Raw genomic sequence first — 288,358 nt, 5'->3', positions numbered from 1 at the left:
GACCACCTGCAGGGGTATTGTACACATATTCATTATGTAAGACTGAAGAAGTCAGAAATTAAAAAGTAAAAATTTTCTTATATTATTGTGCTAAAAATCATAAGTGAATAAATGCGTTTGTAACAATAAAAATATTAAATACTTTTGCTAAAACGGTTACAATTTCCATGGCAAATCTTTAGATCTTGAGATTATTCTTACACATTTTGTAACATTGGCCGCTATGATGCTTTTTGCCTGCAGTAATGAGTAGGAAAGAGGATGCCAAGGGTGCCTTATTTTATATAACAATGGATCTGTGGGTGATCTGTCTCTCATCTTTCTCCCTTCAAGCCTTATCTTGTTTTGTTTTTTCATCCAAAAAAAAATATGTTTATTAAAGAAAAAGCATCTTACATTGCCAGCTTTATCTTGGCCAAACACAAAGAAAATAGATTCACCAATGACTTCACAACATAATGATCAAGTAGATATAAGAACACTTGCAAATAACACCTTGTCCATCATTAAGCTCAAGTAGTCTATCCATAATCAGATCTACTGGGGCAACCCCCGGGACATCGAACCACGGTGCCCATAATCGCTCATATTTAAGCATACTGCCTCTATGTTGGTAAATAAGCTTCTCCATTTTTTCCACCTCGCCAACATTTTTGTTTGTTTTCAAAAAAGTTTATTAAAGCAATAAACAGAAAACGGTATCAGCAACAGGATAAGATGACATCTATATGGTAAAGAATTGGATTGCAAGATTGTAATAAACTGGTAGACAGACTATATAACTTCAAGGACCATACAGTGATAGCTAACATTGATACAGTTCTTACATCAGTCCAAAGTTGGTGAGAAAAAAAAAAAATGATGTCATGACATTCATTTATGTAGTAAGTAAGAAGAAAGGAACCAAGAAAGAAAAGGGGAAAATAAAATCAAATAACAAAAGACATGAGGTGTGGTCATTTTTGTAGTCTGAATAGAAACCAGGGATTCCACTTTAGGTCATATGTATGAGTTGTGTCATGCAGGGTATGAAAAATCTTTTCAGTTAGCATCACATGATCTGTGCGTGAGAGAACCTGAGATAATAGGACCGACGGGGACTTCCAGTGTAGTGCTATCGTCCAGAGCATAGATACACAGATGGAGTGAACCAGCCTCACCAGGGGCTTAGGGGTGTCCAGTGGGGTTTGGAAGATAAGGCAGTGTTGATAAGTTAGGGATAATGCACGGCCAGCTAGCCTGTCTGATATTTTCAACACCTCCTGCCAGGCTGGACGAATCAGCTCACATTCCCAAAAGATGTGGGTAAATGTGCCCGGATGATTGCAGCCTCTAAAACAGTTAGGGGACATATGAGCATAAATTTTGTGTAAATGTACTGGGGTGTAATACCATCTGGTCGTTACTTTAATGGCCGTTTCTCTAATTGTTAAGGATCTGGTGCATTTACACATATTATTCCAACCTTCCTCCCAATCTATAACGTCAGTTCCCAATTCTAGTTCTCGTTCCCATTGTGATCTGTATTTCAGTGCGTGGGAGTCTGTTAATCCTTCAAGGGCTTTGTAGATCAGGGAAATCAGCCCTTTTTGGCGTGGGTAGTTGAAGCATAAGTCCTCAAAGAGGGTAATCTGGTCTGGGGACCGAACTCTGTAGTGGGAAAGGAAGAAGTGACGGATTTGCAGGTATCTGTAAGATTCTGCATCAGGGAGTTGGTGCTGGGACTGTAATACCGAGAAAGGGATAAAACCAGAACCCGTCACAAAATCCCTTAACTGGGTAAGCTTGCATTGAACCCATATTTGGAACGTCTCAGGGTGAAAATACGCTGGGGGGAATCTAGGGTCGCCCAAGTAAGAGGCGCCCATAGAACTCTCAGAAGTAAGATTGTATTTGCTTTTGTAGCGGTGCCATAACTGCAGACTATCCGCTACTATGTCATTCATTGTGCGTAGTGCAGTGTGTGGTTGGTCAGTTGACCACATAAGACCAGGGAGATAAAAGAGTGTTATTGAGTCACTTTCAAATCGTACCCAGGGTACTCTTGGATTGAGGATCGACCACTGTGCTTGATGTGTGAATCTACACGCCAGATAATACAACCAGATTTGGGGGACACCTAGACCTCCACATCTCATAGAGCGGTGTAAGACTACCTTAGCAAATCTGAGAGACTTATCGTTCCAAATAAATTTAATAAAATGGGATTGGAGGTTGTGTATAAAGGATTTAGAGAGTTTGACTGGTAGGGAGCGAAACAAATATAACAGCCTGGGAAGAATGACCATTTTGAGGGCCGTGATTCTACTGATAAAGGGAATATGTAAAGGAAGCCAGTTCTTAAGCGTACTTTTCAATTTCGTAATCAGTGGAGGATAGTTGACACTAAAGAGTTCGCGAAAGTCTCTGGGCAGGTTCACTCCTAGATAGGACAGGTGTGAAGTAGCCCATGTAAAGGAGTAGTTACGTTTAATAAGGGCTAGGTCAATGGGAGAATAACCCACAGGGAGGGCAACAGATTTGGAGACATTGATAGAAAGACCAGAGACCTTCGCAAAACTCGACAGCGTCCCAAAAAGGTTGGGGAGCGAAACATGGGGATTAGTCAAGAACATCAAGACGTCATCTGCATACATGCAAAATTTGTACATTGCAGCACCTTTAGTGTATCCAGTGACGTCAGGATTTCTCAAAAGGGCAATCGCGAGGGGCTCAAGGGCTAAGGAAAAAATTTAGGCGGAGAGGGGGCACCCCTGTCTTGTGCCTCTACCTATTGGAAAAAACTCAGAGCAACAACCAGGGAGTTTAATACGGGTCTTAGGGTTACAATAAAGAGCCTGGAAACCTACTAGGAACTCTCCATGAAAGCCCATACGCGGTAGAAGAGCGTTAATATAGTCCCATGAGATGCTATCAAACGCCTTCTGTATGTCTAGGCTTAGCAAAAGGAGTTTGCGGGAAAGTAGGTTAGCATCCTGAATAATATCAGTCACTAAGCGTATATTGTCAGTTATTAAGCGATGTGGAATGAACCCTGACTGGAAGGGGGATATCAAGGAGGGGATGAACTTGGCCAGTCTGTCTGTTAAAATTCTACTAAAGATTTTTATATCGTTATTCATGACCGAAATGGGCCTATAGTTTTGGGGCAAATTGTGATTCTTATTCGGTTTTGGGATTAGTGACATGTTGGCCAATAACATTTCCTCAGGGAAGTGATTGTCTAATAGGACTGAATTAAAAAGGTGGGCCATTCTTGAGCCATTCTTGGGGCCAGGAGCATGGAGTATTTTTTGTAATACAAGGCCGAGAAGCCATCAGGGCCTGGGGCAGAACCTGTTTTTAGGGATTTAATTACCCCTAAAATTTCAGGAATTGTGATAGGGGCATTAAGTTCCTCAATTTGTGAGGTGGAGAGGGCTGGGATTGGGATGTTTTGGAGCCATGTTAAATCTTCTGGGGAGGGGGAAGTGTGAGGAGATTTAGTGTAAAATTGTTCAAAAATTTTAAGTACCTCTTTGGGGTGTGAGGACACTAATCCGTCTTTGTTAGACAGTCCATATAGATGAGGAGGACGAATCGAATTTGACAGCCGTCTGGCAAAGATTGTCGAGGCTGAGTTGTTAAATAATAAGTAGCGGGCCTTAGTCCAACGGAGTGCCTTTTCCACCTTAGCCGATAAGAGGGAATCAAGTTCCAAACGCTTTTGTTCAATAGTATGCCTTGTGGAATCTAAATGTAACAGAGGTGTATTTTTATATAAACTGTCAAGATCTTTGGTTAACTCCACTATTCTAAGTCTGTTGTTCCTGTTACGGGCGGCAGATATACTTATGATTTTACCTCTAATGACGGCTTTATGCGCCGTCCAGAGAATTGAAGGCTGCATAACTGGTTGGGCATTAAGGATAAAATATTCTTCTCCTCGTCAACATTTTTAACCCATTCCCCTATCTTTGGGGGATCCTCAGATTTCCAATGAACCATAATCAATTTCCGTGTCTGGAATAGAACTCTATGTATAGCCTCCTTAGTGTGAGTCTTCCAGTCGTATTCCTCCAAGACACCCAACAGGCATGCTTTCAGATCCAATGGAATAGATTATTTAAATACTGAGTTGACTTTAGCCACCACTCCTGACCCATATGAGTGTCGTTTTGGGCATCTCCATAATAGATGAATAAGGCTACCGTGATCACGCTTACAGCATGTACACGTAGACTCTGATTGCAAATTCATCAATTGGAGTCTATGAGGAGTGTAACATAACCTCAATAGTATGTACAGTTGAGTCAATCTCTTCCCATTGCTCCCCCTCCAGGTGCCCAACATCTCGCTCCCACCTCTCCCTCACTCTCAGGGGATGCTGCCTCAAAATAGACTGTAAAAGCATGGCGTAACTTTGTGATATAAAGCCCTTAGATGAGTCAGCATCCCTAATAAGACTGCCCCAGACAGTCCCAGACATCTGTCATTCTGAGGAATTACTTTTTTTGCTTTAACAGCATAGTTATATAGTTATATAGTTAGTCAGGTTGAAAAAAAGACTCAAGTCCATCTAGTTCAACCAAAAAAAAAAATAATAATGCAATCCCATACACAAACCTATACCCACAGTTGATCAAGAGGAAAGCAAAAAACCCCAGCAAAGCATGAACCAATTTTCTACTGCAGGGGAAAAAAAATCCTTCCTGAAACCCAGAGAGGCAATCGGATTTTCCCTGGATCAACTTTACTTATAAATCTTAGTACCCAGTTATATTTTGTACATTTAGGAAAGAATGCAGGCTTTTTTTTAAAGCAATTTACTGAGCTTCCCAGAACCACCTCTGGAGGGAGTCTATTCCACATTTTCACAGCTCTTACTGTGAAGAAACCTTTCCGTATTTGGAGATCAAATCTTTTTTGCTCTAGACGTTAAGAGTGCCCCCTTGTCCTCTGTGATGAACTTCAAGTGAATAACTCAACACCAAGTTCACTATATGGACCACTTATGTATTTGTACATGTTGATCATATCCCCCTTAATCTTCTCTTCTCAAGAGAGAATAGATGCAGTTGCTCTTTCCTCATAGCTGAGCTCTTCCATGCCTCTTATTAGTTTGGTTGCCCTTTTCTGCACTTTCTCCAGTTCCCAGATATCCTTTTTGAGAACCGTTACCCAAAACTGAACTGCATGTTCCAGATGAGGTCTTACTAATGATTTTTACAGAGGCAAAATTATCTCTCTCTCTCTCTCTCTCTGGAGTCCATACCTCTCCTAATATAAGAAAGAACATTGCTTGCTTTGGAAACTTCAGCTTGGCATTGCATGCTATTATTAAGCTTATGATCTACCAAAACCCCCAGATCCTTCTTCATCATTGATTCCCCCAGTTGTACTCCCCCTAGTATGTATGACGCATGCATATTCTTAGCCCCCAAGTGCATACCTTTGCATTTATCAACATTAAACCTCATTGCCACTTAGTTGCCCAATTAGACAGCGCTTTGAGTTCGGCTTGTAAATTGGAGACATCCTGTAAGGGCGTTATTCCATTGCATAGCTTAGTGTCAGCTGCAAACACAGAAATGTTACTTTAATCCCAGACCCTATATAATTTATGAAGCTATTAAAAAGTAGGGGTCACAGCACTGAACCTTGGGGTACACCACTGATAATCTTAGACCATTCAGTGTAATGCCGGATCGTACATTCTGACAACGAAATCCTGGATGTTTGGTCAAACTTGTCTTGCATACCCATGCTCGCACAAATGTCATCAAGAACGCGCTGACGTACAACATGTACGACAGCACTATAAAAGGGAAGTTCAATAGCCAGTGCGTCACCCTTTGGGCTCCTTCTGCTAAGCTTGTGTTTATCTCGTGTTAGTTGAAGTTTGGTGAGAGATGATTCACGCTTTTCAGCCTTGTGCTTTTCAGATCGTTACTGCTCTTCAGTTTGCACTTGTTGGTTCGTATCTGGTTTTCATTGTGTGTAGTCAATTCGCATCTGGTTTTCAGTGCATTCTTTTATAGAACGTATTTGATTTTAAGTGTGTTCTTGTCCTCTCGTTTCTGATTTTTAGGTCGCTCTTTACAGGCCTTTCTAATTTTCAGTGCATTCTGTTAGTTCATTCTGAGCAGCCGACCATTTTGAAGACATGTTGTGGGTAAGTACTCATCGTAGAGTTCGTGCAGTGCAGGGGCTTGGTGTTGGGGTTCTTACTTTGACCCAAGCCCAGTCCATGAACAGTTATAACAACATAATTATGATGATTTCAGGAATTATCTCCTTATGACTGACCCCATTTTTCACCATTTGTTGGTGAAACAGCCACAGGAAGGATCTGATCGCCTCCGTCGCTGCCGACGGCTCCGGCAAACGGAGGACACCAGATCACAATGGAAGGGGGCCCTCTCCTGCAACCGATAAAAGTGATCTTACGGCGAATCCACTGCAGAGACCACATTTATCTTGTACCAGACTGCCGGCCAAACACGGGGATACTGGGGTTATGGCAGCTAGCTGCTGCCATAACAACGATATCCGTCCTCAAAGTAGGGATGTACATTGGCGTGCAGTGGTCCAGAAGTGGTTAACCACTTAAAGATGAGGCCTCTTTTTCAGACTCTGTGTTTACAAGTTAAAAACAAGCTTTTTTTTGCTAGAAAATTACTTAGAACCCCCGAACATTATACATTTTTTTTTAACACCCTAGAGAATAAAATGGGGGTTGTTGCAATACTTTCTGTCACACCGTATTTGCAAGGTTTTTTGAAAAAATACACTTTTTTGAATTAAAAAATAAGACAACAGCAAAGTTAGCCCCTATATTTTCTTTATATTGTGAAAGATAATGTTACGCCGAGTAAATTGATACCCAACATGTCACACTTCAAAATTGCCCCCGCTTGTGGAATGGCGACACATTTTTATCCATAAAAATCTCCATGGGCGACATTTAATAAAGTTGAATGTTTTGCGTTACAGAGGAGGTCTAGGGCTATAATTATTGCTCTCGCTCTACTGATTGTGCCGATACCTCACATGTGTAGTTTGAACACCGTTTTCATATGCGGGCGCTACTCACACATGCGTTTGATTCTGCACGCAAGCTCAGCGGGACAGGGTGCGTTTAAATTTTTTTTTCTTTTTCTTATTTATTTTACCTGTTATTTTTTATTTTTACACTGTTTTAAAAAAAAGTTGTGTCACTTTTATTCCTATTACAAGGAATGTAAACATCCCTTGTAATAGAAAATAGCGTGACAGGACCTCTTAAATATGAGATCTGGGGTCAAAAAGACCTCAGATCTCAAATTTGAACTTAAATGCAAAAAAAAAAAAAAAAAACTGTTATTTTGAAAAAATGACATAAAAAAGTGCTTTTAAGAAGTATGGGCAGAAGTGACCTTTTGCCGTTGCTTCCACCCTGCGATGTTATGGAGATGGATGAGGGCCATCTTCCCCTCAATCGTCTCCATACCTAGCAAGGAGACAGACGAGATCACCTCTGCCACTGCAGATGGCTCCGGTAAGCGGTGGGAGGGGGGAGGCCCTCTCCCGCCACCGATATAAGTGATCTCGCTGCAAATCTGCTGCAGAGACCACTTTTATCTTGTAGCCGACCGCTGGCCTGAACACAGGGATGCCAGGCTTATGACAAGATCCTTGTACCCCAAAATTCCTATGCAGACTTTTCACAACTTTAGTCATGATCTTGGCCTTTCTCACATTTCGGTTTGGGTAAGGTCCATGCTTCCCATCATAGTCGGCCCTCTTCAAGATGTCCACCATCTCTACAAAGGACATATTTGAGGGCTTAAATCTCTTCTGGGATCGGGACGTTCGTGGCTCTGGGCTTTCGTCATTGCTGCTGCTGTCTGTCTGCATGCACTTGCCATATGCTCTCCAACTGCACCGAAAGAGAAGGGGTGGGGAATATACTAGAAAGAAGGTCAGGGGCGGGTGGAGTTTAACACATGCGCAGTGTATATAAAGTGGAACACGCATGCGTCGTACGTAAGATCTGTCACGTGACTTCATCAGGGCCTTTCCCTGATGAAGTCACGTGACAGTGACGAACACACGTCGGAAAGAGAGAGAGAGAGACACCGGAAGTGACGTCCGAATCTGCCGTCCGTCGTTTGTTTATACTTGATGCCTAATTTTATCTTACCAAATGTGAGTAACCTGACAGCTTTATTAAATAAAAATTGAAATATAAAAATTACTACACTATTTGGTACCATCTCTTGCACTTTATGAGGTATACCTGCCTTAAGACATCGGGTACAAGAAGTGAGGAAACCCCCATTGTGACCAATATATGTTGCTATACGCTGTCACCTTACAGCGGTAAGGTAAGGGGACACCCATCCATTTATCCCACGGAGGGGAAAGAAGGAGTGTGGCACTGAATTGCCTGCATGATCTGCACAGCACATTATGTTGGAATGTCTTTTGTCTGAACGCTACGTCAGCAACAGTTGCACTTATCCCACCATTTAGACTGTTTTTACTATTTGATTAATTGCTTGGATTTATTGGCACAAAGCACTTTATTTTTACGGATCTGATTTTGAGTTTTAATTATTTGGTTTGAATATTCTACATATATGGTGTGTGCACCAGTCACTTTATTTGCTCATCTTTTTGCACTATTAAGCTTTAGCACTTGGCGCTTTATTTTATAGTGAAATTATATATTTAGCACAATTGCACTTTGATCTATATATGACCAGTCATATTGTTATTATTTGATTATTTACAACTTTGGTTTTTTGTTACCATTATAATTGAAAATAGCAGGGTATACATAGCGGACTAATACCAGTTATAATTCACTGTGTAGCACTTTATTTATTTGCTATTTATTGGTAATAAACGCTACATGGTTTGAGATTACCAAGTCCAGCAGAGCATCATTCCTAGTCGGGGGCCTCAAACTGGGCCACAAAATTGTCTTGTAATAGGTTTATAAATATTTGCCCTTTAACTGTCCCAGCAGTGTCATTATTACTCCAGTCAATTTCCAGGTAGTTTAAAGCCCCCATTATTATCACTGTCCCAGTCTTTGCAGTCCTTTCCATCTGTGCAAGGAGCTGAGTCTCCACCTCCCCACTAACAATGGGAGATCAATAACAAACTCCAATGATAACCTTTGTAGGACGCACACCCATGTACAGTTCTACCCATAATGCTTCAGACTCATCACAATCTCCATCAACTAGGTCCTCTTTCACACTCGCTTCGAGATCACTTCCCACATAGAGACAGACACCACCCCCATTCCATTTTACCCTGTTTTTCCGAAAGAGAGCATAGCCTTGAATTTTAATGGCCCAGTCATGAGAAGAATGAAGCCAAGATTCAGCAATACCAATTAGATCAGCAGTCTCAAACTGGCAGCCCTCCAGCTGTTGCAAAACTACAAGTTCCATCATGCCTCTGTCGGTGAGAGTCATGCTTGTAACTGTCAACCTTGCAATGCCTCATGTGACTTGTAGTTTCGCAACAGCTCGAGGGCCGCCAGTTTGAGACCCCTGAATTAGATCATAATTCTTCTCGTGCGCCAGAGCTGCCAACTCACCTATTTTGCTTGCCAGACTTTTGGCATTGGTGAACAAACACTTTAATTCATTGTCATATTTTTCAAATGTATTTTGCATATTTTTATTTTAGTACAAATAATACCATTTCCAATGGTTGATTGTAACATAGAAACCTTCATATCATCTGCCATAGCCCTCCCCAGATCTTTCCCCATTCCACCCACCAATAAGGGCTGGCCCCTGTCTGACCTGTCTGCACCATTAAAAATCGAATTGACCCTCCCCCCCACAATCCTAGTTTAAATACTCCTCCAGCCTTCCCATAGACCTCTCCCCCATCACAGTAGACCTCCTTCCATTTAAGTGCAAACCATCTTTAGCATATAGGTTGCACCACAATGAAAAGTCAGCCCAATGCTCTAAAAACCCAAATCCCTCCCTCTTACACCAGGTCTTTAGCCATGCATTCAGCTCTCTGATCTCCCCCTGGCTTTCCTGTGCATGGAAAGGCAATATTTCAGAGAATATCACCTTGGCAGTCCTTCCCTTCAACTTGCAGCCTAGTTCTTTAAATTCTTCTTAACCAGTTCCCGACCAGCGCACGTCATTGTACGTCAGCAGAATGGCACGGGCAGGCATATTGGCGTAACAGCTACGTCCAATCTTTAATGCCACCCTGCCGTGCTGGTCGGGACCCCTGTGAATCCAGTCGGGGGTCCTACGGACTCGATCGCCGTGGGCATACCCGCGATTGCCTCACGGGGCGGCTGAACGGAGAGATGCCGTTGTAAACAGCATCTCCCCGTTCTGCCTAGCAACAAGTGATACTGATCTCTGCTCCATGTGATTGGAGCAGAGATCAGTGTTCACTAAAAGAAAGTCCAGCCCCCAACAGTTAGTAACACGCCCCTAGGAACACTTAACCCCTACATTGCCACCCACTGGTTAACCCCTTCACTGCCAGTGTCATTTACACAGGAATCACTGCATTTGTATAGCAGTGATTGCTGTATAAATGACAATGGTCCCAAAAATGTGTCAAAAATGTCCGATGTGTCCGCCATAATGTCGCAGTCACAATAAAAATCGCTGATCGCCGCCATTACTAGTAAAAAAAAAATACTAATAAAATGCCATAAAACTATCCCTTATTTTTTAAACGCTATAACTTTTGCGTAAACCAATCAATAATCGCTTATTGCGATTTTTTTTTTACCAAAAATATGTACAAAGAGTATGTATCGGCCTAAACTGAGGGAAAAAAATGTTTAATATATTTTTGGGGGATATTTATTATACCAAAAAGTAAAAAATAATGTGTTTTTTTCAAAATTGTCGCTCTATTTTTGTTTATAGCACAAAAAATAAAAACCGCAGAGGTGATAAAATACCACCAAAAGAAATCTCTATTTGTGGGAAAAAAAGGACGTAAATTTTGTTTGGGAGCCAGTTCGCATGACCGCGCAATTGTCAGTTAAAGCGACGCAGTGCCAAATCTCAAAAATGGGTCTGGTCTTTGGCCAGCAAAATGGTCCGGGGCTGAAGTGGTTAAAGTCTTCTTTAAATTCTTTAAATTGGTTCTTAAGGAGCCTCCACCTTCCATATATTCTGTCATTGGTTCCAACATGGGTGTCAGGTCACCTGAGACCAGGTGACAGATGCACTCCGTAGGAGTCGGAAGTGCATCACTAGGTAGTGGACCTTAGGACTGACTGCTGCGGATTGTACCCAGGTTCAGGGTCACAGGCAGACAGGGATGGTCGGGGACATGCCAAAAGAATCATCTAAAATGAATGGCCGTATACTTATTTAGCATGAAGCTGGCTTGATCGGAATGCACAATGGATGTGATAACCCCATTCAGTCAGATTGCTAACACCTTTGCCAGGACCTTCATATCACACTGCAGCAACAAGATTGGCCGATAAGATCCCAGATCGACTGGGTCTTTACCTGGTTTTAGGAGCTGAATGAGTTTTGCTTTAGACATAGAAGGCATAACTTCCTGCTCCCATGACACATTGAAAACCCTTAGCAGGTGTGGAAGCAATATCTCAGAGTATTGCTTGCATGTTTTCATAGGGATCCCATCTTTCTGAGGTGCCTTACAGTTAGGAAAGAAGCCAACTTCCTCCTGGAGTTCCTCTAAGGTAATTGGAGCATCCAACCCATGTCTCTGGGCCACCCTGACCTCAGGGAAGGGTATACTTTGTAGGTAAGCTTCAAGTTCCTCAGCGGTATAGGAGGTACCAGAGAGATAGAGGGTCTCTTGTCAAATTTGTTTATTGAATAAGTATATATGGAGGTAGCAAAAGAAAAGATCACATATATGGTAATAATACTGAGTTATATATAAACTAAAAGTAGTTTAACGAAAACTATTTTAGCATCTACTCAAAATATTGTGTCATACATTGTACAAGAGAGGATAAAACCAACTTAGACCAGGTTAATATAAGTTTACCTCAGATAAAAAAAAGTCTTAATTATTATCAAAAGTATCATTTTTAAATAAAAATAAAATTAAATAAAATAAAATAAAATAAAAATAAAAAATAAAGAAATAATTTATTATATAATCTATAATCGTATACTACATATTGGAACTATGTACAATTGGTATAATGATAACCAAGGAAATAAGTTCTGCTACAAGAACTATATAAAGAGTAAAGTGAAAGAGGAGGGAGAAATTAGGGGGAAAAAGTAGAAGAAAGAAAAAGTAATCTTAGGTAGGAGAAAAAATAGATAGGGAAGAAAGAAATGAGAGGTAGTAGGGGTTCCCGGGGTAGTACATGTTAATAAACACATACCATGAATGCAGAGAATGGAAGTATAAATTACCAAGGTCTTATAAGGGAAGCATGAAAATTGGAAGACAAAAGGTGAGCCACCCAGGGATTCCATATATTCTCAAAGTTGGATATTTTATCTTGAGTTATAGCCTCTCTTTGGCATGGATCATTGCTTGATTGACTCTATTTTTAGTTTCAGTAATTATTAAGGACGGGGATTTCCAAGCTTTGGCAAATGATTGTTTCGCGGCTGTAGTGATCTGTAATAGGAGTTTGAATTGGCGGTAGGAGAGAGTGGCCGTTTTAAGTTTTAAAGTGCTATTGTAGGATCAGGATTGATAGGGATTTCAAACAGTGTTGAAATCAAAAGAAATATATCTTTCCGGATTTTCTTTGCTACCGGGCAATCCCACCAAGTATGAAGATGTAATCCAAGATCACCACAGCCACGAAAACAAAATAGGGAATAATTTGGAGCATATTTCGCAATTCTGACAGGAACCAAATACCACCGTGTGAGTACTTTGTAATTTGTCTCTAAGGCAGCTATGTTTTTTGAGGATGACTTAGTTGTGATCTAAATCTTATCCCAATTGGCTGCTTCCAATGAAAACCCAAGATCCATCTCCCACTTAGCCACATATGATGGTAGGTCTGAGTTGGGTTTAGTAATAAGATGAGTGTAAAGAGTTGAAATAAGTCCTCTAGTGTGTAGGTCACTTTTACATATATTTTCAAAGCACGTTAATTTATCTAAATAAATTCTTCCTTGTATATAGGACATAAAAAATGTTTTTAATCTGAAGATGTTGAAAAAGCTCTGAATTAGGAAGTTTGTGACTTTCACATAAGTCAGGGAACGTTTTTAATGAAGTAGAATGCTAGTTCACAGAGTTGAATTAATTAGTGGAGGTCCATGCTTTAAAAGATTTATGGGAAGATGAAGCAGGATAGAACAGTGGATTTTTAAGAAATGATAAGAGGTATATGGGGATATTGTAGTACATTTACTAATTTAAGTGTATCCCAAATGGCTAGTGTATGTTTAGTTATAGAATTATTGAGTTTTTTACAGTCGGAGGAATTAGACCATACGAGGTTGGTTATTGAAAGTGGTTCGCAATCTATTGATTCCAGCGCATATCCCTAAATATCACGTTTTGCGTGATATTTAGGAATATGAGCTAATTGAGCTACATGGTAATAGGTGATAAAATTAGGAAACCCTAGTCCCCCTTTGGAAGGTAAAGAGTGTGTTTTGGAAGACGCAGGGTTTAAGGAGCCCCAAACAAAAGTTAATGCCTTACCTGGTAGTATTCTGAAAAAGTATGCTGGAACAGGGATAGGTAAAACTTGAAAAACATAAAGAATTTTGGGCAGTATAGCCATCTTTATTACGTTAATTTTTTTCTATCCAAGATAATGGTAGAGAGGACAATTGTGTCAGAAGATTAGATCTTTGACGTAAAAATTGGAGGATAATTGGCAGTGAAAATGTCAGAAAAGATTGGGTGTGAGAGTTATCCCTAGGTAAAGAAGGTGTTAAGTGGACCATGAGAAAAGAAGAAAAGAAAAGAAGGGATGTTTGCGCTTGTTTTAAAATATGAGAAGGTAAAGATATATTTAAGGCTATACATTTTTGAGAGTTAATAATTAGACCAGATACTTAGGCAAAGTGATCAAGTTTACTTATAAGATAAGGAGCAGAAATATCAGGGGATGACATAAAGATTAAGATATCATCAGCAAATAGGCAAAGTGTATGTTGGCGACCAACTAAATCTAGACCTTTAATAGAGGGTCAATACAAATTGGTTGAGCAAGGGGTTCAATAAGTAGGGCAAATAAGAGATAAGAGTGGGTGAGTTGTCAGCGAGTAATGACATGGGTGATGAGGGAGAAAGGAGGTGCGTGACCTAACACATGAATCAAGTTGATAAATAAAGTTTATTCTAAACAAATAAATGAATACAACAAAAATTACTATGTGTTCATAAAAAACAGGTTATAATATTTTCATTTGATAAAATAGTGGAAATGATTAGAAAAAGGCTGGAGACCATCACAGGGTCAGATTCAGCATACTACAGCACTCTGACAGGAAGATCAGTGAGCTGACAGGAGGATCGCAGGGTCAGCCAGCGATCGATCCAGACCCATAGTAATTTTATAGAAGCTGCTACTCCTTCGCCAGCCGGTGTACAGGTCCAGATGACCAACATTAACAACTAATGAACTACAAATACCGTACATACCATATGGAACTGAGACTGTTGTGATGTGGATGGGAACACCACTAGGACAGAGAAGAATCCACCATCTGTCATGTGACACATCTCCTACACAATCATCACTCTCTATATAAATCCACCACATGATATAGACCATTTTCTGTCTTCCAAGGCTCTGAGGAAAAGGAATCCCCTCGAAAAGCGTTAGTCATTGATCCAGCCATTGATTCAGCCTATACCCTTGCATGGGTTTTCTAATCATTTCTACTATTTTATCAAATAAGAATATTGTAACCTGTTTTTATGAACATGTAGTAATTTTCATTGTATTAATTTATTTGTTCAGAATAAACTTTATTTATCAACTTGATTCATGCGCCTCCTTTCTCCCTCATACCCAGGTTTTCCAGACTTCCCCCAGTCAGTTCAGGCAGCGGGACACGCATATTCTCTTCACATAATATATTATATCATTTGAAAATACTACCATTTTGTACTAAAACCGCCAGCATGAGCACAGGAGAATATCTTTTCTGTCTACACCTATATGAGTAATGATATGAGTCTATAGTTAGAACAAGATATATTGTCTGACTGAGGTTTGAGGATCATTGAAATTATAGCCATCAATGTTTCTGGGTTTGGGATTGATAGTTAAGGAGAGAATTAAATGTGCCTGTTAACATTGGAGCAAGGATATAAGAGATATAAGAGAATGTCTTATAGTATAGGGCAGAGAAGCCATCTGGGCCTGGACGTTTATGTGGTTTAAGAGAGTTAATTGCTAATTTTATTTAGATAGCTGTAATGGGTGATTCAAGACAATCACATTGGGATAAAGGAATAGTAGTAAGTTTGATTTGTAAAAAAAAAAAATATTCTGCTAAAGTTTGATCAAAAGATCCTTCCTTTTTATATGAGGAGGTAAGATGTTTTTAAAAGGTGTGGAGGATCTTTACTGGATTTCTAAGAAAATGTATAAATGTATAATGAGATCATTTCAGTCAAATCGGTTTAAAGGGGCAATTTAATTTTTTAAGTGCTAAAAGAGTGTCAGGTTTATTCGCTTTAAGATAAAATTTAGGTTTAGACTTACATTACAACAGTTTATCTACAGATTCTGATGAAAAAAGGTCAAGGTTTAAACGTGCTTTAGCAAGCTGTAATTTAGTCACAGGGATATAATTGGATTGAACGATTGTGCGGCATGTATTATAATTCTGCTTCAAATTTTTGTTTTGGTTGTCGTTTTTCTCTTTTAAGAAATGTGGCTTGGCATATACAAACCCCACGGAGAACAGGCTTATGAGCTTACCATAGGGTCAGTGGGGGTATATCAGGGGCCTCATTATTGGCCAGGTACACTTTTATGGTTATTTCTAGAACAGAGGAGTGTGATGGATGAGATAGGATTGAGTTATTAATATGACATGTAGAATCTTACATTTTAGGTATTAGAGAAGTGAAAGTTGAAAGTACAGTGCTCTGCAAAAGTATTCACCCCCCTTGGCATTTTTGGTGTTTTTTGCCTCACAACCTGGAATTAACATGGATTGTTTGAGGATTTGCATCATTTAATTTACAGAACATGCCCACAACTTTGAAGATTTTTTTTATTGTGAAGCAAACAATGAATAGGATAAAATAACAGAAAAAGTCAATGTGCATAACTACTCATCCCCCTAAAGTCAATACTTTGTAGTATACCTTTTGCGGCTATGACAGCTCCAAGTCACTTTGGATAAGTCTCTATGAGCTTGCCACATCTTACCACTGAGATTTTTGCCCATTCCTCCTTGCAAAACTGCTCCAGCTACTTCAAGTTGGATGGTTTGCACTTGTGAATAGCAAGTCTGACCACACATTTTCTATTGGATTGAGGTCTGGGCTTTGACTAGGCCATTCCAACACATTTACATGTTTTTCCCTTAAACCACTCAAGTTTGGCTTTAGCAGTGTGTTTGGGGTCATTGTCCTGCTGGAAGGTGAACCTCTGTCCTAGACTCAAATCACACACAGAGTAGTACAGGTTTTGCTCAAGAATATCCCTGCATTTAGCACCATCCATCTTTCCCTCAACTCTGACCAGTTTCCCAGTCCCGACTGCTGAAAAACATGGTGTTCTTTCCATTTGGTTATGATAGATTTGATGGTGCTCCCAGGGATCATCAAAGATTTGGAGATTTTTTTATAACCTAAACCTGACTTGTACTTCTTAACAACATTGTCCCTCACTTGAAATCAAAAAAGGTTGCACTCCTAAATAATAATAGATTAATAAATGAATGAGTAAAATACAATTAAATTCAATAAATGTAATGAATAAATGAAAAATAGAATCAATTGAACAAATTAATGTCTTACTATAAACCAAAAAGTTTCTCATAGGTTCCAATACCAGTGAAAAATAATTGTGAAAAAAAAAATTCATACACAAATTCATCTAAATAAAAAATGTCCTGTGAGAAGGATAATATAGTCCACGAATCAAGAATATTCAAGTCCCAACTTGTGAAGATATCCACAGTATTTTGACTTGTGCTGAATGAATCCCATCACCGAGTTAAATGCACGCTTACCAGCTGTAAAGATTTAAACACATGTGGCCATTGCCCGGCCGGGGGCCTTTTCCTCAGAGGATTTTCACCGGACAACCCGCTCTCCCAACGATCTGATCGGCACCTTTCTATAATGGTCTCCCAGCCTCAGCAGTATTGCTTTAACTCTCCACAAATGACAGGTGGTACGATGAAGGATAAATGTATGTTTGCTCAAAAAATAAAGCAAGATGGAGCAATCATAGATAAACCTGTAGGGTATTTTATTCAAAAACAAGCGCAAAAACACACCGCAGCGTATAAATAGAATGACACTAATATTAAAAATCTGCATAAAAAAAGTGTGGCCAGCCAGCTACAGAACACAGGCCCATGCTTACAAACAGACGGACATAGCGCGCGTTGATGTCCACCCGTCGCTCCTCCCAACACGTTTCGTCACAGGTTTGAGGTCATCATGGGGCACCTTACTTGTTTGGAGAGTTCATTGGTCTTTATGGCAGCGTTTGGTTAGTGGTGCCTCTTGTTTAGGTGTTGCAGCCTCTGGGGCCTTTCAAAAAGGTGTGTATATGTAATGACAGATCATGTGACACTTGGATTGCACTAATTTCACTAATTATTTGACGTCTGAAGGTAATTGGTTGCACCAGAGCTTTTTATGGGCTTCATAACAAAAGGGGTGAATACATACACAGATGCCAATTATCAATTTTTTATTTCTGAAAAATAGTTTTATGCATATACTTTTCTAATTTTACTTCACCAACTTAGGCTATTGTGTTCTGATCCATCACATATAATTCAGATTAAAAAAAATGAACTAAAGGCTGTAATGTAACAAAATAAGTAAAAAGCCAAGGGGGTGAATACGTTTGCAAGGCACTGTACAGCACAGTGGTCAGTCCATGTAAAAGGGATAATAGATAAAGAAAGGAGTTCAGGAGTCATGCCTATTGGGATCAAAATGTGATCAATACGGGAAAATGATTTATGGGGATGAGAATAAAAAGTAAATTGGTGGCTAGCAGGATTGATTTTACACCAAGAATCTAATAAAGAGAGTTGTTGAAGAAGAGATTGAGAACTAGATGCAATAGGAGTTGGGGATTTATCTAAAAAAGGATAAAGGACTTGATTCGTATCTCCACAGATTAAAAGTGTGCCCGTTTCATGAGCATTAATTACCTGTAATAAATGGGAGAGGAATGAGGATGGAGTTTTGTCAGGAGCATAGTAGGATACCACTGTGATTAGAGACTCAAATAGATATTCCATTAGTATAAGATAACAGTCTTCTGGGTCTTTGATCTCTGTCAGAAGGGAAAAGGGTGTAGTACGATGAAACGCTATTATCACCCCTCGTTTCATTTTAGCAGAGGCTGTGAAAACTTGGGGATAAACTGAACCAAAATATTTAGAGGTCACCTTATCTGCGAAATGGGTTTCTTGGAGGCATACAACATGTGCTTTTGAGGAAGCTAAGGAGCGAAAAACTTTAGTTCGCTTTTGTGGGACATTTAGACCTTGTACATTTAACGTAAGGACATTTAAGGGGGACATCGGTAAATCTTTCTACAATTACACCTTGGGGGGGGGGGGGGGGTGGAGAACCAAGAGGGGAGTAGAGACTGAATAAAGAGGAAGAAAGAGGGAGTAAGAGTCATAGTCAAATAATAGTAAGTAAATGTGCAAATAAGAAAAGTAAAAAGGCGGCGTACTGAGTGCGTAAAAAAACACTAACTCAGAGGCCTAGTATCTATCTGAGGAAGTCCACCAATAATAGGTCAGAATGGAGGTTTATCATAGGAAAGAAAGATAGGGGTCGCAGTGACAATCTCTCAAGACCCCAACGGCCTAGATCTATATACAGAAAAAGAGAAATACTTGGACACCCAAGTTTGGTCGTTGAGAAAAAAAAAATGAGCAAGAGTAAAAAAAAAAAAAAAGGTTAATTAGCTATTAACAAATATACCGTAAGGTGAGTATATATACCTACAGGTAGCCCTAGGGAAAAAATACATTAAAGTAACAAACTGTATAGTTTGCATAGCAATATTACATATCATAGGATTGCCAATAGTGAAGAAGGAAAATAGTGATATTGATCAACAGGAACATTAAATATAAAACAATAGAAGTACTTCAATTTAAAAAATAACTAGATTTTCCTCACAAGATAAATATAAGTAAATAAGGTTATAATTGGTTATAATTGAGACAATAGGTATCTCATTGGCTTGGGGGGGGGGGGGGGGAGGGGGTAAATATGTTTATATGAGGTTGTGGGGGTTAAAAGGGGAAAGTACAAAACTTAATAGACAAGTATTATTTTAAATAAGTTTAGTCAGATTATACCGAAGGTGGTAAATTACTTAGTGACCAAAGAAAGGCAAAGCCTTAAGACTGAATACGCTTCAAGATGAGGAGTGAAAGTCATTCAGTCCATTGTGTCTACAGGATCTATATCAGGAGAATTGAATCGACTTCTTAAGCCCCATACACACTATCAGTTTTTCTGCTGAGTTTTTCCTTCAGATTTACCAAAACCCTTATTATATGAGGTCAGACCTTAGGAGTTTCAATTCATATGCAATTAGGTAGGCCCTTGCACTACATGGTTTTGGTAAACCTGAAGGAAAAACTTAGCAGAAAAACTGATAGTGTGTATGGGGCTTAAGAGGAATTTTGTTGGCCTCTATCTTTTTCAGATTTGGAGGATTCTTGAGGGGAGCTGGATGTAGTGTGTCGACAAGGGCTACTTGTCAGGGCTGGCTTATCCCTTCCTTCTCTGGGCTGGCTGCTCAGCTGTTGGCTAATTGCCAGCTCTAACCTCCCTCCACAGTTACTCAGCTGTTCCTGATCCTGCTCGTCTGATCTGCCTACTTAAGGCTGTCCAGCTCACTTCATCTCTGCCTTCGCCTTGGTCACATCACAAGAAACCATCTCCTGCATTCCTGTTTAAAGACTGGCTTTCTGACATCCCTTCTGGCTCCTTATCCTGCTTGCTGTTCCTCCACTTGGATCCCTGACTTCTGGCCTGGCTGATTACCCGATCTGGTTATTGAAATCTGGCCTAGCTGACTACTCTATCCGGTTACTGGACTCTGGCTATACTTTGACTATGCTTACTCTATTTACAAGTGCGATTTAATTCTACTTCTGTCTTGGTCTGGTTCACAGTTTCTGACAGTAGGCGAAAGCCATGAATTCAGGAGATACAGTCAATCCACTTGTCGGTAATATTTTTTCCAGATTGGATGAGCAAGATCACCATTCCCAGTTTGCCATAGCGTTACAAATGCTCCTGAGTCACACGGCTCACCTGGAATCCCCCACTGAGGCTGCTCCGGTACAACCTGAGTTGCAGGCTGTCGCTGCTGCTGCACCAATCTCTGTGCAGACACCCGCCTCTAGTATTACCTCTATAAGAGGTATGTCTGGTTCCGCAATGCTTCCCCAGCGATTTGGGGCAATCCAGTTCAATGCAGAGGGTTTCTCAACCAGGTTGAAATTTACTTTGAGATGCTGCCCCAGCCGTTTCCCATGGACAGAAGCAAAGTAGGTTTCATTATATCTTTGCTTTCTGAGAGAGCCTTAGCCTGGGCTAAACCTCTATGGGAGATGCAAAAACCTGTTGTCTTGAGTTACCCTGACTTTGTGGCCTCCTTTAAAAGGGTATTTGACGTTCCCGCACGCTCCACTTCTGCTGCCAAGTGCCTCATGTCCATCAGAGTACGAGAACTGTTGCCGACTACGCCATTGAATTCCATAGTCTGGCAGCAGGGGTTGCTCCACACCGGTCTTATGATTGCTCAATTGACCTTTAACCTGGTGCCATATCCCCTCGTGGTCAGGTTTACCCTTTATCGGTCTTGGAGGATAAGGTCATGGAGGAGTATGTTGCAGACGCACTTTCTCAAGGTTAAATCTGCAAATCCTTGTCTCCTGCTGGTGCTGGTTTCTTCTTTATGAAGAAGAATAGCGGTGAATTGAGACCTTCTATTGGTCTCAATCGTGTCACTATTAAGAATGCCTACCCGATTCGATTGATTACATAGTTATTTGACCACCTCAAGGGAGCAACGGTTTTCACGAAGCTTGATTTGAGAGGGGCATACAATCTCGTGCAGATTAAGGAGGGCGACGAGTGGAAAACTGAGTTTAATACCAGAACATGCCATTATGAGTACCTGGTAATGCCTTTTGGCCTTTGTAACACCCCGGCAGTTTTCCAGGAATTTATTAACGATGTCCTCCGAGATTTGTTGCAGTTATGTGTGGTGGTTTATCTCGATGATATCCTCATATTTTTCAAGTTGCTGGAGAGCCACCACACAGATGTCTGCAGTGTGCTTCAGAAACTAAGTGAGAACAATCTCTATTATAAACTGGAGAAGTGCGAGTTCCGGCGTGAACAGGTTATATTCCTGGGCTATGTCATTTCCACTGCTGGTTTTTCGATGAACAAAGAGAAACTTTTGGCAGTCCTACAGTGGCCTTCGACCCGTGGGTTTACATTCTCTGCAGTGTTTGCTGGGCTTTGCCAACTACTATTGGAAGTTTATGCGTAAGTTTTCGTCTCTGATCAAGCCCCTGACTGATATGACCAGAAAGGACGGTAACCCACAGAGTTGGTCTCCGGAGTCCATTAAGGCATTTGAGACTCTCAAGGGTGCCTTTGTTTCTGCTCCTGTGTTGGCACATTCTGATCCTACGCTGCCTTTTATTCTAGAAGTTGATGCTCAATGTCCTAACTCTGAGAGCGCTATGCATGTGTGTGGCTACTTTTCCAAGAAATTGTCATCTGCTGAGTGCAATTACCAGATTGGTGACAGAGAGCTATTGGTGATCATTTTAGCCCTGAAAGAATGAAGACATCTCCTTGAAGGTACCACTGTGCCGGTTCTCATTCTTACTGACCATAAGAATTTTGCATTCTTGTCTGAGGCTAAGCACCTCTCTCCCAGAAGGGTGCGATGGGCTCTTTTCTTGTCAAGTTTTAATTGCATTGTCTCATTCTTACCCAGTACTAAAAATGTAAGGGCTGATGTCTTGTCACGACAATTTTCGTCCACTTCCAGAGTCGGTTCTGGTTCCTGTGATTCCTCCTGATCGTATCTTAGCTACAGTTTGCACCAGTCTTACTTTGTAACCACTGCTTTGTCCCAGAGAGCACATACTGTCATGCTCCAGACTTACCATTCTCCCAAGGCAGCTGGCCATTCTGGGAAGAATAAACTCATTTGGGCCTTTTCCCAACAATTCTGGTGGCCTAGTCTACACACTGATGTAAATGTTTTCATAGCTGCCTGTTCCCTGTGTGCTCAGAGTAAGACTCCACTGCACCTTCCAGTGGGCCTCCTACAACCCATACCCAATGGAGAGAGGCCCTGGACCCACCCGTCAATGGATTTCATTGTGGAGTTGCCCAATTCCCAAGGCAACACTGTTATCCTTATGGTGGTTGACCGGTTGTCTAAGATGTGTTATTGTATTTCACTTAAAAAGTTGCCTACTTCTAAGGAGCAAGCTTCCATTTTTGCTTGGGAGATCTTTCATTTACATGGGCTACCCAAGGTGATTGTCTCGGACAGGGGCAGTCAGTTTGTCTCCTGGTTCTGGCGAGCCTTTTGTACATAGTTGAAAATTCAGCTTGCTTTCTCTTTTGCGTATCACCCTCAGTCTAATGGGGCCACAGAGCGAGCCAATCAGTCCCTGGAGAAATTCCTACGTATATTTCTGACCACCATAACAACTGGTCAGACCTATTACCATGGGCAGAGTTTGCTTACATAACAAGTGCCTTGAATTCTGTCTCCCGATTGTCTCCATTTATAGCAAATTATGGTTTCCAACCTTCCATGTTGCCTGACTCATTTGTTCCACAGAGTATTCCTGCATTAGAGGAGCATCTCAGTGGTCTTAGTTCCACTTGGGTACAAGTCCAGGAGGCTTTGTGTCATGCTAATGATAGGTACAGACTCCATGCTGACCGCAGACGCTTGCCTGCGCCTTCCTACCAGGTTGGGGACAGGATCTGGCTGTCATATCGCAACCTCCGACTTCGTGTTCCCTCACTGAAGTTTGAACCTCGGTTTATTGGGCCTTTCCGTATCTTCCGTAGGATTAACCCAGTGGCTTACGCTTTGGACCTTCCTCCTAGTATGTGCATCTCAAATGTGTTTCATGTCTCCTTACTGAAACCGTTGGTCTGCAACCGATTTACCACCTCAATGCCGTGTCCTCATCCTATACTGGTTGAGAACCATGAAGAGTATGACGTACAATCCATTGTTGACTCCTGTAGGTTCCCTGGGTGCAAACAGTACCTTGTGCATTGGAAGGGGTATGGTCCGGAGGAACGCTCCTGGGTTTCATTCTCGGATGTATATGCCCCTGTCCTCCTCCGCAATTTCCATAGATGTTTTCCTCTCAAGCCCGGTGGCCCTCTGAGGGAGAGGAGTCATTGAGGAGGGGGTACTGTCAGGGCTGGCCTATGCCGCGTACACACGACCGGACTTTTCAACATCAAAAGTCAGATGGAATGATTCCGGCAGACCATTCGATCGTGTGTGGGCTGCAGCGGACTTTTGATTTGCAAAAGTCTGACAGACTTTAGAAATGGAACATGTTTCAAATTTTTCCGCCAGAACTTCGCCGGACCCAGTTCCTACCGAGAAATCCGCTCGTGTGTATGCTAGTCCGACGGACAAAAACCGACGCTAGGGCAGCTATTGGCTACTGGCTATGAACTTCCTTATTCTAGTCCAGTCGTACGTCATCACTTTCAAATCCGTTGGACTTTGGTGTGATTGTGTGTGGCCAAGTCCGTTCATTCGGAAAGTCCGTCAGATTTCTGTCAGAACTCCGTCAGAACTCCATCGAAAGTCTGTCAGACCTAGTCCCTCGAAAAGTCCGGTCGTGTGTACGTGGCATTAGCCCTTCCTTCTGTGGGCTGGCTGCTCAGCTGCCAGCTATTTGCCATCTCTCATCTCCCTCCACAGCTACCCAGCTGTTCCTGATCCTGCTTATCTGACCTGCCTACTTTAGGCTGTCCAGCTCACTTCATCTCTGCCTTTGCCTTGGTCACATCACAAGAAACCATCTCATGCGTTCTTGTTTAAAAACTGACTTGTTGACATCCCTTCTGGCTCCTTATCCTGCTTGTTGTTCCTCCACTTGGATCCCTGACTTCTGGCCTGGCTGATTACCGGATCTGGTTATTGAACTCTGGCCTGGCTGACTACTCGATCCGGTTACTGGACTCAGGGTATGCTTTGACTATGCTTACTCTATTTACCTTTTTATTAATAAACAAGTGTGATTTAATTGTACTTCTGTCTCAGTCTGGTTCATGCTTTCTGATACTAGTCAAGGGCCTTTCGATAAGATGTGGTTCTTGTATAGTGTTTTGTAGTTCATCTGAGGATCTACAGGAATGTTTGACACCTTGATAGGTAAATCGGATAGAAAATGGGGGTTCCCTCTAATTCCTTCTTTATTGAATTGTATTGTAACTCCACTGTCTGCCCTCATGTTGTAAAGCGCTTCTGAAACTGTTGACGCTATATAAATCCTGTATAATATAATAATATTATGTTCACGCGCTCACCCGGGGTCTTTGAGTTGACGCAGTATTTTATTTTATTCTCTACATGGATTCCCCTCCTTTTTACAGTTGATATTCATGCTTTTGCACTGACCCCCGAAGGAGCTGCTGAATTTGTTTGGGCCTGTACTCTGCTAGTGAACCCCCACCGACTTGGGCCAGTCCCCTTGACACAGCTGTGGTGAAATTTTGGTGTGAAGCTAATGGTATAGGATAACCCCACAATATGCAATATAATAACAGTATACCTTTGTTATTACCTGGGTATCCGATGTTCCACCTGCAGTAAAACGAACAACACTCCACACCAATTGTACTTAACCAAAAATGTATATTTACTGAGCTTAGTGTAAAGTACTAATTACAGCAATTGCACTGTCACATAAACATAATGTAACAGTACAGTAGGTATACACAGCAGATTGTATCTGTACAGTTGTCTTAGGTGACCTCTGAGTATGTGACTCCAATTTGAACTAGTGCTCAGAGTGACTAATCCTTACTCTGGGCACCTTCCCACGTCCAGCACACTCTGGTGAATACAGAAATGGGAATGATAAATATGGTACAACACAATTACAAGGGAGCTCCCCCTACTTTAATAGGATGCAAGGCCTTGCAGTAAAGGATGCAGTCTTTTATCTTATTTTTTCTGCTAGCTATAGTTGTTGTAACAATTGTAATCCAACAGTAATCAGACAGTGGAAAAACAAGGGTTAATGTGAGCTGAATATTAGAACTGTTCCTGTAGTGTTATATACCTGTAATTGCCTTTGATATAACACAGTGTTAATAGTGAAGTGAAGGATAGGTGTGAGGCCTGCTTAAACTCAGTCTATTAGATTCTCCTCCGTGGGACTACAGGTCCCAGCACACTGTGTTAAAGTCTAGGTGTATGCAAGTGCGTAAGAAACTGTGGGCAACAGCCCTCTCACCAAACTGGGTTTGAAGAATACAACAGCTCCACTCCTCTGGTCTCAGTCTGTTTGATGCGCCCACGCCGTCACGCTGTTCCACTTCACAAGGTCACCAGGAGTCCTCAGTTACCTTCATCAGGGTGCCTCTGGATCCTTCCTGATCCGACCACACTGCTGTCCCAAGAGCTGTCACATATGATGCGGAGCTGTTCTGTGCACTCACAGCTGACACTATAGTGTCTGGTACAGATATGTCAAGGAGTGAGATGGGGTTGTCCCTTACTGAATCAGCAGTAAAGGAACCAGGCACTTCAGAGTTTCTTCTTGCGGTAACTCTGATTCCCCCAGCACATCACCAGTTGGTCTCTTGAATCCGGAAATAACTCTTCATTTCCTCTGTGTCACTGACTCAGACAGGGTAGGCTCACTAGCCTTCTCTTTCCGTGCAACTTCTTCTACCTCTTGCAGGTTGGTTTCTTCCACTTCTGTTTTGGATACTTCTCCATTCAATGTGGGAAAAGGGGCACTTCCGACCCTTCTTCTGGCAATAAGGGTAGAGAGTCACATCTGGGGACAACAGGGCCTAACAGCCACTTCATCAGATCTGTGTTGGCCCCAGTGATCAACGAACTTCTTGAGGATCCTGGCAGCTAGGGGCAAGCGATGGCCAGGGTTTCAAAGTTCTGGGGCTCCCCAGCCCTCAACGGATCACACGACAATTTGACCCGCAGATATCCATCACAAGGGTAGTCCTCTGCTTGAATGCCCTGGATCTCTATGTCTTCCAATTGCTTCAATGACAGGTACCTCTGGTAAAATTCTCTTGTCAGCAGGGTAACTTGGGCACCTGAATCAAGGATGGCTCTGATGTAGATCCCTTCAACCAGAACAGGTGCTATAGGCAGAGAACCTAATAACTGGGTAGGAGGCCTGTTGGAAACACCTGAAACAGTAGGTTTGTGTGACTGGACTCGTGTTTCCTTCTGTTTTTCGTCATTGAGAATGCTGTTTCTGGCGCCGTTTTGGAGGCTGATAAGCACTTCTCACCGAGACAGCATAAACTGTCGGATTTCCCCATTGCCCTCTTGCAGGTCCATATCTTCTCCCCATCCTTAGGTAATTTCTCTGGGATCCATGCTCTCTTCTGCCTTTCTGCTTCTGTTTGTGGGCTAGGACATACTCTCTGGTAGTGACCTACACCTCCACAGTTTCGACAGACGTCTTAATTCTTGTGCTTCTGGCCAGACAACCCAATACCTTCTGACAGTAATTTGTTCATCATCTCCATCACTTCAGACATCTGAGCCTTCAGAACCTCAAGCTCTGCATCTCTATCAGCTGTGCTGACCACTCTGACTCCAGCAACTGGTTCTGGCTGTACGACGCAAGCTGAGGCACCAGGTTTTGGTCCTTTGGTAAGCTCAGGCGCTAGGTCCTTAGCTGTGTTGAAGGCCTCCTCTTCCCTGATGATCTTGATTAATTTAGAGTAAGTGTGGATGTCCCTCGAGCCCTGGGCCTGAAATGGTAGCACAATGGGATCCAGTGGATGTGATCCTCTGATCATTTGTGATACTAGGCTCTTGGTTGCTCCTTTGCCTTCTATTCCTCCCTGCATTAGGATTTGGTGTAGAATCTGATCTAGTCACTTGACATAGTCCGATAGCTTCTCCCCCTTCTTTTGATAGGTATGAGAGAAAAGATAGAGTAACTCTGAGCAATCTTCAGTTCCCCCATTGTTCTCTCGAAGTGCTTCCAAACACTCAGAGGCAGTACAGCTGGGCTTGTCTCTTTTCAAATTCTGAATTACATCAGAAGCTGGGGCTCTTAGGCTTTCGATCAATCTCTGTCTTTTTACTGTATCAGCTACTTCCCATTCTTCAACTGCCTGGACAGCCTGATTGAACCAAGTGTCAAAATTATCCTTGCCTGAGGGGATGGGGACACTTCCCGAGAAGAATCATACCTTCCGACAGTCAGCCTCAGAACAGACTGAATTGCCCTTCTGGCATTTAGATACAAAGTCCCCCATAGCTGCAAGGAACTCTGGCCCAATCATGGCCAAAGGTGCCGTGCATTGGAACTTCTTCCTTCGTGGCCTTAACTCGGCTGGTACTTACCTGACACCTGTCTGGTGTCTGGATTAAACAAAACTCAGTCTGGTCGGCCAACCGCACACTGGATCCTTGGAAATGGTCAGGAATCTCCTTCTTTCATTCCAGTAGCACATGGGTGCATGAGGCCTCACAATCAGGTCTGACATCGATAGCCCATGTTTTCTTGCCGAAGAACAATGTCGGAATTATCTGACCGACCTGCTCATCAGTCCAGGTCTCCCCAGGGAGCTCAATCACTGAGCTTGACTCTGGGTTGGTGCCTTCTTCCTCGCACCAGCGAATCGCAGCATTGGGGTCCATACTGGTGTCAAGAGGGTGGGCTTGCTTGCAGAGTGACAAGATCCCGGACAAGCCCCCATGTGTAGCACTGACCCCTGAAGGAGTTGCTGAATTTTTTTGTACTCTGCTATTGCTGTTATAATTCTAGTGCTATAAAAGAAGGAAAATAATTGAAGTACATTTCCAGTTTTGGCCGATAGATGGCGCCAAATACTTGGCTATAACATTGCTATAGATTAACATTGTCTTACATTAGCAGGCAAAAATACCAGTGCTACATATATTTATTATATTATATAATATAGTATCCCAGCATGTATTGTGTGTATTTGGCTATTTATATAGACATGTAGTCCCTAAACGAAGACACAGGTCACTGAAATCTGCCAAGTGTATGCTGTTACTTCCTGCCCGTGGGTTTATGAAATTCTTTTCCAAAAAATTGCATGCTGACCAGATGCCGGAGGGGGGGGGTGGTCATAGAAGTTGAAGACAGGGGCAGAAATGATTTTGATACCTGGAGTTGGGCTTTAGGAATACCTCAGAAACAGTTAAAATAATTAAACACATTTTATATCAAGTTACAGAGGATATGAAAACATTGATATCAAAACTAGCAATCTTTTATTGTGCTATTAAAACAGTGAACAGCAAGTTTAGGCTTTTAAAATGATGTTTAGGTAAAAGTATTATTAGTGCCTGCAGGGTGCATTAGAGGACGATTAAAGCTCCTCCACAGTGGAGGAAGTAGGAAAGCTTCTTACAGATACTGTATGTGCTATTTTTTTTTTTTACTAGGAGCTTTGCTGTAATGAAACTCTTATCTCAAATCTCTGACAGATTTCTGCAAGGCATGACAAACTTTTTCATTCTGAAAAACTGCCATATTCAAACTTTAAATCATTCTTAACCACTTCAGCTCCGGAAGGTTTACACCCTTCCTGACCATTTTTTGCTATACAGCACTGTCTTTCTTCAACTGACAATTGTGCAGTCGTGCTACTCTGTACCCAAATAAAATTGTTGTCTTTTTTTACTACAAATAGAGCTCTGCAGTTTTTATTTTTTGCGCTATAAACAAGAAAAGACAGACAATTTTGTAAAAAATCGAATTTCTTCATCAATTTAAGCCAATATGTGTTCTTCTACATATTTTTGGTAAAAAAATCCCAATAAGCATATACTGATTGGTTTGCGCAAAAGTTATACAGTCTACAAAGTATGGGATATTTTAATTCATTTTTACTATTAATGGCTATGATCAGCTACTTAGAAAGATTGTGATATTGAAGCGGACAAATCGGATACCTAACTCACACTTTTGACACTTTTTGGGGACAAGTGACACTAATACAGTATCAGTGCCAAAAAATGCACTGTCACTGTACTAATGACACTGGCAGGGAAGGGGTTAACTTCAGGGGTCGATCAAAGGGTTAAATGTATGCCTAAGTTGTACTTAATGGGGGAGGTGCTTTGGTTAGGGGAAGGCAAAGATCCATGTTCCTGCTTAGTAGAAACACAGGATCAATACCTTCCCCTCTGACAGAACAATAATCTGCCTTGTTTATTCAGGCAACCAGAAGTTATACCCTTAGATATGCCCACTTACGGTTTGCCCCAGAAGTCTGTCATCACAGCACGCCATCCAAACAAAGTGTGTCTCATTGACACGATGTACCTCAATTGTGCCGAAGCCGATGACACATACGGTAATTAGCATTTTTCTGATGTACCCTATAAATCTACCCTGCCATAGTCGCTTGGCTCATTCTTCCAGATGAAGCCACGTGAGAGGTGGCGTAACTAGTAGAGGTGGAGCCTGGTGGTGGAACCTTGTCGCAATAAGTGAGACCATTCTGATGAATTTTGTACCAATGCTTTTACATTTTTTTAATAAATGTGAGTTGAATATTAGTTGGGGTGGTAAGGTTCAGTTCTTAATCACTTGGATACTGCACAATTGGAGGCACTTTTTGTTTTTTATATGTATCTGTGGAATTACCGGCAGCCAACGTGGATTCAAGTTTTAAGCAACATAGCGAAAGGAATCTACATCTGCTGTAGATTGTTACCTGTCCTTTGAGAGTCTAAGCCCCTGTACACATGGTCGGAGATTCTGCCAACCAAATCCGTCGAATTTTGTCCGTCGGATTTAGTCCGACGGATTGTGTCCGAAACTGTTGCATACACACGGTCGGACCAAGTTGTCTGATTTAGCGGTTGCCAAGAACACGGTGACGTAAGCCGTTTTCGGCGGGACTAGAAAAAGGAAGTTCAGCACCACGTCCGCCACCCTTTGGGCTCCTTCTGCTGATCTCGTGTTTTAGTAGAAGTTTGGTGAGAGACGATTCGCGCTTTTCAGATTAGTGATTCAGATCGCTACCGCTCTTCAGTTTGTGCTTGTCTTTGCGTATCTGATAATCAGTGCGTGCAGTCATTAAGTATTTGCTTCTCATTGTGTACTATATCTTGGTATAGTACGCTTTGAAAGGCATTTTTTATTGTCTGCTTGCTTCTGCTATTCAGGTCGTCCTTTCAGGCCTTGCTGTTTATCGGTGCTTTCTGGTGTCTCTTCTGACCAGCCGACCGTTTTCCAAACATGTTTCGTCTACGTACTCATCGTACAGTTTGTGCCGTGCAGGGGCTTCGTGTTGGGGTTCTTACTTTGACACAAGCCCGGTCCATGAACAGGGAAGGGAGGCATTTGTGGACCAAGAATTGGTTGCGCCAGCGTCACCAGTTCTCCCACATGCCTTTGCTCCGTGAGATCCGCGAGAATAATCCTGATCATTTCAGGATTTTTCTCAGGATGACGGACCCCGTTTTTCACCGTCTGCTGGCTTTGCTGACCCCTTATATCACCAGGCAGGATACCTGCATGTGGCAAGCCATCACTCCGGAGCAGAGGCTCATCGCCACGTTGCGCTACTTGGCGACAGGGAGAAGTCTTCTGGACCTCAAGTTCTCTACAGGCATCTCCCCCCAGGCTCTGGGGATCATTATTCCAGAGATCTGTTCTGCCATCATTCAGCTCCTGCAGAAGGACTATATTATGCTAAGTTTTATCCTTAAACATCACATTCTATGTATTTCATGATTGCTAATGTCTTGCATTTCTTTCCTCATTCCCTAATTACCATCATTGCAATATGCTCTAATTCATATGCTCTGCCCCTTTGTCCTCATGCATATTTGCCTCACTAACTTCCCCACCATGCTCTTCTTGACCCCTAAAACTAGAGTCTAGTCACTTAACAATGTCTTTTGGCAGCTCCATAGTATTGCTTTCCCCTAAACACCCCCTAAAATGTCTACAAATGTGATGTGTGTGCTTCAATTCATGCAAAATGACCTTTTTTTGATTTTTGGAGTTGTGCCAAACTCATTAGTAACCCCCCTCTCCCCAACTGCTAGCTCAGCTGACAGCAATCCTCTATCTGATGACTTGACCCAACCCAATACACACTCTAAATACCTTTTTCATGATCACATTTATGGACAAATTCACCAAAGCATGTAGTGTAAGGGCCTGCCTCAATACTTTCAAATGCTATTTTTATTTTTTTAACACATTAATTTTCTTGCTATTTATTTTGTTATTCCATTTTGTTATTATGACACTTCTTACCTGTCCGGTGGGCTGCCAATAGTGTAACTAAGGAGGGGCTTCCCAAAGTATCACACATTATTTAGGCATTCAGCTCTCAATCAAGTGGAGAGGGTTACCTGTCCTAAACATCCCCCCTCATTTTTTAGCAAGGGCCCATCAGATGGGGGGGGTATGGGGGGGTTATGACTCTCATAAGGGGACCTTATACTTTAGGCTTTAAATACTCAGTTAAAAAAATGTTATACTAATTTTGTCAAAAAATGTGGGTGTCTAATCTGCATGCAATGTTGATTTGTCAAATTACTAGTTTTTGTTCTTGTGTCACTACACAGTGTCCTTCAACGCCACAGGAATGGCAGACTGTGGCCTCCCACTTTGCCAGTTTTATTAAAGTTGTGCCTTTTTCACCAACAGTGCAAACCCAAGTTCAGAGCGAGATGAGGGGACAGTCTCTTCTTCAGATAATCTTATTATGTTGTGGGTCTGCTACACACACACCTTCTTTTTGTTAACTAATGTATGTAGTGCATTACTGATCAAAATTGTGCTCATTTTCAGCACCATGGCAGGAAAATGGCATGATTATCCAAATTTACACCTCACTGTGGGTGCTTTTTACTAAAGGCACATCCACTATGCACTACAAGTGCACTGCAAAAGTACACCTGAGTGCATAGTGGAGTTGCCTTTAGTAAATCGCACTCCTTCTCAGCACAAACTCAAATTTGACTACAAATACATTTTATGCCCAATGAAAAAGGAAGCCACACATTGTTGAGAATTCAACTTTTTAATACAAGCACATTCATATGTGCGTTTATTAAAGGTTTTTACAACAAACCAAGAGATTTTGTGTATCCAAAACAGAGTTTAATCATATTTTTTTTTCCTTGTTTTTTTTGTGTACCGTATATACTCGAGTATAGGCCGACCCGAGTATAAGCCGAGGCCCCCAATTTACCCCCAAAAAACTGGGAAACCTATTGACTCGTGTATAAGCCGAGGGTGAGATATGCCTGTCCATCCCTGTGTGTGTGTCCATCCATCCATCCATCCCTGTGTGTGTGTCCATCCATCCATCCATCCCTGTGTGTGTGTGTGTCCATCCATCCATCCATCCCTGTGTGTGTGTGTGTGTGTGTCCATCCATCCATCCATCCCTGTGTGTGTGTCCGTCCATCCATCCATCCATCCCTGTGTGTGTGTCCGTCCATCCATCCATCCATCCATCCATCCCTGTGTGTGTGTCCGTCCATCCATCCATCCATCCATCCCTGTGTGTGTGTCCATCCCTGTGTGTGTGTCCATCCATGTGTGTGTGTGTGTGTGTGTGTGTGTGTGTGTGTGTGTGTGTGTGTGTGTGTGTGTGTGTGTGTGTGTGTGTGTGTGTGTGTGTGTGTGTGAGGCCTTGTGTGTCCAGCCTACCTGTGTCCCCAGCCTCCGTCCGGTCCCGAGCCTCCGTCCGGTCCCGTCCTGTCCCGAGCCGAGCCTCCGTCCGGTCCGGTCCCGTCCCGTCCCGAGACTCCGTCCGGTCCCGTCCCGTCCCGAGCCGAGCCGAGCCGAGCCTCCGTCCGGTCCCGTCCCAGGATCACCGCTCTTCGTCGGCGCCCATTTTCCTGTTCAAATGCCGCGCCTCCCTGTCTGTGATAGGCGGAACACAATTTCCCAGCAGTCTGTGTTCCGCCTATCACGGCCATCCTTTCATCCTCGTCCGTAGTACGAGGATGAGCGGATGTCCGTGATAGGCGGAACACAGGCTGCTGGGAAATTCAGTGTTCCGCCTATCACAGGCGAAGGCGGAGCCGGAGGCGCGGCTTTTGAATTAGAATAGAATGGCCGCTGTCTGTCTGCTCGACACGCTGATCGAGCGGGCAGACAGCGATGACTCGAGTATAAGCCGAGGGGGGCACTTTCAGCCTCAAAAAAGAGGCTGAAAATCTCGGCTTATACTCGAGTATATACGGTAAACAGGCATGTATCAAACCGTAAAATACAGAACACAAGAACTTACAAAGTTCAACTTTGAAAAGTGAAGACAATACCAGACATCAGTATGTACAAACTGGGCTGATATTGCCTTCATCACATGGGGTGTAACCCCTGAAAAAAACACATTTGGAAGATGCACACAGTGTGTCAACATTTGCTATCTCCCATCATGGGGGATCAATGTACATGCTTTGGGGCTGCAACCCCTTCATCTCAGACACTTTACACAAAACATGTACATTGATCCTCCATGATGGGAGATAGCGCATGTTTACACACTCTGTGCATCTTCCAAATTTTTTATTTTGCAAAATACAACATTTTTTTGTTAAAAAGCAAAAATAAAACCCTATCTAGTTTTTTAGTTTTCACACTCTCCCCAAAACATCAATGATGTTCTTCATTTTTTTTTTAACATCATTGATGTTTTGTTGTACAAATTCCAAATCCCAATTGCATCCCATTATCTCCCCGATCAAGATCTGGGCACTTTCACTGGTAAAACGGGAATCTTCTTCCACATCACCTACAAAACAAAGCAAACAAACACACCATGTAATCCAAATATGGTGATATACATTGATGAGCTTACCGGAAGCTGTGTTCTCCGACACTCACCTGTTGTGGTGACAATTTGTCCAACCTCCACAATCTCTCCTTCCTCCTCCTCCTCCTGCTCCTGCTCCTCTGTTTCTGCTTTTGGAAGTTGCCCTTCTTTGTGAGGGGTGTGGTCCCTGGTGTCCTCATACTTGCCGAGTCTTCTCTCCCCTATGAGAATGTAAACAAAGATTAATTAGCACACAGAGGGCAGAAATAGGAATATGAAACATTGCTTGGAAGTGTTGTACAATTGTGTTTTTGGGCCGAGTTCCAAGGTGAGAACATTATTGGGGACACTTTGTTAAGCTGGAATACTTAACTGCAGAACGATGTTTCATATGAACGAACGAAACCATGACCTTGAAAGTGGCCATTTTAAAATGCACAACATGAAATCAAAGCACATGGAGCATGTATGCAAGCAAGAATAATCATATGAACACACGAAAACTACTTACTTTTTTAAGAACACGATTGATCCTTAGGTACTGCTCGTGCTCCCTCAGTTTCAGGTCTGACCAGCGTTTTCTCAGTTGATCCTTGGATCGGTGTACCCCAAAATTCTTCAGAAGACTCTTCACAACTTTATTCATGATCTTGGCCTTTCTGATATTTGAGTTTGGGTAAGGTCCATACTTCCCATCATAGTCGGTCCTGTTCAATATGTCCACCATCTCCAACATCTCTACAAAAGACATATTTGAGGCCTTAAATCTTGTCTTCCTGGATCGGGACGTTTCAGGCTCCGGGCTTTCCTCACTCTCCTCCTCGTTAGTGGAACTATTAGTGCGCACCTGCGTTCTCTCCGCCATGTGCTCTCCCCGAAGGGGCGGGGAATAGTCTGGAAAAAACGTCAGGGGCGGGTGGAGTTTCACGCATGCGCACTGTATATAAAACGCAACACGTGTGTATCGTCCGTACGATCTGGGAGGAGAGTGTGAGGCACGGACGCGACGAACGTGGAAACGAAGGTAACATATTTAACTTGGTGCTTCACTAGACTAGTCTGCTTCTATCTAGGCCGATGTTGGGACAAGATTAGGAGGGATTTTAATTGCATTATTAGTATTTGAGGGTTTGTCTTGTGTTGTATCTTGCAGACAATATGGATCCATTCACAAATGCCAACTTTATGGGGCTATTCATAGCACTGTACATGGAGATGCCCTGCCTGTGGCAGTTCCACAACAAGTTTTATACTGGCAGATCAAAGAGGAACGCAGCACTGGAGAAACTGCTTGCTTTGTTGTGGATTAGTGATGGCCGAACAGTTCGCCCGGCGGACGTCTCGCGGCGAATTTCGGCTGTTTGCGATTCGCCGATCGGCGGACTATTGCCGCCGTTCGCCCGGCGGACTTCCGTGTTTTCTGTGAAAAAGAACTTTGACCTATGATGACACATCCATCATGGGGTACAGGACAGCCAATTGAGACATTACAGCACATGGACACTTGGACATTCCCCCTAAATTATAAATACACCCGATCCGGTGGCCATTTTACATTCTTTCTTCTGTCACTATAGGGAGAGGTTGCTGTGTGGAGCAGGGAGAGATTGCAGTGACCCAAATTGCTAGCTATTTGGTACACAAAAGTTCTTTTCAGGACTGGTATAGGTGTTAGGTGTATATAGGTTTGCTGTGCTACTGATTGTTGCAGCAGCCTGAGTGTCTTTTGTCAGTTTAGAGAAAGGGACAGGACGGTGTGTGCTGCAGGGAGAGTCAGTTTAATCATTAGCTGTTACTATCAGGTCCACAAAAGTGCTATTCCAGTAACCAGTTATTGTTCCAGCAGCCTCTGTTTTGTCAGTTTATATAGGGACAGGCAGGAAGCAGTGTGTGAGGCAGTGAGGGTCAGTTTAATCAGTAGCTGTTACTATCAGGTCCACAAAAGTGCTATTCCAGTAACCAGTTATTGTTCCAGCAGCCTCTGTTTTGTCAGTTTATATAGGGACAGGCAGGAAGCAGTGTGTGAGGCAGTGAGGGTCAGTTTAATCAGTAGCTGTTACTATCAGGTCCACAAAAGTGCTATTCCAGTAACCAGTTATTGTTCCAGCAGCCTCTGTTTTGTCAGTTTATATAGGGACAGGCAGAAAGCAGTGTGTGAGGCAGTGAGGGTCAGTTTAATCAGTAGCTTTTACTATATTAGGTCCACAAAGGTTCTTTTCAGGACTGGTATCAGTGGTATGGTAATAGGCTTGTACACGTATAATATTCTTTCTTCCAAATATAGAAAGAATATTATACTTGACTGCTGCCCTTCTGCTGCACTCTGGTAATCAGTCACAACCTACTTGTTCCACAAAGGTCCTTATAAGGACTGGTAAGGTCTAGGGTGCTACAGTACATAGGGTTGAGTGAGGTACAGTCTGCTATTCTATAAGGACTGTTATAGGTCCACAATACATAGGGTTGAGGTGCACTACTGCTGACCGCTGCCCTATACTGCAGCAGTCCTTTATCAGTATAGGGACTGACGTACAGTCTGCTAATCAGTCACAACCTACTTGTTCCACAAAGGTCCTTATAAGGACTGGTAAGGTATAGGGTACTACAGTACATAGGGTTGAGTGAGGTACAGTCTGCTATTCTATAAGGACTGGTATAGGTCCACAATACATAGGGTTGAGGTGCACTACTGCTGACCGCTGCCCTATACTGCAGCAGTCCTTCATCAGTATAGGGACTGAGAGTTTTGTCACACGGTCATTTAAAAAATGACAGGCAGAGGAAGAGGCGGGCCCTTCCGCAGGGGTGGTAGGGGTAGGGCAGGAGCAACAGGCTTGAGCCAAAGTGGGAAGTTGCAGAAGGTGCGTTCAATTACTTTAAAGGACGCACCAGACTTGGTTGAGTGGCTTACTCAGCCTTACTCTTCTGCACCCTCCTCATCCTCTCGATCTGCACCCTCTTCTTCACTCTCTGCTATGTGCACCCCCAAAGACACTACCACCAACAACACCACCACCACCACATACCTTCCATTTCTGATGCGCAGCCACTCTTGGTATTGGATCAGGAAGAGGAGGTAGAAACAACCGCTACTCAGCAGTCTGACGACAGTACCCAGATCAGCCCAAGGAGGAGGTTGGTCCCCGGTGTTGCTGCCTACTCCGAGATCTCTACTTATAGCGGTGGGGAAGGTGACGTTGATGATGACGTGTCTAGTGATGTCACGTGGGTGCCCACAAGAGAGGAAGAGGAGGGCAGTTCAGAGGGAGATATGGACCAGCAGATAGGGAGGAGAAGCAGGAATAACTTACATTGCACAGAAGGGACAAAGCAGACTGCAAATGTATCAGGAGCGAGTCATCGACCATGTACTGTCACATCTGGCACTCCCAGGACACCGGCACATGACTCCGCAGTGTGGGCTTTTTTTAACGTGTCCGCTGCTGACAATAGCGTTGCCATCTGCAATCTTTGCAGTCAACGCATTAGTCGCGGTAAGCCCAACACTCACCTAGGGACGACTGCCTTAAGAAGGCACATGAGCAGCCATCACCGAGCCCAGTGGGAGCAACGGAACACACAAAGCCACACTCCAGGCTCTCACCATCCAGCCTTGTCTTCTACTTCTCCTTCTCCTCTCTCCTCACAATTGTCCTCCACTCCACCTTCCATCACGCCAAGCTCACGTTTTTCTGCAAAAAGGCAGGCTTCCGTGGGCCTAATGTTCGAGCGCAAAAAAATTATGACGCCGGATAACCCTCTTGCCCAACGGTTGACGGCTGGTTTGTCAGAACTCATAGCCCGCCAACTACTGCCATATAAACTGGTGGACTCGGAGGCCTTTCGTAAATTTGTGGCCATTGGAACACCACAATGGAAGGTCCCAGGAAGGAAGTATTTCTCACAGAAGGGCATCCCAGAGCTATATGGCCATGTTTAGCGGCAAGTGAATGTATCTCTGGCGCACAGTGTCGGTGCCAAGATACATCTGACCACAGACACGTGGTCTAGCAAACACGGGCAGGGAAGGTATATCACTTTTACTGCCCACTGGGTGAACCTTCTGACGGCCGTCAAGCATGTAACCCGTGGCACCCGTGTAGATTTGGTTTTACCGCCACGGATTGCATGCAGGCCTGGCTCTTCTTCTCCTCCTCCTCCTCCTACTCCATCCTCCTCCCTCTCCTCCTCGGCTGACTCCTCCTTTTCCGTTGCTAGCGTCTCTTCCGCTGCGCCGCCCAAGCTCCCCAGAACCTATTCGACATGCCAGGTGAGACGTTGCCATGCCGTGCTGCGTCTGTTGTGCCTGGAAGCCAAGAGCCACACTGGCCCGGCACTCCTTTCAGCTTTGCGTTCACAGGCAGATCAGTGGCTAACACCGCTCAATTTGACAGTTGGTAAAGTGGTGTGTGACAACGGTGCCAATCTGCTTAGCGCATTGAAACAGGGCAAAATCACGCACGTGCCATGCATGGCACACGTCTTAAAATTGGTCATGCAGCGATTCCTTGTCAAATACCCTGGGGTCCAGGACATCTTGCGGCAGGCAAGGAAAATTTCAGAAGATCTTACACGGCCATGGCTCGCCTTGCTGACATTCAGCGGCGACACAATCTGCCGGTCAGACGTCTTATTTGCGATGGTCCGACGCGATGGAACTCAACCTTCTATATGCTTGATAGGCTGCTCCAGCAGAAACGTGCAGTTAACGTATACCTGTATGAACTCTGCGGCAGAACAGGTTCTGGGGAGCTGGGTTTTTTTTCACCGCGCCAGTGGCTGCTTATGCGCGACGCATGCAGACTTCTGTGGCCATTTGAGGAGATCACCAAACTGGTCAGTCGCAGCCATGGCGCCATCAGTGACATGGTACCTTATGCCTTCTTTATGGAGCGTGCATTGCGTCGTGTCATTGATCAAGCTGTGGAGGAGCAGGAGCAGGAAGATGAGGAAGTCGCAATGCTGGATGAATTCCCGGGGGGGGGCTACTCTATCTGAGACAAGTCAACAACAGGAGTCTGAAGAGGAGTCAGAGAAGGATGGTGCCGGGGCAGATGAGGAGCAGCAAGAAGAGCATGCCTTAAACCTTTCTGGGACCCCTGTTGTTGTGCGTGGATGGGGAGAGGAGAATGAAGAGGACGACATTATCCTGGATGATGAGCAGGAGCCAGGCCACCACACCACTTCCAGTTTAGTGCAAAAGGGGGCCTTCATGCTCCAGTGTTTTAATAGGGACCCCCGTATAAAAAGCATAAGGGTCAAGGACCAGTACTGGCAACATACTTAGACCCCCGGTATAAACACAAAATGGCGGAAATGCTACCGCCGTCACAGAGGGCTGTCAGAATGCAGCACTTCCAGACCTTGCTTCGAGAAATGCTGCATTCTGCTTTTGCGTGCGCTGGCAGAGGAGCAATTCCCACTCCCAGAGAAGGAGTTGCGGGTACCAATCCAACAGCGCCTGCAAGAAGAGGCCGGTTTGAAGATGTGTTGGTGACTTCGGATATGAGGTCATTCTTTCAGCCGACCCATCGACAGGTGTCATCCGGATCCAGCATCAGGGAACGCCTAGACCATCAGGTGTCCGACTACATCGGGTTAACGGCCGATGTGGACGCTCTGAGGAGTGATGAACCCCTTGACTACTGAGTGGGCAGGCTTGACCTCTGGCCAGAGCTTGCCCAATTTGCAATCGAACTATTGGCTTGCCCCTCGCCCAGTGTCCTGTCCGAAAGGACGTTCAGCGCAGCAGGGGTGACCGATAAGCGTACTCGCCTAGCTCACGACAGTGTTAACTACCTCACATTTCTAAAAATGAATGAGGCATGGATCTCGGAGGAATTCAACACATGTGACCAGTAGACCATGTATATGTCTATAAACAATTTTTTTAATCGAGCACACAGACCTTCTTTCTTCATTTGGCTCACTTCCTTGTCCAAAAAAAGCACACCGTACTATATGCCCGTACCCTCCTCTTTGAAGAGGTTGAGCGGTGTCATATTTCTACTGGGGCTGCTTATTATGCGGGGCTCCCACCATCCCTGTGCTGTGCTGACTTTCTCCTGGGGCTGCTTATTATGAGGGGCTCCCACCATCCCTGTGCTATGCTTATTATGAGGGGCTCCCACCATCCCTGTGCTGTGCTTACTTCCTCCTGGAGCTGCTTATTATGAGGGCCTCCCGCCATCCCTGTGCTATGCTAACATCCTCCTGGGGCTGCTTATTATGAGGGGCTCCCACCATCCCTGTGCTATGCTGACATCCTCCTGGGGCTGCTTATTATGAGGGGCTCCCACCATCCCTGTGATGTGCTGACTTCCTCCTGGGGCTGTACCTCTGCTGTGCATATTATGAGGGGCTCTCACCATCCCTGTGCTATGCTCATTATGAGGGGCTCCCACCATCCCTGTGCTATGCTCATTATGAGGGGCTCCCACCATCTATGTGCTATGCTCATTATGAGGGGCTCCCACCATCCCTGTGCTATGCTGACTTCCTCCTGGGGCTGCTTACGGTGCAGGTGTCAGTGCTGTATATCACGGTGCTGATGTCAGTACTCTCTATCACGGTGCTGCTGTCAGTGCTGTATATCACGGTGCTGGTGTTAGTGCTTTATGTCACGCTGCTGATGTCAGTGCTCTCTATCACGGTGCTGGTGTCAGATCACTCTATCACGGTGCAGGTCTCATTGCTGTATGTCACGCTGCTGATGTCAGTGCTCTCTATTACGGTGCTGCTGTCAGTGCTGTATATCACGGTGCTGGTGTTAGTGCTTTATGTCACGCTGCTGATGTCAGTGCTCTCTATCACAGTGCTGGTGTCAGATGACTCTATCACGGTGCAGGTGTCATTGCTGTATGTCACGCTGCTGATGTCAGTGCTCTCTATCACGGTGCTGCTGTCAGTGCTGTATATCACGGTGCTGGTGTTAGTGCTTTATGTCACGCTGCTGATGTCAGTGCTCTCTATCACGGTGCTGATGTCAGATCACTCTATCACGGTGCAGGTGTCATTGCTGTATGTCACGCTGCTGATGTCAGTGCTCTCTATCATGGTGCTGGTGTCAGATGACTCTATCACGGTGCAGGTGTCATTGCTGTATGTGACGCTGCTGGTGATCATCTCCTGCACCCTCTTCTTTGCTTACCCTGGTCCCTGACCTTCCCTCTCCTCCATTGCCTTCATGCGCTCCACAGTCCTGAATTGTCACAACAATTTCCCATATAAAAAAAGAATGCTTGTAGTTGTCGATCCCAGATTCACCTCATACATGTGTTATGTCATTGGCCATGTGGTGGGACTATGTTTGCACAGCTATTAATTATTTTGTGGCTGCAAATTTGACCTGTAGGTTTGCAAAGTTCACCTCCCATTGAAGTCAATGGGGCCCGCCGCGAACGTTCCGGTTCGCGAACTATCGCCCGCGTTGGCAGTCCGCGTTCGCGAAACGTCCCGTCGGAAGTTCGTCCATCACTATTGCGGATCATGGTCCCCACGGCAGACATGACCTATCTGAATTGCAAAATTGTGGCCATGAAGATGACATATCTCAGGGAGAAAAAGAAGCACCTGGAGTCCTTGAGAGCAGGAGATACAGATGCTGTTTATTACCCCAGGATGGTGCACTTTGACAGGCTGCATTTTCTGGTAGACCAAGGGGTACCCAGGCCACCACTCAGGCCACCATTCTCCAGGCTTCCTCCAAGGCATCCTTCACCCCCAGCTGAGGCTTCTGATGTCCAACCTGGGCCTTCCAGGCAGCACCATGTGGTGGGGCCCAGCTTGAGACAGGTATTGCATTGTTGAACATATTTCTTGTGTTACATTTAATGATGTTAACTAGATGTTCTTATTGATCAGTAAGTTGTGATTTCTCAAAGTGGTTTACATCTCAAAAGACAGTAGTGACCAAAAATGATTAGGGTGGGAAAGAAAAATGCTGGTGTCAGAATGATAGTCTGTTCTATTTGGTAACATTCAATTAGCAAAAGCCAGGAGCACAAAATGGTGTGATTGATGATCAAAAAACTAAAACTATGTCCCCTTTTCATACACAGGATGACCTCAGTCGGGGGGAGGCTGTGGCAAGTGGCAGCCAGGAGGTTGACCAACGCCCTCCTTCTACTGCCCCAGCTACAGGAGCCCAGCCACAGCCTGAAAGGATGCCTGGTGGGAAGTCCCGAAGGAAGACCAGAGAGTGATGGCCTGGGTTGAGTCTGGTGTGCCAGAAGATGCAGCCTCTTGAAGATCCACATCCTGGGGACAGAAATGGCATCTGAATTTCCTGCTCTCTAGGACTTCGGGACCAGACTTCTCTCCCTGAGATATCTACTCCTCAGGCCACCGATTTTTTAATATATAATTTAGTCATGTCTGCCCTGGGGGCCAAAGGCTGCACCAAAGTTTAGAAGTTTCTCCAGTGCTGCGTTCCTATTTTTAGTTTCTAGCGAACAAAATAATTTTTTTTTTGTTTGATGAAATACTTGTGTAATGTGTTTTCCTTCAAAAAGTACAGTTTATTTGTGAGCAGGCAGGTACATTTCAAAAATACAAAGTGAACTAAATAACAAGGGGTAACAACACTAAACAACCTCCTGTAGATTAAAAAAGAAAAAGAAAATATAAAAAATACAATAATGTTATTGTAAGTTTACACACAAAAAAAATAAAAAAAATAAGGAGAAATGAGCAAACTGTATTTAAAGGAAGTTTTTAGGGAATCCCCCCACAAAAACATCCAAAAAAGAATAAACCTAATCTAAAATTGTGTAGATGTGACGCAAACTAAAATTGTATTGCTGAAATGGTTAAAAAAGAGTAATGAAATCCGTTCGGGAGAAGTGTGTGTGACTATGAGCATCAAAAGAAGTTTGTTCTTGCAGCATTGTAAAGAACAAGAGAATGCGCTTGATGAAAGAATTTTTAACATTGCAGCATGACGAATGTGCTATATCGCTTACGAGCAGTAGTTTTACCTGAACGAGCACTTCCGTGTTGGAATTTGAATGTGAGCATGCGTGGCACTTGGTCCGATCAAAATTCTCTACACATGATCGGATTAGGTCCGTCCGGCCCAGTTGGTCAGGAAATATTTCCAACATGTTGGAAAATTGGGTCGGATGGATATTCGGACAGAATCAGTCCGATGCATACCACACACAGTCGGATTATCAGACGACACGGTCCGATAGGACACATTCAGACGGATTCTCCAACCGTGTGTACAAGGGCTAACAGAGATTGCTAAGGACCAGTGAGGATTATTCCTGAAGGGAGAGTTCTACTGTGTGCAAGGATGTTTATACCCCTTGCAGGGTCTTTCAACGAGGTGAGCGAGCATTGCATGTGGTGGCAGAAGCACAATGGATATGGAGGTTGTTTGAAGCAAGGAAAAACTTCACATCTTTCTGCATGCCAATGGAAGAAATGTCACTTATGAATTATTATTGGACTTTTTTTAGAGCACTTATATTGTACACAATTTTCTGCTTTATTTTAATGTTTTATTATTCTGTTTTATTATTTATGCAGCGCTGTCTCATTTATATCCTTTACAACATGGGTATCAACTGTTATCTAAACCTGCAAAAAAATCTCATTGTACTGCAACCCCTCCTCCAGACTGGGAAAAAAATAGGTCTGGGCATTTTACACTGAGCAGTCCATTTTTTTTGTTTATACCTGTAGCACTCCCCGAAGGAGCTTCTGATTTAATTGGGCTTACCGTTACCTTCTTTTCCTCAATTTGTGTCTAGGGGTTCCCGTGGTAGATGGCCCAGTAACTTTAGAGACTGACAACGGATCAGCGTAAAGGGATTTTTATTTGCAAAAATGTAGACAACGAACAGTCTCTTAAAATAGGATCAGTGGGTTAAGAAGGAAGTTCAGGTACTCTTAGCCCTTGTAAACACGGTCGGACATTCCGACAACCAAATCCGTCGGATTTTGTCCGATGGATTTTGTCCAAAACTGTTGCATACACACAGTCGGACAAAGTTGTCAGAAAATCCGATCGTACTTAACGTGATGACGTTATTTCGTTAGGATGGGACTACGTTCAGGCTAGTAGCCAATAGCTTTGGTCTAGGAATTTGATCTGAGCATGCGTGGCACTTTGTCCGATCGGAATTCTCTACACATGATCGGATAAAGTCCGATCGGATCATGTTGTCGGAAAATTTTATAGCCCAGCTGGAAAACTTGGTCCATCGGATACTCCGATGGAAACAGTCCGATGGAGCCCACACACTGTCGGATTATCTGACAACACGGTCCTATCGGACATTGTCCATCGGAATGCCCGACCGTGTGTACAAGGGCTAAGTGTCAAAGTCAATGAGGAAGGACTTTCTTACTTTGACTAAATCCAGAGAATAGCCATTCACAACTGGATGTTCACTCAAATTGGATAGTCCCTCTCTCATAAGGCCTAGCAGCCAACAAGGTGCTTTACTCAGGAACCAGCCTCTGCCACAGACGTTGTTGTAGAACATACAGAAATATGTCTCTGCCACAGATGGTGTTGTAGAACATTCAGGAAGCTAAAACTTGTGGAACACTCGTGTGATACCTGGATCTTTCAGCCTTTTTCAGCCAGCTTGGCGATACCCACGAGACTGGATTCACTTAGGTACTTCAGCCCCTCCAGCCCCTCCCTTACGTGGCCTTCTTCTGAAGAGTCCTCCCCTGGATAGCTACGAAGTTACTGGGCCTCTCCAACTACCGGAGACGGCACTGGACCACCTTGGAATCCTTTTTTAGTTTCCTTGCCTCGGGTTAGCTATCCCAGAGACAACAAGTCAGGTGGATCCGCACCCCAGGCCATAGCCTTCCTGGGGGCTGGTCAGGAGGACCAGGACCATGGAGTCAGAATGTACTTCTGGACCGGAACCCCGACCCAAGTGACAACCACATCTTAAGTACCCTCTCCCAGAAAGCACATCAAAAGTGACACTCCCACTGGGCAGGCTCAGAGAAAGAGTAACCTTAAAGCACCCAACCGGACTGTGGTTTCATGCCTGCCAGAAGAGACAGTGCCCCTTGTGGCCAGGCTGAACATCCTATAATCCAGTCAGACTGATGCTGAGGTCCAAATTTAGAACAATTGTACCCAAACCAAACTGCAGTTCAGGTGTAACCTTAACTTTCAAAAACATAGCGTGTGCTCTTCAGGAGCCGACGCTACATACCAAATTACAAATAATGACAGCTACTGGTTTACTGCACACCTTAAATCAATAGTAAACTCAATGAATAAAAAAGAAAATTCCTCCTGCAAGGCAATGTTATGGTGTGCTATCATGCATCACACACTAGCACATTATGTGAAACTTACCTTAAAATGAAGCCCTCCAGCGGCGCGCTGTCATCACTGACAGGGCTTCCATCTTTACCCGGTCTTCCTTCCGTGTTGGCGGGCTCCGGTCCTTTGGTTAGACGAGCCACAATGACATCACTCCAACGCATTCAATGGCAAAGGGCTCTAAATGAACGGCACAGGCATGCCGTTCCTTCAGAACACATGCACTGGTGACATCACAGGTGGCTTCACAAGTAATTATCTATTAAACGGTGCATGTTTAGGAGACATTTACTGAACCTATAGGTAAGCCTTATTATAGGCTTACCTATAGGTAAAAATCAACGAAGGGAGTTTATTCTCACTTTAATAATATAACTTACTAAAAATATAACTTACTAAAAAAAAAAAATTATTGTGATTGGTTGGCAGAGGTTACAGCTATCATTACTGCTCACTAATTGGTTGCTATAGGTTACAGCACATCAATACTGCGTACTGATTGGTTGCTAGAGGTTACTGCAAATCCTTACCTCTCACTGATTGGTTGCTAGAGGTTTTTGCACATCCTTAGTGCTCACTGTTTGGCTGCTAGAGGTTACCACACATTATCACTGCTCACTGATTGTTTGCAAGAGGTTGCTGCACATCCTTACCTCTCACTAATTGGTTGCTAGAGGTTACTGTACATCATTCGATTACTGCACATCATTACCGCTCACCCATTACTTAGCTCCATAACCCCAACAAACTCTCCATTGCCCTGCCCATTATCCCAGTGGAAGCTTAATAGCCCCACCCACAACCCCTCCTGTTCTCTTCAAAGCCCCACCCCAATGCCTTTCTCTACTCTCAAAAGCCCTGTATCTTTCCATAACCCCACCTCCAAATTACACTCGCCTCTTCATAGCTCCTCCCACAAATCCCACTCTACTCTCCATTACTCCACCCCAAATGCCACTCACCTCTCCATAGGGATACCACTCAAAGTCCTCTAATTCCAATAGCTCAGCCTTCAGCCCCCCCCCCCCCTCGATCATCAGATCCCTTCTGGCCACTCTCTGTGCCCAGTGGAGCCCCATAGAAGAGTCTTGAAGTGCGGGCATTCCCTGCTAATTCTCTTTCCCCCTCGCCCCATACCAGCCACTGTCACTGATTACTCAAGCTTCTGACAGGGTTAGGCACAGTCATGGGCAGTGGGGAGAAGGACCTGCCTGCTCCTGGCCAGCCAAACTCACTGTCCGCGGGCTCTCCATGCTGCTGGTTGCTGCTCCCAAACCAATCTCAGTTCCTGCCCAGCAGCCTCCTTAGCCCATGTTTACAGGCTGCATGGCATGGGGCGGGGTCAGAGAGTCAGTGGAGCTCCCAGCCCCATCTGCTCCTTGATTGCTGGGCAATAATACAGCGCACACCGCTACCTGTCTTACTGCACACAGCAGTACCAGTTGCTCTGCTTGTTAGTTGGTAGCCAGTCCGGGCCTGCACTTCCTCTATATAATCTAGTGAAAATTTCCTGGCCAGGTCTGGAAGATGTAACTAGAATGCTTACAAGCAATGATATCTATGGAGTACTGGGTATAAAGGATATACCACTGGCTGGTGGTGGCCCAAAATGAATGTGAGGCAATAGCCAGCCCTGCTGCACATTTAAGGTAAAGAAGGCAGGGTGGGGGGGGGACTTTTGATAAAACGAATAAGACTTGGATCACAGTGGGCTATCAAACATCCACTGTAGATGTTGCTAATAAAATAAATGCATGTATTTAATATGCTTTCAACTGGTTATATTGGGATATGGCAGGTTTTGTGGTTTTGTGTGTGCATGTGTAGTGTTTTGGGTGCACAGTGTTTTTACAGTTAGGTGCTGCAAAAAAAAAGCAACTCTTAAACAGACAGATTTTTGGCTGTACAGATCTGTATGCCACCTTGTGGATTTCTTTCTTTTACATACAATTTACAGTTTTACTAGGCATTGAGAGTATAGCTACTGCTATATCCCCAGCATGCTGACAGGAGAGCTGCTTTGTGCCTTACTGTCCCTCCTTTTCTCTGTTCGTTTACAGATGGCTTTGTATTTTCTGAATAGGTTCATATAATACCCTGTACAAGCATTCCCTCGACATTATGGCTGCTGCATAGGAGACCTGAAGATCCAGTGTCACAGCATCAGAAAACTATAAGTTGTTAAAAAAGGAAGAGAAAGGAAGATTTAAATCAATGTAGGCCAGCACATTTAAAAAAAAAATAACAAACATGTTATACTTACTGCCTCTGTACAGTTGGTTTTGCACACAGCAGCCTGGATCACACTTACGAGAAAGGCACTTCCAATAAGTGTCAACATACGAGTGCTCGTACATAAAAACACTAATGCCGCGTACACACGATCAAACAATCGGGTGGAAAAGTCCAGCAAACTCAAGTCCGCCGGACAATCCCCCCGTGTGTAGCCTCCGGCATACTTTTTTGACCCGAAAGTACGGCGGACTTAGAAAGTAGTTTTGTACTCCAATCTTACCGCCGGACTCGCATTTCGGCGGACAATCCGGCTGTGTGTGTGCCAGTCCGCCGTACTTTTGAAATGAACGGACTTTTCCCGCCCAGAGAAAAGTCCGCTCATTCGAGCGGGTCTCCAGGTAGGCGGGGCCCGCGAAGGAGACGTCGCTGGCCCCGCCACCTGGTATAGACTTAAAGGGGAACCCCAACGCCGGAAAAAAATTGGCGTGGGGGTCCCCCCAGGTCCACATCAGACCCTTGTCCGAGCACGCTACCCAGCCGGCCAGGAAAGGGGGGGGCGAGCGAGCGCCCCCCCCTGAGCCTTACCAGGCCCTCAACATGGGGGTGCCTTGGGGAAGGGGGGGCACGCGGCCCCCCCACCCCAAAGCACCTTGTCCCCATGTTGATGAGGACAAGGGCCTCTTCCCGACAACCCTGGCCATTGGTTGTCGGGGTCTGCGGGCGGGGGCCTTTCGGAATTCTGGAGCCCCCTTTAATAAGGGGGCCCCCAGATACCGGCCCCCCACCCTATGTGAATGAGTATGGGGTACAATGTACCCCTACCCATTCACCTGTAAAATAAAGTAAAAAAAAACACAACACACAAGATAAAATAGTTTATTGCACAGCTCCGGGGGTCTTCCGTCTTCGGGGGTCTTCTCACCGGACTCCTCCGCTATCTTCTTCTAGCTCTTTTGCTAGCGGAGGAGCCCGGCTTTCTTCCTCGCCGCGGCCTCTTCTTCCAACTTCGGGGGTCTTGTCCCCCTCTTCGGTTCTTCTGCCAGGCCACCGCGCCTTCTTATAGCTCTTTTACAGGCGGTGGCCTGGTCTTCTGTCGCCGCCGCTGCCGCCGCCTTCCGTTCTTCTTCTTCTACTTCTTCTCCTGGAGATGTTGACTCGACGCTCTCTCCGGCCGCAATGCCAGGGACGCGCTTTGCGGCGACTTATATAGGGACAAGGGGTGGGGTCATCGGTTGATGTCACATGGGTTGATGTCACATGGTGACCCCTCCCCCTTACGATGTCACAGTCCCGGAGGATGCTGGGACTGTCGCCATGTGACATCAACCCATGTGACATCAACCGATGACCCCGCCCCTTGTCCCTATATAAGTCGCCGCGGTACGCGGCATTAGGAGACAGCCACAGATGACGTCGCGTAGCTCCTTTCCATCCGCTGATGAAGCCCCACCCCCTGCGTATAGAAAGCAGCTATGTGACGTCACCTGTGGCCATCTCCTGTGTGTTTTTATGTATGAACCTGCGTATGCTGGCACTAATTGGAAGTGTCTTTCTTGTAAGTGTGACTCTTGAATTATTCAGTTAAATGCTTGTTAGCAGAGAACACTAGATGTCTTTTGTTCCAATATCTCGGAATATTGGTGATCATCTGCATCCTAACCAATCTGATGGGATTTCCGAGTATGAGTCTGTCTGACATTTCCACATGGTCTACACCAGGAAGACTGCTGTGACCATGCACTTGGATATTAGCCCTTTATGGGAAAGCATTTGTGACCCTTTTTAACACAGGGGTCCTGGAGTTGAGATGAGCGGCATAGAGTATCTAAGGTGAAGGCTATACACTTCTGACACAGAGTCCATTGTTTTTTTTTCAAGACACATTGTCACTTTACTTGGAGTTCTGTGTGCTTTTTTATATGAACTCTTTTCTTTATGAACTTAATTAACGCTGCACTATTTCTATGCTATTTATATCTAGGGTGTTATAAATTTACCTGGAGTGTTCAGCTGCTGTCCATTTGTGATTACGGTAATATCTTTTTTTGCGCTGATATATTATTTTATAGTGAATGTGGACAGGCTTATAAAAAGTCTGCTAGACATCAGAAGCATTAAAATGTAACAAATGAAGAAAAATGTATTAACTCTTCCCTTCCTTTACCCCCAAGTTCTATATGATACACAGAATTTTACTCCCCACAGGACATGCAGTAAGGCTTTACATCTATAGCAGGTGTAGGCAACCTTAAAGTGATGGAAATCCACCTGAAAAACACAGGAAAAGTCAAAGATCACTGGGCAGAGTGTAGCCCAGTGTCACCTCCTCACACCTGATTTAAACCTCTAATTGCTGTATAACCATGTCGCAAACTCATGCATTGCATGTCAATCATGGTTTTAACATATCGCCTCCTCATCACCTGTGAACACACACTTGGATCACTTTTCAGTGGAGCAGCAGTGCTTGCTGCACTTGTGAATGAGCCCTTAGTTGCATTCACACATAAAGCTTGGTAATTAAACAGAAGGATATAATAGAAGTCTATTGGCTAAGAGCAGTAAACCCACAGAAAAGTTGCAGGTACACTGCACTGCATCCACATTGTGTGTAAACCACAGCACATCAGTGTGAAAGCAGCCCTATACTATTTTGCCCAGTGTACTGCTTCACACTGACCTGAAGATCTCATCTTTCCTGCTGCTTGCACCACTCTGGAGACCGCTAGCCAGGATAAGAGGTGGAGTGCAGTTGGTATCACTCCACTTGGGACAGGAGCCAGCACTACAGAGGAGGCATTGGCTTATGCAGCTCTTGCTCCCTACTATACCTCAAACTTTACAAGTAGTCCCTCTGCATTGCACTCTGTTTGATGCTCTGGAATGGGGGATCAACAAGCCCAGACCGCAAACTACCAGTCCCCTGTCCGCGATCTACAGGTTGCTGACCCCTGATCTACAGAGATCCCCTGCTGAGCAGACAGATGAGGACTATGGAGAATGCCCGTGTGAAACTAACCTTAGCTCTTAAATGTATGTGATGTATTTACTACTGTGTAAAGGTTTTAGGCAGGTGTGAAAAATGCTGCCAATTAAGAATGCTTTTAAAAACAAAAGTGTTAATAGTTTATTTTTTATAAATTAACAAAATGGAAAGTAAATGAACAGAAGAGAAATCCAAATAAAATCAATATTTGGTGTGACCATCATTTGCCTTCAAAACAACATCAATTCTTCTAGGTACACTTGCATGCCGTTTTTTTAAAGAACTCAGCAGGTAGGTTGTTCCAAACATCTTGGAGAAACCAACCACAGATCTTCTCTGGATGTAGCCTGCCTTTCTGTCTCTTCATTTAAACTCAGTCAGACTCAATGGTATTGAGATCAGAGCTCTGTGGGTACCAAACAATCACTTCCAATACTCCTTGTTGTTCTTTATGCTGAAGATGGTTATAAAGGCTTGAGTTTTTTTCCCTTTATGCATTCTATGCATGAAAGTAAAAAACCTTCTCTGTGCAGCAGCCCCACTACAACTTACCTGAGCCCCACTGCGATTCAGCGATGTGCATGAAAGTATTCGCTCTATGGGAACTGTCCCTCTTCATTGGTTATGGCAGGAGCCATTGGTTAATCACAGCCAGTGAGCCAATGAAGAGAGAGAGGGGGTGGGACCAAACCGCAGCTCTGTGTGTGAATAAACACACAGAGCTGTGGCTTCGGAGCAAGCCTGCTTGGATGCCCCTATAGCAAGCTGCTTGCTCTGGGGGCACTGGTCAGGAGGGAGGGACCAGGAGCACCACAGAGGTGGATTGGGGCTGTTCTGTGCAAAACCACTGCACAGAGCAGATAAGTATTACATATTTGTTATTTTAAAAAAAAGCCTTTAATATCACTTTAATGACATTAGCTGTATTTTTATTGTCGTTGTCCTGTTACAGAACACATTTGGGGCCAATCACACACTACCCTGATGGTATGGCATTATGGATAAGCATCTGCCTTTATTTCTTAGGATTGAGGTCATCATTGCTCCTGACCAAGCCTCCATTTGCGGAAGGGCATCCCCAAACGTCCACATTGCTTCACTGTTGCCTGCAAACACTCATTATCGTACAGCTCTCAAGTTCTTCTGTGAACAAACTGCCTTGTGCTAGAGCCAGATATTTAAAATTTTGACTCATCAGTCGAGAGCACCTGCTGCAAATTTCTACACCCCACTTTCAATGCTTTTGTGCATAGTTGAGGCACCTAACCTGGTTTCCACATCTGAGGTATGGCTTTTTTGCAGCAATTCTTCCACAAAGAATACTTCTGGCCAGAATTCTTTGGACAGTAGATGGGTGTACCTGGGTCCCACTGGTTTCCAACAGTTCTGTGCTGATGGCACTGCTGAACATGTTTCAATGTAGAAGGGAAGTAAGCATGATATATCTTTCATCTGCTGCATTAAGTTTCCTTGGCCAACCATTGCATCTACAGTACTTCTTTGTGCTTCTTCAAAAGAGCTTGAACAGCACATCGTGAAACCCCAGTCTGCTTTGAAATCTTTGCCTGGCAAATACTTTCTGATGCAGTATAACTACCTTGTTTCGTGTTGCTGTGCTCAGTCTTGCCATGGTGTATGACCTGTGACATGAAACTGTCTTCCAGAACCTTACCTTAGTAGCAGAGTTTGACTTTTCATTACCCAGTTTTAAGCCTCCTCCATGTCTGTTTCTGTTTCATATGATGACTGTGTTTCAACCTACATATGAAATGATGATCATTAGCACCTGCTTGGTTTATTTGGTAAGCATATACCTGACTCTAATGCTGCAAAATCCTTGACTTTAATCAAGTGTAGAAAGTGTGCCAGTGTAAGTCTGGCCATACATCAAACAATTCTCTTATTACATTTTCTGTTAGATTTACCACAACCATATAATAAAAGGTCAAACCTAAACACTTTCAATTTGCATGCAATCGGGCAGGCAATCACACTACATAGTTTAAGGTAAATCTAAAGGAAATTGAATAAGAAATTGTATAATGTATGGCCCTCTTTAGAATTATGTTGGTTTGAAGCCAAAGAGTTATTATGCCAGATTTTGATTGGTTTTAGATTTTTCTTTTGCTCGTTCATTTAGCAGTTTGTAAATTAATACAAATAAGCAGTTAAAATATAATGTATAGCTTTAAAAGCATTTTTACTTTACAGCATTTCTTCACACCTGCCTAAAACGTTTGCACAGTAATTATATATATATATATATATATATATATATATATATATATATATATATATACACACACACACACACACACTGTATGTTTACTCATATGGGAGCTTTTATTGGCATCTAGGTGTCAACTCTTCTTTCTTGGAACTGGCTCTGTCATTTTCAAATGCTAATGAAAGAACATATGTTTATGACTGATACTAAACACTATGTCTTTAATAACCCAAAATTAAGCCTACATCTATAATTATACTACTTATACAGATCACAGCACATCTTGCTAAGGTAAAACCATGCTACCCTTACATTTATGTTACACCTTCCACCGCTGAAAGATGGCTTCTCCTCCACTTCCTCCTGCAGGCATTCAGCGGCTACAGGAGAAAAATCAGGGGATCAATTCCTCTATATGCCACCCCCATGCCCTTCCTATTCAAGTCCTGCTGCCTCCGGGCCCCAGGATCGGTGGGAAGGGCTCTGGCCAGGTGTCAGAGGGCCTTTCATGGTTTCTTGCATCGGGGCCCTGAAGGTTCTAGTTACACCTCTGCTTTGGGTCATTGGGCTTGATTTACTAAAGGCAAAACCACTCTGCACTACAAGTGCACTTGGAAATGCAGTTACTTTAGATTTGAGGGGAAGATCTGAAATTGGGTGAAGCTCTGCTGATTTGATTTTACAACCAAGTATGTGCAAGCAATTATGCTGTTTTTTTATTTTCCCTTTCAAATTTGCACCGACTGCACTTCCAAGTGCAATTCCAAGTGCACTTGCAGTGTAAAGTGTATTTGCCTTTAGTAAATAACTCCCATTGCCATGTTGCAAGGTAAACCTTCTTCCCATTGACAACTTTCTGGCAAAGGGCAGTAGATTGTCCTAAAAAAAAGTGATAGTATTTTGCCCCATCCATTTTTCTTCTATCCTGACAAGTGCTCCAGTCCCTAAAGCATACATCACCCTTGTATGTGTCGAGCCAATTTCAAGTATAGAAATTATTCAGAATGTTGAGAAACTGAAAGGAAGCTTCAGCTAGGCCTCAACAAAAATAAAACCCTTTGAATTCTATAATAATAATGAAGGGCAAGCAGAAAGATTTGGTTCAGAATTGTGTGCCTGGTCAGCAAAGCAAATGTTTTACTATTTCTCCAAACTCTAGATAATGACGGAGAGGTAATACATATTTACCCAGAGTACGTAAATTACATTTGCAAACTTTGGAGATTACAAAGCAGTAGTCTAAAGTGTTTGAAAACAACATAGTAGACTGAATACCCCTTTAATTACGGTACATTGCAGTGTTCATCCTTCATGTTAAACCAGAAATGCTGTATTAATATGAGTCTTTCTATTACAGGCCTGAGCCATATTGCAAATGTATAAAAGCACCCTTATAAAGACATAAGAACAAAAGGCTATTCTATCTGCAAGTGAAATGCACACCAGCTGTGCTTTTATGTGAGCTAATTGGGTGGTGTTCTGGTGTCTCAGTTGAAGTTAATGTAATCACATGAGAGCGTTATTTATGAAGGTATCACAATTTAATATTAATTAAAGTTTGACCTACCTATGTAATGTGCACCTGCTTTGAATCTAAATTGGTTGCCAGTTTACAATGGAGAACAATTGATGCGGTAGATAGTGGATACAATTCAGTAAAAAAAAATTTGAATAAAAATGCCAAAAATATGGACCCACTAAGTTTTGAGGACAAACTTACAAAGTCATCCTCAGGTAGATTTCAGTAAATTTTTTGTACGTTCATCTGATTTCTCAGCTCTGCCCTCCTGCCACAGCTATATGAAAAAGGTCTCACTGTCCTTTTTAGAATATCCACGTGTTTTTAATTTCAGAAGAATACAATATAATCAATAAATTTCCGCATGGAAAATCCGAAAAAAATCAATTGGCTTATTCAATCCAGAGGCAACCATTCATAACTGAGGTGTCAGTTTTAGGTTGACATAGGGTCCCATTTATAAAGTAGTGGTATGATCTTACTGCACCCTAACCTTGGTTTAAAAAATATCAGCACGCTTTGAGAGCCCAGCCCTGTGCTTTACAAATGTACATTAAATAAGAATTCCAGGTATGGCATTTTTTTACATAGTTGCATTGGTCCAGCTTGGACCAATGGAATTGTGCATATACCATACATGTGAAATCCCTCTAGTAGCTGGAAATCGCTGGAAATTAGTGATTCCCCATTAGCTTCCAGGTCCCATGCTGAGCAGAAGCCCTGCTGGAGAGATGGGGCGGTGACGTCACACACTCCACAATGTATTAACAGAAAATACTTTGCATTCACTGAGAAAATGTAAAGCATTCTCTGAATGGCACTGACCTGCTGTGTTCACAAAGTAGCAGGGCAGATGCTCATCATAGACCCATAAGCTAGTGGGGATTATTGGAGTAGTCGTGCATACTACAGTAATTTCCACTTTGTGAAGAGATCCCATAGGTATGGTGTAAGCATAGTTACATTGGTCCAACTTGGGGCTTGCATTATTAGATTAACTCATAAAATGGAGTCAATACACATGCTATAATGGCACCATCGCTCAATATTTATAATTCTGTTGTGATTTTATCTTCATTAAAGTAGTTATAAACCCTCTAAAAAAAAAACTGCAAGACAAAGGCATAATGAGCTAGTATGCATAGCATACTTGCTCATTATTAAATACTTACCTTAGATCTAAGCCCCCGCAGCATTCCTGGCACACCGATGTGGCCGGCGACATGTCTCCCTGAGTTATCTCTGGGTATCATGGGCTTCGGCACTGTGATTGGCCAGAGCTGCGATGACATCACTCCTGTGCATGCATGTGAAAGCTGCCGGCAACGGCTCAGCAGCTGAAGAAGAGGCACAAGTGAGCTGTTTCTTCAGTCCGCATGTGCCGATGACATCGGCACATGCTGATACAGTGAATATCTCCTAAACGGTGCAAGTTTAGGAGATATTCTCACTACCTACAGGTAAGCCTTATTTTAAGCTTACCTGTAGGTAAAAGTGGTGTGTAGGGGTTTACAGCCACTTTAAGAACCTCCACATAAGTTATAACTTTCCCTGCCACACTAATAAAGTAGAGGCTCCAGGTAAGTGTTAATGTTAGCAAAATCAAGCTCACCCCCATGCTTAACTACTTAAGGACCAGGCCTCTTTTTCAGACTCAGTTTTTACAGGTTTAAAACTGTTTTTTTTTTTGCTAGAAAATTACTTAGAACCTCCAAACATTATATATTGTTTTTTTTTTTCCCTAACACCCTAGAGAATAAAATGGCACTCTTACAAGCACACTTTTTTTAAAAAATATTCACTTTTTTAATAAAAAAATAAGACAACAGTAAAATTATCCCTAATTATTTTTTTTATATTGTGAAGGATAATGTTACGCCGAGTAAATTGATACCCAACATGTCATGCTTCAAAATTGCGCCCGCTCATGGAATGGCGTCAAACTTTTACCCTCAATAATCTCCATAAGCGACATTTAAAAAATTCTACAGGTTGCATGTTTTGCGTTACAGAAGAAGTCTATGGCTAGAATAATTGTTCTCGCTCTACCAATCACGGAAATACCTAACATGTGTGGTTTGACCACCGTTTTCATATGCGGGCGCTACTCACATATGCGTTTGCTTCTGAGGGCGAGCTTGTCGGGACGGGGTGTTTTAAAAAAAAAAAAATTATTATTTATTTTACTTGATTTTATTTATTTTTACACTGTTTTATAAAAAAAATTGATCACTTTTATTCCTATTACAAGGAATGTAAACATCCCTTGTAATAGAAAAAAGCATGACAGGTCCTCTTAAATATGAGATCTGGGGTCAAAAAGTCCTCACATCTCATATTTGGACTTAAATGCAATAAAAAACAAAACAAAAAAATGTCATTTGAAAAAATGACATTGAAAAAATGTTCCTTTAAGAGGTATGGACAGAAGTGATGTTTTGACGTAGCTTCCGCCATCCTATGGTATAGAGACGAGTGGGGGCCATCTTAGCCTCACTCGCCTCCATACCCAGCAGTGTGAAGGACCGGATTGCCTCCGCTGCTACCGACAGCTCCGGTAAGCGGCGGAGGGCATGGGAGAGGAGTGGGTGGCACCTCTCCCGTCGCCGATAACAGTGACCTCGTGGTGAACCCGCTGCGGAGACCATTATCGTAAACAGGACCGCCTCCTGTAAAGATGGATATCTCGGTTGTGGAAGCAGCTGCTGCCGTTAACGAGATATCCCACTTCAAAGTACCAATGTATATAAACAGGAGGCGGTCTTAAGTAGTTAAAGAAATGCAAATGCGTGCAGAACTGTGCACAGAATCAGGACCATGCGCGCATCTACGCGTGCACATGCATACACATTTAAAAGCCATGTAGGACTCAGGGTCATTGCTGTGGTCATCAGCTCCATCTGCCTGTGACCTGATCCAGACGTGTACGCAGCAGTATAGAAAAGGAGGTGTAGGACATACATAACAGGGTGCAAGTAGCTTACGGAGGGGAACAAGTTAATAATAGAAGGGGTTGTAGAAAAGAACTGGTCTTACTGGATTGGAGGATCGGAGGAGGTGGGAGGAGTGTGATATTCAGTGCAGGAGTTGGGTGGAGCAGAAGCAGCAGTCTGGGTATAGCAAGTGAGGAGGAATGTTGCCCTGCAAAGAAGAAGTGAAAAAATGAGTGGGCTAGAACAGCTTTGGGCACAACTTAGGGATGCAGCAGAGGTGCATGGCATGGACTGGCTGCAGAGCCAGATCGCCTCCACTTTACAGGAGGTAAGGCAGGGCCCCTCTACAGCAAGGCCCGCTTCGGCACGGGCTCGGAGGTCCAGGACTCCGGAGTGCTTAAGCCCGGATAACACCCCAGGACTCAACCCTGGCTTGGGAGTCCCAGTTGGGACGAATCCTCATCCATGGCAAAGTCCTAGAGGGGGGGATGCACACCAGGCCTCCAAGCCGTTCCCCTCCAGGCTCGTCCAGGCCCAGATACATGGGCACTGACCTTGTGCCTGATGCGGTCGGCGGCTAGCCACATGGTGGTGCCATCTTGCCCTTCCACACACAGTGTGTCAGTCAGGAGGCCCCACCTCCAGGTCCAGGTTGTGGCCTGAGAGGGCTGGCCGGAGCAGTGCCTGTGTGCTGGCCGTGTCTGTGGCGCAGCATGATGACGTCACTGTTCAGGAACACAGTGATGGCGGACAGAGCTCTCAGAGGGATGTCAGCCCCCCTCGGTCAACACAGCTGCAGTGCCCAGACACACAGGAAGGCCAGAAGAGGGACGGCGGTCACAGGGGCAGGCAGAGAGATCATACAGAAGCAGCGAGGAGGGAGAGCTGAGTGAAGATCCCCAGGAGGCGGCGGGCGTGTCGAGACAGATGGCTGGTGGGCCTTCTCGCCCAAGGCAGCCTGGTAAGCAAAACTTATCTTCTTCTCCTACCGTTACAACTGTATTGTCTCCAGTTCCTATGGTTGAGGGAGGGAGTATTGTACAAGGTACGCTGGGGGGGAGGTGGCCTGTGGGAGTCATTGAGGGAACTTCTGCGCTGCTTGGAGAGCGGGGCTCCACAGTCCTCGGCCCCAGTTAGTCCTTGGGTATCACCCCCCACAAGTGTTAGGGAGCCCCCAGTCACAGTGGATTCTCCCCAAAAGGCTCCAGCGTCAGTGGTTGCAGAGACGCAGACAGAAAAAGATGTTGTGGGAAGGACAAGGATGCAGAAAAAGTGAGCTTAGCAGATGCAGCGCAGTGCAAGGTGTATGTGTGCTTCGAGGGAGCACTAGGGGCACGTTTGAAGAAGGAAGGAAGATGAGTTTGTGGAAATATTTTCACTGCTCCCATTAGAGAAGTTTAACTTAGCTCGGGTAAAGCTAGATGAGAGTTAGAAGGAGGAGGAAGAAAAGAGGAGGTATAGGCTTATGCCACGCACGTTTGTGAACTGGTTGCAAGCGTTTACAATATTTGCGAGCGTGATTGAGGAAAAAGCACCCAAGAATTGCTCGGCTCTGTTCTGCTACCTGGAAGAAATTAGTGAGGCGCACAGGGTGTACGGGGGCTTAGCATGGCTTCAGTATGATGAGCAATTTCATCAGCAGAAGGCCATTCGCCCCTCCATTAGATGGGACCACAAAGACATTAGTCTCTGGATGAAATTGATGATTGTTTTTTCCAGGAGGGGTTTGCGGCGCCTCCTTTTCAGGATCACCGGCCCCTAAAAAGAAAGGGGTATGCTGGAAGTTCAACGAGGGAACATGCCGGTTTGGCAACTCGTTTCGCTACAAACAAATGCTCCGGGTGCAGTGAGGCACACCTCTTCATGCATTGTTTCAGGCAAGGAAAAGTTTGGGCGGGGGACGTCGCTGGAAAAAGGGATGACGCTGGTGAGACTGGAAAGGATGGTGCCTTTCCTAAGTAGGTATCCTGATTGGACGGCAGCAAGTTTGTTAGAAGCAGGGTTTAGGGAGGGTTTTTGAATTCCGAGCAAGGTGTGGGAGGTCCTGCCTGTATCGGACAATATGAGGTCAGCACTGCTCCCTCACAAGGTGGTGTCGGCTAAGCTGTTTAAGGAGGTGGCGCTGGGCCGGATGGCTGGCCCATTTCCTGCCCCACCGTTGCCCGGGTTGGTAGTTTCCCCATTGGGAGTTGTTCCGAAGAAGGAGCCGGGCCAATACAGGATGATACATCATCTGTCTTACCCAAAGGAGCGGCTCGGTGAATGATGGTATTGACCCGCAAGTCTGTGCTTTTATCTATACATCCTTCGACACGGCCGTCTGGTGGGTTAGAAAATATGGCAAGGGCTCCCTCATGGCAAAAAATTATGTGGAATCAGTGTTCAGATTATTGCCAGTACACCCCCAAAGTGTTCACTTGTTAGGGTGTTGTTGGCAGGGGTCTTACTTTGTAGATCATTGACTTCTTATGGGCTGTTAAATTTTTTGTGCCCTGTTTGAGCCTTTTAGTTTTTTGAATGGGCTGTTAGGAAGGTTGCTGGGGTTATTTCAGTCATCCATTATTTGGATGATTTCTTGTGCGTGGGCCCACAAGACTCCCGCTGTTGCGAGATCCCCTTGGCGACCGACAAGACAAAGGGCCCAACCTCAGAGCTGGTTTTTCTGGGTATCACCATTGATTCATTAGCCATGGAATGTAGATTGCTGGAGGACAGATTGGGGGCCCTGCGAAGGGAGGCAAGTATGGCAAGTGGTAAGCGCAAGCTTCGTTTGAGGGAATTTCAATACTTATTGGAGAAATTGAATTTTGCTTGCTGGATCATTCCCATGGGTCGCATATTCTGTTGGTGACTGGCGGCTGCCACAGCCAGAGTATGGGTATCCAATAATTTTATACGACTGACTAGAGAGCTGCAGGAGGATTTGAGGATTCGGGATGCCTCTTTGGAATCCTTCAACAGGCACTCAATGTGGCAGGTGGAGCCGGTCAGCAACGTTGATTTGGTCTTGTTCACGGACGTGGGGGGATCAGTGGCATATGGTGTGTATTGTCAGGGGAGGTGGAGAGCGGAGCCATGGTGTGAGAGTTGGAGGGAGGCAGGTTTCCTCCGGAACTTGGTTCTGCTGGAACTTTTTCCCATTGTTCTGTCAGTGGAGCTATGGGGTGAGGAGTTGTGTAACAAAAAAGTTTGGTTGGTTGGGGCGATTAACAACATCTCGGCTTCTTCCCCCCCTGTGGTCAGACTGTTGTGGCAACTGATGCTCAGTTGTTTGCAGATAAATGCATTTGTTTGTGCAGTTCATATCCTTGGGGTCGACAAGTTAGCGGATGCCAGTGGGAAGAATTTCGCAAGCTGACACCGGAGGCGGACCGTGTTGGGGAGCCATGCCCTCCAGAATTACGGAGAATTGCCCTGGAGTCGCCTCTGGATTGATACGGCAGTCCCTCAGCGCTGGAACGTGGAAGGCCTATTGCAAAGTGTGGCAGGAATGGTTGGCTCTGCTGGAGGAGGTAGGAGGGTCGGAGGACCCGGTAGAGATGCAAGCATGGGTGTTGTGTTTTATCTGCAGTAATTATTCTAGGGGTGTTTCTGGGTCCACGGTGGGAAAAAGGATGGCGGCCTTAGCCTTTTTGTTTCAATTGGAGGGGCGCAGGGATTTCACTAAATCTTTTATGGTTCACAGGGCGTTAAGGGATTATCGAAAAGGATCTTACAAAAAGGATTCCAGACGACCAGTTTCGTTTGAGGTGTTGGAGACAATTTTTTTATGTTTGGGGAAGGTGTGTTCAGCATACTTTGAACAGGTACTTTTCCGGGCGGCTTTTGTGGTGGCCTTTTTTGGGGCGTTCAGAATCAGCAAGCTGGTTTTGCCTTCCAAAGGGGAAGTGGGAGGTTTGTGGTTAGAAGATGTACAATACTTGGAAATTTCGGTCCAAATTTGGATCAGGAGCTCAAAAATGGACCAGCAAGGACAAAGGGTCAGAGTAGAATTGTTCAGGGGACTTGACATCCAGTTCTGTGCAGTGACAGCCATGTTTATGGCCATTTGCCCACTGGGAGAGGGTGCGTTGTTCATCCACCGGGATGGATCATGCCTATCCAGATTTCAGTTTACAGCAGTCCTATGTAAGTGTTTAAAAGCGGGTGGGTTCCCTCCGGGGGAGTATGCAGCTCACTCTTTTTGCACTGGGGTGGCCACGGAGGCAGCTCGATGGGGACTTCCTACAGAAGTGATAAAGAAGATTGGCAGATGGGAGTCAACCAGATATCAATTGTATGTTCTTTCCCATTTGCTGTGATTCTCCTTTTTTCCTGTAAGTAGCTCTTTCCGGCTTGTTAGTTAGGTCTGTTGCTGGGTATGATTTTTGTTATGTCTTTTCAAATTCCACATGATGTCTCATCTGGATACTGGGACATTTGTATGTTTTTTGGGGGGCAAGAATGGCAGGTTTTAGGCCACATGGTAGGCAGCTAAGGCTTACAAGAGAGGAAGGCAGGATCAGGTGGATTGGGGTACCGGGCATGATGTAGCACAAGGTGGTACCCAAGGTACATCGTTTCTCTTGGCTGAACCGGTCTCCAGACATCTTGGTCCTACACTTGGGTGTCAATGACTTGGGAATTTGACCCATGAGGCAAGTCACAAAGGACATTTAATGGGACTTTCTCAGGCTCAGGACATCCTTTCCGGACATGACTGTGGTGTGGTCAGATATCGTGGCCCGCATTTCCTGGAGGGGGGCCTATTCATGGGAAAAGCTGAACAAGACACGGATTATGGTTAATAAAGAAGTTGGAAGCTTTATTTCCCATAATGGTGGAGTGGTGATCCGGCATTGGGAGTTGGAGGTAGACATCTGGAGGTACTTGAGAATGGATGGGGTTGGAGGATGGTATCCGGAGAGTGTTGCTGGTGTGGCTGCAGGCTTAAGTGTAAGGTTTCACGTTTGTGCCATGGGGGCGGTTCGGTCCTTGATGACAGCTATTTATATATATATATATATATATATATATATATATATATATAAACATGAGGTATTGGGAAATGTTGGGACCCATCCCAGGTATGGTGTCCTTCCGGTTGGTCTGGTGTCAGTCCGGACTAACGGGTAATAAGTTGTGGGGGTCTGTGGTCAGTTAGTTAATCCTCAAGGTGAGTTGGCGGCTGGGGACAGATGCTAACTAAAAGGGATTACAGGCTCAAAAAGTAAAAGAGGGGTCATCAGGGACCAGCAACCAATTACTTGGATTTGAGCAGGAATATGTTGAATATTTGAAATTGTTTAAATATTTGAAATAAAGGTTACAGTTTATTGGTTTTGTTAATAAAGGCCGAAAAGGCAATTTACATCCAAGAAGGTGTCTGTGTCATTATTCAGTAGCAGTGATAAGGCATTATACATGTGTTGGTGGGGTAGTAAGTTATCTGGCTGCCCTAGTCATGTGCTTATGTCTGTATCCTAAACATTCCCGATGAACCCTCTGCACACTGCAACCCACCCTCTTTAGCAAACATTGCAATGAAAACTGAGGATTTTTAGTTCACATACATTGCAATACATGTTTAATCTGGCCAACTGCATAAAAGTAATTCCTCTTTGACCTGTGCTATTCTGTTCTGAATAATGCAAATGCTACATTGGATACAGGGCCAATATGAGGCAGATAGACACAAGTTGTAGGAGAGCTACAAGTCCCAGGTCTGGTCAGTGACCTGCAAAGCAACAGAAGAAAGATATACCTATGCTCAAATCCCAATCCATTTTTATTGTACACTTTGCTAAAGAGGGTGTGTTGCAGTGTGCAGAGGGTTCATCCAGAATTTTTAGTGTTACCATGTGTTCACGCCCCTTTAACATCTGTTAGATTATATACATGTAGATGCTATTGGAATTTTAGCATAGGAAAACCTTTCTTCTATGTCTGTATCCTGACCCTGCTTGTTGACTCTGCTTCTTGCACCCCTGTTGCTGACTTTGGCTTGTGACCTAACCTTGCCTCCTGCCGGCTGTTCTGGTACCTGCTCTGCTCACCCAATACTGACCTTGGTCTGGCCCTGACTCTGCTCATGGTTCCTGATTCTGTACCTCTGCCACCTGGCTGTTGCTAACTTCTGCTGCCTGGCTACACAGCTGAGATCCTATGTTTACCAGCTGCCACCTTGTCTGCTGCACTGTCTTCAGAGCCACATCTGCTTTAAGATCTCCTGACCTGGATCTCCTACAGGCATGAGTGCCACTCTGTGCTCTGTTATACCCTATCATCAACCCCAGGGGAAGCAGGACAAGAGGTATAGTGGAAGCCCTCACGAAGAAAACGAATGCAGAAACCACAAATAATGATTGGTAAGCAGCAAAATATTATGTAGCGCTGACTCCTGACGAGCAGGCGCTATGGTTTTTGAAAAGTTAATTTGCCTGAAGCCACAGTTGGGTTTCGGGACTATTTATCAAAATTTCTGGTTTCAGTACCCGTCCAGCTGGGTTGCACTGGGTTCTCCTTGACCTCAGGTGTCGCTGTCACCGCCGGCAAGAGTAGAAACGCAGTCTAGCTGGGTGCATTGAATGTCACTATTCTCTTGGAACCAGCCCAGTGGGAGTGTTTTCCTGCTGTGCATTCTGGGGGGTGGTATTTAAGGTACTGACGCCACGTTGGCAGGCTTCTTGTGTGATTATTTTCTGTCTGTTCAGTTCTGGTGGTCCTCATGACCCAGTCCCCATGGCCCTCCTAGCCTGGGGTGCGGAACCATGCATTCTAAGTCTTGGGGCTGGGTGGCCCGAGGCGACGTAACTGAGGGGACAGGCCTGAGTGGATTTTGGGGCCTACTGATCCAAGAGTGGTCCAGTGCCGTCTCATCTGAAGGGAGAGGCCCAGCAACTGAAGAACCCCAGGGGAGGACTCATTCAGGGCTAGCTTCTCTGAAGGAGCCTGGAGGCTTAGTTGAAGGATGCAACCTGGATCATATGGCATCGCCGGATCGGCTGAGAGAACCTGGTACTGTATGTTAGTTCTTTAAATTTGTCCACATCCCTCAGTAACACTTAAGTGTATCTCACAAGTCTGTGGCAGAGACCTTGTCGAGCACCCCATCGGCTGCTAGGCCTAGTGAGAGAGGTCTAGCTGGGGGTTGTTAAATCCAGTTGTATCTTTATTCTCTGGATTGTCTCTAAAGACTTCCATTTTTGCAATCCAAGTACCTGAACTCACTCCTAACCCTTTACCCTTTATTGAAAGACTCTGTTTCTGTTCTAAATAAATAACCCAAAAGAAGATTCAGTGTCAGATTCCACATTCTTTGGGCCATCTACCACAGGAACCCCAAGACGGAGAAGCAAACAAGGAGGTAACGGTAAGCCCTAATAAAACCAACAGCTCCTTCAGGGGTCAGTGCTACAATTAAATTTTTGGTTTTGGGTTTAATACCACTTTAAGTACTCACAGGATCTGAATGCCAAACTGCCATTTTTTAAACAATAGCTATAAAAGCCCAGCTTGACATCTTTTCTCCCTAGCATCTGAAGTAGGTGTCTTACAGTTAATCCCTCAAAAATCTATCTTTAAATGCATTAATATCTTTACAAATGTTCATTTTTATTCCAAACACTTTATACGCTTAAGACACAATTTGAAATCTCATATTTTTTCTAAAACGTTCATGTTTGTAGCACATTTTGGAATGTTACACGACTTATGTCACATACCTTCTTGTCATGTACAGAAATGATAAAACCCCTACTGTTCTCTAAGATTATCTAATAAAACTAAAATTGTATTCATACCAGTATTATTCTTTCTTAGGAATTTTGCCTGTGGGCTAAAGGCCTGATTATCTCTGAGAATAAACTAAAATAATATTAATTTATTTTGATGTCGTATCTATGGGATTAATGGGATAGTTTAAAAGTTATTTTTGCACCAGCAGATGTGTCTTAATTATTGCCTGGTGGCATAGTTTTATTTAAAACCATACATTTACATACCATGCTATGTTTCTTTCATTTCAGCTTGTGCTCCCCTACCTATAGAAAGCTGATCTCCATGTTAATGAAGGAGCACACAATGATACCACAAACTTGATTATACTTGATTATATAACAGTTCCTACCAATAATAGTTCTTCTACCCTAATTTTAATCCGATGGGGTCAACTCACAAATCCAAGTCACCTGGATGGCTTAACTGATGTTGATGGGAAGCATAGATGGCCATACCTGACAGAACTAATGATTTGTACTATTACAGTCTATGAATGCCACTGTTTAATGTATTTTGGGCTCCTTACTGCCAACATACACTTGTTTGGCTCCCTCAAAAAACTGCTGCCTGAGGCTTGGCCTTTTTGGCCTTTTTGGCCTTTTTGGCCTTTTTGGCAAAGGAGAGCATGAAGTATGGGAAACACTGGTGGTTTAAGACCAATGTAAAGTAAAGGGATCACCAGTGAGGCCATAAGATAACAGAAACAGGCAACAAAATAAAGTCCACTTGTCCTCATCATAATAACTTAAACAGTATCTTACTCACTCAAGGCTATTACCTGCCGGATGGGTATTACAGCCCCAGAGACACAGATCTCAGCAGTGCTCAGAAATGAATTAGCTCAAGGCGCTTCCTCATACTCATACATTTACCCTTACTGCCCTTTAGAGGAACCAAAACCTAAATAAGGGAAGTGAAGGTACAAGTGGCAAGTAAAAGTATGTGAACCCCTTGTCATTAACTGGTATCCTGCAGTAGTTTGCCATAAAGTGTGATCTGATCACAACTATAGACAAACATAATGTGCTTAAGCTGATAATCCACAAACATTTCTAATTTCTCCTGTCTTTATTGAACATGCCTATTAAACATGCACAGTGTTGGAGTAAAACTTAAGTAGCTGGTGGAACCTCCTTTGGTAGCAATAACTTCAATCAAGCACTTTCGGTAGCTCTAGATCAGACCTACACAATGTTCGTGAGGATTTTTTGGCCATTCTTCTGTACACAACTTCTTCAGCTCAGATACATTTGTAGAATGTCTGGTGTAAATGACTTTCTTGCTGCCATTTCACAGCATTTCCATGGGGTTAAGGTCTGGGCTCCACTCCAAATGTTCATTTTCTTTTTCTTAAGCCAGTCTGTGGTGGATTAACTTTGGTACCTAGAGTCATTGTCCTGCTGATCACCCAACTTCTAATAAGCTTCAGCTACCTATGGGATATATTGGTAAACTTGGGGATTTATTTTACCCTTGATGATGGCAAGTAATCCAGGCCCTGAGGCAGTGAAGCAAGCCCAAATAATTATGTTCCCTTCATTATACTTCACTGCTGGGATGACGTTTTGATGTTGATAAGCTGTGCCCTTTTTGCGCCATCCACAGTGCTGTGTATTCTTCCCAAACAACTTTTGTTTCATTAATCCACATAACATTTTCTCAGTAGCATTTGTCAAGGTGCTGTTTAGAAAACAGAAAACTTCAGGGATGCAGCAATGTTTTATCTTTTGAGAGCAGCAGCTTCCTCCATGGTGTCCTGCCTTAGGTCTCAGCGTATATACAGGGATGTTTGCTAGTTCCAGTGATGTCATCAAGCCTTTATCTGTAACTTGTGGGTTGTTCCTCCTTCCTCTTGTAGGAATCCGCATTGTGCCTTGAGAGTCTTCTTGGCTTGGTGCCCACTTCTAGGAGGAGTAGCCACAGTACTGTCTCCATTTATAGGCAATTTATCTGTCAACAGATGAGATTGCTTTGTATTCCTTTTCAGACTTATGCAGATAAATTAAACTTGATCATATGTCCTCAGGGAGCTCCTTTTTGTGAGGCATGGTTCATATCAGCTGATGCTTCTTATGAACGACAATCCTGATTGACTATATTTTTCTTATCAGTCAAGTAGCTTTAAACCACACCTCCAAACTAATTTCATTAATTGGAGTTCAGCTGTACACACTACAGACTCCAATCAGCTTGTGTTAAAGGAATTAGTCTATGGGTTCACTTACTTTTGCCCCAGCACTGTGGATGTTTAATGGATGTGTTCAATAAAGACAATTAGAATTGTTTGTATGTTATCAGCTTAACTGCTTACCGCCCGCCCACCTCCAAATGACGGAGGGACGATGCGGCTCTTGTGCTGGGAGGATGACAATGCCCCAGAATGCCCACTATCGTGCCTGTGGGGGTGCACAGCATGGCAATGGTTGCCACGCCATATTGCTAGGACACGCCATGACCCCGATCTCTGTAAAGAGCCGTGGCTCTTTAACCATGTGATTAGCTCTATCCAATCACAGCCGGTCACATGTAAATACGGAAGTGTAGTGAATCTGCTCTCCTCGCCCTACACTGACATAGTGTAGGGCGAGAAGAGACGATAATCAGCATCTCCTCGCAGGGCAGGTAATCAGGGCACTGATCATCCATGCCCTGATTACAAGAAAGCCCCAGCAGTGCCATCAATCACTGCCCATCAGTGATGCCAGTCAGTGCTTCCCATCAGTGCTTCCCACCAGTTCCCATTAGTGCCTCCCACCAGTGCCCATCAGTGCCGCCTATCAGTGCCCCCCAGTGCCCACCAGTGCCGCCTATCAGTTCCCACCAGTGCCAACTATCAGTCCCCACCAGTGCCAACTATCAGTCCCCACCAGTGCCGCATATCAGTGCCACCTGTCAGTGCCCATCAGTGTGGCATATTAGTGCCTCCTCATCAGTGCCACCTAATCAGTGACCATAAGTGCTGCCTCATCATTACTCATAAGTGCCACCTCATCACTGCCCATTAGTTCAGCATATCAGTGCCCATCAGTGCAGCCTCATCGGTGCACATCATTGAAGGACAAAAATGACTTATTTACAAAATTTACTTACAGAAACTTAGAGAATTTTTTTTTTAAAAAACCCCTTCGATCCTTTTTCATTATTTTTTTTTTTTGTAAAAAAAAATCCCAGCAGTGATTAAATACCACCAAAAGAAAGCTCTATTTGTGTGAAGAAAAAGATAAAAAAAAATTATTTGGGTACAGTGTTGTCATTCAAAGTGCGACAAAGCTGAAAGCTAAAAAATGGCCTGGGCAGGAAGGGGTGAAAGTGCCCTGTGTTGAGGTGGTTAGGTACATTGTGTTTGTTATATATAAAAAGAGTGCAGCGCTAAAAATAAAAATATATATATATAACAGTGCATTCGTGTGAATGCAAACAAATATACTAATATGAGGGCAATCAATTATATTTAAAAAAATTATAGCTGTGAATAAAGTCTGAAGACACATGCAAAATTACATTACATGTGAATATAGTGCAATAGTGCAAACAACAAATTCATATAGAGCTGGATTCCATCAAATAAATTGCCATCGGAGAAAAGAGAATTTGGAAATGATGATCATACACCTGACAGCGTGACAACCATCACCATATTCAAAAATGGAGGTTTACTGGAAAGCCAGTGACCCCTCTTAGCCCTTGTACACACGGTCGGACATTCCGACAACAAAATCCGTCTGATTTTTTCAGACGGATTTTGTCCGAAACTGGTGTTGCATACACACGGTCGGACAAAGTTGTCGGAAAATCCAATCGTTCAGAACGTGATGATGTTCGTTCATTATGGCAGGACTACGTTCAGGCTAGTAGCCAATAGCTTTGGTCTCGTAATTTCATCTGAGCATGCGTGGCACTTTGTCCGATCGGAACTCTCCACAAACGATCGGACAAAGTCCGATCAGATCATGTTGTCGGAAAATTTTATATCCAGCTCTCAAACTTTGTTGGTCGGACATTCTGACAGAAAAAGTCAGATGGAGCCCACACACAGTCGGATTATCAGACAACATGGTCCGATCGGACATTTTCCGTTGGAATTTCCGACTGTGTGTACAAGGGCTTACTTAGAGAGGTCACACAGCACTTGGTTGAATCTCTGATCCATTGAGAAGGAAATCTGGACGTTCCTCTCCTATGGCCGTGGATGGTATACACCAGGAGGTTCACAGCAACTCAGGATACAGGATGCAGTATTAACCACTTACGGACCGCCGCACACCGATATACATCCTCACTAGCTGCCATAACCCCTGTATCCCCGTGTGCAGCCGGCGGTCGGATACAAGATAAAAGTAGTCTCTTCGGCGGTACTACCCTTCGTCGCTTACTGGAGCCGTCAGCAGCGGCAGAGGCGATCCGGTCCTCTCACTGGCTGTGCATGGAGACGAGTGAGGGGAAGATGGCCCACACCTGTCTCCAAGACACTGCAGGGCGGAAGCGACGTCGAAAGGTCACTTCTGCCCCATAGCTCTTAATTGGCCATTTTGGTAAAATAATTTTTTTAAATGATATTTTTTTTTTTTTTTTTTGCATTTTAGTGTACATATGATGAGGTCCTGTTTTTTTTTCTATTACAAGGGATGTTTACATTCTTTGTAATAGGAATAAAAGTGACACAATTATTATTTTTATTTTTTTTAAAACAGTGTAAAAAGGCAAAATAAGAATTTTTTTTTTTAAACGTGCCCCGTCCTGCCGAGCTTGCGTGCAGAAGCGAACGCATATGTGAGTAGCCCCCACATATGAAAACGGTGTTCAAACCACAAATCTCAGGTATCGCCGCGATCGGTAGAGCGAGAGAAATAATTCTAGCCATAAACCTCCTCTGTAACTCAAACATGCAACCTGTACAATTTTTTAAACTGAGATTATTAAGGGTAAAAGTTTATCACCATTCCACGAGCGGGCACAATTTTGAAGCGTGACATGTTGGGTATCAATTTACTCGGCTTAACATTATCTTTCATAATATTAAAAAAATTGGCTAAATGTACTGTTTTCTTATTTTTTTATTAAAAAAAGTGTATTTTTTCCAAAAAAAGACCGCTACACAAATACGGTGTGACAGAAAGTATTGCAATGACTGCCATTTTATTCTCTTGGGTGTTAGAAAAAACATGTATCATGTTTGGGGGTTCTAAGTAATTTTCTAGCAAAAAAAATGTTTTTAACTTGTAAGCAACATATCTTGATAGCAGAATGTTAGGAGACAAAAATACTCCACATAGTGTGATACTGTGTCAAAATCTGGTTTATTAAACAGCACACTTAGATAAAAGTCCAAGCTATGATCATGTTACAATCCGCAGATCAAACAGATATATTCCTTGTGAGTTTCAAGCAGCAATTGTGCAGAGGCAGCAGCAAGCATGTGTATGTGACTATCCCATTGTGTTTGTTTACTGTGACTTTTCTTTTCTTTTTCTTTTTTTTTTACTGTGACTTAGATGAGGACCAGATCACATTTTATGGCAAGTTACTGCAGAAAACCAGTTAATTCCAAGGGGTTCTCATACTTTTTCTTGCCACTGTATTTAGCAGGTCCAGGACCCATTCCTAGTGTCCTATACACCAGTCATGTAATTTAGAGTATATGTATCCCAAATGAATGCTGAGCTGATGTCAGAGTATTATTGTGGTCTGAAAGAAGATACGGCTGCTCACATTAATATCCACAAACAGATATTAAGAACATACATATACCCCTAGATGAAAGCAATATCCCTTTAAATAAATGTGTCCTACCAGTGCATACTTACAAAATTTCAAACAAATACTATATATATTTTTTTTTTTTTATTTAAAGTATTCTTTATTCATTTTCTTCATAAATACAATCTTTATATCATATTATATCAAAATTTTAAACATATATATAAAAAAAAAAGGAAACCATTAGATCGTCAAGGGTACAGTCATTCCTTCATAATTTTAACAATTATCTGACTTCACAGCATTATTTCCCTTCAGGCAAAAGCAAAAAACAAAACAAAACAAAACAAAACAAAACAAAAAAAAAAAAAAAAAAAAAAAAGAAAAAAAAGAAACTAACCAAAATGTTCCCTCCCTCCGTCCCCCTCTCTCTCCACCTCCCTCCCCCTACATTGAATATCCTATCCTGTCCATCCAAGGCTTCCATATTTTTTCAAATTCCTTCAAGTTTCCTCTTTTTATATACACTGTCCTCTCCTTCCATATTGTTTCTGTTATTATCCTTGTCCAATCTCTTGCCAAAGGGGGGGCTCTCTGCCTGCCACCTCTGTGCTATAAGCTTTCTTGCCTGAAACATACACCTCAGTATTGCTTTAGTTGTACAGGATGAGCCCCCTATTCCCTCGGCCAATCCCAGCACACATAGTCTGGGATCTCTCCCTACTCCCACTCCAAACGTTTCATTCAGAGTGTGGATAATTTCTGACCAGTATCGAAATAGTCTGGGACATCTCCAGAACATGTGTGCTAGGTCCCCAGTATCTTGACATCTTGGACACTTATCATCCTCTCTTTTCCCGAAGCCAAACAGTCTCTTGGGGGTATAGTATGATCTATGCAACAGCATCAAGTGAGAAACCTTCTGTGCAGGCGAGATTGAGATAGAGTGTCCTGCCTCTAATAACTTCCTCCATTGCTCATCTGAAAATACCCCAAATTCCTCCTCCCATTTCCCTCTACATTTAAGTTTCTCTGGGTTTTCTATATTCCCTTCAGTTATATAGAAAGGCCAGTATGGTGGCCTGAAATTATGGGAGGAGCCCGGTGGAGTATATAACCAGCCCGTTCGCCTGTCTTCCTCGTCGGTTCCGGTGCGCGATACCTGATACGTCAGGTATCAAGGGCCGACTATCCAGACCAGACGCAGTGAGCCTGTTCGTCAGTTCCCGCATTTTTCGTCCCCGTCTTGACAACTCGTCTTCTCGTTCATCAGCGTCCGTCGGTTTCGCCGTCGGAGTGTCGTCGTACCCATCGAATTTATCGTCACACGTCGGGCTGGCTGTCGCAGGTAGGGCTTCGGCACCCCCTTTTTCAATTCATGTATTTCGATGTACCGTCAACATTCCCTGTGCTCACGAGCCGCTCGCTGCTTTCAAATCGAATGTTTTCTGTGGCCCTCGTACGCATGTCACTGTTTTCTACTTTCGATGTAGTCGTTATCACCTTTCGACACGTTCGATTACGCCACGTCAGGCGATTCATTCGCAGGTACGGCATTCGAAACCGTTCGACTGCCCGAGCATTTCTATTAGTATCGGTCGAATCGTTCGACTCACAGCCGTCTGCTTGTTACGACAAGGCAAGCAGTCCGCACGTTTCGCTTGGTCTGCTTCAATTCGAATATATCTCTTCATTCATGCAGTTATGTTATGTATTTTATTTCATCTCATTCTAAGTCATTTCAGTCCCAGTCATTTCTTCAGTTTCGAATCATTTCTGTCACTAGTCGCGCTCCGGCGCGAATCCCGTCGCACCTCTGGTGCACCGATTCGCTTTGAAGTGCCCCAGGGTTTGGCCTCATTTCTGTACATGCTCCAGAGACTGAATCACTCGCAGGTTCACGCACGATCCCTGATTCTTGTCTTTGTCATGGCATATCATTTCTGTCACTTATTACGCTCCAATTCGAATCCTGTCGCATTCTTCTATGCACCGATTCGTCTTGGTGTGCCCAGCTGCTACGCCTCATTTCGGTACATGCTCCAGAGACGGATTCTTTGTAACCTACAGTCCAGTCGTTGAATCCTGTCTCTGTCATGGGATATCATTTCTGTCACTTATTACACTCCAATTCGAATCCTGTCGCATTCTTTTATGCACCGATTCGTTCTGGTGTGCCCAGCTGCTACGCCTCATTTCAGTACATGCTCCAGAGACGGATTCTTTATTGTTACCATCAGTCCAGTCGTTGAATCTTGTCTCTGTCATGGGATATCATTTCTGTCACTTATTACGCTCCAATTCGAATCCTGTCGCATTCTTTTATGCACCGATTTGTTCTGGTGTGCCCAGCTGCTACGCCTCATTTCAGTACATGCTCCAGAGTCGGATTCTTTGTTGTAACCATCAGTCCAGTCGTTGAATCTTATCTCTGTCATGGCATATCATTTCGGTCACTTATTACGCTCCGATTCGAATCCTGTTGCATTTATTTATGCACCGATTCGTTCCGGTGCGCCCAGCTGTTACGCCTCATTTCAGTACATGCTCCAAGGACAGGATTCATCTGTTTGGTTCAAGGGCTCGTCCTCTGATTCTTGTCTTTGTCATGGGTTTCATTTCTTTTCACCTATCACGTTCCGGTACGAATAGTCACATCTGTGTACCAAATTCACCCCGGCGTGCCCCAGGAATGGCCTCATTTCAGTACATGCTCCAAGGACAGGATTCATCCGTTTGGTTCAAGGGCTCGTCCTCTGATTCTTGTCTTTGTCATGGGTTTTCATTTCATTTCACCTATCACGTTCCGGTACGAATAGTCACATCGGTGTACCAAATTTGTCTCGGCGTGCCCCAGGAATGGCCTCATTTCAGTACATGCTCCAGAATCCGTTTCGTGCTCAGTCGCAAGTTGTGGCATGGCGATCCGGATCTCTGTCATGGCAGGTTCTCTCATCTCACTGTCACATGCCGCTCCCCGGTTTGGGTCCAGTTGATTTTTCAAGGTTTGGATGCCTACCAGGGGGGCCTTGCTCCTCGGCCTCATTTCATTATAAAGTTGCCTCAAAAGGGAAGAACACAGCTTCGTTTAGGCGTGTTTCGTTGTGTCTCTCCACATACAAGCGTAGACTTCGTGCAATCATCGTAAATACACATCCAAGCGTAGACTTCTTGCAATCGTTGCAAGCACGCATCCAGAGATAGACTAATCGCAATCATTGTAGACCTCTCGCACTCATTGCAAGCACGCATTCGAGCGTAGTCCTCTTGCAGTCGTTGCAAGCATGCATTCGAGCCTAGACCTCTTGCACTCGTTACAAGCACGCATTCGAGCATAGACCTCTTGCACTCATTACAAGCACGCGTTCGAGCATAGACCTCTTGCAGTCGTTGCAAGCACGCATTCGAGCATAAACCTCTTGCAATCATTGCAAGCACGCATTCGAGCATAGACCTCTTTCAATCGTTGCAAGCACGCATTCGAGCCTAGACCTCTAGCGATCATTGCAAGCACGCATTCGAGCGTAGACCTCTTGCAATCATGGCAAGCACGCATTCAAGCATAGGCCTCTTGCAATCATTGCAAGCTGATGTCCAGGCACAACTTATGGCAATCATTGCTGGCAGGCACTTCTGGCTGCTCAATAGGTTGCTTTGGGGAAAGCCTGGATACCTTCCTAAATGTTCGTTGTATTACAGGGTACTTATACTTATAGGCATAGTTGATCCAGGGAAAATCCGATTGCCTCTCGAGGGGTCAGGAAGGAATTTTTTCCCCTACTGTAGCAAATTGGGCTATGCTCTGTTGGGGTTTTTTGCCTTCCTCTGGATCAGCTGCGGGCGTAGAATTGGGGTGTCGGGTGGTGTGATACCTTATTATTTTGATTTGTGGTTGGACCAGGATGGACTTCTGTCTTTTCCGGCCTGGCTACCCATGAAGCCTACTGTAAATCCTTGCAATCGTTGCAGGCACGCGTCCTAGCATAACATCTTGTAATCATGGCAAGCACGCATCCTGGGTAACATCTTGCAACCATCGCAAGCACGCATCCAAACATACATGCAAGCACAACTCCCGCAGTCTTCGCAGTGCACATGCGGTAACACGAATTGCTCACAGTCACCACGTACACGTCTCCTGTGACAAACTCTCGGGCAATTGTCGCAAGCACACGTTCAAACACAACCTTTAGTCATGCCAAGGCTCGCGACTTAGCATAACTTCTTGCAATCATTTGTTGCAAGCACGTTCTCAGTGACACGCTAACTGGCTACACGTCATTTTCAGCAGCTCTTAATTGGCCACTCGTCTCCTGTGGCTTTTCTTACAAGCCACTCACTGTTGCCTGTCTGTCCGTCTCTTCCTTGGGACAGTTGAGTTCAACTTCCGTCCGCACCAGGATCATGTTGACACACGCAACTGGCTTCTTCCTGTAGCACGCCCAGGCTATTTCTAGCCAGCGTTCAACATTTCTTATCCTTACAATTCTCGGAGAGCCATCTGTTGTTACGGCCCATACAGCAAGATCCCCACTACGAGGCGTCCAGAGGCATCAGCCCATAGCCATCGGCCAATGCTCGCCCATTACAACTGCCATCTTTACGGACATATAATATCCTCGCATATTCCCCAGTTTAGTCATCCAAAAGACACCTACAGTCCCTTCACGGCATGTCGAGCGTCGCTATGCACATCATCCCTCAAGGGTCGCGCCTTTGTGTCACGCCTATTGGTCTTACTGTCCCTCTCACAGGATCCAGAGCAAGTCCTCAGCCGGGTTCCCGCGGCAATAGCAGTCCTTGCTATGCGGGAGGAATTCCTATCGTCTGGGAATGACGTCTCCCTGTTCATTCCCTCCGTGTCTTCCCTTTCTCCCCAGGTGATGACCGACGCAGCGGCCTCCACGGGCTTGCGGCTGTTTTTTGGCCACCTCTGGCTCGCAGCTCCCTGGCCTCCCCAGTTACTGGCAATTCCTGGCTGCGCCAAGGCGCCCTCTCTGTTGGTTATGTCCTTCCTACGTCGACTGGTCCAGCTCTTGTTGTTGTTTCAGTTCAACATCCATTCTTCCTTTATCCCCGGTAAAGTCAATCAGGCAGCGGACGCCCTCTCCCGCTTTTAACCTTGTCTCGTTTTCGTTCAGGTACCCGGAGCCGGACTAACATCAGCAGCTATCCCGGACTGGTCTCAACTGACCCTGGATTAGCCCCTCACCTCCTAGTGGCTACCCAACTCATTTGATCACTCCCTTTCCCGCAATACCCTCAAAGCCTATCAATCAGCCTGGAGGGCCTTTAACCAACTTCATCACGTATCACAGTACAGAGACGTCCCGTGTCAAGCAAGTCATAGCCTTCATTGCCTACTGCCACTCGCAGTTGGCGTTATCCTTTAATACGATCCGGCTATACCTGACCGGTGTACAACATTTCACGTCCCTCCAGGACCCTACCGTACCCTTCCTATTTTACCACGCCGTTCGGGCTGTTATGCGCGGTATCCAGAAAGCGCCAGCCGATGGCCGGCACCAAAACGACTGCCTGTCACAGGAGACGTTTAGAAATATGTCAGATTTCCTGGCCACTTCACCTTTTCGGTCTCCACATTAGTGTCATCTACAAGCAGCCATACACCTGGCCTTCTACGGCTTCTTACGGCCAAGCGAGTTTTACTTGTTGTAGCCTCACAGCACGCATGCTGTGCGAGCACCACCTGGTCCGATACGGAGACCATCTCGTCTTACACTTAGCAGTCTCCAAGACGCAGCAGCTTGGCTCGGGTTCGGACATACACCTCTATAAGTCCAACAACCGCTGGTACCCGGTCGCCATTCTCACGCGCCTGTCGGCCCTTTTTGGCTGATCAACCAGGAGTTAGTCCTCTTCTGCCATTTCTCACTAAACCTCTGAACGCTGCCCGGTGGAACGTGTCAGGATACTCCCGGGTATCCTTCACCTCTGTCCTACTCACATTATCAAGAAGTTGGGCAGATGGAGGTCCACCTGTTTCGCCCGCTACATACCGAATCCGCAAGCGGAGATGACCCAGGCCTTTGTCGAGCTCACCCAGTAACAAACTTGGATCAATAAAATGCAACCCCTACCTGAATGTTTTTGCCCCCTTATTTTGGTATACCGTACGTCAGACCAGGGCACACTTTCAGGTCCATTTCAAGTAAGCGAGTTTATGTTAACCTTGTTTGTCATCCTTAACCGTATCGGTCAGAGGGCTCCACACCATAAATAGAAAGGCCAGTATGGTGGCCTGAAATTATGGGAGGAGCCCGGTGGAGTATATAACCAGCCCGTTCGCCTGTCTTCCTCGTCGGTTCCGGTGCGCGATACCCACCCACCCATCCCCTTTTTCAGGGCATTTCTCAAGCATCATACTCCTCATGAGAGTACTCATTTCACTCCATTCATATTCATTTCATTTATCACCCACTTTCTATCTAAGGTATGCCCCCTTATTTTGGTATACCGTACGTCAGACCAGGGCACACTTTCAGGTCCATTTCAAGTAAGCGAGTTTATGTTAACCTTGTTTGTCATCCTTAACCGTATCGGTCAGAGGGCTCCACACCATAAATATGGGTATATTTCTGCTATAGTTCCCCCTGCCTTTTCTTGCGCGTTCAATCTGTCATAAAAAGGGGAGTTATTCCACACTGGGCCTTGTTTATTAAATTGTTTATCCAGCGCATGTCGGATCTGAAAATATTTATAGAATGAATGCTTTGGTATATCAAACTCCGCCCTCAATGCATTAAATGTTTTCAATATACTTCCTTCATATAATTGGGCCAGTTTATCAATCCCCTTTATCTCCCATGGTCTATATCTACCAATCAATTCCATTTCTGGCAAATTTAAATTGTTCCATAATGGGGTATGTTTAGTCAGGCCTCCCAGGCCTTTTATTGTCTTAACTGCCTTCCAGACTTTTAAAACCATTTTTATCGTCGGTATCCTATATTGAAATGAGTTTGCCTCCAGAGCTTCCATAATTGTATTGTGAGGGGACTCTGCTATCATCAATGCCTTATTTGTTCCTCCGATCCTACCTTTACTTATCCCCAGATGCTGTAATTGAGCTGCTAAAAAATAGCTCCGTGGATGAGGTACTGCCATTCCTCCTTTCCTAGTTGGTAACTGTAAGGTCTGGAGGCTAATCCTTGACACTCGACCTTTCCATATGAGTTCTCTAAATAATTCTTCTATTTTTTTAAACCACTTTTTATCAACCCATACCGGGGAGTTATGCAGTAGATACAGCATCTGGGGCAGCCACACCATTTTGATCAGATTACATCTTCCCGCAACTGATAGTGGGAGCTTCTTCCATATTTCAATCTTAGTTCTAAATTTAGTTATTAGTGGGAGTATATTATCACCAATATATTTTTCAGGGTCTCTTTTAATAAGTATCCCTAAGTATTTTATTTGATCGACCACTTCTATCTGCGGGGCTGCCAGCATGTTTCGATTCACTATTGAATCTACTGGCATTAGGGCTGACTTTTCCCAATTTATAACCAATCCAGTAAGATTACCAAAATCGGCCAGTATAGTCATCCCCTGTCTAAGGGTCTGTTCCGTGTCCCCCAAGAAGAGGAGGATATCGTCTGCGTACAGAGCTATTTTCTCCTCCCTCCTCTTTCTCTGGAAGCCTGCCATATTTATATTTGATCGTATTGCGATGGCTAATGGCTCCATAGCAAGAGCAAAAATCAGGGGTGACAACGGGCACCCCTGTCTTGTTCCCCTCTCCAAAGAAAACCTATCTGAGTACTCATCATTAATCCTTATTCGCGCACTAGGACCACTATATAGGGTTTGTACCCAAGCAATAAACTTGGGGCCAAACCCAAATGTGCCCAGTGTTCGCCATATATATCCCCATTCTAGGCTATCGAAGGCTTTACCCACATCTAGTGCCATAATTGCTCTTTTACCCTCATTTTCCGTTGGTAGCTGTAGATTTAGGTAAAGCCTCCTAACATTCATGCTAGTGGACCTACCGGGGATAAATCCCGTTTGATCGGGATGCACGAGTCTCGAGATAATTTTATTCAGTCTGAGTGCCAACACTTTAGCTAATATTTTAGCATCAGAACAAAGGAGGGATATAGGTCGATAAGATTTCGTATCCAATGGATCTTTCCCCTCCTTATGCAAAACAACTATCGTTGCTTCGGTCATTGATTTTGGAAGCTTCCCTTCTTCTTTTGCCCAGTTAAAAACTTTAAGAAGCTCTGGGAGCATTACTTTCCCATAATGTTTGTATATTTCTACTGGTAAACCGTCTGGACCTGGGGATTTCTGGTTAGCCATTTCTGCCACCGCTGATTGAATTTCCTCTAATGTTAATTGGGCTTCCATTACCCCCCTCTCCTCCTCAGTGAGGAACGGAGTTTTAATACTATCAAAGAATATATCCATTTCCCTGTCCTTCGCAGCCCCCCGAGACCTGTACAGTTTCTCATAGTATGTTCTGAAAGTATCTATGATCTCTACGCCCTGTGTTATAATTTCTCCTTCTTCTGTCCTGATCGCAGGGACAGAGGAGGACAGGGAATTGGTGTTTACCAAGTGCGCCAACATTCTCCCAACTCTTTCCCCCTCCCCATAAGCAATCTGGCTCTGAAATAGCCTTTTATTCTCCATTTTCCTCATAATCACCATTTTATATTCCTGTTGTTTTTCTAACCATATATTTTGTTTCTCTGGGGTAGGACTTTCCACATATGCTCTTTCGGCTTCCGTTACCTCCTCTCTTACAAATACTATATATGTAATAGTATCACCTAAAGTGCAAAAGTAATATAACAGCACTTAAAATTGTTACAACATACTGTATAATCTTAAAATATTCTTAGGGTAGAATTAGATATGTGTCTAAATTTCCCTTGTCTCAAAAGTCCAATCCCTGTTCAGATCATGCTCCAGGGGCTACTAAAAGGCGGTTGGGAAGAGATGTAACACTTCCTCATCACCAGTTTGAACCCCATTGATGTGAAAATGTAGCGCTCGTCTGGCTTGCTGCATGCCAACTTTGCCATGGGTGCAAAGCAAAGTTGACCTGCAAAGCAAAGTTAACTTTTCTACAGACCTTTTCTAAAATGTTTAAGCATCAGCCCCACAATCTTTTATTAATCACAATAGAAGTCTCTAGGGTGAAGACTATAGCTAATCATTTTAGTAATTTGTTTAAAGTGCATGCCTTGCACAACTGAAAAGCCTAGTAATTGCCATACATAAATGAATAAAGCTCACGGTACATAACATAACGCTTATACAGCAAACCATATTATACTTAAAAATATTATTCATATTTCCCTAACAATAATTAAACAATTAAAGCAAAGCCCTATCTTTTCTTTCTAAAAATATTTACAGCTGCATCCAAGAATCTCAGACATTGTCCTAATAAACATTTTGGTGTAGTGTTTATGCTAATAAATAATACAGTGGAGAATATAGACTCTTCCCTCCAGTATGACTTAATGGAGACATTTTTCCTTATATGAAGAAGGATTTAAAACTCTTTAAAGTGAGACCTATCTAGAGCAATGCTTGGCATAAATCACAAATTCACCTGTGACTATCAAGCCCAGTCTTAAAAGCTAATTAGAAAAGTGAAAGATAATTACCATCAATGTCAACATGTGCAATATTTTCTCATCAAATTAGGCTTGAAATCAAAGGTGCTTCAGTGACGTTGGTTTCTCTAACTCCATAAGATACAAAATGGTGAATAAACCTAAAAGCTTTATGGTGATTTTCTGTTAAAATAATAGTAATGCAACATTTCAACATTTTCTTTTTCAAAGAAGTAGTCACTTTCAACAAGAAATGTGTGAATTTTGTTACTGTTGTTGTGTTGCAATCACTGTTTTGCTTAGATTCCCAAGGTTTATCTGTATGGTCCACCCTCAGCTGATGAATGCAATAGTTGCAACTAGGGTTACAACTTGACTGGTATTTTACCACAGTGGAATTTTTTGCCAATTTTATTGTAATGCTTTTTATACTGTATAAGATAGCTATGGACCACTAAGATAGGAAAAAGGGTCACATTGTGGACCCCAAGTTCACTTACATAGCTGGGATGCACTATACACATCCTTCTTTCTGAATTGTTAAATAAAAATGGGCTTTATAATCTGTAATATTTATTTTTTTAGGATGCAGAATTGTGGATACCCAGATACCCCAACTGCAATTTGTCTCAGACACCAGGCTGATTACTCCTCTTCAAAGGCACATACTTTCCCTGTGTAGCAATAGTCTAGGTTGGCTAATAGTAACGAATAGATAGCTGGTGTTTCAGAGATCAAACTTCTAGTGGTATCTTGATAGCAGATTCTAAAATAGGAGAGCTGAGAATTTTCTTCTGTAAACTTCTTGCAGCAACTAAAAACATTTTTGTAAGTGGAGGCAGCTGCATGTGATTCCAGGCCAAAGTACTTTCTATCTTTCAATATGCCAGTACCTTTCATTAGCCTCCCAGTAAGGATGATTTTCCCAGGCCTGTGCCTATGGGACACAAAACTCAGCACACCACCCCCATGGGCAGGAGTCCAGAAAACCAAGAGCCTTCTGGGGGGGTTGTATCAAACATTTATCACCTACCCAACTCACATCACTAGGAAAAGCTCCTAAAGTCTAGTTGGAAAAAAAACTCACAATGTTAGTATAGTGATCTCCTCTGCTGTGCTAATGTGTTCTTCTACTGCCCGCCCCCATAACACTCCGGTCAGCACTCATGATCCTGTGAGAGTAGCCGACATACACACAGGCCGAATGGTGGCCGGTTTCTATTGAACTGGCTGATGTAGCCCCTGTGTACTAGGCTTAAGTGATTGCTAAGGCTGATTACTATTCATAACTTAGAACATCTAACTCAAAACTGCTGAAACATGCTCAACAGCATCAGGCAGAAGAATGTACAACTAAAAGTGGTTAGTCCTTCGTCCTGTTTAAAAAAGGCATCAGCTACAAATACTGTAGTTGCTGACTTTTAATAAAAGGACACTTACCTATTTGGGGTCCAGTGCTGTCCTCACCTGAACTGATTCTTCACTGGTCTTCAGGTCCCCGGCTCTAGCATGTTTACTGTCTGCAGCTGGCTGTGATTCCTTGTGGCTTCACAGTCATCTGCCCACTGCGCATACACTAACCATGTTGTGTTTTGTGAATGGTCCCACATACTTCTGGGACCCGTGACATGTTCCACAAGGTTGAGGGTGAGGGAGAGAAGAATTAACCACTTTCTGCAGATCATAAAAAGTATAAAACACAATTACAGGTCCCTTTATTATTAATAAAGAAGAGCTAATAAGGCTAGTATTTTAAGGGTGGAATCTGTACAGTGTTAAAGAGCCAAGTACGTCAGGAGTCTCATATATAAAGTTTAATGCAAAAAAAAAACACAAAAAAAACATATACTGTATAATCAATTGACAAGTAGGCACAGTGATCAAAAGGCTAAATATTACTATTCAAATCGAGATTTACAAAACCAGAGCCTAAAGCCTAAATACATAAAGTGATTTCAAAAACAATACAAACACCTCTCCAAATTGATAACATAATAAGTGAAAATATATGAGGCATAAAAACAAGATAGGTTTTTCCTACTGTAAAGGGAAAGCTGTTCCAATACAGAAGTAATGTTATATCAACTGACTTCTATGGGTGTCAGTTGTCATCATAATGTTTTAATATATGAGTGTTAGCTTCCCAGGCTACACAGCACTGTTATTTATTACGAATCTACTAAAATGCACATCTCCTGCACATCATTATATAAAAGAATGCTATATTAGTTTCCATTTGGATATATTTTCTGTATTGATTTTTTTTTCTGTATTATTGACACTGCCATTTTCCTTTTACACAATTTAAAATTGCATAGTCTTTTTTTCCAGCTAGTTGTAAACATCCTTTGGAAATGTATCATTTATGGTGAGAAAAGGGTACATTTATATATGTCTTATGGAAGTTTTTCTGATATGTATCTCTGTATGCCACCAGACCCTCCCACCTGTGCTGCCCACAGTCATTCTCTTTACATGAGATTATGAAATGCATTTACCTACCTGCTTGTTCATAAAGATGTAGATGATGGGGTTGTAAACAGTGCTGCTTTTTGCCAGAACAGAAGGTATAATGCTAGCAGAAGGGGTAATCAGGCCGGGTCTCCCAAAAGTAGCAATCAGGGCCATTATTCCATATGGTAGCCAGCAGAGAAGAAAGCAGATGACCATCACAATGACCATAATGAGGACTCTCTGCTCCCGAGTTCGGGCTGTGACTTTTGTGACACCGCTAATCTGCAGAAGACACAAGACAGCGTATTATCCAGCAGTTTTTTTTTCTATCTGCTCCTTGAATATCAAAACAGCTCATAAACCAGGTATGATCATAGGAGAAAAGATTTTGGTGCTATAAACAGTTATCAAAGAAAAACATGAATGTAAAGCCAAATATAAGGCAGATCTATAATATGTGGCACAAACTGATGCAGCTCTGTATTTAATAATTCATAATTAAGCATATTTTGTAATGCATTTTTTAATCTCCTATATAGTAGAGCTCAGACTGGAAGAATGAGTCAATTGTGCTGTGGTGCTCATGTGCTTACCAAAGGCACGCTGATAGAGTGAGAGCGCTGAGTGATGAGCTAGCCAATTTTTGCTTTCCCTGTCCAGTCACAGGCTGTAAGATCTGTAAGTGTTACTGGACTGCAGGAGACAAAAAGCATCCTGCCTTGCCAGACAGGGCTGTAATGTATTTACCAGCCAAAGAACTTGTACTTCTGGTCATCCAGTCCTGAGATTGGCACAGTTCTGTAGCACAGCAGAGCCAGGTGGAAAATACCACTTACATTTAGGAAATATAATGGTGTCCTCTTATCATTGTCAGCCTGCTGATTGGCTTCAGCAGATGGTTGCATGCAAATGTGCCCCTAGTCAACACTATTGCATACAGCACACCTGACTGGCACCTAGTCATACCTCTCCTTCTTAAAATCTTCTTCTATATAGAGGATTTCAAGAGGCTGACACCAAGTCAAATTTAGGTAAACTGGTTATTTTTTTAAAATATATATTTAATAATTAGTTAACGACATAAAACTGTGATAATTTGTCATCTGGCATAATTTCAAATGTAACGGTCAGTCAGTAGTCAGCAGTGTTTTTAGAGCCATACTCATTGTGCATGTCATCATTTTCATTACATCGTTGTTTGTATAACAGCGCCACTTGTGATTTGTTCATATACAAATAACTAGCAGCAACATGTCCCTTGAAATTATATTAAAAAGTTGACATCTATGATTACAAGCAATATTATAATGTTGTTAGATGGTTGCAAGATTAAAATTAGGTCTGATTTTTAGTAATCTAATCAAGGTGGATTGGCTTGTTCAGCTTTAAACAAGTGTAACCTAATCATTTAAATATAAAGATGATAAAGGTGTCCTGTAGAAAAGGAGACATCAAAGAGTCATACATAAGTTGTACCAATATGAAGTGAAGCTGTCTTTTTTATATAGTACTCTTCAGTTACAAATATCATAGGCAGTTTCTAGGCAATTTTCATTTAGTCAAATATCACATCCAAAATTGCAGTTGAGTGTTAATTTTTACAGTCAGTCTTTTAAAAGTGTGTTCTTCTAGCTTCTTTGTTATGGATAAAGTGTCATATATATTGCTGCAGTTGTCCTGTGATCATTTGTGGTTGACTTTGCACAACTCCAGCACTATGTAGCCAGTATTCATACTAGTTTATGGGGTTACATGATAAAGCTCAATGTTTTTACCTCAATGCAGTCTATACATTAAAGTATATCTAAAAGAAAAACCTTTTTTTCTTAGTTTTAGATAGAGTGGAGTGCCACCAGTTTGTATTGCTGCCTGTGCCCCGATAGGGAGATTTCCCCCTCTCTATTTGTCTTTGTTACCATTATCATTGAAAGTGAGCATAAAAGAAAATCCCACATTTTGGGTTGTCCCCAGAAAAGTAATAGATTTGAAATTTTCCAATGGGGACACTAGTTCTGGTGACCTGGGGGTCCCCAAGGAATTGCCTTAATTTTCTGAGATTTCCTCTCACTTCCTGTTTGGCCATGGGACAGGAAGTGAAGGTAAAACTCCCCAATTGGACACAGGTGGCGAAAAAACAATATAACAGGGGTTATAACCCTCTCTTACTCTATTAAAAACAGACAAACAAGTTTTGCCTATAGTTCTACTTTAAGTTAAAAAAAAAAAAACTTCTGGGTGTAGCCCCCCCCCCAGCCCCCTTATACTTATCTGAGCCCCATTTCAATCCAGCATTGTCCATGGTAGCAGCTGCTCTCTCAAGTCTCTCTCTCCTCATTGGCTCACACAACAGAGGAAACCATTGGCTCCTGCTGCTATCAATCACAGACAGCGAGCTAATGAGGAGACAGTGAGGCTAAATCACGATCTGTGTGTGCATGGACATGCAGAGCGTGGCTCAGGAGCAATCCTGTCCCCATAGCAAGAAACTTGGCAGAGGGGACACTCAGCAAGGGAAGGAGCCAGGACCAACGGGGGGGGGGGGGGGGGCAATAAGAAGAAGATTGGGGCTGTTATGTGCAAAACCATTCCACAGAGTAGATAAGTATGACACATTTGTTATTTTTGTTTTTAAAATCTTTCCTTTATAATCGCGATAAAGTAGAGTTGGGACTTTTGAGATCCACTTTTGCAATCAAATTTGAGAAAACCCTATTATATATTTATTATGTGCTCCCATTCACATAGCATACCAAAAGCCATAACATTTTCAAGACATATTACACTTACATTTTCATTGTTTCTTTGGAGCAGACATTTGGGCCGACTGCAAGATGCTCTGAACAGTTAAAGTGGAGTGGAAAATTGGGGACAGACTGAATTTTTAGCTCATTACAAGGCAGAGTTCTAGTTAAGATCTTCAAGGCCCAACTCTGGTTAAAGGAACATTCCTCCTTTGCAAAAGGGATGCACCCAAACTGCAAGGTTTAAATGCCTGTGTAGGTCCAGGGGCTGCAAAAAGCTACTTTTTAATAAACTGGTCATCCACTCCCCCAACAGCCAGCACTCTTCTTTGCTCACCTACACTTCAGCAATGGACTGTCCCTTTGAGTCCCCATGTCCAGTGCAGGGCTTTGGGCTCTTCATTGATCTTAAAGCGGGAGTCCACCGGGACTCCGCGTTTCTTTTTTTTTTTAAAAGCCAGCAGCTACAAATACTGCAGCTGCTGACTTTTAAAATAGTGACACTTACCTGTCCAGCACGCCCGCGATGTCGGCACCCGAAGCCGATCTCTAGATCGACACTCGAGTGCTGCCGCCGCCATCTTGGGTATGGGAATCAGGAAATGGAGCCTTTCGGCTTCATTTCCCGGTTCCCTACTGCGCATGCGCGAGCCGCGCTGCGCAATGAGGACGGTCCCCGCTGCCTCTGCGATCTGTGTGTTTCCCAGCAGGCAGCGGGGCACTTGCGGGAAGGGGTGGGCACTTGCGGAAAGGGGCGTAAGTTACGCCCCTTTCCGCAGAGAGCTATCCCGGAAGTGGGTGCAGTTACCTGGATTATCCAGGTAACTGCACCCCCCTCCCCCCTGAAAGGTGCCGATTGTGGCACCGGAGGGGGGGAGGGTTCCGATGAGCGGAAGGTCCACTTTAGGGTGGACCTCCGCTTTAATTATGTCAAAAGACCTGTGCACACTGGAGCATTTGTAAAACAAAGAGACTGGTCTTACAGCATTTTCGTTTGCCTGAAGTTCAGCCTATTTCTTATATAAGCCTATTCCTATTCCTTGTAGTAAGACAGTGTATAATTCTAGTTTACAACTGATAATGAAATCTTCCAGCACAATATAGACAGAATTAATTACATCAAATATAGCCCCCATACTCTTTCCTAACATTACTTAGCATTGGGAGACTTTCGTTTTTGAGTTTTCAGTTAAAAGGAAGTAAAAACATAAGCAGCAATTTTTTTTTTTTAAGTTATTCTATGTGAATGAGAACCTGTACCAAATATAAAATACATATTATTCCAAATTGGCTGCAAAAGTCGAAAAACACTTAAAAGTGTCTGAACATACAATAATTCCACCTTGATAACACATGTGGACTTATCAAAACTGCAATTAATCTTGATCATACAGGCTTGGTTGTGTTCACTATTGGAAATTTTGTGTCTGCAGAAAAACTAGTATTCATACTGTCTACATGAGCTCATTCATCTGCCTGCAAATGAACTGAAATAAATATTATAGCTACCGGTAATTAATTTAATATATGCTGTACAGCCAGTGGCATATCATCCATGTGTGCAGGGTGTGTGGTGCACGTGAGCCCCAAGGACAGGGCTCACTGTGCTCTGTCACACTCTGCCCACATGGATTAAGAACTCATCCAAAGATAAAATGCACATTTCTGGGTCCCAAGTGGTGTTAACACGCTGGTAGCTTTGGGACTTGTTTTTAATTTGACAAACACAAGTGGAGGCAGCGCCCGCATTTGCCGATCCCTAGTCTATAGATCCGGCTGCTGACTCCCACAGCCACTGAAATGAATGCTTGGTGGAGTAATATGTCTGACAAGCTTGCTGTGCTGTGCCACACTCTATACATTCTAAGGGTTGGAGGGCGGGGCTGTGCAAAGTGCAAGAGAGGTGCTGCTTGTGAGGAAGCTGCTGGAGTGTGGATGTCAGGTGGCAGAAACAAAGCTCTTGCTGAGGCTGAGTGGCTGTGTGACACCCCATGGGCCCCCAGAGTAAGCTAGCAAGCCATGCAGCTCTCCTGTCATATTAGTGTGCTGCATTCCTGCCACAAAATTGTGGAGTACAGCTCTAAACAGTCTTTACTACCACAGACGAGCTCTGTACGCACTAGGCAGCATTAGTGGTTGGTTGCTAAAGGCATCTGGTGTCTAGCAACCAACCACATGGTTGGCCAGCCCCCAGCATTGAGTTGAAGGAGAAAGTCTTTCTCCTTTGGACCTGGCAGCTGTCTGTGCCCTGCCTCCTCCCCCTTCTTCTTTCAGACTCAGACTGCACAAAAAACACTGATACCGAGCCCATTGGGACCTGCCCACTAAGCTCTGCCCATTGATTGCCGGCTCCCATCCAGCCCTCTGTCAGGGCAACACTGACAGAGGGACCTCTAATGAGTGGGACACTCCCCCATCAGGAATCTCTGATGGGGAGATGATGGTAGAGGATGGAAAGGAGGATAGAGATGTTGGTAGAGGATAGAAAAGAGGATGGAGATGATGGTAGAGAATGGAGAGGATGATGGTAGAGGATGGAGATGATGGAAGAGAATGGAAAGGAGGATAGAGATGATGGTAGAGGATATAGATGATGGAAGAGGAAGGACAGGGATGATGGTAGAGGATGGCGATGATGGTATAGGATGTAAATGATGGTAGAGGATGGAGGGGATGATGGTTGAGGATAGAGATGATGGTAAAATATGGAGATGATGGTAGAGGATAGAATTGATGGTAGAGGATGGAGATGATGGTAGCATACAGAGAATGGTGATGATGGAATATGCTGTACTGTATGAGGACAGGTTGGATGTTTTGAGGTATTTTACTCATTTTGTCTCCTTCTGTAATCTTTGATGGAGGGGAAACGGGCAAAGAGAAGGAAGGGCAGTGAATGTCCATGGAGGGGGAGAGCGATCCCCCACTGACGGGAAGGTGCCTCCAGACTAGTGAGCGTTGGAATAGGTGAAGGGTAGGTACAGAGGTGAGTCGTAGAATAGGGGCCAGAAGTGAGTGATGTAATGGGGGTAACGCTCACCACCCACCCTGGCCGGGACTGTGTCACTCACTGGAGGACTGGACATGGACTCTAGAGGAGGGCTGAGAGAAGAGGACATAGATGGTGTCAGAAACCACAAAATCAGACCGAGACAGAAGTACAGTAAAATCTCACTTGTTTAATTATAAAAGTAAAAAGAACAAACATAGTCAAAGCATAGTCAAAGTTCAGTAACTGGAAAGGATAGTCAGCCAAGCCAGAAGTCAGGGATTAACATACTGTAGAACAGCAAGCAGGATCTGGAGCCAAAAGGGATGTCAGCAAAGCAATTCTTTAAATAGGAACGCAAGAGATAGGCTCTGTGATGTTGACCAAGGCGAAGGCAGAGATCTTTTGGGCTGGTCGGCTTAAGTAGTCAGACCTGACGAGCAGGATATCATCAACAGCTGAGTAACTGTGGAGAGAAGGGAGTTGGCAATTAGCCAACAGGTGAGCGGCCAGCTCTGAGAAGGAAGAGCTGAGCTCAGTCCTGACAGATGATATGAGAGAAGCCGTCTGGAGAACTGTGCCTGACTGCCCTGCACGCGAGCCAGCAATGGAGGAGGTCAGTGACAGGCAGCTCCAACCTCTGGTGGCCACAAAAAGTCTGCAGGAGGTCACTGATGTAAGGGAGGGTAAATAAACTAAGATAAGGGGAGACACTGATGAATATTCCTCCTTATATTAGTAACTCTCCCTTACCTTAGTGTATTTACTCTGCGAAAGGTGGTCTGTTCCCAGCATTCCCCTTTACATCAGAGTCTGCAGGATTTCCCTTACAGTGCATGGAGGAACTTTGTGGACTCTGATGTTAAGGGGAGCTCTATTAACTCTTATGTAATGGGGGCCAGCACTGGTGACTGCACTCCTCTCCTGCACATACTTCCCATTGCCATACAGGCCGCACTCCTCACGTGCACATACTACCCACCTCCATACACTCCACACTTCTCTCCTGCACATACTACCCACCTCCACACACTCCGCACTCCTATCCTGCACATACTACCCACCTCCATACACTCCACACTTCTCTCCTGCACATACTACCCACCTCCATACACTCCTCTCTCCTCTCCTGTACATACTACCCACCTCCATACACTCTGCACACCTCTCCTGCACATACTACCCACCTCCATACACTCCACACTCCTCTTCTGCACATACTACCCACCACCATAAACTCTATACTTGTCTCCTGCACATAATACCAACCTCTATACACTCTGTACTCCTCGTCTGCACATGCTACCCCCAACCATACACTCAGCACTGTACATTCCCTATTTAACATTACCACATTCTGTAAGAAATCTCAGACTATATTAAACCACACCCCTTTAAGCCAAGCCCCAATATTTTGTGGCGCGCTTAGTGCATTTTATTTTTTAAACTGCCTAGGGCGGCTTTTTATTTTGCAAACAGGCCCGCTGATTTCATGATATGCCCCTGTGTACAGCTGAGGGCACTGATGGTTTTGTTTAAAAAATAATAATTCTTTAAATTTCCAGAAGGGAGAATCAGTCCAGCTTATGAAGTGAAACTTTGTTCTAAATTTAAATTCCAATATTGTACCACTCGAGGGGCAGAGTTATATATAGAGAAAACCAAGCTTTTCAGAAAGACAAGATCATGAGTGAAAGAATAAAGGCACAGTAATGTCACAAACGCCGCTATAGTAAGAGACACATCATGATTCAAATCAGAAGAATAAGACACTGGAAGTAAACAAAAACAGAAATGTATATACTGGAATTTAAAGAAATTGTTCATGCATTTAATACCTGTTTTATAATTCAAAAAATGTGTATTTAATATTGTGCCTACAAGCAACAATTTTTGTTTTGCGAGATTTTGCTGAAATACATTGTGACTTAACTAGAGCATATAAACTGTAAGAACACTGGCAGGAAAAAGATACTTGAATGCATTCTGCTTCATTGCCTCTATAATATACCATACATTCCTGAGTTATTAACATCACAAGCTCGCTCAACAGGCTGTTGGATGGTCCTCCAGGAAAATCTAACTTTGATTTACAGAAAGAAAGCATATTGCAATGTGAGCGTTTGATATGCACATGCATCCTGGTTTAACATGAAGCACATGCACATTTACTACAATACAATTGAATGCCCCACTCGCTGTGCGTCCAGTCTTCCCAAACCTCTTCTCTCCAGCACTCTGGATAGCTGTCGTATTCTGATGTTATCACCTACATTGAGTCCTGCATTGTAAGTGAAGGCAGTGAGGGTTTGCCCACAACCTGGAGCAAGGAATGAGGTAAGTATTACAGCTAATTCCTCTAGCCCTAGACTTACCAAACATTTAACTCTTGCAGTGTGTTGTGCGGGTGGGGCAGGGGGATATTGCAAAGGTATTTTTTTAAATACCAAATTAAAGCATCAAGAATAGGTAGTGTAGTGGTTCACCTCACACACAAAAGGTCCCCCCTTTTAAAACCTGGCAGAAAAGGTGTGCCTGGAGACTGTTTCTATGATCAGTGCTACTTTCTGCATTTCTTTTCATCATTTGTACTTTAGCACAGACTTTCAGTTTTGATGCCAAGGTAAAGCACCAAGAATAGGTTTCTATAGTGTAGTGGTCTACACTTTTGCCACAAACACAGAAGGTCCCGAGTTCAAAGCTGGCCAGGAATACCTTTTTCGCACTCAGGGCAAAATCATAGCTCTTGCTTTGCCTTTCTCCTTGCAGCTGTAAGTGGAATATGCCAATACCAGACAATGGTTTAGTTGCAATGCCTACAATGTGAGTTGTTTCTCCTGATTAGTGAGTTGACCAGGAGAAAACGAAGACCATTGCTTCGAGCTTTTAGGTGACCTGGTTCTCTGATCCCACACAGCAGGGTGAAAGTGGACTCTCTTTCTCCTGGTTAGTGAGTTAACCTGAAACCCAAGGGCACATTCTACCTTGGAGAATGCTGGAAAGTTTTCCTTTCTTTCTTCTGTCCACAGAGGACAAAGAGGATGCATATTGTTCCATCTTCCTAGGTAGTCCTGTTCCCTTTCCTGCACTGCTATCTGACCCCATATAAACCAAGGAGATGAATATTCAATTGGTCTTGATTGACTATTGTCTTGGGAATCAGGCACCTCCTCAGAGAAAAATGCCACCACGATGTGTGCGGGGGGGGGGGGGGGCTCAGCTACAGTGCAGTATGAGTAAAAAAGTCTACACAGGAGTGCTCACAGCAGACCACAGGACTGTTATACTACCTCAGGGTAGGAGAGGAGTGTCAGTATGAGGCTTCAACTAAAACGTAGACTGCAGTACAGGAAAGAGGTCATTCTGTCGCTCTTATTCACTTTCACACTTATTAAAGAAGAAGAATTTACTTTGCAAGTCTCCTGTTTCCATTTACATTCACTAGAAAAAGGAGCCTAATTCTGACACCCCTACAGCAGCAACGTGACAGTTACAACACCTAAAGGCCATCTAGAGCTGCAAATGTGTGCAGTCAGAACAGTACTGAAAAACACAAAAATGCAATTGTACAGGCTACACTGCAAGGGGCATGGGTAACAGAGCATTGATACTTCTGGCAACTGCATGTCCACAAACAGGGCTTAGATGGCGGGAGGAGCATAGATGCAGGGGGACCATGAGTAATAGAAATGTGCAGCTCAAAATAAATATTTGAGACACATTTTTCATTATTCGGATATTTGGATATATCCAAATACCCGAATTACAGTATAAATGAAGTATACTGAATGCTCAGAGTAACAAAACAAAATTTGTCCGAATTTCTGACATTTCAGTCGATTTCAAACTATAGACATGTTTCTGTAATCAAAGACTGTGTGTGTTATTAGAGTACCATTTCAAAATAATGCTGTTTTTGTTAAGCCAAAGGTGATTTAAAGTGTCATTGTAATCATTTGATGAAGATTTTTCTTTTGTTTGGTCACTTGCCATATTCAAATATTAAAAAAATGTTTAAAATAATCTAACATTTTTGATTTGTCCATTTTAAAAATTATCGTTTCGAACATTTTCGAATAAAAAAAAAATCAGTAAATTCGAAGAAAAAAAGAAAAAGACATAAAACTAATTCTGAATACGAATCCTGAATACGAATTGAAGGAACCAAATTTAACAAAACTAAATAACTAGATTAAAGAATGTAAACAAACCTAAACTAAACAAATTTTTTCATCATGCACATGTCTAGTGAGTAAATAAGGGATTTTAATAACACACTAGCAGCTCTTTGGAGAGGCTATGGGAGGTTAGTATACACAAATTCACTGTATTTTCATCATCATGAAAGTTCATTTTTTCCATTGATATATTAAACAAAGTTTATCAGGGTCCAATCTTTCATGGGTATGCAGCTGTAATCACCTTCTTGATTACAACTGCTATCTTTATAGTACCAAACTGTAATTATGTAACTAACATGAAACCTATAGGGATTTATGCACAGTGATTTATTTCTTAAAAGATGCTGCTCTGACAGTACCTCTTGTTTGCATCTTTCAGAAATGTATTTTGTTAATGAAAAAAGGCAGTTTTAATTACTCAGTACCATTAGTGTGTCTATGGCACAAAATACTCATATCCCATCTACACTTAGCAAAAAATCTCCTCCTTCCATATTTGTTATCAGGCTACATCAGCCTTTCTCCACCAGGGTTTCTCTTGAGGTTGGTAAGGGTTCCATGAGCAATGGAGAATTTATCTCCTACCTAAACTGGCCACTAGGGATGAGCTTTGTGTTCGAGTCAAACATACATTCGACTCGAACATCGGCTGTTCGCCCGTTCGGGGAATACCAAACGTTATGGGCCGTTCGCACACCAAATTCGTGTGGCGCTCACGGCCCACAATGCACTGCGCCATCGCAGTGCATTGCTGGCTCATGATTGGCCAAGCATGCACTGTGACCCCGCATGCTTGGCCAATCACAGCGCCGGCAGCAAGAGAGCCATGATTGGCCACAGACAGGATGCCTGTGGCCAATCATAGCTCAGGCTGTATAGTACATGCCCCAAACTATATAAGGCCACCAGCGCGGCTGCCTTGTGTAGTGTGTTGGCATCTGTAGGAGTTAGTGGGTGTTCTGTGTACCTTCAACACAGTATACACCGTTCATTATCGGCCGATTTAGCATTCTTGCTCTTCTGTAGTGGTTGTTGTCTGCGTGCCCTGACCGCAGTATACACCATTATATCCACCTATATAGCTAGCTATATTTCTCTTTTTTAATGGAGCTTGCAGTCAGTTGTAGGAGATTGTGCGTGCTGTCTGCATGCCCTGACCACAGTATAATCCGCTATATCCACCTACATAGATAGCTATATTGCTCTTTTTAAAAAGAGCTTGCAGTCAGTTGTAGGAGATTGTGCGTGCTGTCTGCGTTCCCTGACCGCAGTATACACCGCTATATCCACCTATATAGCTAGCTATCTTGCTCTTTTTAAATAGAGCTTGCAGCCACTTGTAGGAGATTGTGCGTGCTGTCTGCGTGCCCTGACCACAGTATACACCGTTATATCCACCTACATAGCTCTTCTCTAATTGAGCCATCTGCCATCTGCAGGAGTTAGTGGATGTTGTGTGTGCTTCCAGCACAATATACACTACCCAACTGCTGGTTTTCCCATCTCCCTTCAGGCCATTACCATGTCTGGAAGGCCAGCAAGGAGAGGCAGACAGGCGCGAGCCGATAAAAGAGGGCAAGCAGGCTCTGTGTCTAGAGACAACAGTGCTGGTCACGGACGCGGTGCATCGTCATCATCAGCACGTGGCCATGGGACACGCTTGTCCTTTTCGGCAGCTGGACATGTTGAGCTGCAACATGCCGAAGACTTGGTAGAGTGGATGACCAAGCCCTCTTCATCCTCCTCATCCTCTCTCACCCAGGCTCAGAGTACTAGCAAAGCAGCTGCCAACGCATCATCTTCCCTCCTCTCAATGTCATCATCAGCGACTCCTTCCCTAGACCCACCACATCCTCCTGAGGAGTCTCCTGAACTCTTTGAGCACAGTGTTGGGTAAATGCTCCAGGAGGATGCCCAGTGTTTTGTAGGCTCTGATGATGATACTCAGCTAGAGGAAGGCAGTAGCGTGAGCGCAGAGAGAGGGGATGCTCAAGAAGGACAGCAATCTTGCAGTCATGTTCCACAAGCTGCCTGGGTGCCTGGTAGGAGAGAGGAGGAGGAGGAGGAGGAGGCACATTTCCAACGAGGCAGGATGCCCTCCGGGGGCCAGCTTAGGGGCAGCACACAGCAGAGCTCCGCCTGTGCAGGGCGCTGCCTCTGCGCGTTATTCTAAAAGTTCTTGGTGTGGGCCTTTTTTGAGACAAGTGCATATGACCGCACCGCTGCTATTTGCAACATACAGTGGTGTGAAAAAGTGTTTGCCCCCTTCCTTATTTCCTGTTCCTTTGCATGTTTGTCACACTTAAGTGTTTTGGAACATCAAACCAATTTAAACAATAGTCAAGGACAACACAAGTAAACACAAAATGCAGTTTGTAAATGAAGGTGTTTATTATTAAAGGTGAAAAAAAATCCAAACCATCATGGCCCTGTGTGAAAAAGTGATTGCCCCCTAAACCTAATAACTGGTTGGGCCAACCTTAGCAGCAACAACTGCAACCAAGCGTTTGCGATAACGTGCAATGAGGCTTTTACAGCGTCCTGGAGGAATTTTGGCCCACTCATCTTTGCAGAATTGTCCTAATTCAGTTACATTAGAGGGTTTTCGAGCATGAACTGCCTTTTTAAGGTCATACCACAACATCTCAATAGGATTCAGGTCAGGACTTTGGCTAGGCCACTCCAAAGTCTTCATTTTGTTTTTCTTCAGCCATTCGGTGGTGGACTTGCTGGTGTGTTTAGGATCATTGTCCTGCTGCAGAACCCAAGTTCGTTTCAGCTTGAGTACACAAACAGATGGCCGGACATTCTCCTTCAGGATCTCTTGGTAGACAGCAGAATTCATAGTTCCTTTTATCATGGCAAGTCTTCCAGGTCCTGAAGCAGCAAAACAGCCCCAGACCATCACACTACCACCACCATATTTTACTGTTGGTATAATGTTCTTTTTATGAAATGCAGTGTTCCTTCTACGCCAGATATACTTGGACACACACCTTCCAAAGAGTTCCACTTTTGTCTCATCGGTCCACAGAATGTTGTCCCAAAAGTCTTGGGGATCATCAAGATGTGTTGTGGAGAAATTGAGACGAGCTTTGATGTTCTTTTTGCTCAGCAGTGGTTTTCTCCTTGGAACTCTGCCATGCAGGCCATTTTTGCCCAGTCTTTTCCTGATGGTGGAGGCATGAACGCTGACCTTAACTGAGGCAAGTGAGGCCTGCAGTTCCTTGGACGTTGTTGTGGGGTCTTTTGTGACCTCTTGGATGAGTCGTCGCTGCGCTCTTGGGGTAATTTTGGGCGGCCGGCCACTCCTGGGAAGGTTCACCACTGTTCCATGTTTTCGCCATTTGTGGATAATGGCTCTCACTGTGGTTCGCTGGATTCCCAAAGCTTTGGAAATGGCTTTATAACCCTTTCCAGACTGATAGATCTCAATTACTTTCTTTCTCAATTGTTCCTGAATTTCTTTGGGTCTCGGCATGATGTGTAGCTTTTAAGGATCTTCTGGATGACCTTACTGTGTCAAGCAGCTCCTATTTAAGTGATGCCTTGATTGTGAACAGGTGTGGCAATAATCAGGCCTGGGTGTGGCTAGAGAAATTGAACTCAGGTGTGGACAACCACAGTTATAGTATGTTTTAACAAGGGGGCAATCACTTTTTCACACAGGGCCATGATGGTTTGGATTTTTTTTCACCTTTAATAATAAACACCTTCATTTACAAATTGCATTTTGTGTTTACTTGTGTTGTCCTTGACTATTGTTTAAATTGGTTTTATGTTCCGAAACACTTAAGTGTGACAAACATGCAAAGGAACAGGAAATGAGGAAGGGGGCAAACACTTTTTCACACCACTGTATGTCTCAAGCGTATCTCGCGTGGCCAAAACATCAGCCGTTTGGGCACCACATGCTTGACCAGACATATGTTGACCTGCCATGCAGCTCGTTGGCAAGCGTACCTCAAAGACCCACACCAAAGAACAAAGCGGACCTCTCCTTGCTCCTCATCAGCTGGGATTTCCAACCCCACTAGACCTTCAGTCCTCTCTGAAACCTGCTCTGAGAGGAATGAAGGTGTAGAATTAGGTGTGTCACAGCCAAGTGCTTCCGGGCACTCTGCTAGCAGTACACCCATGTCCGATTATAGCAGGCAAATGTCCCTGCCCCAGCTGCTGGACCGCCAAAAGAAGTTCACTCCCAGCCATCCACATGCCCAGCGGTTGAATGCTAGCTTGGCTAAATTGCTAGCACTTCAACTGCTGCCTTTTCAGTTGGTAGACTCGGCCCCCTTCCGTGAGTTTGTACAATGTACGGTTCCTCAGTGGCAGGTCCCCAAACGCCACTTTTTCTCACGGAAGGTGATTCCGGCTCGCTACTGGCATGTGGAAGGCAATGTCCTTGCCTTGCTGGACAGGGCGGTCAGCGGTAAGGTGCATATTACTGCTGACTCATGGTCCAGCAGGCATGGACAGGGATGTTACCTGTCTTTCACGGCCCATTGGGTCAATCTTCTGGCAGCTTGGAAGGATGCAGGACAAGGTGCAGTAGTGTTGGAAGTTGTTCCGCCACCATGCCTCCAAAATGCTACTATTGGTTGTGACACACCTCTCTCTTCCACCCCCTCCTCTTCTTCTTCCTCCATGGCCTCTTCCAGTGCTCTGTCCTCAGAACCAGCGGTGCTCCGTAGGCGTTCCAGGGGCTACGCAAGTACGCAGGCAAAATGATGCCATGCCGTGCTTGCGCTGGTTTGTTTGGGGGACAGGAGTCACACTGGGGCAGATGTTTTGTCAGCTCTGCAGGGGCAGGCCGAGAGGTGGTTGACGCCATGCCAGCTTAAGCCAGGAATGGTGGTTTGCAACAATGGCACCAACCTCCTCTCCGCCCTCCGACAGGGACAACTGACCCATGTGCCCTGTGTGGCTCACGTCCTTAACCTGGTGGTGCAGCGGTTCTTGGGCAGGTACCCTGGCTTACAGGATGTCCTGAAGCAGGCCAGGAAAGTCTGTGTGCATTTCCGCCGATCATTTAAGGCCTATGCTCGGCTGGCTGAGTTCCAAAAGGAGTTGAACCTGCCCAAGAACCGCCTTATATATGACATGCCCACCAGGTGGAACTCAACGCTGGCCATGTTGCAGCGGCTGCACACGCAGCAGAGAGCCATCAATGAGTACCTGTGCGACTACGGCACCAGGACAGGGTCAGGGGAGCTCGGTTTTTTCTCACCACGCCAGTGGGGCATGATCAGGGATGCATGCACTGTCCTGTCACCATTTGAGGAGGCCACAAGGATGGTGAGCAGTGACAGTGCATGCATCAGTGACACTGTACCTCTTGTCCACCTCTTAGAGCATACGTTGCGTGGAATAATGGACAGGACACTTGAGGCAGAACAGAGGCAGGAAGAGGAGGACTTCCTTGCCTCTCAAGGCCCCCTTTATCCAGACAGTGTTCCTGCTGTGCCACCCATCACACAGGAAGAGGATGAGGAGGAGGAGGAGGAGGATGATTGTGTCAGCATGGAGGTGGAGGCTGGCCCTCAGCATCAGCAGCAGCAGCAGCAGTCTTGTAGGGATTATTTACAGTCCCAAAAAACCCGTGGACTTGTACGTGGCTGGGAGGAGGTAGCTGCGGATCATGTTGTCCTTAGTGACCCAGAGGACTCCGGACCGAATGCCTCAGCTAACCTACGCTGCATGGCCTCCCTGATCCTGCAAAGTCTGCGGAAGGATCCTCGTATTCTTCGGATCAAGGAGAGGGACCATTACTGGCTGGCCACTCTCCTTGATCCACGGTACAAGGGTAAGGTTGCCGACCTTATCTTGCCGTCGCAGAGGGAGCAAAGGATGAGACATCTCCGGGAGGCCTTGCAGAAAGGTCTGTGCAACGCGTTCCCAGAGACTGGGAGGTTACAAACTCCTGGTTCTGGACAACGTGTTGCTGAGGCATCGGTCAGAAGGAGCGGTGGAGAAGGTGGCCATATGACCGATGCGTTCAGACAATTTTTTAGTCCGCAGCCCCAAGGTATGATCGGTTCCAGCAACCATCGCCAGCATCTGATTTACATGGTGCAGGAATACCTAGGGGCAAGGTCAGACTTGGACACCTTTCCCACCGAAAATCCTCTGGCTTACTGGGTCTTGAGGATGGATCAGTGGCCAGAGCTTGCACAGTATGCAATTGAGCTACTGGCCTGTCCTGCATCCAGTGTTCTTTCGGAACGCACCTTCAGTGCTGCTGGTGGCTTTGTTACCGATCACAGGGTGCGCCTGTCCACTGACTCAGTTGATCGACTGACCTTCATCAAGATGAATCAGTCTTGGATCACCCACAGCTACCAAGCACCTGAAGCTGATGTAACCGAATAATTTTTTTTTAAATATCACATCCCTTCAAGACTGCCTATGCTGATGCTGAGTGACTGCCCTGTTATGTTGATTGTCTATCCTCTTCCTCCTCCACTGATATGCTGGAAGAACATTTTTGGTTCTGGGTGATGCTACCAGCCCAATTTTTCAGCCCCTGTTTAACAGGGGCATTTAATTACAATTCTTGATATAATAGTTCACAGGAGGGCCCGTTCCTGTGCCCACCCAGAGTAACTGTGAGGACTTATAGTATTGTGGCACCAGCACCACAACCACCAAAGGTCAATTTTTCTACCACTGTTCAACAATGGCATGTAATTACAATTCTTGATATAATCGTTCACAGCAGGGCGCTCCAGCGCCCACCAAGAGTCACTTTGAGGGCTTACAATTTTTTTTTTTTAAATATCACATCCCTTCAAGACTGCCTATGCTGATGCTGAGTGACTGCCCTGTTATGTTGATTGTCTATCCTCTTCCTCCTCCGCTGATATGTTGGAAGAACATTTTTGGTTCTGGGTGATGCTACCAGCCCAATTTTTCAGCCCCTGTTTAACAGGGGTGTTTAGTTACAATTTTTGATGCAATGCTTTGCAGCAGGGCTCATTCCTGCACTAAAACTAGAGTATATGGGAGAGGTTGCAGTGTCGTGGCACCAGCACCAGTGCCTAAGGCCCAATTTTTCTGCCCCTGTTTAACAGGGGCGTTTAATTACAATTTTTGATGCAATGCTTTGCAGCAGGGCTCATTCCTGCACTACAACTAGAGTATATGGGAGAGGTTGCAGTGTCGTTGCACCAGCACCAGAGCCTAAGGCCCAATTTTTCTGCCCCTGTTTAACCGGGGCATTTAATTACAATTCTTGATATAATAGTTCACAGGAGGGCCCGTTCCTGTGCCCACCCAGAGTAACTGTGAGGACTTATAGTGTTGTGGCACCAGCACCACAACCACCAAAGGTAAATTTTTCTACCACTGTTCAACAATGGCATGTAATTACAATTCTTGATATAATCGTTCACAGCAGGGCGCTCCAGCGCCCACCAAGAGTCACTTTGAGGGCTTACAATGTTGTGGCAACACCAACACCTTGTTCCGCCATTTCTGCAGAGCATATAGGGCAGGCCCCTACTTTCAAACATCCAACTTACAAATGTCTCCTACTTGCAAACGGAAGGAGACAACAGCAAGTGAGATGAAAAAAGACGGACGGCAAAAAAAATTATACAGGGGTGATAACCCTTCCCTATGTTTTCCAAAAAGCTTAAAAATTGATTTTTTGACTGGAGCTACACTTTAAAAATGTACCAGTTGAAAATTACAAACAGATTCTACTTAACACAACAAACCTACACAGTCCCTGTCTTGTTTGCACCGCCTGTATACTGCTGTTCTGAGTATATAGGGCCTGGGGGCCACACGTATTTCCTTTTTTTAATATGGGTACGGGGTTCCCCTTAATATCCGTACAAGACCCAAAGGGGCTGGTAATGGACAGGGGGGGCTACCCATGACATTTTTCTCAATGATTTTCATCCATATTGCTGGAACCAGATATAACATTAAAACCGCAAGCAGTTTTAAATGACGTTATTTCCGTTAAATGTCATTTTGTGCAGGGACTGTTCTAAACACGGGAAGCACGTGGCACTTCACAGTCATACTATAGACACCCCCCAGGCAGGATATTTAAAGGAATATTTCACTTTTTTTTTCACTTTAATCGTCATTCAAATCAGTGTTCCCGCCAAAATGGCCATTTTTAAAAACATTTTAGGCATTGACTCATGTCCCCTGGGGCAGGAGCCAGGTCCCCAAACCCTTTTTAGGACAGTATCTTGCATATTAGCCATTAAAATTAGCACTTTTAATTTCGAACGTTCGAGTCCCATAGACTTCAATGGGGTTCTAAAGTTCGTACGAATTTGCGGTCCGTTCGAAAGTTCTGGTGCGAACTGACCACCAATGCAAGAGGGCAATTTTCCATTGGCCACCAACGCAATGGGTTACATTTACACTAATTACAAATGTTACGGCTATCCACAATTTTCAGTATCTTTGTTTTTTAATTAGTTTAATTTCAAATTCATTACTGATTTTTTTTTTTCAAATACCGCAGGTGGGTGCTAACAATGTTCTGCCCCATATGTGACACACTCGAGGTATGTCACATTCTTTTTAATTTTATTTAAATCTTTGTGCAATTTACTGATTATGCCTAAAATGTACCGTGAGCTGGAGGACATTTTAGCAGCGGTTCCCGGAGACCACAGCAGTAAAAAAGTTGAGAAGGGCTGGACTTCATTGATTCATACTAGGCATGGAATAGTCTCTCCTATATCAAGAAAAAGATTTTAGATAGCATTTCCATGAATTAAAGCTTGAACTCCAGTCAAGCAGCCAAATACACAGATAATTTATGAGCAAAAGAGGGAAAATGGGAAAACCTACCAACAATATATGAACCCACAACACATCCCAAAATATGGAAGACAACAAGGAAATGCCCCAGGGATTGTACGGGTGGGGTTTAAATGGAAATTAACCAAGTAGAGAAAGTAAGAAAATGTTTTATTCATATAATAAAATACATAATGATAAAATGTGACATTCTAGAAGAGTAACTGTATGTAATGTTTTTTATCATTATGTATTTTATTATCTGAATGACATTTTTTATATTTTTTCTTACTTTCTCTACTTTTCCATTTAACCCCCACCCGTACAATCCCTGGGGCATTTTCCTTGTTGTCTTTCAGATAATGTATGAGGGATGTTTTACCTGATTTGTATTTCTGTCCAACTACTCTTGAGAGCTTTGTCCTGCCTGGTGGAGGAGGATTCCTGACTTTTATCTATTGCAGTTTCACATTCACTTTCAGGTCTCACCCCCAGCTTCTTACTGGACAATGAAAGAAGAAGATGCAGACTGAGGAACTTTCTCTATGCTCACTCTGCTCTCTCATCCATTTAATAGGCTCCTAACACTTACTAAGTATGAACACCAATCTCTCTCTCCTCCTAGACAGTCCCATCCCCCCTACAGTTAGAACACACCTAGGGAACACAGTTAACGCCTTGATCACCCCATAGTGTTAACCTCTTCCCTGCCAGTGACATTTATACAGTAATCAGTAGACATGTGCAGAGTAAAATATTTCGTTTCGGAATTTCGTTTTCGTCCGAAAAATTTATTTATTTAGTTACTCCCGAAATTCGTTTTTATTTATTTAGTTTTTCGTTCAAAAAATTGCATTCGTCTGAAAATCCACATGAATTACGGTCGAATCTGTCTTTGAAGGCTTATGGTGTCTGTCGAATGTATAAAGAAGATTCGACTGAGCTAGTATATAGCATACTTCGTGTGAACTTTAGAACCCTATTAAAGTCTATGGGACTCCAACGTTCAAAATCTAAAGTGCTAATTTTAAAGGCTAATATGCAAGTTACTGTCCTAAAAACTGTTTGGGGACCTGTGTCCTGCCCCAGGGGACATGTATCAATGCAAAAAAAAGTGATTTTAATAATGATTAAAGTGAAACAATAAAAGTGTAATATTCCTTTAAATTTCGTTTCTGGTGCTTAGAGCTGTCCCTGCACAAAGTGTCATTTATGCAGGAAAAAAAGTCCTTTAACCACTTGCTTACTGGGCACTTAAACCCCCCTCAGTCCCAGACCAATTTTCAGCTTTCAGCGCTGATGCACTTTGAATGACAATTGCGCGGGCATACAACACTGTACCCAAATGAAATTTTTATCATTTTTTTCCCACAAATAGAGCTTTCTTTTGGTGGTATTTAGTTACAGCTCGGAGTTTTATTTTTTGCTAAACAAACAAAAAAAGATGCAAAAAAAAAAAAAATCATGTTTTAATAGTTTGTTATAAAATTTTGCAAACGGGTCCTTTTTCTCCTTCATTGAAGTGCGCTGATTAGGCGGCACTGATGGCTGCATTGGTGGGCACTGATGGGCTGCATTGGTGGGCACTGATAGGCTGCATTGGTGGGCACTGATAGGCTGCACTGGTGGGCACTGATAGGCATAGTTAAGGCGGCACTAATAGGCACAGATAAGGCGGCACCGATGGGCACAGATAAGGCGGCACTGATGGGCAAAGATGGGCACAGATAAGATGGCATGGATGGGTGGCACGGATAAGTGGCACGGATGGGTGGCACGGATGGGCACTGATAGGTACCACTGATAGATGGGACTGATGGGCACTGATAGGTGGCACTGATAGGTGGCTCTGATAGGTGGCACTGCTGGGCACTGATGGGCGTCACTGCTGGGCACTGATGGGCGGCACTGCTGGGCACTGATGGGCGGCACTGGGGTGCAGCACCTTTGAGGCACATTGTGGGCACATTGTGGGCACTGTGGGTGGCACTGTTGGTGGCACTGCTGGATGGCACTGTGGGTGGCACTGTGGGTGGCACTGTGGGCACTATGGGCACTGCTGGGTGGCACTGCTGGGGGGCACTTACTTTTATTCAGGATGGCACTGCGGTGGGCAGGTGGGCACTGGCAGGGGGCAGGTGGTCAACTGTATTGCTGGCCGTGATCGGGACTGATGTCCCGATCACGGCCGCCGGTGATCGGCTTTTTTTTTCTCTCCTCGCGCTGTCAGCGCGAGGAGGAATAATAGCCGATTACCGGCTCCGTTCTATCACATGATCAGCTGTCATTCACAAACTAACAATACATTATAACATTCATGTGTATCATATTCAGAAACTTTTATCACTTAAAATATTATTTAACTCAAAATCTTCTAACACTTAGTAAGCTTTCAATGCATTACCAAAAACCTAAGGCAAAGTAAAGAGCTATAGCTGCATCAAAACACAGCAAAACAAGCAGAAAAAGGGAAACACCACCGCTCCAGGCAGATCTACAGAGACAAATACTTGTCTCCGAAGAAAATTTCTTGTGCCTTTTATTGAAAACTTGGGATCACATAGTACAAACCACAGCAAAGAGATACAGGAAAAAGCTCAAGTTTTCAATAAAAGGTTTTCTTCAGAGTGTGGCTGTCCAGAGTTTTTCCGCTCATCTTCATTAAAACAAGTAGAGAACCTGTGTTCATTATGGAAACGTTATTTATGTCTGTTGGAACTATCCCAAAATTTCCCAAATATGGAGACTGTAGATCATTAATATGTCCTTTTGTCCTGAATTTAAAAAACCCTTTGGATTTAAGGATATCTACTAAAGCTGTAAAAAGAACAGCACCAGGTTTATTAAAGAAGCATACACTATGTATAAATAAATAAAACAACATTGCAAAACCTAGAACTTGATATGGATTGCATCAAGAAAACTCTGAAATTTTATTATTGAAGAAAACTTGGCAGATTGATTGTTGGCTGTACATTTTCTTAACAATATTCATTGAAAGTGATGATTTTTGTTTCCTTAGATCTATGCTGTATAATCCTTCTTTAGAGGGCCTTGAAAAAGTATTCATACCTTGACATTTTCCACATTTTGTCATGTTATAACTAAAAACATAAATGTATTTTATTGGAATTTTATGTGATAGACCAGTGATGGTGAACCTTGGCACCCCAGATGTTTTGGAAATAAATTTCCCATGATGCTCAACTATACTGCAGAGCGCATGAGCATCATGGGAAATGTAGTTCCAAAACATCTGGGGTGCCAAGGTTCACCATCACTGTGATAGACCAACACAATGTGGCACATAATTGTGCGGTGGAAGGAAAATAATATATGGTTTTCAAAACATTTTACAAATAAATATATGAAAAGTGTGGTGTGCATTTGTATTCAGCCCCCCTAAGTCAATACTTTGTAGAATCACCTCTCATTGCAATTACAGCTGCAAGTCTTTTTGGGGATGTCTCTAACAGCTTTGCTCTAGAGAGTGAAATGTTTGCCCATTCTTCTCTGCAAAATAGCTCAATTTGTGTCCGATTGGATGGAGAGAGTCTGCGAACAGCAATGTTCAAGTATTGCCACAGACTCTCAATTGGATTTAGGTCTGAACATTGACTGGGCCATTCTAACACATGAATATGCTTTGATGTAAACTATTCCATTGTAGCTCTGGCTGTATGTTTAGGGTCCTTGTCCTGCTGGTAGGTGAACCTCCGCCCCAGTCTCGAGTCCTTTGCAGACTCTAACAGGTTTTCTTCTAAGGTTGCCCTGTATTTGGCTCCATCCATCTTCCCATCAACTCTGACCAGCTTCCCTGTCCCTGCTGAAGATAAGCATCCCTACAACATGATGCTGCCACCACCATGTTGCACAGTGGGCATGGTGTGTTCAGGGTGATGTGCATTGTTAGTTTTCAGCCACACATAATGTTTTGCTTTTAGGCCAAAAAGTTCAATTTTGGTTTCATCTGACCAGAGCACCTTCTTTAACATTTTCTGTGTCCCCCACATGGTTTCTCACAAACTGCAAATGGGACTTCTTATGGCTTTCTTTCAACAATGGATTTCTTATTGCCACTCCATAAAGGCCATATTTGTGAAGTGCACAACTAATAGTTGTCCTGTGGACAGATTCTCCCACCTGAGTTGTGGATCTTCGCAGCTCCTTCAGAGTTACCATGGGCTTCTTGGCTGCTTCTGTGATGAATGTTCTCCTTTCCTGACAGTTTAGGTGGACAGCCATGTCTTGGTAGGTTTGCAGTGCCATAATCTTTACATTTTCCGATGACGAATAGAATACTGCCTTGTGAGATTCAAAGCTTGGGATATTTGTTTATAACCTAACCCTGCTTTAAACTTCTCCTCAACTTTATTCCTGACCTGTCTGGTGTATTCCTTAGCCCTCATGATGCTGTTTGTTCACTAAAGTTCTCTAACAAACCTCTGATGGCTTCACAGAACAGTTGTATTTATACTTAGATTAAATTACACACAGGTGGACTCTATTTACTAATTAGGTGACTTCAGAAGGCAATTGGATCCAATAGATTTTAGTTAGGGGTATCAGAGTAAAAGGGGCTGAATACAAATGCATGCCACACTTTTTTATATATTTATTTGTAAAATATTTTGAAAAACATTTATCATTTACCTTCCACTTCACAATTATGTGCCACTTTGTGTCGGTCTATCACATGAAATCCCAATAAAATATATTTACGTTTTTGGTTGTAACATGACAAAATGTGCAACATTTCAAGGGGTATGAATACTTTTTCAAGGCACTGTATGTCCTTACATTTTGTTTAACCTACTTTGTTTTAAGAGCAATATGGGGAGCAGGAAACGCTAGCGTTTGGGCTAGCGTTTCCTGCTCCCCATATTGCTCTTTTTATCGTTCATTTTTATTGGATCACGTGATTCTTTTTGGATATTTTTTATGTTATTTTATATGTCATTTGGAATTTTTTTTTTCAAATAAAACCTTCAATGGTGGAATTTCATTATGAGAGGCATTGTGTCCTTACTTTTTGTTTATGGTGAACCCGCTCCGAGCTCCTAGCTGACCGGAACCTTTGAGAGAGAGTTGAGAACCCTTGGAGATATGAGGTGTATCGATCCTGAAGTGGGCAGCGACTATTCGGATGGTGATCCATGACCTGATGTATGCGAATCGTGTGTGACGCACATAAGCCTGCATGACAAATTTACTATATAGTAGTTTGTGTCCATCACTTTCGGTAAGGGTATCCACCGTTTTCTATAATAATTTCTGGCTGTGAACGGAAGGCTATACATAGTTCATACCAACGGAATATCTGGACTCACGTTTCACATTATTTTGTCATAGCTGAACTTTTTTATGTTCATATTGTCAGTTCACTGTAGCACATTTTTTGTATTCCTTACTGGACTGCACAACATGTGATATGTGTGCTGGCCTTTTAAGTTTGATTTCACTACCAGATCATTTGGTGATTTATATCTAGGTTTTTTTACGTTTTTTGACATTATAGCGCTACATTGTTTGTTAACATTTGTTATTTTGACTTAGTTTGTTTGTATGTTAGCTGCTGTTTTGTGTTACATCACAATTTTTTGTCACTTATATAGGGAGCGCAGTGTTTTCCCCCCCTTTTTTATTTGCTCACAGTGAAGATGTCTGGAGAGTAATATTATTCTATATGGGTTACTCTTGGAAGGGAAGCAGAAACCAATAAATCACAACTTTATTAAAGTGATATGGACTCTATCATGCACTCTGGATGTTATAAAAAAAATCAGTAATGTTAGCTGTAGAAAGAAGGAGTATTTCAGAGCTTTTGCACTAGTGTTTTTCAGCTTTTCTTGGCATTTTTTAGCTGTAGTGTTTTTTAGTGTTTCTTGGCATTTTTTAGCTGTAGCGTTTTTCAGCGTTTCTTGGCATTTTTTAGCTGTATCGTTTTTCAGCGTTTCTTGGCATTTTTTAGCTGTATCGTTTTTTTATCTTTTTTTAGGAAAGCTGATGCAGAGCGGATATGGACACAGCTCACTGTTCTCTATGGGGTGGTTGAATGGAAACGGACCACCTGTCCATTTCCATCAGATGCCATCTGATCTGCTAGATGGATGGGGAATGGATTTCCCATCCGTCTGTTTTTAGCAAACTGGATCGGATGCAGGCGGGTGTAGAAGGACACATGTCCGTTTATATCAGTCTCCCCATAGAGAATAATGGGTGATCTGATTGGGCCCATCTGAAAAACAGACAGGCAATCCCGATCGATGTGCTTGTATGAAAGGGGCCTAAGGCCTTGTTCACACAGGGCATACACAGCGTACCTTTGCGGGGATGCACAGGTGTTCCGTGCATCCATGTGCAAGCAGTCCCATTGATGTCATTTGGTATGCAGCAACTGCATGAACAGAGCCGTTGCTCCAAATTTTGCTTGCATGTAGGTCCACATGCATGTCCCTGAGCTCACACTGTCTGCGTTCAGGGTCATGTACCCACACCCACATGGATGTCAGATTGAGAACAGCAGCTATGCCTGTGCAGTTGTTGCATCCCAATTGACATAAATGGGACTGCCTAAACGGGGATGCATGGAACACCTGTGTATCCCTGTGCAGGTAAACATGGCCCTCCATGGGAATACACTTTAGTATGCCACATGTGAAAGATAAGTTATGTTGTTTTTATGTGCATTATTGATGATTTCAGTGTATTTTTAGTGAAAATAGCAATATGATGAACATTTTTAGGTCCCAAAAAATCAGTAGCACGTGAAAAATGGTAACCTCTGGTAAATTGTTTTTATTTACAGTTTTACGTACCTTCAGTTTTCACCATTTCACAAAAAGGTGCAATTTAAAACATACAAATATTTGTCATTTATTAACTAAATACAGTTTTAACTTTTATATTTACTAGGAATTTAGCAGGACTTTTGTACATTTTGCCATGTATGAATCCACTATTAATGATTTTAGTGTATTTTCAGCAAAAAGTTTGCTTTGGTAAAACATTTACGCAAATATCATGGGGCCTTAAAAAACAGTAGCACCTTCTTTTGATTCTACTGGTCCTATGCTTTCAGAAAATATATGGTTGGGGGGGCCTTCCACATTCTAAATACTGTAAGGGGAATAATGAAAACCTTAATATTTTTTGAGAAATTTGTATATTTACATTTTTGCGTATGTTCAATTTGAATCATTTTGCAAAAAGGCATAATGTAAAAATTACAAATATTTGTTATGTATTAACTCCAAATCAGGGTAAGCTTTTATATTTAGTTGGAATTTAGCAGGAATTTTGTAAAATTAGCTGTGTTTTTATCTGCTAATAATAGTTTTAGTGTATTTTTAGAAAAAAGATTGCTTTGATAAACATTTGCACAAATACTGCAGGGCCTAAAAAATCTGTAGCACCCTATTTTTATTCCAGAGGTCATATTCTTTCAGAAAATGTATGGTGTGGGGGGTCTTTTACAAACTCTGAAAGCTTTAAGTGAAAAATGAAAACCTCCAGATTTGTAGAGACATTTTTGGGTACGTTCGATGTTCACCATTTTGCAAAAAGGCGCAATTAGAAATTTACTAATATTTGTTATTCATTAACTCCATACAGGTTACACTTTTATATTTAGTAGAGATTTAGCAGGAATGTTGTAAAATTTGTTCTGCTAATAATGGTTTTAATGTATTTTTTGCAAATGTATTGGTTTGATAAACATTTGCACAAATACTGCAGAGTCTAAAAAAACAGTAGCACCTTCTTTTTATTCTAGAGGTCATATGCTTTCAGAAAATATATGGTTTTGTGGGTCTTTCACAAATTCTGAAAGCTGTAAGGGAAAAATAAATACCTTCAGATTGTTTTGAGAAATTTGGATATTTACTCTTTTGCGTCTGTTAAGCTTTCACCATTTCGCAAAAAGGTACAATTTAAAAGTTACAAATATTTGTTATTTATTAACTCAATACAGGTTAAGCTTTTATATTTAGTAGGAATTTTAAAATTAGCTGTGTTTTCATCTGCTAATAATGGTTTTAGTGTATTTTTTGCAAATACCACGGGTTTTAGAAAAATCAGTAGTACCTTCTTTTTATTCTACTGATCATGTGCTTTCAGAAACTATACGGTTTGGGGGGTCTTTCACAAATTCTGAAAGCTATAAGTGAAAAATAAAAAAGCTAAGGAAAAAATGCAAAAATGGCCTGGCCACCTGAGTGTACAAAATAGAGCACAGAGCCTGGCAGCAGAAGGGGTAAGGCCTTAAATGCTCTATCTGCGACAATTTAAAAGAACAAAAAAAACCTACAATGGCAACAGACTATCAATCAATCACTAAAATACGTACATTTATTTTAATATTTCGTTGAGTACCCCCTGCTTGCTTTATATTTTAAAAACTTCCCGCCCGTCCTATAGTACAAGGACAGCTGGGCGGGAGCTCTGTTGTTCTGGAAGCACGTCATAGGATGTTGACCCAGAACAAGCCTCCCACATGCCCGTGGGGCTGCACAGTGGCATGATCTGTCACCGGCTGTGATGACAGATCGCTGCACCAGCCCGCTGCCAGTGTCATGTGATCACTATGACCAATCACAGCAGATCACATGACAAGTTTAAATGATGGATGGCTTCCTTTCATGCCATCCATTGTATACAATTGTGTTGTTAGCAGTGATCACATGGTACTGACAAGGCCAATCACATCCCATCTGTACCATGTGATTACCCAATTACAGCTAATCACAACAAAAGACACTAAATGAATCAGTTTCATTCAGTAAAAATGGTTATTTATACCAATGAAATTCATTGGTATAAGCGATTATAATGTGTAAAAAAAAATCCTGATCACTTCTCAGAGTAGTACACTGTTACTATCTTAACACTGTATTGCTCTGGTCACAGTGTGTTAGAAAAAATAATAAAAACACATGTAAACAATTATTAGATTTTTGGGGATTTTTATTTTTATTTTTTTACAAACTATCACCAGTCAGTGTCCTTGATCACCGCCACACCAGTTATATGTTGACACTGTACTGCACTGGTGAAAGTATGTAAAACATTTTTTTAAATATATATTTTTAATTCCTTAATTTTTCAAATAACTGTGACAGAAAATTACAACTTCAAAAAACTTGCCATGCCTCCTATTCCTAATGTGGGGTTATTTGTACTGTCCTGGAATTTTTAGGTCTCAAGAAATGAGATAGGCCATCAGTGCATCAGAGTTGATTGATTTTCAAATATTAAGTATATACACCACAGTTTGTGAACTTTCCTACAGACTAAATAATAAACACTGATGTGGGTTATTTTCACCAAAGAAATGTAACAGAATAAAATTTGACATACATTTATGAAGAAAGATTATTTATTTGCATTTGCGTTTATTTAGCAAAAAATAAAAAACTCAGTGATGATTAAATATCTCCAAAAGAAAGCTCTATTTGTGTGAAAAAAAAAGATAAAAATTTCTTATGGTTACAGTGTTGCGTGATCGCGCAATTGTCATTCAAAGTGTGACAGAGCTGAAAGATGAAAATTGGCCTGGGAAGGAAAGAGGCTAAAAGTGCCCGGCATTGAAGTGGTTGCATTTCTTTTTTTTTTTCAATTTCAATGTTTTAAAAGAAACTTCCAGCCCAAAATAAATTATTGTTTGAAAGGGCATCCTAGTTAGAATTTAGATCTCAAGTGTTGCAAACTTTATGAACAGTTTCTGAGCTCCAGAGCGTCTTGTGGCTTTCCACACATCGCCCCAGTGTTTACTTATTCCCATATTAGCAGGAAAGATCTTTAGGTATGTTTGATCACAACTGTTTCAGACAATTATTTGACTACTTATGTGTGCAAAGAAAAGTTCAGAGATGCAGATGATCAAGGAGTGTTGTTAGTATATGAAGATAATTATAGTCAGTATGCCTGATCGTTTGCCTGAATAAAAAGTAAATGTAAAGTAATGCTTATGAATATGATATTGTATATTAAAAAAAAGAAGTTAAATATTAACATAAAAACTGAAACACTTAAGAAAACGAAAACATAATTAACCCAGGGCCACTAGATTACTTTAAGGGGATGTAGTTCAATTGATGGCCTTGGGGAAATCTGTCATTACATTTTTAATAGGTAGAAATTGTCCCCCAATCCTTATGAGTGAAAAATGGAACTTGATTAGTGACTTTGGGTAAGTGTTTCCACTTTCACCAGATTTCCTTATTCCATCATCCCTACAGTTTGACATTTTTCCAACATCAGATGTCTATAGCCATCATCACTACTTTCCATCTTGACATTAAGGATTAAAATTCCACCATATTTGACAAAGCTTGTCATGGTGGCTGACTTTCTGTAAATGTAAAACATTTGAATAGAAAAAGATAATGAGCATTTGTATTTAGTTTAGATAAGTGTAAGGTTGTGTTCTGTGCACAATAAACTGATCTTGTTGAAGAAGAATACTTGGAAGTGATTGTCAACAACAGACTGTGCGCAATGTCATTTTTTGCTGTGGAAAAGGTCACTAAGATCTAATCACGTCTACAGTTATGCTGTGTAATGAAAGCATTATTTTAACCCCATACAAGTCTTTGGAAGCCGTATATCTAATATAATTTAACAGTTGTAATACACTGCATTACAGCTGCCATAATCATTCATTATTAACAATAATTTAATAATATACATTTACCATAGTATAGATACAACCAGGATCACTGATTACATGCAGAGCCAATACATTTGTGTACCCGGCTTCTAGGATTCCTTAGTTTATTCCTGACAGCATTGTACGAGCTGTGTGCTCCACTTCCATTATTGGGTACAAAACTTATTATCAACCTATATAGTTATAAAAGAAAGAAGCTTAAAATACTGCAAATAATGAAGGCCAAAAGTCATAAATCCAACATGCAGAAGATAAATTATTCATGTATTATAACATTTAAAAAAAGACTGCTAATACATGAAACTAGTAAAAACAGAGTTTGCAGCTGCCAAAACTATATTGTTTGTTTTAGAATAGTTTAGAGAAATAAATGAAGTTCATTCAAATATCAGATTTGGGTGGCGTTCACGGGATATGTTACTTTACCAGGTCTTTAATTTTGTATTTGACACCAACAGAGAGACGTCTGTCAGGGCTGGGCTCAGCCCTTCCTTCTCTGAGCTGGCCTCTCAGCTGTCAGCTAATTGCCAGCTCCCATCTCTCTCTCCACAGTTATTCAGATGTTGATGATATCCTGCTCGTCAGTCCTGCCTACTTAAGCCGTCCAGTCCAAAGGATCTCTGCCTTCGCCTTGATCAACATCACAGAGACGATCTCCTGCGGTCCTGTTTAAAGACCTACTTTGCTGACATCCCATCTGGCTCCAGATCCTGCTTGCTTTACTACGTTGATCCCTGTCTTCTGGCTTAGCTGACTATCTATCCCGGTTACTGAACTTTGGCTATGTTTTGACTACGTTTGTTCTTTTTACTTTTATTATTAAACAAGTGTGATTTAATTGTACTTCTGTCTTGGTCTGATTTCATAGTTTCTGACAATCTCAAACTATTCTTTGGGATTAAATTATCCATATATACATGGAAGTTTCAGCCATGATTTTCCATTTCTATATTGCCCTGTCATGTAACCCCTGTAATCGATTAGCCAACTTAACTTTAAAAATCTGTACCTTAGCGGGGAACCATCTCTTCCTGAATGTTATAGCTAACCTTCCTGTTTCCCCGCTAAGGTACTGATTTTTTTAAAATGAGGGGGGTATTTAGGTACACAATGCAATACCAGAATACCCCCTTTATCTTGATGCTCAGTGGGGTTGATTTACTAAAGGAAAAATAGACTTTTCACTTTTCAAAGTGCAGTTGCACTCTGCAAGCGCAGTTGCTCTAGAACTCAGTAAATGAGTAGAAGCTCTGCTGACTTCCATCATCCAATCACGTGTAAGCATAAATGCTGTTTTTTTTCTTTTCTATTTTCCTTGCACATGATGGGTATGCTTTGCAAAATTAAGATTGACCTCATTTACTGAGCTCTGGAGCAACTGCACTTGCAGAGTGCACAGTCTATTTACCTTTAGTAAATCAACCCCATCGTCACTCCATTGGGGTTTATTTAGTAAAGACAAATCCACTGTGCACTACAAGTGCACTTCGAAGTGCAGTCGCTGTAGATCTAAGGGGAAATTTTGAAATGAGGGGACGCCCTGACGCACAGGCACATTGAGCATCAAGATGAAAGGGGTGTTCACTCCTAGAGGAATTTCTTGCCTTATCTTGCCATATCCATACTCTGTCACTATAGTAGGCATACTTTCCCGTATTCTTTTAATACAGAGACATGTTGGAGGCATGTGTAGACTGTTTGTTCCCTGAGGTGAGGCAAATGGGGAATTCAATGAGGTGTTGGATGTATGGATTGAATATTAAACCATGCAACTATTATATTTAAGACACATCACTAATGTCATTTTTACTAAAGATATACTATATTATCAAAAGTATTGGGATGCCTGCCTTTACACACATGGACTTTAATGGCAGCCCAGTCTTAGTCCGTAGGGTTTAATATTGAGTTGACCCACCGTTTTGCAGCTATAACAGCTTCAACTCTTCTGGGAAGGCTGTCCATAAGTTTTAGGAGTGTGTCTATGGGAATGTTTGACCATTCTTCCAGAAGCACATTTGTGAGGTCAGGCACTGATGTTAGATGAGAAGGCCTGGCTCACAGTCGCCACTCTAATTCATTCCAAAGGTGTTCTATCGGGTTGAGGTCAGGACTCTGTGCAGGCCAGTCAAGTTCCTCCACCCCAAACATGCTCATCCATGTCTTTATGGACCTTACTTTGTGCACTGGTTCAAATCATTTGGTGGAGGGGGGATTATGGTGTGGATTTGTTTTTCAGGAGTTGGGTTTGGCTCCTTAGTTCCAGTGAAGGGGACCCGTAGGGCATCAGCATACCAAGACATTTTGGACAATTTCATGCTCCCAACAAATCTAGAAACTTCAGTGCAGCACTGTATGAAAGATGCAAGGGTCTGTCAGGAGTCCAGAAACTCATTGACCTTTTATACACACAAACTAATTACAAGCTAAGAGATCACAGGTGAGGATGGTTACCTTTAATAGCCATTCAAACCCCTTTGTGTCAACTTGTGTGCATGTTATCAGGCAAAACTCTCCAGGGTATGTAAACTTTTAAACAGGGTCATTTGGGTAGTTTCTGTTGCCATTATGATTCAAAAGAGCCAAACACTAACCATGAGTGAAAGAAAAGTTTTTGTGTTATTATTCAAATTCTCTTAAAAATGGCCAAGAAATTATAAATTCTGCCAGAGTATGTAAACTTATGAGCACAACTGTATATATACAGTATATAAATGTATTATATGTGTGTATATATACACACACATGTAAACATGCCTGAGGGAAAGGGAAAATTGAAAATCATGCTCCCTTTGGCCTATATCTTACTGTTTGGAGAATGCTACAGTTAAATATATCGTATTTATCGGCCTATAACATATGCCGGCGTATAACACACACCCCAAGTTTAGGAGGGAAGTTTAAGGAAAAAACTTTTAGGAGGGAAGTTTAAGGAAAAAACTTTTAGGAGGGAAGTTTAAGGAAAAAAACATACATATTAAATGCCCATCAATGCAGCCTTGCACAGTGTCCATTTGCAGCCTTTCACACTGTTCATCTGCAGCCTTCCCCAGTGTTCATCTGCAGCCTTCCCCAAAATTGCAGTGTGTTTGGGTTTTAAATTTACTGCCTCCTTAGAGATATATGGCTCCTCCTGCCGCGGACATAGACCAAGCAGAGTGTACTGTGTACTCGTGTACTCAGCTACTCGGCTCCGCTCGCAGTCACGCCCCTCATCCTGTCCCTTGGCCCGGCTCCTATGATGGGCACAACACTGGTCCAATAGTTGGACGTAAAGGCAAGGAGGCGGGACTGGTCGTGACTGTGAGTGGAGCCCAGTGGAGCCAAGCCTAGCTGAGTACACAGTACACTTGGTTCGGTCAATGTCAGTGGCGCTCATAGACTGTGGAGACTGGCAGGGATAATTTTAAGGGGAAAAAAGTGCATGCTATATACCTGATAAATACGGTACTTTGCCCCTCTTTTCCTAAGAGTTATTATTTGCATACACCTTTCGAGGTGCAATTAGTTGTATATATGTATAAAATGTATATGAAAACACTCCTCTATAGAATTCTAAAGTCATGGTATAATCCATTTCAGTAGACCTACTGTATGAAAGCAAACATATCTATGTAATAGTAGTTATTAGGTAATAAAATGTAGATGCATAAATATATAGATTACATTTAACATATATGCAGATTGGTATGCAATTATGGGTACCTGGGGCAATATCTAATTTAAATGATGACTTCGGCAGAGAAAGTCAGAATTCTGCTTGTCCTGTGCCTTCCACAGCTTATTATAGGTAAGTGAGATTAGCAATCTTTTCGTCCTTTCAAAGTTAACCCAGTACTGTGACAAACTGCAGTCCCCACCCAAAACTGACAGTGGCTCCCCATAGCAGAGAAAATGATCAAGCCCACTTACAGGGAGAGTTTCCATCTGGTTGAAAAATCTCCCTTATTTGGTAATATTCATAATCAGGAACATAGTCTATACCTATGGAGTCATTTATGGTCAGCCAAGGTAATCACATCTAACCAGCAAGGTTGGGGTTGTGGGGAAAGTTAAGACAGATTTCAAATTTCTGTGCAAAAGAGTGAAATTGCAAGCTTTCCAGGACTCATTAACAAAATATATTAAATATGCAGAAACTGTAGTTGTTGGTATGTGTAATCCATTGATTGTGGCTGCTTACTGAGTTGCAACACAATAGGGTTTCCAAATAAAATATACTGCTGTATATGCAGATACTGTACTTGTAGGTGCCGGCTGCCCATTGAATGTGGCAATTTACTATGTGTAAACATAACAGGTGTACATTAAGAAGAAAGAATTTTGATGTAGCTATTATCATCCATAATACATCCATAATATTGATTTAATGCACTGCTTAAAACAAATACAGAGAACAGTTAGTAGGTATGAAATACATTCCATTACCAGTTTCTCCAGCATGCACAATTCCTCAGGGCTCCTATTAACACGTTCCATTTGATTAACACTTTGTTTGACATAAATTCCCAGCAGATTAACTTGAGATATTGTTAAATAATGCACATGCATTACAAAATTCTCATAATAATAATAATAAAAAAATCTTACTGAGCGGATAATTCTTCTAAAGATGTTGTGTATCAGAGTTAGGTGAAGAAGTTCCCGATTGGACCACAATTTTTGTGTCCCTATTAGTCCTATGACACATTAGCAATCTTGTTGTTTCTATTGCTGCTGTGATCCTACTAAGGAGAGTGATTCTCATCGGTTTTTCCAAATTCCATGTGTCAAAGTGCACAGATTAGATAAATATATGCTATGAACTATGCAGAGTGTAGAATAAACATTCTTAAAAGTTTTTTTATTATATAGAATATTAAAGGTAAATAGTATTGAAATGTATTGTTAGGGATAAATGTGGCCTAATCCATTGTATGCATTATACAGTGTAATATCTCTTACCCTGCATAGACAACTAAATAGATAATGCTGACAGCAGGTACACTTGTCTGAAATGATTCTGTCTGGATATATGCACCCATATAATTTAGCTACAGCTATTGTAAACCATATCCTATTTACTGTGGTGTGTGACAGGAATCACACATCACTTGTTATTATCCATGCACGCCAGCTACTAGTAAGTGTCCGACAAAGTGCTTACTTAGCCTTTGTATTTTTGATGATTTTGTTCACACCATGCTACACCCTTTTATAGTATACAGTGCTGGTGGATATATTTTATAATATTGGGTTATTTAATGCATATAATCGTAAGGAAAGTAATGTTTATCTAGTCTTGAAGAATGCAATTTATATGATCATGTGTCATATTATGTATTAACATCGGCAGTCTAATTTCACTAATCACTAATTATAGCAAATAAACAGTCCTCCTATAGTTTTTTTAATTCCATAATCTTTATTTATTTTCATCAATATTTTACATAATAAAGGCAAGAGAAACATTCTCTATAACAAGTATAACACTTATTTCACCCTCACAAATACAATAATTCTATAAAACATAGTAAAACCCTTAAAGATCGTACCTATCCATAATATGTCAATAATTCTTCTATCTCACCCCCCTTTTCTCTCACTGCTCAAATATTCTTCCCTCTCCTCTTCTCTCCTCCTTCTCTACCCATCCTCCTCCTCTCCCTTACCTCATACTGGATATCTCATTCTATCCAACCAAGGTTTCCACATCTTTTTAAATTCTCCAACATTTCCTCTCCTTAAATATATCACCCTCTCTTTCCATATTGTTTCCATAATTGCTAGCTGCCAGTCAGCTACTAGAGGGGCATTTTTTGCTTGCCACCTTTGAGCTAACAGTTTTCTTGCCTGAAACAAACACCTCAGTATTGCTTTATTTCTACATCGAGATCTTCCTATTACTTCTCCCAGGCCCAGCACACATATCCTGGGATCCCCCTTGATCGCCACACTAAATGTTTCATTAAAAAAAGTAACAATCTCTGACCAGTAGCGAAACAATTTTGGGCATCGCCAGAACATGTGTGCCAGGTCTCCAGACTCTTGACATCTAGGGCATTTATCATCTACTCTGCATCCAAAACTGAACAGTCTTTTTGGTGTGTAATAGGCTCTATGTAACAGCATTAAATGTGACATCTTCTGAGCAGGCGAAACTGAAATTGAGTAACCATCCTCCAATATTTTCATCCACTGTTCATCCGTAAGGGTTCCAAATTCCTCCTCCCATTTCCTTCTACATTTAAACCTTTCTGGACTTCCTATGCTTCCTTCACATATAGCCGGATATACATCCGCTATAAATCCTTTTGTCCTTACTGGAGCATTTAATCTGCTAAAAATAGGGGAGTTATTCCACACTGGACCTTGCCTATTAAATTGTTTCCCTAGAGCGTGTCTAATTTGAAGGTATTTATAAAATGATTGTTTTGATATATCAAACTCTGATCTTAAAGCACTAAATGTTTTTAATATTTTTCCTGTATATAACTGGGCCAGCTTATCTATCCCCTTTACTTCCCATTCTTTATATCCCCCTATTTCTTCCATTTCCTGCAGGTTCCGGTTATCCCACAGAGGGGTATATTGAGTTAAGCCTCCCAGGCCTTTAATTGCCTTAACTGCCTTCCACACTTTTACTACTAATTTTATTGTAGGTATTTTTTGGGGGGAAATGAATTTGCCTCCAGAGCTTCTACCATATTGTTATGGGGTGTCTCCATTAGCATTAGGGCCCTGTTAGTTCCACCACCTATCTCCTCACTCATTCCCAAGTGTTGTAGTTGAGCAGCTAAAAAGTAGCTCCTTGGGTGTGGAACTGCCATTCCTCCTTTTCTTGTTGGTGATTGCAAAGTTTGTAAAGCAATCCTAGATACTCCCCCTCTCCATATAAGTTCTCAAAATAATACCTCCATTTTCCTAAACCACGTTATGTCTACCCATATCGGGGAGTTGTGTAACACATACAATAACTGAGGCATCCATACCATTTTAATCAAATTACATCTCCCTGCAGTCGATAATGGGAGTCTTTTCCAAATTTCGATTTTATTTTTAAATTTAGCTATTAATGGAACCACATTATCACTTATATATTTATTAGGATCTCTTTGTATGTGTATCCCCAGATATTTCATGCGCTCCACTACTTCCAGCTGCACACCTATCACTGGGCTTTGGGCCCTACTTTTATCCAATGACATAAGAGCTGATTTTTCCCAATTTATATCCAGGCCTGAGAACCTCCCGAAATCTGTAATAAGTTTCATCCCTTGTCTGAGGGACTGCTCTGTGTCCCCCAGGAAGAGAAGAATATCGTCCGCATATAGCGCTATCCTCTCTACCCTCATCCTCCTTTGAAAACCGACCATATTCATATTAGATCTGATTGCAATAGCTAATGGTTCTATTGCCAGGGCAAAGATCAGGGATGACAAAGGGCACCCCTGTCTTGTCCCCCTCTCTAAGAAAATCCTATCTGAATATTCATTATTAACCCTAATTCTGGCACTAGGGCCGTTATACAGGGTTTTTACCCAATGCGATAAGATTAGGGCCAAACCCAAATTCCCCCAGTACCCGCCAGATATAGCTCCATTCTAGACTATCGAAGGCTTTGATTACATCCAAAGCCATTATTGCCTTATTACCTTCGTTTTCTGTTGGTACCTGCATGTTAAGATATAATCTTCTTATGTTCGTACTTGTAGATCTGCCCGGGATAAAACCTGTTTGATCGGGATGTATCAACCTGGAGATAATTTTATTCAATCTGATGGCTAATACTTTGGCTAATATTTTAGCGTCCGCACATAGAAAGGAAATGGGTCGGTAGGACTGAGTTTCCAATGGGTCCTTCCCCTCCTTGTGCAAGACTATTATTGTTGCTTCAGTCATTGAGGTAGGCAATCTCCCCACCTTTTTCGCCCAATTAAATACTTTGAGGAGCTCTGGAAGCAATATTTTACCGTAATATTTATAGGTTTCCACAGGAAGACCATCTGGTTCTGGGGATTTCTTATTGGCCATTTCTGACACTGCGCATTGAATTTCCTCAATTGTTAATGGGGCTTCCATTATCTCACTCTCCTCCTTAGTTAGGGACGGTATTTTGATATTCGCAAAGAACCTATCCATATCCTCGCCCTCCCCCGTCCCCTGTGAGGTATACAGTTTGGCATAAAATACCCTGAAGGTATCTGTAATCACTGATCTCTGTGCTGAGATTTCTCCCTTCTCAGTCCTAATCACTGGGACGGTGGATGGCGAGGAGTTACTTCTTACAATCTGTGCCAACATCTTTCCTACTTTTTCCCCTTCCCCATACTCCACTTGTTTCTGGAACAATCTTTTATTCTGTTTTCCTGGTGATCACTACCTTGTGTTCCTGTTGTTTCTCTAACCATATTTTTTGTTTCTCTGGGGTGGGGTTTTCTATATATGCTCTCTCTGCTATTACTAGATCCCTTTTAACCCTATTCTCCCATTCATTAGATGTTTTCTTAACATTCACTACATGTTGAATAAGAATACCCCCGAGGTAGGCCTTCAATGCGTCCCATATTACTCCTATTTCTGCAGACTCATTATTGAACTCCATAAACTCTGCTACTTTAAATAGCACCTTATCGGGGTCTCCAATTAACTCAAACCATACTGGATTCATATTCCATACTCTTGGGGGTTTTATCCCCCCTAAGTTTACCGATACTGTCACTAGCGAGTGATCTGACACCCCTCTAGGTTGATAAACTATTTCCCTTACTACGCGGCTTGCCTCCTCATTCCCAAGGACTAAATCTATTCTTGAGAGTGAGGAGTATGAGCTTGAGAAACATGAGTATTGCAACTGATCCGGGTTACGCATTCTCCATATATCAAACAAACCCCCCTCCAGCAAAAATCTAGACAATCGGGTCTCAACTTCCATCTGCATATATATTCCTGGCGGAAACCTATCCTGGCTTTTATTAATAACCTCATTAAAGTCTCCCATTACTATGACTGGAATCCCTGATTTATCCACTATAAATTCCATTAAACAATATAGAACTTCCAGTTTAAATGGAGGAGGAATATAAATATTTGCAAAAACATACTCCTGATTTTCAATTACACAATGTAAAAAAATAAACCGCCCTTCTTTATCTATGTTGATCTGCCGACAGGAGAACGCCACCTCTCTCCTTACCAGCACGGCCACCCCCCTCGAATAGGAGGGGTGGACTGAGTGGTACTGAACTTGGAATTTCCTACTCTGACTTTTTAATTTAGTTTCTTCAGTTAGGTGTGTCTCCTGTAGGCAGATCAATCCTACATCACACCTTTCCAGGGTGTCAAACACTACTGCTCTTTTTACAGAGGCTCCTAGCCCTCGGACATTCCAAGAGCCAATATTCAAAACTCTAGACTGCATGACTCTAGGAAGTGCGGAAAAAGAGAAAAGAAGAGAAAAAAACCTTGAGGCTCAAAATTAAAATTAGAATTCCCTGACGTTGAGCAGAAATAATCCCTGCATCTCCCCCAATAGTTCATGACGAGGAAGAGGATGCAAGAAGGGGGTGTAAAAAAGAAAGTGAGACCCCACTCAGTGAGTACTCTAATAAATTTATACAATCGTTTATACTTCATAGTGTCGTCCCTTCTCAATCTCCCCTTGTGAGCGCGAAATCTAAACTTTACATCTATACATACTATTACCCCGTGTTTACTCATTACTTTTAATTTATCATCTATAACTGTGCAAATATTACCCTTTTCCTGTGTTTTATGTACTTCCATTTTCCCTGTTCCCTCCCCCCTCCCCCCTACATACCTATCTAGGTTACCCCTAGGGGCTTTTTCCGTGACCACTACACTCCCACACACACCCTCCTGCTCCTTCCACTCCCCTCCTTCTCTCATACTTCCACCCCCACCCCCCTCCCTGCCCCCCCCACTCCCCCCCAATACTCAGCAACCCCCCCATTTGACCCTCCCCTTTCTCATACATAAATTCCTAATATACTATGTGTCACTCACTACACCCTGACCTAAGTATATCATCTTCCCTTTCTTCATATACAGTGCACCCAATACACCCCCCCTATGCTAATATTCCCCTCCCCCGAGAAAAGAAGGAGGGGGAATAAAAAAGAGAGAAAACAAAAAAAAGGATAAGAAAAAAGAGGGATGAAAAGGGGATCATACACATACATATATATAAAAAAGAAAAACACATCACTTCTTCAATAACTGATCTCCCTTCTCCTGCACCCATGCTTCTACCCTTGCTGGGGTGTCAAAAAATAAGGTCTCTCCTAATGCTACTACCCGTAACCTTGACGGATAGAGCAAAGCATATGTAACGTCCAATTTCTGGAGTCTGCGCTTGATCTCTATAAATTCTGCTCTGCGCTTCTGCAGATCTGGGGAAAAGTCAGAATAGAACGAAATTTTTGCGCCCTTATAAATGATACTCCCCATCTCCCTGGCCCTCCGAAGCAAAACAACTTTATCTCGAAAATTCAAAAATGTCAGTAGCACAGATCTGGGCTGACCCCCCCGATGCAAGATTCTAAGCGGAACTCTATGTGCCCTTTCTATGGCAAATTGTTGGGAAAAGGTCTCTACCAAACACTTCAACAAGCCATCTTTCCAAAAACTCAGCTGTGTCAGAGCCTTCACACTTCTCCGGGAGGCCTACCAGTCTTATATTGTCCCTTCGGAGTCTGTTTTCCATTTCATCCAATTTCCCTTCATATTTACCCATCTGTATTTTTAGATCTTTAACCTCTTGGTTTAGTGGGTACACCTCATCTTCAATCTGAGAAATTCTACCTTCTGCTGCTGTTATTCTGTCAACCGTTATCTGAAGTTCCTGTCGTATAAAGGCCAGCTCTTCTTTAATACTTCTTGTTTGATCACATAGCTCTAACAATGACTGTTTACAAACGTTAACAGCCCCCAAGACCTCCTTCAGCGTCGGTTCTTCTTCACCATCTATTGAGGGTACCTGCATGGGATTTATATCAGATCTTCCAGTTGCTCCCGCGTTTTTGTTATTTGTATGTTTTACGCCTGCTTGTGTCAACTGCCCTTGACTCTTTCTATCCGTTGGAGGTTTCACTTGACTCCCCTGTCCCCCCTTAGTTGGCGTATTATCGGGAGTATGAGCATGGGCATATTTTTCCAACTTGGCCGCTGTGGCTATCCCAGCTGTTGTTGCAGTAAACTGGGGGTCTTTTTCTTTATCTTTGTCCTTGGCTGATCTCAGTAATTGTGCCCCAACATTTTCCTGCCTGGCATGCTCCTCCCCTCTCCTCCTTGCAGACATAGTTCGAATCCGCAAGTGTCCCACAGGAACTCCCCTTTATTCTACGCTCTGCCACTCTCTTAAAAAAAAAAGGGTTTTTTTTTAATAAAAAAAAAAGGGGGAAGGGGGGTAAATTTCCCTGGGCCAAGGCAAAACCCAAAATTTTTTTTTTTTTTTTTTTCCAGTCAGTTTCAGCTACTCCACAGCTACTCCAGAACTTAGGAATGGACCAATGCCTTCCTTTACTTCTCTTCACCCCCTTTTTTTTCACCAGTTATAAGAGGCAGGCAGCGGCTAGGTTTCCAAATATATATATATATATTTCTTTCTTTCTTATTGTAACACTTTTCCCAAGGGTGATGCAGCGTTCACAACAACTCCCCTCTTACTTCTCCTTTAATTCAGTTCAAAAGGGGCAGTGATGGGGGGATCTGACATAAAAATAAAATGTCTCTCCACAGTCCCTGCATAATACTGTAACTATGCCTTTAAATGTCTTCGCTGTACATGGCAGTGGCTGTGAACCTTTCCCAGTCTCAGTGCTGTAGCTCCTCTCTCGAGCGGGTCTCACGGGGGTTCACCTCCAAGAGCTGAGAGTCCTCTCCTCCGTCCTCCGTCCTCCACACGCCGTCATCGGAGTGCTCGAGGGACCCCACCGCTCCGCCACAATCCACCTCTCCCGCCAGGCACCGGTCTCCGCTGGGCTCCACAGATCCCCCAGGTACTCCAAACCCCGTCTGTGCTTCTCCGCTGGGGAAATCGAGTAGGGGTGCCACGGACGCCGCTGATACAGGCTTACATCAGCGTGCAGTGAGAGCACACATCTCTCACTCCTCACACCACACTGCCGCCGCCATCACCATCCGGTCACGCCCCCGACATTATTATATAATCCTCCTATAGTTGTTTAATAACAAATAAAAATCACGCTAAATGTTTTCAAAAACTTCATAAAAAATTAGACGTCTAATAAAATGATGTCTAGCTGGATTTATCACCAACAGATATTGAGGGATCGGTCTGCAATGCTTTATCTACGTTTTGCGGTGTGTGCAAATAACCATGAGTTCAGTTTTCAAAACAGTATCTCCCTATATGGTCTGGAATTGAGGTTTCATTTGTGGTGAGCAAACTTATATTTTGTATAGTTTAGATTTGACATCATCTAAGCTCAGACTGGAAACTGACATTTTCTAACCTCTTTTTGGTTTTGTACACTTTGTGCTCTCCAAATAACCCTTGGCAGATAGGCGCTACATAAACTCCCTTTCGCCAGCACCCTCTCCTGGGCACTGAAGTGACAAGGTGTCCAATGACTGCCAGCAGCTGGCACCAGTGCAGGCACTTGTTTTTTAGGTGGGCCCCTTTTAAAGCAGTACCCAATACTTAAAGACACTAAGCCCTTGTACACACGGTCGGAGATTCCGTCGGAATGTGTCCGTTTGGAGCATTTTGTCGGATATTCCGACTGTGTGTGGTCTGCATCGGACTGTTTCCATCGGAATATCCGTCGGACCAACTTTTCCAACTTGCCGGAAATATTTTCCGACAAAATGCTCCGATCGGTGTAGAGAATTCCGATCAGACAAAGTGCCACGCATGCTCAGATCAAATTCCTACACCAAAGCTATTGGCTACTAGCGTGAACATAGTCCCGTCATAACGAAATAACGTCATCACGTCGGATTTTCCGACAACTTTGTTCGACCGTGTGTATACAACAGTTTCGGACAAAATCTGTCGGACAAAATCCGACGGATTTGGTTGTCGGAATCTCCGACCGTGTGTACAAGACGTCTTTCACACTGAGGCGCTTTACAGGTGCTACAGCACTAAAAATAGCACCTGTATACCTCCTGTTAAGAGCCTGTCCTGTCTCTCCAGTGTGCAAGGCCAATTGCTTTCACACTGGAGAGGTGCGCTTGCAGGACGGTAAAAAAAGCCCTGCAAGCAGCATCTTTGCAGTGCTGTAGGAGCGGTGCTGCATTGGCACTTTGCGGGCGGTTTTAAGCCTTTTTTGGCCGCTAGCGGGAGTTAAAAGCGCCTCTGCTGTCTCTCCAGTGTGAAAGCCTAAATGCTTTCATACTGGATCGGTGCACTTGCAGGACAGTAAAAAAAGTCCTGCAAGCAACATGTTTGCCGTGCTGTAGGAGCGGTGTATACACCATTCTTAAAGCGCCCCTGCCAATTGAAATCAATGGGCAGCGCCGCCGAACCGAGGATATGAATGTGACCACACACAGGCATTCCATGCATTACTGGTATAGTAAAATTAAATTAAATGAGAGCTAACATTGTGAATTAATCCCTTTATTGACTATCTGGATTTTTATATGCGACAATGGAGTTATTTACTAAAGGAAAATCCACTTTGCACAGCAAGTGCACTTGGAAGTAAAGTCGCTGTAGATCCGAGGGGACATGCAAGGAAAATAAAAAATAGCATTTTAGCTTGCACATGATTGGATGATAAAATCAGCAGAGCTTCCCCTCATTTCAGATCCACCCCATAGATTAAGGCTGGGTTCACACTGCTGCGATGTGGGAACGCTGCAAATCTACTGCAGGTTCCTGCATCGCATGCCTCCCAGCAGCAGTTCACACTGCCCTATGCGAACTGCTGGGAGTGTCAGTGAAAAGTTAATGACACCCCCAAATCAGTTTGCATATCGCAGTGCGATCTGCAAACTCCGACAGGAATCGGATCACATGGTGTGAACACCCATGCGATCCGATTCTGCTGCGGACCAAAAAAAGGGTCCTGTGCGAGTTTGGGACGGATGCGATGTAAATTCAGCCATACTATCTGTATGGCTGGAATCGCATCGCACAGAGATCGCATGTGATTTGCACTGTAATGTGGTGCAAATCACATCCGATCTCGTACACCGCAGCAGTGTGAACCCAGCCTTAGACTGCTCTTCCAAGTGCACTTGCAGTGCAAAGTGGATTTGCCTTTTCGTAAATAACCCCCTATGAAATCTTCCAGTCACATCTACTTATATTTTCATACTGAAGCCCAGAGCACCTCAAACATGAACAGAGCTTTGCTCCCCCATAATTCTTGTATTATCTAGTACCCCTATAGTAATAATGTTTCCTTCATTGTAAATAGAGGATTACAGGATCACATGCTGTACAGTGCCATCACATGCCGTGCAGAGTCATCGCATGCCGTACAGTGCCATCACATGCCTTGCAGAGTCATCGCATGCTGTACAGTGCCATCACATGCTGCACAGAGTCTTCACATGCTGCACAGAGTCAGCACATGTGGTACAGTGTAATTTCATGTTGTAGAGAGCCATCACATGCTGTAGGGTCTACGGCCGTCTTTAATTTTGATTTTGAGACATACAAAAAATAGCAGGTAGACTCAAAATCAGTTTACTGCAGCGATTGCAATTGTTTGCCAGAGGTTACAGCCTATTCTTACTGCTCACTGGCTGGTTGCTTGAGGTTACAACACATAATTTCTGCTTGCCAATTGGTTGCTAGAGGTTAATGCACATCATTACCACTTACTGATTGGCTGCTATAGATTAAAGCAGATCACTACTGTTCACTGATTGGTTGCTACAGGCTAATGCACATCATTACCTCTCACTGAGCTGTGGAGTAATCCTAAATAATTGAGCAAGTAAAGGGACACACTAATACACATACTACAGGAGAGTGTCAGAGAGTGCAGACATACTACAGGAGAGTTTCAAAGAGTGCAGACATACTACAGGAGAGGTTCAGAGACTGCGGACATACTGAAGGAGACAATCAGAGACTGCAGACATACTGCAGGAGATTACCAGAGAGTGACTGTGGACATACTGCAGGAGATTACCAGAGACTGCGGACAGACTGCAGGAGATTACCGGAGACTGCGGACATACTGCAGAAGACAATCAGAGACTGCAGACATACTACAGGAGACAATCAGAGACTGCAGACATATTACAGGAGACAATCAGAGATTGCGGACATACTACAGGAAAGAATCAGAGACTGCAGGCATACTACAGGAGACAATCACAGACTGCAGACATACTATAGGAGACAATCAGGGACTGCGGACATACTGCAGGAGACAATCAGAGACTGCAAACATACTGCAGGAGACAATCAGAGACTGTAGACATACTACAGGAGACAATCAGAGACTGCAGACATACTATAGGAGACAATCAGAGACTGGGGACATACTGCAGGAGACAATCAGAGACTGGGGACATACTGCAGGAGACAATCAGAGACTGCGGACATACTACAGGAGACAATCAGAGACTGCGGACATACTACAGGAGACAATCAGAGACTGCGGACATACTACAGGGGGACAATCAGAGACTGTGGACATACTGCAAGAGACAATCAGAGACTGCGGACATACTACAGGAGACAATCAGAGACTGGGGACATACTGCAGGAGACAATCAGAGACTGGGGACATACTGCAGGAGACAATCAGAGACTGCAGACATACTGCAGGAGACAATCAGAGACTGCGGACATACTACAGGAGACAATCAGAGACTGGGGACATACTGCAGGAGACAATCAGAGACTGGGGACATACTGCAGGAGACAATCAGAAACTGCAGACATACTGCAGGAGACAATCAGAGACTGCGGACATACTACAGGAGACAATCAGAGACTGGGGACATACTACAGGAGAGAGACTGCGGACATTATACAGGAGACAATCAGAGACTGCGGACATACTTCAGGAGACAATCAGAGACTGTGGACATACTACAGGAGACAGAGACTGCAGACATTATACAGGAGACAATCAGAGACTGCGGACATTATACAGGAGACAATCAGAGAGTGTGGACATACTGCAGGAGACAATCAGAGACTGCGGACATTATACAGAAGATGGTCAGAGAACTTTCAGAAACGCACAGCTTTACGGTTGAATAATACAGCTCAGAGTTTAAGCGGTCAGGCATTTTATGGGTGTAAAGACATACCTGGCCAGCCAAACTCACTACATACATTTAAAAGTGTGTGGAGCTTCCATTCTCTGCTCTCACTACTGGAATCTTCAAAACACTATTCTGAAAAAACTAAAGGACTGGGGAAAGAAAGATATGCAATGCAGGTATGAGGGTAGCATGTACTACCTATTTTTGTATTCGCATGCTTCTCCTTTAACCTCCCTGGCGGTATGATTATTTCGGATTTTAGGTGCTGAAAGCGGTACAATTATTTTGCATGAAAATTTGGCGTTTTATATTGTAGTCCTGCAATTCTTAGGAATAACTCTCTTAAATCTGTTCAAACCAGAGTCTAGCAGACATCCCGGGTATGATAACATTTGAAAAATGAAATCATAAATTATAATATAATAAATAACTATAAATAATTATACCAAATAATAATATAACAATAATAAAAATTATTCAATAATGTAATCAAATCAAAAACACTGAAATTTGCTCAGTTGCAGAATTGTCACTGTCATTACTTTTCAATATTTGATGACGGATCTTCGCACAAATTGCTATCCCTCAATTCTGCGAGTGATTCCAATTTATTATCACTGTTTTCTAGCTGGTCTAAATTCATTTTTGATGTAAAGTGACAGTTTTGGTTGCTATGGACAATCTCCAGTTTCCAGGCATAAAGAACAGTTTTTATAATATAAAACTACATGCAGAACGCTGGGCAGACCCCTAGGGACAAAGGGGATGTGAAATAATTACATACAGCAATGTAATCTGTAAGATTACATTATACTGTATGTATACTGTGTGTTTTACTTTTTGAATTTGGCGCCGATCTCCGTCCCCGTGCGTCGCAGGGGAGCGGAGATCGGCTCTGTGATAGATCCGGCGAGGATGAGCCGCTCGTACAGCGGGGGGACATCCAGGACATGCTGGATCCAGGGGACAAGGTAAGTAATCTCCCCCTGCATTCAGTGATGCAGTCCCGAGTCTGGCTCGGGGTTACCGCTTTTGGGACAAAACTTCCACTCCGAGCCAGACTCGGGAACACCGCCAGGGAGGTTAAAGAATGGCCAGTGAATTTAAGAGTGAATGTTACTGATCTTGTGAAATTATTATTGAAAAACAGAAAAAGTAATGGTAAATATTATGGAATGTCATTTTCACTGGTAAATCTTGGATGAATTTCGACTCCGTTTTCTAAATATAGAGGTGAATGTTAATTTGGGTGAGTCCATAGAGAATTGTAGGAAAAATTAAGGGCAATAGCCCAGGGGAGTGGCCTGGTTCACATATTTGCATTTGTATGTACCGTAAATGAAATGTACAAAAACATCTATGTAAAAAAAATACATTAAAACCAATGTGACCAATCACATTTGTGTAATACATTTGTCATGTGACCGGAACAGCACCAATCAGTGCTGTGAAGACACAGATTCATAGTACAGATGTCCTATACTGCTTTAGAGCATACATCAGCAGAGTACTAGAAATCCTTCCCTCAGATTTTTCTCTGATGATGGGAACAACCTGGGAAATGTCATCTGACTGTTGAACAACAATGATTAACCACTTGCCGCCTGCCCATCTTCATAAGACAGCTGGGTGGCACGGCTCTTGCTCTGTCATATGACGTCTGTCCATTTAAACAGGGCATGCACGCCATCATGTGTGTGCAGCCCTGTACTGTCGGTGGCGGCGTGTCACCGAGACACCGATCGTCACCGATGGGGGTGAACAGCCATTGGGTATGGCTGTTTACCACGTGATCGGCTGTGATGAAGTTACGTATTATCACGCCGTGTAACAGGCCCTGGGAACAAGTACCAGTGCTGTCACATCATACCTGAGTACCAGCAGAGGAAATTCAAATCCCCCAACTACTGGAATGTCATGTCCCCCCAAGAGCCAGGGCCTCTACATAAATGTCAGATGGTTTTGCCAATCCAACATGGCTGCCTTCCGACTCTGGATCACCAATTATTCCCCGTTTCACAGCACAGCCAGGTGTGCAGGCCAACACCCAAAATTTTACAGACGTCGATTGCTTTTATCTGTTTTTGCCCTACACTTTGCTGCAATTCATTGTGGACCAGACCAATTTATATGCCCAGCAGTATATTGCCAACAACCCCCTATCATCATATGCCCGTCCATTTGAGTGGAGAGATCAGAATTTGGAGGAGTTCAAATTGTTTATGGGCCTCACCATAAACATTGGGTGTACAAAAAAATTAAGAACATGCCTATTGGCCAACCTCATCCACCACATGCCCCTTTATTCTGCCGTAATGTCCAGGTCCTGATACCAGATGATTATGCGATTCCTTCATTTTAGCGACAACATGCAGTGCTCTCCCCCGCAATCATCCAAATTATGATGTTATTTAAAATTAGCCACTTATACTTTTTTTTTTCCCAACCATTTGCAGAACTCTATTTCCTCAATCAGAATATATGCGTAGATGAGTCCCTGGTACCCTTTTCAGGCCGGCTAGGAATAAAGCAATACATTCCTAGCAAAAGGGTCAAATACAGAGTCAAATTTTACAAGCGCTGTGAGAGAGTTACGGGATATCTGTATGTGTTCCGCATATATAAAGGAAGATATTCCCAGCTCCAGCCCACTGAATGCCCGGGGGCATGGGCACAACTGGGAAAATTGTATGGGACCTGACATACCCACTTCTGAACAAAGGATATCTCATGTACCTTGATAACTTCTACACCAACCTGCCCCTTTTAAAACACTTATACATCGCAAAAACCCTGGCCTGCTGAATCTCCAGAAAGAATAGGAAGGGCTTCCCACAATCTCTAGCCAACAAAAAGCTGCGAAGGAGGAAAGAGCAACATTGAGATTCAATGAAGTGCTGGCCTTGAGGTGGAAGGATAAAAGGGACATGCACATGATGTCCACCATCCATGATGACATTACAATTGAGGTTCAAATAAGTCCCATTGAAAAGCCAACATGTGTCCAAGATTACAATCTCTACATGGGGGGAGGGTGGATTTCAATGATCAAATGATTCAGCCCTATTTGTCAATAAGGAGGTCCCGATTCTGGTACAAGAAGGTAGCAAATGATCTCATCCATTTGGCCATTTATAATTCCTACATAGTCTACACCAAATCCACGGAAAGCCCCGCCCCTTCCTAAAATTCATAGAAGAAGTTGTCACATCCCTCATCGATCAACAAAGACCTCCACAGAAGACCTTCACTATGATGTTGTTAGCCGACTTCATGAGTGCCACTTCCCGTACAACAATCCACCATCTGAAGCAGGCCAAAGACGGCAAAAAAATGTCACGTGTGCAGCAAAAGAGGATTTCGAAGAGATACCAGCCACCATTGTTCTCAGTGTCCCTCCCAACCTGGCCTTTGCATTGGTGAATGCTTCAAACTTTATCATACACCCCTAAAATATTAGCCCATATTTTTAACCATTTGCCCATTTTCATCATCTGCGCTGACTATTTTCCAAGCTTGCCCAAATAACCATGCCACTGCCTTCCACGTGAACTGACCCTGGACTGTTTTTTGATTATGACTCTGCTTACCATTTTGACTGCTTCCACGTGAACTGACCCTGGCCTGTTTTTTGACTATGTCTCTGCCTACTGTTTGGACTGCTTCCATGTGAACTGACCCTGGCCTGTTTTGTGACTATGCCTCTGCCTACCGTTTGGACTGCTTCCATGTGAACTGATTGGCCTGTTCTATCAACTACGCTTCTGCCTACCACTTGGACTGCATGCATGGGAACTGACCCTGGCCTGTTTTATGGACTATGCTTTTGCCTACTGCTTGGACTGATCTGTTGCCCTGCTACCGTAGTACACAGGGGTCTCACATATGTGAGGGGCTCCAGAATTCTTTTTCCAGATGGAGAAAAAAATTGTTTTTGTTTTCTCCAGGTTTCGTAATTTCTAGCTTAGGGTCTGGAGTCCGAAGACTTCATAGAGATTTGGGTGGGTGAAGCCTCTACCCCTGTGCCCCTGTCCACAGATCTTACCTGATTGCTGATTTACTGCCACCGTGCCTCTGCCTGCAGCATGAATGGACCACACCTCGGCCTGCTACTTGGACTATGCAAATAATTTGCTGTTGCAAGAGGTAGTATGTTTATGAAGGGCTGGAGAACAGTACAATAATGAGTGTCTGTATGTAACAGTGTACCAGGACCATTATTATGGCTGTGCTGGCTGTCTCTGCCTGGACAATTTCTATGGACAAATTCTTTGGCTGTGCCAACAATATCCTTCTGCTGACTATAGACAATATTTCTGCCTGCTGCCTGGATAATTATTATTGTTGTCGCTAAGCACATCCCTGCCTACTGCCTGGACCAGTGCTCTCCTCTGTAGACACTACTAAAAGCACAGGTCATGCTTTTTTTTTAACCTTTCCACAATAAAATGTATTTTGGATTGTAATTCTTGGTATGTACATGCTATGTGTTAGAAATATGAAGGGCCTTCAAAAATGATAGGTTGCCAGGAAATGATATGCTGTAATGTAATGTAATGTAATGTATGCTCCTTGAACGCCTTGAATGCTATTTGGATGTTGGGCCTCTGTATGTGGCCAGGCTGTGTAAAAGTCTCACACATGTGGTATCACCATACTCAAGAGGAGTAGCTGAATGTGTTTTGGGGTGTCATGTTAGCTATGTATTTACTATGTGTTGGAAATATGGCCATTTATCAAATATTTCCAACACATGGCATGTACATAGCAAAGATGACACCCCCAAAATACATTCTGCTACTCTTCCCGAGTATGGCGATACCACATGTGTGAGACTTTTACACATTCTAGCCACATACAAAGGCCCAACATTGAAGTAGCACCTTCAGGCATTCTACAAGCATAAATTACACATCTCATTTCTTGACCACCTATTACACTTTTGAAGGCCCTGGAGCACCAGGACAATGGAATTGCCCACAAAATGACCCCATTTTGGAAAGCAAAGACCCCACGTATAATCTATGAGGCATTGAAAAATGTGGAAAAAAATGAAAACACTATTTTTTTTTTACACAAAGTTGTCCCTTTATCAGATATTTTCAACACATAGCAAATACATAGCTAACATGACACCCCAAAACACATTTTTGGAAAGCAAACACCCCAACATATAATCTGTGACGCATAAGCAGTCTTTTGAACGGTTCTTTTTTTTCCAGATGTTTTTGGAAAATGTGGAAGAAAAATTAAAAGGCATTTTTTTTACACACAGTTGGCCGTTTATCAGATACACATAGCATGTACATAGCAAAGATGACACCCCAAAATACATTCTACTACTCTTCCCGAGTATGGCGATACCACATGTGGTCAAATGGCCAACTGTGTGTAAAAAAAATGTGTTTTCATTTTTCTTCCACATTTTCCAAAAACTTCTGGAAAAAAAAGAACCATTCAAAAGACTGATTATGCCTCACATATTATACGTTGGGGTGTTTGCTTTACAAAAATTGGGTCATTTTGTGGGCATTTCCATTGTCCTGGTGCTCAAGGGCCTTCAAATGTGTAATAGGTGGTTGAGAAATGAGATGTGTAATTTATGCTCGTAGAACACCTGAAGGTGCTACTTCAATGTTGGGCCTTTGTATTTGGCACCATAGTTGTAGACTCTATAACTTTCACAAATACCAAATAATATACACTAATTTGGGTTATTTTTACCAAAGATATGTAGCAGTATAAATTTTGGCCACAATTTATGAAGAAAAATTCCAAATTTGCAAAATTTTATGACAGAAACAAAGAAAAAGGCATTTTTTCAGAAAATTTGGTCTTTTTTTATTTATAGCATAAAAAATAAAAAATCCACTAGTGTATTAATACCACCAAAAGAAAGCTCTATTTGTGTGAGGCCCCTGTAGAAGTCCTTTGGGACGAAACGCATAGGGCAAGGTTATTATATTCCCTGTATTGCTTTTTCTTATTATGTGATCACTTTTTTTAACATTCACTTCATTGTAGATGCTAGTTTTATGCCAATAAACAGCAATTTATATTTTTTTCAATCTACACTATGGGAAGCCGTTATTCTTTTTTGTTTTACATATGATTTTCTTTGTGATCTTGGCTCTCCCTACTTGAAAAACACTTTTTGCTGGAGTTTCCTTCCTTTACATTTGTTGGAATTTGTGGTGAAGAAGATTTGAACCTCCTAGACGGTGCTGACCACCTCTCCATTGATTTGAAGACCCACAGCCCCCCCCCATTGGCTGATGGACTGGTTGGGATTTGATGTACAGCCCATGTAGAGTGGATGAACCATCTATTTATGCTCATATGACCTAGTGTACCCACACAGGTCCTGTGGCTCTGGTAAGAGCACCCACCCTTTTGCTTCTTTCGATTCAACTGGATGTCACTGCTGTGAATGTCTTCGAGATTACCCCTTGGCCTTTATACTGTGTGAAATATCACATCCGAATCCTATGTAGATTTCAAGGACTTATTTATTTTCATTATTTGGACTTTATAGTGTCTTATTTGGTGGTAGTCACTTCAATATTTTCTTTTTCTTATTTTCCTTAGCGCTACATTATGGTTTTTCTCTATGGCACAGTAGTGCCCCCTGACATCAGAGCATGGCACAGTGCCCCTTACATGAGAGAATGGCACAGTAGTGCCCTCTGACATCAGAACATGGCACAGTAGTGCCCCCTGACATCAGAACATGACACATTGCTCCCTGACATCAGAGCATGGCACATTAATGCCCCCTGACATCAGAGCATGGCACAGTAGTGCCCCCTGACATCAGATTATGGCACAGTGACCCCTTACATTAGAGCATGGCACAGTGGCCACTGACATCAGAGCATGGCACAGTGTTTCCTGACATCACATCAGAGCATGGCACAGTGTACCTTACATCCCATCAGAGCATTGGGAAGTGCCCCTTGACATCAGAGCATGGTACAGTAGTGCCCCCTTACATCAGAGAATGGCACAGTTGTGCCCCCTTGACATCAGAGCATGGCACAGAAGTGCCCTGACACCAGAGCATAACACAGTGCCCCTTACATCAGAGCATGGCGCAGTAGTGCCCTGACATCAGAGCATGGCACAGTGCCCCTTACATCAGAGCATGGAACAGTAGTGTTCTGTCATCAGAGCATGACACAGTGCCCCTTACATCAGAGCATGGCACAGTAATTCCCTGACATCAGAGCATGGCACAGTAATTCCCTGACATCAGAGCATGGCACAGTGCCCCCTGACATTAGAGCATGGCAGTGTGTGTTCCACCGCCTGGTCTGTCGGAAAACCAGAAGTGGTCAGAAGGTATGCGTGACCGGATATGCCTCATCCATGACCATCCAGTCACGGATAGTGTTGCATCCAAAATCAACTATCGTTATTGGTGATGGTGTGAAAAAGATACTAATACTTCACTCAATATATGGACATATATTTCTATATTTATTTATATGCATTTTTTTGTTCTCAATGCACATAGCACTTTTTAATTGCCGGTGATTTTGTGTTCTAATGCATATGATGTTCTAGCAGTCCAGAGCATTCCACAAACCTGTGGTGACCTGGCTTTGATTTGTCTACAATCACGTGTATGATAAGTCTGCTGAGAGCACCATTTATTTGCTGGCTGTTTTACTGATGCACACTTTGTTTTCACCGTATTCACTTGATATGTCAATCATGATGGTATGCCTTTAGTATTATTTACGTACACTATACACTATTGAGCACACGCACTTTATGGTACACTTATATTTTTAGCGCCCTCTTATTATTATACATCCCCCTTTAGGTCAAAGATAGCTTACTAAGCACTTTGAGGGGAGCAGCTTACAAACTTTTTATTGTCACTTAGCACAGAGTCCTTTTTTCTTTCATTTATTTCATTGCTGACTATGTCTACCTCTGGGCCCACCCTCATAGTTAAAAAAAACCTCTAACTCTAGTTAACGTGGCCATGATCACAAATTACTATTTAAAAAAAAAAGAAAAAAAGAAACAAGCTATAACAAGAATCACTGCTGAAGCACCTTTATTGTAAAAATCTGCATTAGTCATGCCTAAGTAAATAGCCGGTTTTAAATGATCTTCCAAAACCATATCAATATTTATAATGAGTTGTCACTGAAATAATCCATTGTTTAGACATCATGCACATGAAGGTTAAGTGAACAGAAGTGTCCTGATACCTGTGGTTACAAATAATACATTCTAACTTCCATTAGGCACTCCATTGTAAGCAACATTTTATTTATCTTTGAATATATTTTCACTTAAGCTAATTTACTGTTCCCACTAGTCACATTGACATGGCATGTGCTTCCATTTCAGCCACTAAGGCAAAAAGAAATTATATTGAAATAAAAGATGTTCAAAATGCAATATGCTCCTTGCTGAGTAAAATAAAGACATGCACATGTACATACTGTTTAAGGATTATTGAAAAAGAAAAATCTGAAAACTTCCTGTAATGGTAATTATAAGGTTTCTAGTTGGGTCACATTTTAGCTAAGATCAGTGATAAGGTTTCATTCTACTTGTCCTCTTTATACAACCTACATTTAAAAGAACATAACAAAACGTGGATACAGAATTTAGGCAAATATATATAGTGCTTATAAACAAATTGTTTACCAATGCACTGATGTTAAAAAAAATTTTTTACATTTATATCATTGGTTTAGGGCTGGAACTGGGCTTTCACAGGAGTCACCAATTCCCTGCACGCACAAGAAGTTAATTGATAGAGAAAAAAACCTGATAGATGTTCCTGCCAGTACAGCTTACTTCCCAGTACGCACGCTACCAGATTTTGGTTCAGATACTTTATTAATCCCAAGGGAAATTATTACTCTGAGTGAGATCTGCACTCCCGTACACACACTTTATCAATGCCAGAAGTGACATATGCAGGACAGCACATAATGTACACTCCACTTACCCAGCATCCATGCTGGGTAAGTGGAGATCTGCCATCTTCCCTCATCCAACATACACCAGCCAGGTCCTACTTTCATTTCCTCCTTCCATAGAGAATTACACAGTATGTTGGAAATTAGGAGGCATAAAAGGTCCTGGCCACCTGTTTTCTTTAGAAGACAATGATCAAAGAGGAAATGAGAGTGGACTTGGACAGTGGTGTAACAGAATGACTAGAGACAAGATCCAGTATAGATGGAAGCAAAGGAGAATGATCATAGAGAGGAGGAGGGTAAGTATGAATGGAAATGTAGAATGGCCAGAATGTAGAGTAGTCAAATGACCATAGTGGGCACAGGAACGGGGAATAAAACAGAGGGAAGGACAATGAAAATGGATGCAGAGTACCAGCAACTTTTAACCTCCTTGGCGGTATGATTATGTCAGATTTTTGATGCTGAAAGTGGTACAATTGTTATGCATGGAAATTTGGTGTTTTATATTGTAGGCCTGTAATTCTTAGGAATAACTCACTTAAATCTGTCCAAATCAGATTCTAGATTCCCAGGTATGATAAAGTTTGAAACAAAAAATAATAAATAATATAATAAATAACTATAAATAATAACAAATTATAATATAATAATAATACATTGTATTCAATACATTTTAGTCAATAATATAATCAAATCAAAAACACTGACATTTTTTTTGTCCAAACAAGGGTGCAATATTACTAGTCATATTGCTTCAGTAAACATCTCGGGTATGATAAATTTTGAAACATGGGACTGCACAAAGTCCGATGTCACAATCAGGACAATGGAACCTGGTTTCCTTTCGGATTTTCCTTCCACTGTCATCACACTTTGAGCAACAAACCAGGAACATACTTGTGGGTGCTGACTTTTTTTCAGTTGGTGGGATGTAGTCCATAAAGTGATGACCAGTCAAGCGTTCCGAGTTGACAACGCCAGCAGCACGACGTCCAGCTTTATTCACAGCCATTGGTGGTTCAGAAAGTTTGGCATCTTTCCAAACAAAGTCAGCATGAAGCACAGGCTTGTCACTCTTTTTTTTAGCAGAATGTAGGCATTCCACAAGCATTGCTCAAGAAGATGCCTAAAGATCTTCTTGTAATACTTTTTTTGTTATTTTCTCATTGCTGGATAAAATGTCATTGCTTGGTCTGTTAACACCTTCCCATGGTGTTGTAGTCTAGCACTACCTGTGGCTTCATCGTGTCTTTCCCACCTTTTGTGCATACCATGATATGTTATGGATTGTACTCATTAGGCAAACATCTTTTTTGTAATGTCATTGCAGTGCCATCATTTTGCCTTTCTGCCAGGCTATCATTTCTCCTGTCTTGAGCTTCTTATTGCCAAAGATTGGCAGCATGTTACACCAGTTAGCCCTAACAGTTCCATAGGCATCTGTTTTGTTATGCAGAAGGAACTCATAAAGTTCAGGAGATGTGTAAAAGTTGTCTGGAGTTACACAATAGCCCTTATTTAGCAATGGCTCAATCAGTGAAGGAACGGAAGATGTTGCCATTGCATAATTACTATATTTTGGGTTTAATTTGGTTCCTTTTCCAGTGTATAGGACAGAATTCCAAATTTAACCAGTTTCATTCACATAGCATGAAGGATTTTATGACAAATAGCGCTCTCTTTGATGCCATGTATTGTATCCAGCTGAGCCTTCCCTTGTAGGCCATTAGATTTTCATCTATGCTGATGTCTCTATCTGGTACATAGCTCCACTGGAAATTCTTCTGAATCAATGATATACCTCCCAATTCTTCTGGTGCTGGATGAGTAGTTTCATCAAATTCTTCATTGTTTTCTAAGTGCAAATACTTCATTATCAGAGAAAATTTGTACTCTGACATAACCGTGCCAAAGAATGGAGTGGCTAGTAATTTATTGGTTGTCCAATACCACTTCTGCAGGGGTTTCCCCACCACTCCCTGAAGAATTATTAGGCTCAGAAATGTCCAAATGCCCTCTTTGGTCACTGGTTCCCACTTTCTGCTGCTTGAAAACTTCTGATCTGTAGCAGCTTGTTACTCTTGGTACTGGTTTGTCTCCGTAACTATTTTTTCAAAAACCTCATCCGTCAAAAATAGTTGAAGGTATGCCAGGGGTTGTCATCTTCAAAATCCACTTTGATACCAGGTGCTCCAGTAAATGGGAATCTTGGAGGCGCTGCGTGATCAATGCCACAGTCAATAGAGCACCAAGTCCGCACATCACTGAGCTCCATCACAGGATCGTAGCTGAAATCGCTTTCTGTGTCTGATGACGAATTTCCCCGCAAATACCTATCAGTTCTGCAATTGATTCTGTATCACTATTGCTGTTTTCCAGCAGGTTATAAACCGCTTTTGATGTCGAGGCACGCTTTTTGGATGCCATGGTCGTTCTCCAGTTATCAGGCAGAAAGTACAGTAAAACTGCAGACAAGGGCACCAGACAAAGCAATTGGGGGAAAATTGGGGTCAAATAATTTGAAACAGTAATGTTATCCAATAAGATTACAATGTATTGTGTGTGCTGTGTTTTAGACATTTCGAATTTGCTACCAGTTCCACCCCTCTGTGTTGCGACGCTCACAGGGAAGAGAAGCCGAAACATACAGAGCATCGGGGGGACGATCCAGCCGCCGGACACAGCAGGAGTACATCATGGGATCCCAGGGACAAGGTACGTCACCTCTTCCAGGATCCAGTGATGCAATCCTCAGTGTGGCTCGGGGTTACTGCTAATGGTACTGAAATTTCACCTTAGCGTTTCATGCCTTTTTTCTTTAAATTGCACCTAGTAATCCTGCAGAAAAAAACTTCTGTGAGTTTGTGTTAACGCTTATTTTTCCATTGTATCCATGATAGGAGTCATGTTTGTCACACAGGCTGGACTTCAAACATGTTTGTCTTTGTTAACTTGCATTGTATGTGGAATTGATGTAACTAGTAGTTTACAAATGAGAGATAACATTGTTTATGCTGTCTTTTTTAGTTGACAGGAAGTGACAAGGAGACAGCATTTCTAGCAAGAGGAACAGGTACATTTCAGTCAAGAGAACAGATAGTTCTAAACCAATGCAACAACCACTTTTAAGGCCAGGTAAACTACAATATATGACATTTTTGTTTTAGGGTTTAGATATACTTTAACACCTTCTTGTCTGGCCTATAGCAGATTAACAGACAGGCGGGCCATTCGTCCTTCTGAGTGAACATCATTTGATGTCCTCCCAGAATGTGCCATTTGGGGGGGAGGGTGCACAGCGGAAGGATTTGTCACTGGCTGTGTCCAGTGGACACAGCCTTTTACTGTTTACTAGATCGGCCTGCTGTCAGTAGCATCATGTGATCGCTATGACCAATGGTTGCTTATACCAATGAAATTCACTGGTGTAAGCAATCATAATGTGTAAATGTAAAAAAAAAAAATCCTGATCACTCCCCCAGAGTAGTACAGTGTTTATGGTAACACTGTATTGCTCTCATCACAGTGTGTTAAAAAAGAGAACTGGCTATGTGTTTCAACCTGATTGTACAATCTACTAAGTTTACATAGATTTGTACAGAAATCTACAGGTGTGCATACTAACATAAGCTTCAGTTCATTGATAAAAATTTTTTAATGTTATATATAAATTGAAACTTTTTTTTTTTTTTTGCTACAATTAAGCAGATTTGAAAGCTTGCCTAACATTTTATAACTAGGTCGCACTGACTCAATGGACACCTGGGTAAATTAAGGGCCACAGACTGGTCTAAACGTTTTCGGTCCTGAGATCTGAGATGGACCTTAACCATTTGACTTCTGGAAGATGAACCCCGCTTCATGACCAGCCCATTTTTTGCAATACGGAACTACATTACTTTAACTGACATCTGCACGGTCATGTAATCCTATGCACAAATAAAATGTATGTTCTTTTTTTCCCACAAATAGAGCTTTCTTTTCGTGGTATTTGATCACCTCGTGTTTTTTTTAATTCTGGTGCTACAAATAAAAAAAAGACCAACAATTTTGAAAAAAAAATATCTTTTTTTTTACTTTCTACTCTAAAATATATCCAATAAAAAAAATGTCTTCATAAATTTAGGCCAATATGTATTCTGCTACATATGTTTAGTAAAAACAAATCCCAATAAGCATATATTGATTCGTTTTTGCAATAGTAGTAGTGATGATGTTGATAGTGATAGTAGTAATGATAGTAGTAATGGTGATAGTAGTAATGGTGGCAATCAGCGATTTAGAACAGGACTGTGATATTGCGGTGACCATTCTGGCACTGACAGTTTGTGTAAATCAGTGACACTAATACAGTGGTCAGTGCTAAAATAATGCAGTGTCACTGTATTAATGACACTGGCTGGGAAGGGGTTAAACGTCTAGAGCGATCAAAGGGTTAGCTGCAGGGCAGGACTTAGGGTGGTGGGGGCCCCTGGGCTTGAGTCACTTTCGGGCCCTAGCTTCTATACATTACCATATTTATCGGTGTATAACACGCACCCCAAGTTTAGGAGGGAAGTTTAAGTAAAAAACTTTTAGGAGGGAATTTTAAGGAAAAAAATGTACATTTAAATGCCCATCAATGCAGCCTTATCAGTGTCCATCTGCAGCCTTGCCCATCCATCTGCAGCCTTGTCCAGTGTCATTTGCAGGCTTATCATTGCAGTCTTGAAGTTTAAAAACGGCGCTGCCGAGATACAGAGTCCTGTGTATCTCGGCGGCTCTTGGGCCCTCTCGCAGTCCCGAGCGGAGCCAGGAGTACTCGGCTCAGCTCACAGTCACGCCCAGTCTCTGTGTTATGTCCATCATAGGGCGGGACTGGGCATAACTGTGAACGGAGCCCAGACGGGTACACTCGGCTGTGTATCTTGGCGGGGCCCCCAATTGGGTGGGGCCCATGGGCTTGAGCGCAGTCAAGCCCGATGGTAAGTCCTGCCCTGGTTAGCTGTGTGCCTAGCCAGTGTTTGTGTGGTGCTTTTACTAGGGGAAGAGATGGATTGTCTTTCCCTGCTTTGCAGGGAAAGACAATCCATCACTTCCCCCTGTCAGGACGGAGCTCTGCCTTGTTTACATAACTATAGAGAAAACAGCCAGCACAATAATAATAACCCTTTTTAAAGCTGCTGAACACTCAGGGTCAATCATTCAAATCCCATGCAATAAAAATGTAAATAGACAGTGTAGCGCTGATAAGAGTCCATATATCAAAAATATACCAATGTGGGATCTCTTCAATGCTGCCAAAATATGCTAAACATTCAGGTGACTCCGTGGGTAAACCTCCACCAATCAAAAAATGGCTGCTCACCTCCTAGCGTAGACGTCACGTGACTTTCCAGTGGGTGGGACTTTGTCAGCGGATCTTATCATGAGGTATCCATCCGGATCTGTAGTCCTCCTTGGCTGACCGCTGATACAATGATACACCCTATAAGGGAAAGTGTGTGTGTGACCCTCTGTAATCAAGGGTCTATGCTGGGAGGTGAGAGACCATTTTTTCAATTGGTGGAGGTTTACCCACGGAGTCACCTGCATGTTTACTACATTTTGGCACAATTGAAGAGATCACACATTTACATAATACTTGTTTACAGAGGTAGAGCTCCATCCTGTGTCTCTCCTTGACAATCAGCAGGTGCTGGCGGACATCCATTGGCTCGCACTCGCTGATTGGTTTCTGCTATGACAAATCACAGCAAAAGCGGCGTGCCGGTGTCATATGTGCACGCCCCTACCCGGAAGTGCATAATCACGATATATATATATATATATATATATATATATATATATATATATATGTAATTCTGCACAGCACAGCATCCCTGTAGCAGTAAATTGGTCAGTCGGCAAGCGGTTAAGACAGTACATTGTACAAACAATTTGAGACTCATTGCTGTAGTCTAAAGGTCCTTCACATAAAAGAGAAAGTGACCATCAAATCACTTTGATTTGTTAGTTACTGTGAAATAATGGTGTAGAAGGTACCTCTCCAGGCTGATTGAATCCATGAGGGAGGGAGCTGGCTGCTAGCAGCGGTGTGGGCTTTTCACCCCCTTCCTCTCCTCTCTCACACACAGACACACCGAACTGCATACTTTGTAGCCTCCCTATTGAAAGAGACTGAGTAACAATTATCAGGGAGCAGCAGCAGAGAATGGTGGAATATGAAGTCCCAGCACAAAGCAGTCTGACTTACTGTGTGAGGGGGCAGGACTGCAAATCCCAGGCTGCACTGCAGAGAAATAGGAGGGTTGTGGGAGAGACTATAAAAAGTACAGGGCGGACCAGGGTGTTTCCTGGATCCCATAGGGACAGAAACCTTCTGTTGCTGTGTGAGGGAATTGTGGCCTACCAATGGGCACACAGCCTGCAGCTCCAGCCCAGAGGGACAGAACTCCACGTGCTTCCAGAATGATGCTCTGCAGCAGCACTGAATGTCATGGAATCAGCCGATTCACTGGGTCAGCGGACTGAAATCCATAGTGACACATCTGCAGCCAAGAGAATCCTTTGATCTCTCTTTGGAGGACCACTGAATGTGTACAGGATTGGTGAGGGGGCTTTGCCCAGGAATCTTATTGCCTTACCTAAAACACTACACTTGAACACAGTGCACACTGTGCACAGACACCTGTTGAACAGATCATGTAGAGGAGTGCTATATCACAGCACCAGCTATTTTACATTACTCCCCCTCGTGCAAAGGGGAGGCCCGGAAATTCAGGTCCGCGTTGTGGCCATCATTTGGCTATAGCGCAGATGTCAAGAGGTTAAAGGTGTATGTTTTGTACTTAATAAACAGTTTATGCTCTGCATGCTTAACCGTCAATATCTGTGTGGTTTGCCTTGTGATTGGGGGTTAAGGGCTGGTTATGGGGAGTCTGCCGGCTGTTGGTGCGTTTGGAGAACAGGAGACACAGTTCTGGTGATGGGGTATCCAAAATCTGTCACAGTTACAATATATGGGCAACAAACAGGTAATCATGACATTATGCAGGCCAACAAATAGACAATTGAGACAACACAAGGGTAATACATGAACAACAATAGAGCAATAATTACAATACTCTAGGTGGAAAAAAAATGGGTAGTCTGACAACATGAAAGCAACAGACGTGACCATATGTGAGCAAAAAGTGGTAATCATGACAATACACAGGTAACAGCAATGTTAGTGACAACAGTGACAATAAATTAAACCCACTTAGTGGGAAAAAAAATATATGTTCAGTGTGAATAATTTCCCGTATATAGGTGAGTAGTTTAAAAAATGCCCTTTACATTGGTGATAGGTTTGTTTTAAAACAAAACTACAGTCAAACAGGTACATATACAGTTGAAATACATAAATGGGATCTCTTTTACCTGGCAAGGCATTTGTATTACTGTTGTGAATTACAATATCTACACAAGCCTGTCATACAACAGGGAGAGATTGGTAACCTTAATTTTCTCCTGTAGTTTAGTAATACAGACCACGCCTCTCTGAACCCATGCTGTGACTGCACAGAGAAGGAACAGCAGGAGACTGAATAATTATCACTCTGCTCTCTCTCCTTTCATTGAAACCAATGGAGGTGGCTGACAAGCGTCAATGCCTCATTAAATTAAATTAATTAAATTAATAAATGCCTCACCATGCTGCTTAAATTAATGTGCACATAGGCTGCTACCTGTCTTGCATGGTTTTAGCAAAACCATATAGTATGAGGTCAAACCTGAAGAGTTTCAATTTGTATGCAATCAGGCAGGCCCTCGCACGACATGGTTTTGGTAAATCTGAAGACAAAAATCAGCAGAAAATCGAATAGTGTATATGGGGCCTTAGACTTCTTAGTTTGAGAAAGGAGAACACCCCCTGTGATATTCTTAATAATCTTCAGAGAAGTATACTGTAAAGAAACACCTGAACTTTTGGAAGAAGTATGCCAGAGACTAAGAGTCCTGATATTAGAAAACAGGCACAACATATTCATATGCCAGAGCCTGAAGCAGTTGTTTCAGCAGGTCCATGGAAAACAGAAGATACCTGTTCATGCACCCTAACATAGTGAAAGAGTTTGGACTATCTGATTAGGTATATGTAACAAGGGGTGTGGCCAAGACAGGACACATCAGGAATCCTGGGTGGGGTTTCTGGGTGACATCATTCCCGCCAACTGGAGCCCACACTGAGTATATATAAAGAGAGACATATCCCAAAGCAATTGTGTACATTTGAAATGTAAGTGCATTGGTTTTCATTTTTTTGGGGTCAACACCTTCTGGTGAGTGTGGTGTGAAGGTGGAACCCACATTTTGGAGAGGGTGCACCATGGATGTTGCACTAAACTCAATGTGTTTTGAAGTAGCAGAGTGCACCATTTCCTAATTTGGACTTTTTATATGTTGTTGATGTGTTTATTATTCTAGGTTTAGGGTTTTTACAGTGCTGTCCCTTGATTTGGGATTTTTATATAGATTAGACATTCCACAAGGATCATTCCACAGCCTTCTTATCTTTTGTAGTGCTTGATTATTACACTGACAGTCCTCACTTCTTTTTTTTTTTTTTGCATTCAAGAAGAAGTTTATTTGCAAATGAAGATACAGATTACATGGGTATGCAATAGACACTGCACAAACAAAACAAAGCTTAACAGGATCAGAACTGTGTCAACATCATCTTTCAAACAGCAATTGGGGTGTCATATAGTAAAACCATATCCCTCCATTGCAGGCCCATCCAGGCCTTGGAGAGTAAATCATTGTCTGACCCCCGATTCCAATTGTATCCATTTGTTCCCATGGAATGATAGGAGAACATATTAAAAAGAGATGGTAGCTTGTTAAGAAAGCAAGGTAAGGTGGGCACTGAAGTTGGTCGGAGGACAGTCACGGATTTGGAGATCACTATATATATTTTTTGCATGGACTGTGATTTATGCTCACTGATTAGCTGCATGGACTTTATTAGAGAAGCACTATTCATTTATTTTTGTATTGTTCATTTATGAGTATTTATTCAGCAACTTTTATACTTAGTATTCTGTTATTATTTCACGCATGATGTTTTGAGTATTTATGCACATTTATTATTTCATCAGATGCAACATTATTTACGGCTTAATATTGCACATTTATCACTTTAGTGAGGTGGATTCACCGTTGCACCATATGTGTTTCATTATTTTATTATAGTAGTTTTTTTTTTTCAGGTAGCGCCGCAATTTTATTCATTTTATAGATCATCGGCATAAGCCGCTATTTTGAAAACCCTCTCATTTAGTTGGAAACCCTTAATCGAGGAATCCATGATGGTGTGTCTTATGAATGGTTCTAGTGCGATGATAAAAAGCAGGGGTGACAGTGGACACCCCTGCCTAGTCAGTCCTCACTTCTTTATTGTCAGCCAGGCGCAAGGTATTTTCTGTAGCTAGTCAAACACACTTAGGCTCAATGTAGTCAAAGACCGGGGGTGTTTTTGTAGTTTTATTTTATAGGAACTTGGATAGGGTAGGGGATTTTAGTAAGATACTTTGGAATAAAACTATGCACAATTTTAGGACTCTAGCTGATTAGGTATATGTAACAAGGGGTGTGGCCAAGACAGGACAGAATCCTGGGTGGGGTTTCTGGGTGACATCATTCTCGCCAACTGGAGCCCAGACCGAGTATATCCAGAGAGGCACATCCTGATTACAAAGCGATTTGAAATGTAAGTGCATTGGTTTTCATTTTTTTTTAAAGATACTTCAGAATAAAACTATGCACAATTTGAGGACTCTAGCTGATCCAGAACTGAGCAGTAGGTGAAGTCCCTTGCTGATGAGCAGATGGCAGACTTCTCCTGTGTAGCTGTGAAGAAATCAATAGCATGAGCAAAGTCTCTTGTAGTGTAGAACAGGTAGGCAGAGCTCTTAAGGTACAAGCCAGTTAAGGTAGACTGCTTGGCAGTCCAAAAGTAGTAGAACTGAGCAAAAGTCCAATGCTGTAGTAACAGCTAGACAAGCTCTTCAGATCACTAGCTAGTGATCCCTTTAGTTGGACCCATGGCTGACTGTATTAGCACATAGGGGTAGCCAAAAAGAACAGGCCCCTGGGTCATTGGTCTGTACTCATTGGAGTTGCAAACAGATTCTCAGGTATTGCTTCCCCTCAGTCAGCTCTTCAGAAGGGTCACTCCTTTACTTTAGCTTCAGGCCCTCAGGTCAACAACCTGAGGCCATATGGAAGCAGATGCCAGGGGTGGCAGGCCTGCCTCACCCCCAGCTGGTGCACTCCACCATCTGGGAATGGAAGGACCTAGAGATCACATGTTCTATGAATATATAGACCAATCCCAAAGACCAAAAAATATGACTGCAATCTATACACTGGGGGGAGAACCTCTGGGGAAATCTAGGAGGGAAAAGGACCTGGGGGTCCTATTAGATGATAGGCTCAGCAATGGCATGCAATGCCAAGCTGCTGCTAACAAAGCAAACAGAATATTGGCATGCATTAAAAAGGGGATCCACTACTGTAAGAGCGGCATGATGTGGAATTCTCTTCCGCAGGCGGTAGTCTCAGCGGGGGGGGGGGGCATCCATAGTTTCAAGAAACTATTAGATAAGCACCTGAACGACCGCAACATACAGGGATATACAATGTAATACTGACATATAATCACACACATAGGTTGGACTTAATGGACTTGTGTCAACTTCACCTACTATGTAACTATGTTACTATGTAATCCCAGCACCCTCAGAGGCACCTCTCCTATAATTGGCTGAGACCGCTACATACTCACGCTGCCTATTTGCCTAACTCCCACCCATGTTCCAGAAAGCTCTACTAGTTTCTAGAAGGTGGGAGGAGCTCAAGCAACTTTAACAGCACCAGAACACAGGAGCAGCCCTAATTAATACATTTCAGCATTCTGTTAACCAGACTTAACAGCCAAACATTTCCAGCGCTCAGTGGTCCTCAACAGAGGGATGTCCAAACCAGTGACACATGTATACTTAGTCCTATGACTGGTGGATGCAGTCCTCCTCGGATGGGTAACTACAAAAACAACGAAGAGAAGGCACAAGCCCCTTGTGCTTTACCGAGTAAAAATATATTTATTAAAGTGGTTGTAAACCCCCTTCACTCACTTTTACCCATAGGTAAGCCTAGAATAAGGTTTACCAATAGGTAATGGAAATATCTCCTAAAGGTGTGCCGTTTACCGACATATTTACCTTGTAGTGCGCCGATGATGTCATCAGCACATGCTCTGTGAAGAAACTGACCTCCGTGCCGTTTCCTCACTTGTATCTGCCGTGACTGATGGCTCCTGGCCAGTCACAGAGCCAGAGTCCATGGTCCCAGAAGGAAGAAGGCAGAAGATGGATTCTTCTACCAGTGGCAACAGCACAGGCTTCAATTGCAGGCAAGTGCCCATCGGGGTTTACTTCCTCTCTAAAATGGAAGAAAGCCAATAAAATGCATACTCACAAAAATATCAAGGTGTACAGCATGTAAATGGAAGGCTAACAATGAGGTAGAAAGTGCAAGTGTTTCTAAAACCTCACATGGAGCAGGCTGACGTGTTTCGTTGAAGCACGCTTTTCTTTAGAGCTGTGCTCTGTGTCAAAATTGTCGCAATTTTTAAGCGCAAAAAATAAAAAATGTAGTGGTTATCAAATATCACCAAAGGAAAGCTTTATTTGTTGGAAAAAAGGACATACATTGCCTCACGGTGCAATTGTCAGTTAAAGTAACGCAGTGTCGTATTGCAAAAAATGGCCTGCTCATGAAGGGGGAGGGGGGGTAAATCTGCCAGAGGTCAAGTGAATAACAGGTATTTTTTGCACATATAAAACAGATATAGGGAAATGCTTTGAATTACATATTAAAAAGACCAAGGGGGATCAATTATTAGTTCATTGTTAGGGTTTACATACACTTTAATGTGAATCCCACATAAAATAAGATTCATGCCTTTCTCTGTTCCAAAGCAATTGACTTTTACCACACCATATCCTTTGTTAACTGCCCAGAGGAAGTGGTAACAACTTCTCATTAATTTCAGCACATCTCAGTGCTTTAAATAAAGACTAAAAAATTTCCGTCAACATGTTTCACTTAACTATTTTAAACTTCAGAGCTTTAAAAGCTTACAGTATGTCAAATTCCGTCACTTCACTGTATTTTCAGTTTACCAAAACCTTTGTCAGTGTAGTTCTCAGGCATCTTCCTCCATATAAGTTCCCTCAGACTTAGTTAAGTGTGGTATTCTATAGAGGGAATGTTATATAGGCCAAAACCAGAATACTAGTGCTTTGTAGAGGAGCCTGGGGATTTGAATAATTCTCTGTACAGTATCCTGGATTAGATGCTTGAAGATAGACTAGTACTGGAGGGCATCTATGCAACGTCCGGTTTGTATGTCATGAACATTACTTGATAATGGCATAATCTGTTGCAAAAAATACTTATCACAATAATTCTCTTCATACTAAATCCATATGGTAGAATCATTTTAACTTTAGCTTTCAAATCAGCAAATGAGAGATACAATGTTACTCTGTGGCTTAATAACATGTTTTCTTTGGCTTCTCAATGTAGTTAAAGTAGAACTAAAGGCAAAACTTTAATTTTGAATAGAATAAGGAATGATTATAAAACCTGAAACAAACAGGAAGTGAAAGGAAATCCCTCCAAAATGAGGGATTTCCTGGTTGTCACCAGGGTCACCAGAACTAGTACCCCCATTGAATTTTACCTCTATTTTTGTCCTGGTGTCAACGCAAAATTTGGTAGTTTCTTTTGTTTTCACTTTCCATCATACTGGTAAATGGAACAAATAGAGAGAATGAGTGCATTTGTCCTGAAATACTGAAATAAAGTTGGCAGTCAAGATGGAAAAAAAAATAAAGGTGGGGAGCTTTTTTCTCCTTCCTTTTGGAAAATCCTGTCCTGCACACAAAAAACCTTCCCCAGATTCTTTTCTACATCCAGTAAGCTCCACACTAGGGATGAGCTTCGAGTTTGAGACAAACTCATGTTCGACGCGAACATTGCCTGTTCGCCTGTTCAGCGAACAGTGAACAATTTGGGCTGTTTGTGGCAAATTCAAAAAGCCGGAACACCCTCTACAAGTCTATGGGAGAAATCTAAAGTGCTAATTTTAAAGGCTAATATGCAATTTACTATCCTAAAAAGTGTTTGGGGACCCGGATCCTGCCCCAGGGGACATGGATCAATGCAAAAAAAGTTTTAAAAACAGCAGTTTTTTCAGGAGCAGTGATTTTAATAATGATTAAAGTGAAACAATAAAAGTGTAATATTCCTTTAAATTTCGTACCGGGGGGGGGGTGTCTATAGTATGCCTGTGAAGGGGCACATGTTTCCCGTGCTTAGAACTGTCCCTGCACAAAGTGTAATTTTGCAAGGAAAAAAATAGGATTTTTATACACAGCTTACATGTAAAATCCTTTTCTTGAGAGTACATCACGGGACGCAGGAGCTTCATTACATAGTGGGTTATATAGGCACCTCTGGTGATTGGACACTGGTTAACCCCCAATTAAGGAGAATTCCTCCCCTATATAACCCCTCCCATATGGGAGGCACCTCAGTTTTGTAGCAAAGCAATAGGAAACCACGTAAAACCCAAGAGGGGTGGGAGCCCTGTGTCCCGTGATGTACTCTCAAGAAAAGGATTTTACAGGTAAGATGTATATAAAAATCCTATTTTCTTGATCATACATTACGGGGCACAGGAGCTTCATTACATAGTGGGATGTCCCAAAGCAATGCTCAGATTGAGGGGAGGGAGACACAGCTCATAATTATTGACCGCCATGGACCGGAGGACCTAAACTGCAGCCTGCAGTACACTGCGCCCAAAGGCGATATCCTCTTGCCCTCTGACATCCACCTGATAGAAGTTGCAGCCTTACAGATCTGAGCCAGGGAGGCCTGGTGATGCACTGCCCAAGAAGCGCTTACACCTAGTTGAGTGCGCTTTCACTTGAAAAGGAGGGATCTTCCCTTTAACACTATAGGCCTGAGAAATAATCTGTCTAATCTACCTTGAGAGAGTGGATTTTGATGCCGCCTGACCCTTCCTAGGGCCTTCCGGCAAAATAAACAAGCAATCAGTTTTCCTTATCTGAGCAGTTGCCTGAAGATAGATACTGATTGCCCTTACCACATCCAAAGTGTGCAAAGATTCTTCTTCTGCGGACTGTGGGTCCGGAAAAAAGGATGGTAGGATTACATCTTGATTCAAATGGAATCTTGAAACCACCTTAGGCAGAAAGGACCTGTTGGGACGCATTACCACCCGGTCCTTATGAATAATTAGATACGGCTCCTTGCTGGAGAGAGCTGCTAGTTTTGACACTCTTCTAGCCGTGGATATAGCTACCAAGAAAACCAAATTTTTAGTCAAAAGAACTAACGAAGCCTGATGCAAAGGTTCAAAAGGTTGCCCCTGCAAAGATGGGAGAACCAAATTCAGATCCCATGGGCATACCGGAGGTTTGACTGGCGGCCTTATCTGCATAGCCCCCTGGATGAAAGCCTGCACTAGGGAATGTGATGCAAGAGGCTTCTGGAAAAACACTGACAAGTCCGAAGTCTGCACCTTGATAGTGCTTACGGCCAAATTCATTTCTAGGCCTGACTGGAGGAAGGCCAAGATCCTGCTAATGACATACTTTCTAGGATGCCCTTCCCTGAGTTCACACCAGGAAACATGCCTTCCAGATTTTGTAGTAAATAAGCCTGGAGGCCGGCTTTCTGGCATTGACCAGAGTAGAAAGGACTGGCCCCGAAAGCCCACGGTCTCTCAGAATGTGGGTCTCAGCAGCCAAACCGTCAAATTCCGACTGTGTAAAGCAGGATGGTAAATTGGACCCTGTGAGAGCAGATCTGGCCAGAGAGGGAGGATCCACGACCTGCCGACTGCCAACTTCATGATCTCTGCGTACCAAGGTCGCCTGGGCCAAGCCGGGGCTACTAAAAGGACCGACTTTGTTTCCCTCTTGACTCTTCCCAGGAACCGCGACAGAAGCGGGCACGGGGGGAAGGCATAAATCACATTGTACTGATCCCAGGGAACTGTCAGAGCATCCGACCCCTGAGCGAGTGCATCTCTTGTCCTTGACATGAATTTGTCCAGTTTTCTGTTGAACCTGGACGCAAACAGATCTACGTCTGGAGTACCCCACCTGCGACATATGTTCCAAAACACGTTGAGGTGCAGAGCCCATTCTCCTGGGCACAACTGCTGGTGGCTCAGAAAATCCGCCTGCCAATTTTCCACTCCTGGAATGAAGACTGTAGAAAGGCATGGGACATGCCTTTCTGCCCAGAAAAGTATGCAATTCACCTCTTTTTGCGCAACCAGACTCCTGGTACCGCCCTGGTGATTGATATAGGCCACTGCTGTGGCATTGTCGGACTGAACCCGAACAGGGAGACCCAGTAGTCTGAAAGACCAACTTATGAGAGCCATATAAACTGCCCGGATCTCCAAGACATTTATAGGCAATAGCTTCTCAATCGCAGACCATTTCCCCTGCGAGCATGTCTCCTCCAACACTGCTCCCCAGCCTGTCAGGCTGGCATCTGTCGTAATAATCTTCCATGGAAGAGGAAGAAAAGTTTTGCCTTTCAGCAAATTCTCGGTTTGTAACCACCAGACGAGACTCTTGCGTGTCCCTTGGGATAAACGCATAGGAAGATCCAAGGACTGGGGCTTCCTGTTCCAAGCCGCAAGGATGCATCTTTGCAGAGGCCTTGAGTGGAACTGGGCGAATGGAATGGCCTCGAAGGAGGCGACCATTTTCCCTAACAGTCTCATGCACAAGCGAATGGGGAAGATCTTCTGCCCAGAATTAGGCGCACCAGATCCCCAATGGCCAAGGCTTTTGGCCTTGGTAGAAACACCTTGCCCTGAGCAGTGTTGATAACCATACCCAGGTATTCCAACCTGGTAGTAGGCTGTAGGGACGACTTTTCTAGGTTTATAATCCAACCTAGGCGTTCCAGGTGTTCTAGCGTTCTGGTAACACTGTGGTTCAGGAGCGCTACTGTTTTCTCTATGAGAAGCAAATCGTCTAGATAAGCCATGCCGGCTATACCCTGAGCTCTTAGGTTTGCCAAGAGAGGGTCCAGAATCTTTGTGAAGACTCGAGGGGCCGTAGCGAGCCCGAACGGCAAGGCCACAAATTGAAAATGGCGCCGCTCTACCACGAACCTTAGATACTTTTGGTGTGCGAGAAAAATTGGCACATGGAGATATGCATCCTTGATGTCTATTGATGCCATAAACTCTCCCCCCTGCAGGGAGGAGACCACAGTGCGAATAGACTGCATTTGGAAGGACCGAATGCGTAAAAACTGGTTCAGATCCTTCAGATCCAGGATAGGTCTGACACTTCCATTTGGCTTTGGAACGGTGAAAAGATTCAAGTAAAACCCTGAACCCTGTTCTTTTGGGTCCACTTCTACTATCACCCCCTGGGATAGTAAGTGACCTAAGGCCAGAAATAGTGGTCTTTGCTTTACTGGGTCCCTGGGGATCCCTGACCTTAGAAAGCGAGAAGGTGGAATCTCCTGAAACTCCAGCTTGTAGCCCAGAGATACCAAAGAGACCACCCACTTGTCCCGGATCTCTTCCCGCCAGGCTTCCGCAAACTGCAGGAGCCTTCCCCCCACTCGGCCGAGCGGGGGCGCCCCTTCACAAGGAAGCTTTTGGGCTCTGCTTGGCAGGCTTTCGCCCCCAGGATTTCTTCTGCCCCTGGGCCCGGCCTTGAGCCTTTCCTGTAGAGGGAGGTTGAGAAGGCCGTCGCCACTGCTTAGAGCTTGATGCTCCGGGAGAGAGAGAACGCCTAAATGATGGACGTTTGCTCCCTTTGACTGGAAGGAGAGTAGATTTGCCCCCTGAAATTTTTTGGACGAATTTGTCTATTTCTTCTTTAAACGGGAACCCAATCAAATGCTTCTTGCATGATAGCTCAGCTGCCCAATTTTTTAGCCATAGGGCCCTTCGCATGTGTACCAACAGGAGAGACAAACGAGATGCTTGTTGGACAGAGTCCAAAATCGCATCAATCATGAAACACAGAATTTGAGGTATTTCTGCATAATTCTCCACTTCCTCACTGGGAAGAAGGCCAAGCATCTGCTTAACCTGTTCCTTGAGGAACTGACACAACCCCACAGCTGCGACTGTAGGTTGCACTACAGCGCCAGCCATGGAAAAGGAGGCTTTTAAAAATGTTTCCAGCTTCTTATCAGTTGGATCTTTAAATAAATGAGCATTATCCAAAGGACAGGTCAGGTTTCAATTCACGCAAGAAACAGCCGCATCGACAGATGGGACCCCCCATTTCTTGGTGAAACTTTCCTCCAGAAGATAAAGCATAGAAAACCTTTTAGGAGGAGCAAACAGTTTATCGGGATGTCCCCAATCCTCATACAACAATTTATCCATTAAGGGATGAATTGGAAAGGAAAAGGCAGTCTGTGGGATTTTCCTGACTCCCAGGGAAGAAACAGAGGATGTAGTGACCTCAGCAGCAGGCATTCTGAATGTGGTACGCACCAATTCAGTATAATACTGCACCTGTTTTCTGAGTGCCTGGGAGGAGGGAACTCTCTCCTCTTCCTCCGATTCATCCGACTGCTCAAGATCCCTGTCCCAAGATAGGGATCTCTCTTCATTGTCAGAAGTGCCATCTGAAAGAGGAATCTCAGCAGAGGGAGGGGATCTACCCCCTTTCCTGCTATCTTTCAGGGAAGCTGAAATAAAATTCCTGATTCTCCCTTCAAAACCCTCCAATGTAGCCCTAAGGGAGTCCTCAGTGACGTATACTGGGGCTGAAATATTAGGAGAGGCTGCAAAACCTGACATGGGCACTGACTCATCCTGTTAGGCTGGCTCCAGTCTTGCAGGGGGGGTGGTAACCTACAGGCATTTTTAGAACCCCTAGACCTAGGCGGTGATTTACCAGTGCCCTTGTTACCTCCCCCTGAGACCCTCTTACGAGGAGACATAGTCCTAAGCTACAAAGCAGAGGTACTAGTACAAAGTGCAATCACTGTTGTGCTTAAAGTCTCACAATAAATATATATGCTTAAACTGCACAACCTGATGCTGAGTAGGTGTCTTAGGTTTGCCTGGATCCGATCCCTTGGGATGCTTACTGCCCACAGCTCCTGTGTCTCCACTTACAGCCCCCTGACGCTCTGGGCTTTTTAAAACTGCCGCCTGGCGCCTGCGCAGTACAGCGCCGTGCACACCGACGTGCATGGCTTGCAACCACACTCCCCCCTCCTTCATTAGCACGGGAGCGCGCTCAGCGTGTGTGCACACGCGCGTGTGCACGAGGACCACCGGTACCCAGGGGGGAAGGGAATCGCCATCGGAGCTGCGTGGGGCCCCCAGACTACGTGGGACCCCTGTATTACCTTCATTGTGGCAGAGATTGCAGTGGAGACGTGAGTCATCTGGGAGAACCAGGCTTCACTGAGCGTGTGTATCAGAAAGGCATGTAAGTATGCATCAGGCTGCTCTTACTCCCTCTAGTGGTGGAAACCAAGTAAGACATACAACTACTCAATGAAGAAATCCATAATATAATTTATATAGGATTAACTTCCCTTACCTGTCCTCGCCGCAGGAATTGCTGAAAACAGACAGATTCCAGCCTTCACCCATCACGGCGGGCAGTGTTGTGCCAACCTTCATGTTTTTTTGGGGTTCCTTCTCAGAAGAACCTCCTACCTGGACATTGTAAAAGACTCTGCCAGAAACTTTCGTGCCACTATGTAAATAGTACACCAAGTCTGGTTTTTCCAGAGCCCAGTCTTCCAATAGGAGAGGACTTACAGGCAAAACCTCGTTTCTTCGGATGACGAGGCCCGGGTACCATATCATCTTGGGAGTCAAAATATCAGCCCGAGATATGGATCCGGTTTGTTGTAGCCCTTAGGCCCCCACAGGGACCTGCACAGAGCTTTCTTCATAGCACATGTTTTACGTGACCAACCACCATAGACACTGGCGAAAAAACTGAGGTGCCTCCCATATGGGAGGGGTTATATAGGGGAGGAATTCTCCTTAATTGGGGGTTAACCAGTGTCCAATCACCAGAGGTGCCTATATAACCCACTATGTAATGAAGCTCCTGTGTCCCGTGATGTATGATCAAGAAAAGTCTTTTAAAATCACTTTGAATTGTCGGCTCCCGTAATACAGAGAACACTCATGTTCTCTGTATTACGGAACCGACAATTCATTCATTGATGAAAAAAAAAAAGTGTGGGGTTCCCCTAAATTCAATTACCAGGCCCTTCAGGTCTGGTATGGATATTAAGGGGAACCCCGAGTCAAATTTAAAATAAATTGATGTGGGGATCCCCCTAAATATCCATACCAGACCCTTCAGGTCCGGTATGGATATTAAGGGGAACATATAGCATTTAAAGCAGGGGGAGCTCCCAGGTTTATATATATAAATATACATTTTATATTGTTTTATATTGAAATATATTGTGCTGTAGTTCTATGTTGGGATGACTGCACAATTTCTGTAATCACCTGTTTAAATATTTTGCAGTAAAGATATTTCTGGTTAAGTATCCAGTGTGTGGCGTACTGTTTTTTCTCCACCAGGTGGAGCCAGTGGATCCTGAAGGTATAATATAGGTACTTTGCATTGTCTTGTATTGTACTGTATTACATTGCACCACAGCTGTGCCAAGGGGATTGAGTCAAGTTAGTGGGGTTTCTCAGTAGAGTGCAGGCCCAATTCAAACCAGCAGCTCCTTCGGGGGTTAGTGCTACGGAAGTGTTAATAATTTATTTTTTATCAATTAACAAAATGGAAAGTAAATGAACAGAAGAGAAATCCAAATCAAATCAATATTTGGCCTGACCACCTTGCACGCAGTTTTTGAAGAAACTTAGCAGGTAGGATATTCCAAACATCTTGGGGAACAAACTACAGATCTTCTGTGGGTGTAGGCTGCCTCAAATTCTTCTGTCTCTTAATGTAATCCCAGACAGACCCGATGATGGTGAGATCAGGGCTCTGTGGGGGTCCAACCATTCACTTCCAGGACTCCTTGTTCTTCTTTATGCTGAAGATAATTCCTAATGATATTGGCTGTATGTTTGGGGTCGTTGTCTTACTCCCTAATGGTATGGCATGATGGATAAGTATCTGCCTGTATTTCTCCTCGTTAAAGACACCATTGATTCTGAACAAATCTCCAACTTCATTTGCAGAAATGTAGTCTGGCTTTTTGGGCTCAATTCTTCCATAAAGGTTATTTCTGGCCAGACTTCTCTGGACAGTAGATGGGTGTACCTGGGTCCCACTGGTTTCTGTCAGTTCTGTACTGATGGCACTGCTGGACATCTTCTGATGTCTGGTGTCTTTTTTTATGTCCTGCATTAAGATTCCTTGGATGACCACTGCGTTTACGGTCCTTAACCACTTAAGCCCCGGACCAATTTGCAGCCAAAGGACCAAGCCCCTTTTTGCGATCTGGCACTGCGTCACTTTAACTGACAATTGCGCGGTCGTGCAATGTTACTCCCAAACAAAATTGGCGTCCTTTTTTTCCCATTAATAGAGCTTTCTTTTGGTGGTATTTGATCACATCTGCGGTTTTTATTTTTTGCTCTATAAACAAAAATAGAGGGACAATTTTGAAAAAAATGCAATATTTTTTACTTTTTGCTATAATGAATATCCCCCAAAAATATATAAAAAAAAATTTTTTTCCTCAGTTTAGGCCAATACGTATTCTTCTACATATTTTTGGTAAAAACAAATCGCAATTAGCGCTTATTATTTATTGGTTTGCGCAAAAGTTATAGCGTTTACAAAATGGGGATAGTTTTACAGCATTTTTATTAATATTTTTTTTTACTAGTAATGGCGGCGATCAGCGATTTTTATTGTGACTGTGATATTATGGTGGACACATCGGACATTTTTGGGACCATTGTCATTTATACAGCAATCAGTGCTATTTAAATGGACTGATTCCTGTGTAAATTACACTGTTAGTGAAGGAGTAAACCACTAGGGGGTGAGGAGGGGTTATGTGTGACGTTATGTGTTTTTTTATTGTAGGGGGCGTGGCCTGGCATGTGGCATCACTGATTGTCTTTCCCTATAACAGTAGGAAGCACGGAGAGAGGTTTGTTTACACAGACCTCTCCTCGTTCTTCAGCTCTGTGATCCGATCGCGGAACAACAGGGGTGATTGGGTCCACTGGTCCTGCAGCCATGGTCACGGAGCTCTGGACCGGGTTGGGAGTGCGCTGCCGGCGGCACGCTCCTGACCCACGGCTGGGCACTTAAAGAGCCATGTACAGGTACGTGATTGTGCCCAGCCGTGCCATTCTGCCGAAATATATGTGCAGGAGGCGGTCCTTAAGCAGTTAACATTGCCTGTTTCTTTGTGCTTCTTCAAAAGAGCTTTAATAGCACATTTTAAAACCCCAGTCTGCTTTGAAATCTCTGCCTGGGAGAGACCTTACTGATGCAGTATAATTACCTTGTGTCTTGTTGCTGTGCTCAGTCTGGCCATGGTGTATGACCTGTGACATGAAAATGTCTTCCACAACCTCACCTTATTAGCAGAGTTTGGCTGTTCCTCATCCAGTTTTAAGCATCCTACACAGCTGTTTCTGTTTCAGTTAATGACTGTGTTTCAACCTACATATGACATTGATGATCAATAGCACCTGCTTGGTGTACTTAATTAATCATACACCTGACTCTAATCCTCAAAAATCTGTGACTTTGTGCAAGTGTACAAAGTGTGCAAGTGTAAGAACTGATGGTGGTATGAAGTCAAAGGGTAGTCACACCAAATATTGATTTGATTTCGATTTCTCTTCTGTTCGCTCACTTTGCATTTTGTAAATTGATTTAAAAAAAAAAAAACAATTAAAATATATAATTTTGAAATAACTACAGCATTTCTTCACGCCTGCCTAAAACCTTTGCACAGTACTGTTATTAGGCAGCAAGTGAACATTGTCCCTGAAGTTGATGTGTTGAAAGCAGAAAAAATAAGCCAACATAAGGATTTGAGTAACTTTGACAAGAGCCAAAATGACTAGGGCAGAGCATCTCCATAACTGCATCTCTTGTGGGATGTACCCTGTTTGCATTGGTCAGGACCTACTAAAAGTGGTCCAAGGAAGGAAAACTGGCAAACCGGCGACAGGGTCATAGGCTGCCAATGTTTATTAATGTATGTGGGGAGCAAAGGTTATCATAACATGAGTAAATAAAGTGAAAAATAGAGTGCTATAGTGCATGAAGGTGATGCACTGACAGCAAATTCCATAAGATACTGTTTTAGTATAAAATTTATTAAACACAAGCTCCAGTCCGGGGTACTCACATGGAACTGGTGCTTCAGTGCACCACTCTATAGAAGGCAAAAACACTGGGATCGTGTGAGATCATATGCCTCTCCTCCTTGAGCCAGACCAGCTGTCTCCAGCACCATCCTGTCCCCTCACCAATGTGCGTTGATACAGGGATGTGACGTATCTTCCTCAGGGGGATCGTGATTAGACGGTTGGAATATCTGTTAAATAATCTGCTGGCGGCCAGACACTCTATCGTCCATAGGCTCAATGTGTTCTAATAGCTGCGTTATCTCCACAGCCAAGATACACATGTTATCCCCCGACTAACTACAGCAGGCATGTCCAAAGTCCGGCTTTGAATGGCCCGCCTGAATATCAGGGCTGTCAGATGAGCGATCCCCTGCCGAGCTGTACATCGGCACTGTCAAAAGCCCCCATTCCTGTACTATCAGAACTGCTTTTGTAGGGCTTGTGTGTGATAGCAGCCAGGACTGCTGCTCCTCTGAAAAGCAATCCATGCACAGATCACTTTTCAGAGGCATTTGAAAAGCGGTAAAGAGGCATTATGTTGCCTCCTCACCACCTGTTTTAAGCCCGTAAATGCAGCATCACTATACCGCAACTGTGCAATGCACACAGTTGCAGGGTAGTTGCAGCGCAGGCCCATTCACCCTGGGTATACCTCCAGCTGCAGCCATATCATGTGTACACCCCCAGCTGTTCCCTCTGCAGCTAAAGGGGAGAAGTTGGGGGTGGTAAAAACAGCTTAACCATGTAGTTTTACTGCCCCTCCAACCTGACATAGGAACAAGCCCTTGGTTCACCTCTGTGTGGCTGCGTGTAGGGAAGCTCATTCATTTCAGTGGGCTTCCCTACCCACAAAAATGCAGGGAAAGAAGTCCCCAATCTGTTTTTTTATTTTTTTTTTATTGAACTGCACCAAAAGAACCCCACGTTTTCCAATGTGTGGGGTACCCCTAAAGAGCAGAGGCAAGAGAATTCTTGCTGGGCAGTGTATTAGTGCTTGAACAACACGCAGACAGAATTTTAATGGTTCAATGGTTGGCCCTCGTGCATGTTCACTTCATCAAATCTGGCCCTCTTTGAAAAAAGTTTGGACACCCTTGAACTACAGGGATCTCATAGCAACTCCATCATGCCCTATAATATAGAATTTAACCAGCAATACTAACAACTAACAATATCAGGACAATGCTGTGGAACAGATATACTACCTATTCCCACGGAACTCAATCAAAAATAATATACATAATACCTCATTAATACATATAATTAATTAATTAAATCCACATTATCATTATAATATTATAAAGAATATATATATATATAAAAAACACCTCCATAGAAATCCCAATATTTACTCCAGCTGTACCCCAAATAACTACCCCACCTTAAACATAACAAGAAGACGGACCTATGGATAACATCTTTACATAGATAGTAAGCCAAAAAAAAATTTGATTAAAACAGAAATATGGAATCAGAATTAAAAAAGCTATATGTATTCCTCAAACTAGGAGCACCATATATACATTGGCGAAATGGGAAAAACAGGGAAGTCGTAGGTATTCCTTAAACAAAGAAACCACTATTCCATATCCCAGTGTAATTTGGTCTTGAATAAGGCCACCCATGGTTAGATTACAACTGCAAAATGGATCAGACCCACTTCAAATCAAAGAAGGACCATCTCTGTATAACTGTTATTCTATAGGCCCCAACCCAAAACGGGGTGGTCACTACTCCCCGGATAACTATTCTTAAACCACAGGATACTAAATACAAAAACACCTTATGTAAATAAAAGTTAATTAGTAATTCCTCAAGAAGCATTTTAACTCAAATTCTTTGTTCAGCCCTCCTGGTGCCAAAGAACCCAATTGGTGTATCTACCACGATTCCCTCTTACTGATCTCCCTTATGTAATTTGAACCCCTCCAGTGACACGATACCCCAAAATTGCATCCTTTCTGGTATGTTTATCGCTGAAGTGTACTGATACAAAATGCTTAAAACTGTTGCGGATATTTCTAACATGTTCTTCCATTCTATCCTTTAATGCTCTTATGGTTTGCCTACATGAATTAAATTGCATGGGCATTTATTGGCATATACCACTCCTATGGTGTCACATGAGATAAAATCCCTAATGGTGTGCGAATGGTTTGTATAAAGCCGCGTACACACGGGCGGACTGTCTGGCCAACTTAGTCCGTCGAAACACATTTCAGCGGACAGTCCGCTCGTGTGTGGGCTTCAGCGGACTTTTTCAGCGTGCAGTCTGGCGGACTAAGTATTTCGGAATTTCCGTAATATTGTCCGTCGTACTTTGGTTTCAGCGGACAATCCGCTCGTGAGTAGGCTAGTTCGACGGACTAAGTATGGCGCATGCTCAGAAAGGATTTACACGGCGAAAGGTTGCATTGCTGTGTATTGGACTTCCTATTTCTAGTCCCGTCGTACGTGCTGTACATGTCATCGCGCAAACTTTCGACGGACTGTTTGTGCATCCGTGTGTGGTCAAGTCCGTTCATTCGAAAGTAGGACGGACTGTCCGTCGGATTGTCTGACGGACTAAGTTGGCCATACAGTCCGCCCGTGTGTACGCGGCTTTAGGATTTATAAAGGACTTTAATTTTCTTTTTTGGGACTCTCACACAACTGTAACACCAACCGCAGCTGTGGAAACCCTTAATGTCCCAGAACATCAATGGCTTAGATGGAGGCGGTTCAATGACATTGCACCAGCCTATCCCTTAAATTAGGGGCCCGTTTGCACACAATCAGGCTTGTCTGGTAAAGGTAAGTTTGAGATGTGCATCTTGCTTAAGGACCTCCCAATATCTGTTAATAATCTTTTCCACATCCTTATTCTGTAAATTATAATCTAGAACAATAAAAGTACCCATATCTATATTGGTCTCTTTTTTTGTACTATTGTCTTAACAGATTCTCCCTATCTGTATTTCTAACCCAATTCCTTTCAGAATCCAAAAAGTCACCCCGATATCCTTTATCCCTAAAAATCTTGCACAATTTGTCTGTTTGTGCTTGAAAATCATAATTTCTCATGCAATTCTTCTTTATTCCCATAAATTGACCTCTGGGGATATTATTTATCCAATGTCTATAGTGGCAGCTAGTGGTGGGGATATATGAGTTGCGATCGGTTTCTTTGAAATAAGTTGTAAATCTCTAAATCGAAGAAATGTATACTGTCCTTACTGATATCCCAAACTGATATTTTGATAATTATCATTCATGGATTGTAATTAAATGTACAGTATATATCTTCAACATTCCCTTGTCATATCAGCAGTAGGTGATCAATAAAACGTCTATATAATATAACCTTCCTTATTATATAAAATCCCTTCCTCCTCCCATTTAGCCATATACAAATTTGCAACACTAGGTGAAAATTTTGCACCCATAGTGACGCCTTTTATCTGTAAATAAAAAGTGTTTTCATACCAAAAAAAAAACTGTGCTTTAGGCTGGGTTCACACCACAGTGATGCGGGAACGCCGCAAATCCGTGGCGTTTTCCCGCATCGCATGACTCCCGCCGGCAGTTCACACTGCCCTATGCGAACGGCTGGGAGTGTCAATGAAATGTTAATGACACCCCCAGATCCGTCCGCATATCGCAGTGCAATCTGCAGACTCGCACAGGAATCGGATCGCATGGTGTGAACACCCATGTGATCCGATTCTGCTGCGGACCAAAAAAAAGGGTCCCGTGCGAGTTTGCTGCGGGAGCGATGCGAATTCAGCCATACTATCTGTATGGCTGAACTCGCATCGCTACGGAGATCGGATGTGATTTGCACTGCAGTGCGGTGCGAATCACATCCGGATCTCCCCCCGCAGCAGTGTAAACCCGGCCTTAAAGAAAATCCAAACAATTTAAAATAAATTTCCACTGCTTCCGCTTTATAGTACTATTATATTTTGAGGCCCACATAACTGCGCTTATAGCCCCCTGGTGGTCAATATTGGTATATAACAATGACAGCAATGACAGCGCACTGCTGGAAGGCTTCGTTCTAAGGTATTTCATAAAGTGTTAGTACGTAATTGCCTTACTGGTGTTTTTTTTATTTTTTTATAATTAGCCGGAGTTTACTAACGCTTTAATGCTGGTTGTGATAGAAAGGTATCAGTACACACAGTACATAGCATTTTGGGTCTGCGTAGCCACAGACCAGTCAGACTGCCCATGCTGACCTATGTCTACAGCCAAAGGTGCCTACAATGAGCACATGAGCATTAGAACTTGACCATGGAGCAATGGAAGAAGGTGGCCTGGTCTGATAAATTCAAAAATGGTTTGAGGAACACAAGAAAAGGTTGAGGTGTTGACTTGGCTTCCGAAATCTTCAGTACTCAACCCAATCAAGCATCTATGGGATGTGCTTGAAAAAAAAGTCCCACCTCGCAATTTACAAGACTTAAAGGATCTGCTACTAAAAGCTTTGTGACAGACACAACAGCATACCTTCAGGGGTCTAGGGGAGTCAGTGTCTCAATGTGTTATGGTAGGTGGACATAATGTTGTAGCGGCCATAACCCTTTGCAGGGCGGCCTTGACTTCTTGGGCTTACCGGTTACATCTGATTGGCTTGTTCTTCCACGTCTAGGGGTTCCCAGGGTTGATACCCAACAACAAGTCTTTTTGAAAGGTTTTATTTTGCAGGGGTAACATCCAACAACACAGTCTCATATGGGAACAGAGGGCAAGGGTGAAGAACTTAGGCACCTAGAACTGCAGACATAACAAAGTCTTTAGTACCACCCAGAGAGTAGCCACTCGCAGCTGGGCTCTTCAAGGCTGAACAAATCTCTAGCCAGAGATTATGGCAGTCAGCACTTTGATTCAGAACTTGTAAAATCTTTGACCTTGAACAAGTTGTAACTGAAAGTGAACAGGAACCTTTTTCCTCAGTACCTGGAATGTTCTCTGTCTCCTTGATAGTAGTACTGAAAAAAGCGTGGATTCGTCAATATCCTTCTCAACTCAGTAACCAGGCACTTCTCAGGATGCCAGCTTGTTGGCCTTCCTCCGAAGAGTCCTCCCCCGGTCAACTTCACGAGCTGTGGTGCCCCTCCAAGCAGAGAGCACACCTGGACACCTTGAATCCTCCCTCAGTTACTGCACCTCGGACCAGCTGGTTCTGAGAATCAGGAACAGACGGATCCCTACCCCAGACCAGGTGGGTCTATTGGGGGTAACCAACAGAAGCATGTTGCGGAGCGTCGAATGCTCCATGACCGGAACCCCTCGCAGGGCTACCCAGGTCCAGGAAAACAGGTACAGACTGATAGGGCCTCATGAACGAACCACCGGTAACACGTGACCTCAACATCTTAAGTACCCCTCCCCAGACTCCTCAGCGGGGCCCGGCACGCCCACTGATTGGCTCAGAGGAAGCTGATACCCAAAACGTCCAACCAGGCTTGGTTCTGGCCTGTCATGTGCACCTCACTGTACACATGACCAGGCAGAACTCTAATGCCGCGTACACACGACCAGACTTATGTCCGACAGACTTTCGAAGGAGTTCTGCCGGAGTTCTGACAGAGTTCTGACGGACTTTCCGAATGAGCGGACTTGGCCACACACAATCACACCAAACTCCGACGGATTCGAACGTGATGACATACGACTGGACTCGAATAAGGAAGTTCATAGCCAGTAGCCAATAGCTGCCCTAGCGTCGGTTTTAGTCTGTCGGAATAGCATACACATGAGCGAATTTTTCGGTAGGAACTGGGTCCGGCAGAGTTCTGGCGGAAAAATTTGAAGCATGTTCCATTTCTAAAGTCTGTCAGACTTTTGCGAATCAAAAGTCCGTTGTAGCCCACACACGATCGAATAGTCTGCCGGAATCATTCCGTCAGACTTTGGATGTTGAAAAGTCCGCTCGTGTGTACGGGGCTTTACACCGCCCAGCCAAACTGATGTCAAAGTTAACCTACATAATTAACCCTCAGAACCCCATTACCGTACCGAGAGAGAGAGAGAGAGAGAGAGAGAGATATTTTGTGTGACTTAAACATTCAACATTCTTCTCTGCACAACTCATCAGCATTTATTGAGCGGTATTCAGTCACCGCAAACTACAGATATGTGACTTTTTGTTTTATCTTTAGCTACTTTACAGTCTACCTCATCTCAAACAGAGCACAGCATGATGGTCTTCAGCCATAAAGGGCCAAATAAACTTTGTTCTACAATGCAAACAAATGAAAGATGCTGTCATTTTTGTTTTTATTGTAGTTTGTTCCCATCAGCATAGAGTGAAAATTGTTTGTTTTAAAGTATAAAATTGGATTGGATGCTGAATTACTGAGTGCTTAGAAGGACTCAGCTACATGAACACTGGCTGATTATCATCGAGTACAGCAGGACTAGATTTTGGACTAAGCAATGAGTTATTTCAATCATAATCTCATGCAGTGTATTCAGGAGATACAAGTTAACCCATATTCAAAGGTCCAGTGTATGACTGAATACATTTTATTAGAAAACCTATAAATCTAACTATACAGTATAAAAGGGTTAGTTTTTAATGATTTTCAGATTAAACAAAAAAGTTAGATTACATTTACTAAAAATGTGTTTTCAAGACAAATATGAGAACATAAACATATAAATATATTAAACAATGTTATTATTCCATTATATGCCATTATTGGCTATGCTGAACCTAATAGGAAAGAAAGTATTCCACAAAGTAATGAGAATATTCAGCCGTGTCATATATCACAATACTATGTAACCACTTGCTTACTGGGCACTTAAACCCCCCTCCTGCCCAGACCAATTTTCAGCTTTCAGCGCTGATGCACTTTGAATGACAATTGCGTGGGCATACAACACTGTACCCAAATTAAATTTTTATCATTTTTTCCCCACAAATAGAGCTTTCTTTTGGTGGTATTTAATTACAGCTCGGAGTTTTATTTTTTGCTAAACAAACAAAAAAAGATGCAAAAAAAAAAAAAATCATGTTTAATAGTTTGTTATAAAATTTTGCAAACAGGTAATTTTTCTCCTTCATTGAAATGCGCTGATGAGGCGGCACTGGTGGGCACTGATAGGCGGCACTGGTGGGCACTGATAGGCACCGTTAAGGCAACACTAATAGGCACAGATAAGGTGGCACCGATAGGCACAGATAAGGCAGTACTGATGGGCACAGATAAGGCGGCACGGATGGGCAAAGATGGGCACAGATAAGATGGCACTGATGGGTGGCACTGATGGGTGGCAAGGATGGGTGGCACGGATGGGTGGCACTAAAGGGCACTGATAGGTACCACTGATAGATGGGACTGATGGGCACTGATAGGTGGCTCTGATAGGTGGCATTGCTGGGCACTGATGGGCGGCACTGATAGGTGGCATTGCTGGGCACTGATGGGCGGCACTGATGGGCAATGTTAGATGACACTGATGGGCACGGATATGTGGCACTGAGGTGCAGCACTGTTGTTGAGGCAGATTGTGGGCACTGATAGGTGGCACTGTGGGCACTGATAGGTGGCACTGATAGGTGGCACTGTGGATACTGATGTATGGCACTGTGGGCACTGGTGTATGGCACTGTGGGCACTGATGTATGGCACTATAAACACTTATGGGTGGCACTGCTGGGTGGCACTTTTATTAATAACTGGCAGGGGGCAGGTGGGCACTGATAAGTTGACCGTGATCGGGACTGATGTCCCGATCACGGCCGCCGGTGATCGGCTTTTTTTTTCTCTCCTCGTGCTGTCAGCGCAAGGAGGAAAAATAGCCGATTACCGGCTCTGTTTTGTCACATGATCAGCTGTCATTGGCTGACAGCTGATCACATGGTAAGGGGTCGGGATCGACCCCTTGCTCGGATTCGTGATCAGGCGAGTCTCATAGACTCGCCGATCACAGAGCGCCACGCGCGCCCCTCAGGGGGCGCGCAGGCCGCTCGTGCGCGGGACGACATCAATAGACGTAGTCCCGGCAAAGCAGGTCCGCGCTGTAGCCGTCATTCGTCTATAGCGTGGATCTCTAGTGGTTAACCACCTCAATACAGTGCACTTACACCCCCTTCCTGCCCAGACCAATTTTCATCTTTCAGCGCTCTCACAGTTTGTATGACAATTACTCAGTCATGCAACATTGTACCCATGTAAAACGTGCGTCCTTTTTTCCCCACAAATAGAGCTTTCTTTTGGTGGTATTTAATCACTAGCGTTTTATTTTAATTTTTTGTGCTATAAATAAAAAAATACGTACATTTTGTGAAAAAATCTGAGAATCAGGTGTATCTCATTTTTTGAGGCACTAACAAGTCAGGAACATACAAATACCCCCGAAATGACCCCTTTTTAGAAAGTAGACATTTCAAGGTATTAAGTAAGTAGCATGGTGAGTTTTTTTAAGTTGTAATTTTTTCCCACAATTCTATGCAAAATTAAGATTTTTTTTTTTTTTTTTTTTACAAAATTGTCATATTATCAGGTTATTTCTCACACACAGCATATGCATACAACAAATTACACTCAAAAATATATTCTACTACTCTTCCCGAGTATGGCGATACCACATGTGTGAGACTTTTACACAGCATGGCCACATACAGAACACCAACATTGACGTGGCACCTTCAGGCGTTCTACGAGCAAAAATGACACATCTTAATTCACAATCACCTATTAGCCCACGTACACACGGTCGGAGATTTTGCCAACCAAATCCGTCTGATTTTGCCCGTCGGATTTAGTCCGACGGATTGTGTCCGAAACTGTTGCATACACACGGTTGGGCCAAGTTGGCGAAAAATCTGATCTTTCAGAACGTGATGACGTAATTTCGTTACGATGGGACTACATTCAGGCTAGTAGCCAATAGCTTTGATGTAGGAATTTGATCTGAGCATGCGTGGCACTTGGTCCGATCAAAATGCTCTACACATGATCGGATTAGGTCCGTCCAGCCCAGTTGGTCGGGAAATATTTCCAACATGTTGGAAATTTGGATCGGACGGAGATTCGGACGGAATCAGTCCGATGCATACCACACACAGTCGGATTATCTGACGGCGCGGTCCGATAAGACTCATTCCGACAGATTCTCCGACCGTGTGTACAAGGGCTCACACTTTTGAAGGAATTGCCCACAAAATGACACCATTTTGGAAAGCAAACACCCCAACGTATAATCTATAAGGCATAATGAGCCTTTTGAACAGTTCATTTTTTTCCAGAAGTTTTTGGAAAATGTGGAAAAAAAATGAAAACGCATTTTTTTTTTACACAAAGTTTTAAATTTACACAAATTTCTAACACATAGCATGTATATAGCAAAAATGACACCCCAAAACTCATTCTGCTACTCTTTCCAATTATGGTGATACCAAATGTGTGAGACTTTTACACAGCCTGGTCACATAGAGAGGCCGAACATTGAAGTAGTACCTTCAGGCATTCTAGGAGCATAAATTACATTTCTCATTTCATTCCTACCTATCACACTTTTAAAGGTCCTGGAGCACCAGGACAGTGGAATTACCCACAAAATGACCCAATTTTGAAAAGCAAACACCCCAACGTATATTCTATGAGGCATGAGCTCCAAATAGGTACTCGGGTACTCTGATGGGCTGCAGAAAGGTACTCAGGTACTCTTATGGGCTGGTGACAGGTACTCGGGTACTCTGATGGCCTGGTGACAGGTATTCAGGTACACTGATGGCCTGGTGACAGGTACTCGGGTACTCTGATGGCCTGGTGACAGGTACACGGGTACTCTGATGGCCTGGTGACTGGTATACGGGTACTCTGAAGGGCGGTGACAGGTACTCATATGGACTGTGACAGGTACTCAGGTACTCATATGGACTGTGACAGGTACTCAGATGGACTGGGACAAGTACTCGGTTACTCTGATGGACTGTGACAGGTACTCGGGTACTCAGATGGACTGTGACGGGTACTCGGGTACTCTGATGGACTGTGACAGGTACTCAGGTACTTGGGTACTCATATGGACTGTGACAGGTACTTGAGTACTCTGATGTACTCGGACAGGTACTCAGGTACTCGGGTATTCATATGGACTGTGACAGGTACTCAGGTACTTGGGTACTCAGATGTACTGTGACAGGTACTCGGGTACTCAGATGGACTGTGACAGGTACTCGGGTACTCATATGGACTGTGACGGGTACTCGGGTACTCTGATGGACTGTGCCGGTTACTCGGGTACTCTAATGGACTGTGACAGGTACTTGAGTACTCATATGGACTGTGATAGGTACTCGGGTACTCTGATGGACTGGGACAGGTACTCAGGTACTCGGGTATTCATATGGACTGTGACAGGTACTCAGATGGACTGTGACAGGTACTTGGGTACTCAGATGGACTGTGAGTGACAGGTACTATGATGGGTGATGACAGGTCCTCTTTATTGGGGGGGCAATCAGTGTGATTGGTGTGTACTATAAGCGGTAATGAGATATATGGTTACATTTAATGAAGGTCCAACATTTAACAACTCATATGGTTGATGATTAACTCAAGCGCGTCTAATGCCGCGTACACACAACCGTTTTTTCCGCCAGAATATACTCTGACGGTTTTTCCGACAGAGTGCTGACGGAGTTCCGCTGAAACAGTCTTGCCTACACACGATCACACCAAAGTCTGATCGTCTAGAAAGCGGTGATGTACAACACGTACGACGGGAGTATAAAAAGGAAGTTTAAAGACAGTAGCCAATAGTTGCCCATACGTCGTTTTTGGTCCGTCGAATCAGCATACAGACGAACGGTTTTCCCGATAGGAATTGATTCCGTTGGAAAGATTAAAAACATGTTCTATTTCTAGGTCCATCAGAATTTTCAGAAAAAAAAGTCAGATGAGGCCCACACACAATTGGAACATCAGATGAAAAGATTCCATCTGACTTTTTCTACAGGAAAGTCTGACCGTGCGTATACGGCATAAGAATGCAGGCATCCGGGGTAAAGCTGTCCACATAGAACATCCTCCACACCACCATAAACATTGTCCCTTCCATGCTGCGCTCCATGAGCACTTCAAGCTTCGAATTTCAAATCGCTCTACCTGCAGGGTAGTCTTCCTGGTCACGATTGCAGACTGACAGCAGCGAGAGTCGTCTGCACGGGGGATGGTCTATGTAGACAACTTTACCCTAGATCCCTGCATACTTAGATGTGCCTCTTTTAATCATCAACCATGTGAGCTGCTAAATGTTGTACCTTCAATAAATGTAACCATATTGCTACACGTAGAGGTGCCTCTCTTCTCTTTTATACTCTGTAGATCCTGATTTATTTTGCTTCTAATCCCCTTGTGGGGGCTTCCATTTATGAATGGACATTTTATGATAACACAACCTATCACATCGCTATAATCTTTTTATATGGACTATAAACTTAAGGACTTATGAATAAATGGTTGTGGAACAAATCATAAGAGTTTCCATTATTTCTTATGGGGAAGTTTGCTTTGATATTCAAGTGCTTTGGATTACAAGCATGATTCTGGAACAAACTATGCTTGCAATCCAAGGTTTTACTGTACTGTGTTTCTGTGTTGGGGCAGCCATTTTGGTAGAGGTACATGACTTTGCTTCCACATGTCAGATTTGCCCTCCTCCCCCGATGACTGGTGGGGTCAATATTCAAGAATTAGTGGGGGAAGTGATGAAAGCACAGGTTCACCGAATGAATAACACAGAAGCAGGGAGATGCATGTGGTGCAGATTCCCCTTAAACGGGTAACATAGCAGTGATATCACTAAATGTCACTCCAAATCTACTGAGTAGCAGCCAGACAACTGTGCCTCTCATAATGTATGCATACAGCTATGGAAAAGATGCAATTTCTGGGAGAGCTGAGAATGGGATTGTCTGGACACTGCAGAGAGAGGATTCACATGCAGGTCCATTGATTACAGGTTAGAACACAATTCAAGGCCCTGGTGGGGTAATCAGTCACAAGTGTTACTGGCCTTTCTGAAAGATCCAGTACTGCTGGTAAGCAGGCATTTTTATTCTTGGTGGTGGTTTCTGCGGTGTCTAGTCACCTTTTTGGATTCAGCTTGACTGTGTGTCATCGGGACTGTGATCCACATGTGGAACATTGTGCAGGACTTTTTCCCTATGCTCAACAATCACCTTCTTTTGTTAAGGGGACTATATTTCTCATTGATTGATGCTTAGTGCACTTCCCATTCAAATGTACTTTATTTATGTTATGTCAGCTTAAGCGTGACTCTATTCTATATTATACATACAGCTATGGTCTGAAGACACCAGAGTGCCTAGGCACACTCTCCAGGAAGTGCACTGCTACCTATCAGAAGAAATTCAAGACAAAATATATATTTTGTAGGGTATTAATTAGGCAAAATGAAAGCGGTTCTTAAAAATTAAAATTAAAGTCAGCAGCTACAAATACTGTAGCTGCTGACTTCTAATAAAAGGACCTATCTAAGGGTCCAGCGCCGTCCTCACCCAAACCAGTTCTTCACTGGTCTTCGGGCCCCCGCCACCAGTGTGTTTACTGTGGGCCACCAGCTGTGATTCCTGTGATTCCTTGTCCAGCCCTTGAGTTGATGTTTTTTTTTTTTTTTTTTTACACTTTATGATCTAGTTCTTTTATTTTCAGTATACCTAATGGAACTGAGGTAGATAACAAGACAAAAAAAGCTCTATGAGTTAATACTTCATTCTCCACAGAACATACTAAGAGCACACAATTAGTAACAAAACTGACGCAGCTGACTGATGTAAAGTTATAGCGTCTACAAACTATGGGATATATTTATGGAACTTTTATTTATTTTTTTACACTATTATGGTGGCGATCGGCAGATTATAGCAGGACTGTTGCTGTGGAATATCAGACATAACTGACACTTTTGGCAATTTGCGGGAACCAGTGACACTAATACAGTAATCAGTGCTAAATATATGTACTGTACTAATGACACTGGCTGGGAAGGGGTTAAACATCTAGGGCGATCAGAGGGTTAACTCTGTGCCTAGCCAGTGTTTTTGTGTACACCTTGTGCTGCTTTCACTAAGTGAATAGATCGATTCTAGTCCCTGCTGTACTAGAAGAAGGAACATGACTCGTTATAGATCTTCAGATAGTTCATCTTTCTAATATGGATAGGTTAAAGTGGTTGTAAACCCTTACAAACCACTTTGACCTACAGGTAAGCCTAGATTAAGGCTTACCTGTAGGTCCAATAAATATCTCCTAAACCTATATGGTTTAGGAGATATTTGCCTGAAGACAGGCACCGCTGTCTACGGCGCATGCGCCGTAGAATGCGGCGCGCAGACGCACTGAGCGCGATGACGAAGATGCTGCGCGCGTCGGCTCCCGTGCGCATGTGCGGGAGTGACATCATCGCAGCTTCGCTGAATGACAGCGACGGAGCTGCGAGACCCCACGAGAAGATGGATGCGCCGGACTACAGGGGGCAGCGGTGACTTCTGTGTCAGGTAAGTGACACATAATGGACTATGCGATGCATAGTAGTCCATTATGCTTTGCCTTTGCAGGGAATGAAAGAGGAAGTAAACTCATCAGGGTTTACTTCCTCTTTAATCCCATAGTTACAAAGAAATGGCTAATATTTATCAATTGTAATGCCTAGGACGGGGCATAGTGTGCACTCCACCCTTACAGTCAGATGTACGGTGCTCTACGAGTGTAAGGTGTCAAGGTTCCGGTCACAATTATGTGGGAGTATGTGTAGAGCTGTGGGTTGTGTTGTCCACAGCTCTGCAGAAGCACCCACATAGCCCTAAAGTGCCCCCTCTGTTCAGTCTCAAGATGCAGAGTGACACAGAGTAGAGGAAAGCCTCTTTTTTTTTACCACTATTAGTCCTTTATACTGGTTTTTGAAATTTACAAATCCAACAATTTAGAAATTGGATGAAAGTTTTAGCACTCGGAAACACATTTTGAAAGTTAATTAGTGCATTTTATATACAACAATATAGATCAGACCAAAATTAGGGACAAATGAGGGGGAAAGAGGGACAAAGGGACTTTTTGTTCCAAATTAGGGACAGTCCTTCAAAATCAGGGACGGTTGGGAGCTATGTGTTTTTTGTCTACGTTTTGTAAATGAATGGTCATTTGTGGCCAATGTATTTTCCAGGTTGACATTTTTTGCCCACATATGTCACATCTCAGCTGTTTAGAATATCATATTATTATAATAAAAATCCTCCGTAGACCTGTTACTATCAAATCACATCACTATTATGCCCATGTTCTACCATGCACTACTATTAGGCCCTCTAAATTGGTTTCTTTTTTTTTTTTTCTGGCATGAATTTATATATACAATGTTCAGATAAAGAACATTTTCACTGCCTCCATTTCCTTTCTGGTCATTATAAGTATTTATTTAACTTTATGATTGTTTTTAGAAATAACCATGATATATAGTTGGTTTTAAACAATAACCCACCTCTGGTTTTTAAATGTTAGCTATGCATTTATACTATAGACAATTTCTAATTTAAATACATTGCATTGCTTTTTACCAATGGTTGTAGCCTAAATACAACACTAAAGCCAAATGCACTGTCACATGTATTTTTCCTTTGACTCATGCCCAGCAATATCTTCGCTTGGTCGTCTTTCAGGTTTGGGATCTGGTTTGACCATCCTGATGACTGGGTGGGGATGATGTAAAAATCCCGTTCATGTTCAGCTCAGAAGATTGAAAACAGGCATGTAGGAACTTTTATTGCAGTAGAGACATATTACTATTCTCTTCTGCAATAAAAAAAAACCTTGCCGGTTTGCAAATTTTCAATTTTTATTTAATTTTCCACTTTAAGGCAAATCAATTTATATTTCTAGTGCTTCAGGTGTGTTCACAAAAAGACTTGCATATAAGAAGCATAAGACAGTTGTTTACAGGTGACACCTTGTGGCTAAATTTAGAATTGCATCCTTCTTATAAATTGATTAAATTACCTCCCTTGAGTCCAAACACTGGCTTAATCTCCTATTCGGATATGTGGAAATAAATTCCAGAGAACACATTCAGACGATCACTAAAAATTCACTGAAATAAAAGTTTCATAGATGTTTTTAGGAAATATTTTGATAATCTAGCCAACAATCAGCAGAAGATTAATTGATGATTAGATAAGAATCATGGGTTGGACCACTGAAAATACAATTTTCCTAAATTTCACACTCCCTCAAATTCCTAGGACTCTAGGTGAGATAGTGATGTCCGCTAAAGTCTTTATAGATATAAAATGACTGTTACCTGGCAATGGTTAGTTTGAGAAATTACTATAGGTTTAGGAACTGACCTTAACTTGTGCAGACAGTACTGGACCAAAATACCTTAGTGGAAGGATAAGTTGCTTGAGGTGGATTTTTCTAGGTGATCACTACTGTTTAAACAAACAAATGGCAGCCACCCCAACCTATAAGGCTGGATTCACACCTATGCAGTTTTAGTGCTTTTTGCATTTTGCAGATTTGCACTACAGAACTTGTTCCATAGGAAACCATATTAAATGGAATGTAGTGAAAATCTGAAAAATGCAAAAAGCACTAAAAATGCATAGGTGTGAATCCAGCCTAATTGGCCTTTGCAGCAAGGGACACCCAGAACGGCGATGCGTGTCAAAAAACAACAAAAAAAATTCCAGTTCACTTATCAGCCAGCCTGCAACAAACTAAATTGTCCTGTCTAACAGTTCACATTAAAAACAAGGGGCTTAGTTTGCACATATTTTCAAATATATGTGTAAGCTGCAGAGGCCACGTCATGGCACCCCAGTGTACTGCAGTCCTAATTCTATAAATATTGAGAGCCTCCAAAGTTGGAGCACATATGGTATTCCAAAATTGAAAAAGAAAACATGCGGAGGGAGAACGAGTGAAGTAGAAGGAGCTGGATTTTGGAACTCCTTGCCTCTGAAACTGAGACTTGAGAATTACCTTTTGAAATTTCGTAAGAAATTGAAAACAGTACTTTTTGTACAAGCTTTTGGAGTCATCTAATTTTTAATTGGGGTGTGATGGACAGACTCCCTGGCTTTTATTCTGGTAACGTTTACTTATGTTTTTCTGCTGTTTTATCAAATACAGGCATACCCCCCTTTTAAGTACACAATGGGGTTTATTTACTAAAGCTGGAAAGTGCAAAATCAGGCTCACTTCTGCATAGAAACCAATGAGTTTCTAGGTTGTATTGCCAAAGCTTAAGTGAACAATCTGGGGTTAGAAGCTCATTGGTTTCTATGCAGAAGTGCACTTTCCAGCTTTAGTAAATAAACCCCATTGTGTACTTAAAAGTGGGGTATGCCTGTAGCCAATATACAGTATGTATGTAATTTTCTTCTTTTTTTAAAAATGTGTATTACTTCTGTGCATATCTTTGTGCAATGTTCTGATCGGAATATTACAAATTAAAATGAATAAGTTGACTTTCTGTGAACTAAGCAAAGAATTTACAGAGAAATAGTTGTACTACCTGTGTGTTACCAGTATCTGGTAGACCTTGGCTGTATATATGCTACTAATCTGTAAGAGATTGTATCATGTAGCTGCTCCATTGTATTCACTGTAATTGCAGTGGTTGACTGACAGAGAACAAGACGGTCAATCTGATTGCATGCAGATTAGTGTCAATCTGTGCATGATATTTTTGGTTGATTTGAGTTGTTGATAATTTGGTGGCGGTGGCTGGTGAATTTCAAAGACAAGTGCATCAGACAGCGATATCTTGTGCATGGTCCAGCCTCCTTCATCCTTGCGTCCTCTGTAAACTTGATCTGTGACAGAGTTCTCCTCCAAAGGATATCTAATAACATATACAGTAATTATTTAAATGTGAATGGAAAGTCTTTCTTTCTCAAAATGACATACCCAGCAATGTTTAGTAGAATTCAATAGCAATGTGATTTATCAAGGGAAATATCAAGGTCAAGATTGTGAAGATAAATTGACTTGTCTCAGTGTGGAAATTTTTGAGGTATTCTGGATCAAACTTATTACAGTTTTAACAGGTTGAACTAGATATACCTTTTTGAGTACTTTCCAATGCATGTTTGGCAATGCTTAAAGCTGAAATCTAAAAATATCTAAAATCTGAAAAAATAAAAGCAGACATCTCAACCTGCAAAAACTAATTTCAGGGAGGTTTCAAACTCATTTCAGGGAGGTGATGCTTTGCTTCCTTCCAGCCCCCCCCCCCCCCCCCCCCAATAGAATGCAACCTTACCAGTGCCAATTAAATGCAGCCTGGTCAGTGCCAATTAAATGCAGCTATACCAGTGCCCATGAAGGCACAAACTACTTTCAGGGAGGTGGCACTCTGCGCCCCCCCCCCCCCCCCTCCAATTTAACACAACTAGAGGATGATCTAATGAGATGGAATCAGTATATAGAGGTTTACTTCTGAGAGGTACTAAAGGAACACTCTAACCACCATGACCACTTCAGTGATTTGAAGTGGCCATGGTGTTAGGAGTCAGTATGTGTGGTGTTTCTGCTTGGAACAGGTAGGGGGGCTGAGAGAGAGAGAGAGAGTGGGGGGGGGGCTGAGAGAGGGTGGTGGACAGAGAGGGAGGGGGGCTGACACTTTCCACCCGCAGCCTGCCTCCAGTTGCAGTGTGTCACTGAGCGGTATATCAGGCCACACCTGTTTCGTGAGTTGCACATTGCTGCTCTTTATAAACATGGAGGAAGATGGGACAGTGAATCCTTCATAAGCCCAATTTCTCACAGGCAGGACATTGCTACATGAAAAAAGGGGATACCATGTTTTTCATCTAACAACAGATTTTCGATCTAGTAGCATTGTCCTGATTGTGAGTAAGTGCGGGTTAAACCCCAATTTCTCACAGTTCACTGCTGTGCTGCATACAAAAAGGAGATGCTGGCATTTGTAGACTTGTTTACTTCTAGCAGTGAGTTATGGCAATGATCTGCAGTGAGTCACATCCTGAAAATGAGATCTTGCTGCCACAGAACTTACCTCCATATTGCTCTCACAATGAAGCTCACACGTGCCCCAGCAGAAGAAGGTGGGCTGGGCCTTGGAGTGATCATCTCCAACGTCACTCTCGCTCTCTCACCCCATCAAACTGCACAACAAAGCCTTGCAGGCTCCACATCTGGGATGTTCAATACGGAGTGAGTCTCCAATGAGAGCACCTCTTCAGCTGCTGGGGCAGGGATCTGTCCCGACAAAGTTCCTTGTCTTGTGTGGGCACGGCACAGCACCCCGCTCAGCAGCACACCTCCTCACTGAAAAATGCATGCTTCCCCTGTTGTTACGCGGTACTCCTGTGGAGAGCGTTAGGCGCGGAGAAGGAGCTTTGAACATGGCCGTGACATCATTGGTTGCTAGGCCAGGCAGCCGGAATATCGCACAGCGCTTGCAGGCTTTCCAGGAGCCACATCCGAAATGTGGGAGGCTCCCGGACCTCGCAGGAGACTTGGGATGTCTGTAAAGTACCCAAATTTAACAAGAACTGCAGTCCTTAAAAAAAAAAAAAAAAAAAAAAAAAACCCAACACACGGGCAGAATTTTGGGAGACATTTGCCAATACAGAAAATACCTACTGACATTCTGCCTGTGTGTATGTCGGTCTGTCTAACAGAAGCCGGCTTCTGTCGGATGTGTATGCTGGAAAACTAGCAGCCGACCGACTCTCAATCAGCTCTCTCAGCGAATGGCAATGAGTGCTGATCAGAGTGTTCTGGTGGGGGGGGGGGGCTGTCCCCCCATCAAAACACAACAGCTCAGCGGGGGAGATCACTGGCGTAACCTCACATAGTTAGTACAGCGGCTCTGATCAGAGCTTTCATGCGGGGTTGCATGAAAAAAACTGTAGTGTGTACCAGGCTTTAAAATCAGCAGCTAAATAAACTGTCAAGAATTGCGGAAGTGCAAGCTTAGTAATGTGCATAAATTCAGCAGGTCACCGTGTCTGATCAGAGGTCTGAGTCAGAAAAAGCTGGCAAATATGTTAGAGGAGGGGGAGAAGATGTAGATTAGTAGTACTTTCACTGTTAATTAACCACTTGACATCCAGAAGATTCATTTGTACCCAAATAAAAGTTATATCATGTTTTTTTCTCCCAAATAGTGCTTTCTTTTTGTTGGTTTTGATCACCGCTGCATCTTTTATTTTTTGTGCTATATACAAAAAAAAAAACGTCAAATATTATTTACTTTCTGCTATAAAAACATATTCAATTAAAAAGTAAAAAAAAATCTAAATTCTCCACCAACATGTATTCTGCTACATATTTTTGTTTAACAAAGTTACAATAACCATGTATTGATTGGTTTTCACAAAAGGTATAGCAGCTGCAAAATATGGGATATATTTATGGAATTTCTATTTATTTCTTTTTTTTGTATACTATAAGTCACCGCCATTATTAGTATACAAAATTAAAAATAAAATTCCATAGTGCACAGTATGGGCTGCTTTTACTAAGAGAAGAGATGCATTTAATTCCCCACTTTGCAAGGACACAAAACCCATCCTTTCCCCCCTCTCAGAACAGAGACCTGCCTTGTTTACATAGGCAGATCTCTGTTCTGTGTATTTTACTCATGATCAGCGGGTGTCGGTGGACATCCAGTGCCCAGCTCTTGCATATCAGCTTCTACTGTGATTAATCCCAGCAGAAGTTGGCTGGTGGTAGCGTGTGCATGTGCCTTCTAGGCGTAAGTGCAGAATCACGTGTATATATATACGTAATTCTGCACTGGAGAGCCATTCTGTAGCAGTAAATTGTTAAGTATACCTGAATTTGACCAGGTATTAGCTTCAAGAAGACCCTGTACTGGCAGGCTGGGGTATGAAAGGAAGAAGCAGTACAAGGAGGCATTTAGTTCATGTGTTTGCAAGAAACATGCTGACAGGAGGAAAAAGCAGAGTGGCAGAGGGATAACTTTGTTACTTTGCTGGATCTCCTTTCACTGTCCAGTCAGGGGCGTAACTATAGGGGGTGCAGCAGTCGCGACCGCAACTGGGCCCTGTGCTGCAGGGGGCCCATGCAGCCCCCTCTACATATGGCCGGCAGCAGCATAGGCAGCTAGGGGTACCAGTGTACCATGCACACGGATGGCTGGAGGTGGAGGGTGACTAGCAGAGCTCCATGCTCGACTATCGCACTGGCTGCTCTTTAGTTGTGCATTCCCCGCATGACCAGTGTCCTCAGCCGGCTCCTCAGAGTACCCCTCTCCTGCTCCATGCATTGCCGCTCAGTCCGATGTCTGTTCTCCCCAGCCAGATTAAAAAAAAAAAATAATAAAAAAAAATACTGATGTCAGTGGTGGAACTACAGGGCTCACAAAGGTCATACCTGTGACCACGCCATGGAGTTCCACCGCCGGACTCGGAGGGAAGGGCCCTGGCTGGGGTTCAGGGGGGCCCTTCATGGTTTCTTGCATCGGGGCCCTGAAGGTTCTAGTTACGCCACTGTGTCCAGTCATAGGTTGGCAGGGGTCCAGGACAGCCTGGGCTCAGAGTAAATGGGTTGAATGATGTGGCAATTAGACTGAAGACATCTAGCAGCAGAAAAAAATGCTGCTGAAGAATTGAAGCTGCATATTTCAGCAGAAGGTGGTTTTGACATTTTATTTTTAATGAGCTATTCGTTTATGTTTGTTTTTTGGCTGGATTTCTGAACAAACCGAGACTTTGATGTCTTCTTGCTTTGCTATGAGCAAATATATTAATCAGAACTAGGGTTGCACCGAAAGTGTTTTTTGGTGCCAAAACCGATACCGAAGATGAAAAATACACTAGGCCGAAAACCAAAACCAATACCGAAAATGACCGATAACGAAACTTATTTTTAAAAAAACATTTTTATACAGGAGATGGTCAGAGACTGGGGACATGGTACAGGAGATGGTCAGACACTGGGGACATGGTACAGGAGATGGTCAGAGACTGGGGGACATGGTACAGGAGATGGTCAGAGACTGGGGAAATAGAACAGGAGATGGTCAGAGACTGGGGGACATGGTACAGGAGATGGTCAGAGACTGGGGAAATAGAACAGGAGATGGTCAGAGACTGCGGATATGATACAAGAGGTCAATGCAGCCTCACCAGTGCCTGTCAGATACAGCAGCCTGCCTGTATCCCCAGTGCAACCACCCTGTGTCCCCATTGCAGCCAGCCAATGTCCCCATTGCAGCCAGCCAGTGTCCCCATTACAGCAAGCCAGTGTGCCCATTGCAGCCAGCCTGTGCAGGGGAAGAGAGAGGAGAGCCGCCGCCGCCTCCTGGTTGTTTAGAGTGGCGGGAACATAACAGCTTTCATTTCAATAGTGTGTTCCCCGCTGCGCGCCACCACATACAGCCCCTCCTCTTTATCCAGGCACTTTGATAGACAGATCACCAGTCCAATCCTGGGATGGATGATCTGTCTATCAAAGTTCCCCGGACAAGGGGGAGGGGCTGTATGTGTAACGGCGTGCGGCGGTGAACACACAGCTATTGAAATGAAAGCTGTTATGTTCCCGGCACTCTAATCAACTAGGAGGGGGCGGCGGGTGGCTCTCCTCTCTCTTCTGCGCTATAGGACACCCCCGTGATGGGTGGCACCAGGAGTGGGGGTCCCTGCTAAACCGGCCCAAATTTCTATCCATGTATGGCCAGCTTTAGTTTCCGGGCTTGCATTAGTTGTGAATTTCATGTTATTACCTACTTTTGGGCATTTATTTAACCGGTTCCCGACCAGCGCACGCCGATGTACATTGGCAGAATGGTACGGGCAGGCATATTGGCGTACAGGTACGTCCAATCTTCAATGCCGCCCTGCCATCGCGAGCTGAATGGAGGAAATGCCGTGTAAACAGCATTTCTCCATTCTGCCTAGCAACTAGTGACTCTGATCTCTGCTCCATGTGTCAAAAATGTCCGATGTGTCCGCCATAATGTCGCAGTCACAATAAAAATTGCTGATCGCCGCCATTACTAGTAAAAAAATAAAAATAATAAAAAATTATTAATAAAAATGCCATAAAACTATCCCTATTTTGTAAACGCTATAACTTTTGCACAAGCCAATCAATAATCGCTTATTGCGATTTTTTTTTACCAGAAATATGTAGAATACGTATCGGGCTAAACTGAGGGAAAAAAAAAATTTTTTATATATTTTTGCGGGATATTTATTATAACAAAAAGTAAAAAAATAATGCGCTTTTTTTTCAAAATTGTCGCTCTATTTTTGTTAATAGTGCAAAAAATAAAAACCGCAGGGGTGATCAAATACCACCAAAAGAAAAAGCTCTATTTGTGGGAAAAAAAGGACGTCAATTTTGTTTGGGAGCCACGTCGCACAACCGCACAATTGTCTGTTAAATCGATGCAGTGCCGAATCGCAAAAAGTGGTCTGGTCTTTGACCAGCAAAATGGTCCGGTCTGTAAGTGGTTAAGGAGGAAAAACAAAATGATAAATAAAAGCCACAACATAATTAGGTTTGTAGTTTGCAATGCTGACACTCCAATAAGTAATTCAAAGGTTACTTATTTTAGTTTAATCGCTTATTTTTCTCATAGGGAGTTACATCTAAAACAATACAGAAATTGCATAAAAGTGTCATAAAAGTATACAGTACATGTAAACATATTAAATTATAATGAGAAGCGTACAGAGTCTGGAAGACCAATATATCAATGCCCTGAATTGTAGATGATTGTTGTTAATAGGTTTGCATAGTTACCTGTGAAGATTCAATATATTAAAGTGCACAACTAAACGATATTTCAAAGACTGGTGAGTACATTATGCGCTTGTTTTTTGCTATACAGAATTAGAATTGCTATGTACCAAGGATAAATTTGGCAGGGACATGGATAATAGAAGATCAGAATGCTCTAAATTAATGATTATTCCACAGAGATACAGTTGTGCTCAAAAGTTTACGATTTCTTGGCCATTTTTCTGAGAAAATTAATAATAATACAAAAACATTTCTTTCACGCATGGTTAGTGTTTGGCTGAAGCCATTTATTATCAGTCAACCGTGTTTACACTTTTTTAATCATAATGACAACAGAAACTATCCAAATGATTACATACCCTGGTGATTTTGGCCTGATAACATGCACACAAGTTGACACAAAGGGGTTTGAATGGCTATTAAAGGTAACCATCCTCACCTGTGATTTGTTTGCTTGTAATTAGTGTGTGTGTATAAAAGGTCAATATGTTTCTGGACTCCTGACAGACCCTTGCATCTTTCATCCGGTGCTGCACTGACGTTTCTGGATTCTGAGTCATGGGGAAAGCAAATTAATTGTCAAAGGATCTGCAGAAAAAGGGAGTTGAACTGTATAAAACAGGAAAGGGATATCAAAAGCTATCCAAGGAATTGAAAATGCCAATCAGCAGTGTTCAAACTCTAAATCAAGAAGTGGAAAATGAGGGGTTCCGTTGAAACCAAACCACGGTCAAATAGACCAACTAAGATTTCAGCCACAACTGCCAGGAAAATTCTTTGGGATGCAAAGAACAACCCATAAATGACTTTGGTGAAATGTGAAATACAGGACTCTCTGAAAACATGTGGTGTGGTCGTTTCAAGATGCACAATAAGGAGGCACTTGAATAAAGATGGGCATGGTTGAGTCGCCAGAAGAAAGCCATTACTATGCAAATGCCACAAAGTATCCCGCTTACAATATGCCAAACAGCACAGAGACAAGCCCCAAACCTTCTGGCATAAAGTCATTTGGAGTGATGAGACTTTTTTAGCCACAACCATAAATGCTACATTTGGAGAGGAGTCATCAAGGTCTATGATGAAAGGTACACAATTCCTACTGTGAAATACGGAAGTGGATCACTGATGTTTTGGGTATGTGTGAGCTACAAAGGCACAGGAAATTTGGTCAAAATTTGTCAAAATGGATGGCAAGATGAATGCAGTATGTTATCAAAAAATTCTGGAGGAACATTTGCATTCATCAGCTAGGAAGCTGCGCATGGGACGTACTTGGACATTCCAACATGACAATGATCCAAAATATAAGGCTAAGGCGACCTGTAATTGGCTACAGCTGAATAAAGTGAAGGTTGTGGAGTGGTCATCTCAGTCTCCTGACCTCAATATCATTGAGCAAATCTGGGGAGATCTCAAACGTTCAGTTGTGATTATGATTTAAAAAGAGTAAACACAGTTGATTGATAATACATGGCTTCAGCCAAACACTAACCATAAGTGAAAGAAACTTTTTGAGTTATTATTATTATTATTATTATTATTATTATTATTATACAGGTTTTATATAGCGCCAACAGTTTGCTCAGCGCTTTACAACATGAGGACAGACATTACATTTACATTACAATTTTGTACAAGAGGAATCAGAGGGCCCTGCTCGTTAGAGCTTACAATCTAAAAAGGAAGAGGCAATTGATACAAAAGGTAATAGCTATGGGGGATGAGCTGATGGAGGAAGTAAAACAGTGTTAGTTAGAAGCAGGATAGGCTTCTTTGAAGAGAAGGGTTTTCAGGGATCGTCTAAAGATGGATAGATTAGGGGACAGTCGGACAGATTGGGGTAGGGAGTTCCAAAGGATGGGAGAAACTCTGGAGAAATCCTGGAGGCGAGCATGGGAGGAGGTGACAAGGGAGCTAGAGAGCAGGAGGTCTTGAGATGACTGAAGAGGGCGGTTTGGTTGGTATTTTGGGACTAGGTCAGTGATGTAGCTGGGGGCAGAGTTATGAAGTTAGAAGCTTGGTGGTGTCATTAGTTAAATAGGGGCGTATTCTGGAAATGTTGCGGAGGCTAAGGCGGCATGATTTGGACAGGGCTTGTATGTGGGCCTGAAAGGACAGTTCGGAGTCTAAGGTTACCCCTAGCACCCTGGCATGTGGGGATGGACTGATAGATGTGCCATTGATCTTGGCAGAGAAGTCAGACGAAGGGGTCGTGGGGAAGGAAATATTAAGAGCTTGGTTTTAGATAGATTAAGTTTGAGGAAGTGGTGTGACATCCAGGCTGATATGTCTGTTAGTAGATCAGCGATGCGTGAGGAGATTGATGGGGTGAGCTGAGAGTTATTATTTATGTTCTCTGAAGAAAAAAAATTCTGCCAGGGTATGTAAACTTATGAGCACAACTGTAAGAGAGTTTACGTTGGAAAGATATTAGAAAGATGGGTCTAAGAAATAAATAAACTGAAATAGAATGGGCTATATGGGGATAGAACTAACCATGCGGGGTTAGTCCAGAGATCTCCCCAACTGAGCTGTTGTGTTCTGACAGGGTGGCGGCCCCCCCAGCAGAACACTCAGATGAGCATGCTGAAAAACTAGCAGCTGATCAGACAGAAGCCAGCTGTGTTCTGTCGGACAGACCGACATACACATGGGTAAAATGTTGGCCAGTATTTTTTGTACTGGCAAATGTACCCCGACATTCTGCCGTGTGTATGGGGCTTAAATAAAGAGAATGATTGGGGAGATAAAAGCGGAAAAGAGAAAAAGGGGGATGGTTGTATGTAGGCCTCTTCTGGGTGCCACCCCCCACTCCAAACCATCCCAGAGGTGATCATTTCTGCAACAATTGGTTGCAGGAATGAAATTTGCTTGATTCCCCCATCAGCACAGTCAGCATTGACAGGGGAATGCCTCCTGTGGAGACATTGTATTCTCCAAGCATGGGGGAGGGGGAAGCCACCCCCCCCCCCCCCCCCACCGTGAGAAGACAGTGATTATTGCTAGCTGTTAGTAATAATCACATGTAAAATCCAGCAGGTTACTTGTACCCAAGTTTATCAACTTGGGTAAATTCAGTATGCCCATACATGGTTCATACCTTAGCTGGTTCCTACTGAACTGGCCGTCATTCTAATTGTCTATGGCCAGCTTAAGTTTGTTATATACTGTATATAAGGATAGATTTTCAAAGTATCTGAAATGAAGCCATGTGGACCGTGCTACACTGAAAATGTCTATAATAGTTCTCTGAAAGTGGTGGAGATTCTGCCCTTTGCCTGCAGTGTTGCCCACCCGTATTTAATTCAAGTCCATTCTCGGGCTGCCCATAAATTTCTGTTACAGGCACCGCTGCCTGTAAAAAAGATGGGTGCTAGCTGACCATGAAACTGCGCATGCACCTTTCTGAAGCTGCCTGGGCTCAGGAAACTTCGTACATGCTCGGCCGAACGGCAAATGTGCATTTACGTAATGGCGCCACCTGGCGCCATCTTTGCATAGAATAAAAACAAGAAAAATACTGCACTAGCCTAAAAGCCCCACCACAAAAAAATATGCTAAATATTTAGAAGCAGCAATTATTACGGACATAAAAATTAAAAAAAAAAAATGTAAAAAATAACTGTGCTATCCCACAAATTAATTATTTCTAGCAAGTAATAAAACCTAGAATCTCCAGCAATGTTTCTCATGTGCATCAAACAAAATATCGCCAAAAAAGTGATCACTATAAATCTGATGTGACTATTATAATAGAAATGAATTACGATAAAAGCAAAAATAATGATAACAAATATATGTGGTTGATACAAATAACAATACTTATCAATCTCACTAGGAAATATCAAATAAATTAATAAATAAATAAATTCATTGTGAGATATCAGATAAATAAATAAATAAGTAAAAACATTAATGAACTCAATAAAGTGCTTAAAAAGAGAAATGTGCAATAATCAATTAAATTAGATAAATATATAAATGTGCTCAATAAAGTGCTCTAAAAGAAGAAAAAAAGGGGAAAAGTGCAACAGTCCGTTGGATTAAAGATATTCTTCCAGCGAAATTCTGTGTAGAGAAAAAACTTCCTTCACCACCAGTGTGCTGATTGGCAATCTAAATGCGCGCTTCCCAGACCAAAAAGGAATCTCAGCTCATAACACATGTCATTAGAACTCCTAAGAAACCATCGGAATGGGACAGCAACAAATCCTTCTAGAACGACCTCCACTGACGGGACACGACCTCCACTCACTCATAAAATATAGATGAAAAAGACTGTCATAGTGGGAGTTCACTTTGCCGGCCGCCATTTAACGCTCTTTTTATTGTCTCGTTTGTGAGTATGCTATTTATGGTTTAATAAAACGGTACTTATGTGGATTTACACTATGGGAATCTTTTTCATCTATATCTTATGAGTGATCCCGTCAGTGGAGGTCATTCTAGAAGGATTTGTTGCTGTCCCATTCCGATGGTCTCTTAGGAGTTCTAATGACATGTGTTATGAGCTGAGATTCCTTTTTGGTCTGGTAAGCGCGCATTTAGATTGCCAATCAGCACACTGGTGGTGAAGGAAGTTTTTTCTCTACACAGAATTTCACTGGAAGAATATCTTTAATCCAATGGACTGTTGCACTTTTTCCCTTTTTTTCTTCTTTTAGAGCACTTTATTGAGCACATTTATATATGTATCTAATTTCATTGATTATTGCACGTTTCTCTTTTTAAGCACTTTATTGAGTTCATTAATGTTTTTACTTATTTATCTGATATCTCACAATGAATTTATTTATTTATTTATTTATTTGATATTTCCTAGTGAGATTGATAAGTATTGTTATTTGTATCAACCACATATATTTGTTATCATTATTTTTGCTTTTATCGTAATTCATGTCTATTATAATAGTCACATCAGATTTATAGTGATCACTTTTTTGGTGATATTTTGTTTGATGCACATAAGAAACATTGCTGGAGATTCTAGGTTTTATTACTTGCTAGAAATAATTATCTTTGCATAGAAGCCAGTCCACTGCTTCGTGGTGGTGCCAAGGTGGCACCTAGTGCACTTGCCACAGCAAGTGGACTGTGGTGAGTACACTGTAGGATAAAACCAGAGCTGCCAAGCTGGAGCTGTCTGGCTGAGCCCTGTATAATGTACCTGAGAGGAGGTCAGTGACAGCGCGGCCAGGCCATTCTGGGGGGGCTGATGTAAGGGCAAGTGAATACAATAATGTGAGGGGGCACTGATAGAAATGGTCACCCCCTATATTAGTAACCCCCCTTACCTAAGTGTATTCACTCTGTAGAAGGCGGTCTCTAGTCACCAGAACCCCCTTTACATCACTGTTCCCCCTTAGATCATGATCTGCAGCATTTCCCTTTACAGGGAAATGCTGTAGACTCTGATGTAAGGGGGGACTCTGTGCTAGCTGGGTTATAGTAACCTAACCTTCATGTCAATGGAGAAATATGTTTTTTGACTTTTGTTTAACTTAAACACATTGCTAATAGCACTAGCTATGAGTTTATAGTTTAAATTAGGATTGCACCAATACTGATGCTGGTATCGGTGCCGATACTAAGCATTTGCATGAGTATCGGTACTCATGCAAATGCGCCGATACCTTAAACTGATCAGCATCTTCCTGATACCTTCAGCATTGGCTCTTTCATCTGTCAGCAGGGTTCCCCCACTGACAGATGAAATGTATACAAAAGAATGCAGGCAGTCATTAGTTGTTAAGGAGCGGGACCGCCGTGTCCTTAACAACCAATGACGTTTGAGCTGTCAGTGGGGATTTCTCTTGCCCGCAGTGCACCCACCCTGGTTCTGCCCCCTCCCACCCTAGCTCAGTTTTTTCTGTCCTCAAGCGATGTGCTTCTCCTCCTCGGGCTGCTCTGAGGGTGGCTGTGGGGTGACAGATCTGCCTGCCTGCTGAGTAATGTTTCCTGCACTGAACCAGGCTTTGCTGATGCAGAACTTCTTGGAGGGGGAGGCCAAGTCTGCTGGGTGCAGTATTGCTGTGATTGGCAGTGTGTGGATTCCCAAATACCACCCTTCCCTTCCCCCCAAAACAATAATGCCCCTCCCCACCCTAAACAGTAACCCCCCACCTCTCCACCCTAAACACTAACCCCCTCTCCACCCTAAACAATAATCACCCTCCCTACCTCTCCACCCTAAACACTAACCCCCTCTCCACCCTAAACAATAATAGCCCTCCCTACCTCTCCACCCTAAACACTAACCCCCTCTCCACCCTAAACAATAACAGCCCTCCCCACCTCTCCACTCTAAACAATAACAGCCCACCCCATCTTAAACAATAACCCCCTCCCCACCTCTCAACTCTAAACAATAACCCCCTCCACCCTAAACAATACTGCCCCGCCCCAGTCTAAACAATCACCCCCTCCCCACCTCTGCACCCTAAACAATAACACCCTCCACCTCACCACCTAAACAATAACCCCCTCTCCACCATAAACTATAACACTCCTCTCCACCGTAAACAATAACCCCCCTCACCTCTCCATGCTAAACAATAACAGCCTCCCCACCTCTCCACCCTAAACAATAACACCCCTCCCACCCTCCAAGTTATAAAAATGTAAATTAAAAAAAATGTTTTTATATAGATATCAGTAATCAGTATCGGCGACTACTTGAGGAAAATTATCGGTACTCGTACCCGGTCTTAAAAAAACTGGTATCGGTGCAACCCAGGTTTAAATATTGATATTTGCACTGTTTAGCACTGAAAACTGTCATTTTGGGTACTTTTCTGCACTGTCAGTCAATTTTTTTTAGCTCCGTCAGTAAATTTAATGAATTTTTCCAGTAAAAAATTGGTGCCATTTGTAAATTTTGGCGTCCTGCCAGTAAATTTCACTTCGTGGGACACCTGTACCAGTAGGATAAAATCATATTAATATTATTTTGAAGGAATGAACATCCTGGCCCTTAACATGACAACTACAGTCAAAGTAAGTCCTCCTATCAGCAGATGACCTTGTGCATGCAGCTGCACGGAGCAGACAATAGCTGATGATTGCATCTCATACTATGTTGGTGGTGCACTTGACTCTGGGGTGCCGCAACAAATACAGTATGGGCCCTTCTCAATGTCCCAGAAGACCTCTAATTACCGTTACTATTGGAACAGGAAAATATTAGCATCGTTGCACATTCTAATTCTCTGCAATGTTTTCTCATGGACACATTAATCAATGTTACAAGTTATACAATCAAGTAAAGACCAAACAAATATTATCTTAGCATAATAGAAGGCAGTATAAATTATGCATGTGGAGTCATGAAGCCACGTTCCAAGTGTATATTCTCATTAATCACTATTAAAGGGAGTATGAAAAAGGGAAGTTACATTCAGTTAGTTAATTTGACATTGTTACGGTCCTTGTGTACAATGTGTTAAATAATGTTTTCTTTCTGTTTTAATTATAGTTCCATTTCAATCAGAAACTATGACTTTTACTGGAAACTTTATATTTTATCATACAATATTTAATTCTTCAGTGACTCCACTACTTATTAATTTCACACTCAACTTCACTTGCCTTTACTTAAAAAGTTTTTGTTTTTTTAACTTTTGATTAAACTCGGGAGGATTAGACCCTCTGTCAAGTTAAAAAAAAAAAAATCCTTAATTGAGAATATCACCCCAAAGTTTCTACTGGTGACCATTGTCTGCAAGCAAGAAAGTGAGGGGGAATCCAAAATCTATGGTTGTCCCTAGCGCAAGAAGGAGGAGAGGACTTTTCTAAGGCTCTATGTACACTAACTTTTTTTATTAGCTCATAAAAATGCTATAAAAAAACGATATATGAAAAATGCAGATAGCAGCAGTAGTAGCATCTTAGTAGCTTTTAGAAGCATTAGCATTTTATTAGCATTTTTACAGTACATAAAGAAAAAAAAAAAGCTGTTAGTAGCATTTAGGAGCATTTCGTGTTTTATTTTCTGCTGGGAAAACACTCCAAAATATTTTTTTAAATCTTCTAGATGCTGAAGATTTAAAAAAAACACTACTGACCTAATATAATGTGCATGAACCTGTAGGATAAAATGATAAAAAAGCTAATACAGCTTCTAGGAGCTTAAAGAGGAAGTAAACCCTGATGGGTTTACTTCCTCTTTTTTTCCCTGCAAAGGTAAAGCATAATGGACTACTATGCATCGCATAGTAGCTCATTATGTGTCACTTACCTGACACAGGAGCCAGCGAAGTCGCCGCTGTCCCCTGTAGTCCGCCGCATCCATGTTGCTGGTGGCGTCTCGCAGCTCCGACGAATCACAGCGGCGCAGCCGCGATGACGTCACTCCCGCGCATGCGCACGGGAGTCGCGTCTCGCAGCTCCGCCGCTGCCATACGGCGAAGCCGCGATGACGTCACTCCCGCGCATGCGCACGGGAGTCGACAAATTAGGCAAATCCATTCTTGGATTTGCTGCATTTAGTGCGCCTGCGCGCCGCTGTCTACGGCGCATGCGCCGTAGACAGCGGTGCCCATTTTCGGGCAAATATCTCCTAAACCATATAGGTTTAGGAGATATTGCTTGGACCTACAGGTAAGCCTTAATCTAGGCTTACCTATAGGTCCAAGTTGTTTGGAAGGGTTTACTTCCTCTTTAAAAAAAGGTTAGTTTGCATGGAACATTATGCCGGAATTTCAACCAGCAAAAGACCGATGAGAGCTTTTCATCAGAAAATGCGACCGCGTGTATGCTCCATCGGAATTTTGCTGGCCGAATTTCCACCAGCAAAAGATTGAGAGCAGGTTCTCAACTTTTCCAACAGAAAAAGGTTCTATTGTAAATTCTGATCTTGTGTATGCAATTCCGACAAGCAAAAACTCACACATGCTCTGATTCAACTATGAGACGGAAGCTATAGGCTACTGGCTATTGAACTTCCTTTTTCTAGTCCCATCGTACGTGTTGTACGTCACCGCGTTCTTGACGGTAGGAATTTGGTGTGACCGTGTGTATGCAAGACAGCTTGAGTGAAATCTCATTGGAATTCCGCCGGGAAAACCATCAGAGATTTTTCCGACCAAAATTCCGATCGTGTGTACGGGGCATAAGGCTTGGTTCACATATATGTCAATTGGATGTGTTATGAACCGCATCCAATTCGCATGACATGTGGAATAACATTGATTTCCATTGAAGCACTTCACCTATATGCGGTGCATCCACAGTGCAAATTTATAAAGAGTCATGTGTGTTTTCTGAGCACTGCGGTGCAGTTCAGGGCTCATTGAGTTCTATGGCAATGCTTCTGAATTGCAGATGTTCAGGATTCTGTCCAGGATTCAGTTAAGGATTTCAGTAAGGATTGCTCTCCTACTACAGGAGTTGACATCCTTAATCTACTATGCATTGCCCAGCACTAAAAACACAGCTGTGAAAAAAATCCAGTCCTCCTTTCTATGCAGGGATGTGCTGGATTTTGCGCTCTCCAATTTTAGTGAATCACCCTATTTATCTCTGTTTTTAATATATACCTATTAGATTGATCTCCTAATTACTGCTCTTGCAAAATGAATCAATAGTCACTAGCTTACTTTTTTCCTTCTGATGGAATATTTGAATGCTTTTGATGTAATACTTTATTGGTTTATTTGTTGCTCTACTCGTTACATTTTTACATTGTTATGTACTCACCCTGTTCATAAATCGATATGTTTAGCTTTATTGCTATTTGAATATTGCACCACCATCCTTGTATGTACTCACTTTGTCAATATTTGTTCTATTTAAAAAATAATAAACAAATCTGATGAGAAAAATCCAGTCCTGAGCCTTGCAAATTTGTATCAGGACTGCATCAGAAACGCACCTGAACTGCTGAACAAATGTTTTTTTTATTTGCAGGGAAAACATACAATTTGCACCGGGCATGCGTGAATCCAGCATAAAGGGGGCAATTATTCCAGAGACGACTGTTCAAGATGGGGATTTCCCCCACTTTGGAAGATGTTCACTAAAATTATAGCACACAATTAGAAAAAAAAAATTCAAGTTTCCGCAATCTGATATAATATAGGCTTAGTGGTGATCTTTATCCTTTATCCGGGGTCTCAAATATTTTTTGAAACCCCGGATAAAGGATAAAGATCACCACCAATCCTATATTATATCAGATTGCGCATAAAGCTGCATAGTGAGTATGGGTTCTTGATGTCTGAGGGTGGTTCTACTTTCATTGTGATACAGTAACCTACACTTAAATCTAACTTTCAGGCATATTTTTAACTACACAGGTATGAGATTTACACAGCTCTGTTCCAGAGCACAGCCCTCTTTAAGGTGTATGGTGACTTGATCTTTCTTTGCATTCGTTTTCCTTTTTAGGCTTAATGTACACGGGACTTTTTTTCAAACTCTCCTGAATGATTTAACTTGACAGATAGTAACCCACATTTAAAACATCCGTTTTGCCACATTTACATGCCGCATTTAGCCACATTTAGACGCGTTTGCGTTTAGAAGCGTTTGAAAAAAATTGTTGTTTTCTTCAAAATAGCCAAAAATGAAAAACGCCTGTAAACGAAATGCGGCTAAACACATGTGCGTTTAGCCGCATTTGGCGTCTAAAAAGTTGGAAACTTCAGCATCTGAACAAATTTTTTTGCCTTCAAAGAAAAGCCTATAAACACAACTGCCTAAAACCAACATTAAACTAACCTGTATACATGTACACATAAGATCAGGGGCAGTTGAAAAAAAGCAGTCAACTGCTTCTGAACGTCAGCAGTGTACATGTGGACTTGTAACAGATCACCTCCTCACTCCCATCCTATGACTGGACAGATTAAAGAGAAGCAGTACAGTGATGATCTCCTCTCTCTGTCACTCTGGTCTCTCCTGCTACCAGTAGGAATGAACCGAACATCTCCCTGGTTCGGTTTGTAGCAGAACATGCGAACAGGAAAAAAAATAGTTTGAACATGCAAACACTGTTAAAGTCTATGGGACATGAACATAAAAAATCAAAAGTGCTAATTTTAAAGACTTATATGCAAGGTATTGTCATAAAAAGTGTTTGGGGACATGTATCAATGCAAAAAAAGTTTTAAAAACGCACGTTTTTTTGGGGAGCATCGATTTTAATAATGCTTAAAGTGAAGCAATACAAGTGAAATATTCCTTTAAATTTCATACCGGGTGGGTGTCTATAGTATGCCTGTAAAGTGGCGCATGTTTCCCGTGTTTACAACAGTCCGAGATTAAAATGAGATTTCTACAGGAAAAAAGTAATTTCAAAGTACTCCTGGCAATACATATTAAAGTCACTGAAAAAAATGGCATGGGATTCCCTCACAGTTTGGTATGGGTCTGGTATGAATATTAAGGGGAATCCAAAAACAAAATTAAAAAAAAAAAAAAAATTTAAAAAATATTGCATGGGGGTCCCCCTAAATGCCACACCAGGCCCTTCAGGTCTGGTATGGATATTAAGAGGTACCCCGCGTCAACGTTTTAAAATAAATAGCGTGGGTGTCCCCTTCAAAACCAATACCAGACACTTCAGGTCTGGTATGTATTTTAAGGGTAACCACATGCCAAATTAAAAAAAAAATTGTGTAGGGGTCCCCCAAAAATCCATACCAGATTGTTATCCAAGCACGCAATCTAGCAGGCCGCAGGAAAAGAGGGGGGACAAGAGAGCAGCCCCCCCCGAACCGTACCAGGCCAAATGCCCTCAACGTGGGGAGGGTGCTTTGGGGTAACCCCCAAAACTCCTTGTCCCATGTTGATGGGGACAAGGGTCTCATCCCCACAACCCTTGCCTGATTGTCGGGGGTTCTGCGGGCGGGCCTTATCAGAACCTGGAAGCCCTCTTTAACAAGGGGACCCCCAGATCTCGGCCTCCCCCCCTGTGTGAAATGGTAACAGGGTACAAATGTACCCCTACCATTTCACAAAAAAAGTGTGAAAATTGTAAAAATTACACGGCTTGGGGACAAGTCCTTTATTAAAAAATAAAAAAATACAACTGTCCCATGAAGTCTTCTTCTTCTTCTCTTGCTCCGCCAACGGACCGAAAAAGAAAAAAAATGTGACTGACCTGCATCCATGGGAGGCACCCGCCATAATGACCATCCTCTCAAGCGACAGCTCTTTTATAACTGAGGGCAAAAAAGCATCCCTATGGCTTTCCCGTAGCATCAGAGGGGGCGAGGCCACCCGTTTACATCAACATGTGGCACCCTCCCCATGTTGAGGGCATGTGGCCTGGTATGGTTCAGGAAGGGGGTGCTCTCTCGCCCCCTCTCTTTTCCTGTGGCCTGCCAAGTTGCGTGCTCGGATAATGGTCTGGTATGGATTTTTGGGGGGACCCCCACACCATATTTTTTCTACATTTTGGTGAAGGGTTTCCCTTAAAATCAGGTCTGGTATGTATTTTGAGGGGGGCCCCATGCCATTTCTTTTTAATTTTGGCGCGGGGTTCCCCTTAATATTCATACCTGACCCTAAGGCATTGTGAATCGCATGCCGTTTTTTTCAATTACTTTTATGTGTTTTGCCGGGACCGGCAATTCATTATAACCGCAAGAACTTTTAAATTACTTTGTTTCCTTTAGAAATGTAATTTTGCTCTCGGACTGTTCTAAACACAGGAAACATGCAACATTTTACAGACATACTATAGACATCCCCCAGGTATGAAATTTAAAGGAATATTTCACTTTTATTGTTTCACTTTAAACATTATTAAAATCACTGCTCCCGAAAAAAACGGTTGTTTTTTATTTTATTTTTTTGTGATCCAGAGTGCGCTGGTTGAAAATTTTGTTTGACCTTAATTTAAATGCAATATAATAAATGTTTACTATTGAATTTAAGACCTTATTCACATCTATGTAACTTCATGCACAGATATCTATGCAAACCGCACCCAAAATCATCAAAAGTAGTGCAGGAACTACTTTTTCAAATCGATGCGGCAGTGCAAAGTCGGCATTGCACCAATTTGAACAGTGCAATTTCCGGCAATAGGATGTGACTTGTTATGCGATTTAACCTGTCAAATCGCATGTCAAGTTGCTCCAATGTGAACGAAGGCTAATACTGCTATAAATTACAAAATTTATTATGTAGCAATTTTAGTAGATATTCACATTGACTCCATCCGATGATGTCACTGGCACATACCCAGTACACTCTGCATTCAGGGCACAATGAGTGCCGTGAGTGCAGAGAGCACCATGTCACAATGGTAACTCCCAGGCGCATTCCCTTGAAAGTGAACAGTCTAATTGCCCCAATATCTGAGGAGGAAATAGATCTCCTTATGCCACGTACACATGCCTGGACTTCCCGGCAGAAAAGGTCAGACGGAATCATTTAATAGCATATTCCTATTGTGTGTGGGCTTCATCTGACTTTTTTTTTTCAAAAATTCTGATGGATCTAGAAATAGAACATGCTTTAAATCTTTCCAACAGAATCACGTCCTATCAGGGAAACCGTTCACCTGTATGCTATTCCGACAGACCAAAAATGACGCAAGGGCAGTTATTGGCTACTGGCTATTTAACTTCCATTTTCTAGTCCTGTTATACGCGTTGTACGTCACCCCGTTCTAAACGTTTGGACTTTGGTGTGATCGTGTGTACGCAAGTCTATTTAAGTGGAAATCCGTCAGAAAAAAGTCAGAGTTTATTTTATTAAACCGGTCTTGTGTATGCGGTTTAACTAGAAATTTGGGGCTTATGCACGAGCATTTCTTATTGCTAACAGCAACCAATTAGCATTCTAGTATCATTTTCAGACCTGGATATATATATATATATATATATATATATATATATATATGTAGCACTGACCTCTAAAGGAGCTGCTGGTTTTATTTGGGCTTATCGATACCTCCTTGTCTGCTTTTCTGTCTAGGGATTCCTGTGGTAGATGGCCCAAAGAATGAGGAAACTGACACTGAATCTTCTTTTGGGTAATTTATTTAGAACAGAAACAGAGTCTTTCAATAAAGGGTAGAAGGTTAGGAGTGAGTTCAGGTACTTGTATTGCAAAAAAAATGGAAGTCTCTCTCTCTTATAGGAAAATCCAGAGAATAGCGACCGTTTCACAACTGGATTTAACAGCCTCCGGATAGATCTCTCACTAGGCCTAGCAGCCAGTAGGGTGCTCGACAAAGTCTCTGCCACAGACTTGTGATGTACACTTGAGCATTACTGAGGGACGTAGACAAATGTAAAGAGCTATCATACTGTACCAAGTTCTCTCAGCCGTTACCATATGAGTGTTGATCCAGGTTGCGTCCTTCAACTAAGCCTCCAAGTGCCTTCAGAGAAGCCAGCCTTGCGCACTGCCTTCTCCTGAAGAGTCCTCCCCTGGTTCTTCAGTTGCTGGGCCTCTCCCTTCAGATGAGACGGCACCGGACCACCCTTGGATTAACAGGCCCCAAAATCCACTCGGGCCTGTCCCTGCAGTTGCATTGCCTCAGGCCAGCCAGCCCCAATACTCAGGATGCATGGTTCCACATCTCAGGCCAGGAGGGCCATGGGGCTGGATCAGAAGGCCAGAATGCACAGCAGGAGAACACTCCCACTGGGCTGGTTCCGAGAGAACGGTGGCATTCAATACACCCAGCTAGACTGCGTTTCTACTCTTGCCGGCGGTGACAGCGACACCTGTGGTCAAGGAGAACCCAGTGCAACCCAGCTGGACTGGTAGTGAAACCAGAAATTTAGAGAAATAGTCCTGGAACCCAACTGTGGTTTCAGGCAAATTAACTTTAGAAAAAAAAACATAGTGCTGGCTCGTCAGGATATATAAAATATATATATATTTATGTTTACCGTATATACTCGAGTATAAGCCGAGATTTTCAGCCTCTTTTTTGAGGCTGAAAGTGCCCCCCTCGGCTTATACTCGAGTCATCGCCGTCTGACTGCTCGATCAGCGTATCGAGCAGACAGACGGCGGACATACTACAATTCGAAAGCCGCGCCTCCGCCTCCGCCTCCGCCTGTGATAGGCGGAACACTCAATTTCCCAGCAGTCAGTGTTCCGCCTATCACGGACATCCGCTCATCCTCGTACTACGGACGAGGATGAGACGATGTCCGTGATAGGCGGAACACAGGCTGCTGGGAAATTCAGTGTTCCGCCTATCACAGGCGAAGGCGGAGGCGCGGCTTTTGAATTTTAGAATGGCCGCCGAGGCGCCGACGAAGAGCGGCGATCCTGGCAAGGCACGGGACGGAGGCAAGGCAAGGCACGGCACGGGACGGGACGGAGGCAAGGCACGACACGGGACGGAGGCAAGGCACGGCACGGGACGGAGGCAAGGCACGGCACGGGACGGAGGCAAGGAGGCAAGGCACGGGACGGAGGCAAGGAGGCAAGGCACGGGACGGAGGCTCGGGACACAGGCTCGGGACACAGGTAGGCTGGAGACACACACACACACACACACACACACACACACACACACACATACACACACACACACGGATGGATACACACACACACAGGGATGGATGGATGGATGGAGACACACACACACAGGGATGGATGGATGGATGGAGACACACACACACAGGGATGGATGGATGGATGGAGACACACACACACAGGGATGGATGGATGGATGGACACACACACACACAGGGATGGATGGATGGATGGACACACACACACACAGGGATGGATGGATGGATGGACGGACACACAGGGATGGACGGACACACAGGGATGGACGGACACACAGGGATGGACGGACACACAGGGATGGACGGACACACACACAGGGATGGACAGGCATGTCTCACCCTCGGCTTATACACGAGTCAATAAGTTTGCCAGTTTTTTTGGGGGTAAATTGGGGGCCTCGGCTTATATTCGGGTCGGCCTATACTCGAGTATATACGGTATATATTTTTTTTTCTGTAAACATTTATTTGAACTTCCGTGGAAACCCTATGAAAATAGATAATTTAACGGTAGTAGTGTAAAAAAAAATAAAAAATAATGTCACAGACAGATATTCGCCATATTGGAACTTATTTTCTGTACTAGCCTGTCTCAGGGGTCCTTTGAGCTTTACCATGCAGAAAGAAAACAATAGCAGGATTGTTAAATAAAAGCATTTGCTTGTAACATTTACTGGCCAGCCTGACATGGAATGGCATGCCTATATTTGATCACATGTATCAATATAGGAGTCATAAGCTGTTTGTGTCTATAAAATCCACAATCAGCAGATAATGGTTTATTTTGTGTATAACAGTATTATAAAAGACTTCAGTATGCTGTAGCATGCAAGTTAAATATGTTATGGAATGCACATCAATAGCTCTACAGTTGTCTCTTGGAATAAAAACATGGGCATATGGTTGCATACTGACTTGTTACGATGCATTTTAGAAATATTTTATAGCAATAACAATAAAGAACTGAAAATAAAAGGATTCCTATTATTCCATAGTCGTTCTGCATATCTGGTGCAAGGATAACATAATCATCATTACAAAGATATGACTATTTTACACCCACAGTGCTTTTGTTTTTTTCTCCAGCAGGAAACCTTTGTACTTTTTTCTGTGCCTGTGGGTGCATACCATAAGAACATTCTTAAAGAATAGGAATATTGTATGATGGGCCTGATATTCTTTGACTGGGATCTGATACAGTATATCCTCTTAGCCCTTGTACACACGGTCAGAGATTCAGACGGAATGTGTCCTATCGGACCGTTTTGTCGGATAATCCGACTGTGTGTGGTATGCATTGGACTGTTTCCGTCGGAATATCCGTCGGATCCAATTTTCCAACTTATTACTAATTACTAATATTTTCCGACAAACTGGTCCGATCGGACATACTCCGATCATGTGTAGAGAATTTTGATTGGACAAAGTGCCACGCATGCTCAGATCAAATTCCTACACCAAAGCTATTGGCTACTAGCGTGAACGTAGTCCCGTCGTAACGAAAAAACGTCATCATGTTCTGAACGATCGGATTTTCCGACAACTTGGTCCGACCGTGTGTATGCAACAGTTTCCGACACAATCCGTCGGACAAAATCCGTCGGACAAAATCCAACGGATTTGGTTGGCAGAATGTCCTACCGTGTGTACAAGGGCTAAGAGAGATGATTGGCTTCACCATGTGGTGATTATGCCAGTAGTTGGACCCTCACACATGCGGTCCATTTGTCCATTTTTCATCCATCCATTGACAGATGAAAAACAGACATCAATGCATCTTTATGGAAAAACGGATATAAATGGATGATCATCCATTTACATCAGTTTACATCTGCCAACATCTGTTTTTTTGAAACTCTATTTTTCTTCCGTTAAAAGAAATGGATTGGATAAAAAAACGGATGTAAATTGACAAATTGTCAGTCTTTCCATGCGTTTTTCCTTTGGTAGTGGATGTAGAAAAACTGATGAGCAGCTGATGAAAGACTGATGAAAACTTCATCTATTTTTTCTTTGAAAAGACGTGATTGAACTGATGAAATGAACAGTCTATATGTGTGAAACAGGTCTTAAGCATTAAACCATGCCCAAATTATTATTTTTTGCATAAAGTGTATTTCTAAGCAAAACAATTTTTTTCTTTGGATGGAGTGAGGAAGCCACTGTCAAGTTTTTCATTGTTGTCTGTGACCCCATCAGGACAATTCACCAAGCTATTTTATCTAGTGCTTTCACTCCCCACCTGGCCTTTTTTACCCCTTTACATGCCCCTTAGGCTGTAGTCCTCTAGTCTGCCTACTTGCAGTTCTTTATACATATTCACACAATGTTCTCTTTCACAGAAATCCATTGGAACTGCCACAGAGTCTGTACCAATATTTAATTGCCAAATGGGGACTACACTACCACTGATGTCTCTTGTATCACTTATTTGTGCCTCAGTGTGGCCATGGATATGTGGCCACAGCTCCCGGGGGTTGTTGCTTCCCATGGTGCCTTCAGCCACTAACACTACTTCTTGTATACCTAACTTATATGTAGGTAAGAGTGTTTGGGAAATATCCTGTCCCTCCTCTTTATATTTTCCCCCTTGTGTCAACCATCTGTTCACTTTGCATCATTTGTCTTACTATAGATGTATCCATTTCTTTTTTGCTCCTGATGAGTGGATGTCTCCATGAAACGCATAGAGCCCCAGCCTTATGCTACATCATTGCAATTATGTGATTTTGAGATTTAATAATATGGAATTTTATAATCAATTATTATCACCATTAACATAATCATGCTCATTATGAATTGGAACAATTTACTATATATCTATGTATTTATTACCATTGTACTGTGAATTATGTTGCCATACATTAAACTGTTAAGGTGCTACTATTGTTTATCGTTATAATTTTACCAGTCAATGTATACTTGTTTGGAATCAACAAACATTTGATTGCATACCTTATTCTCTTAGCCGTGCTTCATATAAAGTCCCAACCAACCCCCCTCTTTTAATATATTTGCACTGATGATCATTGTCACCAAGAAAAAAAGTGAGGGGAAAGCCAAAGTTTTATCACTGCCCCCAGGACAAGTGGTAGGGGAAACATTCCAATGGGGACACCTGTTTAATAGGGGAACCACCCTCACGTTGGAAGCTCTACTTTACTGTCTGACCGATTATTGTGTTGAGTAGGGAGCCACCTATAGGGTGGTGGCAAATATGAAAGATATATTTCACCAGTACAGGCAATCTTTACATGGATAGCGGGTGAGTGAGGGCACAGGAGTAAGGAGAGCACAGCACTTTCATCACCTTTGCCATATATTTCTGCATGGATTGCACTTTTTAAAGATCTTTTTCTGCAAGGACTACAGTAGGGCTAAAACGATTAATCGATATTATCGATAATAATCGATAATAAAAATCGTTGTCAACAATTTTCATTATCGATTAGTTGGTCCGCACCATGCGATCCGTGAAGCGGGCCGCAGCCTTAGGAATGGCCGTGGCTTCAGCCTAGCTCCAGAGCTGGCGGCCATCTTGGTACACCCAGCGGCGGCAAGCTGCGCGCTGACGTCACCCCCAGTGTGGCATGCTGCTTACTGTAATGCTAATGAGAAATTGGATGAGAGGAGAATTATCATTGTATTTAACATTGATGTCAGCACTGGAAACCAGAGTATGAAGATTTAGGCTGCAAATGCTTTCATATCAAAGCTACACATCATTTAAACCTTAAGCTATTGAGAAATATAAGCACTTGCTAGAAATTGTTTTATGCTAGAGCTGCACAGGGTATTTTTGTTATGCTTATGCTCCTGCTCTCTAGCTGCCTTGTTACCTCCTCCTATGCTTGCCTTTGTCAGGCTGGTTTCACACCTATGGCATTTTTACAGCATTTTGCAGATTTGCAATACAGAACGTGTTCCATAGGAAACCATGTTAAATGGACTGTAGTGAAAATCTGCAAAATGCAAAAAGCACTAATAAAAAGCAAAAGATTTCCAGAGGAGGAGGTGTGGGACCTTTCTGTGCGTCATTGTTGCACAAGTGGCTAAATATAACCTTTTTTATTTTAACGTAAAAAAAAAATGTTATCCTTTAGTATCACTTTAACCTTTTTATTTTCACCACAATTAAACAAGTCATTGCAAAATCCTATAAATCCTAGGCTCTAAATTTCCACAGTGAAAAGCAACTGCCTGCACTGCTTTCGGCTCCTCCTCCCCCCCTCTACCCAGCAGCCTTCCGATAGACCCGCCGCAGAGGTCAGGCATGGCAAGCCCTCGCCGGGCCACTTTCCAGCGCTGCCGTGATTGGAGGTTGTGCTCTGCACATGCGTGCATCCATCTCCCGGCTTCGGGGTGCCCTTCGCTCCATTCGGAGGAGTCGGCCGAGTCACATGTGGCGGGTCTGGACTGAGACTCCGCACCACACCACCCCGGCACACCGAGGAGGAGCCGCTGTCACCATGAAGAGGTGAGAAAACCCGAGACGCCGGAGGGGGGGAGGGGAGCACTGAGAGGAGGTGGGGCAGTGACACCATGCGAGAGGGGAGGAATGTGTCATCTATACTGGGGGGACACGTGTGTGTGTGTATGTGTGTGTGTATATATTTCTCCCCTTTTTCAGTTTTTTTTATCCGATTAATCGATTAATCGAAAACATAATCGGCCGATTAATCGATTCTGAAAATAATCGTTAGTTGCAGCCCTAGACTACAGTCTATTCTTTTTAGAAACAGGATACAGGAATTTTCAGTATCAGCATCAGTCTAGACTGCCATTTTAGCTTCCAGAAGAGCACATCAGTGAAGGCCACCTTTCTCCCTTTAATGCACATATGATTGCAAGTTCATTCATTGTTTGATTGTTTTTTAACCACTTACCCACTGGGCACTTAAACCCCCTAACCAGACCAATTTTCAGCGGTGCTCTCACATCTTGAATGACAATTACTCAGTCATGCAACACTGTACCTATATGATTATTTTGTATTTTTTTTTCACACAAACAGAGATTTATTTTGATGGTGTTTAACCACCGCTGGGTTTTTTATTTTTTGCGTTATGAAAGAAAAAAGATTCAAAAAACTCTAAAAAAATGAATTTTTCTGTGTTTCTGTTATAACATTTTGTAAATTTGTATTTTTTCTTCATAAATGTTGGCCAAAATTTATACTGCTACATATCTTTGGTAAAAAATAACCCAAATTGGTGTATAGTACTTGGTCTTTGTGAAAGTTATAGAGTCCACAAGCTATGGCGCCAATCTCTAAAAAATGATCACACCTGAAGTACTGACTCATTTCTTGAATAACAAGCCAGGAAAGTACAAATACCCCCCAAATTAACCATTTTTAGAAAGTAGAAATTCCAAGGTAAGTAAGTAAGTAAGAGGTATGGTGAGTTTTTTTTTTCACAAAATTGTCATATTAGCAGGTTATTTCTCACACACAGCATATGCATACCACAAATTACACCCCAAAACACATTCTGTTACTCCTCCTGAGTACAATTATACCACATGTGTGAGACTTTTACACAGTGTGACCACATACAGAGGCCCAACATTGAGGAAACACCTTCAGGCGTTCTAGGAGCATAAATTACACATATCATTTCTTAACTGCCTCTTACAGTTTTGAAGCCTTAGAGCACCAGTTCAATGGAAATGACCCCAAAAAATTACTCAATTTTAAAAAGAAAACACCCCAGCATATAATCTATGAGGCATCATGTGTCTTTTGAACACGTCATTTTTTCCTTCAAGTTTTTGGAAAATGTGGGAACAAAATGAAAACGCATTTGTTTTTACACAAAGTTGTCCATTTATACAATATTTCTAACACATAGCATGTACATACCAAAAATGACACCCCAAAATAGATTCTCCTACTCCTTCTGAGTGCGGTGATACCACATGTGGGAGACTTTTCCACAGTCTGGCCACATACAGAGGCACAACATGCAGGGAGCACCGTCAGGTGTCCTAGGGGCATACATTTCAAATCTAATTTGACTACCTATTACACTTTTGTGAGGCACTGTAGTGGCATGGATGAGAACTGATGTGGCATTTGTGAGAATGAATGGGGATGGATGAGCCGTGTATTGGGATGGCTGAGCATGGTTTAGCCATAAATGTGGATGGCTGAGTATGGATGGGATGACTGAGTATGAATGAGTACGGCTGGGTGTGGTTGAGTATGGCTGGGAATGGTTGAGTATGGCTGACTACGGATGGGATGGTTGAGTACGGATGGGATGGCTAAGTATGGATGGGATGGCTGGGTACAGCTGAGTATAGCTGGGTATGGCTGAATATGGCTGGGTATGGCTGGGGAATTATAGGTACGGCTGGGTATGACTGGATTTGACTGGGTACGGCTGGGTATGACTGAGTATGTATAGGGGTGAATGGATGGATGAGTATTGCTGAGTATGAATGGCTAAGCATGGATGGATGGATGAGTATTGCTGAGTATGGATGGCTGAGCATGGATGGATGGATGAGCATTGCTGAGTATGGATGGCTGGATGAGTATGACAGGGGGATGGCTGAGCATGGATGGATGGCTGTATGAGTATGACAGAGGGATGGCTGAGCATGGATGGCTGGCTGGATGAGTAGGACAGAGGGGTGGCTGAGTATGGATGGCTGTATGAGGCTGCAATGGGCACAGATCAGTGCTGTGGGCACTACACATCCAGCCCACGGTGCTACTGCAGCCGTTCTCTCCCCTCTCAGCTCACACTGTACCGATCGGTACAGAGAGGGTTGAGAGAAACCGAACATGACGCCGATTTGTTTACAAGTGGTCGATCTGTCATTTGATGGAGCGATCACGTGGTAAACTACCGCTGAGAGTGCGAATTTACCATGATCCGTGATGCGGATACTCCCGTGTACGCCCTCCCAGAGTTATCGAGCCGCGCTGTAGCCACCATTAAGTGGTTAAAGTTTATATATATAAACTTAAACTATATATATATATATATATATATTATATAGTGTATATATATTGCATTACAATGTATTTAATGTGATTTGTAGGTAGCTCTTTGCAAGAAATGTATTCATTGTATGCATTTGTAAGAAACATATGTAGGGCTGTTATTTTCGCCTACCAACATAATGCAATGTAAGTCTATGATTGGTGTTATAGCTTAGTATTTGGCACCATCTAGTGCCCAAAAACAGGAAATGGACTTAAATTATGTTTTCCTTTTCTATAGCACTAGAAAATACAACAGGAAGTGACTGTTCTGTTTACATTTTGCTATGACCTACCTACCCATGATCACCCTGTACTGAACTGCATGCTGGGTAGGCTATAAAAGAGCATGTGCGGCCATTTTTTTCTCTTCTGGACACATGGCCTGCCTAGAAGGACCTATGAGGAGGTCTCCAGAGAACTGCAGCCCGCATGGTGCAGAGCAACATTTAAAGCCAGAGGAGGACTTCACACCACAGCATACTGGGACAGCAGTGTGGTCAGATCGGGAAGCATCCAGAGGCACCCTGACAGAGGTAACTGAGGACTCCTGGTGACTTTGTAAAGCAGAAAAAGCATAACAGTGTGGCTGCAGCAAATAGACTGAGACTAGCGGAGCGGAGCTGTTGCATTCTTCAAACCCAGTTTGGTGAGAGGGCTGTTGCCCACAGTTTCTTACGCGCTTGCATATACCTAGACTTTAACACAGTGTTGCTGGGACCTGTAGTCCCACGGAGGAGGATCTAATAATAAAGACTGAGTTTAAGAAGGCCTAAAGCCTTTACAAGGCAATTACAAGTGGGTCACACCACAGGAACAGTCCTAACATTCGTCTCACGTTAACACTTGTTGTTACACTGTTGGATTACAATTGTTACAAACACAAATAGCTAGCAGAAGAAAGAAGATCAAAGACTGTGCTTCTCATTGCTAGGCCTTGCATCGTATAAAAGTAGGGGGAGCTCCCTTGTAGTGGTGTTATACTTCATTATTGACTTTTTTGCATTTTTGTGTTTACCAGAGTGTGCTGGAAGTGGGAAGGTGTCCAGAGCAAGGCGTGGTCACTCTGAGCACTAGTCCCAATTGGAGACACATTCTCAGGGATAATCTGAGACAATTTGATATGTACAACTGTTGTGTATACCTACTGTGCTGTTACATTATGTTGGTGTGACAGTGCAAATGCTGTAGTTACTATTTTACACTAACCTCAGTAAAAATAAGTTTCTTATTAAGTACATTGGTGTGGAGTGTTGTTCCTTTTTCAGCAGCAGGTGGAGCCATCGGATACTCAGGTAATAACAAAGGTATATTGTTATTATATTGTATATTGTGGGGTTATCCTTCACCATTAGTTCCACACCAACATTGCACCACAGCTGTGTCAAGGGGACTGAGCCAGTTCAGTAGGAGTTTAATAGCAGAGTACAGGTCCAATCAAACTCAGCCGCTCCTTTGGGGGTCAGTGCTACACATATATAAAATCATATTGTAACCTCAGTCTATGTGATTGTATTGCAGTTTTACAGAACTATTCACAGAAGTAAATTCAGTTTTGGAATGAAACTACACTGCTTCTTTCAGTTTTGTTAGCTAGCTGTCGGCTACCTGTTAGTAGGACAGTGTATCTACTAACTTAGTGTTCTGTCTCTGGGACAGGAAGTGAATACAAATTTCCCCATTGGTACAAAGACAGCAATTTAAAAAAAACTGGCAGGGGTTTTAACCCTTCCCCACTATCTAAAACAAAAAGAAAACATTTTGACTTTAGATGGCCTTTATATATGCCCTCTAAATCACATTTCTCACCTGACCTCTAGGAGAGAGGTTGGTGGTTCCAGCATACACACGTTGCCAAATACTGTATATACAGTTGTCAAATACTGTATGACACTTCTTTTCACCATAACACTATGACAACACATAGATTTCCTTACCTGTTTAATGGCAAACAACAGTCTTCCATAGCAGTATACGATGACGATGAAAGGCAACGCCAGACAGAATACGAATAAGCACACAATGTAAGATGTGTTTGTGACATCACGGGAGTGCCAGTTCACTGAGCATGTGGTACCTGGTCCTTCTGGGCCATAGTTGCTCCACCCAAAAAGTGGTGGTAGAGTCCAAAAAAGGGAGTATACCCAAGAAACTAAAATTCCCAACCAAGCTTTCCTAAAGTTTGTCACATCCGCTTCTGTGCTCCTGAGCATGGTGCAGTAACGCTCATAAGACAGTACAGCCAGAGAAACCAGAGATACTGTTCCTATAAAATAAAAGTGGAGGAAACCATCATATTAAAGTTATATACCATTTTTGTGTTTCTATTTCATAATTATGTATATAAACTTGAGGTGATTGTAGCTGTACTAACAAACAAAAAGCACTGTCTGGACCTTGAAGAAGGGGTAAACCTCCAAGTATAACTAAATGCAAAATTTGGGTTAATTTTGGATAGAGTGGAGAGGGATTAGAATGTTTGTCAGTTTTAATTGTTATCTTTGCCCCCGTTAAGGAGATCCATGCTTTCTACTTGTCCTGTTTACCATTATCATTGCAAGTAAAAGAAAATCCCAAATTTTGGGTTGTCCCCAGAAAGGTAATAGTATGGAAATGTTCCAATGGGGACATCTGATCTGGTTACCTGGGGGTCCCCAGGGATTTCCCTTAACCTCCCTAGTGGTGATCCCGAGTCTGGCTTAGGCTGGGATTTCAGTACTATGAGGCCGCGTACACACGCGCGGACTGTTGGCCCAACTTTGTCTGTCCAACAGTTTGAGCGAACAGTCCGCTCAAACTTAGCATGGACGGACATGGCCACACACGACGAACAAACAGTTTGCTGAAACCGTGCGCGATGACGTGAACGGCACGTACGACGGGACGCAAAATACGACGTCCTATACACTGCATTATAACTTTCGGCTTGAAAATCCTTTCTGAGCATGCGCGGAACTTAGTTTGACGAACAAGCCTACACACGGGCGGACTGTTCGTTGAAACAAGGTTTCAGCGGACAGTTTTTCGGAATTTCCGTAAAACCTTGTCCGTCCAACTGTCCGCTGAAACTGTCCGCTGAAAGCCCACACACGAGCGGACTGTCCGCCCAAACACTGTTCAGCGGACAAGGTTGGGCCAACAGTCCGCGCGTGTGTACGCGGCCTTAGCGGTAACCCCGAGCCAGACTCGGGATCGCATCGCTGGATACAGGGAGGATACATGGAGATGTTACTTACCTTGTCCCCTGGATCCAGCGATGTCCTCCACACTGTGTGAGCGAGCTGTCCTCCGCTCGATTCACATAGTGCCCAAATGCCGCCGAGCTCCGTTCCCTGCGAAGTTACGACGCGCGGGAGCGGAGATCGGCGCCAAATTCAAAAAAGTAAAAATATACAAAACACATACAGAACTGTAATCTTACATATTACAGTACTGTATAAAAAAAAAATAAACACCCCCTTTGTCCCTAGTGGTCTGTCCAGTGCCCTGCATGCACTTTTATATTATAAATACTGTTTTTTTCTGCCTGGAATTTGGAGATTGTCCATAGCAACCAAAAAGTCTTCCTTTATGTCAAAACTGATTTTAGAACAACTAGAAAACAGCGATAATAAATTAGAATCACTTGCAGAATTGAGCGATAGCGATTTTTGGGGAAATTCGTCATCAAACACTAAATCTAACGACAGCGACAATTCTGCAAATGAGCAAATTTCAGTGTTTTTGGATTTGATTACATTATTGAATAATTTTTATTATTATTTATTATCATTATTTATTATATTATAAATTTTATCATACCCGGGATGTCTACTAGACTCTTATTTGAACAGATTTAAGAGAGTTATTCCTAAGAATTACAGACCTACAATATAGAACGCCAAATTTCCATGCAAAATAATTGTACCGCTTTCAGCACCTAAAATCAGAACTAATCATACCGCCAGGGAGGTTAATTTGCAAAGATTTCTTCTCACTTTCTGTTTGGCTATGGGACATTTCGGGGAGATTTCCACATTGGGAAACAAATGGCGAAAAATAAAAATCTTACATGGGGTTGTAACCCTTACCTGCTCTATCCAAATTGGAAACAAAAAAAAATATTCTATAGTTTGAATTTAATCATTATTCTAAATGTATCCCTTATACAGTACATAGGGGAAGTGATACACTGAAAATATTAGTTAATATTTTAATATTTTGAAAACTCCTACTTTACTTATATAGGAATGTGTATGATGAATACAAGGACTAATACAATTAAGAAACAAGACTAACGTGTCTCAATAAATGCTTAAGCCTTGCTCAGGCAACCAAATTCAATTAAAAGTTTTGGAGATGTCTGCAGGTCAGGTGAAACAGTTAAAACAAGGAATCAGCTATTTAAAACTTGAAAAAATGTCAAGTTCATTTGAATAAATCATTGTATAATCACAGAAAAAATATGGAGATGGTTTATAGCTTATCTGCTTTAAACACACATGCCATAACTCAAAGTAACAGCCATAAGATTGCATTTTATATGTATATAGAGATATTTCATAAAGCATCTTTTTGAGCAAGAACATAGTATAAAGATAACAATATTCAGACATTCAAATAAAGCATTTGGGGAGGTTAAAAAAAATTAAAGGTGTCATCACTAAAGGAACAGTCACTCACAGCGGTACAGATAAGCGATTAAAGGCACCATATGCACAAAAAGAATTGCAAATGCAGGGGATGCTATGTGTCAGTGAAAAGGTCAAAGATAAGGACAGCCAGACTGCAAACTATAGATTTTGCAAGACCCAGAAGAACAATACATACAATCAATGTTTTACTGGCTTCTGTATTGCCGTGATCAATAAAGAAGTGAATGAAACACTTCGCACATATGATAGCTATAGGAGTTATATGACAAATTATACAGACCTCTAAAAGCTAAGTGGATATATAGTATTATGTGTTATTGAGGAAGATATAGATGTGGTGGCAAGTTTCATAAAACGATATTGCAATAATAATTGCTGAAACCCTCCTCAATTTGCTGTTGCGGGGGACTGGGCGGGCTGGTCTCTCCTGGCATCGGCGCCACACCTTCACACCATGTGCAAGATGTAATTTGGCATCCCGGCGCTGGTGTTTGTGTTTTTCCATCAGCGTCAACACACTGATGGAAAAATGCCTACCTGGATGGGTAGCGGTCGCCCCTCTGGCAGGTATGCTTCCTTTCCTAATTGTTGCACCTGTGTGACGCTGCGAGGAGCCCGCTCATTACTCTGTGTGCATATAGTGTGCCCATTAGTGCCGGTTCACACTGGGGCAACTTGTCAGGTGACTTAGCCACCTGACAAGTCGTGTTCCATTTTGTACAATGTAACCATTCTAATAATAGCGACTCAAGTCGCTCCGACTTAGAAAAAGGTTCCTGTACTACTTTGGGGGCGACTTGAGGCGACTTGCATTGACTTCTATACAGAGGTTGTTTTGTAAGTCGCCACTCCTGTCGTGTCGCCTTAGGCAGTGGCGCTGCAAGTCGTGCTGCCTCAGTGTGAACCGGCTCTTAAGGTCAGCCTTTCCATCAGGCAGCATATCCTGTCTCTCACTGCACTTCCATGGACTACATACAAAAATATTTTTTACTACTACATAAGGTAATTATCTGCTCACCTTTTTGATACCTATGTCCCTTTAGTATTTAGTTGTCATTTTTCACACTCTTTTCTTTCTTCCCCATTTCCTTTCATGATGGTTTTTTGACCCACATCCTTACTGAGACTATAGTCCCTCTAGCCTATTCATTATATCACACTCATATCCTTTATATGGATTTGTGGTCTTGGGTTTCTATTAAATTATATTTGACTTTAATACGTATTTACAATGCACCTTTTGTAATTAATTTCTATAATTTGAACCCGCCCCTACCACCATTTGGCTATGTGTTTTTCATCTCTGTTGGGATCATTGTATGCACCCAGTCTTTTCAATGCCGGGTTCTGACCTCAGCTCCCGAGATTGATACCTTTGGCAGCCCTCCCTGTCTCGATGCACAGATTCAGACTCTACAGGCTTGTAAGTACATTTCTCTCCCTACATGTATATACTTATCCCATATATGGTTTCAACCATGGTACATATTTATTTATTCATGTTTTGTTGTAGACCCAAGTGCACCTGCTCCTGAAGAGTTTAATTTTATATACACAAAACGCGCCGGCCCAACTGTATGCACCTACTCTATAGATGATCTATCGATTTTAATATACTGTATATACTAGATTTCTTTGATCTTATGTTGTTTCCACATGGAAGATCTTACCATTTACCATTCTATGGGCCTGCCATGCTGCATTACCGTTTTCACCATACGTGTTTTTTTAACATGTGATTCCATATTTACTCATTGCATTTATGTTATTCTGTGATCGACTTATCATTTAGCCACTCCCACCAACCTTATTCAAAGTCCAGAAAACCCCCCCTTGTTACGATATAGGAATGGAGACGTGTTCCCGCATGTTTCACTCGAAGTCCCACATTTTTCCTCTTTTTTTTAAAGCAATTTTTATTGGGACTTCGACATTGAGGCAGACAGATCGGACACTTTTGACACTTTTTTGGGACCAATGACGTTTATACAGTGATCAGTGCTAAAAATAGCCACTAATTACTGTATAAATGTCACTGGCAGGGAAAAGGTTAACACTAGGGGGTGATCAAGGGGTTAAATGTGTGTCCTAGGGAGTGTTTCTAACTGTGGGTGGATGGGACTGCCTGGGGGAGGAAACCGATCGCTGTTTCTAAGCAGTAGGAACAACAGATCTGTCTCCTCACCCCTGACAGAACGGAGGTCTGTCTATTGACATTGACAGATCTCTGTTCTGTTTTGCTCAGAAGCGATCGTGGGTGTCCGGCGGACATCACGATTGCCGGGCATGTGCATCAGCTCTGTCGTCGCACGTGCCCCCTAGTGATTTTAAAGAGACCGACATGCATCTAAGATTGCTAGCCCAGGGGAGCCAACCTGCTGCAGTATAACTGCAACAGCTGGTCCTCAAGTGGTTAAAGTTCATTATAAAAAATTTTTGCTGTGGAGGTCACATGTTTCCTGTCAAAAGTGGAGCTCCAGTCTGCAGCTTTATTTATATATATAAAATGTTTGGGGGTTCTAAGTAATTTTCTAGCAAAAAAAATATACACTTTTGCTGGTAAATGGACTTTCAGAGGCAGTTGGCTGCTTTTTTTTAGCTGCCCCTGAACTCATCCAATGTTATCTTATCAGTACATGTACACAAGTTTGTTTAATGTCGTTCATAGGCAGTTGCATTTAGAGTCCTTTTTTGGAAAGCCAAAAAATGCCTTCTGACGCTGAGTTTAGAGGCATTTGCATTTAGTCGCATTTCGTTTACAGGCGTTTTTCATTTTTGGCTATTTTGAAAAAAAAAATCAAAATAGCATTCCTTGTAATAGGAATAAAATTGCAATTTTTTTTAAAGTACAGTGTAAAAATAAAAAATAAAAGGTGAAATAAATAAGAAAAAAAGTAAAAATTTTAACCGCGTCTCGTCACGCCGAGCTCGCATGCAAAGCAAATGCATACGTGAGTAACGGGCGCATATGATAACGGTGTGCCGTTAAAGTTCAAGTTTACATTACTCACTAGGGGGGAATCTCTGTGGGAATCCAATATGGGGTCCTAGTAGTAGACAGACTTAGCAACGGCATGCAATGCCAAGCTGCAGCAAGCAAAGCCGGCAGAATATTAGTATGCATAAAAAGGATATTTACTCAAGAGATAAGTAAATAATCCTGCCACTTTATAAAACTCTAGTTCGGCCACATCCAGAGTATTCTGTCCAGTTCTGGTCACCAGTCCTCAGCTTTCCTTCCAAGTTATGACGTCACTTCCGGTTTCCCTGTGCCAGTGATAAACTGAAAGTGACATTAGCAGCTCCGTGGAATGCACAGCCCGAGCTAAGCTATTTCAGAATTGGTAAGCAATGTGTCTGCACTCTGCAGTATATCCACCTTGACCCTCAAATAATTGAAAAGACCAGTATTTCCTTGCTAGTTGCTATGTAATTTAATGCACTAATGCAATAATAAATTGACTCAGAGGTACTGATCATTGTGGATTTTTTTTTTAAAATGAATAAAAAATTGGTCCCATCTTTGAAACAATTGCCCTTTACAAGGCATTCAGGTGAAGAAAAAAAGAGGATAAAGGAGCTTGGAATACATCAACCCAAATTGCAAATTCAGCGGAGATCAACTGATCGTGGTTGAGTTTACACTCAAAGCTTTTCCACCACTTCTAATGCCACATACACATGATCAGACTTTCCGGCAGACTAGGTCCGACGGTCTTCCTGATGGACTTTCAGAGGAGTTCTGATGGACTTCCGAACGAACAGACTTGGCCACACACGAATGGACTCCGTTCAAAAGTCTGTTTGTTTTGAACGTGATGACGTACGACGGGGCTAAAAAAGTAAGTTCAATAGCCAGTAGCCAATAGCTGCCCTTACGTCGTATTTGGTCCGTCGTACCAGCATACAGATGGATGGTTTTCCAGATAGGAATTGAGTCAGTCGGACATCCATTGTGCCATAATACTTCTACCCATAGTATCACTATGGGTGCTTAGCTTTGTTCTTGATTGGCACTGTACTAGGACATGGGCGGTGCTTTCCTTCCGAGTTATGACGTCACTTCCAGTCTCCCTGTGCCAGTGCACGCAGCATTATAGTAAATGGAGTTGGCTGGCTATAATAGTAAAGCAGATGCAGATTTCCAGGACTGGACTAACAAATGTTTATAGTGAAAGGCAACTGGTGTTTTCTATTAAACAAGGTTTAAATGGGCCATTAACATGCATCACAGTTGAACTTAGGAATGTGTCTTTGCAAAGTTAAACTAAATGAAATCCTTTCTTACTTTTACTTGGGGAGTGCAGAGGGATTAGAAGTCTTGTCAGTTTTTGGGGATGTCTGCACCCCTGATAGGGTAAAGACACCTCCAAAATGTTACCAGTTTCTTCTTCAAATGTATTCACTTCCTGTCACATAGCCAAACAGGAAGTGAGGGTAAAACTCTACCAATGTCTTTCCTTGGGGACTCACAGGTCAGTCTAAATAGTTTCCCCATTAGGGAAAATGCACTCTAGCATTTGGCTGTGTAAACCCCAAATTATTAAATATCTTGGACTTTGGGGTTTATTTACTAAAGGCAAATTCAATTTGCACTACAAGTACACTTGGAAGTGCAGTTGCTGGAGATCCAAAAAAAACAAAATACCTAATAATTTGGGGTGTACACAACAAAGTGCTAGAGTGCAATTTGCCTAATGGGGACACTAGTTAGAGTGACCTGTGTGTCCCCAAGGAAAGACATTGGTAGGGTTTTAGCCTCACTTCCTGTTTGGCTATGTGACAGGAAGTGAAGCCAATTTTCTGAAAAAGGGACACAAAGCCCAACCTAAAAAAGACAAGCAGGGGTTCTAACACTCACTTGGTTTACCTCAAATGCCCCCAATTAGAATAGGATTGTCTTGAGCTAGATTTTGAGCCCTGTCCTCAAGTACCCCCAACAGACAATGTTTGCAGGTTTACCTTCATGTTGCACAGATGCTTTAAATCACAGTCAATGGCTTGGTATTTTGGACAGCTATTTAGCTAAGAAACATTCACAAAACAGCTTGAGGAAGACTTTGCAAAATAATGCAGCAAAGACAATTAAATCAAAGTGAAACTGACAACCTACAAACAACACAGATTGACAACATCAAAAATATTTCAGTGAAAAATACCACCCCACCCCCAAAAAAAAAAACATTAAATAAATACTTGCTCTAAAACACATCTGTTTTGCAAAGACGTAAAAAACAAAATACAAAGAGAAAATACATGTGAAACAAACATGCACAGTCCATGAAACACACAAAATGCAAATTCACACAATGTAGAGACAGAACTTCATAATGGGTTCACCTGTTAAGGATGTCCTTAAATTACTAACCCAAAAAACACTCTCTGAGCATGCCCAGAACAATCCAAATGCAGCTAGCACAAAATAAGCCACCCCCTGCCCAAAATTAAGCACATCATCTAGCATGCTACAAAATTACAGTTGGGACATACACCCCCCGGTCTAGCGGGGCAAACAAAGAGCCTAATGTGAGCAAAAGTTATACAACAAATACAATTGCAGTCTATGGGGACTGACTTGTTAATTTTGAGAATCTCCACTTGGCTGGCTCAGATTCTAGTTATTGGTCTTTAAATAGGTATGGGGGCCCAGGTCCCACCCTGAGGGACATATATCAATGTCACCAATTTGGACAATCTCAAAAACGAAACAAGAAGTGCCTAAAAATTAAAAATTGCTTAAAAGCTAGTAACGTGGGGGGACTTACTCTGCCTGTAAAGTGGTGCGTCTGTAGCATGTATCCAAAATACTGCTTCAAAGATGTACGGCTTTAGAGAAAACTTACAAATACATTGCAGCTGCAAGATTTTAACCAAAAACAAAAAATAGCTTGCCCCCAATACACACAATGCCATTGGGTATGTTAAGGCTTAAAATGGGATTCCCCCACATGAAAAATACCACCCCATATTAAACAAATATTGTGCTCCTCCCACACTTAACAAACCCCTAGCCAAACACCCAGCAAGCCAGCCCATGAAAGGGGGATGGATGTTTGGGGGAAGGAGGGGCTCAGGCACCCCAAAAGTCAACCCCTTTGTTCCCATATTCAGGGAGACAAGGATCTCTTCCACACAACCCTAGGCTGGGGTTGTGGGGGGCTGCAGACATGGGGCTTTACGGAATATGGAAAACCCCTTTAAACTAGTGGGGAACAAGGTGCTTTGTGGTTGGTATTGGGCTGAGCCCAACATGCCCCAGAGGCAGCCAGCTATGTTGAGTGCATGTGGCCTTGTATGGTTTAGGAGGGGGTTAGGCGATCGCTCTTCTCGCCCCTTTCCTAGCTGGCCCCGTTGTATGCTCTGAAAAAGGATGTGGTTTGGATTATCGAAGGCAGTTCACAGTCTTTAGAGAATAGTGGAGTGTGGAGCATGCACAGCAAATGATTTATTTGAATAGTTTGCACAGTAGCAGTTTGCGCAGCAGCTAAGTAATCGCATGCACAGCAAATAATTTATTTGCGTAGTTTGCACAGTAGCAGTGTGCATAGTAACTAAATAATTACATGCACAACAAATAATTTGCTTGCGTAGTTTGAACAGTAGCATTTTGCACAGCAGCTAAATAATCGCATGCACAGTGAATAATTTATTTATGTAGTTTGCACAGTAGCAGTTTTGCACAGCAGCTAAATAATTGCATGCACAGCAGCAATTTGCATTAGGATTCACCAATAGTATTGTTATAATTATTGATTTATTGCACTTTATCTATGAAGTAGAATTTATATCAAACAAGGATTTTCTATCTTTGTAGTAATATTTGGTATATAGTTTGCGCTAATCACCTTTTTTATTTATTTAATGCATGGAGCACGACTTATCCGGCAGCTGATAGGTTGCCCCTGTGTGAATCAGCAGTAAAATTGACACTGAGTTGACCTTTTGTTTCATTAGACCTTTAACGAATCATGTCAAATTCATTCGTTATTTTCACTATAATTTCTTTTGTATTCGTTGAAATTTGTTATTTTTTTGGATGCATCAGAATGTCTGAAAGATGCTAAATTCGTACGAATTTCGATTCATTACAAAACGAATTGCACACATCTATCAGCCACCCAGTTATGCATATGTGCGGAGTGTGGACATTAAATCCCTCCCTTTCGCCACCGCACATATGTGTTAGGCTGGCCATGCATTATACAGTTTTATTATACAATTTCCTGTAGCTTTACCTTCAAATATGTAGTGCAAGGGCCTACCTGATTGCATATAAATTTAAAGGGTTTAGGTTTGACCTCATATTACCTATATGGTTTGGTAAATCTAAAGGAAAGTTGAACAAGAAAATTGTATAATGTATGACCAGCCTTACACAGACAGCAACCAAAATTATATTCACAGGAAGGGACCTGCAATATCAGATGCCACCTGCAGATGGCATGTCATTGAAACCTAGAATCATGGGAGCAGGGGATCACCAAACTACGGCTCTTCAGCTGTTGCGGAACTACACGTCCCATGAGGCATTGTAAAACTCTGACATTCACAGATATGACTAGGCATGATGGGAATTGTAGTCCCTGAACAACTGGAGGGTCATAGTCCGGAGACCCCGGGAACCTGAGATTCGGGGAAGTGAATGCATCTTGTGAAAACATGCAAACTTCCTTTAAAAAAGGACCAATTCTGACAGCAACTAACTGTACCATTGTCAGCAAGAAAGCCGAATAATTAAATGACATTTAAATTCTTTAACTGTCTTTCAGTTAATTGACATGTGCTGCATGTCCACCTGTGCTCATTCTTTGAATAAGGCTGAACAATGCATCTCACAACAATGCGCTCAGCATTGTTATTTTAATAGGAATTATAGTCTACCTTATTAGTATAATGGCGGGACCTAGGGAGCAAAATAAAAGGTTGTATCACAAGAACAGATAACATAATTAAGAGAAAGACAATAGGGGCCCCTAGCTGTCTGTGTGACTCCTATACAACATTTTCTTCTTCTTTTTTTTCTAATAAAGCAAAATGAAGCAGAAAAGTTTATAAAAGTCTGAGAAAAGTTTGTGATGTGATCAGATCACCTGTCATCTGTCACCAATCTCCTACAGCAGGAATCAGCAGTTGTGCAGGATAATTAAGAGAAGTGAATAACGAATCTCCCGGCACTGTCAGTTCACACTCCCATTCCTGATTACAAGTGACACGTTTTTACTATCACACAGCATCCTGCTACTTAGTGCAAGACAAACATCCAGCCAGTGCAATCCTGTCTGACTTGTTAAACTCTGCAAATAGGTTTTTCATACTGTGAGGTATGTGTGTGAATTCGATTAGCTTGCTGTATAAAAAAAAAATCCTATGTTTACAGCTCATGCACAGGGAGGATTAGGGCCATACACCACCCAGATCAGCGAATGTGTGCCGCAGGTACGACCAGAGGTTTCTGATTAGCCACGGACAAGAAGCCTGTACAAATCAGTGACAGACCTACACAGTCTGCCTTTACACGCACATGAACTTTAATTGCATCCCAGTCTTAGTCCATAGGGTTCAATATTGAGTTGGTCCACCCTTTGTAGCTATAACAGCTTCAACTCTTCTGGTAGGGCTGTCCATAAGGTTTATGGGAATGTTTGACCATTCTTCCAGAAGTGCATTTATGAGGTCAGGCACTAATGTGGACGAGAAGGCCTGCCTCACAGTCTCTGTGCTAATTCATTCCATCCTCAAGGTGTTCTATTGGGTTGAGGTCAGGGCTTTGTGCAGGCCAGTCAAGTTCTTCCACCCCAAACTCGCTCATTCACGTTTTTATGGACCTTGCTTTGTGCACTGGTGCACAGTCATGTTGAAACAGGATGGGGCCATCCCCAAACTGTTCCCACAAAGTTGGGAGCATGAAATTGTCCAAAATGTCTTGGTATCCTGCCGCCTTAAGACCCAGTTCACACTTAGACTGCCTCAGGCGACTGGGATCCGACTTTAGCGGCGGCTTGCAAAATGACTTCTGTATAGAAGTCAATGCAAGTCGCCCCAAAAGTCATACAGGAACCTTTTTCTAAGTCGGAGCGACTTGAGACGCTCCGATTAGAACGGTTCCATTGCACAGAACAGGACGCGACTTGTCAGGCAGCTAAATCGCCTGATGAGTCGCCCCTGTGTGAACCGGCTCTAAGAGTTCCCTTCACTGGAACTAAGGGGCCAAGCCCAACCCTGAAAATCAACCCCACACCATAATCTCCCCTCCACCAAATGATTTGGACCAGTGCACAAAGCAAGGCCCATAAAGATACGTATGAGCGAGTTTAAGGTAGGGGAACTTGACTGGCCTGCACTGAGTCCTGACTTCAACCCGATAGAACACCTTTGGGATGAATTAGAGCTAAGACTGTGAGCCAGGACATCAATGCCTGACCTCACAAATGTGCTTCTGAAAGAATGGTCAAACATTCCCATAGACACACTACTAAATCTTGTGGACAGCCTTCCCAGAAGATTTTAATCTGTTATAGCTGCAAAGGGTGGGCCAACTCAATATTGAACCCTATAGACTAAGACTGGGATGCCATCAGTGTTGCCAACCTTCAGTATTTTTACTGGCAGCCAGTAAAAAATTGGCACTTTTCTTCTACCGGTAAATGCCAGTAACAGGAAAAAGTTGCCAGCAAAAAAATTGTCTGTTATGCTCGGACAGGACCATTCGAGAGCCTGCCAGTGTGCCCGGGCAGTGCCAGCTAGGAGTTGGTCTGGCGGAGGCTGTGCATGAGTGTGTCATGTGATGTCATGGCGCAAGGAAGCTGAGTTAAGTGGCCAGAGCCTCGTGTGTGGGTCTGCGGGATGGGAGCAAGGCAAGCTGCCTTACTGTGTCGAAAATAAACTAAGATATATGTTTTTTGCCATAATATCTACCTTAAATTACATTGCTATTGCATATTGTACTTGCTAAGTTGCACTTAAAACTGTAATTTTGTAACTTCTGGAAATGCCAGTAAAAACTTGGTTGTGCTGGTAAATTTTGGGTGTCATGTCAGTAAATTTTAATCTGGTAGGTTGGCAACACTGGATGCCATTAAAGTTCATGTGTGTGTAAAGGCATCTGTCCCAATACTTTTGGCAATCTAGTATATATGTAGCCCCGCCCTGGTACCTTAGAAGCAAAATGACACCTCCAGAGACAGGGAGTGAACCAGCATTTACCTCAGGGCTGAATCCATGGCTATAATGGGGAATCTTGAACAGAAGTTGGGCACCAGTCACCTTTTGTCTTTTCAAAGTATTTAACCACTTCAATACCAGGCACTTTTACCCTGTTCCTGCCCAGGCCAATTTTCAGCTTTCAGAGCTGTAACACTTTGAATGACAATTGCACGGTCATGCAACACTATATCCATAAGACATTTTTAGCCTTCTTTTCACTCAAGTAGAACTTTCTTTGGTGTTATTTAATCACCACTGGGTTTTTTATTTGTTTCTGCTATAAAATTGTTCAAATAAATAACTTTTCTTTATACATTTTGGTCAAAATGTATTCTGCTACATTTCTTTGGTAAAAATAACTCAAATCAGTGTATATTATTTAGTCTGTTGGAAGGTTATAGAGTCCACAAACTATGGTATATATATCTGAAAATGTATAGAAAGGGAGCTTTGAGATGGACATTGGCCAACATCCTTAAATCACAATTCTAGCAAGGGTTGAATCCCCCCTGTGAATGGGACTTTAAAGGCTCAAAACAATATTATCATCAAATGTATATGTTTTTTTACAATTCCATTAACCTCCCTGGCGGTATGATTCAGTCTGGAATTAGGTGCTGAAAGGGGTACAATTATTTTGCATGGGAATTTGGCGTTTTATTTTTTAGTCCTGTAATTCTTAGGAATAACGCTCTTAAATCTCTTCAAACCAGAGTCTAGCAGACATCCCGGGTATGATAAAGTTTATAATATAATAAAGAATAATAAAAAATATTCAATAATGTAATCAAATCCTAAAACACTGAAAAGGCACATTTTTTGGTTGCTATGGACAATCTCCAAATTCCAGACAGAAAAAACATTTATAATATAAAAGTGCATGCAGGGCACTGGACAGACCACTAGGGACAAAGGGGGTGTGTATTTTTTAATACAGTACTGTAATCTGTAAGATTACAGTGCTGTGTATGTTTTGTGTACTTTTACTTTTTTGAATTTGCCGCCGTTCTCCGCTTCCGTGCGCCGTAACGCCCCAGGGAACGGAGCTCGGCAGCATTCGGCACTGTGAATCGAGCGGAGGACAGCTCGATCGCACAGCGCGGCGGACATCGCTGGATCCAGGGGACAAGGTATGTAAGTCTCACTGTGTCCTCCCTGCATCCAGCGAAGCGATCTGAGTCTGGCTTGGGGTTACCACTCCTGTTAGTAAATTCCCAACCCGAGCCAGACTTGGGATTACCGCTAGGGGGGTTAAAAGACAAGGTTATACATATAGTATTAAAAGCAATGAAATGTGCACAAAATCATACAATACAATGGTCTGCTTGTAACATGTCTGCATTTCTCTGCATGTATGAATTACAAATAAGTACAACAGACCATTGTATCGTATGATTTTGTGCTCATTTCATTGCTTTTTAATGTTAACCTTATATGTACAACCTTTTTTTATGGAATTGTAATAAAATGTATACATTGTATGATAATATTGTTTTGAGCTTTTAAAGTCCCATTCAATGGGCCAATTCGATCCTTACTAAAAATATATCTGAAACTTTATCTAATTTCTTTAGGCCCTAAAATGTGAGGACAGTACAAATATCCCCCACATTCCCCTTTTTTGGAAAGTAGACAGTCCGAAGTATTTAGTAAGAGGCATTCTGAGTTTTTTTGCAGTTGTAATTCTTTTTGTCATAATAGTTTGGAAAATACAAAAAAAAAAAAAATTCACTTTTTTTTTTAAATGCTGTCACCAGTGTGTACTTGCCACCTCATGATCGTTACAGGGTCGATTTTGCTATAAGCATGAAGTGAAGCATCGTGGCCACAGCATGTAAACACCCCTGTTTGCTGCCTTTTCCAGCTAAAGATAGAGTGGTTGGTAGGTGGTAAAAACACAGCTAAATTGCATTTTTATCACCCCCTCCCCCAACCGCACATCTAAATTTAACCTAAAAGTGATTTTTCTAGTCCCCTAGACCTAAACAAGCATTTAACCCCTGTTGTGCAAAGGTGGCTCAACTGCAAGGGAGTATTTTTACATTCCTTTGAGTTTAGCTCCCATAGAAACATTTAAACTGGAAACTTTTGTTTTGGATACAATGGAGAAGGGTTAGAACCCCTGTTAAGTGTTTATTGCTGTCTTTGTCCCCGCTGGGGGAAACATCCTCTCTATTTCTATGGGTCTAATGATGGCCATACATGCGTCAGTTTTTTTATCCGATCACTTCCCATACAGTGTCCTGTTGACCTCATCATCTGCCCTGCTGGCCCCTGTCCTATTCCCTGCTGGCCTATGTCCTCTGTCCTGTTCTCCCCTGTCCTATTCCCTACTGGCCCCTGTACACTGCCCTGCTGGCCCCTGTCCTATGCTGTGCTAACCTCTGTGCATTGCCCTGCTGACCTTCCATTCTCTGCCCTGCTTGCCCCTGTCCCTTATCCTGTTGACCCCATCATCTGCCTCGCTAGACCCTGTCCTCCACCCTGCTGACTCTTGTCCTATGCCCTGCTGACTCCTATATACTGAGCCCATCCTATGCCCTGATGACTCCTCTACATTGTCCTGTTGGCCCCTGTCCTCCAACCTCCTGGCCCCTGTCCCCCACCCTGCTAACCCCTATCCACTGCCCTGCACACCCCTGCACATTGCCCTGCAAATTGCTGACACTAGCTTCTTCCCTGCTGACCTCAGATCCTCTGCCCCCCAGACATTTTTTAATGCACCTTCACATCAGACAGGCAAGATCAAGCCCTGATAATTAACCAACTTTTGATAACTATTCATTTAAATTTGCTGGATTTGGGGTGACCTGAGGTGGGAAGGTGAAGGAAGAGGGTTTGATCTGAAGTGTGAAGGTGCAGGAATTGGGATGATCTGAAATGTGAAGGTGCAGGAATTGGGATTGTTTGTGATGGGAAGTTGTAGGAATTGGGATGATCTGAGGTGCGAAGGTGCAGGAATTGGGATGATCTGAGGTGCGAATTTGCAGGAATTGGGATGATCCGAGATGTGATGTTGCGGGAACTGGGTTGATCTGAGGTTTGAAGGTGCAGGAATTGGGGTGTTATAAGGTGGGAAGGTGCAGGAATTGGGATGATCTGAGATGTGACGGTGCAGGAATTTGGATGAACTGCGGTGTGAAGGTGCAGGAATTGGGATGAACTGAGGTGTGGTAGGTACAGGAATCAGGATTGTCTGAGGTGTAAAGGGACAAGCAGTGGGATAATCAGAGGTGTGACGGTGCAGGAATTGGGATTGTCTGAGGTGTAAAGGGGCATGAAGTGGGATAATCTGAGGTGTGAAGGTGCAGGAATTGGGATGATCTGAGGTGTAAAGGGGCAGGAAGTGGGATAATCTGAGGTGTGAAGGTGCCGGAATTGGGATTGTCTGAGGTGTAAAGGGGCAGGAAGTGGGATAATCTGAGGTGTGACGGTGCAGGAATTGGGATGATCTGAAATATGTACTGTAGGTGCAGGAATTGGGATTGTCTGAGATGGGAAGGTGCAGGAATTGGGATGATCTGAGCTGCGAAAGTGCAAGAATTGGGACGATCCGAGATGTGATATTGCAGGAACTGGGTTGATCTGAGGTGTGAAGGTGCAGGAATTGGGGTGTTATGAGGTGGGAAGGTGCAGGAATTGGGATGATCTGAGATGTGACGGTGCAGGAATTTGGATGAACTGAGGTGTGAAGGTGCAGGAGTTGGGATGAACTGAGGTGCGAAGGTGCAGGAATTGGGATGAACTGAGGTGCGAAGGTGCAGGAATTGGGATAAACTGAGGTGGAAAGGTGCAGGAATTGGGATTGTCCGAGATGGGAAGGTGCAGGAATTGGGATGATCTGAGCTGCGAAAGTGCAAGAATTGGGATGATCCGAGATGTGATATTGCAGGAACTGGGTTGATCTGAGGTGTAAAGGTGCAGGAATTGGGGTGTTATGAGGTGGGAAGGTGCAGGAATTGGGATGATCTGAGGTGCGAAGGTGCAGGAATTGGGATGAACTGAGGTGCGAAGGTGCAGGAATTGGGATGAAATGAGGTGGGAAGGTGCAGGAATTGGGATTGTCCGAGATGGGAAGGTGCAGGAATTGGGATTGTCTGAGGTGGGAAGGTGCAGGAATTGGGATGATCTGAGGTGTGAAGGTGCAGGAATTGGGATTGTATGGGGTGGGATGGTGCAGGAATTGGGATGATCCGAGGTGCGAAGGTGCAGGAATTGGGATTGTCTGAGGTGGGAAGGTGCAGGAATTGGGATGATCTGAGGTGTGAAGGTGCAGGAATTGGGATGATCTGAGGTGTGAAGGTGCAGGAATTGGGATTGTATGGGGTGGGATAGTGCAGGAATTGGGATGATCCGAGGTGCGAAGGTGCAGGAATTGGGATGATCTGAGGTGTGAAGGTGCAGGAATTGGGATGATCTGAGGTGTGAAGGTGCAGGAATTTGGATGAACTGAGGGTTGAAGGTGCAGGAATTGGGATTGTATGAGGTGGGAAGGTGCAGGAATTGGGATGATCCGAGGTGTGACATTGCAGGAATTGGGGTGATCTGAGGTGGGAAGGAGCAGCAATTGGGGCTGATCTGAGGTGGGAAGGTGCAGGAATTGGGATTGTATGAGGTGTGACATTGCAGGAATTGGGATGATCCGAGGTGTGACATTGCAGGAATTGGGGTGATCTGAGGTGGGAAGGTGCAGGAATTGGGGTGATCTGAGGTGGGAAGGAGCAGCAATTGGGGCTGATCTGAGGTGGGAAGGTGCAGGAATTTGGATAATTTGAAAAATAAGAATTAAAAAACTGACAGGGATCTTGTCATACCCTACTTTATCTAACAAAAGTAAGTTTTAGATTTTGTATTCTTTCATGTAAAAAAGTGGAGATGAAAAGGTATGCTTCAGAGCAAGCAGTTTTAGGCAGTCCATTGATGATTCATATTTTTTAATTCAACTCAAGTGAGTAGAACGAAAACACATGACTCGATTCACACATCCACAATTTGAGGAGGATGGGGGAATCCTCCCTACTGTGTCATTATATTCTGACAGTGGGGAGCCTTCAGCGCAGCAAGCTATAGCCTGTAGTCAATCGTTAGATGGACTTCTGTACAAACACCCTGCCCATACATGGATCAAAATTTGCCCAGTTCAGTAAGGAAGGACTTTGATCCATGTATGGCTGGCTTTAGTGTATACAAACCCTAAAAACAAACTTCTCTTGTCTGTTCCCTTTTTGGTCAGTTAAAAATGTAATATGAAATAGGTATAATTTTGTTGTATTGTCTTAAGAGTAATAAAGACCTGTTGATCCTGCCATAAATCTTGTCAGTTAATACCTTCCTGCCTTCTTTGTCTGTACTAACTTTTATCAATTACATTGTTCCAGCTATCTCTGAAAATGAGAGGTGAAGGTGTTCTGTAGTTCCTGGGTCCTAGGGTAACGCCATTGATTCTCTAGTCTATAATGAGTGTGTGAGCGGTGTGACCCTAGAATGGGATGTGTGTTAAAAGCTAGGTCACCAGGTGAACATAAAGTAAAAATGTTGCAGCCACATCTGCGGACTGGTAGACTGTAATATAGTATGTTTGCATTCTTGAATTTTGATAGGCATTAAATTACAATTTTTCCATTCAAGCTTAAACTATATTTAAAGCCAGAACTTTGATAGAGACGAGGAGGGTAATATTGCTGTCAGTTTTTTCTTTGCCATCTGACTTTAATTAGGTATATCTCCCTTCGCTTTCTATCCTTCAGCCCAGGTTCACACTGAGCTGTGGGAATGAAGCCGTGCAAGCTCAGCTGAACTCGCACAATTTCACTCCCACAAATGTCAATGTAAATCGCAGCCCGAAATCACAAAAAGTAGTACAGAAACTACTTTTTGAAATCGGTGCAGCGCTGCAGATGTGCCGTCGCACCGATTAGGTCGGTGCCATTGTTGGCAATTGCCGCCAATTTGACATGTGATTTGACATGTCAAATTTCATGTCAAAACGCTCCAGTGTTAACCAGGGCGTAGACTTATCAAGAAGAGAGAGGATAGCTTTCCAATGTGAGGGATATTCCTTCTTAATCATGCCACACATGGAGTGAATTTCTTTCCTGCAACCATTGATTGTAGGAGAGAAATTTGCTGAATTCTCCGATCAACACAGACAGTGTTCATGCGGGAATCCCTACTGCCCTGTGAGGGAGGGTGGGGGGAGCTGTCCCCCTCAGGAGAAGACAGTGATTATTGCTATCGCAGGTAAAACCCGGCATGCTGGTTGTACCCAAGTTAATCGATTAATCAACTTGATACATTCAGCCTGCCCATACATGATTCGAATCCCAGCTGGTTCCTTCTGAAGAGTCAAGATTCGAACCGTGTATGGCCTGCCTTAGACAGTGGTCATAGGAACAAGTGTCCCCATTGGAAGATGTCCCCTCTATTTTTGCTCTGGTGACAACTCACTTTCATTCCTGGTGACACTGATCACCCTTATGCTGCATACATGCGATCTGAATTTTGGTCGGAAAAAGGTCTGATGGTTTTCCTGACGGAATTCCGACGGGATTTCGCTCAAGCCGCATACACGCGGTCACACCAAATTCCGACCGCCAAGAACGCGGTGACATACAACACATATGACTGGACTAGAAAAAGGAAGTCCAATACCCAGTAGCCAATAGCTTCCATCTCGTAGTTGAATCTGAGCATGCGTGAGTGTTTGCTTGTCAGAATTGCATACACAAAATCGGAATTTCTGTCTGAAAAACTGAGAACATGCTCTCATATTTTTGCTGGCGGCAATTCAGCCAGCTAAATTCCAATGGAGCATACACACGGTTGCATTTTCCGATAAAAAACTCTCAACGGTCTTTTGCTGGCCGAAATTCTGATCATGTGTGTGTGTGGCATTACAATAAAAATCTGACAGTGGTCCTTACCGTCCTATTCAAAACTAAAAAAAAAATCATATATAAAAAATATAAAAAAGAATTACGCCATTAGTTATAATTTAAGGAAAACATTAACTTTTAAATGACTTTGCTTACTGAATGTAGTAAAGCTGTGTTAAATAAATCAAGCAACCCAACCCCCTCCCCCCCAATGTTTTTTATGCATGCATGTTTCCATTACAAAGTGAATTTTCACCGTTTTCACTTTGAATGAAAGTAGCGCTAAAGGCAATTTTATTTTATTTTTTTATAATTTTGGAAGTGTGTGGAAATCCTTCCGCGGTGAGGGAGTCCCTTGTTGTCACCGGGGTCCCTATTGGAAGATTTCCCCTTTGTTTCTCTTCTGGCAACAACCTGAAATGTGAACTTTTCTTTCATTTTCACTTTCGGTGATAATGGTTAAAAGGAAAATTAGAAAAGGTGAATTTCCCTAACGAGGGGAACATTAAGCAATAAAAAGCTGATAGATGTTCTAATTTCTCTCCACTCTATCCAAAACTACAAAAATATGCCTTTTGTTTTGTTTTATATATTTTTTTAATCAAACACTTTTTATTTAATTTAAAATTATAATTTTTTTTCTTACGCATATACAAACAAAGCAAATCATAAATACTTATACGGAACGAACCAAAATAAAAATAAAATAAAATAAATACATAAATAAAATAATACATAAATAAAATAAAATAATACATAAATAAAATAAAATAATACATAAACAAAATGTCTTTAGTTATACTTTAAACCGACAATAAATATTATCCTTATTCTCTAAAAATAATCCACACACATCCCTTACTTAATAGAATTTGTATCTTTTTTTTTTTTTCTTGAAATCATTTCCATTGTGCTTTTCTGCTTCCTTGCTGCCTAACCTCTCCTTTTGCCCTCACTTTTGTTTGTTTGGAATGAGAAGTGTATGTTAGTTGCAGTCACGTGCATGCTACAGATCCCACAGACCCTAGCTAGCCCATCTCTGGAGTAAGCAAGAGAGGGTGACTACGTTCCCACATGCAGTGGGACCATGGAGAACAAACGGAGCCACTATCCAACAGGAAGTCAGATCACAGCAGCAAAAAAAAAAAAAAAAGGGATTAGGAGGCTGAGATGGATAATATATACTTTTTGATTTAAGAATGCATTTTCTACTCAGTCTTTTCTTAAAATACAGTATTAGTTATAAACGAATATTTGAAGTTAAGGTTAAGAGCTTGTGAAATTCAAATCTCTAAATAGATATATTAATACATACTCCGGGTTTAGAGAATTTTTTTTTTTTTTTATAACCCTTTAGTTATAATCATTCTTTTTACACACAAGATTATCTAATATCTTAACATTAGACAGAGTATTTATCATTTTCTTTTATTGACATTGTGAAAACTGAAGTCTATTATAATCTTTTCTTGCAACGTCAGTACTTCAATATTATTCTCTTATAATTGTCTAAATAATCTGTGTTTGTTGATATTCAATGTTTTTTTTAAATAAAAACTTTTCAACGATAAGAATGCATTTTATGTTCTTGGAAGCCAGAGTTTACTATCACTTTAAGTGGAAATTCCCTTGCAAAGTGAAGATGCTCTACTTCTTTCGGAGCCCGATGCATTTCACACCTTCGCTCCCACCAGTCCAGCCCAATTAGAGGTGACATGAGACGGAAGATGGTTAGCCGTCAGTAGCGTTCGGTATGAGTAAACGGCTCGGCAATGAAGGATGATCACAGCACAGCGGTGAAAGGAGGGAGACTCACCAAAAAGCGTGTTGATGAATCCATACCAGACGCATCCGGCTTCTCCAATGAGCCAACGTCCCTGGGTGCTGGCGGCAAAGCTGAACGGGGTGCCCAGGATACACACCATCAGGTCACTCAGAGAGATGTTCATCAGCAACATGTTAATGGGGGATCGCAGCATCTTGTACTGGCAGAAGAGGACAAGTACCAGCAAGTTACTGAAGAAGCCCAAACTTCCAATGATTCCCAGAAACACAGCTACCAGCAGGTGGCCTGTCGGTGACAAGTTTGCGTGCTCCGTCCCATACTGGTGGCTGCTGCTTCTGCAGGTGACACTGCTGCTGTCACTACAGCTGGGACTGAAACTTGGGAAAGCCATGATGGGAGTCTGCAGGATAATGCAAGCAGCTGCTTCTCATGCACTCTGTACTTTTTTTTTTTTTTTGTGCTGTCCTTGATGGGTTTGGTAGCACATGTAAAGTGGAAAGGGTTAATGGCAGCAGTGTGAGAGGCAGCAGTGCCTGCGAGGCTCCATCGTGTGGCCATTTGTCAGCTGGCAGCCTGCCTTTTTATGCGTGCTGGATTTAAAGGGGGTGCGGCGAGCACCTATCTTGGAAGGGGGGGGGGGGGGGGTTTACACGCGTAGTGAGAGCTGGGGGGGTGGGGGGAGTCTTGGCTGTGTCACTCAGATGCAGCAAGCATCCTTATTGTTAATCCTTTCCCACGCTGCAGTTTGTATCTTTGCACATGAGGATTCCTCGGCAAAGAAGAATTGAAACAGGTTTGTACTGTCATCGACTCCCTTGTAATAACACACAGCGGGGATGTAGCTGTATCTTAAAGTGTATGTCTGCGTTTGCAGTCAAATTTGAGAAAACCTCACTATGGGGGTTATTTACGGAAGGCAAATCCACTTTGCACTGCAAGTGCACTTGGAAGTGCAGTCACTCTAAATCTAAGGGGTAGATCTGAAATGAGTGGAAGCTCTGCTGATTTTATCATCCAATCATGTGCAAGCTAAAATGCTGTTTTTTTATTTTGCTTACATGTCCCCCTCGGATCTACAGCGACTTTACTTCCAAGTGCACTTGCAGTGCAAAGTGGATTTTCCTTTAGTAAATAAGCCCCTATATGTTTGTTATGTGTTCCTATTCACACAGCATACCTAAAAATACGTTTTTTGTTTTTTTTACATAGTTAAAAAAAATGTTTTACCTTCCTAATTGTTTCTTTGGGGAAGGATTGAAACACTGTCAGCTATTCTGAAAAATTTCAGACAATATTGACATACATTGCACAATTAACCTCCCTAGCGGTAATCCCGAGTCTGGCTTGGGTTGGGATTTCAGTACCATAAGCGGTAACCCCGGGCCAGACTCAGGATCGCATCGCTGGATACAGGGAGTTACTTACCTTGTCCCCTGGATCCAGCGATGTCCTCCACGCTGTGTGATCAAGCTGTACTCCGCTCGATTCACACAGTGCCCGAATACCGCAGAGCTCCGTTCCCTGCAACATTACGGCGCACGGGAGCGGAGATCGGCGCCGAATTCAAAAAAGTAAAAACACACAAAACACATACAGTATACTGTAATCTGTAAGATTACAGTACTGTATAAAAAAATTACACACCCCCTTTGTCCCTAGTGGTCCGTGCAGTGCCCTGCATGCACTTTTAAATTATAAATACTGTTTTTTTTGCCTGGAATTTGGAGATTGTCCATAGCAACCAAAAAGTGTCCCTTTTTAAGTGTTTTTGGATTTGATTACATTATTGAATAATTTTATTATTATTTATTATATTATAAACTTTATCATACCCAGGATGTCTGCTAGACTCTGGTTTGAAAAGATTTAAGAGAGTTATTCCTAAAAATTACAGGATTACGATACAAAATGCCAAATTTCCATGCAAAATAATTGTACCGTTTTCAGCACCTAAAACCAGAACTAATCATACCGCCAGGGAGGTTAAAGCAGTATTAATCCCAAAACAAGCATTGGGGGTTATTTACTAAAGGCAAATTCACTTTGCACTACAAGTGCACTGCACATGCACTTGAAAGTGCACTTGGAAGTGCAATTGCTGTAGATCCGTGGGAGACATGCAAGGAAATAAAAAAAACGCATTTTGTTTGTACATGATTGGATGATAAAATCAGCAGAGCTTCCCCTCATTTCAGATCTTCCCCTCAGATCTACAGTGACTGCACTTCCAAGTGCACTTTCAGTGTAGTGCAAAGTGGAGTTGCCTTTAGTAAATAACCCCTATTATCTTGCAGTTTACCAATTCTTATGCCGCGTACACACGATCGGAATTCTCGTCGGAAAAAGCTCTGATGGTTTTCCCGACGGAATTCAGATCAAGCTGTCTTGCCTACACACGGTCACATCAAATTATGATTGTTTATAACGCGGTGATGTACAACACATACGACGTGACTAGAAAAAGGAAGTTCAATAGCCAGTAGCCTATAGCTTCTGTCTCGTAGTTGAATCTGAGCATGTGTGATTTTTGGCGCGTCGGAATTGCATACACACGATCTGAATTACCGATACAAAGTTTTTCCGTCGGGAAAATTGAGAACATGCTATAAATTTTTGGCTGGTGGGAATTCGGACAGCTAAATTCTGATGGAGCATACACAAGGTCGCATTTTCCGATGAAAAGCTCTCATAGGTCTTTTTCTGGCCGGAATTCCGATCGTGTGTATGCGGCATGAGATGTGATTGCTGTATTCATTTTTCTATATTCTTTTTTTTAGGCTCACTTTTTTTTTTCATCTGGTGATTAGAGATGGGCCGAACACCCCCCCCCCCCCCGGTTCGGTTTGCACCAAAACTCTCGAACATCGCAAAAGTTTGGACCTGAACTCCGAACCCTATTAATCGCTTCCAGGCAACCTCACGCAGATATACTGCGGCAGAAGGGCACGTACAGGCAAATTAGCGTACCTGTACATTGCCTTTTAAGAGGCAGGTTGTGCTCTGTGAGCATGATCGCAGGTCCCATGGATTTGATGTCCGTTGGGATACCTGCGATTGCTTCACGGTGAGGAAGAATGGGGTGCTGCTAATGTAAACAAGCATTTCCCTGTTCTGCCTAATGACAATGACACTAACCACAGCTCCCTGTAATGGGGAGCAGGGCCGCTGATAGGCCAGTACAGCTGACCCTGTTGTACCGGGCCCGACCAGCAGGGGGGCCCGGGCAACCTGAACAGAGAACTAATGTAAAAAAAAAAAAGAAAAAAAAATCCTCCAGCCACCATGACCAAACGTTGTTCCAACCAACAACAAACCGCCCTCACCCCACCAAATCTTTTTATTTTTTTATTCCAATAGCTCAACGTGTCTATGTAGATGGCGGCAGGGGAAGGGACTATTTCTCCTATATCGGGTGCGGAAGAATGTCAGAATCTCTCTTCCGTGCCCGCGTCCTCTATAGTGCCTTCCCTGGCCCACGGAGTGATTCCTCCTCCTCTGCTCTGTTCTTCACTTGGCCTGAGAGAAGAAGCAGTGAGGCGAGTGGCGGCGCCGGCGGGGGAGAAGAAAAAAAGAGGCATCTGACCAGAATAGTTTGTGGGCACTTGCAGTTCAGTCCAGTTCAGTCCAAGCAGCAGCAGGATCAGGGAGGAAGTGACTCCTGGGGCTCGGCTAACACAGGTATGTGCTTGCTGGGGGGGGATTCAAGATCCATTACTACTGCAGCAGCATCTATACATTATGGCATTGGCGGCATGGGTGGAACTGTCTGCAGGTAGTACATGCATTATGGGCCATAAAGCATGTGCTGCTTGCAGACAGTGCCACCCATGCCGCCAATGCCACAATGTGCTGCAGGCAGTGCCACCCTTGATGCTAATGCCATAACACATGTGCTGCCTGCAGAGACAGTGCCCCCCATGCCACCAATGGCATTATTGGCAGCATGGGTGGCACTGTCTGCAGCACAATATGGCATTGGCGGCATGGGTGACACTTTCGTCAGGCAGCACATGCGTTATGGCATTAGTGTCATGGGTGGCACTGTCTGCAGCACATTACAGCATGGGTGGCACTGTCTGCAGCACAATATGGCTTTGGCGGCATGGGTGCCACTGTCAGAGACAGTGCCACCCATGCTGCCAATGACGTAATGTGCTGCAGAGACCGTTTCAAGGCGGGGTCTGGGGAGGGGCCAGGGGTGGAGTCTGAGGTGGGGCTGAAGGAGGGACCAGGGGTGGAGCTGAAGGGGGCCCCATCAAGTAGGCTGTACGGGGCCCCATGATTTCTATCAGCGGCCCTGATGGGGAGCGGTCATCTGTGTCGTGTCACACATAGCCCCTCCCCCACAGTTTGAATCCCTCCCTAGGACACACTTAACCCCTACAGTGCCACCTAGTGGTTAACCCCTTCACTGCCAGTCATATATACAATAATCAATGCATTTTTAATTGCACTGATCGCAGTATAAATGTAAATGGTCCCAAAATCGCGCCAAAAGTGTCTGATGTGTCTGCCATAATGTCGCAGTCCCGATAAAAACCGCTGATCGCCGCCATTACTAGTAAAAAAAAATAATAATAAAAATGCCATAAAACTATCCCCTATTTTGTAGACGCTATAACTTTTGCGCAAACCAATCAATAAACGCTTATTGCGATTTTCTTTACCAAAAATATGTAGAAGAATACGTATCGGCCTAAACTGAGGAAAAAAACGTTTTTTTTATATATTTTTTGGGGATATTTATTATAGCAAAAAGTTTAAAAATAATGCTTTTTTTTTTAAATTGTCGCTATTTTTTTGTTTATAGCACAAAAAATAAAAACCACAAAGGTGATCAAATACCACCAAAAGAAAAGCTCTATTTGTGGGGGAAAAAGCACGTCAATTTTGTTTGGGAGCCACGTCGCACGACCGTGCAATTGTCAGTTAAAGCGATGCAGTGCCGAATCGCAAAAAAAACACTGGTCTTTTGCCAGCCAAATGATCCGAGGCTTAAGTGGTTAAAGTCTATGGGACCTGAACTTGAAAACTCAAAAGTGCCAATTTTGAAGGCTTATATACAAGTTACTGGCGATTAAAAGGGTATGGGGGCCTGGGTGCTGACTGAGGCACATGTATCAATGCAAACAGGCCAGGAAAGGGGGTGGGCGAGTGAGCACCCCTTCCTTAATCATACCAGGTCACATGCCCTCAACATGGAAGGTGGGAAGGGCTCTGCTTTTGGTGGGGACAATGGCCTCTTCCCGACAACCCTGGGCTGTGGGGGTCTGCAGGCAGTAAGCTTATCAGAATCTGGAAGCCCCTTTTAACAAGGGGGCCCCCAGATCCCGGCTCCCCCTATGTAATTGAATATGGGGTACATAGTACCCTTACACATTAACCAATAAAGTGTCAAAAAGAAATAAAAACAAACAGTTTGACAAATCCTTTATTAAAAATAAAACAAAACAATGTCCCCTGACGTAGATCCATCATCAATCATGACGCCCACCACTACCTCCGGGCCCCAAAAAAAAAAAGCTATGCCCGTGACGAGGGCTAACCACCGACTGCAGGCTCCGTCATTTGACAGCTCTTATATAGGAAAGGGGTGGGGCCACCTGGTGACACCACCTGGTGATACTGTCCCCAAGTGACGTCACCGACCAGTGCATGCTGGACCGATTGCTGCTGGAGTGGAGGATTTGGTGAGTATACCTACAGCTTTTTGGTCATCCCTGGACATAATAAGTAGTTAACCCATGTAGTGCATTGGAAAACAATTTTTGTCTGGTGTTGGGCTTTAACCCCTTGCAGGGGTGATTAAAGTGATCAGCATGTATGTATTTATGTCAAATCTTTATCCCAAAGGGAAAAAAAAATGCTTGCTGTGTCTGCTTATATAGTGTAAGCTGGAGTTTGGCTTAAATTTGTTAGTGTATATAAGTCTGCCCCCTCCCCAAACTGAGAATGCTGCTGTCTGCTGTGCCTCCAATTCTCATTCCTTCAGAGTTGTGTCTCACTAATACCGAAGGTGTGTTACTGGCCAGATCACAAGGTGAAAACAGAGGGGGGAAAAGCCAAAGAAAAGAAAACGAATGCAGCCACCACATCTAATGATTTGTAAGCTGCAATATAATACATTTTTGGTTTTGAACATAGTACTGCTTTAAGCTGGGTATGCATTAGTATTTCGTTCAATGATTTTCCTGATAAGAATGTTGTAAGAAGGATAATACTTTTTTTATAATCATTGTTGGGGTCCAATTGACGTTTGCTTTTGATTGCAGCAGTGAGAAAAGTCAAAGTATTTGTCTGATAAAATCCATTCATTCCAAAATTGAATGTTAAAAGGAAACGACAGTTTGAACTACTTTCAAACGACATTCGAACATACCACAAATTTTTTGTATGAAAATTTTCCTAAGAATTTCTGTTCAAAAGTCTGCTAGTGTATACCAATGCTTTAACCCTTTGTTAAGACAGTGTTTGAATCTAGCTTACAACTAGATCCATCAGCACAGTTCAGACAGGATTTATTATGGTAAGCAGCCTCCTCCTTAACCACTTGAGCTCTGGAAGGTTTTGGCCCTTCATGACCAAGGCATTCTTTGCTATTCAGCACTGCGCTTCCTTAAAGGGGTTCTAAACCCTCGTGTTTTATTCACCTTAATGCATCCTATCCACAAGGTCTTGGCTCTTGATTGGATAGATTGATAGCAGTGCAGCCATTGACTCCCACTGCTGTCAATCAAATCCTATGATGCGGGGTCGGGGCCGAGTCCGGCATTCGTGTCTATGGATGCAAATGCTGGACTCAGGAGCGCGCCCGCAAGGTAACCCCCCAGGGAGAGCGCTTCACCTAGGGGGTTATCTGATGCGGGTAGGAGCCGCGAAAGCTGCCGGGGGACCCCTGAAGATGAGGTTTGAGGCCACTCTGTGCAAAACAAGCTGCACAGTGGAGGTAAGTATGATATGTTTGTTATTTAAAAAAAATTAAAAACTAGCCTTTTCAATCAATTTAACTGGCAATTGTGTGGTCATGCAACACTGTACGCAAAGGACTTTTTTATAAAAAAAATTCACACAAATAGAGCTTTTTTTTAGTGGTATTTGATCACCACTTTTTTTCTTTTTCTTTGCAATATAAATGGGAAAAAAATTAAATTTTGAAAAAAACAACAATATTTTCTACTTTCTGTTATAAAACATATCCAATAAAATCTAATTTCTTGATAAATTTATGCCAAAATGTATACTGCTATATGTCTTTGATAAAAAATCCCAATAAGTGTATATTAATTGGCTTGTGTGAAAGTTATAGTACCCACAAACTATGGCATATACAGGCATACCCACCTTTTAAGTACACAATGGGGTTTATTTACTAAAGCTGGAAAGTGCAAAATCAGGCTCCCTTCTTCATAGAAAGCAATGAGCTTCCAGGTTTTATTACAAAAGCTTAATTGAACAAGTTGGGGTTAGAAGCTCATTGGTTTCTATGCAGAAGTGAGCCTGATTTAGCATTTTCAAGCTTTAGTAAATAAACCCCATTGTGTACTTAAAAGTGGGGTATGCCTGTACTGTATATTTGAACAGGGCTTGGCAAATTTGTTTTGAATCTAGGAACCAGCTAAAAAAGTTAGGAGACAGGTTTTTTTTACTAACAAATCTTACAGTGGAACATGTGACATGTTCTTGAAGGTGAACTTATCCTTTAACCCTTTCAAAACCAGAGCTGTGTTTGTGTTTTTTTGCACAGGTTTAAAAAATTATTTTAGGCCTGAAGATTACCTAATGTCAGCAACCTGTAGATCGCGTTCTACCAGTAAATCCCAGACAGGTGACTGGTAGATCTTGGTCTGGGTTTGGTGACCCATCATCCCAGAGCATCAAACAGAGTGCAATGCAAAGGAACTACTTGTAAAGTTGAAGGTGTAGTAGGGAGCAATGCCTTTTCTGTAGTGCTGGCTACTGTCACATGCAGAGTGATACCAACTGCACTCCGCCTATTATCCCAGGTCGGGGTCTCCCAACTTCAGAACTTAAGAATGAGGGACATCCGCACCGCACCGATTCAACCGATCTCCTGGTCGGGCCATGCCCCATTAGTAATCACGCTTGAACTGGGCGCTGCTATCCGCAGACCCTATAACTGGCGCCTAAATACGTTTTTACTCCAACACCCCCCATCAAAAACTGAACTAGCTTCCACATTAAGACCTCTTTCACACCAGGGCGTTTTGCAGGCGCTATAGCGTTAGAAATAGCGCCTGCAATCCGCCCTAAAGAAGCTGCACCATTGTGTGCAGTGTGAAAGCCCTGAGGGCTTTCACACTACAGCAGTGCGCTGGCAGGACGTCAGAAAAAAGTCCTGCCAGCAGCTTCTTTGGAGCGGTGAAGGAGCGGTGTGTTTACCGCTCCTCCACCGCTGCTCCCCATTGAAATCAATGGGGCAGCGCTGTAATGCCGCCGGCAAAACGCTGCTATTGCGGCGTATTGCCAGCGGTTTTAACCCTTTCGCGGCCGCTAGCGGGGGGTAAAAGTGCCCCGCTAGCGGCCGAAATGCGCCGCAAATCCGGCGGTAAAACGCCGCTAAAAATAGCGGCGTTTTACCGCCGACGCTATCAGCGGTGTGGTGTGAAAGGGGTCTAAAATATTATTTAGAGGAAAACAATACCAGAGATGTCTCCATTTCTACCCTGTGGGAGGCACAAAAAGCAGTAATGAGAGGTAAATGCATGGCCTTGTCCTCAGCCATGAAAAAAACTCACAGGCCACGAAGACACAAACTGAGAAGGAACTCAACGTATTGGAGAGACGTCTGCAGGACACTCCCACGTTATCGCTCCTTAAAAAAATCACTGCCCTTAGAGCGACGCTGATCTCACATACTAAAGACATAGCACAATCCTTTGCGGGATTCTACACGGCCCTCTATAACAATCCGGATATCCCTAGTTACCCCCCCACTCGATCATACTAAAAAAATGCAGCAATATCTTGAGGAAAGTGGGATCACCAGGCTTCAGTCTGCAGATCTGGAATCCTTGAATGCTCTGATTACGGTAGAGGAACTAGAGCTGATCATTAAGTCTCTCCCTTCTCATAAAGCTCCAGGCCCAGACGGATTCCCATACAAATATTATAAAGAATTCCTCCCTCAGTTGCTCCCCCACATGTGTAGATTATTTAACGCCTTTCTACATGACTCCCCGATCCCAGGGGACATGCAACGGTCCTTCATTTCGGTGATCCCCAAACCGGAAAAAGACCCTTCCCTATGTACCAATTATAGGCCTATCGCCCTCTTAAACTCAGACTTAAAGATATTTACCGAATTGCTCTCTCTCCGGCTGAATGTAGTCCTACCATCCCTTATTCATAAGTACAAGGTGGGATTTGTGCCCCTTAGGCAGGTGGTGGACAGCACTAGGAAAATTATAGACCTGGTGGAGGTGGCGAACAGGGAGGACAAGCAATCATTGCTGCTTAGCCTGGACGCAGAAAAGGCATTTGATTGTCTGGGGTGGATCTTCCTGTTCGCCACGCTACGCCACATTGAATTCCGGGGTCCCTTTTGTAGGGCTATCCAACACCTTTACTCCAACCCCTCCTCACAGATTAAAACTCCTTTTGCTCTCTCAGCCCCCCTATCGGCGAGGAATGGCACCAGGCAGGGGTGCCCACTCTCCCCCCTAATTTTTGCACTTTGTGTGGAGCCCCTAGCAGCGACCATCTGGAAGAACCCAAATATCAGGGGCATAGAGGTCCAGGATAGGGAGTTTAAAGTCTCCCTATTCGCGGACGACATAATTCTCTCACTCTCCCGACCTAGGATCTCCCTTCCGAATCTGCACACGGAACTAGATCACTTAGGAGCCCTGTCGGGATATAAAATAAATGCGTCCAAATTGGAGGCCCTCCCACTCAATCTCGACGGAAGGGAGATAGGACACCTGAAAGCTAGCTTCCCCTATAATTGTAAAGATAGCATCCTCAAGTATCTAGGGGTTAACATCACCCCCAAATTTTCCACCCTCTATCAGGAAAATCCCCCCCCCTTGGTAAAATCAGAGCCCTCCTCCAGCAATGGAAAAAGCACCACATTTCACTTTTGGGGCACATAGCGGCTATAAAGATGGCTCTCCTCGCTGCCGGCGCTGTGATTGGCCAAGCAATGGGGGGTCACAGTGCATGCTTGGCCAATCATGAGCCAGCAATGCACTGTGATGGCATAGTGCATTGTGGGCCATTCGTGCCACACGAATTTGGTGCGAACGGTCCACAAAGTTCTGAATTCGCCGAACAGACAAACGGCCGATGTTCGAGTCGAACATTCGTTCGAGACGAACACCAAGCTCATCCCTATAAAGCGCGGTATTTCACTTTTTTCACTTTAGGGAGATAGTGACCTGCGTCTTGCTATGCGCGCCGTGGCAACAAGTGGGTGTGACCAAACTGCTAACAGTGGGAGGGGCTAAAGAGGCATGATTAAAGAAAACCTGGGCTTTCTTGTACCTAAAATATTCTTTGATTGCTATGCCACAAGCAAGAGTCTCACAGCCCCTATACCCCCTGAGCTCCTAGATCACACCAGTCTCCTATGCCGGCACCATGGCTGGAGCCTGTAGGGACACCCACCACCACGCCAATGTAAGCATGGCCACACAAAGTCCGGACCCCTGCACCATCCATTCATGGCTGCTGGAGACTCCCACATGCCACTGTGAGCACAGCCACTCTGAGTCCTGGAGACCGGACCCTTCCAACATCCATCCATGGCTGCTATCTATGTAATGTCCACACTTGAGGACTGAGGAGGCACAGCAGTTACCAGACAAGAGCAGCAGTGCCTGATGAGATTTTAAAGAATCACAGATGTCCACGATCTCTGGCTATCTCCTGTATCATGTTCACATCCTTTAACCACATCTTGTATCCTGTCTGCATCCTCTAACCACCTTCTGTATTCTGTCCGCATCCTCTAACCACCTCCTGTATCCTATCCGCATCCTCTAACCACTCTCTGTATCATGTCCGAATCATCTAACCACCTTTTGTATCATGTCTGCTTCCTCTAACAACCTCCTGTATCCTGTCCTCATCCTCTAACCCAGTGGTCATCAACCCTGTCCTCAGGGCCCACCAACAGTCCAGGTTTGCAAAATAAGTGAAATACATGACAGGTGATATCATTTGCTGCTCAGTGATTGCAGTATTCTAGTCTGCATCTCCCCAAGGTAATACATAAAACCTGGCCTGTTAGTGGGCCCTGAGGACAGGGTTGATGACCATTGCTCTAACCACCTCTTGTATCATGTCTGCATCCTCTAACCACCTCCTGTATCCTGTCCGCATCCTTTAACCACCTCCTGTATCCTATCCGCAGCCTCTAACCACCTCCTGTATCATGTCCCCATCCTCTAACCACCTCCTGTATCATGTCCCCATCCTCTAACCACCTCCTGTATCCTGTCCGCATCCTCTAACCACCTCTTGTATCCTGTCCGAATCCTTTAACCACCTCCTGGATCATGTCCACAGCCTCTAACCACCTCCTGTATCCTGTACACATCTTCTAACCATCTCCTGTACCATGTCCACAGCCTCTAACCACCTCCTGTATTCCTGTCTGCAACCTCAAACCACCTCTTGTATCCTGTCTGTATCTTCTAGCCACCTCCTGTATCCTGTCCGCATCCTCTAGCCACCTCCTGTACCATGTCCGCAGCCTCTTACCACCTCCTGTATCATGTATGCAACATCTAACCACCTCCTGTACCATGTCCGCCGCCTTTATCCACCTCCTGTATCATGTCCACAGCCTCTAACCACCTCCTGTACCATCTCTGCAGCCGTTAAACACTTCCCGTGTCATGTCCACAGCCTCTAACGACCTCCTGTATCCTGTCCGTATCCTCTAACCACCTCCTGTATCATGTCCGCAGCCTCTAACCACCAACTCTTGTATCCTGTCCGGATCCTCTAACCATCTCCTGTATCATGTCCACATCCTTTCACCACCTCCTCTACCATGTCTGCATCCTCTAATTACCTCCTGTATCCTGTCTGCATCCTCTAACCACCTCCTGTATCTTGTATGCATCCTCTAACCCCCAGAAAGTATCATGTCTGCATCCTCTCACTACTTCCTCTACCATGTCTGCAACCCTTAACCCCCTCTTGTATCTTGTCTGCATCCTCTAACCACCTCCTGTACCATGCCCGCAGCCTTAACCACCTCTTGTATCCTGTACGCATCTTCTAACCACCTCTTGTACCATGTCCGCCATTTTTAGCCACCTCCTGTACCATGTCCGCAGCCTCTAACCACCTCCTGTACCATGTCCGCCACTTTTAGCCACCTCCTGTACCATGTCAGCAGCCTCTAACCACCTCCTGTACCATGTCCGCAGCCTCTAACCACCTCCTGTACCATGTCCGCAGCCTCTAACCACCTCCTGTATCATGTTCACAGCCTCTAACCGCATCCTGTCTAATGTCCACAGCCTTGAACCATTTCTTGCATCATGTCTGCAATCTCTGAATATCTCCTTGTATCATGTACACAATCTCTGACCATCTCTTGTCTTGTATCATGTCTGCAGTCTTTGAGGGGGAGCCCGGAGAGGAGTCAAGAGTGAGAGCTCCATCAGGATGGGAGTCACCGGAGTCAGATATATGTGAACTGTGGACAGGAGACTATAGGATAAAACCAGACTTGCCAAGCTGGAGCCTGGAGAGGACCGTCTGGCTGAGCCCTGCGTGGTTCACCTAAGAGGAGGTCAATGACCACCGCCAGGCCAGTCTGAGGGGGGTCACTGATGTTAGGGAGGAGTGAACATAATAATGTAAAGGGGCACTGATGTAAAGGTTCCCCCTTATATCAGTACCTGTCTGACTGAGCCTTGCATGGTGCACCTATGAGGAGGTCAATGACTGCGGCCAGGCCAGTCTGAGGGGGGTCACTGGTGTAAGGGGGACTGAATATAATAATGTAAAGGGACACTGATGTAAAGGTTCCCCCTTATATCACTTACCCCCCCCCCCCCTTACCTTAGTGTATTCACTCTGTGGAAGGTGGTCTCTGGTCACCAGAGTCCCCACCCAACTTCAGAGTTTCCTACGTTCCCTTTACATGAGAAGCTGCAGGATTCCCCCTCAAGTTCAAGGGAGAACTCTGCGGACCCTGATGTTACTTAGTTACATAGTTACATAGTAGGTGAGGTTGAAAAAAGAACACAAGTCCATCAAGTCTAACCCATGTGTGTGATTATATGTCAGTATTACATTGTATATCCCTGTATGTTGTGGTCATTTATCCCTATTGTGGGGTCACCAGTATGGTATTTGTATAGTGAAATCATATCCGTCTCTTCTCCAGAGAGAATAAGTTCAATGCTCGCAACCTTTGCTCATAATAACTAATATCCTCCAGTCCCATTATTAGCTTTGTTGCCCTTGTCTGTACTCGCTCCATTTCCAGTACATCCTTCCTGAGAACTGGTGCCCAGAACTGGACAGCATACTCCAGGTGCGGCCGAATCAAAGTCTTGTAGAGCAGGAGAATTATCGTTTTATCTCTGGAGTTGATCCCTTTTTAATGCATGCCAATGTTCTGTTTGCTTTGTTAGCAGCAGCTTGGCATTGCATGCAATTGCTGAGCCTATCATCTACTAGGACCCCCAGGTCTTTTTCCATCCTAGATTCCCCCAGAGGTTCTCCCCCGAGTGTATAGATTGCATTAATATTTTTGCCACCCTAATGCATTATTTTACCTTTTTCTACATTGAACCTCATTTGCCATGTAGTTGCCCACCCCATTCATTTGTTCAGATCTTTTTGCAAGGTTTCCACATCTTGCGGAGAAGTTTTTGCCCTGCTTAGCTTAGTATCGTCTGCAAATACAGAGATTGAACTGTTTACTCCATCCTCCAGGTAATTTATGAACAAATTAAATATCAATGTCAATCCCAGCATAGAACCCTGGGGGACCCCACTACCCACCCCTGACCATTCTGAGTAATCCCCATTTATCACCACCCTCTGAACTCGCCTTGTAGCCAGTTTTCAATCCATGTACTCACCCTATGTTCCATGCCAACGGACCTTATTTTGTGCAGTAAACGTTTATGGGGAACTGTGTCAAATGCTTTTGCAAAATCCAGATACACCACATCTATGGGCCTTCCTTTATCAAGATGGAAACTCACCTCCTCATAGAAGGCTAATAGATTGGTTTGGCAAGAACAATTCTTCATGAATCAATGCTGATTACTGCTAATGATACTGTTTTCATGTAAAAGGAAACTCTGATGTAAAGGGCAATACTGCAGACGTGATGTAAGTGGGAACTCTGATATAAAGGGGAATGTAGTGAACTCTGATATAAGGCGGTCTCTGGTCACCAGAGCCCCCCTTACCTTAGATCATGATTTGCAGCTTCCCCTTGCAATGTAAGGGGGATTACTGCAGACTGTGATGTGTGGGGAAACTCTGTGCTGGCTGGGTTATATTAACCCGGCCTTCATGTAAATGGAGAAATAGGGTTTTTGACTTCTGTTTTAACTTAAACACATTTCTAATAGCACTAGCTACATGTTTATAGTTTAAATATTGATATTTGCACTGAAAGTAGCCATTTTATGTACTTTTTTGCAGTGTCAGTAAAAAACATGGCTCTGTCAGTAAATTGCATGATTTTTGCCAGTAAAGAATTGGTAATGTTTGTAATATTTGGGCATCCTGTCAGTAAATTTCACTTTCGGAGGTTGGCAACACTGCACCCCACTGAAAGAATACATCCTACTCGTCATTGTTTTTTATAGATATAAAGGAAACTTTCTGTCACTGAGACAACTCCCAACCAAAACTTAAAACGGGTTAGAACCTCTGTGTTCTATTAGGTAAGTTTCCTCTTACCTTTTGTCACCAGGAGAGGAGACAAGGGTAAATCTCCCAAAAGGGGGCACACAGAGCAATGGAAACCTGGTGTAAGTTCTTTATCCCTTCCCATGCTTGGCTGGTGTTCCGTCAAATGTAATTATGATTCACAATATGACCCAATCAGGTACAAGATGTCAATTCCTTGCTTTTGTCTAAAGGTATTACTACTGCTGGGCTTATTCAATAAAGCAATCCAAAAGAGTAGTAGTGGTAAAAGAAAGTAAGCCATACATTCATTACATATTGTACTGTGCTATATGGTCTTGCTATTGTACTGTATTTGAGTCTTAAAAGTCTGCTATGTTTGTATACTTCATATTCTAATAACAATCAATGAATGAATCAATATGACTTCCAGTAAAGTAAACCTGTCAAAGTAGGCCTTGGTATTGAATGCAGAGCGAATATTGCCTGCTCATACTAGTATTTTAAGATGGCTTTTCCAGTCTACTGCAAGTGTCCTGAGTCCACAGTAACATATTGTGAGCTACTTTTTACTCCCTTTAGTTGAGTTCAAATCAGTGGCAATGCATCCATTAAGGGTGCCCGGGCGCCGTCCCCTCTCTCAAGCAACCCCCCATATGTATCATAGATTATATTCATCTATCCATGGCCACCGCTGCCACCTCCTATTCAGGCATCCGGCCTCTTTTCGGACATCGGGCACCTGAATTACAGTGGTGTTTTTTTTTTGAAGCACCTGATTAGAGCCATTGGGTCTAATAAGCTTCAAAAAAGGTAGACCCTGTCCAGCCAGATGTGTTAGAAATGCGAATGAATATCAGGAGGCGTGGGTCTAATAGTCGTCACCTGATTGGCTAAAGACATAAGCGATCCTATTGGCTGCCTAGCAGAAGTCAAAAAGACGCACGGAGGGCACTGGAGCCACCGCCTGACCCACGCTACCCATTCCACAGCTCCCCACCATCACCCGCTGCCTGACCCACCACCGCAGTGGGGTAAGGGTCGGCAAACAGCAAACAAGCGGGTTGGCAGTGGGTGTCACAGTTGGCCCCATATGATGGGTACAGTTATCTGTATATGATAGGCACAGTTGGCTGCATATGATGGGAACAGTGGCTGCATATGATGGGAACAGTGGCTGCATATGATGGGCATAGTTGGCTGCATATGTTGGGCACAGTTGGCTGCACATGATGGGCACAGTGGCTGCATATGATGGGCACAGTGGCTGCATATGATGGCACAGTGAGGTTGCATTTTGATGTTTTTGTTTCAGTATGTTTGAGAATTTTTCAGTTCAATTGCACCCCCCCCCCCCCCCAAAAAAAAATTGAGCACCAGCCACCACTGTCTTAAAAAGAGAAAACACTGGAGAACTTAATTGCAAATGACTTTTGTCTTTAATTGCAAAAAAATGTAAAAGCTCTGTGTTTTTTCTAGAAAAGCGGTAATGGGAAATGGAACTATTGAACAGACATTTATTACCATGCTTACTAGGCAATGAGGAAAATATTGCTAAACGGTACAGTACTATGTCACATGATGTCTCATTTATCCATGTCCAAGAATATATTTATGTATCCTAATGTAATGGGATCTGTCTTCTAAATAAACCTTAAAGTGGTTCTGAAGCCTTAAGAATTTTCACCTAATGCATTCCATGCATTAAGGTGAAAAACCTTCTGTGCTGCAGCTCCCCCCCCCCCAGACCCCCCCTTTTTCTTACCCGATCCAGCAATGTGCATGAGTGCAACGGCTCCCACCACTGTCTCTCTCCTCATTGTACAGATTGATAGTTGCTGTCAATCAAATCCCGTGAAGCAAGGGGTGGGGCCGAATCTCAATGTCTCTGTCAGCGGCAGTGGCGGCTGGTGAAGTTTTAGGCTGGGGGGGGACAAGACCCTGCCCCTCCATGGTCGGCCCATCCCACTTCTTATAAGCCACACCCCTTATAGTATCCACATCATATACCCGTCTGCACATTATACACAAAGCTCTGCACATTACACACCAGGCTCTGCACATCATATACCAGGCTGCACATTATACACAGGGCTCTGCACATCATATATCAGGCTGCACATTATACACAGGGCTCTACACATCATATACCAGGCTTCATATTTTACACCGGGCTCTGCACATTATATACACAGGGCTCTGCACATCATATACCAGGCTGCACATCAAATACCAGGCTGCACATCATATACCAGGCTGCACATTATATACTGGGCTCTGCACATCATATACCAGGCTGCACATTATACACAAGGCTCTGCACATCATATACCAGGCTGCATATTATACACAGGACTCTGCACATCATATACCAGGTTGCATATTATACACCGGGCTCTGCACATTATATACACAGGGCTCTGCACATCATATACCAGGCTGCACATTATATACTGGGTTCTGCACATCATATACCAGGCTGCACATTATACAAATGGGCTCTGCACATCATATACCAGGTTTCACATTATACACAGGGCTCTGCACATTATATACCAGGCTGCACATTATACACAGAGCTCTGCACAACATATACCAGGCTGCACAGGGGTGGTTGTGCTGCAGTCCAACAGGAGAGGTTAACAATGGAAGCCCACTAATTCTCTGAGATTTCCATTCACCGCAGTAGAGAAGTACCCAGTACTAACAGTCCCCCATTAAAAAGAACCTGTACCTACTTTCCTTTCATCCTTTCAATGTGCAGTATTTTACTTAATAGGTTTGCATATCCTGGAAAACTGTTGATTATAGAACACTTGTCATTCCTGGATCATATGCTTTGCTGCCACTCCTTACTGCAGGCATTGAAACATTTTGTGTGATATGGCAAACCCAGATGAGTTAATCTATTCCAGCTTTAATGGAACTACAAGGCTCAGTAGTATTACATCAAGGCTGACATGTCTACAGTGCAAAAGAAAAACAAGTAGTTGTTGAGAAACGGGGGGGGGTTGGGGAGTTGTGTTCAAACTAAGAAGGAAAACACATGTAAGAATAATGCCGCGTACACACGATCAAATTGTATGACGTACTTACTCCGTCATACAATCCGGCGGACAATCCGGCGGACTTTCTACCGAACGGACTTGGCCACACACGGATACACAAACAGTCCGACGAAAGCTTGCGCGATGACGTACAGCACGTACGACGGGACTAGAAATAGGAAGTCCAATACACAGCAAAGCACCCTTTGGGCTCCTTCTGCTGACTTTGCGTTAGTGGAAGTTTGGTTAGAGATGATTTGCGCTTTTCAGACTTCAGCTTAATTCGTCCGTTATTTTTTTTTTATTTATTCTCGAATTGGAATATTAATCATAAGATGAGGATGAATAAAGACATTTGTGATAACTCTGTGTGAATATAAGCAGCAAAGCAACTTCACTTTTCTCGCATTATGAAGAAGAAAAGAATGTGCTATATTAAAAGATCACAAAATTAGCAGCATGACGAATATGCTAGCTTCAATACGAACATTAGTTTTACAAGACAGAACGCTTCCGCCCTGTAAATCCTTTCTGGGCATGCGCCATTCTTAGTCCGTCGGACTAGCATACTGACAAACGTATTGTCCGCTGAAACCAAAGTACGACGGGAAGATTGGTGTGCAAACCGACCTTCTTAGTACTCCGGACTGCACGCTGAAAAAGTCCGCTGAAGCCCACACACGAGCGGATTGTCCGTTGAAATGCGCTTCAACGGACTAAGTGCGTCATACAATTCGATTGTGTGTACGCGGCATAACAGAGAGACAGAAAGCAGAGTTCTGGCCACAGAATTTTTTTGCATCAAAGAAGGGGTTAAAAACTCCTGTGTTGCAGCATTTCCGAAGCACTTTGCAGGTGCTTCGGAAGTGCTGCCCATTCATTACAATGGGCAGGGTGTTTTGGGAGCTCTAAATACAGCATTACCAACCCCCCCAAGGATGCTGCTTGCAGGACTTTTCGGAACATCCCGCAAGCACACCGCCCTAGTGTGCAAAGTCATACTTGAATGAATGTAAAGCGGTTTTCAGGCACTTGGCAGGGGCTATTTCCATAGTTAAAGCTCCTGAAAATTGCCCCAGTGTGAAAGGGGTCTTAATAAATATACTGTAAAGTTAGTGAAATCATAACATACCGCTTCACATAATATCAACATCTTTATGTTTAAAAAGCACACAATCTCATGTCTCCAATTACATAGATCACATAGAGCATATAAGTACCTGGAATGTAACATTTATGGAGAGAGAATGTCCAACTAAATACCTGCAGCTTAACTCTTCTTGGCAGGGGGACTGTACCACCTGTTAAGCATTACAGTACTTTGCAAATGCACCATGGAGATGCCTGCATCCTGCAAGTTTTATGTGGTTTTGGCAGTGTTCCTATGTACATGACATTTGCTCTGGAACTGTAACTTGTTTGCTCTCAATAAACACTCTTTTGCTGATTTAAAACATACCTGCATCTTCTTCCTATTATTAAAGGGGTTGAAACCTTTGTGTTTTTTCACTTTAATGCATACTATGCATTAAGTAAAAAAACACCTCGCAGTGACTGGCCCCCCAGCCCCCCCCCCCCCCCAGTTTAATTACCCGAGCCCTGGAACTTGACCCGGCGGGGACACGGTGTCTCTCTGCCCAGGGTTCTCGGCTCTTGATTGGATAGATTGATAGCAGCACAGCCATTGGCTCCCACTGCTGTCAATCAAATCCAATGACACGGGTGCCCAGGGGCGGGACCGAGTCACATTCGGTGGCTATGGACACCGAATGCTGGACTCAGGAGAGCGCCCGCAAGGTAACCCCCTCAGGAGAGAGCTTCTCCTAGGGGGTTATCTGATGTGGGGAGAAGCTGAGAGAGCCGCCGGGGGGACTCCAGAAGAGGATGTTCAGGACCACTCTGTGCAAAACGAGCTGCACATTGGAGGTAAGTATAATATGTTTGTTATTTAAAAAAACAAAACAAAAAATGAACCCTTACAATCTCTTTAAGCTGACTGTGAATATGCTTAATGATCTGTTTGTATTACCATAACTTCTGTTTCTTTTATAAAATCAATAAACATCTATTGAGAAAAAAAAAATCCTAGCTCACATACCACTTGCCAAAAAAAAATAAAAAAATAAAAAATTAACTCAAAAATTCACAACAGAGGGTTTAGTTGCACACATTTGGAAATATACAGTATGTGGAAGCCACAGCGTCTTGTAAAGTCTCCTCTGTATACTGCAGTCCTAGCTCCTATATTTAAACCCTTGTACACACGGTCGGACATTCCGACAACAAAATCCGTCGGATTTTGTCCGAAACTTGTGTTGCATAGACACGGTCGGACAAAGTTGTCGGACAATCCGATCGTTCGTAACGTGATGATGTTATTTCGTTACGACGGTACTACATTAAGGCTAGTAGCCAATAGCTTTGGTCTAGGAATTTGATCTGAACATGCGTGGCACTTTGTCCGATCGGAATTCTTTACAAACGATCAGACAAAGTCCGATCATGTTGTTGGAAAATTTTATAGCCCAGCTCTAAAACTTTGTCGGTCGGATATTCCAATGGAAACAGTCCGATGGAGCCCACACACAGTCGGATTATCCGACAACACGGTCCGATCAGACATTTTCCATCGGTATGTCCGACCGTGTGTACAAGGGCTAAGAGTCTCCAAGTTGGAGCATATATTGCAGTGGTTAAATAAAAGGAATCTGAGTTTGCAGAAAAAGGGCTCACTTAGAAACTCATTTAAAAAGCAGTATCATTGCCAAAAAACTGCTCAAAAAAAAAAAGCACCACACATTTAGAAAAGCACAGTGATATGTATTACAAATATGTGCTGTTCTCCACCAGCTTCAGGACTCTGAAGTCAGTGGGGAGCAATAAAACTGAATATCAGTTGTTTAAACCAAAGAAAGAAAATTCAGGAGAAGAGCCTGTTCATGTGACCTGACAAAGTCCCGAATCGCCGAAGGGTGGAGCGAAACAAATTGTGGGTGTGGCCTGGTTGAAGCCCAGGCTGAGATTGCTACAAACCACAGATTGATGGATCATTCAGATGTGTGGCCACATGGAGATTTTCTTCTATACTACTAAGCAATGGTAAGAGCCGGGATGGGCACCCTCCCAAGCCAGCACTCACAGCAGTGGATACCAAGGACTTGCACTCCTTCTAAAAATTATTTTTGTAGAACAGCAAATTAATGCTTATTTTGTGCCACATCCAATATTGAAGCAAAAAGGGAAAACACCTTCTAAAGCTTGAGTGGCTCACATACAGTGTCTTTGAGTCAAAGTCCCAAACCTGCTATCTCCCAATTAAGGAGCTCCACTGCTCAGAGAATTTCAATGGGCTTGGCTGGCTACACACCACGGCCTGATTTTTGTAAATGGGATGGGTAAATGCCGGTGTTTGGCATTTTTGTTTTTTTCTGCTTCTTAATGACCCCTCATGTTAGCCTATGTGTCCATGCAAATGCATGATGCATGTAAATAATTTTTCAGGCCAATGAAATTAATTATTTCCCAAGTGCTTGATACACCTAAACTTTTACACGTGTCAAATGTTTTTTTCTGCCAAAACGCTGCAGCCCAGAAGAAAGATGTTTCGGAGAGCTTGGCAAATGCCCTGCGTGTATGGGGCCTTACTGTTAGGCCGCGTACACACGCGGGGACTGTTCGCTCAACTTTGTCCGCTGAACAGTGTTTCGGCGGACAGTCCGCTCGTGTGTGGGCTTTCAGCGGACAGTTTCAGCGGACAGTCTGCTGAACAAAGTTTTTCGGAAATTCCGAAAAACTGTCCGCTGAAACTTTGTTTCAGCGAACAGTCCCCTCGTGTGTAGGCTTGTTCGTCAAACTAAGTTCCGCGCATGCTCAGAAAGGATTTACACGCCGAAGTTTGCATTGCAGTGTATAGGACGTCGTTTTCTAGTCCCGTCGTACGTGCCGTTCACGTCATCGCGCACGGTTTCAGCGGACTGTTCGTTCGTCGTGTGTGGCCAAGTCCGTCCATGCTAATTTTGAGCGGACTGTCCGCTGAAACTGTTTGACGGACAAAGTTGAGTGAACAGTCCCCGCGTGTGTACGCGGCCTTAGGGATTCAATTAGGACCATGATAACTTAGGAAACTTTAGCGTGGCTGCCTGGCAATTTTTTTTTATGTTATCAACTTTGAAAGTATAAATACTTTTGTCAACTCTTTATTGCTGTCAGTGACCACATTGTAAAGATTTCACCTCACCCATCCCTCTAACAGCCTGTGACAGCAGAACAAGAAATTAGGTGAATTGCTAGTAGGAAAAAAAATCTGAGGGACTAATAATACAGGAGTTTTAACCCTTCCCTATTTTACTGAAATTCTTTATTGACCACCAATGTAAGGGGAGCATCCTCCAAAGGGAGCTCTTTGCCAATACAAGACAAAGTAATGCCCTGTACACACGGTAGGACTTTCCAACGGAAAATGTGTGGTCGGATCGTGTTATCAGAAAATCTGATCGTGTGTGGTCGCCATCTGACTTTTTCCGTCGGAAAGTTTGAGAGCTAGATCAAAAATTTTCCGACAACAAAATCTGATTGTTTAAATCCCGATCATGTGTAGACAATTCCGATGGACAAAGTGCCACGCATGCTCAGAATAAATTACGAGACGAAAGCTATTGGCTACTGGCCTGTTTATAGTCCAGTCGTACTTGTTTTACGTCACCGTGCTCAGAACGATCGGATTTTCCGACAACTTTGTGCGACCGCGTGTATGCTAGACAAGTTTGGGCCAAAATCCGTCTGAAAAAATCTGGCGGATTTTGTCGTCGGAAAGTCCGACCGTGTGTACAGGGCATTATGATGTGTAGACACCAAACATGGGCACCACAGAGTATAGCAGGAGGACAGGACAGCCTAGTAGCACACTTGACCCACAAGTTTCCATATGTTATATTTAACTTGCACATGCTTTTAGGGAGCTACAAGTCCCAGCATACTAAATTTCAATTTTGCCTCTGTAGGGTAGTAAAGCACAATTTTCAGTTATAAATTATAATATTTATTTTTTGTGCATAAAAATTGGGGAAAGCTGGATCCATGATAAATGTGTGTAACTGTTTTTGCATTTAGCCTAAACCCTTTGCGCAGAATTGGACACACTTATGCTAGCATGCAGTATATGTTTGAGATAAAACAGGGAGTTCCACTTCTGCAAGCTTTACTTGAAAGATGGAAGCACACTCCTGAAAAATGAACTAATCAGAACAAAGTACATATTTTGTGTAGCTGGAATTGTACAGAAATGTAGGTTTGGAGGGGGAATCTGCGAGGATCAATAACAGGAAATATAGCAAATGCAAATCATAGTTATGGGCTACACAAGAACTTGTATATTAGCTTATGTTTTTGTTTTTGTCGTGGTTCTCTGTAGGGTTGGTAAGAGTTAGAGCCACTGTCAGGTTTTTATTGCTATATATGCAGTGAGGAGATGTCTGCTCAGCTCTTCTCTTGATGACCATGCAAAAAGTGGAGAGAAAGGGTAGGTAATAAAAATGTGACAAAGGTTTAAAACTTTCCTTACTCTACAAAAAACTCTTATCATTACTGTCTATGTCCACAGCGGAGAGCATTACCCTTGCTTTCTGCCAGGCACAAACAGCAATAAACACACTAAAGTGATTTTATTCCTGTATGTCTTTCACAGGAAAGATTTACTCACGTGTCATCTCCAGGACTATGCAGAAAGTGAGGTAACAATGTCTAAGGGCCTATTAGCTCACGTGCCTTAATGTGCATTATGCCACACAATATGCAGTGTGTTGTGACAGCCCATTGATAGGGCTATGAGTTGTATTGTTAGATTTTGTGGCTTATGCTTAATGGCAAAGCTATTCAGAACGAATTGCACTACAAGACACTAAAGAGTATTATCATGTGTTCCAGTAACACAAGTATTAACACATGCATTACCACAATGTGATGGGGTGAACAGGCCCTGAATGTCACAAACAGTAAATAAAAAAATAAAGGACAAGTCCGGATGAGGACGGCGCTTGATTACTGGAAAGGTTTAGAGTCTTGTTATTCAAAATTTGCAGCTACATGATATGTTAGATATGTTAGAACCGCTTGCTTACTGGGCACTTATGCCCCCTTCCTGACCAGGCCAAATTTTTCACACTTTGAATAACAATTGCGCAGTCATGCAACACTGTACTCTTATTAATTCATTAATCTTTTTTTTTCAGTGGTATTTAATCATCACTGGGTTTTTTATTTTTTGCAAAACAAAAAAAAAGACTGAAAATTTTGGGGGGGAAAAAAAACGTTTTTGGGATTTTGTTATAAAATTTTGCAAACAGGTAATTTTTCTCCTTCACTGATAAGCACTGATGAGGTGGCACTGGTGGGCACTGATAGGCTGCTCTGACAAGCACAGATGAGCACTGATAGGTGGCACTGAAGGACGCTGATGAGGTGGCACTAGTGGGCAAAGATGAGGCTACACTGATGGATGGCACTGATGGTCACTAATAGGTGGCACTGATAGACAGCATGGAGAGGTGGCAATGATAGGTGGCACTGGTAGGTGACACTGATATGTGGCACCGATGGGCACTGATAGGCTGCACTGAGGGGACTGGTAGGCGACACTAATAGTCAGCACTGATAAATGACACCAATGAAGAGGCAGTGATGGGCACTGAATGGCAGCACTGATAGGTGACACTGGTAGGCACTGATTAGCAGTACTGATGGGCACTGATAGATGGCACTGGAGGGCACTGATTAGCAGCACTGGTTGGCACTAAGGATAACCGGCTTCCATTTACTTCCGTGATCAGCTTTCATTGGCTGACAGCTGATCATGTGGTAAAGGGCCTGCTGTGATTGTCCCTTTACCCCAATCTGTGATCAGCCGAGTCCCAAGGACTCGACGATCATAGAGTGTGCCCCAGGGGTGCAGCATTTTTAGCCCACGCCTGAGCCATCTTTTGGCTATAGTGTGGGCGCCAAGTTCAGCTTCGAATTTGTACCTTTGTTTTTCCTCATACAAAGTAATTGTGAATACATGGTAAATGCATTTCAAATGCATTGTACACAACTCTTAGCCCTTGTACACACGGCCGGACGTTCCGATCACAAAATCCATCTGATTTTTTACGACAGATTTTGTCAGAAACTGGCGTTGCCTACACACGTTTGGACAAAGTTGTCGGAATTTCCGATCGTCAAGAATGCAGTGACGTAAACCGCGTATGATGGGAGTATAAAAGGGAAGTTCAGCACCACGTGCGGCACCCTTTGGGCTCCTTCTGCTGATCTCGTTTTTATCGCGTTAGTAGAAGTTTGGTTAGAGACAATTTCGCGCTTTTCAGACTTGTGCTTCATATCGTTACTGCTCTCAGTTGTCGGTGCATAACTGCTTATCAGTGAGTGTAGTCAGTTTGCATTTGTTTGTCATTGCGGCCTATATTTACATAGTACGCTTTGATTTTCAGTGCTTATTGTCCACATGTTTCTGGTTTTCAGTTCGTTCTTTCAGGCCTTGCTGTTTATCGGTGCTTTCTGTTAGTCCGTTCTGACTAGCCGACTGTTTTGAAGCCATGTTTTGTGTACGTACTCGTCGTAGAGTTTGTGCTGTGAAGGGGCTTGGTGTTGGGCTTTTAGCTTTGACACAAGCCCAGTCCATGAACAGGTCGACGTGACCAATTCTCGCACATGCCTTTGCTTTGTGAGATCCGGGAGAATAATCCTGATGATTTCAGGAATTATCTCCGGATGACGAACCATGTTATTCACTGTCTGCTGGCTTTGCTGTCCCCTTTATATATTAAGGTAAGTTTTCTCCTTTAACATCACATTCTATGTATTTAATGTTTGCTAATGTATTGTATTTCTTTCATCATTCCCTAATTACCATGATTGGAATATACTGTAATTGATATGCTGTGTCCCTTTTAAGGGTTCCTTTTTTGTCCTTCATGCATATTTGCCTTCACTAACCTCCCCAGCATGCTCTTCTGGGCCCAGACACCTCTAGCCTAGTCACTTAGCAATGTATTTTGTCAGCTCCATAGTAGTGCTTTCCCCTAAACACCCCCTAAAATGTGTACAAATGATATGTGTGTGCTTAAATTCATGCAGAGTGCCAGAGGTTTTTTTTTTTTTTTGGTGGGCCAAACTCATTAGGAACCCCCCTCCCCCAACTGCTAGGTCAGCTGATAGCAATCCTCTATCTGCTGACTTTGCCAAACCCAATACACACTATACCTACCTCTTTTGTGGTCAGATTTATGAATGAATTCCTCAAAGCATGTAGTGCAAGGGCCTGCCTCAATACTTTCAAATGCTACTGTTTTAAGTTTTTTTATCCTATTATTATCTTGATAGGTAATAGCAGAATGTAAAAATGTGCTTCCATTTGTTCATTTTTTATTTTTTTTGCATTATGACACTTCTTACCTGTCCAGTGGGCTGCCAATAGTGTAAGTAAGGAGGGGCTGGCCAAAGTATCACACATTATTTATGCATTCAGTTCTCAATGAAGAGAAGAGGGATACCTGTCCAAAACATCCCCCCCCCCCTAATTTTTTGCATCAGATGGGGTGAGGAATCTGATAAGGGGACTTTATACTTTTGTCTTTAAATACTAATTTCAAAAAATGTTATACTGATCTTGGCCAAAAATGTTTGTGTCTAATCTGCTTGCAATGTTGGTGTGCAAAGTGACAATTTTTTTTTCTTGTTTGACTCCTACAGTTTCCTGCAAGGCCACAGGAATGGCAGACTGTGGCCTCCCACTTTGTCACCCATTGGGACTTTCCCAATTGTGGAGGTGCAATTGATGGAAAACACGTCCGCATCGTCCCACCCCCCAACTCGGGGTCCTACTATTATAATTACAAGGGGTATAATAGTATTGTGATGTTGGCAGTGGTGTCAGTGATCTACGACTTCCTGTATGTGCACATGGGGAAAAATGGCCAGATGTCAGATGGTGGAGTGATCACGCAGACGGAGTTCTCCTGGCATCTCCAGAGTGGCAGTCTGGGCTTGCCACCTCCAGAGGAGAATGTGGAAGGACTCCCCTTCGTCTTTGTCACGGATGAAGCATTTGTGCTGGGAAACCATCTGATGCGGCCATTCCCAATGGGGACCCTCACCCCGTACCAGAGGGTTTTTAATTTACAGCTGGCCAGAGCCAGAAGAGTAGTGGTGAACACTTTCGGGATAATGGCCAGCCAGTTCCACCTATTTTTGATTCCAATCCACATGGCAGAATATAAACTCAATCATATTGTGTTTTCATGCTGCATTCTGCCCAATTTTTTGAAAAAGTACTCTCCGAACTATGTGACCTCAGTTGGGCCTGATGCAGACTTACCAGAAAATGGCAACCTGATGGCCCTTGAAGCTGGCCGTCCTGGCCGTCCTGGCTTGCCCCCCCCCCCCCCCCCAAAGCACCCACAAGGTCAGAAACAGATATATGGAGTACTTTTTGGGTAGGGGGGACATTGATATGGCTTGTATCAAAGCATACAGAACACAGGAACTTACAAAGTTCAAATTTGAAAAGTGAAGACAATATCAGACATGAGTGAGTATGTCCAAACTGTGTTGATATTGCCTTCATCACAAGGGGTGTCACCCCTGTAAAAGCCAAATTTGGAAGATGGACACAAATTTTGAATCAAACTGGGCATTTTCCTCCTGATCCCATGCCTAATGTCAACATTTGCTAACTTTCATCATGGGGGATCAATTTACGTGTTTTGGGGGTGCAAACCCTTCATCTCAGCTACTTTAGCAGCAAGGAAGGGGTTGCACGCACAAAATGCAAACATTGATCCCCCATGATGGGAGATGGCACATGTTGACACACTGTGTGCATCTTCCAAATATGGCTTTTCAAAAAATATGAAACAGTTTTTTAAAAATGAAAATGGATGCTAGCTAGTTTTGGGTGTTTCAGATTCTCCCTAAAACATCAATGATGTTCTTCATTTTTTTGTTGAACATCATTGATGTTTTACTTGAGATTATCTAAATCACGATTGCACCCCATTATCTCCCCAATGATGATCTGGCCACTTTCACTGGTAAAATGCGATTCTTTGACCACAATATCCACATCACCTAAAAAAAAAAACAAAAAAAAAAAACACTGTGTATTATAAATATGTAGGCATACATTGATTACCTTACCTGAAGCTGTGGTCTCAGACAATCACCTGTTGTGGTGCCAATTTCTCCAATTTCAACAATCTCTCCTTCCTCCTCCTCTGATTTTGGTTTTTGGATTCTCTCCCCTATGAGAATGTAAAAAAGGAATACTTTTAGCACACAGATATTTGAGGGAAGAAATATGAATATGAAATATTGCTTGGAAGTGTCGTACAATAGTGTTTTTTGGCAGAGTTCAAAGCTGAAAACATTATTTTTGACACTTTCAAAAGCTGGAATGCTTACCTGTAGAGATGGACGAACTTCCGACAGGACGTTTCGTGAACGCGAACCGTGAACGCAGCCAAAAGTTCTCGAACCACAAAGTCATATTTTCAGCCACAAAATACTTACTAGCTGTGCACACATAGTCCCACCACATGGCCACTGACATAACACATGTATGAAGTGAATCTGGGATCGACAACTACAAGCATTCTTTTTTTATCTGTGAAATTTTGACTATTCAGGACTCAGGAGCGCATGAAGGCAATGGAGGAGAGGAAAGGTCAGGGTAGGCTATGAAGAGGGTGCAGGAGATGATCACCAGCAACGTGATATAGAGCACTGACACCAGCACCGTGATATAGAGCACTGACACCAGCACCGTGATAGAGTGCACTGACACCAGCACCGTGATATAGAGCACTGACACCAACACCGTGATATAGAGCACTGAAACCAGCACCGTGATAGAGTGCACTGACACCAGCACTGTGGTAGAGTGCACTGACACCAGCACCGTGATAGAGTGCACTGACACCAGCACCGTGATATAGAGCACTGACACCAGCACCATGATAGAGTGCACTGACACCAGCACCGTGATATAGAGCACTGACACCAGCACCGTGATAGAGTGCACTGACACCAGCACCGTGATAGAGAGCACTGACACCAGCACCGTGATAGAGAGCACTGACACCAGCACCGTGATAGAGAGCACTGACACCAGCACCGTGATAGAGTGCACTGACACCAGCACCGAGATAGAGTGCACTGACACCAGCACCGAGATAGAGTGCACTGACACCAGCACCGTGATAGAGTGCACTGACACCAGCACCGTGATATAGAGCACTGACACCAGCACCGAGATAGAGAGCACTGACAACAGCACCGTGATTGAGTGCACTGACACCAGCACCGTGATAGAGAGCACTGACACCAGCACTGAGATATAGAGCACTGATACCAGCAACTCGCTGCTGGGCCCCAAAAATATGACACCGCTCAACCTCTTCAAACAGGAGGGTATGGGCATATAGTACGGTGTGCTTTTTTTGTACAAGAAAGTGAGCCAAATGTAGAAAAAAGGTCTGTGTGCTTGATTAAATAAATTGTTTATAGAGATATACATGGTCTACTGGTCACATGTGTTGAATTCCCCCGAGATCCATGCCTCATTCATTTTTATAAATGTGAGGTAGTCAACACTGTTGGGAGCTAGGCAAGTGCGCTTATTGGTCACGATCCCCCCTGCTGCGCTGAACGTCCTTTTGGACAGGACACTGGCAAGCAAACAGTTCCATTGCAAATTGGGCAAGCTCTGGCCAGAGGTCAAGCCTGCCCACCCAGTAGTCTAGGGGTTCATCACTCCTCAGAGCGTCCACATCAGCCATTAACCCGATGTAGTCGGACACCTGTCGGTCTAGGCGTTCCCTGATGCAGGATCCGGATGAGACCTGTCGATGGGTCGGCTGAAAGAATGACCTCATATCAGAAGTCACCAACACATCTTCAAACCGGATTCCTTGCAGGCACTGTTGGATTGGTACCCGCAACTCTTTCTCTGGGAGTGGGAATTCCTCCTCTGCCAGCGCACGCAAAAGCAGAATGCAGCATTTCTCGAAGCAAGGCCTGGAAGTGCTCCATTCTGAAAGCCCTCTGTGACGGTGGTAACATTTCCGCCATTTTGTGTTTGTACCGGGGGTCTAAGTACGTTGCCACCCAGTACTGGTCCTTGACCATTATGCTTTTTATACGGGGTCCCTGCTAAAACACTGGAGCGTAAAGGCCCCCATTTGCACTAAACTGGAAGCGGTGTGGTGGCCTGGCTCCTGCTCATCATCCAGGATAATGTCGTCCTCTTCATTCTCCTCTCCCCATCCACGCACAACAACAGGGATCCCAGAAAGGTTTAAAGAATGCTCTTCTTGCTCCTCCTCATCCACCCCGGAACCATCCTCCTCTGACTTCTCTTCAGACTCCTGTTGTTGACTTGTCTCAGAGTAGCCCCCCCTGGGAATTCATCCAGCATTGCGACTTCCTCATCTTCCCGCTCCTGCTCCTCCATGGCTTGATCAATGACACGACGCAATGCACGCTCCATAAAGAAGGCATAAAGTACCATGTCACTGATGGCGCCATGGCTGCGACTGACCAGTTTGGTGATCTCATCAAATGGCCGCAGAAGTCTGCATGCATTGCGCATGAGCAGCCACTGGCGTGGTGAAAAAAACCCCAGCTCCCCAGAACCTTTTCTGCCGCAGAGAACGTACAGGTAGACGTTAACTGAACGTTTCTGCTGGAGAAGCCTATCAAGCATATAGAAGTTAGAGTTCCATCGCGTCGGGCAATCACAAATAAGACTTCTGACCGGCAGATTGTGTCACCGCTGAATGTCAGCAAGGCGAGCCATGGCCGTGTAAGATCTTCTGAAATGGGCCGAGGTTTTCCTTGCCTGCTGCAAGATGTCCTGGACCCCAGGGTATTTGACAATGAATCACTGCACGAGCAAGTTTAAGACGTGTGCCATGCATGGCATGTGCGTAATTTTGTCCTGTTTCAATGTGCTAAGCAGATTGGCACCGTTGTCACACACCACTTTACCAATTGTCAAATTGAGCGGTGTTAGCCACTGATCTGCCTGTGAACGCAAAGCTGAAAGGAGTGCTGGGCCAGTGTGGCTCTTGGCTTCCAGGCACAACAGACACAGCACAGCATGGCAACGTCTCACCTGGCACGTCGAATAGGTTCTGGGGAGCTTGGGCGGCGCAGCGGAAGAGACGCTAGCAGTGCAAAAGGAGGAGTCAGCTGAGGAGGAGAGGGAGGAGGATGGAGTAGGAGGAGGAGAAGAAGTGGCAGGCCTGCATGCAATCCATGGCGGTAAAACCAAATCTACACGGGTGCCATGGGTTACATGCTTGAGGCCGTCAGAAGGTTCACCCAGTGGGCAGTAAAAGTGATATACCTTCCCTACCCATGTTTGCTAGACCACATGTCTGTGGTCAGATGTATCTTGGCACCGACACTGTGTGCCAGAGATACATTCACTTGCCGCTGAACATGGCCATATAGCTCTGGGATGCCCTTCTGTGAGAAATACTTCCTTCCTGGGACTTTAAATTGTGGTGTTCCAATGGCCACAAATTTTCGAAAGGCCTCCAAATCCACCAGTTTATATGGCAGTAGTTGGCGGGCTGTCAGTTCTGAATAAGCCAGCTGTCAACCATTGGGCAAGAGGGTTATCTGGCGTCATAATTTTTTTTTTACGCTTGAACATTTGGCCCACAGAAGCCTGCCTTTTTGCAGAAAAACGTGAGGATGGCGTGATGGAAGGTGGAGTAGAGGAAAATTGTGAGGAGAGAGGAGAAGGAGAAATCCTCCCTATCTGCTGGTCAATATCTCCCTCTGAACTCCTCTCCTCTTCCTCTCTTGTGGGCACCCACGTGACATCACTGGACACGTCATCATCGACGTCACCTTTCCCACCACTATAATTAGAGATCTCGGAGTAGGCAGCAACGGCAGGGGCCAACCTCCTCCTTGGGCTGATCTGGGTACTGTCGTCAGACTGCTGAGTGGCAGTTGTTTCTACCTCCTCTTCCTGATCCAATGCCAAGAGTGGCTGCGCATCGGAAATGTATTGATATGGATCGGAAAATAAATCATGTGACTCAAGCGGAAGGTATGTGGTGGTGTTGGTGTTGGTGGTAGTGTCTTTGGGGGTGCACATAGCAGAGAGTGAAGAAGAGGGTGCAGATCGAGAGGATGAGGAGGGTGCAGAAGAGTAAGGCTGAGTGAGCCACTCAACCAAGTCTGGTGCGTCCTTTTATGTCATTGCACGCACCTTCTGCAATTTGCCACTTTGGCTCAAGCCTGTTGCTCCTGCCCTACCCCTACCACCCCTGTGGAAGGGCCTGCCTTTTCCTCTGCCTGTCATTTTTTTAAATGACCCTGTGACAAAAGTCTCTAGAGAAGTGCAGTATGTATGTGGAAGAAGGTATATAACACCCCGCTTCAATCTGTCGTTTTGGGGGCCACTGGTCTATCACACCAGTTATAATACTTTTTTTTTAATTGCGTTTGTCACTCTTTGTAGCATCACTGCAGAACCGCTCAGCCGTCACAATGCTGCACAGTGGAAATGCACTATGCTATGCTTTCTATATGTGCAAGTATTTTATATGTGTATTACACACCTATATACTGCACACCAAATAGTGCACCTATACCAGTCCTTAAAAGGACATTTGCGGACCTAGTAGCTAGTGATTTGCAGACTGTCCCTCGGCCCCTACACTGATAAAAGACTGCTGCAGAATAGGGCAGCAGTCAGCAGCAGTGCACCACAACCCTATATATTGTACACCTATACCAGTCCTTAAAAGGACCTTTGTGGACCTAGTAGCTAGTGATTTGCACTGTCCCTCAGTCCCTACACTGATAAAAGACTGCTGCAGAATAGGGCAGTAATCTGCAGCACAGCCCTGCACAAGCACCCTATATATTGTACACCTATACCAGTCCTTAAAAGGACCTTTGTGGACCTAGTAGCTAGTGATTTGAAGACTGTCCCTCAGTCCCTACACTGATAAAAGACTGCTGCAGAATAGGACAGCAGTCAGCAGCAGTGCACCACAACCCTATATATTGTACACCTATACCAGTCATTAAAAGTACCTTTGTGGACCTAGTAGCTAGTGATTTGTAGACTGTCTCTCAGTCCCTACACTGATAAAGGACTGCTGCAGAATAGGGCAGTAATCTGCAGCACAGCCCTGCACCAGCACCCTATATATTGTACATCTATACCAGTCCTTAAAAGAACCTTTGTGGACCTAGTAGCTAGTGATTTACGCTGTCCCTCAGTCCCTACACTGATAAAAGACTGCTGCAGAATAGGGCTGCAGTCAGCAGCAGTGCACCACAACCCTATATATTGTACACCTATACCAGTCCTTAAAAGGACCTTTGTGGACCTAGTAGCTAGTGATTTGAAGACTGTCCCTCAGTCCCTACACTGATAAAAGACTGCTGCAGAATAGGGCAGCAGTCAGCAGCAGTGCACCACAACCCTATATATTGTACACCTATACCAGTCCTTAAAAGGACATTTGTGGACCTAGTAGCTAGTGATTTGCACTGTCCCTTAGTCCCTACACTGATAAAAGACTGCTGCAGAATAGTGCAGTAATCTGCAGCACAGCCCTGCACCAGCACCCTATATATTGTACACCTATACCAGTCCATAAAAGGACCTTTGTGGACCTAGTAGCTAGTGATTTGTAGACTGTCTCTCAGTCCCTACACTGATAAAGGACTGCTGCAGAATAGGGCAGTAATCTGCAGCACAGCCCTGCACCAGCACCCTATATATTGTACATCTATACGAGTCCTTAAAAGGACCTTTGTGGACCTAGTAGCTAGTGATTTGCAGACTGTCCCTCAGTCCCTACACTGATAAAAGACAGCTGCAGAATCCGGCAGCAGTCAAGTATAATATTCTTTCTATATTTGGAAGAAAGTATATTATACGTGTACAACCCTATATACTGTACACCTATACCAGTCCTTAAAATGACCTTTGTGGACCTAATAGTAATAGCTAGTGATTAAACTGATTGTCCCTGCTCCACACAGCGTCCTGTCCATACACTAAAAAAAGACAGCTGCAGAATCAGTCAGCAGTACACTCAGCAATCACCAGCACAGCAGTGCACCAGAACCCTATATACTGTACACCTATACCAGTCCTTAAAAGGACCTTTGTGGACCTAATAGTAATAGCTAGCTAGTGATTAAACTGACTGTCCCTGCTGCACACAGCGTCCTGTCCCTACAATGACAAAAGACAGGCTGCTGCAATCACCAGCACAGCAGTGCACTGAACCCTATAAACTGTACTACACCTATACCAGTCCTTAAAAGGACTTTTGTGGACCTAATAGCTAGCGATTTGTGTCACTACAGTCTCTCCCTGCTCTACACAGCATCCTGTCCCTAAACTGACACAAGACAGAATGTAAAATGGCGGCCAGATCAGGTCTATTTATAAGGTAGGGGGAATGTCCAATTGTTAATGTGCTGAAATGTCTCAATTGGCTGTCCTGTACCCCGTGATGGATGTGTCATCATGGGTCAAAGTTCTTTCACACTGTAAACACATATGTCTGCAGTTCAAACAGCGGTAATAGTCTGCGGATTGGGTGAATCGCGAACATGCAAAATTCGCCGCGAACTGACCGCCGGGCGAACAGTTCGGCCATCCCTACTTACCTGTTTTGTGCAAGTTTGACAGCTGGAGACAGCCCTATAATATCTACTGGAGCACGTGTGTGGGACACCCAAATAAAAAGGGTGTTCTGGTGTCCCACACTAGTGCGCCTGAGTCCAGATGTGTAAAAAGCTACTGAGTGTCCTCTCCTTTACACTGAATAAAGTTTGCATTTCATTCTATTACAAAGCCCTCTAGACAACAAACTTCCTTTGACTAGAAATAGGCCTGAACAAATGTAGTTAAGTGCAACTTGCCAAAACATCGTCTTTGAAGTGGGCGAACGAATGATGTTTATGATGTTTACTACAAACGATTGAACCCATGAACATGAAAGTGGCCATTTTAAGCTGTACAAAATTAAATAAAAGCACATGGAGCAGTATGCAAGCAATAGTAATAATAATATGAACACCCGACAACTACTTACTTTTTTGAAGAACTCGCTTAATCCTCCTTGATCATGCTCCCTCAGTTTCAGGTCTGACCAGCGTTTTCTTAGTTGGTTCGTCGTACCCCAAAATTCTTCTGAAGACTCTTCACAACTTTAGTCATGATCTTGGCCTTTCTGACATTTGGGTTTCGGTAAGGTACATACTTCCCATCATAGTCGTTCCTCTTCAATATGTCCACCATCTCCAACATCTCTCCAAAAGACATATTTGAGGCCTTAAATCTTCTCCTCCAGAACGGGATGTTTCTGGCTCCAGGCTTTCCTCGTCCTCCTCCTCGTTAGTGGAATAATTAGTGCGCACTTGCTGCATCTCCGCCATGTGCAATCCCCAATGCGCAGAAAGAGAAAGGGTGGGGAATAGACTAGAAAGAACATCAGGGGCGGGCAGGTTTCACGCATGTGCACTGTATATAAAACGCAACACGCGTGCGTCGTACGTACAATCTGTGAGAGGAAGAACTGAAGCACTGATCGTTCAAACGAAGGTACATTTTTAACTTGGTACATCACTAGCCTATACTAATTCAGGATTGCGGCCTATATTGGGACAAGATTAGGAGAGTTTAGCCTGACATTAGGGTTTGTCTTGTGTTGTGCCTTGCAGAGAATATGGATGAGTTCATCAACCATAGTTTCCTCCCTCTGTTCATAGACAAGTACAGGGAGCTGCCCTGTCTGTGGCAATCTAAACACCCACATTACAGCAACAAATTAAAGAGGCAGGTAACGATGGAGAAACTGCTGGAGTTGGTGAAGCCGGTGGTCCCCAGGGCAGACATCAACTATTTAAAAGCGAAAATTGGTGGCCTGAGGAGTACATATCTGAGGGAGCGCAAGAAGGTTTAGGAGCCCATGAAATCTGGAGCTGCAGCAGATGAAGTTTATGTCCCCAGGCTTTGGTACTATGAGAGGCTGCATTTTCTATCAGACCAGTCTGAGATCAGGGAATCACTCTCCACTCTTCCTTCCATGCTTCCTCCTTGCTGAGGCTTCCGATGCACAACCTGGGCCTTCTAGACAGGAAGAACTGGAGGAGTCCAGCTTGAGCCAAGTATAGTATTGTTCTACATATTTTTGGAGTAAAAATGAATGATGTTAACTTGATTTTTACTCACTAATTGCTGATTTTATAAAAAAAGTTTTTACATATCAATAGACAGTAGTGGCCAAAATATTTGGGCCAAAAATGAAAAATGCTGGGTTCAGAATGATAGTCTTTTCTATTTGTTAACAATTTGCAACAGTCAAGAGCTGAAAATTGTGTGTTTGATGAACCAAAAACTAAAACTATTTCAGTTTTTCATACACAGGAAGACCTCAGCCAGGAGGAGGGCCTGGAATGTGGCAGCCAGGAGGTGGCTGTGGAATGTGGCAGCCAGGAGGCAGCAGGTGTAAGTGGCAGCCAAGATGTGGGCAGGCCTAAGAGCCTGACTGAATCACAGGTCCCTTCCCTCCGCCTTCCACCCAAAAGGCCAGAAAGGGGGGAAATTTGGATTAGTCAGCGCTCAGACTGATTGGGGAGCCTTCTGCAGCCCTCAAAGCCACCCCCACTCATCAAGAGGCCTTTGCCGCCTTGGCTGCATGAAAAACTGCATTAAATGGAGGAGGGGCAACCCCTCATGTGTGAGGAAATCATCGTGAAAACTTTAAATAAGGGGTTGTTGGGCCAAATTACACAAACACACTTGTGTGACTTGGTGACTTGGACCATGCTCCTCCTCCTCCTCCTTCTGCCACACCTCCACCACAGCCACAGCCTGGAATGGAAGCGTGGAAGGAAGACCAGAGTGTAATGACTTGGGTTCAGTCTGGTCTGACAGAAGATGCAGGCTCTTGTATGACCACAGCCTGGGGACATAGATGTCATCTGCTGCTGTTCCTGTTCTCTTGGACTTCTGGACCAGACTGTTCTCCCTTAGATATGGACTCCTCAGGCCACCAATTTTTGCCTTTAAATAATTGATGTCTGCCCTGGGGGCCAAAGGCTTTGCCAATTTCCCCAGTTTCTCCAGCTTTGCCTCCCTCTTTATTTGATTATGACACCTAATAAAGGTTTTTTTGGTTAAATAAATAGTTGCCTATGTGTTTTACTTCAAAAAGGACAGTTTATTTGTGAGTAGGCAGGTACATTTCAAAAATACAAAGTCAAATTAACAAGGGGCACCAACACCAAACAACCTCCTTGAGATTAAAAAATAAAACAATAAAAGATGTTTCCAGCGTGATCCTATCTCGCTGGTTCTCGGCTACAGGGTACTGTACATCTCGCGCTCGCTGCAATAGGAAAAACACATTTTCTTATTGCAGCGAGCGCGAGAGATAGGCGACAATGCCCCTTAGGTCTGGTATGGATTTTAAGTGGAACCCCATGCCGAAAAAACGGAGTGGGGGTCCCCCCAAAATCCATACCAGATGGTCAGGAAAGGGGGTGGGGACGAGCGAGCACCCCCCTCCTGAACTGTACCAGGCAGCATGCCCTCAACATGGAGGGTGGGTACTTTGGGGAAGGGGGCACCCTGCGGCCCCCCACCCCAAAGCACCTTGTCCCCATTTTGATGAGGACAAGGGCCTCTTCCCGACAACCCTGGCCATTGGTTGTTAGGGTCTGTGGGCGGGGGGTCTTATTGGAATCCGGGAGCCCCCTTTAATAAGGGTGCACCCAAATCCTGGCCCCCCACCCTATATGAATAAGTATGGGGTACATCGTACCCCTACCCATTCCCCTGGGGGAGAAAAGTGTCAATAAAAAAACACACTAGAAAGGTTTTTAAAGTAATTTATTAAGCAGCTCTGGGGGTCTTTTTCGTCTTCGGGAGTCTCTTCCGACTCCTCCGCTCTCTCCGGCCTCTTCTCCCACCCGGTGACCCCACCCCATGCCTATATAAGTCATTGCGCACCGTGTACACAGCATTACAACAGGAGAACGTCATGTCAACATTGGAAGAAGAGAACAGGGAAGAAGACAACAGAAAAGACTGGGCAACCCCTAGCAAAAGAGCGGCAAAAGAGCAGAAGATAGAGGAGGAGCCCGGTAGACGAATCGGAGAGCGGGAGAAGAGGCCGGAGAGCAGGAGAAGAACTGGAGACTGGGAGAGAAGGCTGGGGAGCAGGAGAAGAGACCGGAGAGAGCGGAGGAGTCGGAAGAGACCCCCAAAGACGGAAGAGACCCCCGGAGCTGCCTAATAAATTACTTTGAAAACCTGTCTAGTGTGTTTTTTTATTGACATGTTTTCCCCCAGGTGAATGGGTAGGAGTATGATGTACCCCATACTTATTCACAAATAAGTATGGGGTATGTATGGGGAGCCCCCTTATTAAAGGAAACAAGATATTTGTGGGGTACCCCTAAAAGAATACATAAAGATGGTGCTGCCATAAGACAAAACAATAGAACAAAAATATTACAGCGCACATATGCAAAACTAACATTTACCTCCAGCAAGGCTTTTTAAAAACACCTAGACATTTTCAAAAAACATTATCAAAAAATATGGGGATTTGGTCACACCATATTGCTATATGGTGCTTAAGCCCACTTACTGCGACAAAGTACCCCATGATTAGTGGGTCCTACACTATCCATAGATTGGGAGATCCTGCTTCTCTGAACCATGGGAGCTATACTCCTCTATATGGGAGAACATGAAGTCTCCACCATGACACAGGTTGTTACTAATGAGAGGTATTTACTGAGGCAGTGGGGTGCTCCACCCAAAAGGATTTGGTCAGAATCCATACAATAGACAAACAAGATATTTGGGGGGCACACCCTAAAAAAAATGCATAAAGATGGTACTGCCATAAGACCATACAATAGAACAAACATATTATAGCGCACATATGCAAAACTAACATTTACCTCCAGCAAGGCTTTTTAAAAACACCTAGACATTTTCAAAAAACATTATCAAAAAATATGGGGATTTGGTCACACCATATGCATTCTTCTGTCTAGGTGTTTTTAAAAAGCCTTGCTGGAGGTAAATGTTAGTTTTGCATGTGTGCGCTGTAATATTTTTGTTCCCTTATTAAAGGGGGCTCCCGGATTATGATAAGCCCCCCCGCCCGCAGACCCCAATAACCAGCCTGGGTTGTCGGGAAGAGGCCCTTGTCCTCATCAACATGGGGACAAGGTGCTTTGGGGTGGGGGGGGCCGCAGGGCGCTCCCTCCCCCAAAGCACCCACTCCCCATGTTGAGGGCATGTGGCCTGGTACAGTTCAGGAGGAGGGGTTGCTCGCTCGTCCCCACCCCCTTTCCTGAGCGGCCGGGCTGCATGCTCGGATAAGGGTCTGGTATGGATCCTGGGGGGACCCCCCACTCCGTTTTTTCGGTGTAGGGGGTTCCCCTTAAAATCCATAACAGGCAACGGGGCTCTCAAGTTGTCAATCTCGACAATAAAAGCAGCAAGATTGACTTGCTTTTCTATTCCCGTCATACCTGGAGTCACATTTAAAATGAACGTACTTTAAAGTCCGTGTGTGGGCAAGTCCGTTCATTCGGAAGTCCGCCGAAAGTCCGTCGGGAAGATCGTCTGACCTAGTCTGCCGGAAAGTCCATTCATATGTGTCCAAGTCCATTGGAACTTTGCCAAAAGTCAGTCGGGAAGACCGTCCGACCTAGTCTACCAGAAAGTCTGGTTGTGTGTACACCCACAGGAGCTGCTTGGTATGATGGGTCCTCTGTTCTCTGCCATGACTCTATAATCTACTTGGTCCCCACCGACACACCTGGTTATAGGTTACTCAGACCTGTGTAGCCTAAGTGTTAATATTCTTCTGCTCTATGATGTTACACAGAAAACTAGAGTACAAGGAACTTAATGAGATTAATGTATTATTAAAGGGTAAGCATATGCAATGCATAAAAAGCATAAACAAGACAACAGAATACGTTAGATGATCTTATGGACAGTTTAGCCTCAACTACAGCCATTAACTTGCACCGCAATAAGGCTAATCCCCATTACACTAATCCACACAGTACCCATAAAAATTGCATAAACCATGAAAGCATGAATTGCATAAAAGAAACCTCACTGTGTTTTAGTAATAGATACTCAAACAATGTCCCTGAGTGCACTCTATACATACAGCCCCAATAGTGGGCGGGTGCCTGCGTTACTGACAAAGGGATACCCCTGGAGGTGACTGTAAAGTACCTGGTGCCTAATTGTCAATGTTGGCTGGTTTTGGTTGGGGCCCTTCTGTTGGGGATGCACATGTAGCTGTCCCTTTAAGACTGTACACAAAGGATGGCCGATGCACTGTTAAATAAGGGGCAATCTTGGTAAGCATTAACTGTGGGAAACAAGCAGTTAAGCTTGATAGTTACTCTCACCACCCCCTGTACACAACAGATCAGTCCGCTTAGCAATCAGTTGTCCTAGAAGTCTCAGTCCACACAAAAGGCCCCCCATGGTCAGATCCTTGTGTACAGGTCCTCTCTGAGGTGGTGGAATACAGCAACAGATCATCCCAGCTTGCGTCTCAAGGCACAGCAGCTCTCACCATGGCTTAGTCTCTCTCTAGTGTATGGAGTCTCTGTCCTCATGGATGCCAAGCACAGACCCAGACACAGGTCTGCTTGTGTTCACCCCCCTGGCTGGTTTGCCTCAGGTAATTTTGCCAGGAAAATTTCTGTATCTCTCTTCCTTTGTGTGCAGGGAATTGTGTGGCTGTAGTGTTGCAGGCATTAGTTTTCATTCACTTGTATTGAACTGTGCCCCTTTAAGGACTACATATCCCACGATTAACTCCTGTACAGCAAGTCCTCTCTCTAAAGCTCTCATTGGCTCATGCTCTCCTGCTCTCTGGCTTAAGTCCACTGCCAGGAGGTGGTAGGAGTTCACACAGAGCCCTCTGCAGGGAAACTAAGGGCGGGAGGTAACTTCTGCAACACTGATGACATTGGGAGAGGAAAATAAAAGGAGAGAGACACATGCAGTCAGCTGCACACCCAGCTGTACTATTAAAAAAAAGTTGAGAACAATGATCTCGGAGTTCAGCTTTAACTCAAAAACAAAAAAATAATGATATCATACTGTATTTTGTTAGAACACGTGGCTGGAAAATGAACATTAAGTGCCGATATACTGTAGTTTCTTTATTAATATATTATTCACTGCATTGCGATACTTCTGGGGTGCAGTATGTGTGAGTCTGTGTGCACTTCTTTGTCATGTTTATTGAAACGTAGAAAGGTATTGTTGAGGTTGTCTATATTAAAATGTATTAAATGGAGATTTACTGCTTCAATGATGTCAAGAAGAAGTTGGGTCATTTGGTACATTATGAGTTTGAAATTTAAATTTGAATGTAATTCTTTGTTATGTTTAAGCCGGGAGGTCTTTCATAGCTTTGCAACTATATGAATATAAGAGCAACAGAATTTAGCACTTCAAGGTTGTCTACTTTGTCATTAAAATATACAAATATCAAAATGTACAAATAAAAGGCTGACAGTAATTTGCAGCTATCTCTTCTACTCAACCTTTAACATTAGCCATGGAATAATGGCACATTTTCGCACTAAAATCTATAATCATTTTGAATAGAAGAGTGCATGTGTAATTTTTTTTATTGTAAAGGCACATCAGCAATGTCACTGATTATCTATGAATGTTCTATTAGCTATGAATTCTGATGTATACCAGAATTGATTGGAATAATGTCAAATCACAAAGTATGGTGTACTAAAGAACTAATCTTACTTTCCACTTTTATTCTTTCAGCTGCTCTTTTGTACTTGTTTGGCTCCTATTTTGGGTCGTTGATATGCCTCTAGCTTCAGAACTTTCTGAATCACTAATCTTAAATAAATGCATAAATCAGAAGAGTGAGAGAAAAATTAGAAGTCCTTATATGCATACTAATTCCAAGTCAGTGACTCAAATCAAGATGGTGTGAATGACAGCCAGATAACCAGCATTTTCAGAATGAAAGGTCAGCAATGGTAGCCTCAATGTTCCTCTCATGAGAAGTTTCCTTTTTAGGCTCCTTGCAGACGGGGTGGACTCCACCTGCTCAGCAAGGGATCTGTCCGCTAATCCCTGCTGAGCAGGCAGATGACAAGCCAATGTCTGTTGTGCTGTGCCGGTCCCTTTCCATCCAACTGTAATCCGATCCGATCTGCCGGACGAATGGGGAACATCTGTTTGTAGCAGATTGGAGACACATGTCCGCTGACATCCGCCGCTCCATATAGAGCAATGGATTGACCCAATCAGTCCGTCAGTGTAAAAGGGGCCTTAGAGTCCATTCACACGTGTGCAACTTAAAAATCAGGCCATTTCATTGTGACTTTACCCCGCGATTTGATGCAATTTTGATGTGCCTTTGGATGAGTGCTACTTTGTTACAACTTTGGCTTTGGCCAATGTGATCATTTTGTTTGTGCTCTACTAGACATGTGCAGAACTAAAAAATTCATTTTGTTTAGTTTGGTTTCTTTATTTTCTAATGAACTCCAAATTTTCAAAACAATTTGAATTCAAATCAGTCAAAAACTGATCGCCCAAATTCTGCATGAACAATAGCTGGTTCTTAAGGAGTGAGCTGGGAAGCCAGCTGTGTCCTTAACAACCGACAGTGGAGGACTGACAACTCATGGGGCCCCTGGGCAATAGGAGATTGTGGGGCACCCTGGCAATAGGAGAAGATTATGGGGCCCCTGGGCAATAGGAGATTGTGGGGCCCCCAGGCAATAGATTATGGGGCCACACAGTATACACATACAGACACACAGTATACACACACGACACACAATATACACACACAGTATACACACAAAGAATACACACACTGAAAAGGTACTGGAGAGGCGGGGCAGCTAAAATCTTGGGATTTTTTTTAAAAACACAGATTTTTACATACTGTCCCTGGTTTTATTGAGGCTGGCAACCCTGATGGGGCCCCTTAGCGGCATGGGGCCCTCGGGCAGTGCTCGAGTGCTCAAATGGTCAGTCCGCCCCTGACAACCAATGACTCATCAGCTGTCAGCGGGTTTCCCCACTGACAGCTGAATGTAAACAAAAGACAATGAAAAATAAATGAAAGAAACAGCCCGGGCCCCCCCCCTATTGACCTCCCCACCAAAATGTCAAAGAAAACAGCCCCTCCAAAAAAAAATCCATACCAGACCCATATCTAAGCATAGCCTTGCAAGTTAGGAAAAGAGGGGATGAGAGAGTGCCCCCCCAACCATACCACAACCCCCCAAGCACCTTATCAAGGGCCTCTTCCCCACAAACCTGGCCAGTGATTGTGGGGAGTCTGCAGGTGGGGGCTTATCGATATTTGGAAGATCTCCAAATCCAGCTCCCCCCCCATGTGAATGAGTATGTGGTACATAGTACCACTACTCATTCCCCCAAAAAAGTGTAAGAAGTAAATAAAAACACAACACACATTTTTGACAATTCCTTTATTAAGAAATCAACAATAAAAAAAAATGCCCCAGTGTAGATCCATTGTCAATCACAACGCCCACTGCCACCACTGATCCGAAAAAAAAAATCTCCCACCCTGATGAAGGCTCCCATCCTCTGCCAGCTCCGCTGTCTGATAGTACTTAATTGACTAAGGGGCGAGACCACCTGATGACATCATCGGGTGGTGCTGCTCCCTTGTGGCCTCCTGTGATTGCACCCACTGCTGGACACTGGCATAGCTCTCTGTGATTGCAGTGTCCTCCAGACACTGCTGATCACAGACTAAGGTAAAGAGCCAATCAATGGCTCTTTACCATGTGATCAACTGTGTCCAATCACAACTGATCATGAATGTCAATAGAAGCCGTGATCAGTACTCCTTTCCTCATACTGACAGCATGAGGATCAGAGAAGAGAGTCGATCACCGGCTTCTCTTATGCACATTGATAATCGGCACTGATTATCAGTCTCCTGATTATCTGTGCAGTCCCAACAGTGGCCATCAGTGCTGCCAATCAGTGCCCACCAGTGCTGCCAATCAGTGCCCATCAGTGCTTCCTCATCACGTGTCCCATATCACCAACCAGTGCCCATCAGTGCCACCTACCTGTACCCATCAGTGCCACCCATCAGTGCTGCATATTAGTGAAGCCTAATCAGTGCCCACCAGGGCTGCCTCATCAGTGCCCATCAGTACAGCCTACCAGTGCCCATCACCTACCTGTACACATCAGTGCCACCCATCAGTGCTGCATATTAGTGAAGCCTAATCAGTGCCCACCAGTGCTGCCTCATCAGTGCCCATCAGTACAGCCTACCAGTGCCCATCAGTGTAGCCTCATCAGTGCCCATCAGTGCAGCCCCATCACCGCAAATCAGTGAAGGAGAAAAATTACCAAAATATTATAATAAACTATTAAAAAGTTTTTTGTTTCAAAATGTTCAGCCTTTTTTGGTTTATTTAGCAAAAAAAAGCCCAGTGGTGATTAAAAGTGCCCAGTAGGGAATGGGTTAAGAACTGTCAGACGGCCTTAGTGGCAGACGGTGGGAGCCTTCATCAGGATCAGAGGTGGGTTTTTTTTTTCCGGGTCTGCGGGGGTGGTGGGCATCATGATTGATGATGAATCTGCAAAAATTTGTGACATTTATTTTTATATATAAAGGAATTGTCACAAACTTCCTGTCATTTTTTACAGTACACCTTTTTTTTGGTGAATGACTAGGGGTACCCCAGTACTCAAATTTTCCATTTATCTACTCGCATTTGCCGAGTGGAAAGTAGTTGAGGGCAAGCGTTGTGCCGCATTGGGGGGGGGGGGGGTGGTTTTCCCTCGGCAGGTGGGGTTGAATGGGAGGTGATTTTTCTACCAGCAATCGGCCAGAAAACTGTGGAGAAGGAAGAGAAGAAGAGGAGAGTCAGCAGGATCACACAGGTCCAATGCCGTGAAATTGAAGTAGTGTGACGTCTCTCATAGTAGACAGCTGGCACTCTTCTTCCTCTCCTCTTCCTTCCCCACAGTTTCCTGGCTGATCTCTGGGAGGAGAATCGGCTCCCATGAGGCTGCATTGATGGGCACTGATTGACTGCACTTATGGGCACTGATAGGCTGTGCTGAATCAGAGGGCCCCCTTGTTAAAGGGGGACTTCCAGATTACAATAAGACCCCCCTCCCACAGACCCCCACAACCAGGATTGTGAGGAAGAGGCCCAGAGCCCCCCTGCCCCAAAGCACCCCCCTATGTTGAGGGCAAGTGGCCTGGTATGGTCCAAGAGGGGGGTGATTTCCTGACCTCCCCTTTCCCTGACCTGCGGGGCTGAATGCCCAGATAAGGGTCTGGTATTGATTTTGAGGGGGACCCCACGCTTTTTTAAATAAAACATTTGGCGTGGATGGTGGGGACCCCACACTGCTTTTTTTAATGCCGGCATTCTTTTCACAAGTCGCACACAAGTCACATGTATATCATGCAGGTGTGACTTTTGAGAGTTTGTGATACTTAATGTGATTGTAGCCGTATTAGTGCAATTGTGACAGAGAAAATTGAGTACTGTCCGTGATACTTTTTTTATTTGCACTAACATACAATTTTTCAGGACAAGCTTTCGGGGTATGTCCCCTTCTTCAAGGTTCAAGCAGTACTGTGAGTACTGAGTACTGCTTGGACCTTGAAGAAGGGGACATACCCCGAAAGCTTGTCCTGAAAAATTGTATGTTAGTGCAAATAAAAAAAGTGAGTTTGTAATAAAATCTATGGCACTCACGTCGCATGAAAGTTGGACCAAAGTAGTGCAGGAACATTTTGAACAACAATGCAACACTCTACCCAAACAGAGAACTTTCTTTTGGTAGTATTTAATCACAATTGGGTTTTTTATTTTTTGCGATATAAGTGGAAAAAAAAGAAAACAATAACAATAGTTTCCATAAATTTTTTTTGCAAATAAGTAATTTTTGTTCATAAATTTGGGCCAAAATGTATTCTGCTACATATCTTTGGTTAAAATAGTTTATAATAGTCTGTGTGAAAGGTATAGAGTCTACAAGCTTAATAATTCAATACCTCAAAAGGTGGGATTTTAAAGGCAATATAAAGAAAATTCCATATATATATATATATATATATATATATATATATATATATATATATATATATATATATATATATATATATATGTTTATGTATATATATGTATATATATATGTATATATATATATATATATATATATATATATATATATATATATATATATATATATATATATATATATATATATATATATATATATATGTATATATATATATATATATGTATATATATATATATATATATATATATATATATTTATTGATACAAAAAAAGAGACTAAAAGATCAGTTATGTAATTATACAAACAATTGTGCAATACAAATCAATGAAGAGACATATGGTGTGTCATAGCTCTGCAAGGTAAGTAGTTGAAAAATTTCCAACGCGTTTTGAATAGTGCATATAATTTCTTCCTCAGGGAAGCCACTCTCTGAAAGCACAGGAGAAAAAACGGTGCGATTGGCTGATGAGAGGAGAGCCGGAGAATCAAAACAAACCAGCTCAATCCCCTATGTATAAAGCGTCAGTATGGCGTTGTCGCTACCAAGACGACGGTGCCCACTCCGTCAACAACCATGTTGTTTTGATTCTCCGGCTCTCCTCTCATCAGCCAATCAAGTTTTGGCGGCGTTTGGCTCATTTGTGGGGCTATATAAGGCAAATGTCAGGAGCCCAGGGGATGTCTGCTCCATGCCTGTCTCTTGGGTTTATGGTAACATGTTTCTGCTCTAATGGTGGATTGTATCTGTATGGGACCAGGATTGTTGGTGGTATTGAGAATCCAGCTCATCATACCTCTTTTGAAGTTTTGTAAGTTCCCTTTTTGTATCTTTTGTATGGTCATATATATTACCGTGCATATATATAGTTGCACATGTTTATATATATGATTGATCCTTCACTCAATACATTTTATTTATTATTTTTTTAGGTTCCTCACACTCTTTTCCTGCCCAGATATTCGTTTACATCTGGAGGGTCTGAGACATGCTTGGTGGAGCAGTTTTTGTACATCCTCATAGTCTTTTACTCTTGAGCTCTTTTTGCAGTGAAATAGACTTTGACCCTGCTGAGTTGTTATCTGTCCGGGGTGGGGAATGTCTATGTCCTGGATCAATAGGTTGATATGCAAGTAGCTTTGTAGGGGCGTTTTGTATACGCCTATTTATGTATACATATGTTTTAATAAGTATTTTTCTATTTTTTTTTGTATTGATTTCACATTTTGTGCTTTCAGAGAGTGGCTTCCCTGAGGAAGAAATTATATGCACTATTCGAAACGCGTCTCTTCATTGATTTGTAGTTGGAAATTGCCACTCTTTAATTGTTTCATATCTGTAAAAACCTTACATTTTATTGCACAATTGTTTGTATAATTACATAACTGATCTTTTAGTCTCTTTTTTTGTATCAATAAATATTTATATATATATATGGAATTTTCTTTATATTGCCTTTAAAATCCCACCTTTTGAGGTATTGAATTATTATGTATGTCAAGGGATGATGGCAATTACATGAGTGTAATTAACTTATAGAGTCTACAAGCTATGGTGCCAATCATTAAAAATTGACCACACCTAATCTCACCTCATTTACTGATGGCCTATCTAATTTCTTGAGGCCCTGCAATGCCAGGACAGTACATATACCCCCCAAATGATCCCTTTTTGGAAAGTAGACAGTCCAAGGTATTTAGCAAGAGGCAGGGTAAGTGTTTTGAAGTTATAATTTTTTTTACCACAATTCTTGGAAAATTAAGAAATTTTTTTTAACACAATGACATAATAATGTCATAATACCATGTTATTTCTCACACACAGAATATGCTTACTTGCAATTACACCCCAAAAAACATTCTGTTACTTCTCCTGAGTATGGCGATACCACATTTGTGAGACTTTTTCACAGCCTAGCCACATAGAGAGGTCCAAAATGCAGGGAGCACCATCAGGCGTTCAAGGAGCATAAATTACACATCTAATTTCCTGATTACCTATCACATTTTTAAGTGCCCTGGAGCACCAGGACAGTGGCATTACCCACAAAATAACCTCTATTTGGAAAGCAAACACCCCAACGTATATTCTATGAAGCATGATGAGTCTTTTGAACATGTCATTTGTTTTCCACAAGTTTTTGAAAAATTAAAGCTTTTTTTTTACGCAAATTTGTCAATTTACAAGATTTTTCTAACACATAGCATGTACATACCAAAAATTACCCCCCAATTGCATTCTACTACCCCTCCTGAGTATGGCTATACCACATGTGTGAGACTTTTACACAGCCTGGCCACATACAGTGACTCTGTATTGAAAACGAAATGCTTTTCTTTATCATCCATGGAGGGACATTAGAAGGTAGTAATAGATATCTGAATGATATGGCCACCTTCAGGTGGTTTGGACACAGGTAAACAAAAAAGCCATCAGCCTTATAAACCCTCCTCCAACCATCATGTTTCAGTTTTTTTGCAAATTTCCTATGGAGTTTGATGCTTTTCAAACAGATTGGCTTAAAACAACTGTACCTATAATTTTCTGTTTCAATATGTTTATTCGATTTTTGGTAACCATAATTTTTGGTGAACATCATTTAGGAGAGCAATGCAGCGTGATAGGTCCACAACACAGGTGGAGCATAGCAACGACTGCATTCTAGAAAAATGTAAGTACCTGAACTTTAAGGTTGGAGTGGGGAAGGGAAGGGAAAAAACAAAAGAAACATTGAAAAATGTAACATATTTAACAGTTGACACAGGCAGGTTACATGTTATACAACCCAATTCCTGGCTATCTATACCACCCACTCTTCGGCAGCTTGATAGACGTTCTTGGTGACTCCTGAAAAAAAACACACACAAAAAAACAACAAAACACACACTGTTCCTATGTTTTTAGAAGCCAGAGTCTCATTCCCGTAGATAATAAGACTCTCTCTTCTAAACTAAATATTTACAAGCTAGCGAGCACGAAGACTAAACGTTTTGTGCAGACCCACACCACCTAGTGGCGAGAGTCATTAAGTGCAAGTCCTTTCTTTGGAATAAAGGCTGTGGCCCGTGGAAGACCTTGACATGGAGCTTCTGTAGAAACCTAAACTCTAAATATCTACCACACAGTCCTTGTATTCAAGAAAAAATGAAAAACTCTTTTGAGAAAAAAAACACAGTTCCAATAGTTCTTTTACTAATAGAACCTTGGATCCGGCAAAGTCAGTGTTTTCCCCTCTGTGTCCACTGTAGTAATGAAATAAACCCCATTGTCTCTTCCTGGCCGGCAAATCACAACTTCCGAGTAAATATGTCTCCCAAAACTCCAATGGTGGAGACAGCCGGTGAATCGCTCATACATGTCAGGGGCACACACTTTCTTTCGAAAAGGTTTTGGAACCTTGAGGTAGTCCCAAACATCACTAGCATACCATTCCTTGCGTTTTTTTCTCAATCACCTCCATAATCTCCTTGGGCACATAAGGAAATTCCAGTCCATACTCTGTTGCCACCCGCTTGTTAAGCAGCCATTGGGACCATGCGAGCCTGGGTAGAGCTCTAGCACTTCCATCCCCAGGAGGCACACAAGCATTTGGAGTTTGCACCATAGCAAAAGAAGTTTTCTTTGGCTCGGGTAAATTTACATGCTTGGGTAAAGTTAAGTCTATGGTGGTAGGGGTTCCTGCCTGTGGCGATGCACTCCCCGAATTAAGGGCCAGCCAGCCGGAGATACTACAAATTTCGGACACATCATCCGCATTGGCCCATAACATCTCCTGTGACATGGTCTCAAAAAGATCATCATCCCCTGCATCAGAGAGAGAATCTAACTCTGAATCTTGACCTCGTGTACGTCTAAGCCCCCGTACACACAGTCGGAGATTTCGACAACCAAATCCGTCTGAGTTATTCCGACGGATTAATTCCAGAAGAGGTCCGGAAGTGATGTTGCATACACTCGGTCGGACAAAGTTGTCGAAAAATCTGATTGTACATAATGTGATGACGTTATTTGTTACGACGGGACTACGTTCAGGCTGGTAGCCATTGCTTTGGTCTAGGAATTTGATCTGAGCATGCGTGGCACTTTGTCCATCAGATTAGGCTACACATGATCGGAGTATGTCTGATCGGAGCATTTTGATGGAAAATTTCTACCGGCAAGTTGGAAAAGTTGGTCCGTCGGATATTCTGACGGAAACAGTCCGATGGAGACCACACACAGTCGGAATATCCGACAAAACGGTCCGATAGGAAACATTCCGTCGGAATCTCCGACCGTGTGTACAAGGGCTTAGGGTTTCCCAAGGTAGATGGCCCAAAGAATTGTAGAAACTGACACTGCATACTCTTTTTGGGATATTTATTTTAAAAGACAAGTAACACAGCTTCTTAATGAAGGGTAGAGGGTTAGGAAGGAAGTTCAAGAACTTTTGGAACTTCAAAAGATAGGAAGTCTCTCACTATAGAAATCCAGAGAATTACCGTTCACAACTGGTTTATCACAGCTACAGGATAGACCTCCTCTCACTAGGCCTAGCAGCCAATAGAGTATTTAAGTAAAGCAAAGTCTCTGCCACAGACTTGAATGTAGAACACTTGAACAAAGTCTCTGCCACAGATTTGGATGTAACTGAGGAACGTAGGTAAATTTAGAGAGCTATCATACGGTACCAGTATTTTGCAGCCAGTCCGACGATACCGTATGAGTGTGGATCCACTTAGTGTCCTTCAACTGAGCCTACGGGCTCTTTCTGAGAAGCCAGCCTTATGCATGGCCTTCTTCCGAAGAGTCCTCCCCTGGGTGCTTCTCCAGTTGCTGGACCTCTCCACAGATGAGACGGCACCACCTTTGAATCCTCCTCTCAGTTACTTTGCCTCGGGCTATCCAGCCCTGAGACTTGGAATTGGATGGATCCGCACCCGAGAACATAAGGGCCATGGGGGCTGGTCAGGAGGACCAGGGCCAAACAGAGAGAAAGATCTTCTGGACCGGAGCCTTGAAGCACATGATGTCAGTACCTTAAATGCCCTCTCCCAGAATGCACAGCAGGATGACACTCCCACTGGACTGGTTCAGAGATTGAATGGCACTCAATACGCCTAGCTAAACTGCTTTCTCACACTTGCCAGGGGTGACAGCGACACCTGTGGCCAAGGAGAACCCAGTGCAATCCAGCTAGACTGGTACTGAAACCATAATTTGGCATAATTAACCATAAAACCCAACTGTGGTCTTAGGAAATATTAAATTGAAAAAACATATAGCGCATGCTCGTCAGGAGCCGGTCGCTACATGTATAAGTCTTCGATATGATTTCTACTCTGATAAATATCAATATGGATACTGTTTGTCATGAAATTATTAAAACACTACAGATTTATAACACTAATCCTGACAATATTTGTTGTCACATATCTGCATATAGATCCATTTCTTTTGGATATAGTACCAGTCAGGTAGAACTGGAAATCGTCCTTAATATGACATACAACATTGGCCCCTCAACAAAATAAGATAAATAATAGTAAATATTATTACTATTTAGTACCTAACCTCTAATTAATTTAACATACTTTTTTATGTAGTCAGGACTTTATGTCTTTCCTGTCCCCATCTAGTCGGTTTCCCTGATCTTCAATATTTGGGCTCCAGTTGATTTATATACTCAATAGTAATCACTTGTGTTCTTGATTAAACAGGTATGTAACCTGAAAAACAACCAGCATGATAAAAAATATTTAATGCAAATGCAGAGATACAAAATGTAATGGACATATACATGAAAGGCGTTATATGTATATGTTTGTATTTTCTAATGTATATATTTTCTTGTAGACAATTGTATACAATTTCAATCGATGCTTAAAACTCCTGAAGAAGCCAGAATCAGTTAGCAAAACATGTTTAGGTTGAAGCATCTGCTGTAAACTTGAAACATGTGAATTATGTCTGTTGATTATAATATAATGAGATCTATGACTTTTGAGAGATTTTAATCAATATGAACTAAAAATTTGGTAAAATTTTTATAATTTTTGTGTATTCATCAGCACCCTAAAAGTCCCTTACCTTTCTGCATGTATGATTCACACACTTTGCGTATGGCTGATTCTTTCCGATTTACTTCTTTAGGTATTTGTTGGATTTTAGGGGAATTTGATTTCACATAGTTCCCCTTCCTGTACTTTTCAATTCTTCCCCTAAATTGTAGATTTTAAGATTTGGGACTACCACATTCCATTAACTATTTTCTGAACTCTAATGAGTTTCGATTTTTTTAGAACTCTACTTTCTGTTTCAATATTTTTATTGTTTTTTTTTTTTTTATAAAAAGGGAAAATAAAAGAACACACACAAAGCATTCACACAGGGGCCATACCATGAATACAAAAGTACACAATTCACAGTATGTACAAGGTAGAACAGGTTTGCACATCATTGAACATGGGAGATACGCTTTTCTTCACTGCCTATTAGCCAAGAATAATTTCAGGAAATAAAAGCTTACCTACACAGTCAACCACCCAATTATTGGGTGCCTGTGCCTGACAGAACTGGGGGTGTAAAAGTTGGAGGGAAAACGTGGGAGGAGGAGAAGGGAGAAGATGTGGGTACATCCTCCATAGACTCAGGCCAAAAGAAAAAGGGAAGAAGGAGTCACAGGGCTCCTAAACTAGAGGGATGTAAGGTTGGCAATGCATAATCTATCCAAGGGTTTCAAATTTTATGATATTTGGATTGGGTACCATTGTGCATACTAGACATTTTTTTTTATTATTCATTATCACATTCATACAGTCTCTTACTACCTGAATGAGAACTGAGGGTTTCTTACAGGCTTTGGCAATCGATTGTTTAGCTGTCAGGAGGAGATACATGGCCTTGTTTAGCTGCCAGGAGGAGATACACGGCTAGTATCTGCTGGGACTTGCAGAGATTGGGGATCGTCTGGAAGAGAGCTTTACGTGCATCTCTAGTTAACATCGGGTGGAAAAGGGATTGGAAAAGGCCAAACACTCTGGTCCAGAACCGGAGTAATTTTGGCCATGAGCACCAGATGGGGACCATATCCCCACATTGACCACGACCTCAGAAGAACCTATAGCTATTATTTGGATTAACATGGACGATTCAAACAGGAACCCAATACCATCTGAAAAGGACTTTGTAGGTGGTTTCTAAAATAAATCTGTTGAAGGAACATTTGGCTAATCTTACTCAGGCCTTGTTCAATTCTTCTAAATGTTTAAGTTCCTGTTCCGTTGAACAACATAAGATAGTGACCTGAGTGAGCCCTCACATTGAGACAGGAAAAAAAAAGAGATATGTTTGATGGAGGGGAGACAAGTGGGCTCAAAGGGAGTGGTTGTGTATGGGATAGAACACAGTTTCCATAGTGACATTACTTAATGGAGTAACTGCAAGCAGTGGAAAAATTCTGAGTTGTGTTTCTGGAGGGGGGCCCAGATAGGGAAGAATCCTGAATTTACAAACTGTTGGACATGGGTGAAACCATGTGATGACCACCAACTAATAGACTCTGCAAGATCTTCTCTTTGGAGAAAGAGAGAAGTATGAAAGATGGATAATAGAATTAGAAATAGGTGCAGAAGTTTACTCAAACAGCGAACTGAATTCCACAGCTTTAGACACTGGGCCATTAGGGGAATCTAAGAGGATGGACATGCATTGTTGGGGAGCCACAATAACACCATTATGGGAGGGAGCCACAGTTAGGCACCTCCAGGAATACCCACAAAGGAACGTCCACTGTGGAGTGAAGGAGAGAAAACTGGGATATCTGTGCTGCCTTGTAGTATCGATCAAGGTTGGGGACCCCTGACTCACCATGTTTTCTATGAGCATATAGGGTACATTGTGCTTCTCTTGGGCATTTGTAGGTCCACATATACCGTTTTGTAACAAGCAAGGAAAAAAATGCAGGGACTTTGACTGGTAGAGTCTGTAAATAGCGCAGGATTTTGGGGGTATGGTCTTTTTTATGGTGTTAACCTATGCTATCTATTAAGAGTTGCAAATTTCCACCTTTTAAAAGGAAAGAGAGGGAGCGCAAAAGAGGATAATAGTTTGGCAAAAACAAAGAAGCATAGCTAGGATTTATCTATCTAGGTTTGATCCCCAGATAATTGAAGGTAGAGGTCGACCAGTGGTGTGAAAAATTGTATTAAATGTGTGTGACTGTCACCTGGGTAAGTGCCCTGGATTTGGTGGGATTTACCGTTAAGCCAGAGATGTCCGCAAAGTGGGAAAGAACCTGCTAGAGATTTGGAAGTGTCATATGGGAGTTGCCGAGAACCATGAGTGTTTCATCAGCAAAGAGGTTTAGTTTAAATGCAACCCGGCATACAAGACTCCTGTGATGTTAGGGTTAGCTCTGATGCCCATGGTGACCCTCAGCAGTGTAGTAATATAACTGAACAAAATTGACTCCATCTTTATATAAGTTCATATAAGATTAACTTGGGTTAATCTACTAGTTAGTTTAAGTTCTGTATTCTCAGGCTGTGACAAACAGCAACAGTTTTTGCAAGGCACACATATAAGAAAATATAGCTTACAGCAGCATCTTTGCTCTGTACCTTTCTATATAAATCTTTTGTGGTGTAGAGTGGTCTGGGACATTTTCCTGTGTAAAGGGGAGCACCAAAGGCATGACTATGAGTCATGGAAGCAGATGGCATGGTTAGTATAGTTGCTATGTCAGCCATGTTTAAGGGGTTACCACAGGTAATAAACCTCTGCTCTATTTACAGTGGTGTGAAAAAGTGTTTGCCTGAAGGGCCTGGTAATTGAATTTAGGGAAACCCCACTCTTTTTTTTTTTATCAATGAATGAATTGTCGGCTCCCGTAATACACTCCGCAAGTGATTTTAAAAGACTTTTTTTCCTGCAGAAATGACACTTTGTGCAGGGACAGTTCTAAGCACGAGAAACATGCGCCCCTTCACAGGCATACTATACACACCCCCCAGGTACAAAATTTAAAGGAATATTACCAGGGCAGTCTTTAAGGCATTGCAAAAGGGGCAGCACTTTAAAAGGGTTCTAAAGTTCACACAAAGTTTAGGTCTGTTCGCAGGTTCTGGTGTGAACCGAACAGGGGGGTGTTCAGCTCATCCTTTATTTATGAATATGTATAAGCACTAGGCGTGTTATAGGTGTGATCGTATAGTTTAGTCCAATCAGCATTCATATCTTCTTAGTAGCAAGGGAACAGTTAAATGGGTGATTACATTATGGGACTGGAAAAAATAGAATTCAGCAGTATCTGGTCAATTCAGACTGGTTTTGGTACAAAGGCCTGTTTTAAGCAGCTTTCTGCTTTTTGGGTTCTTATCAGTAGTTTGTGTCATCACATATCCAACAGTTTCATTTTCAGAGGAATTGTAACACAAGTGAAGGAGAAGGAAGAAACATAAAGGAGAACATCTAGAAGAGAAAAAAACAAAACAAAACAAGTGTAATACCAATTAATATATATATATACAGTGGTGTGAAAAAGTGTTTGCCCCCTTCCTCATTTCCTGTTCCTTTGCATGTTTGTCACACTTAAGTGTTTCGGAACATCAAACCAATTTAAACAATAGTCAAGGACAACACAAGTAAACACAAAATGCAATTTGTAAATGAAGGTGTTTATTATTAAAGGTGAAAAAAAATCCAAACCATCATGGCCCTGTGTGAAAAAGTGATTGCCCCCTAAACCTAATAACTGGTTGGGCCACCCTTAGCAGCAACAACTGCAACCAAGCGTTTGCGATAACGTGCAATGAGGCTTTTACAGCGTCCTGGAGGAATTTTGGCCCACTCATCTTTGCAGAATTGTCCTAATTCAGTTACATTAGAGGGTTTTCGAGCATGAACGGCCTTTTTAAGGTCATACCACAACATCTCAATAGGATTCAGGTCAGGACTTTGGCTAGGCCACTCCAAAGTCTTCATTTTGTTTTTCTTCAGCCATTCGGTGGTGGACTTGCTGGTGTGTTTAGGATCATTGTCCTGCTGCAGAACCCAAGTTCGTTTCAGCTTGAGTACATGAACAGATGGTCGGACATTCTCCTTCAGGATCTCTTGGTAGACAGCAGAATTCATAGTTCCTTTTATCACGGCAAGTCTTCCAGGTCCTGAAGCAGCAAAACAGCCCCAGACCATCACACTACCACCACCATATTTTACTGTTGGTATAATGTTCTTTTTATGAAATGCAGTGTTCCTTCTACGCCAGATATACTTGGACACACACCTTCCAAAGAGTTCCACTTTTGTCTCATCGGTCCACAGAATGTTGTCCCAAAAGTCTTGGGGATCATCAAGATGTGTTGTGGAGAAATTGAGACGAGCTTTGATGTTCTTTTTGCTCAGCAGTGGTTTTCTCCTTGGAACTCTGCCATGCAGGCCATTTTTGCCGAGTCTTTTCCTGATGGTGGAGGCATGAACGCTGACCTTAACTGAGGCAAGTGAGGCCTGCAGTTCCTTGGACGTTGTTGTGGGGTCTTTTGTGACCTCTTGGATGAGTCCTCGCTGCGCTCTTGGGGTAATTTTGGGCGGCCGGCCACTCCTGGGAAGGTTCACCACTGTTCCATGTCTTCGCCATTTGTGGATAATGGCTCTCACTGTGGTTCGCTGGATTCCCAAAGCTTTGGAAATGGCTTTATAACCCTTTCCAGACTGATAGATCTCAATTACTTTCTTTCTCAATTGTTCCTGAATTTCTTTGGGTCTCGGCATTATGTGTAGCTTTTAAGGATCTTCTGGTGGACCTTACTGTGTCAAGCAGCTCCTATTTAAGTGATGCCTTGATTGTGAACAGGTGTGGCAATAATCAGGCCTGGGTGTGGCTATAGAAATTGAACTCAGGTGTGGACAACCACAGTTATAGTATGTTTTAACAAGGGGGGCTATCACTTTTTCACACAGGGCCATGATGGTTTGGATTTTTTTTCACCTTTAATAATAAACACCTTCATTTACAAATTGCATTTTGTGTTTACTTGTGTTGTCCTTGACTATTGTTTAAATTGGTTTGATGTTCCGAAACACTTAAGTGTGACAAACATGCAAAGGAACAGGAAATGAGGAAGGGGGCAAACACTTTTTCACACCACTGTATTTATGGGCATATTTTTGGTCTGGTTGATTTTGTTTACACAACATAGTTAATTTTTTGGAACATTTGGGGAACAGTTGTTGCTGTTTCTCTATGTCCCTGGCTATTGAGTATTTATTTCCTTTTCAAACTTGTTCTCTGTTCATGTTTCTCCGTAGGTGGTATTTTCCTCAATATACTTCCTTTTATACTGTCTCACAGCACCCATACCACTAGTACTACTTTGGAAACTAGTTAGGTTCCCAGATTGATTCTACGATGCTCATCATATACTTATTTCCAGGTAGTTACCTGGTACTATTAATTCATGTAACCTTTTTATATACTTCATTTAACATGCAACTTTAAGTTGATACAGTGGATTATATAACCGTCCCTCTCTGTAGATCTCTAGGGTCCTGGTATCTCCCTAATGCGCCTTCTTTAATCAACTCAAGATTAAAATACTATCATTGCATGTCTTTTGATGTGACTCCGATTAAACAGGCTTTGGAGATCATATACACATGGTGTGATACGATATCCCACTCTCATTTGAATTGTTGATCGTGTTATTTATTTGGTTTTGATATATAATAACAAAAATTGCAGAATTCATTGAATGCAACATACTGGTTATGTATAATACCCCTGTACACTTGATGCAATATTTGTAAAATGTATTTCTGATATGCTATTTATATTTCTTTGTTTTTCTTAGTTTTTAATATCTGCTGCATTTTCCTGAAGAAGCTCAAGAGAGCGAAACATGTAGAAAAGAATCATTGCAGCATCAATATATATGTTGGATTGGTAACATTCTGTATTGATATGAATTGTACTTTTCTTGTACATATTATGTGGTTGTCTCTTTTTTTGAAGACTGTACATTTATGTGTTTACGGACTTCATTTTTTTTATAATATCTTTATTGAATATCTAAATAAATAGATTGTACTAGTTCTGTGGGTATTTCTTGCAACTTTCTTTATTTGGGTAATGTTTTAAAGTCCCGGGGGTTGGTTACCCCTCAGCCCCTCCTTTCCCCTTTTCTGCATCTTTTGTTTCATTTTATCTCCTCAGCACTGAGAGGGTCTTGTGAGTGTGGTAATTGCTGTGATTATACCTAGCTGGTCTTGTCACTTGAGATTTTTGAATTTAGGACTTGAGATAAGGCTCACCTGTGGTAAGATTTGTCTTGCCTCAGCTCTGATAAAAAAAAAAGAGAGAAGGGAGACAGACCATGCCTGTTAAGAAGTGGATTTTGGGAAGCCTGGCTTTAGGTAAGCCTGTAAGAAGTTTTAAATGTAGTGTGACTTTAGGTAAGCCTGTAAGAAGTTTAAAAATGTTATATTACGCTCCTTTTGGGAAGGAGAATAAGATAAAGGTTAATAAGGCCATTACCACCAGGACCCACAAACTTTTGCTCTATCTGGCTTTTCTTGTCTATCACATTTGCATAAAAGTAATAAGAAAACTGTTGTGTGGGATATAGGACTGTATGCGGTAAGGCAGCCCTGTAGCTCTGTCACTGTGTTATATGATGTCCCAAAAGGGGCAAATTAAATTAGAGTGAAGTAAATTACCCTTGTTATGTTAAGGTATCGTGGAAGGGGTGAGTACTGTTATATGCATGTTCATATAAGATTGCTAAGGTTTTCTTTGAAGAGACAATGGTATAGTATATGAATAATATGACTTCTTCCCTTTGCTAGTATTTTGGCTATGGAGCTTTAGAATTGCTTGATTCTGCTTGAAAAATTTGTAATTTGATTGTTCATGTTTAACATGTTTTTGGCAACTCTTGGAATGGTATCAGAGTGGTATTTTGAAGTTTGCAAAAGGGATGTGTTTAGATGGTAGGGGGTTGTTGTATAAGAAAAGAGAATGTTTCAGAGAACGCCCTACGATGTGATGAGATTAGTAAGTGAGTTTAAAGGTGTTTTTTAATAAAAACATCATACATTGTAGAGGGTAAAGCAAGTGAAGTTAGAAGGTAAAGAGAGATTTGAGTTCTTTATTAAAGAAGGTTTGCATTATATGAGTTTTTTTCAGTGCATTGTTCTTTTTAGAGAAACTGACAGGAGCGGTTTTAAAACTGACACATAGAGAAAAAAAAAAAAAAGTGAAGAAAAGTACTTTTAAAATACAGGAAGTGAAAGTCTGAGCTATTTGAGATTTAAAGGGGACATCGAATGTTGGGACATTTCATGTATTTATTGATCATGAAGTATATTTGAGTAACGATTTTAAAGGACAGCCGAGACAAGAGGTTTTAAGCAGTTAATTAACACAGAAAGTTTTGTTTAAAATAAGGAAGTTAAAGTGTTACAGGCCAGGTTTAAAAATGGGGATTATCAGTATGTTGTTAAAATAAGGATTTTTGTGTAAACGTATCCTCTTTGTTTGTTTGTTGATTGTTGCTTGATGAAGTTATAATGAGTCAGTACAGGTGGGTCGGTAAAATGTGCAGATCACTGTTCAGCAACAGGCATGGGTACAGAAGGTGGTGGGGGCTGATTCCCAAGTGGCATCGGGACATGATGCCTTTATTGTACCAGACATAT

General features: G+C 43.0%; 1 protein-coding gene across 1 annotated transcript; it reads right to left on the bottom strand.

The window, feature by feature from the left end:
* Nucleotides 1–66,964: 66,964 nt before the first annotated feature.
* LOC143986745 (vertebrate ancient opsin-like) lies at nucleotides 66,965–229,125 on the bottom strand. The gene is made up of 5 exons (XM_077485149.1): nucleotides 228,634–229,125; nucleotides 207,043–207,371; nucleotides 82,953–83,186; nucleotides 80,447–80,474; nucleotides 66,965–67,104 (listed from the first exon to the last, which is right to left on the bottom strand). Exons 1-5 carry the CDS (start codon nucleotides 228,992–228,994, stop codon nucleotides 66,965–66,967), a joined length of 1,092 nt encoding a protein of 363 aa, XP_077341275.1. The 5' UTR covers nucleotides 228,995–229,125.
* Between the last annotated feature and the right edge of the window lie 59,233 nt (nucleotides 229,126–288,358).

Source organism: Lithobates pipiens, unplaced genomic scaffold (assembly GCF_037356315.1).
Source record: "Lithobates pipiens isolate NorthernLeopardFrog02 unplaced genomic scaffold, aLitPip1_a1.2 Scaffold_18, whole genome shotgun sequence".
Lineage (NCBI taxonomy): Eukaryota > Metazoa > Chordata > Amphibia > Anura > Ranidae > Lithobates > Lithobates pipiens.
Note: the sequence above shows the minus strand (reverse complement) of the source record. Positions and strands in the feature narration are given on the sequence as shown.

Excerpts from the sequence above, each read along its gene's own strand:
- LOC143986745 (XM_077485149.1), bottom strand. The coding sequence starts at position 228,994 with ATGGCTTTCCCAAGTTTCAGTCCCAGCTGTAGTGACAGCAGCAGTGTC. Across the intron at positions 207,372-228,633 it reads ATTCATCAACACGCTTTTTG|GAACAGTATCTCTGGTTTCT; the intron begins GTGAGTCTCCCT and ends TTTATTTTATAG. Across the intron at positions 67,105-80,446 it reads ACTGGGCTTGATAGTCACAG|ATAAATTGCCTATAAATGGA; the intron begins GTGAATTTGTGA and ends ATCTGTTGACAG.